Consider the following 288,358-nt stretch of genomic DNA (forward strand, 5'->3'; position numbering starts at 1 on the left):
CACGTTGCTGTCTCCTTCATTTCCTAGGAAGGTATCATCGCAGAGTTTAAGATTTGCAATTTTGATAGAATTCTTCCTTCATTGTATACTTTCTGCTACATAAATTTCTTCAAAGCAGATCAAGCTCTGATCTTATTTTTCAACTTTTTTTTTTTTTCCTTTCTTTTACCTTTAGCAGAGAAAACGGCATCATTTTAGAGGCATACAGCTGGCAGTTGCTTCTCCACAAATGAGGCAGTGAACATGTAGTAAAAGTCATCCCTTCTATTCCTAAGAGTAAATTATTTTTTGTAAAAGAGTAGTGCTGAAGGATAACATTCGAAGTACTAAAGTTTCAAAACCACACAGATATAAAAATACACATGTCCTTGGTTTTTGTATGTTACTGCATGATCTCCTTCATCACAAGGATTATTTCAGCCTCACAGTACCAGCCCTGCTGCCAAGGCTACCTTAGCCTTAAGCTCATCTGTCTTGAAAGTTTAAAATCCATTTTTCCAAACACACATCTCACCAGAAAGCTAACTCAAAAACTAAGTTGTAATATGGAGAGCAGGAAGCTTTCACTTTGATTCAATCCTTCATTTCCATGGCCTCCTCTGGTGTGGGTGTTCCACAAGCTGAGAGATGTGTTTGTCCATTGAAGAGTGTGGCCCTATGCCCTGTGTCCTCAGGGGACATGACTGCATCTAATAAAATTTTCAAAGATGAATAGGATCATTTTAGGACCACAAAGGTAAATTTTAACCTCAAAGCTTCACAGGTCTCCTCAGAGGTCCAACAGTTTTAGGGCTGTTATGTGTGTTCAAGTCTTTGTTCCCCTTTATGGGGAAAAGGAAATTACAAACCAAATTATTTTAAAGAGTAATAGACACCAGTGGGCATCACCAACCCTGAGGCAAAAACAGAAGAGGAAGGGCCACTATCAGCCCAGTGACCAGAGAGACTCAGTTGTTAGTCATGGGGATTTCTGGCTTTGTCCTGGAGAACACTGTGTACTGAGAGGAAGTGATGAAATCCCCCTACAGTTTATACAACAGTTCTGCCAGTAAGGTTTATCACATGCAACGAACCCAGGGTAATCTTGCGACTGCATAAACACACGCCACACGAACTGTGTGTCAAAGCTGTTTACAAAGGATTAAGGGGCATGGCATTTTGATTTATGCACATACTTGGGTTTGTCTTTTATTAAACGTATGCTCTCCTTGAGGACAGGAACGGAGCTGCCATTTTCATTGTAATTTCCTACACTTAGTAAATTGTGTTCTGCTTACAAGGACGACTAAATTGCTGTTGAAAGGCTGCTGCGAACATTTAAAATATACACTAATGCCTTGTATGGTATTTAATCTCTGACTTTCTTTAAGGTGGACTGATACAGAAACCTCTCCATAACACTGTTTACTACTGAGCAGAGTTTGGAATAATAACTCCATCCAAGTAGGGTTAGAAGTAAACAACAGAACCTTCATATCATAAGATGGTCTCACATATAAGCCTAGCTCATGGCACAGACATCCCAGGGGAGCGTAATTTATTGTCACCAGGCTGACCATAAAAGCTCCTCAAGGACTGGAAGTGTGTCTTGCCCTTCCTTTGTGTCCACCACCAGCCTGGCATTGAGCCCATGGAGACGGTGGGTATAGAGAGCATCTGCTGACTGATAGCTCTGGACAGTGAGGCTTCAGGGCACAGGGTGGAACTTGATACAGGTAGCTGCATTATACAGAAGGCTATTGATTTCTTAATTTTAAAAAACAGAAGGGATAAACTACCATGCAGACAATCAGAAATTCCTTCCAATGGAGCACGTCAACTGTTTCATCTTCATTCTTGCTGAGTGCCACTACACAGTCTTTATTATCAGTAAGGATTATTATGCTCAGATCAGTAAGGTCCTTGCTGGCTACGATCACATCAATAGTGCAAAAGGTATACTGGCTTCTGTCTAAAATCTTATTTTGCTTGTGTATGGACCCAGAGTATCATAACCAGGTAGATAAGTTCACAAAGAATAGTAAAAAAGATGCATACAATTTGCATATACAACATCAGCTATTTCTTCTAGCTCAAGAAAAAAACAATGTTTAAAACAAGGCTGGTGCTGCTAGTAGCATTGAGAAGAACACAAATTTCTTGGCTCTTACATTGCAGTGGGAGCTCTAAGTCTTTACATTACCTTCTGACTCTAGGGAGTAAGAGGCTCCCTAAACTGGCTAAGAACGAACTCAGGCTCTAATTCATAGATAATGGAAATGTAAATATTCGTCTTATCTAGTATAGTCTTATACTATCTGCCCATAGTTTTTAGGCACAACTATTAAGTTTTCTCCTAGGGGCAAAAGAAAGCATTCAGTGCAATGAAAAGATTCTTGATAGAATTAAGTTTCAGGAACAACAGCAAAATTATGCATACATAATACATACTTTAGACATGAATAAAACCTAAATTTTTAACATGCTTTAAAAATAGTCACTCTATGTCTAATGTAAATATGAATGGATAACACTGCCTCTTTAAAAGCAGATTAATTTGCAGGCTTCTATTTGAGTACCCTTGATTAGTTAAGAAAGTTACTCAAGCTGACCCAGAGATGAAGAAATCGACAGTTCTTTAGAGAGGCCAACTTTATGTACAATACACACGAAAAGCTTTTCCTTCAAAGGGAAGCAACACATCCTTTAATCAACATTACTCCTTCTTAAAGAAATCCTAGTGCAGTTAATATTCTCTTGCAGCTTTCTGGTCAAGGTCACCAGAGGACTATATTTCATCAAAGCTCTTGAAACCCTTTTTAAGGTAGACTTAGCTACATGAAGGTTAAAAATTATAAGTCTTAATTACTGAACACATTTCAGAATAAGATGATGATTCTTGGAACTAAGTTCCATATGAGTGATCATATAAAAATTACAACATACTTCAGTTCTTCATAGCATAAAGCATAGTAACTGTGAAGATCTAGGCTGTTTTTGGTTGGAGGTTCCCTCTGTCCCACCTCTTGCCTTTTTATTAGACCTTCCCTGAAACTAGATAAATAAAAACACAATATTAAAGTACTTTGGGACAGTTACAGTTTCTGTTTAAGACTTCCATGAGCAAAACAGTTATATCCTGTGAAAACAACGTAGTGCTTTAAAAGGTGCATTTTTTACCTGTGTTGCTAAAACAGTTCATGAAGTATAAAACTATACACCGTTGGAGTCCTGTTTCTAAAACATTAAAATCCTATTAAAAGAGCTTTGAAAAGATAAATCATAGTGATTGCTACAGCATGAGAAAGGTGCACCAGGAAATCCTTCCCAAAAATGCTGAAGGTTACAGAAGTTAAGTGCTGGGATTAGATCAGACGCTTCATCGGGAAATCACAAGGAACACATGCAGGGGAAGGGTGTCGGGAAACTTCACGAGAATCTTCTTTAAGTCGATAAAGAAGAAGTATCAGACCTGCAAAATGCTCAGTATTTAAGTTCTCCTTCTAAATGTGTGAGTTTTAAACTGGCATCACAGCTGGCATTTTTGGTTCTTTTCAACGCAGGCATCGTATTGCTGAGTCTGTGCTCTGGGCTGAACCGGCCGGGCGGACTGGGCTCAGTACCGGTGCGTCTGGTGAGACGAGTGGTACTGCGCGCTCTGCTGAGCCGAGGAGGAGTAGCCGAGTGTGCTCTGGGACTGCGAAGATCCCTGAACGCTGCTTTGGTAATTCAGGCGTGAACTGGAGTGCTAGGAAAAGGAAACAAGAAAAGGAAATTACTGATGGAGGAAGGAAATGGCACAAGGTGTGACTCACAATAAACAGTTGCCATGGAGTCCACCCACGCTCGTGGCGATCCTGTGTGTGTCAGAGCAGAGCTGCAGTCCGCCGAGTTTTCAACGGCTGAGTTTGGAGTAGATCACCAGGTCCTTCTTCTGAGGTGCCTTTGGGTGGCTTTGAACCTCTAACCTTTTGGTTAGCAGAGACTCCGTGAATCACAATAAGACAGAGAAATGAGCCATTTTCCTCATTAGGCTCCTGGTTTGAATCCAGGGTAGCTGACTTAGCTTGTTAACACATTGTGTTTATTTGAAATAACAGCCTGTAACCACATGTTCTGACAGGCACCAGGTCTGGCTGGATTACTTTGGGAGATTAGCTACCCTGGTTAAAAAAAAAAGAAAGGCAGAGGGAAAACTTACGCTGACTAACTGCTCTTTATCTTGACTAATTCTGGGGTGTAGTTTAGCCCTTTGCACAATTGAGATTTGCAAACAAAACTAACCAATTTGGCATATTGAATCAATGGTATTTTTAATGTATACACACATGCTGTTAATGCTTTCATTATAAACGACACAAAGCTGTGATAAAGAAATCACTATTTTTAGAGACAAGAATTTTTAGAGGTAGAAGCAGTGTCAGCAGCTGGACTACCTAAAGACAAAGTAAGGCAAGGTCGGGCTGGAGGTTGGGCAGCACTAAGAGGGTTTTACAAACTTTGGGTAGTATTTAAAATAAAACAATTTTCAAAGATGACTTTCCTAAAGAGAGAGAAAAAAAAAGGCAAAGATAAATGTATATCAATTCAATGCTTTGATATTTAATATTAATGTAATTAATATTACTTTAAAGGAATTATTAATATTCATAGTACCTAAGTTAACTATGAAAAATAAAAAAAGATTCATCTATAGAATGAGAAAATGGTGTCTGGTTAAATATAAGCAAGCTGGAGCTAGCGTCTTTGGTGATACTCAGAGGGTTGGTTTTTTTCTGTGAGCAAGTCGGAAAGAATATGTATAATTATAAGTTATTACTAGGAGTTAAATTGCAAATGGCCTCCAGGTGGAACTGGTGGTTAAGGAAGGATGAGTCAGGGTCCAAAGGCTGCCAAACTAGACTTGCAACATGTGGTCCAAGACAAACACTGCAATAAAGTAGTCCTAAATTACATAACTCTGAAAAGTTGTGCTGGTGAAGAAGGCTTTGAAAAATCCAAATTTTAACTATCCTTTTTCTCCTTTGCAGTTTGAAAGCATTAGTGGCAATTTTGCTGGTAAACTAAAATGTAGACTTATAAGAATCTCATGTGTTACAGTGTATCTGTTTTAATGATAAGTTATATTTTAAGATAGGAAAAAAAATGCCAATATTCCCATTTTAAAAGTACTAATAATACTTGCTTATAATTTATTGATGAAGCACTAACAGAACCCACTGAAAAATATGACAAACATTCTCCTTAATAGAAAAGTTAAGTCTGGCTTTGAATAAACTAAGATAAAAATAATTCAGAGAATCAAATGCAAGAAAATATCACATTAGCCTTCCTTAGACATTATAAAAGATGGCTATCAAATTTTCATTTAAAAATGTGTTTATGCCAAAACTAAGAAGTATCCTGAATATAACCAAACACTACAAGGCACACAGTAGCAGGGGCAAGGGTCTGGGGCCATGGTTTCAGGGGACACCTAGGTCAACTGGCATAACAAAATTAAGAAAATGTTCTGCATCCCATTTTGGTGAGTGGCACCTGGGGTCTTAAAAGCTAGCAAGCGGCCATCTAAGATACATCAATTGGTCCCAACCCACCTGGAGCAAAGAAAGATGGAGAACACCAAAGACACAAGGAAAATATGAGCCCAAGAGCCAGAAAGGGCCACATAAACCAGAGACTCCATCAGCCTGAGACCAGAAGAACTAGATGGTGCCCAGTGACCACCAATGACCACCCTGACAGGGAACACAACAGAGAGTCCCTGATGGCGCAGGAGAAAAGTAGGGTGCAGAACTCAAATTCTAGGAAAAAGACCAGACTTAATGGTTTGACTGAGACTGGAGGGACCAGAAGACATGGCCCTCGGACCCTCTGTTAGCCCAGAACTAAAACCATTCCTGAAGCCAACTGTTCAGACAAAGATTAGACTGGACTATAAGACATAAGATAATACTCGTGAAGAGAATGATTCTTAGCTCAAGTAGGCATGAGACTAAATGGGCAGCTCCTGCCGGAGGTGAGATGAGAAGGCAAAAAGGGACAGGAGCTGGCTGAATGCACACGGGAAATCCAGGGTGGAAAGGAGGAGTGTGCTGTCACATTTTAGGGAGAGCAACTAGGGTCACATAACGTGTATAAATTTTTGTATGAGAAACTAACTTGAACTGTATACTTGCACTTAAAGCACAAGGAAAAAAAAATGTGTTTATGATGAAGCTTAAATCCAGATACAAAGAAGCTTTATTCCTGAAATGGCCTAAAACTGTAAAATATGAGGAAGCAAGGTAATCATAAAATTAGAGCCCTATAATTGTTAGGCTATGATTACTTTTAACAGATGAGACTCGGTGACAATAGGTCTTCCCTGTGAGAAACTATTTTAATCCTCCTGAAATCCAGATCTGAGTTCATAGAGTTGGGGTGACCCACCCAGGCCATTTGCCCTTAGGTGTCCTTTTGAACCTGGAGCCTTTAAGAAACTGGTTTTCCTGGACTCACCTTCAGGTCAAACAACAGCCTAGTGAGCTGCTTAGCAGAGATAATTTTGCCTTAGGCATTGGTGAAATTTAGAATTATCTAAGTTATTTACACGCAGTCAGTTCAGAGAAGCAGGATCTCCAAGGTCTGATTGGAAGCTGTGTTTTAGGATATATAGCATGCCCTTAATGACTCTGTTTTTACAACTGACTGGCCCTGAAACCCTGCTTGCTCTGACACTATCTCCTGAGAAACCAGTATGAATGCAATTTATAATGACCTTCAGGAGACTACCGCCCGGACCCGCCTATATAGCTTGTTTTCACTATCCCCTCTTTGGAGCACGCTCCCAATACTTTCAGTGGGATGCTGCCCAATTTGAATAGTATCTGCTTACAATAAATATATGCTGTTACACTAATTTCTGGTGTCTCTTGCATTTAGGTTTTTAACTATACCAGATAAAGAACCAATTGATAATGCAAGAGTTGCAAACCACGTGCAGTAAGGCTCTCCCACCCTACCCCACGCTAGTGTCTAAAGCTTGTAGAGGAAAATTAGTAACAGACATCTTACTTTGATTTTAAGGTTTTTCTTATCCACAAAACCAAATATTAACCTAAAAAGCCTGACCCAATCTGTAAAAGCTTTGATTTAGTTTCCTCCAGAAGCAGCTCTAAAGCAACGTACAATCGTCTTTTCCAGCTGGAAAAGGACAGTCACAACAAAACCATTACCTCCTGATTTAATGAAAAAGACTCTAGACAAACAAAAAAAACCCAAACATGTTGCCATTGAGTGGATTTCGACTCATAGCAACCCTACAGGACAGAGCAGAATTGCCACATAGGGATTCCAAGGAGCAACTGGTAGATTTGAATTGAGCACTTTCGGATAGCAGCTGAGCTCTTAACCACTGTACCACCAGAGCTCCTAAAATGACTCTAGGCTCTTCTAATTTAAATCTCAAAAAAGTATGGTTGCAGGTGGTAGAGGGCCAGAGATCATAAATTATGACCTGATCGCAGTAGAAGGAGGGCAGGTTTAATCAATCATGTTAAGATTAGCCAACGGTTGATCTTCTACTCTTCTTCCTCCTCTTCTAAGCCCTCATTGTAACTAGCCTCCTTCAAATCATTAGCCCTTTTTTTTGGAATCAGAATGGTCTCCCTATATGCACATAGAATAAGTGCTCAGAATAAATCTTATGTTTCAATTTCTTTGAGTTCTGATTATTTTTAACAAACTAAAGCCAGTTGTCTTTGAATTAACTTTGACTTACGGCGATCCCATGCGTGTCAGAGTAGAACTGTGCTCCATAGGGTTTGCAGGAAACTAGATTTAAGACAGGTAGCAAAGGCCCTGAGATCGGAGGGTGCCTATTTGAGAAATAGCGAAGAGACTGGTGTGGTTAGAGGAGAAACAAGTAAAAGAGAAATAGGCTATACGACTCAAAGGTAACGGGCTATCAGGGAGGTTAATAGGGGGTTGAGTGTGGAACCTGGAGACTTAGTAAGACAGAGAACAGAGAGGCCTACAAATCTGCAAAGTAACAGGAAATCCCCACAACAATGGGGCTGGGTATCTAAAAATAGCACACGAACTTCTTTAAAGTTGCCTTTCAGAAACAGTTGGAGAAGACCAGGCCCAGACACATGCGCAGAACATCCACCTGTGACCCCTGTGTGACCTTCCACCAGGGGCAGTGAGGGGCTACAGCCGCCTCCGGGGAATCAAACCCAGGGTGCAGGAGACTGCACAGGTGTGACACCCCATAATAGGTCCTGCTACGAATCCCAGAGGCCTCCAGGACAGGAGCCATCTTGGAAAGCTGCTGCGCAGGCACCTTAGTTAACATATCCCCGCCTGCGTCTATGAATAAACATGAATCGTTTCCTGCCCAAGAACTTTTAAAAACTCAGGCCTGTCTTTTGTTGTGTGAGATGAGGGTATGCATTGCTCTAGGCCCTCCTTGTCTCTGCTTGCAAGCCTCTTCAATAAAGCTTTGCTCGTGTGGAAAACTACATGCCTTACTTGCTCATTCTTAACCAGTGAGAGGCAAGAACCTTATTCCAGTAACAATTTTGGCGAGCCAGCCAGGAGGCACAAAGGGATCCTTTGCGTCCTGTTCTCGGACCCAAGGCAGTGGAGAGGAGAATTGCCTGACGCCGGTGGTGAAAAAAGCAGCTGCCGAGACTGATTATTCTCGCGTTTCTCCGCCAGGTAAGGACTTCTCCCCCTTACTCCTCAGGGCCCAAACTTAGTTTCATTTTCCTCCCAGGTGTGTTATACTGTGGGGGCCGGAGGCACTAATGAAGGGTGAAGTGTCCCCAGAGAAACGGGTCTAAACTGACCCTAGGGACCAAGGGACATATTCCACAGAGCACCCCCAGAGCGACAGGCTTTTCAAACCCTAGGGACCGAGGGATGCCTTCTTTTTGACCCCAGGGAGTAGGGAATTTCTGACCTGCTGGTAGTGCACTCTTGGCAGGAGCTGCAGCCTAACCCTTTTCCTCTCCTCTCAAGCTGGCCTTTTGCCCAGCTACTTGTTTCAGCCGTCGTTTTCTGTGTTTGGATATTGTCTGCCTCTAGGTGGTACACCCTGTTTCTGAGGGAATGGATGTAGAGGTCTCTGTTTGGATTGAGAGATTGAAGCCCCTCTGTTTGGTACTGGGGATAAGAGGCATCTGGAAGGTCAAAGTGGAGATTCAGATATTCCTAGTAACGTGTTGGACCTCACTAAGCCATTTCTGACTTATCTGGTCTGAGCGCTGTTTGTCTTATGTGTGACCGGGGCTGTCTGGGAGGTTGAGACTGTGAGCTTGTCTCGGTCACCTCTGTGTCTTATGTGTAATGTATGTGTTGCATAGAAACTAAATGGTGAAGAGAAATTCAGGTTGAATTAGAGCATGCTTGTGGAGACTCCTGAGAATTTACTGATTGGGCTGTTTACTGAGCGATTGGTCATCTTTTGCTCTAGGTAGTTTGAAGAAAAAACGTAATTTTGTCTTGAAGGAAAAGTAGTTCCAGAACAGCAAAAGAGAAAGAAATTGCTGTTTTTTGCCTTTCGAAATGTCTGGAATTGGGATGACTCCCTCCAGCTTCCAGTCTCCCTAGCTAACTATTGGATTCCTTTACAAAATTGCTAAAGGGCTTTGGTATTTTACTGGGTAGATAGCCTTTCAAAATGCCTCTGTATGTAAATGCATCAGAATGGGCTAATCTTGTCTTCTACCTTGAGTTAAAAAGTAGGTAGGGTGGGGCCAAATGAGGCCTCCTTAGCCCCCAGCCCTTACCTGCCAAGGCCACAAAGAAACACTGAAATGGCCTAGAGAAATGTTCATTGGTCAGTTAAACAGAAACCTTGTGATTTCCAAAGTCAGTTGATAAAATTAGATTGGAAAAATATGAGAAATAATAAAAGTCAAATGAAAATTTGGAATATTTAAAGAAACTTTATTTCAATTAGTTATGTTTTATGGTATACAGGCTTAAAATAATCTCTAAGATCTTTTAGGTAACTTATTGATGTTGAATTGAATCTGCTTCAAAGACAAAGGTTCAGTCTGTCATTAGAATAAGATTCCTGAGTCAGAAACCAAGCCACGTGGCTTTAAGAAAAACTAAGGGTTTTATTTTAAGATCTTTGGTTAAATAACTAAAGTATTGTTGCGTGGTAACTTATGATAAACTCCTGACAAGTTTGAAAGCCATGAAAATTTTTATAAAGAAAAAGTGCTAAAAAAGTTTATTAGACATGATATAAATTACATGGAACATGTTGTTAAAGTCATAAGAAGTGCCTGATTCTTTCTCTCTGGGTTATTGCTAACTTGGTCGATTTATTTTTGAGTCTAACATCATTAAAAGCCAATGGTTTGACTGGAGAATTCACATCATTTACCTATGAAGTGATTTTTGTTGCTGTTCAGGTATTTAGAGCCTTAATGGTCTTGGTGTATTCTTGATATATCCTGACTGTATGGTGCTGTGTCTCGGGATTATGTGTTACATCTGAAGTTCTTTAAAAATACAGTTAATGGTTTGGAATTGATTTCTTTCAGGTCTTTCACCATTAAGAATTATGTTACTTTACCGATTTCCTGAAAACACTTGACCAAAATATCTAAACTAAAGGATACTATGGGTTTTATGTGAGAGTACTGCTGGTGCTTTAAGGTCTGACTTTCTGGACATAAGAAACCATATTCTTCTTTTGTCCTAAATAACTAGTGGGTTAAAAAAAAAAAAAAAAAGAAACTCTTGAATTAGAAGTTCTTGTTGACAAACTTAACAAAGTTGTGAATATCATGACCAGAAAGGTGTCTGAAATATGAACTATGATTTTACAAATTAGAATAGCATTCTAGGTTTGGCAGAATGTAGCTCCTGCTGAGGCACATGAAAAACCGTTACTGATGCTGCTTCTGTGTGAACAAACACCTCATGAAATTTGTTTCCTTGGTTCAAAGGCCTTAGGGTCATAGTTTCATTGGTGATTTCAGACAACTGGCCTAATGTTAGTGTTTCTATTCTACCTCCTGAGTAGCTGTTTGGTGCCTGAGATCTTAAAAGCAGATAGTGATTGAATATTTTTAATCAAAGATTCTATAACAAGATCATGACTCAAAAGAGGGAACCATAAAAGAGTTGTATGTAATTTTCCTGGAATCCAGATTTCTGACTTTCATAAAGGTTGAGGCAACCCACACAGGCCATTGCCTTTAGGTGTCCTTTTACAAATAATTGTCCAGATAACTAACAAAAGAATTTGCTCTGGCCATTGTGCTTTTTTTGAAGAATTCAATCTGTTTTGAAAAACTGACTCCAAAGATTAGACTGAAAGTTATGTTTACGGTAAATCAATAATCATTTTAATCAGTCTTCTAGACAATGTTGCATGAGGTACCTGTTTAATGTTTGTAATCAAACTCTTACCCTCTTGCTATACAGAAAATTATGTATCTTAAACCAGGTTCTCAGAGGAGATCAACCTCATGGCTCAGACTCCATTTTGTCTTAGATTCCACTTCTGCTTCTGAATAAGTGACCCATGACTGTTAACAGGTAAACCAAAGAGGGACAGCTTGCCCTCAAGGAGAACGCTTAGTATGTTTTAGACAGATTAACTGAAGGCCTCCAACAAGAAAAGCTAATAGTGAAAACTTAGTTATCACATGTAAGTTTTTCTATATTTTCTGTTTTCTCCGGACAAACTTTGTGTGTTAAAGGTAATGTTAAATTTGCCATCCTTTGTAAAACAAGAGTCAGGAGAAAGCCCATTGTTCCAGCACTCAAGGTATGGTTGGTAACTTTAATTCCCATTTATGGTATATATAAATTGGAGAAATCTTTAAGAAATTTATCAGTCACTGTGGGACTAGAGACACAACCCAGGTTCATGTGCCATTTTCAGTCTCAGACTTAAGCCAGTGCAAAAAAAAAAAAAAAAAAGATTAGAGTGTGTAGAAGACCCTGAGACATCTAAGGATGAGTTCATGAAACGCAGCTTGAATTTTAATTTGACCTGGGGAGATGTGGTGGTCATTTTAACTCACTAGTGTCGTACGGATGAAAAGACTAAGATCCTGACTAAGGCTAGAGAACAGACAGACGATGCTGTCCACACCTAACACATGTTATTTTCAGACTGGGAAGAGAAACACAGTCCCCAATGCGGAGCCGAATTGGGATTACAATAGAGATGGTAAAAAAGAGCCAAATATTTAGTTGCATGTATACTAGGCGAAATTTAGAAGTGTATAGCCAAGCCTGTTAATTATAATAGGGTACAAGAAATTACCTAGACAGCAGAAGAGAACTCAATAGTCTTCCTTACCAGGCTGATTGAGGCTTTTAAGAAATAGTCTGACCATGAGAGCTCAGGAAGAAAGACTTTGCTAGCTATAACACCAGATACTAAAAAGAAACTACAAAAGGTAGAAGCAGGACCCCAGACTCCCCTCTCACGACTGGTTGAGGAAGCCTTCAAGGTCTTTTAACAATAGGGATCTGGCAGCAGAGGATCAAATGAAGAAAAAGGCCTGATTGTTGGCAGTAGCACTTCAGGGCCCAACTCGAGGTAACCCAACAGGATCCTAAAGACCAAGACCTCCAAAAGAATTTCCTCATCGACCAGTGAGTATCAAGCCAGACCAATGTGGGTATTGCAAAAAAGAGAGGCCAGGCCAGGCAGGCCCACAGCGCCTGATGTCCCTCTTGGAAGAAGAACAGCGGCCCTATTGATGAGGCCCAGAGGTCCACTCAGCTCCCCGCCAGGAGACCATCGCCACAATAGAGCCTTGGGTTACTCTCGACGTGGGAGGTAAAGAGACTGAATTTTTGCTAGACACAAAGCTGCCTTCTCTGTTTTAACCCCAAATCCAGGCCCACTCTCCAGTTGTGACTGTACAGTTAGTTATTGCGATTGACGGAAAGCCTAAGGTAAGGAACTTTACTTTTCCCCTTTCCTGTGATTTGGGACAGAGAATGTAAAGAAACAAAGGAGGGGGAAGCCAATATATTTGGTGGGCAGTGTAGAAAACACTCCCCTCTATTGCTTCATTTCTACCCTCTTTGGGCCCTCCTCCTAGATACCCCAGAGTTAAACTTCAAAGTGTGCCAAACTTTGAACCCTGCCACCCTTTTATGTAACTGACATCCAGACTGGTATTATTGAGACAAGAGCTTTACCACCAGCAACATCAGCCCAAAAAGCTGAGCTAACTGCCTTGGTGTGTGCCCTAAGAGAAAAGAAGGGGTTTTTCTTAAGATGATACAAGATAAATGAAGAATGATGACAGAGTATTACATGTGCCGGCATATTTATTATGGAAATAGTAAAAGCCTTCCATGATGCCACACACTATGAGAGGGATGCCCTCCTAGGACTATTATCTAAATGTATAAAAAGAAAAAGGCTATTAAAAGAAACAATTGCGTGATTTAGACTACCAAGGTCTTTCCATGAGAGTAGCCACCATAGGGTCTAGAGCCTTGACCAGAAGAATAGTACTACTCACATTTGGCCCCTGTCTGTTGAAGCTTTCAGTCAGGCCAAGCTCCTGGTCATACAAGACTACCAACTGATTCCCCAAGAAGGGGTCCCAATGGTGCCAAGGTAGCAAGAGACTTCTACTCGGTTAGGCAGGAACAATGCCCCAGTCCAGCATGAAGAAGTTACAGAAACAGAGACCTCCATCCACACTCCCATAAAGATTTATGGGGTTGAAGTCTCAAGGGGAGTAAGACAGGGAGCAAAGGCCCTGAGATTGGAGGGTGCCTATTTGAGAAATAGTGAAGAGACTGGTGTGGTTAGAGGAGAAACAAGTAAAAGAGAAATAGGCTATACTATCAGGGAGGTAATAGGGGGTTGAGTGTGGAACCTAGAGACTCCGTAAGACAGAGAACAGAGGGGTCCCCAAATCTGCAAACAAAGTAACAAGAAATGGGCCAGGGCCCAGAAACAAAGCCATTCCCCAGAACAATGGGGCAGCGTATCTAAAAATAGCATGCAAACTTCTTTAAAGGTGCCTTTCAGAAAGAGTTAGAAAAGACTAGGCCCAGGGACATGCACCGAACATCCACCTGTGACCCCTGTGTGACCTTCTACCGGGGCAGTGAGGGGCTACAGCCGCCTCCGGGGAATCGAACCTGGGGAGCAGGAGACTGCACAGGCGTGAATCTACAAATCCCAGAGGCCTCTTGGAAAGCTGCTGCGTACACACCTTAGTTAACATATCTAGCCTGTATCTATGAATAAACATGAATCTTTTCCTGCCCAAGAACTTTTAAAAACGCAGGCCTGTCTTTTGTTGTGTGAGATGAGGGTATGCATTGCTCTAGGCCCTCCTTGTCTCTGCTTGCAAGACTCTTCAATAAAGCTTTGCTCATGTGGAAAACTACATGCCTTACTTGCTCATTCTTAACCAGTGAGAGGCAAGAACCTTATTCCGGTAACAGATTGCCAGAACTTTCTTCCAAGGCATCCCTGGGTGGACGCCAATGTTTCAGTTAAGCAGCCAAGCACCACTCAAGAACTCCCATTTCGTAGGTATATGCCAAAGTTTATTTTTAAGTAGGTTGCATAGTAAGGACAAAGAGAAGCATTTTGAAAAGCTGAGTTTGAAAGAATAGGGGAGAAATGCAATTTTTAAGTAATCTGTCCACAACTGACTATAATCAAGTTAACATGGCAATCAGAGACACAAAGACAAGTCAGTATATAGTAAAGATCTGTTACTCATATAATAGTAATAAACTAATATTAAAGCCTGGGAAAAAATTGAATTTATAACAAAATTCGAATATGTTCATGACTACTCCCCAAATAGCAAGCTGGTTTTAGTGAATCAAAGCTGAAGGCTTTGTTAGTTTAAATGGAGCCAAATGAAAGTAATTACGTACTCTTCTGTTTGTAGGGAATCATGGAAGAGTTTTCGGGGAAGTAATCGTGTGGCACAAATGGTTAAGCACTCCACTTCTAGCTGAAAGGTTGCTGGTTCGAACCTACCCAGAGGCGCCTCAGAAGACAGGCCTGGCCATCTGCTTCCAAAAAGATCACAGCCTCGAAAACCCTGTGGAGCAGTTCTAGTCTGCACACATGGGGTCACGATGAGTTGGAATCCACTTGAAGGCAATTAGCAACAATAATAATCATGTGAAAACAGATGGTTTGTTGAGATATTTAAAATGTAAAGGCAGTTTGTTGTTGTTAGGTGCCATCAAGTTCATTCTGATTCATAGTGACCGTACGTACAACAGAACAAAACACTGCCTGGTCCTGCACCATCCTCACACAATAGTTGCTATGCTTGAGCCCATCATTGCAGCCACTGTGTCAATTCATCTCACTGAGGGTCTTCCTCTTTTTATTTTTTTTCTCTACTTTACCAGTCATGATGTCCTTCTCCAGAGACTGATCCCTCCTGATAACATGTCCAAAGTAACCTGAGGCAAAGTCTCACCATCCCCACTTCTAAGGAGTGTTCTGGCTGTACTTATTCCGAGACAGATTTGTTCATTTTTCTGGCAGTCCCTGGTGTATTCAATATTCTTCAAAGTTTAGGCAGCTATTTAGTCTTTCTTGCTAATGGTTTAATGGTTTCCTTTATTCTGATTTCTTATTGGTGAGTTTATGGCTCCCTTGCTGTGGTTTTGTTTTCTATGATCTCTATCCCAAGTGCTCTTCCTCTACCAGCACACTGAGGGATTATGGTCTTAAACCTTTTTTTTTTTTTTTTTAAACCTCTCATTTAAGTTTCTTAGCTTATTTAAAAAAAAAAAAAAAGCAAAACCGTTGCCATTGAGTTGATTCCGACTTACAGCAACCTTACAGGACAGAGCAGAACTGCCCCATAGAGTTTCCAAGGGGCACCTGTTAGCTTCCAACTGCCGACATTTGGTTAAAAGCCATAGCTCTTAACCACTACTCCCCACCAGGGTTTCCTCTTAGCTTGTTACTACCTTAAAAATGTTTTTTGTTTTTTTTGTAACAAGATTCCCTACTGTTTTCACAATGGGTATTTTTACCTCTCTCTCCAAGTACTAATTCTTAGACTTTTATTAATATCCTGAATTAGTAGTGTGATTGTAGTTTTCTTTTGTTTTTTGATAACAAAAAATATTTTCTAGCCTCAAAATTATATCTAGTGACAAACTGTACACCTGAAAAATGTTGAATTGGCAACTGTTATATTTTTACATTAAAAAGATTTTAAGTTATTTTTAGAGAAGCTTAACAGTTATTTCTGCAAGGTCACAATCTCGATCCTCTCCTCTTCTATACCTATGTAGCTACTTACTGATTATTTCTTCTCAGTGGAAGCAAATCTTTCATGTAGTTAACTTTGTTCAAAGTAAGCAGGCACCTCCTCCTTTTCAACTGCCTCCCCCGCTTCAGCCTCCTCAGGTGTCAGGGATGAACAAGCCAGGAAACCAAATATCTCACAATTATGTGACCTATAAGGAGCCTGGTGACACTGTGGCTAAGCACTCGACTGCTAATCAAAAGGTTAGCAGTTTGAACCCACCGGCAGCTGCTCCACGAAGAAAGACAGGGCAGTGTGCTTCCGTAAAGATTTACAGCCTTGGAAACTCTATTTAGCAATTCCACTCTGTCCTATAGGGTCACCGTGAGTCCAAATGACTGGATGGCAGTGAGTTTATGGGAAGTAAGATTTTAAAAAAATCTTTATTTTCATGTAATGCCCTAGAAACAGAATTATATGCTTTGTATAGTCAAACTTTAGAGTTCGAGAGTTTATCATTAATCTATTTCCTATTTCACAAAACTTATGAACGTAAAGTACACACTTCGGGGCGCAGTACCTGATAATCTGACGGCATCCCAGGCCCGCCTGAGTTGGTGCCTGAAGGCCCGAGCCGCGGTTTCTTGTTTGGAGGCACCTGGTTAAGGCCGGCGTCCTGGCTGTGCTGCAGACCGGGCCCAGCGCCCCCGGCCCCGGCGCCGGCGCCCCCCGTGGTCCCGTTGGTCTGGGTGCTGTTCTGCTGCTGCGGCGGCGCCGGTGGAGGGGCTGCTGCCTGCTGCGGGGGGGCTGTGGGCTGCTGATGTTGGTTCTGTTGCTGTTGCTGATTCTTTTAAGGAAAAATAAAACATCGAGCTTGGTAAAAAAAAAAAAAAAGTATGAAACTAAATTTACAGTAAATTCTTCTCATTCCTTGATATGCATGTGTGACTGCTGACTGCCCTAGGGAGCAGCTTATTGGGACACAGAAGTGACAGGAACTGACTGGAGAATGGAAGTGCCGGGGGGGAATTCAGTGTCCCCAAGATAAAAGTACCAAACCCTGAACAGGACTCAGTCTCTGAAGTCCATTTAGATAGTACATTAATCTTCCAAATTAGTCCCGGACATCAGGTACACAGGAAATGCTTTGTGCTTATTGAGACAGCTACAATGTCTTTCAATCCTGATTTTGGGGAAGTAGAGGGTCTTGGGAAGAGGGCTGATGCAGCCAGTTAAGACAAAAGAGCAGAGCGATGCTTTGAAAAGTCACTCTACATAAAGTGATGGTAATGGGACTGAACAAACAAAAAGGGCAAGAATTAGGAATCGGGGAAGAGAATAGGCTATAAAACAAACTAGGAAGTTCACTGGGAAGATCGTTTATCTGTAAGCTTATTATATTTCAAATTTCAAGGTACAGCTACAATCCCAAAACTTTCATAGAAACTAAAATAAATACATCATTAAATCAAAGGCCCTTAAATACATAGTACTTATTAAGGTATACTTCCCTTGAGATCTTTTTTTTGCCTCTTTTACTCTCTGGGGGTACAAAGTGTACCGTGCAATTTATACCTTTTCACCTTTCTCTTCAGGTTCATCTTCATTAAGGAATTCTCGTTTGGGGTATGGAATCTGGCAGCCAGCAAATACACTAAAAATTATTTAAAAAAAAAAAAAGGAATACTCATCATGGCATGATTTAAAGTCTGCAATATCATTAACCCCGTTAATTTAAACTCCCCCTTTTATTTTGCTGAACAGGTCTATTTATATTTATGCTCTCCCAATTTTTACTCCTTATCCGTGGCTGGAGTTTGCCATTCATTTTTACTTTCAATAACAATTCTTAGCTGCTTCAGCTGACATATGCAGTTAGTTTTTCCAAATTAACTGCATCTGCAACAAAAATTACTGAATTTGTATTTATTTTAACAATGAAAATGTTTTTTTCCCCCATCAAGAAAAGCTGCATCTCTAATAAATCCAAGCACAAATTATATATCTGGATGTAACAAGGATGAAGAAATAGAGGGGCTTCGTGGCGCAGTGGACACGTTACGGAAAAGAAAATTTCAGATTATCAGCTCCCTACTGGTTTGGTTTAATCTCTGACCTGACAGACCGACCTTTTTATGAAATACCTTTTTAGAAAAGTCCCATCTGTTCTCAGCTTTAGTTTTCCTCTGTAAAACCAATTAATGGTCATCCCTAAAACAGTTGTCTTCATTCACACCTCTCAGTTTTGCTTGTTTCTAAATACAGGACCTTCCTCTTTATCAGTTTCTCTCTGAGTAAGTATTAATGAAGGAAGTAAAAATGCTTTAGCAACAAGTGCTTCGCCTGTTTTCAGCTGCCGTCCCACATCTTAGACCTGGAGAAAGGGCAGAGAAAAGGTAGGCTACGTACTCTAACGTCGGCAAGGGGTCCTCCTGAAAATAGGGATCCTGCAGCGCCTGCTCTGAGGTAATTCTCTTAGTTGGATCCATAGTAAGGAGTCTCTGAAGCTACAGTAACACATAAATTAAGTGCACATGAAAAGGTTGTCTATGAGACAGCATTTTAACTTTTGCATTAGTGTCTAACTGGATTAACATCAAATACATTTTGTTTAGCTCACTGTGTACATTTATGTACAATTGGCAAATATCATCAGCATTAAAGACCTTTTAGAATTTAAATTATTTCCTGCTAATAAATTATTGAAAAAAATTCAGACTAGAAGTCAAGGGTGACATCTCAACAGAAAAATATTTAATTTTGCCCCCCAAAACAAAAAGAACAAACCCACTGCCAAAGCAAGTCGATTCTGACTCATAGTGACCCTATAGGACAGAGTAGAACTGCCCCATAGGGTTTCCAAGGAGCAGCTGGTAGATTCAAACTGCTAACCTTTTGGTTAGTAGCCAAGCTCTTAACCACTGTGCCACCAGGGCTCCAATTTTGCCCCAGCACCCACCAATTTAATTTCTTTCTAAAGAGAAGGTAAATGGGATGAGGTAAGCGCTGTGCTAAGGATCAGATTTCAGTCTGGGAGAGATGCACCTACCAAGAGGAATACTTTGCTGTCAGGCTTGACCTTGTGTTTCTCCATGTATTTTATGAGGCTACTGTTGGCGTACCTACAAAGACAGTTTTTCTATAAGGCATGTGTGTTTAAGACACTGTTTTCCATGATTAAAAAGGCACACATTACCAAATATTGGCCAACTTGTGAAGAAATAGGAATTGTTATATAACCCATGTAAAAGTTTATACTGTTGGATCACTTTGGATAATAATTTTACATTAACCATTAGAGCTGCAAATATGTATATCCTATGACCCAGCAATTCCAATCCTAGCTATATACTCTGGTCTGGGACATACCTTTGCACATGTGCTTCAGGCTACATGAAAAAAAAAAAGCTCTTAGCAGCGTTTCTGGAATAGCAAAAGGCTGTATGTGACCCAAATGTCCATCAACTGAAGAATGGGTAAAAGAAATTGCTATATATTCATAGAATGGAATGTTATACAATAGTAAAAGTGAAAAAACTATAGTTATATATATTTTTTATATACATATGGTTGAAAGGGAAAAAAGCCAAGTTGCAGAAGAAAATATACAGTATGATACCATTTATGTAAAGTTCAAAGACATATTAAACAGAATAATAATTAATTTAGAGAGACATACATAGTAGTACAACTGTAATAAAAATGGTGGATGATAAATAAAAATTCAGAAAAATGGCTACCCTTTGGGAGGGATGTGAACAGGGAGGAAGGACACACAAGGCACTTCAGTGATCTTGTTTTTTGTCCTCTAGTTGATTCCAACTCATGGAGAACCCATGTGTGCAGAGCAGAACTGCTCCATAGGGTTTTCAAGGCTGTGACCTTTTGGAAACAGATTGCCAGGTCTTACTTCTGAGGCACCTCTGAGTGGGTCTGACCCACCAACCTTTCAGTTAATAATCCTGTGTTTAACCATTTGTGCCACCCAGGGACTCCCTCAGTAATCTTAGTAATGTTCTATTTCTTAGGCTGAGCAGGTGGGTAGATAGATATTCATTTTATTATTTTAAATATACATCTTAAGTTCTCATCATATCTGTTCTTTCCTACATATGAAATACTTCAAAATAAAAAGGTCAAAAAATAAATAAGTACATGGTAGAAAAAAAAATTTTTTTTTTTTGTTGTTTTTAGAAAATTTAGAGAATACAGGGAAGTATAAAGAAGAAAATTAAAATAATTTATAATCAAACTATTCAGTTATAAATAACCACTGTCAAGATTTTGCTAATTTCTCTTTGGCATTTTTTTCTAGTTACACATATTGATACAAGAAACTCAGAGGATTTTTTTTGTTGTTCATTTTTACAAAATTAAGATATTATATAAATTATCTTGTAACTTTTTTGACTTAATAGTTTCATAAGCATTTTCCCTTGTCAAATACTCTTTAAATTTATTATTTTTAAAACCAAAAACCAAACCCATTGCCATCAAGTTGATTCTGACTCATAGCGACCCTACAGGACAAACAGAACTGCCCCATAGGAATTCCAAGGAGTGGCTGGTGGATTTGAACAGCTGACCTTTTGATTAGCAGCTAAACTCTTAACCACTACACCACCAGGGCTCCTTAATGACTGTATATTCTTATTGTTATTTATGCTGTTTGTTTACCCTCAGCTATGGAGTGAGGGTCCTCGTAGGTAATTCTGGTACATATCCCAGGGAGGCAATATTGCATAGCAGGTGAGAATGAGAGACCCCTCCTGAACCTTGACTTGTTCATTTACCAGCTGTGTGATCTTAGGCACTCTTAGGCACATTAGTTAACCTCTCTATAAGCCATAGATTCCTGATCTGAAAAGGGGTATTACAATTACCTCATAGAGTTGTTATGTGGATCATATGAATGAATGTAAGTACAGGGCTGAACACCATGCCTGGCACATAGTAAATACTCAGGTAATTGTGGCTGCTCTGATTACTTCCACAGGATAAATTTCTGGAATTACTGGGTTAAAGGACCTGCACATACACTTTAAAGCCTTTTTATGTTCTCTAGAACCTTGGTACACAAATGTGGTCCTCAGGTCAGCGGCATGAGCATCACCTGAGAGCCTGTTAGAAATACAGATTTTTAGGCCCCACCCCAGATTTTGAATCAAAATTTGGATTTTTAACAAGGTCCCCAGGTAATCTGTGGGTACATTAACACTTGAGAAGCACTCGTCCTGACCAGTGGCATACCCATGAGTGCCCATTTTACTGTACTCTTGCCAACACTAGATGTTTTCCTTTAAAACACCTTCACCGTGTGTATTTGTTTAAAAAAAAAAAATCCTCTGAGTTTGGTAATGGGAAGAAACCTTAACAATTAGGAAGAAATGGAGTTTGTCTACCGTGTTTGGTCTTTACGTTGAATCAACTGTTAGGTTAACTCTAGAGTCTAGGTTATTTACTTCTAATACAATATGAAAGGTGTTGAATCTGAGATGGCCTATTGCTCAATTCCCGTCCTGGTTTCTTCTTTCCTAATATTAAAGTTAAGCTGAACTGTTTGTCATTTTCTAAATTACACTCTTCACATTTGCTACAGTTCAGGAGATAACCGGTTTTCAAAGTAACTCAAACTCATTACATACTTTATGAAGCATTTTATCAGACCATGTTTATTTGAACATTAAGTTTTTTAAAGTCAACTTAATGATTTCCTCTTCTATTTTCACCTTACCTTCAGCTAATCAGGTGTCAACTAATTAAAACTGATACTTCCAATTTACTTTGAGAGTAATTTTTTTTGGTTCTTTTAATCTAATATAATGAAAACAAATTATTAGCCTTTACTTTTTTATGTCAACTGAAATAATATTTCCCGGAGTTTTTTTTTTTCCCCCATTGTATTTTATTTTGGTGACTTGTATGTATTGTGTTTTGCATTTCTGGATAGCTTTAGATTTAGTTAAACCAGTTGCCCTCAAGTCGATTCCGACTCAAGGCAACCCCATGTGTGTTAGAGTAGAGCTGTGCTCCATAGGGTTTTCAATGGCTGATTTTTCAAAAGCAGATTAAGATACCTTTCTTCCAAGGCAATTCTGAGTAGACTTGAGCCATCGACCTTTCTGTTAGCAGCCAAGCAAGTTAACCATTTGCACCACTTAATTTTAAATAAATTCCTCTTTGCCTTATGCATTTATGTGGGTAGAACTGCTTGCTTAGGAAGTATGCGTTGTTCTCACTAAACTTTTCCTATTATTTTTCTAGCTAAATTTCATTCATCTTTTAAAATGTACCTCCTTTTATTTCTGGTTATTGTAAACACTATCCTACAATCTGCTTGGTAAAAATTTCCATTCAGTCTTTAAATACTAAGTTAAATGTTAGGTGCCTTCATTAGTTTTCTCCATCTTTTGTATTATTGGAGTATTTTCAATTACTTGAACCACTTTCATTCAATATCCACTGGACAAGTATGCTAGGCCCTGGGGACACAATGGTATATATGATATACATGATCCACACTATCCACGGGGAAAGACAGATACGTATTCACAAACTAATTGTAGTGCAAGGTGATCAGTGCTGATGGAAGCAGCACAGGGCACAATAGGAGTGCAGAGGGGGAGCGCCTCATTCAGACCTGGAAGGTCAGGGGAGACCTCGTCAGGGAAGTGATGCCCAGGTCTAGACCTAAAGCATAAGTAGAAAGGATGAGTAGGAGTTAATCTGATGAAGAAAATGGGAGAAAAGAATATCCCAGACTGAGGGAATGGAATAACATATGTAAAAACCCAAAGAGTAAAGAAAGCTCAGGGTATTTCAGGTACTTAAGAAATTCACAATGCCTGGGCTGTAGAATACAAAGTAGAGAGTGGTGAGATGAAAGTGGAGAAGTAGAAGCCAAGATTTCATGAACCACATTAAGGAAGTGAGAGCAAATATGAATTAAGAGCAACTAGGTAAGTGACATAATCAAATTTGCATTTGACAGTGACTGCAGTATAGACAGTGATTGCAATATAGACAGTGAGGGAAGAGTGGAGGTAGAAATACCACTCAGGAGGCCACTGCAGGATTCTAGGTGAGAGATGGTAGTGGCCTGTACGTCAGCAATGGCAGGATAGATGGAGAGAAATAAAACGATTCAAAGGGTATTTAGAAGACAGAACTGACTAGGTTTGCGTGCTAGGGGTGAGATAGAAGAAGGATTGGGAATAGCTCCCAGGACTTTGGCTTGGGCAGTTAAGTGAATCATGTGACTGTTTCCTAAGATAGGAAATAGAACGGGAGGAGAGGTTTAAGGGAATAGATGAAGAGTACAGTTTTGTATGTTCATTTGAAATATTTATGAAACATTCCAGTTGGGATTTCATAAGGCAACTAGATAAATGGATCTGAAACTTGAAAAAGAGATCTGAGCAGGACATACAGATTGTGTCAGCATAACTGATAATAAACTGTGGCCATCAAAATTGAGGAGACTGTCTGGGACAATGTCAAGAGTGAAAAAAGCCCAAGACAGAACCTTGATTGAGCAATACCAGTGCCATCTTTAACATGGATAGAGGCAAAGGACTCTGCTGAGTGCGAAAGAGGAGCCAGAAATATCAGTGGCATTCTCTTCTTTATGATGTCTGGTTTTGTTCCAACAAGCCATCCTGTCCTGAAATTCTGTTATGTTGCCCAAAGGAAGCCATTGCCACTTCCACCTCTTCCTCTACGTGAGCATATTTATTACAAATTCTTATCAAGCCATCATCTTTACTCTTCTCTTATTTCTACTCAATGTACATGTCTGCACCAGCTTGTTTTTCTCAATCCTTCTACCATCCTTCCTGGTTTCCTAGTCCAGCATTTCAGTCACCAATCATGACTCAGATAAAGATAAAATCAAGGGTGTAACTTTGTACTTAGACAGAACAGACATTTAAAAGATCTATTTAGAAGGACAGAACATCCAGAAAGAAGCTCAATAAAGACACGAAAGAGCTAAATGCCATAATTGACCAACCTGACCTCACAGACATACAGAACACTCCACCCAACAGCGTCCAAGTATACTTTCCTTTCCAACGCACATAGAACATTCTCTAGAATAGACTACATATTAGGCCATAAAGCAAGCCTTAACAGAATCCAAAACATCGAAATATTACAAAGCATCCTCTCTGACCATAAAGCCAGAAAACTAAAAGTCAATAACAGAAAAATCAGGGAAAAGAAATCAAACACATGGAAACTGAACACTTTGCTCAAAAATGATTGGATTATAGAACAAATTAAGGACGGAATAAAGAAATGCATAAATCCAGCGAGAATGAAAACACTTCCTATCAGAACCTTTGGGACACAGCAAAAGCAGTGCTCAGAGGTCAACTGATACCAAAAAGTACACATATACAAACAGAAGAAAGGGCCAAAGTCAAAGAATTATCCCTTACAACTTGAAAAAATACAAAGAGAGCAAACCTTCAGGCACTAGAAGAAAGCAAATAATAAAAATTAGAGCCAAATTAAATGAAATAAAAAACAGAAAAAACAATTGAAAGAGTTAACAAGACCAAAATCTGGTTCTTTGAAAAGATTAACAAAATCGATATACTACTGGCCAGACTGACAAAAGAAAAACAGGAGAGGAAGCAAATAAGCCAAATAAGAAATGAGATGGGCGATATCACAACAGACCCAACTGAAATTAAAAGAATCATAACAGAATACTATGAAAAGTTGTACTCTAACAAATTTGAAAACCTAGAGGAAATGGACAAATTTCTAGAAACATACTACCTACCTAAACTAACACAAACTGAGGAAGAACAACTAAATAAACACATGAAAAAAGAAGAGATTGAAAAAATAATTTAAAAACTCCCAACAAAGAAAAGCCCTGGCCCTGACAGCTTCACTGGAGGATTCTACCAAACTTTCAGAGAAGAGTTAACACCCCTACTACTAAAGGTATCTCAGAGCATAGAAATGGATGGAATACTTCCAAACTCATTCTATGAAGCCAAAATAACCCTGATACCAAAGCCAGGTAAAGACACCACAAAAAAAGAAAATTACAGACCTATATCCCTCATGAACTTAGATGCAAAAGTCCTCAACAAAATTCTGGCCAATAGAATTCAACAATGTATCAAAAAAATAATTCACCACGATGAAGTGGGATTCATACCAGGTATGCAGGGATGGTTCAATATTAGAAAAACAATCAATGTAATCAATCGCATAAACAAAAGACAAAAACCACATCTTACCAATTGATGCAGAAAAGGCATGTGACAAAGTTCAACGGCCATTCACGATTTAAAAAAAAAAAAAACCTTTCAGCAAAATAGGAAAAGAAGGAAAATTCCTCAACATTATACAGGCCATTTATACAATGCCAACAGGCAACATCATCCCAGAGAGACACTGAAAGCATTCCCCTTGAGAACAGGAACTAGACAAGGATGCTCTTTATCACCACTCTTATTCAACATTGTGCTGGAGGCTCTAGCCAGAGCTATTAAGCTAGATAAAGAAATAAAGGGTATCCACATTGGCAAAGAACAAGTAAAAGTATCTCTGTTTGCAGATGACATGACCTTATACACAGAAAAATTTAAAGAATCCTCAAGAAAATTACTGAAACTAACAGAAGACTTCAGCAGAGTATCAGGATACGAGATAAACATACATAAATCAGATGGATTCCTATATACCAACAGAGAGCATTGAAGAGGAAATCACCAAATCAATGCAATTTACAATAGCCCCTAAGAAGATAAAATACTTAGGAATAAATCTAACTAGAGATGTAAAAGACCTATACAAAGAAAACTATAAGACACTACTGCAAGAAACCAAAAGACACCTACATAAGTGAAAAACATACCTTCCTCGTGGATAGGAAGACTCAACATTGTAAAAATGTCTATTCTGCCCAAAGCGATCTATAGATACAATGCAATCGTTGACAGTATCTAAAATATCTTCTTTAAATCTTAGGCATAAATTATTGTACACAATCGAAGTTTCTAGCTTTAATTAATCTATATTTGACTTTTAAAAAGATTAATTTAAATGTTCCTATTGATGTTTCAACCTATATTTAATATGGAATTACTTACGTTGTTCTTCTAAAGTCTTTCTGAAGTGTGGGGTATTCTGGCATCTTTCTAATATCTTCCCAATCTTTGTCTTACAAAAGAAAATATTGAATATTGTTACAGGAAATACTTTGCTACTTTGCTACTCTTATAAAAATCTCCTAATTATTGTTTGTTTTAAAATATACACAATATACTTAAAATATGCTTGATTTTGAAAAGGAAAATAAATTACCTGCAGGAAATCCCATGACACTAAATATCCGATCTAGTTGATCATGATGAAAGGGATTGCTTGTTTTTATATCTTCCTGACGGCAGTGAAAAATAGGTTCTGAAGTTAACAATTCAGCAAATATGCAACCTATTGCCCATATATCTATGAAGAAAGAAAAACAAGTTTTCGTACAATTTTATTATATTTCCTTGGTTATAATTCTTGGGTATAAACCTACATATAAGAATACTTTTTAGTGAAGCAATATACTAGATACAATAAGTGCAGTAAGAAAAAAGTATATATATATATTTATGATGTGAACCATATCACCACATATCAGATTAAAACTTTTCAAAAACATTTTGTAAATTTCCTGATGAAGATAAGCTTGGGAAACTCAACTTAGCAAGCAAAATTTCCTTAGATTTAGGCAAGATCCTTCATAACCACTATTAATAACTTAATTGCTGAATCATTCAATTGATAATCTAAAACAGGAACTGATATGATGAAACAATATCAACTATGGTGATGTAATTCTTTTAAGACAACTAAATGCATAATGAAAGCAGAATTTGAGATTATGGATCTAGGCAGAATGCAGGCCCCATTAAAAGATTTGGGAAATATCTTTTGTCAGAAAGACTACCCATTTCAGTTAAGGTCTAGAAGCTGATAAACAGTAGAAATATATGTAGACACAGCATGAAACCAGTAGACAGGTCTTATGTAAACATACTCACTTAGATGCTGTCTCATCTACCAACCTACACGATAAAGTTAGGAATCTTTGAAAGTTTTATTAACTATTTGAAGTCACTGGTTATAGATTATTTGAATTTTACACATTGAAAGACTGTAATTTATATTCTGAGACTACAATATTGTATACACAATGCATTGCCAACTGTGTAAATGAACTAATTTTTGTGAGATCACACTTGTTCACTCAAAAAATGCTGTTTAATAAGTTTTTTTTTTTTAAAGGTAACAACCCAAGGACTATGATCACATAGTATACAAGAGTACAGTATTTAGTAGCCTACCAAATGTGGGGATCACATTCTGTAGATGAGTTAAATAAGAAATAAGTTTAATCATATCCATTAGATGGAATTAATCATATCCATTAGATGCTATTTCATAAAACAAACTGCCAAATGGAACAAGACATATAGTAAGGTCTCATTTATGTGACCTTATTCAGGAATGGTTTCCTTCCACATAAGTTAGCCTTCTGGATAAGCGGAGCATGTTCTTTCGATAACCACTTTTTATTATACCATTACGGGCCATCTTAAAGGCTATAAAATAGCACTTAATCATACTTAATGATGCAGCAGGGTCATCATCACCATGAGCATCCATCACTAGAGTAGGGTAATAGTACCGTTCAATGTCTACTTTGTAATTCTTTTCTCCCCCACACCATGCTGGTTGTCACTCTTGTCCCTGATGTGCTGCCTCTGACAGTCCCATCTATCTTCCTGCTGGCTGCCTCTACTCTGCGGTCGCCTGGGAGTACTAGGGCCTCTGATATGCTGCCCATCATGCTGATTTCCGGTTTGTCCTCTATTCAAAGGACGGGAGCTGGCATCTAGATCTCCCTGAGAATTGCTAGGAAAAGGAATCTTGGGGTAGCAGGTAGGGTTAAATTCTAGTGCTTCCTGCCTCATATCTGCTTCTAATTTTAAATAGTCCTCTGGCTCCTGTACCATTTATATCCACCCCTCAGCTCTATTCTATTAGACTTTTTAAGCTCATGTGCATGTGTGCATGCATGCACGCACGCACGCACACACACACACACACCTTAAATGTCACTCCACAAACCTCCACTGATATCAAATCATCAAACTCTTTTCTTCTATCCTCTGAAAGGTGCAGTGGTTTAGAGCCTGGCTGTTAACCAAAAAGTCTGCAGTTCAAATCCACCAGCCGCTCCTTGGAAACCCTATGGGGCAGTTCTACTCTGTCCTATAGGGTTACTATGAGTAGGAATCAACTCATGGGGAACAGGTTTGGTTTTTTTGGTTTGAATAGAAATAATGCTCACTTCTGACAGGGACCAGGCATGCAGAAGATTGAGAATGAATGAATGTGTACACATTTATGTGTCTGCTATGAATGTATTTCAAGCCCAAAGGTAACTGATTTGGGGGTCATTCCTTTTCTGTGTTTTTCTTTTTTCTCCTAACTTCTATCTATCATGGATAATTGGGACTTAGCTAAAATTAGAAATTAGTTATTATGCTTTTATTTTTAAGTGGTAAATCTCATTTAATGAGCAAATAAGTTGCAAGCAGGTTAAAATTCCATTTCAGTTCTCCTTACCCTGAGAAAATAGGAAATACAGTTTCTTCTCAAGTCATACTGAATAAACTTTACTTCCCCCCAAAAAATCTATTTTCGTTTCAGTACTAGGGCTATTAATCAGAAAATACTCATGAAACTGTGCTCCTCAAAGCATGGGCTCTAGGACCACACACGACTGAATCACCTAAGGGCACATATTAAAAAATGGGTCTTGCTCTGAGTTACTGTATAAGAATCTCTAGGAGTGGGACAGACTTTGGTGGGTAACCATTTAGTTTTAACAGCAAGTTTTGGCTGAATTTGTCTTTTCTTAGTAGTTACAACTCTTCTACATATAGACTGTACTAGTGTTTGGTGAAGGAGCCCTGGTGGCGCAGTGGTTAAATACTGGCCTGCTAACCAAAAGGTTGGAGGTTCAAACCCACTAGCTGCTCCATGGGAGAAAGATGTGGCAGTCTGCTTCCGTAAAGATTACAGCCTTGGAAACTCTATGCAGCAGTTTTACCCTGTCCTATAGGGTCGCTATGAGTTGGAATTCGACTCCATGGCAATGGGTTTAGTTAGGTTTTTTAGTGTTTGGTGAGAGCCCAAGGCACATGGATTTCTACTGTTATCACATCCTTTACCCCCACTTCTTGCCCTGGGGTATTGCACCATCAGCCCATCAACCACCTGCTGGTCTAGGGCACCACCTGTGGCTTCCAACTACGGTCTCCCTTTCCCTGGCTTACATTCAGTTTCTTCCTATCCTTTGATGCCTTCTGAGGTCGTCTAAGAGATTTATTTTACTGTTTTCAATTGTGGGTAAAGAGAACATAAACAACAGAAAATGTAAACATATAGTTATAAAAGTCTGAAAAATGCAGCCCCTCCATAAAAGTTACTCATTGGAATGTAAATAGTCAGGCTCTGGTTTTTGCTCTTCCTTATCTTAGGGCCACCCAATCCCTTCCATGTGCTTTCTGTAACTCTCCTTCACTCTTCACAGAGAGATCCACTGCACATCGCTGATAGGGCGTCCCTGGCAATCTCTCATCTGCTGTCTTCCTATGGGCTCAACTGCTAAGGGGAAGGGCTTAGGTCAATCTCACATTTGTTTACCATCAAACACACAATGGTTTTCCTCACAGTTCTGAGACAACTTGAGGCCTTTTCACTAAGTTAACAAAATTATTCAGAAATATTTATGAAGTACTTACAACATTTGGGCACTGGACAAAGCATAAGTGTTCTGGGGATCTGAGTTTTACAGAACTCATATTTCCTGATAAATGAGGATGTTACTATATTTTAATTTTTGTTTGCCTTCTACACCCATGGCCAAGTTAATTATCAGTCTCATCTTTCCAAATATAAGACTTCCTTCTTAGTTACCTTGGGTGCCACCAGGTTTTTCATAAGCTTGTTTAACAAAGAAAGGATTGGGCTTACTTATTATCTATTTTTAATAATTTTATACTTTTAATGCCTTTATTAAATAGAGCTCAAGAAAAGCAACTAAACTAAATGTAGTCAAAACTGATATTAATCAGTAAATAGACTATTCTGCAAAATAAAAATTTAAAGAAATACACTTCACAAATTCAGGTACCTTACAGAGCTAGCTCTTCACTATGGACAGTTACTGTTTACTCTCACTATTCTCTCTTTTTACCCCCTTTAAAAAAGTCTCTGGGCTTGAGAAAGGCTCTCTCCTCATGACTCCCTCAATTTGCAGCTAAGCCCTCTGAGGACACCGTAGTGAAGGGGCACCAAAATCTCTGATGCCTCTGTCTGACGCCGACTTTTAAATCGTAACAGAGTGTGTTTATAACAGGTTTTCTTAGTTTTTTTTTTTTTAAACTAGGTTAGATGGCAAGATGCTAAGCATTGCTAATCTACCCAGACTCCATCTATTTCTTACCGTAATGGAGAAACTGCAGTTCTGATAAATGTAATGACAAGACAGAAAGATTAGCCATATTGTTTCTCGTTTAGGAAAGGATGTGGCTGACTACCTTTTCCCCAAGTAGAAGATGCTCTCTCCAACACACTGCACTAGTCTTGTTTTTCTGTTTGTGGAGAAGACAATTCTAATCCTCTCTCCTGCTCTTTTATCAATAGCTAGTTAAGTACAAAGTAAAATTTGCATGTTCTCGTTTCCATAGCAACGCAAAAGGCTCAGATACCTCTATTCTCTGAAAGAATAAGTTTTCTTCTTTTAAAAGAACCATATCCTCCTATAGAGTTAAAAGTCCAAATCGACGAGAATGTAAAATCTAGGAATATAGGAGACAATAGAACTTTTACAAAGAGCCATAAAGTGGTTTTTACCAAGTAGCTTTATTACTATACCACTTGGTATTTATGATAGTACGATACCAAAATAATAAATCATTTTGGGCTAACTTACCAATGGCTTTTGTATAATGCCTCGCACCAAGCAAAAGCTCTGGAGCCCGATACCAAAATGTCACCACTACAGGATCCAAATCTGCTAGTGGCTTTAGAGGAGAATTGAATAATCTGGCAAAACCCATGTCAGCTAAAAAATAAAATAAATTAATATAAAAATCAGTATGACAGGCTATTAGAATCATGCAAGGTTGACAATAACAGCTGCTAACCTTATAAGGCAGCCCTTTTCCTCCCGTTTTAGCCAGCGGTCTGCACCAGGCATTGGATAGGAATTACTTCGTTTGTCTTTAGTACCCCCTTCTTTTTTCTGAGGTAGATACTCTGATTTACCCAAGGTCATGGAGCTAGTGAGTACAGAGTCAGAATTAGAATCCAGGTCTGACTTCAGATTCCTGGCTTTCAGAGACAGTTCAAATAATATTCTTAAACATCTCTGAAATCTAAAACAGTCTAAAAGTTTCTATGATTAATTATGACTTGTCCTATAGGGTCGCTATGAGTTGAAATTGACTCAACAGCAGTGGATTTGGTTTTTTATGAGTATGCCTACACTTCTAAAAACTGGCTATATCTCAGTTCTGCGTGTGCTGAGCTGGCTCCTACTGGCCCATGAGAACCAATTGTGCACATCTGTCCCCAATTCTGCATTCAGTAGTATGTGCTGGTGGCTTAAAAATGACAAGGAGGAAGATTTACATCATGGAAAAGAGCAAATCCAATTCTGCATTCAGTAGTACGTGCTGGTGGCTTGAAAATGACAAGGAGGAAGATTTACATCATGGAAAAGAGCAAATGCTAGAATTTGGGGATTTTTCTCCCAGAAAGCCAGTCACTGAATGTTTACCAGCATATTACTGTTAGTAATACGTGTTTCCAATAGCATGCATAGACCATATAAGAGATAAATTTGCTGTCATTTAGCATTTAACAAAGGCCTACACCAAATCTAACTGATTTAAGTACTAGGAGCACTGGTGGCACAGTGGTTAAGAGCTTGGCTGTTAACAAAAAGGTTGGCAGTTCAAATCCACAGGCTGCTTCTTGGAAACCCTATGGGGCAGTTCTACTCTGCCCATTTCTAAGATGAAAAGTCTTAAGGCCTAAAGGAGTTAAGTGACTTTCCCATGGTCACAAGGATAGTAAGCAGAGATGCCAGTATTCAAAAGAAACCATGCTATAATTTAGAAGCCACACTCTTAGCCACAGATCCGCCATTTAAAAAATTACACACATGGTAACTGCAGGTGACAAAGGCACAGTCGCAAGAATGATAAGCCTCCATAATCTTAAATATACAATATAGATAGTACATTTTGATTGTATAAGGGGTCCGAAATACTGTACTATGAAGTGCACAAATAGCACATAACCATTTCAACTATGGAGTATCATTTAATTTTAAACTAATATGCTATAACACACATTTCATTTTAATTTACAGTGATTTTGTTTCTTTAGAGTTTGAATAATTTGTAAGACTTTCTGAGAATGCTTTGGAAAACCCTGGTCTTAAAAAATAAAGCTGTCCAAGGAAGCATTTGCTGATGCCTATTCTTTGTTAACTAAATTTCCCTATAGTAAACCAAGATATTCAAGATCATTCCACCAGTATTGCACTTACTACAAAGCGCTGCCTGATACATTTAATAGATGCTGACTGTTGCTGATGGCAAAGTAATACAGTAGAATGCTGTTTCATTCATTGAAAAGCATTTTTAAAATAAAATCTAAATTCAGTATTTTCTTATTCTCTACTTGCTTACTTTGATCTAAGGCCCACTTATTCACTGTTAGGTAAAATCAAGGCCAGTCAGAAACAACGTTGTTGTTGCTGTTGGATGCCATTGAGTCAGTTTGGACTCATAGCAACCCTCTGTACAACAGAACAAAACATTTCCTGGTCCTACACCATCCTCACAGTTGTTGCTATGCCTGAGCCCATCGTTGCAGCCACTGTGTCAATTCATTTCATTAAGGGTCTTCCTCTCCTTAACTGACTCTCTGCTTTCCCAAACATGATGTCCTTCTCCAGGGACTGGTCCCTCCTGATACCATGTCTAAAGTATTTAAGACGAAGTCTCGCCATCATACCTTCTGAGGAGCCCTCTGGCTCCTTCTTCCAAGACAGATTTGTTCATTCTTCTGGCAGTCCATGGTATATTTAATAATCTTCACCAATACCTTAAGTCAAAGGCATCAATTCTTCGGTCTTCCTTATTCATTGTCCAGCTTTCACATGTGTATGAAGCAATTGAAAATACCATGGCTTGTCAGGTGCACCTTAATCCTTAAAGTGAAATCTCTGTTATCTAACACTTGGAAGAGGTCTTTTGCAGATTTGCCCAATGCAATATGTTGTTTGATTTCTTGACTGCTGCTTCCATGGGCATTGATTGTGGATCCAAGTAAAATAAAATCCTTGACAACCTCAATCTTCTGTTTATCATGATGTTGCTTATTGGTCCAGTTGTGAGGACTTTTGTTTTCTTTATGTTGAGGTGTAATCCATACTGAAAGCTGTGGTCTTTGATCTTCATTAGTAAGTGATTCAAGTCAAGTCCTCTTCACTTTCAGCAAGCAAGGGTTGTGTCATCTGCATAATGCAGGTTGTTAATTTGTCTTTCTCCAATCCTGATGCCATGTTCTTCTTCATATAGTCCAATAAATACTATTAAGAACAATTCCTGTCTGATGTATAACTTTAAAAGAGTTTCAAAATATTTTTTCAAATAATCACTAATTCATACCAAAAGTACCTAGCCTAAATATTACTGTTGTTTTCCTAAAACTAGATATGAATGTTTACTTACGTATCACTGCTAGTAATACATGTTTCCATTAACATGTAGATGAGTGAAACTGTTCCATTTAACAGACAAGGATAGTAAAATTCTGGTATGGGTGATAATTAGGCAGTATTAAATGATGAAAAAGAAGCAACAGAAAATTTCTACCACCAAGAAACTTACAAGAAGGCAACATGGGAAAATACACGAAAATAAAAAAGGCATAAGTATTATAAAAATGAAAAAAAGTTTCTATGAGATCCTAAGTTCTTTAGGGGAAGGGTCTATGACTCCTACATGGTTTAATCTAGAACAATGTTTAATAAGCATTTGCAGAAGTGAACTAAATTGAAAGTGGAACATGAGTTAGATACTGAAGGATAAATCATTTTGAACAGTAAAAAAGAAAGGCAATAAACATTTTAGTAAGTCCTGGGAGGGGTCTACTGGGGAGGGGAAGGTTCAAATACAGGAAAAGCACAGTGCATTTTCCACTCGACTATGCTTTTCTTTTACGTCAAAAGAGAACTATATTAAGGTGTTAAAGGTAGGCATTAGCATTACTATTTTTAAAAAATAATGTGCTATTAAAACAAAATTTAAAAACAATTTAATCAACTAGATTGATTGTTCACCACTCCTTTATTTTAAATCATTGCTTACTTTTAACCTTGGTTTTATATCTAATCATGGATAAAATTTCAAACCTAAAACTCTTAACAGTAAGGCAACTAGCTGGCCTGGCTAGAGTACAGGACTTATGTGGAGGAGTAATAAGAGATATTTGATAGTAGTACGGAAAAAGATACTAAGTTTCAGTTACTGGGATAAATGTGATGACTGGTACAAACAAACAAGGGAGAGTCAGATGATGATAAATTTGCTTTGGGACAATGGAATATAGGGTGGCAGCAGAGCATCCAAATAGAGATAAAGGCTCCATTCAGCTTGGGTGAGAGAACAGAATCTGAGATCCAGATCTCAGAACCATTTAAACAGAATCCAAGATTTTGATGTCATAACAACTTATCAACTCCCTAAAGAATTCATGGGAGAAGGAGGCCATATACCAAGCCAATGCCTACGGTGTCTTAAAACAAGGGGTTAATAAGAGTAAGAGGTAGTAAATAACAGAATGCAGAGGTAACAGCAAGAATGGTATGTAGAAAAATAGAATTAAGTGATGTCATATAGTCCAAGGGAGAAGACAGGCCAGGTTGGTCAGAGGAACAAATGGCTTAAGGCAGTAAAGGAGAATGGTAGCTAAATACAGGCCACTTGATTGGGTAGAGCTGAGGTCACAAGTGCCCCGTAGAGAGCAGTTTCAATACAGAGATGGAATCAGAGGTCAGATAGAACAAATCCGGGTAAGTGGAACCAATGGGTGAGTGTCATATGTTTCAGAAGTAAAGGAACAAGAGGGGAAAAAAGAAACAGAACAAATGCTAAAGAAGATAAGATGGATATAAAAAGATTTATTTTCAGGCTGAGAAGATTATGAATGTTTAAAGGTGAAGAGGCAAAACCTGAGAAGGGGAAAATGAACATAGTGGAAGCTGGGGAGCTTAAGTATGGGCAGGGAGATATCTGGAAACTACAAAAGGCACTAGTAGATAGGGCTTAGGAAAAACAGAGTCACTCTTTCACTGAGACTGTTCAAAGGCAGAGCTGTGCGGAGGTCAGCGAGGTCACGCCAGATGGCTTTGCTATCACTGGGCAGCAATGTGTGGAGGGAAAGACACTCTGGACTTGGAATTCAAGTCCTAGCTTTGAAAGGCTGAGCAAGCTACAAGCTCTCTAAATCTGGCATTCCTTATCTATAATAGCCCACCATAGAGGGTGGCTGTATAAAATAAATGAGGTAACATATGAAAGCATGTATCACACTGTATAGTAAACTGTTTATTTCACTGTCTTGCTCATGGGGCTGCATGTGGAGGACCATCTGTTAGCTCCCTTCCACTAGTGCCTGACAAAAAGAAGGCACTCAAAAATGCCTATAAGACTGTGTGAGAGAAATACAAAGAGGCATGCCCACAAAAAACATTCATTCTCATATAATGTGAGGAGTGTTGAGCAGGGAGGCGGAAGAAAGAGGGGAAGGGAAGAGGCAAGAGATGAAAAGCAGCTATCCGGTGGTAATTAACATCAACAAATTTTTTAATGAACCTGAATCTCAGTAAACTCAGAGCAGAGGTTTAAAGAAAAGGAAAGGTTTAGAAAAGCTTCTTCAGGGACTGGAATAGGGAATTAAGTGAAGAAGTAGAAGACCAAGTAGCAAGGTACGCTTGGTTGATGTAGGATAGCATGAATTAGTAGTAGGTTAAGTATCACCATCAGCATGATATTCTAATAGCAAAGAAAGCAGGCTGATGAAACACAATTTATTTTAAAATTCTTTTGAAAAGCATTGAACATTCAATAAATATAATTCCTATTAAGAGAAATTAGAATATAGAACTTCTTAGCTCAGTTTCTCCCCAAAGCTGTCACAGGTATAAATGATACTGATTTCTTTTAGAACATTCAAGGTTGCAAAGGAAATATTAATATGCAGATAAGACTTTTGCCAGTGCCTTAAACTAAGACAGGTACATAAGGAAGGCTGTGAACATATATATTCATTGGAAAATATATGTGGGTGCCTGGCATAGGATATGTGGACCTAGGGTGCAGGGAGGAGGGGCACCTGTGAAGGTACACGTGTATTAGGTCAGGACAAGAGGGATGTATTCAGGGAGAGAACATGTAGTAAAGCTGAGACAAACTTAAGATTTAGGGGATTGTGTTTAGGGTGACTGTGTAGGGCAATGGTAGTAGCATAAATACATGCTTGGGATATTATATGGGAATGAATGTTTTCATGCTCTTGCTTATCAAATCCCAGTGATGCCGCAGTTTAGAATCACAGAATCTTATCTTGGGAATAACTCTGGAGATTATAAACTATCTACATATCCCAACATCCTTTCTAAAAATATTGTGAGGAAGTAATTTTAAAACTAACTTCTTAAATAAGAGTATTAAAAGGGAAAACCGTTTTTGCAGTCACTTCGGTTTCTTAATAAATTATTTGAGGCACATTTACCTACCTATTTTGACTCTCCCCCTCTCAGGACCTTCTCCCATTACTAGGATATTTGCTGGTTTCTAGAAATAAAAATAGAGCACTCAAATTACTATGTTTATCCTTTTGACATGCTCTAAAAGGGGGAAAAAAAAGTTCTTACAATATGAAAATACCATTTCTGTATTTTTGTCAAAACTATAATCAAATATTTAAGCACCCTCTACACAGTTAAAGCATTTGACATACTTGAAGTTAACACTATATATAAACATCCTTGCTATAGAAATACACCTTATTTTCAAAATTACATCATACAAATAAATACAAAGCAATTAAAGCTATTATTTTTATTCATCTCACAGGAAAAAAAATGAAAAAAAAAAAACCCTACTAATAAAAAACTCCCACAAATTATAAACTGCTAACTGCCCACAACGAAGAGCTTATGTGGTTGAAAATTTTATATAAAATTTCAAACCCCAACATAACTGCCTTCGTTTAAGTGAATCAAATGGAATATTCCTTGCTAAAAATTTTTAAACTACTGTAGGAAAACATGGTCAACATTCACCAGACTCCATTAAAATTCATCCATCTTTTAAGCTATAGTGCATGCAAAAGTGAGAAATTCCAAACATAATTTCAGCAAGTAGGGAAATAAAACCAAGGCTAAACGAGAACGATATAAAGAACAAGAGTAGGCTACAAACGTGTCCACCATCTCGTAAATCACCGGTTTGCAAATGCCTGGTGCAGAGGAGCTGTGGGAACAGGCTTCATTAATTTATTTTTCTTTTGGGCAAGTTAAGTCTCCCATGTAAACTCTCTGGAGAGAAAATCTGTGTGTTTTTAACTTACTACATTCATATATTTAACCGATGAATCTATTTTTAGTTTCTTCTCAGGACAAAGAACCATCTAAGCACTATGAGGAAAAACAAAAGTAAACAAAGTTCCTAACCTCCAGATGCTTACTATATAAGCAGAAAGAAAAATCAGAGGCTTTGTGTAATATTAGAAGCTAGTGCTGTTTATGAGTTGTTCTAGATAGAATTCTAGTCTAGGTTGAAGAGGTTAAACTAGATTACTTTAAGGTACCTTACAATTTGTTGATTTTTTAAAATTTCAACGAAAACAATAAGCACTTTTAAAAAAGTGATTTAACCAGGGATTTTTAAGGAAAATGTTCATGGGGTGGAAGGCTGGGGGTTGTCCATCAGTGAGATCCTAAAAAATAAGTAAGAGGAACTAGCATGGCAGAGAAGAACACCGCAGGAGTGGAAAAGGCTATGAACATGGTATGCTTAAAAAAAAAAAAAAAAAACCTGTTGCCATTGAGTCGATTCCGACTCATAGAGACCCTATAGGACAGAGCAGAGGTGCCTGCCCCATAGGGTTTTCAAGGAGCAGCTGGTGGATTTGAGCTGCTGACCATCTGGTTAGCAGCCAAGCTCTTAACAACTGAGTCACCAGGGCTCCTCATGCTATGCTTAACCCCCATTGCTGTCGAGTCAATTCCAACTCATAGTGACCCTACAGAACAGAGAAGAACTGCCCCATAGAGTTTCCAAGGAGCACCTGGTGGATTTGAACTGCTGACCCTTTGGTTAGCAGCCATAGCACTTAACCACCACATGACCAGGGTTTCCATAGTATGCTTAGGAGACAGTAGTAAGTCTGACTTTACAGAAATGAGAGGGCTCATGTTGGGGTGGTTGAATAAACCTAGACTCTGGATGGTCTTTCATGCCAGATGAACTATCTGTCCTTTATATTGTTGTTGTATGCCATTGAGTCGATTCCGACTCACAGTGATCCTATAGGACAGAACAGAACAGAACTGCCCCGTAGAGTTTCCTAGGCTGTAATCGTTACAGGAACAGGTTGCCAGTCTTTCTCCTGCTAGTTCTTTCTCCCTCAGAGCCACTGAGTGGGTTCAAACCGCTGACCTTTTCAGTTAGCAGCTGAGTGCTTAGCCGCTGCACCACCAGGGGTGGGGGTGAGGGTAACAACTGGGTGTGAGGTGATAAGGGCTTTGTCCAATGTCTTGCCAGTTGAAATGCAGAGGGAGGTATGGAGCTGAGAAACAATTTAAAGGACCAATTAATAGGATTTTGTGGATGGCTGAAATTAAAGATTAAGAAAAAGGGAGATAAAGATTTCAACAAGGTTTTGAGTTTACGTGACTGGCAGAATGATGATGCGTTTTATGGTGATTGGAGCCCTGGTGGCGTGGTGCTTAAGAGCTCACCTGCCAACAAAAAGGTCAGCAGCTGGGATCCACCAGCCTCTTTCTGGAAACCCTATGGGGCAGTTCTACTCTATCCTGTAGGGTCGCTCTGAGCTGGAATCAACTCGACGGCAACGGGTTTGGTTTTCGGTTTTTTATGGTGATAAGAAAGTTATAAGAAGCACTGTTTTCAGATGGGGGACAACACAGAGAGGGAGACGACATACTGAGTTTGAGTAATGTGACATATCCAAGTCATAATAGCTAGTAGAGTGGAAATAGGAACCGTCCCATAGAAATGTGAAAGTTATTGTCATTAGGGTGTGATAACTGAAGATGGGATTAGTGCACTAGAGCAGTTAGAGAAAAATAGCAGTCAGACAAAACTGAACCTTCAAAATTCAAGTTGGACAACTATTTATCAAAGATCCATTATGTATAAGACATTGTACTGGAGACTTTCAGGAAACAAAGAGAAATAAAACATAAAGGTCTTGACTTCCAGGGGCTTGAAATCTAGTAAGGAAAGACAGACAGCTTGTTAGAATATAAGGCAAATTAAGAGAGTCCCAAAATAGCACAATAAAATGCCAGGAATGAGTGATTCTTTTCCATGAACATCAGCATAGTCTTTAGGAAGGCAATGACTTTCGATGACCTTGAGGCATGACTAAGATTTTGATAAGCGTGAACAGAAGAAAAACTTTCCAGGCAACCATATAAGTAATGGCATGATAAATATGAAACTACACATGTGGCATACTGGGAGAGCCTATAAGTATTTTGATGTGACCAGAGCATAGAATGCTCTGTATAGAAATAAGACTGGAGAATGATGCTGAGAATAAAATGCCATATAAAGGGGACTGGGATTTATTCCATAGGCAAAGCCAAGACAGGACAATGATGTAATCAGATCTATATTTAGGAAGAAACTCTGGTAGCAATGTGAGGGATAGACTGGAAAGGATGGATGGACCACAAAGCAGAGATAGAGACGCCAGTTGGAAGTAGACTACAATAGTCCAAGGAAATGTAAAAGGGCCATAACTTACGACAATGGTCACAGAGGAAGGTATAAGAGCATTTCAAGGTAAAAGTTCAAGTTGACATTGCTATTTTGCAATGCCCCCTCCACTTTCTATAGTCATTCATACAACAAATGTTTACTGAGCACATACTAAGTATCAGGTAGTGGTTTAGATGCTGGAGATACGCCAGTGAACCAGGAAAAATCCTAGCCCTCATGGAACTTACATTCTGGTGGCAAAAGAAAGACAATAAATAAGCAAGTATACAGTACTTCTGATACTGGTAAGTACTGTGGATAAGAATAAAACAAGGAGGAAATAAGAGAATTCCACATCTGGCATTAGAGCTGACTAGGTGCTCTGAGGGACCCTGTGATACAGAACAAATATATGCTGTATAAGAAACACTCCTTGAAGCATCCCTGACCACATAAGAGGTTGAAAATATCTGTAACAACTGCTCACCCTCGCCCCACTTAAGTATCTTGTGGCTAAGAGTTAAGGGGCTGGGCTAGAGCTTTGAGCAGCCAGGGAAGGCAGGATGGGCTTGAAGGCAGATGCCGATAATGTACTTCAGCAGGGACACTGAGCCTCTGGCCACCAGTAAGGGGAGGAAGCTGAGCCTGCTACTCCTTCACAGTTAGTCAAGACCTTCAAGGGGCTAAAGGAAACTTAGATGAGTAAACCTATATGCTACCAGTAAACACAAAAAGCAAAATCTCTCTGGAGGAAAGACCTCCCAACTTAGGCCTAAGGCAAAAACAATACATTTTACAGCTTAAAAAAAACAGATATTTCCTACGCTATGTACAAGAGACCCACCTAAGCATACAGACCCATAAAAGCTGGAAGTAAAAGAATAGAAAAAGACATATCAGACAAACTGCAAACGGAAAGCTGAATCAACTATAGTAATGTCAGAAAGTAGAAGTAAACAGATAATAAGAGACAAGGGCAGGTACCTCCTTTTTAGAAAGGATCTCTTCGGTTTTGTTTTTTTTGTAAAGCCTCTGGGGCAAATGAAACAAGACGAGAGAGGTGCAAACAAACTCCATTACAGATGACAAAAAGAAACATAACTATAGATCCAGTGGAGGTTAGAAAGATAAAAGAATCCTATGAAGAACTTTATGCCTATAGATGTGAAAATATATACAAAATGGACAAAGTCCAAGAAAAATGTAACCTACAAATTGGCTCAAAATAGAAAACTTGAAGAAATCAAGAACTACTAAATAAATTAAAACTGTAGTTAAAAATCTTCCTACCAACAAAACACTAGATCCCAGATGATTTTAGAGGCAGATTCTCCAAATTTTCAATGAACAAATTATTTCAATCTTATTCAAATTTTTTCAGAGAATAGAAAATTATTAGCAACAGTAGGAAAGTTTTAGCAAGCTGTCTGGCTAAATGAACACTATGGAAAAGTCAACTATATTTCTATACACCAGCAAAAAGAAAGGCTAGGAAATACAATTTTTAAAAAAGACAGCACTGCTACTATAGCAACAAAAACTATAAGGTACTTAGGAATAAATATTACAAAGGATGTGGAAGATTTGTATGCAGAAGACTATGAAACAGTATTTTGAGTGATATTAAGGACTCCTAAATAAATTAAGATTCCATATTTATAGATATGAAGGTTCAATATAGTAAAGACACCAATTTTCCCAATACTTAACCTGTAAATTCAATGCAATTTCAATCAAAACTCCAATAGGTTTTTTTTTCTTGGAAATTGAAAAGCTGATTCTAAAATGTTTTTTTTTTTTCCTTGGAAATTGAAAAGCTGATTCTAAAATGTATGTGGAAGAACAAAGAACTAAGAACAGCCAAGACAGTCATGAAGAAGAGTATGTTGGGGGAGGGAGAGGAAATCCGGCTCAAAACAAGACATCGAAACTCATTTTAAAGCTATAGTAAGTACGTCAGTGTGGTACTGGCACAGAAATAGACAACCAATCAATGGGATAGAGTACAGAACCCAGATGGAACCATGATACTGGCCGAGGAGAACTTCCAGATCAGTGAGGAAAGGAGGAGCTGGTATAACAGATTATCCAAATAGAAAAAATAAATAAACAAAATTAATCCCCACTTCATACCATATACACATAAATCTCAAGTGGACTAAAGATTTGAACGTGAAAAAGCCAAACTTTAAAGCTTTTAGAAGAAAACACAGGAGACTATCTTTCCAACCCTTAGGCAGGGAAGAATTTAAGACATAAAAAGCACGAACCGTAAAAAGAAAAAACAAAACAAAAAAAAATGATAATTTCAGTTATGTTAAAATAACTTCCAATCATCAGAAGAGAAAAGAAAATTAAAAGACAAAGCACAAACTGGTAGCATATTTGTAACATATATAAGCAACAAAGATTTAATAGCCAGAATAAAGAATTCCTATAAATCATATGGAGCCCGGGTGGCATAGTGGTTAAGAACTGGGCTGCTAACCAAAAGGTCAGCAGTTGAATCCACCAGCGCTCCTTGGAAACTCTGTGGGGCAGTTCTACTTTGTCCTACAGGGTCGCTATGAGTTGGAATTGACTTAACGGCAACGTTTGCTTTATGGGTTTATAAATCAATATACATTAAAAAAAAAAAACTAATAAAAAATGGGCAAAATATATGAACATTTAACAAAAGAAGAAACATGTTTAACTGATAGGCATTTATAACGATGCTCAACCTTATTAATAATGAGAGGAATACAAATTAAGATCATAGTGAGATATCATTTTACACCTACTAGATTGGTCTGGTTAGACTGGCTACAGGGTTGCTATGAGTTGGAACTGACTTGACAGCAACGTGTTTGGTTAGATTGGTAAAAAATTAAGAATTTTTGAATATGAAACAGATCAGTGGGAACTCCAAGATATTGCTGGTGGGGGAATAAATTGGTACAATTTATCTGGAAAAGAATTTTGCATCACGTTGTGATATTGAACAATTGCCTACCCCTCAACTTAGTAATTCAACTCTTAGATATACCAGAGAATGATCATAGCAGCATATTTGTAATAATAATAAAAAAAAAAACCTGGAAACAATCTCAAATTTCTAGCTAATGTAAAAATAGAGAAATTAACTGCACTAGAATCACACAATGAATTTTAAAACAGCAGTGAAAATCTCTTAACTACGAATAAACACAAAAACATGTCCGAATCTTGGAAGCATTATGTTCAGTGGGGAGGGGAGGAGGACAGGTTTTAGGAGACTATACATAGCAGAATATCATTTTCATAAAGCTTAAAACCAAGGCATATATAAAAATGTGATAAACCTATGTTTTAAAAAAGAAAAGAATAATAGATTAAAAATTCAGGGTGTTTGTTACCTCTTGGGAAGAGACAGGAGGATGGGATGGGGAAAAAACATAAATAGAAGCTATTGGCAATGTTCCAGTATTGGGTCAAGTGATGGGTTCTTGGGTGTGCCCTGAATTACTATGCTTTGTAACATGCATAAATGTTCCAAATATTCTTCTGTATATACATTAAAAAGATAATAAAGACAAAAAATAAAACAAGGAATGGGGATTGGCACTGTTAAGAGTGGTGTGGGAGGGTGTTATTTTAGGAATTACGTAAGCATTAATTTACGTTCTTAAGCATTTGGCAGCTAACCAAAAGGTCAGCAGTTCAAATCCACCAGTTGCTCCTTGGAAACCCTATGAGGCAGTTCTACTTAGTCTTATAGGGCCGCTAGGAATTGGAATCCACTTGACCGCAAAGGTTTTTTAAGTTCTTCAGAGAAAGCCTCTTTTGAGATAAGTACCATTTGAGATAAGACCTGAAGGAAGTACAGTGATAAACCAGGTGGATATCTATAAGGGAAAAGTACTCCCGGGAAAAGGAAGTGGAAAGAACTGAGGCAGAGTGTGTCTGGGGAACTGGAGACAATGTGAGGGAGTACAGTGGGCGTCAGGAAGTACAGAGTGATAACAGTGTGCTGATTCTAGAGAAGGAAACCCAAGGGAAGGCTTCCTTGCTGTTTCAAATGGTTCTGCTTTTGGCACAAGTCATTTTAGCACCAGAATTGGACAGGTTCTTGAGTCTGTGCTGTGAGAGGTGGTAAGGGCTGCCACAAGGTTTGCAGAAGGGCAAGGTCATGGTGTTTGGAGCAGTTAGAAAAACCCTTGGCTAGCTAGGGGGCTGGCAAACTGGAGAAAGAGCAAAGAGGGCAATGTGGGTGGAGTCAATGTGAGAGGAGGAGAGTGGTAGGAAAAGCAGTCAGAGAGGTAAAGTGAAGGTTGGGGAAGGGGCTGTCCATTATACAGAATCTTGTAAGAACTTGGAAAGACTTTAGATTTTACATGACTAGCATTAGCATCAAGGAGCCCTGGTGGTGCAAAAGTTAACAATTCAGCTGTTAGGGCTGGTGGTTCAAACCCACCCAGCAGCTCCATGGGAGAAAGACCTGGCAATCTGCTTCAGTAAAGATTATAGCCTACAAAACCCTATGGGGGCAGTTCTATTCTGTAACACAAGGGGTCACTATGAGTCAAAAATCGACTTCCTCGACAGCACACAACAACAGCATTTGTATCATTTTGGTATACTGTCTGTCTTAATATAATCTTTACATAATTTTATAATAGATATAGATGTTGGTATTCTGCCCAATCTCTGATAGGATTTGAGCAGATTGTCATTTTCTACTACCTTATATGTTTCTGTAATGTTGATTTTGTATATTTCGTATTGTCTATACTCAGAGAAATAATATTTTAAAAATATAATGCTGGGAGAAATAAAGGGAGATTGGCGAGAAAGGAGCCAAGGGCTGAATCTGTGAAGGAATATCAAAGGTAAGAAAACCTAGAGAGTGCAGAGTACTAGAAGCCAAGAGTCTAAAAAGGAAGAATGGTCATCAGGTGCACCAGAATGAAAACTGAGAAGAAGGAACTGAACTGGACAATTAGAAAGTCATTGGTGACTTAGAAAAAATTTATTTCTGTGTATTCACAAAAGCCAGCCATAGTACACGAGGCCCGAATTAGTGGCGAGAAGGTAAAGGCAAGGTAGAGTACACTTTTGAAGGCTGTTGTGACAAGGGGATCCGAGTGTCTTAGTTATCTAGTGTTGCCATCACAGAAATACCGCAAGTGGGTGGCTTTAAGAAGCAGCAATTTGTTTTCTCACAGTTTAGGAGGCTAGCAGTCCAAATTCAGGGCACCAGCTCTAGGGGAAGCCTTTCTCTCTCTGTCAGCTCTTGAGGAAGGTCCTTATTCCTTGGCCATCTTTATGTAGCATGGCATCTAGCTTCCCCACCTCTGCTTGCTCCTCTGTCTTCATCTGCTCTTTTTATATTTCAGAAGTGACTGGCTTAATAAATACCCTACACTGATAAAGCCTCTTAACATAATAAAGAAAACTCATTCCCAAATGGGATTATAACCACAGGTATACCCCAAAACCAAACCCACTGCCCTAGAGTCAAGGATTTACAACACATATTTTTGGGGGGACACAATTTAATCCATAACACTGGGATATAACAATCCTTAAAATTGTAAAATTATCAAATAAACCATTTTACCTACTATTTGTTACATTATTTGTAATTCCTAAATTCTGAGCTTAAACTCTTTCAAAATAAACATTGTAAGATAAAAACACAAAGTATGAGGTAGGAGAGCAAAATGAAAACAGATTATGAGCAGGTAAATGGAAGAAATAGAGGAAGTTGGTTTCAGATCACTGTTAACTCTTCTTAGAAGTTCTTGCAGGCACACTGTGTTGAAACAGTGAATATGAGCACCATAGTACAATGAGGATTCAGAGAAAGAGAAGAAAGGATCTGGCTATTATTGAAGTTAGTTAGAAAAGAACACCTTTGATACAACATACTTGAAGCCTATGGAAGCTCTAAGAGTGGGGTCTCCAGGTAAAGTCTGAGATGAGAGCAGAGGTAGTGACATGGTTTAGGGGAGCAGTGGCCCATGAGGTCTTCTATACAGTCTGAGAAAGGAACTCAGAGCTTGGGCAATATCCACAAAGAAGGGCTCCTGTAGCAAAGGTAGGACCTAGAATTGCAGAGGGAGTCACATTTTTAAATGTGCATCCTTTAATTGGGATTCACCTGTTCCCTGTGTTGTTGTTGTTAGCTGCCCTCAAGTTGGCCCCCAACTCATGGCAACCCCATGCACGACAAATGAACCCCAATGTCCGGTCCTGCGCCATCCCCAAGATCAGTTGCAGACAGGACTACTGTGATCAATAGGTTTTTCACTGGCTGGTTTTTGGAAGTAGACCACCGGGCCTTTTTTCCTAGTCTGTCTTAGTCTGAAAGCTCCACTGAAACCTGTTTGGGATCACAGCAACAGCCAAGCCTCTACTGACAGACAGAGGTGGCTGTACGTGAGGCACATTGGCCAGGAATTGAACCCGGGTCTCTCACATGGAAGGTGAGAATTTACCGCTGAACGACTACCATCCCCTGCCCCCTTAAGAACAAGTAAATAAATGCTAAGGTGACCAGATGTTTGATGTGTCAAAATAACCATGACAACAACTAAAAGATGATATAATCACCATTAAAATGCTTTTAACTTTTCAACGCATTTTCAGATTAATTCATCTTTCTTAACGGAAACACTCAAAGAGGTATAGGGGAATAGGGCATGTCTCAAAGCAACTCCATCCAATCCTCAAGATTCCACTCTGACTTGTGTTTATAGATTGTATGCCTAGTTTTCAAAAGACTCACTTAAATTCATCATCATTAAAGTTAAAGTGTATGCTTAAAAAAAAAAGGAAGCTAGCTGATTTGCAAGTACCTGCACTCACACACTACGCGCAAGCCTAAAAGGATGAAGAAAGGATACCAAAATTGTTCTGACCTAGTTACATCCCAATTAACACAGGCTATGCTTTACTAAAACTCCTCTTCTTACTGTGAACACAAAATGCCAGCTGTGAAAGAAAGTGATACTGCTGCGTTTCCACACTTTGGTTACCATAGAAACAGTAGAAATGGCAGGCATTGGATGCCTCGCATTTAAGTTATCAGCAATAAAATCGGATAGACAAATCAATGCTGCAGGATTCATTTTAGTTAAATCGTATTTTAAAGGCCAAAGTCAGGGAAATAATGTGATAAATAATATGATTCCTAAGAGGCTATTCTTGAAACATCTGCATTTTAGTACAATTTAGTTAATTCTTGAATTTACATTCATATGCTTTACAAATACTCCAGATTTGCTTTTTCCTTTTATACGACCAGTTTTTCACAGGGTTAAACGTATTTCAGCTAATTAGTTCATCACAAATAGAAAAGCTTAAAGATACGAAATGATTCTACTTCATTTGCTTTGCACCCCCAACCCCTCCCCAGGACATAAATTTGAACACAAATATGAAACCTACAATATGACTCCTAGCAGCACCAGTAGAGAAGACAGAAAAAACATAAACACAGTTGTCTACAATCCTGAATAACAGGAACAGAAACAATCAGAGTATCAATTGGACTAGTTTCTGAAACAATGAACAGTTCTGACCTAGTACTACTGGCTACAACTATTCTTGTATTCAAATACAGTGATGGCATAACCCTCCTCACATCTGATACAGAAGTACATTCCCAGGGGAAAACCCTCGGTTCGTGTCCCTTTCTTTACACTGTTCTCCATTGTTCACCCTGAACAAATAAGATTTTGTGTTGTAATAAATAGGGCAAAGAACTATCTAGGAGTAAGACCTTTGCTTTTTTTTTTTTTTTAGCAAATATTTGCTAATAGCATTAGTCTATCACAGCTGCTTACCACTTAAAACAACCTCATTGATCAGTTAGTAGATTTAAAACTGGAATCACAGCATGTCATGAAGATACAGATTCTGATCACAGAGATTGCAACCTCCTAGAAGGCAAGGAGTATATTTCTGTCACCACTTTATTTATCTGCTGAAAGCCAGGCACCTAGTAAGTGTTTAATAAATATTTGTTGGAAGAATGAACAAATAAATCAATAAATAAAAAATGCCGATGGATAGCACTCATGGTCCTGCTGACTGTAGGGTAAAGCATGAGTGGACTCCTTTGATAGGCAAGTTCCCAATTCTAAAAGAAATAACAAGAAACTAGAATAAGCGCTTACTCCCAAATATGTCAAGCTCCCTTATAAATACAGGTTTAAAAAAAATCTTGATTTTAGCTTTATTGCAAGGTTTCAACAATCACCCATGTGCTAATGACTCCCAAATCTATGCTAAACTTCTATATATCTTAGAGATACGTCAACTGCCTGCTGGCTATCTCCATATCACCTCAAACTCAATATGTACAAAACAGAACTTTACTTTTCCCTGACCAAACTGCTTCTTTTTCTGGTATTCCCTTCTCAGTCACCAAAGGTAGAAGTCTGAACTTCATCCTCTCCCTTATCCCTAAAATCAAATCAATCTTCGGATCTGATTATCTTATTTCCTAAATATTTATCTTTTCTCTATCTTGATCACTTCTGCCCTAGCTCTGCCCTTATCATTTCTCAACCAGCAGACTACAACAGCCTGATAGGGCTGGTATCCCTGCTTCTTTGTGGGGCAGTGAGTTACTTAATACGGTCCTTCTACCCATAGTCTTTTTAACTCCCACCAAATGACTGGGTGAGGACCATGCAAATGAGGTGCCTGTGGCCCACCAAGGGGATTGTATAGCTGGCTAATAACGCAAATAAGGTGTACGGCACACTTGTCGGATGGGACCATGCAAATAAGGCATATGGAACCCTAACAAGAGGATTGGTCAGTTCTGCCATCCTGCTAGGCTTGAAATGAGCCATCCCAGAAGCTGGAAGGGAGAATCTCAACACCACCAAGACAAAAGAACCAGAAGTGGAGTGCATCCTTTGGACCCAAGATCCCTGCACTGAGAAGCTCCTAGAACAAAAAGACCAAGAGAGAGAGCTGCAACACTGAAGACGGTGAGAAGCGGCAACAGAGGCAGGAGACAGGCATGAAATGGCTCAGTGGGTTTCCTGGCCAGTGGAGCAAGAAGGCTGAGTGCCTTCAGCAGGAGCCTTGCTGGCAGAGTACAGTGCCTCCGGGCACTTGGTGGAACTAGAGTTGAGTGCCTTCCAGCCAATGCTTACCAGCGGAGTGGGGTGCCTCAGGTACTTATGGACAGAACCAAAAGAGCTTTGTAACACTCTTCTGGGCAGGGCAGAGGCCAAGGGGCCAGAAAGAAGCATGCTTACAAGCACAGCTGAGAAGAAGCTGTCCTGATCAAAGAACTGTAACCCTGAGCATTGCTGAACTTGAATTGTAACCTCTTACTTCCCTAATAAACCCTGTAACTGTGAGTGTGGTCTGTAAGTCTGTGTGGCCATTGCAACGAATTACTGAACCCAGCAGAGAAGTAGAGAGTGCTGTGGGAGGGACAGCTGGTCTTAGAATTGGTAATTCTCCTCTCTCTGAAAGTTAGAGGAGGTCAGATGCCACTGCCACACCATTCTTACACTTCTAAAACCAGTTCTCCATATCCCTGTACTATCTTAAACAAAAACATGACTAGCTCAGCTCCAAATGACCACAGGGTAAGACCCAAGCTTACAACAAGACAACTAAGATCCATTATAACGGTCCCTGTCTCTCTCTTCTGCCTCTTCCTTCACCACTTCTTGCTTTGCCCCAGTAATACTGAAGTTTGTGTTGTTCCTTATCCCCTGCCTTTATTCACGCTGCCTCCACTGCCTGGACAGCTCCCCCTCCCCCACCCACCCCCCTTTTCCCCTTCTAACGCCTACTCATCTCTTTGGATTCAGCTCAGTGAGAGTCCTCCAGGAAAGCCCCATCCCAACTGGTTAGCTGTTCTTCTGTGCTCTTTGTACAGTATGCATAGTTGATCCTTGAATGTACCTTATAGTTTCATTTTTAAACGTTTTCATGTGTATCTTCCCCGCCAAGCACTCGTTGAGGGAAGAGATTGTATTTTATTAATCCCTGTTTTCCCAGTGACCAGCTTAGTGCCTGGTATAAAATGAGGAGGTCAACATATGTAAGGCAAATATTCTAAGTTCATAAGTGTAGTTATAAAGAAATAATCTAGTTAAAAATGAGCTATATTCCATGGTTCTATTATGGTTTAAACTAGCCTTTCTATTCCGATTATCTAACTGCTGTTCAAAATGCCCTTTCTAAGCAAAAATATCTTCCCAGTTCCAAATTATGTATTTACAACTACATGGAAATGATCTGTAAATTGGGTGCAGCCTATTATATTAAATGCTGTGATTCATTTCATTTTATTTAAAATGGTCCAGAAGTATCTGTAATACAGATACTGTATCTGTTAACCAAATTTTGGCACTCACAGTAAGAAATGCCTGCCAAGAGTTAACAAAGCATTTCTTTGTCTTTGCCTTTTAGGAGTGGTAACAGGCCTGAACAGTAGAGATAAGATTTTCTTTTCTCTAATGTGAACCAATAAAAAGTAACCATTATTTAAAAAACTCAATGCAAGACAACCACATGTATCTAGAAGGCTGTTTACCTAACTAACTTCAAGGTCACTAAGAGGGTATACTCAAGATATAGTCCACACTGACAGCAACAGCAGGAATAATGCTACAAAGGCACCTGGATTCTGTCCTGTTCAGCAATGAGTACAATCCATCCTCAGAGAAGCAACGCTGGTAGAAAATTTTTTCCATTTATATTTATGACATTCACATTCAAATCAAATAATTCAGCATTATTTCTATATCATGAGAAATTAAGGGTGTCAGAGGTAGAGATCAGCAAACAGAGGCCTCTCGTTTTAATGATGAAGAAACCGAGGCCCAAAGGGTGAAAGGCCTTGAACAAGCTCATTTCACTTGTGCAACAAGCAGACCCAGGATTAGAACTGAGAAAATGGTTTTAATTCTCCTGGAATCCAGATTCCTGGGGTCCATGGAGTTGGGGTGACCCACATAGGCCATTGCCCATTAGACGTTCTTTTGAGCCTTGAGCTTTGAATAAATTCGTCTCCTAAAAGTCACCTTCAAGTCAAACAATGGTCTAATAAAACAGGTTTCCCTTAGGCATTTGGCTCTTTTGAAGAATTACAATTACCTATGTGCAGCCAATTTCAAGGAACAGAAACTCCAAGGTCAGACTGGAGGTTGTGTTTTAATAAACTGCTGTTATATAAATACTGTTCTGGCCCCCATTTCCATGACAATGCCAGTGTGATGTGGCATAAGAATTTTGAAAGTTCTTCTCATCTTCAGGACATTTTTGTCTCCCTAGTCAAAATGTTCCTCTGTGATGGCTAATGTTACACGTAACTTGGCTAGCCCATGATTCCTAGTAGTATGTAATTATCCTCCATTTTGTGATCTAACATAGTTATCCTCCATTTTGTGGTATTATATAATTATCCTCCATTTTGTGTGTTGTAAATCTTAAACCTCTATTAGGCAGGATTAGTGTGGGGTGCATCTTAAATCCCACCTTTACTAGAGGGTGTGACTCAAGTCACAGCCCTACTCAAGTCACACCCTGTCTTAGTCATCTAGTGCTGCTATAACAGAAATACCACAAGTGGGTGGCTTTAACAAAGAGAAATTTATTCTCTCACAGTCTAGCAGGTTACAAGCCCAAATTCCGGTGTCAGCTCCAGAGGAGAGCTTTCTCTCTCTGTCGGCTCTGGAGGAAGATTCCTTGTCATCAATCTTCCCCTGGTCGAGGAGCTTCTCAGGCGCAGGGACCCCAGGTCCAAAGAATGTGCTCTGCTACCAGTGCTGCTTTCTTGGTGGTATGAAGTCCCCATGTCTCTCTGCTCGCATCTCTCATATATCTCCAAAATAGACTGGCTTGAGACACTACCTAATCTTGTAGACCTCGTCAATATAATTGCCTCTAATCCATCTTATCACATCATAGTGATAGGATTGACAACATAGGAAAATCACATAAAACGCTGGAACAATCACATAAAATGGTGAACAATCACATGATACTGAGAATCATGGCCCAGCTAAATTGGCAGATATTTGGGGGGGACACAATTCAATCCATGACACACCCTTACTTAAGTCACATCCTTAACTGATATAAGGGGAGTTTCCTTGAGGGTGTGGCCTGCGTCCAATACACAGATGGATGCTCTGGCAAAGCTCTCTCTTGTCCTGGATCCTACATCCTGCTCTTCACCATCTGACCTCTAGTTCTTGAGATTTGAGCCAGTAGCCTGCTATCTGATCTGCCGATTGTGGGTTCAAGAGAAGCCTCCAGCCTGACGCCTGACCTATGAATTTGGGACTTGCCAGCTTCCAAAACCACATGAGCCATTTCCTTGAGATAAATCTCTCTCTATATATTTATATATATATATATATACACTTCACTGGTTTTGCTTCTCTAGAGAACCCAGTCTAAGATATATACCAATTTGCAAATTGTATATTCAATCAATTTCTATTATTGGCTTAATATGATTTTTGTTTTAACAGAACTCAAGTCTCTCAGGGGTGCACTCTAGGCCTGGGTTATGAGAACAAAAGTACACTTGGAAATGCACAGTCCTTAACTGAGTTATAGCCCTCACTTCTAGAAGACTTCTAAGTAGATATGTGCTTAGTTAAGAATATGATCCCACAAAATAACCACCCTGTGTAATTTCCTGGTAAAATGAATCATCAGTCCTTACATGCCAAGATCTCTATTCATTCTCAATAAAGAATCTTGAATCATCCTAAACTGCTAGTGAAACAGAATGCCAGTAGTGGTGATTGCTCGGGCATGTACTTGTCAAAATTCATTAATTTGTAAACTTAAAATGGGTGCATCTTACTGTATGTAAATTCTACTTCAGTAAATGGGTTTTTAAAAGCAGCATGCCTTAGTTGATTTTTTAGCTTTAGCCACAGGACCCAAAGTAGTGGGGCTTCTGCCTGTGGCCTTTGGGTCCTAAGCAGTTCCTGCCATTGCTGTCAATGTGGAATTTTTTTGATTATCCCCTCTTAGTGACCTGGAAGTCAGTCAGGTAAACAGCCTTCTCTATACATGTGTTTGTCAGTACCGGCTACTAAAACTTTATGGTAAAAGAGCCTTATCCCTGCGCTGAGCCTTAGGAGGCCTCCTATGCCACTGTGAGTTAAACCACATCCTTTTGAAGCTGGCCCCCTTAGAAGTGGTTCTTAGTGTGTATCCTCTGCCTGCGGAACAGATGGTGGAGGAGTATGCTCTAACTCAAACTGAGACATATGCGGACTCTGACGAAAGCTCCAGTTACTGGGTTATGAGTGTGGAAAATGGATAAATTGTCATGCCACAAAACCACAGCCCATGTCTAGAAAACACCTTAATAGTGCCTTCTTAGATCTGTAAGGTGTGAATCACGGTATCTAGAGCACTCTAAGACACATTATCTAATCCAATCTTCACAAGGCTTCTCAAAGAGGCAGGACAGGAAGCACTGCGCATGGATGACATCACCACCTGCAAAGGCCTCCTCTCTGCACTGCAGACCTGAGTGGCTGAGCCACAGACTATGGAGGACCCAGTTCTAAGGAACTAGTGCGGAACCAAAAGACATGGTTAGGGATCCTAGTATGGTTCTTCAGGGTGACAAGATTTGTAATGGTCTAAAATTCCAGGTTAAAAGATATCCATGCCGTACTTTACTTTACGGAGATGATTAAGTCATATTAAAATAAACACTACTTTCTGTCATAACTCTCTTGAAGTAGAATGTTAATAAATCAAATGAAAAATAATAAATAGGAAGTCATCTGACTGGCATGGAATTGTTACCCCCAGAGCCTCTCTTAGTTATGCGTCCTTCAAGAAGGAAGAAAGGAAAAGTAAGTTATTTGAGATACTTACTAATTATGATCACATTTAATTTTTTTTTGATTTTCATATTTTTAAATATGAAGACCTAGCCCCCACCCAAAATACAGCAATGTTTAAATATAAACAGGGATGAAACATGGCCTACTTAAAAAAAAAAAATGCAGACACCAAGAGGCCCGTTTCATATATTTATACTAGGGTTCCACTTTGTAAAGCAGAAGGAGGTAAGAAAAGTATCAGGCTAAAGGAACCCTGGAGAAGAAAGAGGTTAACAGAAGCAGCATCTTTGGATTGATGATAAGGTCAAGAAAGAATGTAGGGAAGTTTCTTCAGAGGGAAATAAGGAAGAATTCAGGAACTCTGGAGCGAAGACTGGAGGGGTGGGTGTCTCTGTAAAGCATGTGGGCAGGGGTGTAGAGGAGATTCCTAAAGAAAAAAGCACAGGGTTTTATAGTTCCCAAACACTTTTGCCCCTTCGGCTGATCATGATTATTACTGACAGACAAAATTTAACTATATCCAACTCTCAGGCATTTGAAAATTTATTATCCATGGCAAATTTTAATTCAGAAATGGTTTTCTTTCCTACCAAACTCACTTCCGGGCTTTTTCCCCCAACACAGGGTTGGTGAATGCTCAAAGAACATGAGCTAAATATTAGCCTAGGAGAATCTTTTAAGATAAATCTGATGCACACAAAATAATTTCATTTATTCAAACCTGAATGGTGTTTTAAACTTATCCACATTATGGATTCTGTTCCACTGGGGAGGGAGGTGAAGGGGTTGATACACAAATTAATTAAATATATACTTTAATGGACATGTTCCTGAGAAACAGCTGATGAATCCTCACCAAAAAACATAAAACTGAAAATAAAGGAGTTTAATATCTTATTTACTATTTTTCTGAAGTCCTCTTCACTCCATTTTCTGCTGGTCCAAAATGTGGTAGTCAACAGTAAAGTAAGTGAAATTTCACACTAGTTTTCATAACTTAAGAGCCTCCTTTTTTTTTTTTATGCTTCATTAAATATGACTTAATGATAATCATAACAGCTAATATTTTTGAGCATTGACTACGTATATTTTATACATATTATCAAATTTAACCCTCACATACCCTGACTCCCATTTTACAGATGAGTAAACTGAGGCTTAAGGATCAAGAATAGTTACCTTAGAAACAAAATTTATTTTAAAAAAGTCTACAATCTCAATGCTCCCATTATCAAAAGAACTAAGTAAGCCTAAAACTCTAAAACAACATTGAAATGACTGCAAAATGCTGGCATGATGGTTTCTTTGAGGTATGCCACATTTGCCTTATTTTACCCTGTTTAGCACAGACAAAATTAAAGATGATATATTTCCTGTCAGAGAAGGTATGAAGAGAAGCTGTGTTGCACACACAGATTTCTAAATGATTCTCTGACTATGGAGCACTTATTTTAATCAAATTTCACACAGATTAACATTACAGCTTTGTTTTGTTTTTTGCAGCTGGGTAGAAATAAAACATAGTCCTTGACTTTCATATATTGAACTTTCATAAAATGATATTCCTAAACTGTCTTTAAATGTTCTTATTAGCTAAAGAACGCTGTCATGTTTCTGCATAGCATTCTTATACTCCTAGTCTACTAGCTGTGACAACTCAGCAGCATCACCAACCTTGGAAAACAATGTTTTTGCCATTACTTAAATTTTTTGTTGCATTTTTGCCATTGTATTACACAAATGAATGAAAAACAGAAATAAGAACATATTAATGCTACTGATAAGCATAAGCCTCACCCTGCATAATAAACAAAGATGGAAGTCTCTAGGTATGTTCAAGGTGATGAATCCTGGATCTCAACTGAACACACCCTCTGAGTTTAAAGTTGGCTAAACCTGTGGTTCAATAGTAGGGACTGGAGTGGAGGAGAACATTAAAGAATACATACTGAATTCGGAAATACATCATTGAAGAATGTTTCTTAAAAGTAAGGGAAAATTTGTACGTTATAACTTTTTTTTAGCAATCTATGACCAGAACTACCCCCAAACCTTCAGCACCCATGTGACTTTTATGCATGGAAAAAATTATATGTGACTTCAGAAGATAAGCTAGATACCTGGGATATTCTGAAAATTAAACACTCACGCTCATCAAAAGACTTCACCAAAAAAATAAAAAGAAAACATACAGACTGGGAAAAAATATTTGGCTATTACACATCAGTCAAAGATCTAATCTCGAAAAACAACAAGAAAATCCAACATCTCTACAACAAAAAGACAAATAATTCAATTTAAAAAATGGGCAAAGGAAATAGACAATTCACCAAAGAAGACATTCAGGGGGCCAAAAGACATGTGAGAAAATACTCTGCAATCACTAGCCATTACAGAAATGCATATTAAAACCACAATGAGATACTATCTCACTCCCCTCCCCACCCCTGCCCATCCTACCCTTCGCCCCACCCCCCTCCACCCCCCATTTCTGGCAGGAATCAAAAAAACAGGAAATAACAAATGTTGGAGAGGCTATGGGGAGATCAGAATTCTTACCTACTGCTGGTGGGAATGCAAAATGATAAAACCATTTTAGAAAACAATATGGCGCTTCCTCAGAAAGCTAGAAATAGAAATACCACATAATCTAGCAATCCCACTCCTAGGAATATATCCTAGAGAAATAAGAGTTGTCACACGAATAGACACATGCATACCCATGTTCACCGCAGCACTGTTCACAATAGCAACACACAAACAATGGAGTATTACACAACAATAAAGAACAATGATGAATCTGCAAAGCATCTCATAACATGGATGAATATGGAGGGCATTATGCTGAGTGAAATAAGTCAACCACAAAAGGACAAATATTGTATGAGACCATTACTGTAAAAACTCATGAAAAGGTTTACACACAGGAAGAAACAATTTTTGATGGTTACAAGGGAGGGGAGGGGTGGGGGTGGAAAAACACTAAATCGGCAACAGATAAGTAGTAACTTTGGTGAAGGGTAAGAGTACACAATACTGCGGAAGCCGGCACAATTTGTCCAGGGCAAGGTCATGGAAGCTCCATAGACACGTTTAAACTCCCTGAGGGTCTGAATTGCTGGGCTGAGGGCTATAGGGATCATGGTCTTGGGGAACATCTGGTTCAAATGGCATAACATAGTTTTTAAAGAAAATGTTCTACATTCTGCTTTGGTGAGTAGAGTGTGGGTTCTTAAAAGCCTGTAAGCGGCCATCTAAGATACTCCACTGGTCTCATCCCTGCAGGACCAAGGGAGAATGAAGAAAACTAAAGATACAAGAGAAAGATTAGTCCAAAGGACAAGTGGACCACATCTACCATGGCCTCCACCAGACTGAGTCCAGAACAACTAGATGGTGCCCGGCTACCACCACTGACTGCTCTAACGGATCACAATAGAGGGTCCCAGACAGAGCTGGAGAAAAATGTAGAGCAAGATTCTAACTCACAAAAAAAGACCAGACTTACTGGCCTGACAGAGACTGAAGATACCCTGAGAGTACGGTCCCCAGACACTGTTTTAAGTCAGTACTGAAGTCATCCCTGAGGTTCACCCTTCAGACAAAGATTAGACAGGCCGATAAAATAAAACAAGGCTAAACAGGCACACTAGCCCAGGGGCAAGGACTAGAAGGCAGGAGGGGACAGGAAAGTTGGTAACAGGGAACCCAAGGTCAAGAAGGGAGAGTACTGACATGTCATGGGGTTGTTAACCAACATCATAGAACAATATGTGTACTAACTGTTTAGTGAGAATCTAGTTTGTTCTGTAAACCTTCATCGAAAGCACAATAAATAAAAAAAAATTTTATATGGAAAGAGATTGCTTAAATTTTCTTTAGTGTATTTCTACTAAGTAAAAAGGATAATAATAGGATCCAAATATCATTTAAAAGTCTTAGACTCTGTGGTAGGCACCTTCAGATATGCTTTCCAAAGATCCCCACTGCCCAGTATACACGCCTTTGTGTAAACCACTCCCCTTGAGTGTGGGCTGCACGTAGTGACTTGTTTCTAATGAAAAGAATACAGCAAACTTCCATGATTAGGTTACAAAAGATTCTGACTCTCGTCTTGCTAAGTCTCTCTCTCACTCTCTCTTGCCCTCTTACTTGCACTTTCGTGAAGCAAACTGCCATGCTGTGAGATGCTCTATGGAGAGGATCATGTGGCAAAGAAGGAAGGCCTCCACCCATCAGCTCATGAGGCAGTGAATCCTGCCAACAACCACAAAAGTGAGCGAGGAGGTGGACTCTTCCCAGTCCAGCCTTGAGATAACTGCAGCCTTTTAAGAGACCCTGAAACAGAGGACCCAGATAAGCCAATTCCCGACCCACAGTAACAGAGATGATAAATGATGCTGTTTTAAGCCACAAGTTTTGGGGCAATTTGTTACACAGCAATAGTTAACTAATACAGCTTCAAAATATACATAACCAACATATAATAAACAATCTACGATGCTGTTGAAAAACCTGTGTAAGGAGGTGTCAGAAGGAAGAAAAAAGAATGAACAAACCAAAACTACATAGTTCTCTGTCAGTTAGTATGATAAAGTATCCAGAGTTATAAAGTTCTCTCCTCAACTGTATCTATTGCATTGTTTTTCAAAATCAACTGAAACCATTTCTGACTCGAAGTATAGAGAAGCTTTTTTATTATTATTGTTAGTCTAGTAAACCTTTAATAGAATAAGTCTGTGGGTCTGTGATAGAACTGACTTTTTGATAATCCTAAAATGTTTACCAAAAAAACCAAACTCATTGCCATCGAGTCGATTCTGACTCATAGCAACCCTATAGGACAGAGTAGAACTGCCCCATAAGGTTTCCAAGGAGCAGCAGATGGATTTGAATTGCAGACCTTTTGGTTAGTAGCTGAGCTCTTAACCTCTGTGCCACCAAAAAAAAAAAAAAAAAAAAACCAGGGCCCCAAAATGTTTAGTGGATGTTAATTAATAACAAACCCAAAATGTTACTGAGTACAAAATTATTTTCTCCCTGAACAGGACCTCACAAAATTTCCATATGCTACCTTTGCAGGCCATATAGCTATTTTACCATTTGTGCCTACAGACTTCGAAAGACTGCAAATTCACCCACAATTACTGTGAAAAATAATTATTATTCGAAACTCAAGTTAGAGATTTGAGATGGGACCTCTAAAAATATTTTTTAAAAGACAGAGCTAGGGTCAGAGCCTTGGATCATTCATTCAAATCTTTCATCCAGTAAAAACCTTGCACATGTCACTTACTGGGATACGAGAGTGAAAAGAAGATAGCCTAACTTATCGTTTAGTTTATGCCACTGATCCAGGAGCAATATTCTGTAACTACACAGCCATAAATCCACTTAACAATACTATCATTTACCCAATATCTCTCCATCCTTGCTAAAGAATAATGTGAAGTTGCTAGATGCTTTGCTGAAATTCAGTTCTAGTAACTTATGAGCACAAACAATATGCCAGCTCTAGGGATACAAAAATTAGTGTGGTATGATCCCTGCTCTCAAGAAACTCATAATTTAGAAAAAGAGATAAACTATATATCTTGGCATTCCTCCAATCGACCAGAATAGTAATCCCATAAAAGTGAGTCATCCTATATCTCATCTTCTCACTCTTAGCTACATCCTGCTGTAAAATTAAAATACATCTTTTCTCCCTTGGTATTTACAAGTTCCAAATATTTATAGGTTTAGGTCTCTATTTCACTGTCTCTCAGCCAAGATAAATACATTTAGTTCCTTTTCTCCTTTCCTTTTAAAGCAATTCCTTAGTATAGGTAATCTTTTTTTTTGTGACTTTATTTAAATTCTCTATCTCTATTAAATTCTAGGATCTAAAAGACATAATTAAAACATGATTCCAGATATAATATATAATAGCAAACATTAAAAAAAAAACACCAGTCTCTTTGATGATGTGATGTTTGCTGTGTAAAGTTCAAAACAATGGCTGTTATTAAAGAAAAAAATTTTTTTGGTTATACTATCACACTACAAATCTATATTTACTCTAACACCTTTAATTATATGGATTTAGAAATGATGAGTACTCTGAAATAACTGTGACTAACAAATAGTATAAAACCAGATTTCTTACAGCAAGAGAAAATGAAGCTTAAAAAAAAAAACTACTCACTACTCATTGACTAGAATGGCACTCTAATCTTAAATTCACAAAAGATAATTTTTCAAACACCTGTATCATCTTCCTTTTAACACCACACTCATATTTCATAGACTTTACATTTCTATATCTACTACAGAATATATCTTACAAAGTAAACACACAACATAAATCTTTACTCTGAAAATTATTTTGGCAAAACCATGACAATATGGTCTGGATATCAGGTCTCATGATCAGTGAAAAGAATTAAGCAGGCTGTTAAGGACAAGATTCTTGTTTGTCCAAAGTTTCAAATTTTATTGGGAGTTACTTACTTGAGGAGTGAAGCCATTTGGTGAAGGTGTATGTGAAATATAAACAAGTGCAAAACCAGGTCGGAACCACAATCAGAGTACATTTTCAACATTATGTTCACGCTTTGTGTAAAGCAATAACAATCAGTAGTGACTTCTTTAGTGGGGGGAAAAATGCATTCTGTTGCTCAAAACCTTCCAGTACAAAACCAAACAAACAAAAAATTTCTTAGCCTGATTATTTAGGGCCTTCCTCAACTGGGCTCTAACCCATATCTTTCCAGTTCTACCTCACACTACTTTAATTCAACTTATCCATATTTAAGCTAGACAGAACTACACACCTTTTCTGGAATTATCCATGTGCTTTCTCACCTCAAAAATTTTACATCCAACACTCCTTCAGGTTACCCTCATTCCCTGAACCTTTATTTAAATTCTAGTCATCCTTCAAAGTCTGGCTCAAATGCTACCTGCTCTCCAATCCTTTTCCTATTCTCCTACTCAGAACCTCTTCTGTTCCTGAGTAGCATTTAGTCTGTATCTCTCACATAGCCATGATCACATTCTCTTGTGTATATGTTTATTTATATATATACAAGTATAATTGTTTGTGTACACATCAATATTCTTCTCTCAGACTATAAGCTCCTTGAGGAGAAGGTTCTGATGCAGCCCTATTTGTATTATCCCCATCTCTTCATGCTTTGCACATACAAGGAAATCATAAATGTTTACTGGGGACAGTGTGTTCAAATTCAAATTACCTGATCCAAAGAAAAAGAAACCATAATATTCAATTTATTGATATCAACTGAGAAAACATTTACTCAGCACCTTTTGTGTACAGGAGTAATGGTTTACAAAAATGAATCAAACATAGACCCTATTCTCTCAAGAAGTTTATGATCTGGAAGAGGATTTAAAGCACCTATATAAATTATGGTCATTCTAAGAGATAAATACCATAAGAGAAGTTAAGATGAAGTGTAACGAGAATGAATAAGAAGGAGAGATTATCTTCAAATAGGGATGGTTATTGGGGTAAGTTTTAATGTTTGTGCTGGTTCCTATAGAGACAAGGGTAAAGGGTTTTAAGGCGGGAATTAAAGGCTAAGAAGACAGGAAATCTCAAGAGAATACAGGGAACAATCAATAGTTCAATAAGCCTTGAGTATAACATATTTGAAAGATGATGAGGATAGCAAAGTTTAAATTCTGAAAACTCCAAAACGCTGTTGAAAAAAATTAAAGAAAATCTAAATAAGTAGAACTACATTCCATGTTCATGAATCGGAAGACTTAACATTGTTAAGATGGCAATATTCTCCAAACTAACCCACAGATTCAATGTGATCTCTATCAGAATTCCGATTGACTTCTTTTTACAAGATGGCAAGCTAATTCTGAAATTTATATGGAATTGCAAAGGACACAGAATAACAAAAACAATACTGGAAAAGAAGAGCAAAGTAGGACTCACACTTCCCACTTTCAAAACAATGGTAATCAAGATGGTGTGGTACCACCATAACAACAGACACTGGAATACAATTGAAATTCCAGAAGAAAAAAAAAAAAAACTTTTATTGTCAACTGATTTTCAACAAGGGTGCCAAGTCCATGCAATGGGGGAAAGAAAAGTCTTTTCAGCAAATGGTGCTGAGACAACTGAATAGCCACATGCAAAAAATGACGTCAGACACTTAGCTCACATTACATACAAAAAGTCACTCTATGAATCAAAAACCTAAATGTAAGACCTAAAACTATAAAACTCTTACAAGAAAACATAGGGGTAAATCTTTCTGACCTAGGATTTGGCAAAAGATTCTTAGATATAACACCAAAAGCACAAGAAACAGAAGAAAAAATAAATGAATTTTATCAAAATTAAAAACGTTTGCTTCAAAAGACACCATCAAGAAAGTGAAAAGACAACCCACAGAATGTGACAAATATTTGCAAATCATATATCTGATAAGGGACTTGTATCTAAAATATATATAGGACTCATTACTCAACAATCAGAAAATAAATAACCCAATTAAAAAAGGGGCAAAGATTTTGAATAGACATTTCTCCAAAAAAGGTATGCAAATGGCCAATAAAATGAAAAGATGCTCAACATCATTAGTTATCGGAGAAATGCAAATTAAAACCACAAATGCAAATTAAATACCCACTACCCAACAGGATGGCTAAAATAAAGAAGTCAGAGAGTAAGTGTTGACGAAGAGGTTGTAGAGAAATTGGAACTCTCATGCACTGTTGGTGGGAATGTAAATTGTGCATATGCTTTGGAAAGTCTGACCGTTCCACAAAAGGTTAAACAGGGTTACCATATGACCTAGCAATTTCTCTCCAAGGTATATACCCAAAAGAAATGAAAACACATGTCCACACAAAAACGTGTATTCATTGTAGCCAAAAGGTAGAAACAAACCAAATGTCTATCAATGGATAAATGGATAAACAAAATGTGTTTTATGCATACAATTCATACAGTGAAATACTATTCAGCCATAAAAAGAATAAAGTACTGATACATATTACAACATGGATGAACCTTAAAAATGTTACCTAAGGGAAAGAAGCCAATAACAAAAGGGCACATACATAATTCCATTCATATAGGGAAACCTATAGAGACAGTGAGTGGTTGCTTAGGGCTAGGGGCTAGAGAGGGGGTGATAACTAAAGAGGAGGGGGTTTCTTTTTGAGGAGATGAAAATGTTCTCAAACTGACTGTCGTAATGGTTGCACACATTTGTGAATATACTAAAAGCCACTGAATTGTACGCTTTAAATGAGTGAATTGTATGGTATGTGAATTATATCTCAATACAGCTGTCAAGGAGTAAAGAAGAGAGAGAGAGGATCTATTGGAGATAAAGAAAATTAGAAAAGGCAGTTGATGCTATATCTGGTAAAACTCTGAAAGCCAAACAAGGAACTAGAGTTATAACCTGTAAGCAATGAGGACCTATTTCAAGTTCTTGAGCAGGAGCTGAGTAAATTAGTCGGAAGAAGGTCAAAAATGGGACTGGAGGGGAAAGAGACTGCTGACAAGGAGACAAGTTAAGAGGCTAGAGGCTAGTACCATAATCCAAGAAAGAGGTAATAAAGGTCTGAACTAGGAAGGAGGTCCTTGGGGTGGAAATAGATGAACCGAAGAGATATTTTAGATGTGAAATTGACAAGACTTGGCAAATTCTGGATGTGGAGAGCAAAGAAAGGTCTGCAGGGGTAAAATATGTTTCCAGGTGAGAGAAGGGTTGTACCATCACTAAATAGTGGACAATAAAGCAGTAAGAAGTTTGGATGGGAGAAAAATGAGACCTTGTCATAATGAGCTTTAGTACCATTGGACATTCAGGTGACAATATCTTGACTAAAATGTATTAAAACATACAATTTTGTGAAAAGAGAAGAGCTCAGATTAGTTAATCCTCAATAAGAGATTTTGATCAATGATTCAAGCATGATCGTGATTTCAAAAATGTAATGTAAGTCTCATAAGTTACATTAAGTGTACAACAGATGAAACTCTGAAAGCCTATTTATGAAGAATATCTTCTCTTGAACTAGAATAACCTCATGTATCCAAGAGTTATTTTAGAAGTGCTGATACATGCTAAATAGTACTTGGAAGTCTTTGAGAACCTTACAGTTGAAAATTATAAGATGAAATGTTTTTGTTAAAATGATAAATGCTCACTGTTTTTTGTTGAAATGGGTAGTGCTCACTGTCCTTTTGGCCCAATTTAACTTCATTGTCATAGCAAGAGGTGCTCAAGCCAGATAATTAGGCCTGACTGACAATGTACCAGTGGGTATTAACTAGTTCTCTTTAAGCATTCATTCTTTTCTATAATGAATACTTTTCCCCAGTTAATAAAACTGGAATCAACCTAGACATATTTCTACCATATCCCTATAATTAAGAAATAAGTGATCACGAAACCACTTTTGAGAGGCAAAATAAAACTTCCAATTGTAACTCATGGGGATTACAGCTATTCAATACCCATTGTCTCCTTAAAAACAAATAAAAATCTGATCAACATAAACTAAAATGACAACAATGTGAAGATGAATGTCTAGCATATAATTTGATATTAACGAATGTTTGTTATATGTATATTTTATTTAAAAACTAAAATCAAACATTTGAATTGCGGGTACTTTGCCTAACAAGTACATTCCACCTACTAGATTTATTTATTCATTTATTGTTAATACTGATAACAACATTCTTTTAACCCAATGCAATGTCATTATTTCAGTTTAGATCTTGATGATAAAAACGATGAGAATTCAGTCTTTAATTATTAATGTTTTTACTAATAATGAGCAACGAGAAGAACAAAAAAACAAAAACAGGCACTTATTTTACATATAACTGCCCCATTAAAATAATACTAATCATTTGTTTAAAAACTACACTGACATTTTATACATATGCATAAGTATAACGAAAGAATACAGACCAAACAGTAATAATATCTATTCATGGATTGTAGATTTATGGGTGATATCTATTTCCTTCTTTTTTGCTTATGTGTAATTTCAAAATTTTCTATAATTAATGTTTCATTATACTTGTACCAAGAAAAAAAATTTTTTTTCAGGAAAAAAAATATTGATCAATTCAAAAAAACCTTACTTACCAAGTCTCTGTGAAGCACCCAATTTGCATGGAGGTAATGGATACCATCAAGAATCTGGTAAAGCAATGATTTAACCATGGATCTTGGCAACTGCATGGGCTTTTTATTTGCTTTTGATGCACGGTGAAACTTAATTATATGCTAGAAATTAAAAAAATAAAACATACTATAATAATTTATATTTTGTGATTGTTAAATACCTGTTAAAAAACACATCACAATAAATTCTCTGTATTTTTTAAAATTACTTCTAAAGGCCGATGATGAGAAAAAGAAAAATTGTAAGGTCAACCAAAACTGTATTTTTGGGGTGAATAAGGTCAACCAAAACTGTATTTTGGGGGGTGAATGTGGCTATGTTAATGTGTGTGGTATTCGGCTGGATTTACTTAAGATTTTTCTCTCAAACAGAAACAAAAAGTAAAAGTGTTTATATTAAAAACCTGCCTAAAAATAGAGATTAGACTATCTGCTCAGGTTTTGTCTAGTTTTATGATTCTATGAATTGTTCTTTCATAAGCAAATATCCAGTTCAAAGAAACATGTTCAGGTGCGAGAGTTTAAGGCAAGAATATACTTCACAAATAAATATTTGCCTCCTGCTATTTGTAATAACCTTTTTTGGGGGGGGAGGGGGTTGATTTCTATATCTTCCTTTTTTAAGTTTTATTTTTGTTGGTAATATACACAACCAAACAAATCCACTCACAATTTCTACATGTGCAGTTCAATGACACTGGCTACATACTTCACAATGTATTACAATTCTCACTATCTCTACTCATTGTTACATCACCATTAATTCAGACTTTCTGCCCCCTAAAGCTCTCATTTGTGCTTTACATTAACTGCTGTCAGTTTGAACTTGTATGATAATTCTTTATAAGAACATAACACTTAAGTCAAACATTCTTCACCAATCAAGCCAAACTGCTGTTTACTTCAATGATGACTTCATGGGACAGTTTTGGTCAAGGCCCAAACATTATCTCCAGGCAATAGATTCAAGAGTCCCCTGTAATAACTTTGTAATTGAATCACACTTTTATAGTTTCAATACATATTCAAAATTAGTAGTAGTACCTCTCCCTGCTCAGATAGTGTTGAACTTTCCAGTAATCTCTTTAGGCACAAATCATCAAGTATCTAACTTGGTCAAAAGAACTAGTAGCACTTTATACTGACAGAATGAAAAGAGGAGAAAAAACAAAAAAACAACTGTAAATCTTTACTATTCTATAAAAAGTTAGAGAGAGCTTAATTCGAGTAACATCACCAACTATGTGTATATTAGAATTATTGGGAAAGCTCTACCTTGTTTTGGCACAGAATGAATTAGGATATATTCCTAATGTTTGATATTAAATGGAAAATCACTAGAAGAGGAAGTGTAATGCCATTGAGATAAATACAACTGAAAACTGGGTCACCATACTCAAATATTTATGTTTGCATATTATACTGTGGATTATAAAAACACTGTAATGAAACAGAAGAAATGCTACCTGTCTTTCCTCCATATCCCACCCCCAACTCCCATTTCAAACTATGCCAAACTGAGTACTAAGGGCCATTTCAAGCCATATTCAAGCAACACTGGCGAAGTTGTCAACAGTGCACTGAACCAAAAACCCAAACTCGCTGCAGCTGAGTAGATTCTGACTCATAGTGACCCTACAGGACAGAGTAGAACCACCCTACAGGGTTTCCAAGGCTGTAGATCTTTACAGAAGCAGACTGTCATGTCTTTTTTCCATAGAGCGGCTGGTGGTTGCCAACCACCAACCTTTTGGTTAGCAGCTGAGCACTGTAAACCACTGCACCACCAGGGATCCTTCAACAGTGCTCCACTAGCCTTAAAATGGCCAAATGGTACTGGAAAATTATTGAGCTATTTATACATCTTGAATTTTTATAAATTGCCCGACAACATTGACTTGAATTTAAGAAATAATAGGAAAGTTGGGTTTATACTATAGTAGTAATATCTAACAGAAATATTTGGGAGCCACATATGTAACTGTGATTTTTTTAAGAGGCACATTAAAAAAGAAGAAAAATAAACATTTAAAATTAATTTCAATATTTTAATTAACCCAATATATTTAAAACATTATCATTTCAACATGTAATCAATAGTGTGTACTTTACACCTACAGCGTATCTCAGTTTGGACCAATCACATTTCATGTGCTCATCAGCCACATGTGGCTATTGCTGTTAAGTGCCTTCAAGTTGATTTTCGACTCATAGCGACCCCACATGACAGAGTAGAACTGACTCATAGGGAGCCCTCGTGGCACAGTAGTTGAGCACTCAACTGCTAACCTAAAGGCTGACAGTTCAAACTCACCCAGCCACTCCGCAGGAGAAAGATGCAGCAGTCTGCTCCCATAAAGACTACAGTTTTGGAAATCCTATGAGTCAGTTCTGTAGGGTCTCCTTATGAGTCGGAATCAACTCGACAGCAATGGTTATCGGGTCTTTCTCCTGTGGAGCCGCTGGGTGGGTCTGAACTGCCAACTTCTTGGTTAGGAGTCCAGTGTTTAACTGTTGCACCACAGGGCCCTCCTCACCATGTGGCTAGTGGCCACCAAATTGGACAGCATGGTTCTACAAGATCTGCTAGTCCAATGTGCTACATCTTTTTGGGGGCAATTCATTACATCACTGATGTTCAAAGTGAAGTACACACATTATCAAGTAAACCTTGATAGAACTACATTACAGACCAAGAAAAATGGGGGTAATGCATTAATTCATGGTTATCAAAGAAATGAGGAAAATCATACTAGAGGTTCTTACCAATATCTGCAGTAATAGTATAAACTCTGAAAGTTCCTTTCAGACCTATGAGTTTGTTAAAGTAAGTCCTAAACAGATTTGTAATTAACACAGATGACAAACCATACAAAACTGAATCAAAATTTAGTTACCCATAATTTGAACATACTGCCAAGTATGATTTTATTTTTTTAATTTTACTAATTCCTCTGGCAAAATATTTAAATGTCCTGATTACCAACTTAAAAAGTCAGGAGTCAGAATTTTTGGCTTCTTTCATATATTGATAAAATATCCTTAAAATCTGCAACACAATACATAATATACTTATATAGATAATATACATATTATTTACATATACACACACGCACACATATATATACACCGGTGTTTTGTGGAACCAGTTTTAAAAAGCAAAATGCTGCAATAGGTTGATCTTAACTTAGAAACTCTTCACAAATACCAAACCAAAACCAAACCCAGTGCCATCGGGTCGATTCCGACTTATAGCGACCCTATAGGACAGAGTAGAACTGCCCCATAGAGTTTCCAAGGAGTGCCTGGTGGAGTCAAACTGCCCACCCTTTGGTTAGCAGCCATAACACTTAACCACGACGCCACCAGGGTTTCCATTCACAAATACATAACTGGTTAAATTTGAACTACTGTATGTACCACAAAAGAAAGTAATTTTCACTACACATATTAGTAAACTGTCATTAATTACCCACATAAAATTACAATCTGCTACTCCTATTAAAATTTTCTAAAGGGAAATTTCTGAATATTACAAATACAGTAAAACCTATGAAACCCGAACCCTGTGTAAGGTAGAAACTGGTCAGAGAAGGAAAACTCATTTTCCACTAATAGAATGCAATAGAAAAGTCGTAAGAATGCACCCTGTCAAAGGTGGAAAATTTTCAAGGCTGAAAAAAACAACCCAGCCCAGTCAAGTTCCGGCTCTCACAGGTTTCATCGTACTGTATTCTCAGTAAAATAAGATGTTAATGTTTCTTGCTCAAATTTTTAGAAAACATTTATATTCATTTACGCATTTATTCTCAACAGAGAAAGCTTTTCTTTCTGTGAATCAGCAATATGCATCTCATACATGTATGTCTCCATACCTACACAAAATAATGCTAAAATACAGTGATTTGAACTTACCCATAAATCGTGCTCTGCGTAATCAAACAGCAGCCACACCTTGCGGTCACTGTGAGAAAGGAACACCTTCTGCAATGCGATCACATTTGGGTGCTTCAATTCTCGCAAAAGCTAAATCCAAGAGGGAGAGAGGGGTCACTGTTTTGTTAGCAAGGAGAAGGAGATGACGAATTTCTTATAATTTCAAAATAAAATTTCTGAAAAAATTAGAAAATCCAGATAAGGAAAAAAAAAAAATCATCCAAAATACCACTTCTAAGAGATGTTGTATTCAGTCCAGTTGATTCCCATTCATAGCGACCCTGTATGGCAGGGTGGAACTGTGCCAGAGGGTTTTCTAGGCTGTTACCTTTGTGGAAGCAGATCAGGCAAGTCTTTTCTCCTGAGGGGCCGCTAAGTGGGTTTGAACTTCGCCAACCTTTCCGTTTAGCAGCCAAGTACTTAACCATTGGGCCACCAGGGCTCCGCTAAAAGATAAACTCTGTCAACATTTTGGTGCATATTTTTCCAATTCTTTCTCTATGTGTATGTGTACGTTTTTAAAATGGGATTATACTCTAAACTTTAGGTCCTCGAACTACTCCAAATATTACAACCACCTAGAGATCTTTTTAAAATTCCAAAGCTCGGGTCACATCCTAAACCAGTAATTAAATCACAACCTGTGGGGTAAGACAGACACATCAGTATTATTTTGAAGCTCTCTGGGGGATTCTGACGAGCAGACAAGTTTAGGAACCTCTGTGCACATATTGCATTGTATCCTTTTTCCACTAAATAAATCTCAAACATTTTTCAAGTCATTAAAAATATATTTCTAAAACATGGATTTTAATAATTATATGGATTACGAAGTAGCCTATGGATTCTATTACTTAGACACAGATTTTATTTCCAGTGTTTTCCATCAATGAACAATGACGCAGTGTAATGGCTTAAAGTGTGAACTCTGGAATGAGACTTGGATTGGGATTCAAAGTCTGCACCTAACACTTTTTAACTGTGTGACCTTGACTAAGTCACTTGACCTCACTTTGCCTGTTGCCTGGTTTATGAAATGTGAATTAAAAAAGACTCACCACTGCACAGGGGCTGCCCAGTGGTAAGCACCCAGTTAACATCACTGCCATTATTATCAACATCAACAGCACAATGAACATTTTTATAGCTAAATCTTTATACACATCATCCATTAGGATAAAATCTTAGAATTAGTTGGTTAAAAGGCCCATATTTTTAAGACTTTTGAAACATAGTATCAAATTATCCAAACTCCGCACCCCCCCGCCCCCGCCAAAATTTAAAGAGACTCTTACAGAAGTCCCAATCCATGGCCACTGAGTTGATTCTGACTCATAGCAACCCTATATAGGATAGAGTAGAACTGCCCCACGGGGTTTCTGAGGCTGTAATCTTTACAGAAGCAGACTGCCACATCTTTCTCCCATGGAGCAGCTGACCCTTCTTCCAGTTCACAGACGAGCACTTAACCACTGAGCAATCAGTGCTCCTTGGTTACAGAAGTCCATCACCCCAAAACACTCAGAAACACTGAGGCAGGATTAGAAAGGATGAGTTGTTTTCACTCAGTATCTTCAAGTCACAAAAACAAAAATTTAGCTTCTTTTCTGAAAAGTTACCTGAATCATCTACCAAACCAGTTGCCGTCAAGTCAATTCCAATTCATTGCGACCCTACAGGACAGAGTGGAACTGTCCCATAGAGTTTCCAAGGAGCGCCTGGTGGATTCGAACTGCCAACCTTTGGTTAGCAGCCATAGCACTTAACCACTATACCAACCAGGGTTTAGTCATCTACCACATAAATATCAAAAGCATTTTTTCAAATGGTAGTTAACAGTTCCTCTTCTCTTTCTCTGCTGCTGGGAACCTCTGTGGGCAGCTTCTTAAATCTAGGTCCCAAACATTAGGGAAATTATTTTATTCATACTAGTGATTTAGGAAATAATATTGGAATCATTATTCTCTGTCCTTGAGCATAGAGAATGTGACCCAGCTGGAGCTGGGCACACAAAGGGCTCACAAGGACTCACAAAGACACATCCCTGAGGTATAAAGACAACAGCTAGGATAATCTTGGAAAACACCTTTCAAGGGAAACTTTCACCTAAACAAACCAATCAAACAGAACATAAAAGACTTTCCAGGCTTATCTTTTCCATTAGCATTTAGTGAATAGAAAATTTATTGGACTAATAAAGACCGTCTTGACTGTGGTTATAGAAACCTGATTGTTAAGAAAGATAATTGAAAATGTAGGATCACTGTTTCTAGCCAATCTGTGAAAAGGTGAAACTTTCAATGGTTTTGGCCATTTTGTAATGTTAATATGTACTGGTCATTCTGTAATAGTTCCTTGTACTAGTGCAGACATTGCTCTAGTAGCAAATTGTCTGTTTTCCCATTTTTATCTATTTGTGATAGTTCCTTGTCTTGGGCAGACATGGCTGCAGCAGCATGCTTATCTGTTTTCCCACTTTTGCCTTTTTGAATTTATGCTGAATAAAACTTTCTTTTTGCTTTACTAAACTTTGTGATGTTTTTACCCTACAACACTAGGTTTCATGAAAGTAATTATTTTTTCTTTAAACCTAGATGTTTACTCTTGGATAAGTTACTTAACCACCCTGAGATGCAATTTTCTCATCTTTACAATAGCTGCTATTGTAAGGTTTTCGCTGGCCAGTTTTTTCAGAAGTAGATCACCCAGTCCTTCTTCCTAGTCTTAGTCTGGAAAGTCCACTGAAACCTCTAGCATCATGGGTGACCCTGCTGGTATTTGAAATACCGGTAGCATAGTTTCCAACATCACAGCGACATGCAAGCCACCACAGTAAGACAAACTGACAGATTCATGGGGACATCATAGAAGTATATAAGGGCTTTTAAAAAAATTGAGATTGGGGTGCCTGGTATGTCTGAAAAGGCTGGTTCAGGCTTGGGTCCTACTCCATTTTGTTATTTCTGCATTAACCCTTGCAACCATCAAACCCTTACGTACATAACCAAGGAAACTTTTTTTCCTGGGGTTAAACTAAAGACATGGAAAGAATGTTCCTAAGGGAGGGTCTTGACACAAAACCCTTGTCAGAAATCCCCTCAGCCACCCTCAGGAAATGTTTTAAGAAAATTACCTTATGACTACCCTATGAAGAAGTTCTACTCTGCAACATGGGACTGCCCTGAGTCAGAACTGATTCGATGGCAACTGGCAGTGGTGATGGTGGTGGCAATAGTGAGAGTAAGGGAATGAGTCTCACACTCACTTACAAAAATAGGTGTGGCGAAGAGGTTCTGGAAATAGACAAAAGGAATAGGCCTTCACAAAGTATGATGTTCAAGCTGAACGCTGATAATGAGGAGACCAGATCAGCAGATGAAAACAGCACTTGGATATAGCAGACAGTTGCTTGATAAAATATTTAGCAACAATGACATTAGCTGCTCAAGGTGAAAGCCTTATAAGTACGCCTGCCTTCAGCTGTCCTTAGCCAGGGTTTAGATTTAATAGGTAAAGAGAAACATACTTAATTTGACAAATATTTTGAGCACCTTTTAAATATAAGGCTGTGTGGATGTTACAAAAAGGCAGAAGAAAAGAAACTTCTACTGAATACTTTCTATGTGCAAGATGACTAGGTATACATTTTCTCATTTAATCCTTATAACAGCCCTATGATGGACACAGGATAAAATAACTGATTTAAAAGATAATATTGGAGCCACTATTCCCTGTTGTTGAGCATAAAGAATGTAACCAACCTGGAGGTGGACTCACAAGTACACATCAGCTGGGCCCTGAGGTATGAAGACAATAGCTAGGACAATCTTGGACAACATCTTTTAGGGAAACTTTCTCATAAACAAATCATAAGCAGAGCACAAAGACTCCACTCTTATCTTTTCCTATTAGCATTTAGCGACTAGATTTGTTGGACCAATGAAGACCCTCGTAACCGAAACCTGTAGGATAATTAAGAAAGAAAGACAATTCGAAATGTAGAATCAGAATGAGCAGTTTCTAGTCAATCTAAGAAAAGGTGACACTTTCTCAATGGTTTTGTCCATTTGTAATGTTAATATATACTGACCATTCTGTAACTTCCCTTGGACTTGAACAGACATGGCTGTAGCAGCATGCTTGTCCGTTTTCCCACTTTTGCCTCTTCAAATATATGCCGAATGAAAGTTTTCTTTTTGCTTTACTAAAACTTCTGAAGATTTTACCCTAGAACATAACTTGACTAAAGTCAGACAGAAAGAGAAGGGGTTTGGATTTAAAAAGGTCTGCCTGATTCCAAAGTCCATCTTTTCCCATTACAACTGATATCCTTGTCTTGCTTCCTACAATGTAGTGAGGACATATAAATAGACCAATGAGGAAGAGAGAAATAAACTGCTTGCACACTCTGAGACAGGGTTAACTGTGCTGGTGGCTGAACAAAAGAGCTTTTAAAAGATTATCATCTAGAAGCTGGATAAACAGGAACCACACCCTATAGTGAGACAGATAGGGTTAACTGTGCTGGTGGAACAAAAGAGCTTTTAAAAAGATTACCATCTAGAAAGCTGGATAGACAGGAACCCACCCTGTCAACATAAGATAGGATTGGGGCAGCCCGTGAATTACTATCTCCTTCTTAGTGTCTTTCTAGTCTCCTCCTCCTTTGCAGGCTTCGTATGCGCAGAGAAGCCGAGTGTGACTGCTGTTTGACCTTCCTTAGCCCTCCGAAGATGGCAATGTAATACCAAAGATCAAGTGCATGTGCGCTATATCCCATAATAAGTGATGCCAAGGGCTGCCGAGAGGACTCCATCTTGAATATCAGCAGGTTCCATCTTAGATCCCAGATACGTGTGCAAACTAATTAACATACACCACCATTCTGAGAAGTACCCGCCCCTTGAAAGAAGACCACTAAATATTCATTACTCTCTTGTCTCCACTGAACCCAAGTAAGCCCTAGCCTTGCCTCCCTTTCCGAGTCAGTCTTTTGGAGAGGCTTACATCCCCCTAACTCCTTTTGCTTGACTCAAGCAAAATAAAGCTTGCTGAAGATAAAGTCTGTCTTTCGCGTTTATTCTTACTCGGGAAAAGACAAGGACTCTTTGTGTCAGACTGGCAGTTGGTAACAATACCTTTAAATGAGTAAAGCTTACCTCGAGTGCATGTGCTGGAATCGTGTAAGATCTACTACTGGCATCTGATCCATCTGTGGAATCTTTATAGATTACTTCCCAGTTGCCTACTTTTCTATTACATTGCTAGTTCCTCAATTTCATCATTTTCTTGGCTTTGTACCTCAGCTCTTGCTCCTCACCAAACACCTTGAAAACCTTGCTGGAAAGTGCTCTACCAGCTAGAATTTGGACATTATTCCAAGATACGACTCCTAGTGTTCTCCCTCCACCCGTATGCCCTGGGACACAGTAAGAGGTACGAGCTAGGACAGGGTGGGCTGTCCCAAGGCCACCTGCCACTTTTCACAACCTGCCTCAGGGTTCTATCCATATTAGCTGTTGGATCTAGGTGGGAAAGCCTCCCTTTCCGGGGAGCTGTGATTAGGAGGGTTCTCAGCTATCAGCTCTTATCTCTGTTGCCACTGCCTAGGAAATGCTTTAGTGATTCCTTTAACAGTACTGCTTCTTGCTTCAGATGCAAGCATTAGACAAAACAAGCTTCTAATTAATGATAGAATTAGTGAACATTTCATTTTGGAACAATGCAGAGCTATATCCAGTTAGCTGCTTTTGGACACTTGAGGCTTCCTGACTCTGTTGAGACAAGTTCAATGATTTGCTATAGCTGCCATGGCCACCTTTGAGCAAATCAGAAGCCTCCGCCAAGACTCCACCCCAGCCCAGCCCACCCTGCCCCGCGGTTCCCCACCTCCCTCGCAGCCCGCCAAGCTGCAGCTTCTAACTGGGTTTGGCCCAGCCATGCTGCGGCGCTAACCGCAGTTTGAATTTAGTGCCAGAATCCTGAGCATGCTCAAACCAAGATTTTGGCGCATGTGCAGGACCTGAAGAACTGTGTCCTCAATCTATCCTTGGACATGAACATCACCGACATGATTCAACATCCGGACTTCCAAATGTGGACATGGGAGGGCTAAGAGCAGAAGAATTCCGGGCACCAAACCTAACGCCCAGATGCCACCGGAAATAAAAAGCTCCCCAACCCTCTCATATAGGGAGCACGTGGCCTTAAGGTCGCTAGGCCCCGCGTTGCTCCTTGTCTAATGGTGCAGTGGTTAAGCGCTCAGCTGCCAAGCGAACCCACCAGCTGCTCCACAGGAGGAAGATATGGCAGTCTGCTTCCATAGAGATCACAGCTTTGGAAACCTTACAGAGCAGTTCTATTCCATCCTATAGCCTCTAAACCATTGCCGTCAAGTCAATTCCGACTATAGTGACCCTATAGGACAGAGTTGAACTGCCCCATCGAGTTTCCAAGGAGTGCCTGGTAGATCTGAACTGCCAACCTTTTGGTTAGCAGCCCTAGCTCTTAACCACTACGCCACCAGTGTTTCCCCTATAGGCGATATGAGTCAGAAATGACTCAACGGCAAAGCGTTTGGTTTGGTGTGAAGGGATCTTGCTGATTTGTCTCCCTCTTTCTGACTCCTTGATGTTGATGAACTTAAGAGAATCTACCCAGCTTTTTTATTTTTACCCAAAATATGGAGTCCCTGAGTGGCAAAAACATTTAAGTACTGGACTATTAACTGAAAGGTTTGCATTTCAAATTCACCCAGAGGCACCTCAGAAGTAAGGCCTGGTGATCTTCTTAAAGGTCACAGCCTTGAAAACCCTGTGGAGCAGTTCTACGCTGCACACATGGGGTTGCTATGAGTTGAAATCAACTGAGGGCAACTGACAACAACAACCCAAAATATGTTCTCTTCACTTCCTGCAGTGAATGCAAAAGTGAAACTCCACTTTGGCATCTGAGCTAGGCTCATGAAACAGCAACACTGGCAGACTCCTGACCTCTGGACCCCACTTGTCTGGGAAAAGGGATGTCACAAGTAGCAGTATTTCATCGGCATCTCTAAAGCTTATATTCTCTGTGACTACAAATTGTTGATCCCTCTATAATGAACCCATTTTAAGTTCGATGTTAAAAAATTATTTGGAATAAGTTATACATTTACATGGTTCAAAAACCAAAAGTACAGAAAATGGTATACGTAGGAATGTCTCATTACACTCCTGTTCCTAGTGACCCCATTCCTTCTTGTCTCCCAGAGGTAACAATTTTTATTAGTTTCTTGTTAATCCTTCCAGTGTTTCTTTATGCAACTAGAAGGAAATATGAATATAACATGCTAATCCTCCCATTCTTACACAAAAGGTAGCATAATATACACACTGTTCTGCACTTTGCTATCTTTTTTCTCACTTATTCTACCTTGGAAATATCTCAATATCAGTATATAAAATCTTTCTTGTTCTTTTTTACAGCTACATGGTATTTCTAGGTTACCTTTTAATATGGCATACATGGGAGAAAAGTGTAAATTTGGCAACTACATGCATTTACTAGGAATTTTTTCCTAATCTCCAAATTCGTATTTTCTAGTACTACAATATACACATCCATTTCTGCGTACTCATTACACTTTTTCTACCCGACAAGTCTCTGTAAGTCACTAAATACCAATGTGACAGGAGATTAAGGCAAAGACATTCTTTTGTCTCTCCTAATTCATCTTTCACTCTACAGTAAGAGTGATATTTCAAAAATACAAAACGGATCGTCTCCAATCTTAGGAACAGGTCTGAGAAACCAAAGTAAGAGATAAGGCAAAGATCAAATAATGAAAAGCACTGTAAAACATACGGAAGTGTCAAGACAGGTTCTCTAATATCACTGAGAACACATTGCAGTTAGTGGGCTGGTGAAGAAGCCAGCTCTTGTAAAAGGTACCACACTTGGTCCGACCACCGAGAGAGTGGTGAAGACATTTCAGACAACTCTCAAATGTGGCCTCACTGCATTATCTGTATTTTACATGTATTTGTATTAGTATATTTTTACGCTATTTTAACTGTTTCCATCTGCCCCCCCATTAACCATAAACTTGAACAAACACAATTTTTAATTTATTGCTATATCAACAAAGACTAGCACAACGCCTGGCACACAGAAGGTGCTTTTTTAGTGATCTCATCCCTTTCATGGATTTAAATGTCACCTACAAGCATTAACTCCCAAATATTTACCTCTAGCCCACACACCTTCCGTGGACTCCAGATATATGTATCCAACTGTCTCTTCAATATCTCTACTTGGACATAGGCCAAACTGAGGTTGGGATCTCCACTCCTCTGCGCCCCATCCCAACAGCTGCTTTTCCCCCATCTCAGTAAAGAACAACTCTATTGCTCCAGTTCTCAGGCAAAAATCCTCATCTGCCCCATACTACACTATCAAACATGCTACAGATCTATATCCCTGATCTACAATTCTGAAGAGCTCAGAAAACCAAAAGCTTTCTTCATCATTAGTTGCTGTGGAGTTTCCCTGACTTATGGCAAACTCTTGTACAACAGAACAAAACACTGCCTGATCCTGTGTCATCCCTATGATCAGTTAAAAATTGAACTGTTGTGATCCATAATGTTTTCATTGTCTGATTTTCAGAAGTAGATTGCCAGGCGTTTCTCTCTAGCTCATCTTAGCTGGAAGCGCCACTGAAACCTGTTCAGCATCACAGCAACACGCAACCCACCTCTGACAGATGGTGGTAGCTGGGCATGAGATGCACTGACGTGGAATCAACCAAGTCTCCCACTTGGAAGCTGAGAGTTCTACCACTGAACCACCACTGCCCCTATAAAGGCTTTCTAGTAACTTAGATAGGAAAATAATTGTACTTCAAGGGTAAAATATGCATTGCCAAGGACACTGTCATGGATTGAATTATGTCCCCCCAAAAATGTGTATATCAACTTGGTTAGGCCATGATTCTCAGTATTCTGTGGTTGTCCTCCATTTTGTGATTGTAATTTTATGTTAAAAGGATTAGGGCAGGATTGTAACACCACCCTTACCCAGGTCACCTCCCTGATCCAAGGTAAAGGAAGTTTCCCTGGGGTGTGGCCTACACCACCTTTTATCTCTCAAGAGAAAAAAGGAAAGGGAAGCAAGAGAGTTTGGGGACCTCATACCACCAAGAAAGCAGCACCAGGAGCAGAGTGCATCCTTTGGACATGGGGTCCATGTGCCTGAGAAGCTCCTTGACCAGAGGAAGATTAAGGACAAGGACCTTCCTCTAGAGCCGACAGAAAGAGAAAGCCTTCCCCCGGAGCCGATGCCCTGAATTTGGACTTGTAACCTACTAGACTAAGAGAATAAATTTCTGTTTGTTAAAGCCATTCACCTGTGGTATTTCTGTTATGGCGGCACTAGATAACCAAGACAGACACATTCTTTCAGGTTGTCAGATTCTATTTCTATGGAAGCTATTTGACCACTCTGGGCATGGTTGATAAGGGATAGCCACCAAAAAAAATGTGATAGCAATGCAGAGTAATTCTTGTACAATAGGACATTATATGGATGTTGTGCTAACACCATATCATATACAGGCAGTCCCTAGGTTACTAATATCTGACTTACATAGTCATACAACCTATAATTAAGAACCAACCCCCATAGAGCCTGTTATATTAAAAATTCAATCAATGCCCCTGCAAGCAGCAGTCAAGAAATCAAACGGTGTATTACATCCAGCAAATCTGCCTCAAAAGACCTCTTTCAAGTGTTAAAAAGCAGAGAATATCACTATGAGGACCAAGGTGTGCTGACACAAGCCATCGTATTTTCAATTGCCTCATACATGGTATTTTCAATTGCTTCATATGCATGTGAAAGCTGGACAATGAATAAGGAAGACCAAAGAATTGATCCCTTGGAAGTATGGCGTTCGCGAAGAATATACCACGGACTGCCAAAAGAATGAACAAATCTGTCTTGGAAGAAGTACATCCAGAATGCTCCTCAGAAGCGAGGATGGCAAGGCTTCATCTCACATACTTTGGACATGTTATCAGGAGGGACCAGTCCTTGGAGAAGGATATCATGCTTGATGAAGAGGAGTGTCAGTGAAAAAGAGGAAGACGCTCAATGAGATGGATTGACACAGTGGCTACAATAATGCACTCAAGCATAGCAACGACTGTAAGTATGGCACAGGTCCAGGCAGTATTTCATTCTATTGTACACAGGGTCGCTATGAGTCAGAACCAACTCCACAGTGCATAAAAATAACATACCGAAATATTAATAGTAGTTATTCTAGGTGGTGGGGTTAGTATGTGTGATTTTTAGATCTATTTTTCCATGTATTTTCTATAATTAGCATTGCTCTTATAATTAAAATAAATAAAAAGTACACACAATTTTCCTAAAGAAAAGCCCTTCTCTCTGGAAATCTACCTGCCAAGAGAGCATACTATCATATACTACCTCAGCTTCTTCTTACGCGGTTGGTCTGAGAAGAGACACAATGAAAGGAGATTGGTCATGCTTGTACTTTCCATAACTCATGGCAAAAATAAAATTTTAATAATGGACTCCAATCTCTTGTCTCACAAGTATTTGTTCAACATGACATCATGCAACTACAAATAGGCTTTAATTATTTCTAAACAGCAGTTAAGTACACAATGATTTTCCTGTGACTCACATTAAATGGTGACATCTCCTGTGCCAAATACTCACAAAGTAGTAACACGATCCCAAAGGAACCTAATAAAGAATGTGCGATGGACATGCCAATATTTTTATCTGATATTCTTTCCCCATTATGGAAGAAGCAAGTTTTGCCTCAATTTGTGTGTTCATTTCAATATTCCTAATATATAAATGTACCTGTTACAAGGATTCCCCTCGAGGACATATAGGTGACTGTGAAAAGTGTTCACTTTTAAATGTCCTGAACATTTAAACATTTAAACAGTCTAAAGCTCTAATCCTAAACTTTTTTCTCTAAATCACCATTTAGGATCCTGGCTCAATTTGTTGAGCCTTGTGCTAAGCTAAAAATTCAGAATCCGTTTGTATTTTTATCTACACATTTTTTCTCTTTTAATCTCCACTTTCTGTTCTCTAAGTCTCTGATGCCCCCATGGGTCCCAGATTCCTTTTTCAGGGTATCAGCACCATTAATATCTGAATAGACGACTTGAATGGAAAGGATCCTCTTTATATAACCCACTTATCTCAAAAGTAAATTCAATTTTCTATTCTTAGTTGATCTGTTACAGGCAACGATATGACTCATTTGACTATTCATCTTTCTCATTATTGAGAATAGTTGTCGATTGCTTTATTTTAGAAAGCACTGAATGTATCATTTTTTAATTGCATGATCCCTCTCCCCACTCCAAAAAACTGAGGATTAATGAAGCAGTATATTTTACAGTAAATAGAGAATTCATCAAACTCCAAAATACCCTAGTTTCCTAAAATTGAAATTTAAGGGTCAGCATTTTGAAATTTGACACTTTCATAACTATTATGGCTTTGTGGAAGCTGGTCTTTACAAGCACATCAGTTACATTGTAACATTCCAGCAGGTGGCACTCATACTCTGAAACGGGGTCTATATAGAGATATTAACCCAGATGGCCTTGGTTCAAGGTGGACCTAAGTTTTTTTGCTTTATTTTACTCTAGTGACACTGCTTAGGTATCAGTCATAAGCTCAGGAAGGTCAATGTTCCCCCACTGCCACCCAGAAGAAGTGACAGGGAGGCAGCAGGTATAATGCAAAAGGTACAGGTTTTAGAGTTCAGAGTCCTGAGTTTGAGTCCTGACTCCACTACTTACTAGCTGTATGACATAAAGCAAGTTGCTTAACCCCTCTGAGCCTCAAGGAAGAATAAAAACATTTACTCACAAACATGCACAAACATTTTCTGTAAGGAATAAATGAATGTAAGTATATTAAGTGCATAACAATGCTTGGAATATATTAAGCACTTGATAAATTATAGTTATGACTCATAACCACCACCATATGCAAGAATGTTATGAAGACCAAAGAGATAATATATGTAGAATCTGGCATATGGTTAAGTTCTTGATAAATAATAGCTGTTATTATTGTTGTTGTTGTTTTTAAGTGAGAAAAACTAACCACTCAGGCAGTCAGAGATACTTGCTAGAGAGACAAATGCTATGATGGGGAGTGCCATAGCATTTTCTTACCAAAGTACCTAAAACACTCCTTTAGTGTGTTTTATAATACTCCTTTAATAATACTGTAAAGGGTCCTGGTGAAGCAGTGGTTAAGTGCTCAGCTACTAATCAAAAGGCCGGCAGTTCAAACCCACCAACCACTCCAGGAGAGAAAGATGTGGCAGTCTGCTTCCATAAAGGTTTACAGCCTTGGAAACCCTATGGGGGCAGTTCTACTCTGTCCTACAGGGTCGATACGAGTCAGAATCGACTGGATGGCAGTGGATACTAACAGTATGGAGCAGTTCTACTCTGCACACATGGGTTTGTCATGAGTCAGAACCAACTCGACAGGAACTAACAACATAATAATATTATGCCTATATGAAAGTTATTTCCCTTTCCATTTTCCAATGAATAATCTGGCTTCTTTTCCTCTCTGACTTCAAGTATTGCAGGTACTTGGTCTGAAAAAGATATCTGAGATAAAGCAAGGTCTGTAATATTCACATCCTCCTGGCTATGATAGTATATATAAATATATATATATACACACACAAACACACATATAGTACGAATATTAATCTTTTATATAACATATTCCACATGAAAAAATTGTATATACTTATTGTAAATCAATAGTAATCTGTATAAACAATATTTAAGTATATAAAATAAAACAGATGCAAACCAAAACAAAAAGTTTACAAATTGAAACCTTAATTACCTAGAATTCTCTGGAGAGTTCTAATTCATTTTCTGATTCATTGAAGGTCAATCAGAAAACCTTTACTTGTTTCAGCTCTCCTTGCTAAAAATCTTCCTACCTTCTTAATTAAAACATGCAAATAAATTTGTCTTTGAGCATTTTTTTAATGCCTTGGGATTTCAATAAGCAAGCTCCTAACAAATGTTTGGTTCTTGCTTATTCTTTTCTCTCCTTGAAGTAAGGGGGGGGGGAGGGGAGCGGGGAACTGTAACAACTTTAACTCCTTATTTAGATGCCAGCTTAAAATGAAAAAAAAGTATTGACTTATTCTCCAAAATTCTGTCACGGGTCCTCTTTTCCTTCTACTCTGTTCTACAGTCTCTCTTGCCATCTTATCCAAGTACCTCAGCTTTTGCTACTACTTCTATGGAAAATCTCAAATCTCAATCTCTAGCCCCACCCTGGCTCCTGGACTTCTGGCATCGATATCCAACTATCTGTATATACATCCACATGGAAATTCCACTGTACCTCAAAACTCACAGATCCAAAACTGAATATTACTTGCCCACTTCTACTCCCTAGCATGTTAAGTATCCCTGCAATTATACCAATCTTTCATGATCAAAGAGGCAGGCCTCCAAAGCCTTATAATCACATTACCATTTATCAGTGTTCAGTCACCAAGTGCTACACACTCTGCCTCTTAAAATATCACTCATGAATTCTCACCTAGATAATTAAAATGGACCCTTAACTAGTATTTACACATGTGTTCTTCTCTGCCTGGAAAGATCATCCCTACCCTATTTGCCTGATTAATGCCTACCCGCCTTTTAGAAAGAATCACTTACCACTTCTTCTAAGAAACCTTTCCTGAAATTTCTAAAGTGGGTGCCTCTCCAGTCACAGAGACCTCCTAGACATATCCAAACACCTCACAGGATTGTTAAAAGGCTTGGGACTATAGTCTCATAGGATAACTTGGTCAACTGGCATAACAGTTCATAAAGATAAAGCTCTATATCCCAATTTGGTGAGTAGTGTCTGGGGTCTTAAAAGCTTGCAAGTGGCCATCTAAGATATAACTACTGGTTTCTACTCGTCTAGAGCAAAAAAGAATGAGGCAAATCAAAGACTCAAAGAAGAAACTAGACCATAAGACTAATAGCCTACATGAACCACAGCCTCTTCTAGCATGAGACCTGAAGAACTAGATGGTGCCCAGCCACCACTACCTACCATTCTGACCAGGGACACGATAGAAGGTCCCCAGGAGAATGGGAGAAAAACATAGAACAAAATTCAAATTCCTAAAAAAAAGACCAGACTTACTTGAGGAATCTTCTTCAGGCTTATGATTAGATTCCTTGAGAAATCTTATTTAATTTTGTTTGAAAGCTGCTTGTGAGAAAGATAACAGGCAGTTTTAAAAATACTTTTTCAATGTGGAATAAATGTCATCTAACCAACATGTTTGAAAACCAAATCATGTCCTACTGATTTTATTACTCACTCAACAAAACTTGCTGAGTGCCTACTTTGTGCCAGGTCCTGTGCTACGTGGCTTTATATATATTCATCTGGAAAGAAAAGAGACGTGCCCTCTGTAGTGATGGAAGTCTGGCAGCAGATTTAGAATGAAGTAGGGGTTTCAGCTGATATTTGCTCTCAGAAGATGCGTAGAGAAGGAGTTCTTAGAGCCAACGTGTTGCTGGGAAAAAGAGGGAACTGGAATTACAGACAGCATCCTAGCAGGCATTCTCACCATATCATGAGTGCATTGGCTCAAGGAATCTAATCATAACTAATCAAGAAAAATAACTTGAGCTTGCTATTTAATTAATCAAAATAAATTGGTAATTTTATCCTATGTGGCCACACTAAACCTTATTTTTACCTCAGTGTAACCTCAGGCTATCTGGCTTTACACCTAGCTCATACCTTTATAACTTATGCTTCTGAATTACACAATTGGCCTTTTCTAAGTAAAGCAGGCAACCAGGTGGAACTCTTCTGGTATTATCTCTTTCCCTCCCTCCTAGACCATGTTGCTGGGGCTCTGTGGCAAGAGGGAGAGACACTGGCTTTCTAATGACACTTGTCTGACACGTTGGATGCTCCTCTTTTTAGAACCTCCAGTATTATCAATGGTCTGACACACCACCCCAGATTCTACAAGAAGTGTACTAACATTTATAATTTATAGCTAAGGGTTTTGATTAATTATTAATGGATAAATTACTAGTACCAATGAGTCGCTGTATTTCAGATAACTATGCTTCCAGAGAAGATAAACACAGTGAAGTCAAGGTTCAAATAAATAAATCATTTTTAGTTCCCAGGGAACCTCCCTGGAATTTTAACAGGAGTAATAAGGAAAGCTTCTAAATAATCTGACCAAAGTACAATCCAGGAAATGTCTACTATATTGTTTCCACTAAACAGAAAATTCATTTCCTTCCTACTCTGCTAAGAAACCTTTATATGAGTTATGAGAAAACACAGGGAGGGATGAGTTTCCACAATGAAATAAATGGTTTCTTTTATATTAAGCATTCGCTAAATTTAACCAATAAATCCTAAAAATAGTATTCCCACTAAGGTTAACTTAAATTTTTTAAAAAGAGTTACATTGTAATACACATGGCTCTTATGAAAATTAAAATGGTCAGAAAAAGAACCTAGAAATCACTAAATTATAATTTTGAAAAATAATTCACAACACTGTAACTTTCAATAATTTTGTTTTTAGCAGAGCACATATGCAAAAAAGACAACATTAACTCTAAAGTTAGCTTTTTAAAGTGATTTTGTTTGAAATTTAATGCCTATATCAAAGCTGCCTGAAAAAAAATGTCAAATCTCCCTAAACTCTCCTCTTCGAATTGTTCTTTCCCAACATAAGTTTTGGTCAGATTCTTCAGTACATTTCAAACAAACCCCTGCTATAGCGAAAGCTCCTTTTAAATAAGACATAAGAAACTAAACTTGACTACAAAACTATCTTGTATAGAAAATATACCCTAAACAAAGTCAAAAGAACAACAACAAACTTGGAAAACATCATCAAATTGTAAGACAGCAAAGAGCTAATTTGCTTAATTATTAAAAAAAAAAAGTTGCCATCAAGTTGATTCTGACCCACAGGGACCCGGCAGGACAGAGTAGAACTACCCCACAGGGTTTCCTAGGCTGTAATCTTTATGGAAGCAGGCTGCTACATCTTTCTCTCCTAGAGCAGCTAGTGGGTTCCAATCTCTGAACTTTCGGTTAGCAGCTAAGCGCTGAACCACTGCACCACCAGGGCTCCTTCACTTAATTTATAGAGTTTATAAAATCAGTAAGAAAAAAGAAAAACACTTCAATAAAAAAATGGGAAGAGAATATGACTAGGCATTTCAAAAAAATAAATATAAAGTAGCCCACACTTAAGAAATTGAAACAATGGAGATATATTTCTTATTTGCCAGACTGGGAAAAATTTTAAAGCATAATCATATCCAGTGTTGGAGAGAATATGGAAAAGGAACTCATACACTGCCCCTCTGTTTCTGAGAACATTTTTGAAAGGCCATTTGGCATTACTTGTAAAAATGTTAAATGCACATACCCTTTCACCCAGAAATTCCACTGTGGAATTTACTCACAAAAGAACATCACAAAGTAGAGAACAAAGATGTTCACTACAGCACTACTTGCAACAGCAAACAAAAACTGGAAGAGTCTAAATGATTTCAATAGGGAATTGGTTGAATAAAGTCCATCCTTACAGTGAAATATTATAAATAGCCATTAAAAAGAGGGCAGTAAGAACAAGATCTGTATTGTTGATAAAAAGATCCCTAAGATGCATTAAGTGATAAAGACAAGGAATAGAACAGAACATGTACTATATCTTTGGTATTTTTATAATACACATATTTGCTGGTATATGTATTTTAAAACTTCTGGAAGGCCATAAGAAGCTATTTATAATAGTTGCTTTTGTGTAGAAGGACCAGGTGTTGAGGAAGGTGGAGGTTTAAATTTTTTCATTTATATCTTTCTGCATTGTTTGAATTCTTATCATGCATTCATTATTTTTGTATTTCTGAAATGTCAACAGGAGTTACCAGGAGGAACAATTGACGAGTGTTGGTTTACTACCTTATGCTCTTGTCCTTTTTTTTTTTTTTTTAATTATTTTTTGTAAAAATCTACTGTCAGGTTTTTTTAAGATTTTATTTTTTAGAGCAGTTTTAGGCTTACAGAAAAATCGTGTAGAAAGTATAGAGTTCCCTTCTCCACCCTGCACCCAGTTTCTTCTATTTATTAACATCTTGCACTCCTGTGGTACATCTGTTACAACTGATGACCCAACAGTGATACATTACTATTAGCTAAAGTCCACAGTTAACATTCCGGTTCACTCTGTGTTAGACAGTTCTATGTGTTCTGACAAATGCATAATGCCATGTGTCTTCCACTACAGTGTCATACTGATAGTTTCACCGCCCTAAGAATGTCCTGTGCACCACCTATTCATACCTTCCCTCTTCCCCTGGCAACCACTGTTCTTTTCACTGTCTCTATAGTTTTGCTTTTTCCAGAATAAGGTATTGTTTTTAAAGCTGCATTTTACAGCCCACTAGTGAATTATGAAATCAGCTTAGTGAGCTGGAATCAGCATATTCCCCCCCAAGTGAAATCGCCTACATGGACTAGAATGGAAAGAATTTAAAACACCAGTGTATATAAGGCTATTGTTTAAAGGGTATTTGTTTCATGTAATTTTTATTTCAGTTAGATTCAAAGTAAAAGAAAGCCAGAAAAGGAATGGGGAAAGAGATTAAGAGTGAGAGAGAGAAGCACAAACGGGAGTAAGTGGATCAGAGACAAATAAGTTTAAAAACCACTGTTCTAGGATATTAGGAGCCCTAGTGGCATAAACGGTTAAGCGCCCAACTGCTAACCGAAAGGCTGGCAGTTCTAACTCACCCAGTGGCTCTGCAGAATAAAGACCTGGTGATCTGCTTCTGTAAAGATTATAGCAAAAAAAACAAAAACCCATGGGGCAGTTCTCCTGTCACAGGCAGTCGTTTTAAGTCAAAATCGACTGAATAACAGCACCTAACAACAACATTCTAGGACATTATGTTCATAGTATTTTGAATACTTTTATGATTTCTACTTCAAAAACCAAGAATCATTTTATATAAAACCAAGTTCTTTATATACCAATTCTCAGGACCAACTTGAAAAAATACTATTAATTAAAATGGTAATGGAGAAAAATATAATTTCTGAAAATGCACAGAGAAAGTTCTAAAAAGATACATTAAGACAGCTAGCTATACAACATACACTAAGACTTGACTGAATTCTAAAAAATGAACCTACACATATATTTGGAATAGCCCCACATTATAAATTATACACATTGAATCTGGAATCAACAAGACTAAAGAAATTTAGTTAAGATTACTTGTCTATAAAGAGGTTAGCAAAATAGCATATTTTTTAAAAAACTGGGCTGAGAAATTTCAGAACGCTGACAGAAGACCACAGAGTTCAAATACACGTACAACAGGTAATCATCAGGACGTGTATTTTAGGGTTTTTGTGCTGTATTTTTTTATGTCAAAGGGTGTGTTTGTACTGGTTACACAACCAATCTATTGCCCGATCACCTGTTTGATTAGGACAGATAACTATAAAATAAATACCCAGGGTTAGGAACACAGTTCAGTCACTAAGTTAAGTAAAATTAAAGGACTACAGGGAATTAAATCAAGACTGTTTCATTAACGACAACCAAGCCATGTACATTACGCAATAACAGCATCCATAGAAAGCGTGTTTTTCATGTATCTTTACTATTTACATCATTTCTTTCTCTCTTTTATCCACCGCCCCAACCTCTGCCTGCTTTTTTACTTTGTTCCTTTCCATTCATTAAGGGTTTTACTCTTAAATGATTTCTTGCTCTTTCAAATCCTTATGGCAATTATCTATGCCACACATTTGGAATTTCGCAAATGATCTCTTGAATTATTGATCTTTTTTATATATATCCAATTGTTTTCATATGTTGTTCTTGTGTGCCATCTAGTCAACTCTGACTCATTGTGACTGTATAGGACAGGATAGACCTGCCCCATAGGTTTCCAAGGAGCAGCTGGTGGATTCGAACTGCCAAACTTTTGGTTAGCAGCCTGAGCTCATAACCACTTCACCACCAGGGCTCCATTGTTTTCATATACACCTATTTGGTTATAAGCTATCTGGTAAACTGTATGGCTCATTGCACACTATAAGTGTAGTCATTACCAACAAATCCTTTTCATTATACTTTTAAATTTTTATATAACCCAGAAGTCAAAAGCTCATCAGCATATGGATTCCATAAGAAAATAGATTCAGGTAATCTACATTCGGAGCCTGAGAAAAGAGACCAAGATGAATTCCAGAAGCAACAGGGCCAAGAAGTCTAAGAGAGAGAAAGGCAGAGGACAGTACCTGACATGGGCACTGGCAATAAGGACAGAAAGAGGGAGGGGATACAAAGAGGGCAGGACAGATTCAATATTGATTTAGTAATTGAAGGCTTAGAACAAATGATCCAAGATGGTACAAAGAACTGAACAGACTGGCACAATTTAGAGACAAGGAAAAGTACTGCAGGTTTGAGGTGGAGAGAAATGTTGATTTTAGTATCAGACATGATAAGTTTGAGATGTTCATGGAAAAAAGAGATGGTGGTCTTAGATGTATAGATCTGTAACTCAGGAGAAAGCACTCAGCTGTAGGTGAAGAACTGGGGAGTCATCAGCATAGAGATGAAATTGCCCAAGAATAATGTTTCACATGAGAAGATGAGAAGGGCAATTAGTACAGAGCTCTCTGGGTAAATAAAAAACATTTAAGAGCCTAAAAACAGACATTTAAGAGCAAAAAGATTACACAAAGACTCAATGTATGCTTGAGAATTAGAAGCCTCCTTCTCCCAGGAGAAGATATTATACGAAAACCAAGAAAAGGATTTCCTTTCTCTTACAAGGGACAACAGATAATGATTTCAAGTGTTATGGGAAGAAATTGTCAACCCCGACTGCAGGTATATAGTAAGCTTAGAAAGAACATTTCTCTATACCAAACTGTAAGTTACATAAGGACAGATACCATATCTGTCTTGTTCATTGTTGTCTACTGCAACCAAGAATAAGGCCCAGCCATGTGATGGGCAATCAACAAATACTTTGGGAAAGTGGAAACAAGCTAGAATGCAACAAAAGCCAGGCTGTCCTTGATGAATTAATGGTGAAGGGAAACCACCTGGCTATGAATGGTGAAGGGTTTCGAACAGGTTCAGTCCAGTTTGAACCCCTGCTGATAATGTGCATGTCTAACAAGTTCCCAGGTGATGCTAATGCTGGTTGCTTTTTAGGAACCAATTCTGAGCCAAAACCAAACCAAATCCATTGCCATCTAGTCAATTCCAACTGATAGAGACCCTACAGGACAGAGTAGAACTGCCCCATAGGGTTTCCAAGGAGCGGCTGGTGGATTCAAACTGCCAACCTTCTGGTTAGCAGCCATAGCTCTTAACCACTGTGCAACCAGGGTACCATTAGTAGATCAGTGGTTCTCAAAATTTATTATACATAAGAATCACCTGGGGATCTTATTAAAGTGTGGATTCTTATTTAGTATATCTGAGGTGGAAATGCAAATTCTTAGCAAGGGTACGAACCTGAACAAACTGTTTTGAAGCTCTGGAATGGAGGAGCACTAAGAGCTCAGAAAGAAAAAAGTTTTTTTTTCTCAGAGAGGTGGTTTTGTATTATTTTGCTTTGCTAAGATAGGAGAGAGCATTTTTTAAAATATGGAGACAGAGAAATCCATGGGGAGGGAGAAATTAGAAAGACAAAAATATAAAGGAGTAACTAATCAAAACAGGGGTAGAAAGAATTGAATTCCAGAACTCAGGCAAACTGGTTAGTTTTTGGAGGAGACTATCTCTTCCCAAAATGAATAAGAGGAAGTCAACTGGCACAGAAAAAAGAGTCCTAAGTGGAAGGGAGCCCTGCGCAGTGGTTAAGAACTAGGCTGCCAACCAAAAGGCTGGCACTTCAAATCCACCAGCCACTCCTTGGAAACTCCATGGGGCAGTTCTCCTCTGTCCTATACGATTGCTATGAGTCCAAATAGATTTGGAAGCAAGGGGTTTGGTTTTTTGGTCACAGGAGGAAGGGGGTCTCCTCCCTTTTCTCTGAACATAGAAACAGGCCTGGGGTACAATTCTAAAATAAGTTAAGCTTATTGCTAGAATTCTCTCTCACCTCCTAATGCCCTTTCTTCGGATGCCCAAAGTCATCATGCTAACTACCCTGCAGGATTCCTACCAGGCCTAACCAGACCCCTCACACACACCCCAAAAGATGCCCTGCTTCAAAATCAGTGATTTGCTCTCCCCTAAGAAGATTTCAGCTGTGAAAGAGAAAAGTAAACATCGGCTCAGATTTCACACAGGACACTCTTCCCAGAATTATTTGCTAGTTTTAGCCCAATTGAATATCTAACTGGTTGAAGATCTGAAATTTAAAAAAAAGAAGAAGAGGGAAATTAAATTAAGCAACACAGTATTATGATACAAAACAGGATGGTCTCCTTATAAGTAAGCAACTATTCAAATATACCAGGGATCACAAACACGGCCAGGACCGGGCAAAGTCTCGTTCTATCATCCCTTAAGTCACCATGAATTAGAGCCATCTCAATGGTAATTAACAACAGCAAAAGGCAAAATCAGCTACTAAATCATTGTACCTTTTCTCAATTGCTTCTCTTTACTTCTAAACTCACAAATTCTTTAAAGATGTCTCTATAGAAGTAGTAGTAAGACCTCGTGAGAGTGAGAAGTTGCTATGGGTGGGATGGTGAGGAGGGGGCATAACTAAGGGAATGGGGAAGAAAGAAGCAGGAAATGAAGGATTCTTCAGTAAGGGTATTCTTTTACCCTAAGAGTATTTCTCAAAGTATCAATATTGAAACTTTGACCTGATTCTCCAGTTTTCTCATTGGCTGACTTTGTCCCTACATCCTACCCTCCAGCCACACCAAACCACTTTTAGACTGCCTGGTACACCATGCTACCTCATATCATGGTTGCTTCTCAGCTGTAAATGTCTTTACCCCAAGCTGCAAATACCCACTCACCTTCAAGATTCATCTCAAGCACCCTGTTCTTTGTTCATGAAGCCTTTTCCTGATGGCCCCTTTGACCTCTCCCTGCCCACCACCCACCTTCTCTTAAAGTATAATTGGCCACTCCTTCACTGGTAGGCCACCGAAACTCACTTCTACCATACCACTTGTAACATCTGATTGTTTTAATTGTCTGTCTTCCCCACCAGACTGACCCCTGAGGGCTGGAATCTTTTCTTCATTCTTCTTATTCCACAGAGCCTGGAACAGAACTTGACACACAATGTGGGCTCCAAGCAAAGTGAAATATAAAACATTGCTGCCAAAAATTTTGGAAATACAAAATTCAAAACACACAAAAGCTATACCCTACATGTAGAGATTGATAAAATGTTTTGTATTTTTATGCGTATTTCACTATAATTAAAAAAAAATGCAAAAGAAAAGCAATATCCTAACTAAATGTCCATAGCTTTCCCAACAATTCACACCAAAACCAAACCCGCTGCCAACATAGCGACCCTACAGAACAGAGTAGAGCTGCCCCATGGGGTTTCCAAGGAGCAGCTGGTGGATTTGAACTGCTGACTTTTTGCTTAGCAACCAGATTCTTAACCACTGTACCACACCACCATTAGAGTTACTAAATTTGTGTAACCCTAGAAATAAGCTACTATAAAACAGAGCCACTTCTAAACAGAAATAAATGCTTTCTTTTTCCCCAGATTATGAAGGATGCAAGCTAAAACATAACTCAGTGTATACTACATTGTCTTCTCAGATGCAAAGGTGATTAAAACCATAATTCTATATGCAGTGATGTGTTTCAATTATACTACTATATTTCCATTGGCTTTAATTTTACAAATTTCCTATAACCACGATAACGGTTCTGCAGTTCTAAACAGAGTGATAAAATCTATATTAGATATAAATCTTTTATCTACTTGCCAGAAGCCTTTTTTTTTTTTTTTTTGCTTGACTGTTATATTAATGACGATTAGGCACATAGATAGTTTTAAATATTTGTCAATTATAAGAGTAATATAAGCTCATATGCAAACCCAGAATCAGAAAACACTGAAAAGCATGAAGAAGAAAATATAGATCACCTGTAAAAGCACAAACCAAAGACAACTTGGTAACATTTTGATAGATGTCTTCCAGACTTTCTCCTATGCACAGACATATGACAATCACTATGACCACACAAAACTTGCTGTTTATTATGCCCTTATCATATGATAATGAGACACCAGGTGAAGCAATACAGACACATTATTTCAAGTGATCTTCAAAACAACCCAAGGAGATAGGTACTATTTCTCTTTCTCTTTTACACTGAAAAAACTGAGACTAAGAGGTTAAGTACTTTGCACAGTTACACAGTCACAGCTAATGTATAACAGAACAGCAATTAAAATCTTTTTTTAAAAAGAAATCCTATCTGTGTGTGTGTATGTGTGTATTTTTTCAAATATTTATACACAAAAAAATGGGAACACATTAACCACATGGTTTCTTAACCAGCCTTTTCTCACTTAACATATTAGAAACAACTTTTCTGTCAATACATGTCTCTCTACATTAGCATTTTTTAATAACTGCATAATATTCCATCATCTGGTATGAAACAGTCTGCTTTAAATAATACATTTATGTTACTCCAATGTTATGCACACTTTTTAATATTATAAACGATGTTGTAATGACTAGTTTTGAACAGTTGTCTTGTTAACTCCCTTAAGATAAAAATACCCCAAAGAGGAATTCCCTTTTTAAGGCTTTTGGCACTTAACTCAGTTCTTGGTTGCATTAAGTACATTTCAACTGCTCAAAAGCCAGATGTGACTATTGGCTACCATACCTGGGAGCACAGATATATAAGATTTCTCTCACTCCAGAGAGTTCTACCAGCCAGTGCTGGTCTAGATTGCTGTAGATCATGCAGATCACTGTTGAATTCTTGAATGAGGCAGACCCCCTTTTCAGCCTGAAGCTAGTTGGGATGGGAAGTCCCCTCTATCCACCCACCCCCATAAGCCACCCTTCAGGGTGACTTCTGCTCTGGTTCTGGAGCTGTGGCATACAGAATGTGCAGTGGAGAGTCACTTCCCTCTTCCCGTAGCTCCACCCAGGACAGGAGATACAGATTTTACCTGCTAACATCTCTGTTCCTATTCTTGTCTCCAGCCCTAGCTCCCAGCCTGAACATGTTACTTGGTTTATATGGACGGACAAGCTCTCGGACCAACCTCCTTAACAAGTTTCTCTTGAATGTGCTGACTGGCAACTGGAAGGCAGATGCGTTCCCTTGCTCTGCTCTTACTTTCATTGTTTCCTGTGGAAACCCTTCCAACATGATGATACTGTGGGTGAGGCCCTTCTTTAATTTTCTGATAATAATAATGACATATATTTTTTTGGATTCTATCACTTGGCCTGCTTTAACAGGAACATGGTGAGAGGGTGTAGGTGAATCACCATCTTGGACTCAGAAGTTAGTTTAAGCTTTTAAAGTTTATAGACATTAAAACAGTTTTAAATAACAACTTCATATCAACTGTCTCTTTTTACCCTTCCATTCAAAATCTGCTTAAGAAATAAGTACTTGGAAAATGCTGCATAAAGTGTCAGAATGTAATAAGCAAGAAACACTACACTGCTACAAATTTACTGTATAAAGAGCAAGTTAATTTTATGTAGGGTCTTTATACGTGGAAATGCAGTTTCTTTGAGGTAGAAGGAAAGAGACATTTTTCAGTTTTCTATGCAAGAAAATAAATATCAGCCCACAAGTAATCACAGAATGAAAGAGCAAAGTCCTAAAAAACAGGGAATTCTATTCACAATCCAAAGCTAGAAAGAAAGTCTACTTTAAGAATCTGAAGTAGTCTTGACATTTTTACCGTGAAATATATATATATAAATATATGGATAGTATCAAAGATAAAATTCTTCTTATACATAAGTCATCTGTCAGTGATATACATCTGAATATCATGTGTTACTGTTTTTACAAATGGATAAATAGGATTTTGACCTTAAGAATCTATCATCAGGAAAAAATACTACAGTATTAATTCTAATTTCATGTTTAAATTAATCCTTTAATTCAGTCAGCAAAATATATACAGACTGAATACTATGACATACAATTAGTACATCATATATAATGATGCAAAGACTAGACCCCATTTGAGAGGGATGCTTGTAACTAGAAAAAGCAAAAACAACAGGGTAACAGTAATTTCTAACTAACAAAGAAAACTAGTCTTAAAGCCAATTCAACCAAAAACAGTTTTTTTTATACAGGCCTTCACTTCATGTTTTGTCTAAGTGCCAAGACTGTCTTGTGAGAGATCTGTTCTGCTCTTCAGCAACTCACCTGGGAGCATTTTTGTCTCATCTGGGAGAAGCTCTGAATCCACTGTGTTCTATCACTGCCAGACCTGGCTGGCTTGTCTATAGGCTCAGGCGCCAATCGTGTACAAGCAACTCTGAACAGCTGTGGGACATCAGTCAAAAAACAGATGGGCTCTAAATGAAAATACATAAACACCCCTAAAACACACAAAAGAAATCGAATCTACAATGCTACAGACTTCATTTTCCCATTAAAGTGCTGGACCTCCAACCACTACCACCACCACCACCACCACCACCCGCCCCCCCCCGCGATAAAAACAAGGACAAGTCACAACTTCTATAGAAGCACAATAATTTTATAATATTATAAGACAGCTTACAAATCATTGAGTATTAGAGATATTCATTTTAAACTGTAAAGTTCTCAAAAGGAAGAAACGCAACATAAAAAACCAAAGGCATCTCGTAGAGAAAATAAACTCAAGGCAAACTCCTACACTAATGAAAACAAGAGAAATGATAGATTTCTTATGAATATATTGTGATATTGTGATAAAAATACTAATGTCTGCATATTTATATGTGTTAATAATGGAAAAGCACTGAATGCCAGCCATATTATTTAGAAACAGATTAACAAAGTGATGAATTGTACTTATTTATTAATTATGCCTTCTACATTCATGGCTAATTACTTCCTAAGGAAGGGCTTGTCTTGACAAAAATCCTTAGTAAATGAAAATGTGGTTTCGATTTTACAAGGGTGTTTGACTTTTTTTTTACTTACATTTTATACCAGACTCAACAAATAGGCTTTTATATCCTACAGTTTTAACGGAGGTAGAAAAACTTATTCATCAATTAAAACTGGGAGTGTCCCAGTGCTTTATTTGCCCCTTGAAAATATTTTTGAATGAATTAAATAAGAATATAAAGGTTATCCTTGGAAAGAACAAGGAAATCACCAAAAGACAATAGTCAGAAACTTATATGTGAAAGGAAAAAAAAACCTGCCTTGATGGAGAATTTATAAGCTACCCAAATATATATATATATAATTTGCATATTAATAAATAGATCATATGAACCTCAAGTATATTTGGTAATAGCTGGTAAGAGTAGCTACCTTTTTTTTTTTTTTTTTAAAGGTGTACAAATTTACAATGCTCTAGGTCCATGTCTCCTTGTTACAGATTGAATTGTATTCCCCAAAAATGTGTGTCAACCTGGCTAGGCCACATTTCCCAGTGTTGTATGGTTGTCTACCATTTGGCCATCTGATGTGATCTTCCTATGTGTTGTATATCCTACCTCTATGATGTTAATGAGGCAGGACACAATCTACAAGGTTACGTTGTATCTTGAGTCAATCTTTTTTGAAATATAAAAGAGAGAATGGAGCAGAGAGACAGGGGAAACTCATACCACCAAGAAAGTGGTGCTGAGCCAGAAGAAGAGTGCCTCCATTGGACCCAGGGTCCTTGTACAGAGAAGCTCCTAGACCAAGGGAAGACTGATGTCAAGGACCTTCCTCCAAAGCCGATAGAGAGAGAAAGCCTTTCCCTGGAGCTGGCCCCTGAATTCGGACTTCTAGCCTACCAGACTGTGAGAGAATAAGCTTCTGTTTGTAAAAGCCATCCACTTGTGGTATTTCTGTTATAGTAGCACTAGATGTCTCAGACATTCCCCAACTGATGTTATTTAAAAAAAAAAAACACAAAACCTGTTGCCTTCCAGTTGATTCTGACTCATAGCAACCCTATAGGTCAGAGCAGAACTGCCCCATAGGGTTTCCAGTGAGCAGCTGGTGGATTCAAACTGCCATCCTTCTGGTTAGCAGCCGAGCTCTTAGCCACTGCGCCATCACGGCTCCAACCGATGTTATACAGGATATTAATAGCTATGCTGCAAAAAAAAAAAAAAAAGACAAAAAGTCCTGGGCTCAAGTAAGTTTGGGAAATGCTGAGTTAAGCAGATTTCTTGACTTGGAGCCTTTAACATGCTAAGTAAGGTATACTGTGCGTATCCAAAAAGGTGCGTATCCAAAAGGAGAACACTAAGGACTCACTAAGTTAGCAACTGCAGATAGCTATCTCTAAGACTAGGAAAACAAAGAGAAGCAGCTAGAATTAGTTGGGCAGAATAGTATAAGCAGAATGGTGTAGTAGTAAAAAATGTAATCAGAGATAAATATAGTCAACATTTGGCGTATTTCTTTCCAGTCTTTTTTCCATCTGCATATGCACACATTTAAAAACAAAATTAAGATGATTCAGTGTGTACTTTAACAAAGTCTTCATTAGATATTCTTTGCCACAGTTTTTAAAGTAAAGTAGATAGGTAGATCAATGATGAATACTTTTTATACACAGATGAAGTATGAGTTTTATAGCATTTTTTATAAAGAGTTTATTAATTCTATGGTATAATGTCATGCTAAATACTGTGATAAAAATGATATGTATGTTGGTATACTTATGATTTTCTTATACTTGAGTATGAATTAAAAATAATGTTCTCAGTTAAATGTTAGATGTGGAATTATGGAATTATTTTACAACTGGAAACTAATTACCTTATTTTTTTTTCATATTCTACGGGCTCCAAGCTCAAAAGAGAAATTACAATATATTGTTCATGTAACTCCTCTTAATGAGCTCACAGATTTAAAACACAATTCACATTGTTACACTTCCTTCAATAGAGAAAATGGATGCTTTCTGAGTGAATGTAATATGCTTTTGTTCATGAAGAATGTCCCTGAGTCGTGCCAAATTATTTTAGGATGCTAAAATAAAAATATTTATAAGCTAAAAATACTTATAAATTACTCTTATAAAAGAAAGATGTTCTATTGTTTTTGATCTATTACTTAATCATGGAAGCATGCTATGAAAGTAAACTGCATGACATTTCAGAATTAAAAGACTTTGATGATCATTTAAATACAGTTTTTGCCCAAGAACTGAAATCACAAAATAAAAGATAGAAACCACTGTTGTAAAGACATTATGAGTCTTTTAAGACTCATTTTAAGACTCATTTTCCATCAGACTTATAATTAAGTACTTAAACAAAGCCTCACACCATGCCATGCATATAGGAGTGTTCAGAAAACACTGGCCGAGTTTAAGAGACCAAGTTATTTTTGACCGTTAATCCACTAGCATAACGTTGCCCTTTTCACTTATTGATTTAACTACTATTAGACATATTAAGTATTGTGAGGCGACCTTACTATCCCAGAGGCATTATAAGATGTATGTAACTTGGAGAAGGATGAGGAACCGTTGAAGGAAAACAGAAATGTATCCTACCAAAATATTGATAAAGCCAATCTATAGACTTGAAGAGCAGAAGATGGTTGACTAATAGATTTAAAAACGAATATTAGGATATTAGAATGAAAAAGCTGAAAAACCCAATTAAAAAATGCACAAGAGGACTTGAATAGACATTTCTTCAGAGAAGATATACAAATGGCCAAAAAGCCATGTGAAATGACACTTAACATCCTTAGTCATTAGGAAAATGAAAGTCAAAGTCACAATGACACGCCACTTCGCATCCACTAGAATGGCTATAATAATACAAGCCCCAACTGTAAAGAAACTAAAAATGCACAAAGTTGGGGGGGGGCAGTAATTATAAACAAGGTAGAGCTAAAGTAACAAAGAGAAATGACACATAGGAAGAGGAGATCTGTTCTAATCTGGAGGATGCTAGATCAACTTGAAAATTTAAGTCAAGCATATATGTAAAAAAAATACGTAATTACTAAATTAGAAAAAGTATAGGTTATTTCCAAACTAGAAATTGAAGGGCAAAAAAAGGAAATAAGGAAAACTCGATCAATACGATGTAAGTCAGAAAGGAAAAAGAGCAAAGCATAAGACATAGAGGACACCAAAATAAGAGCAGAAATAAATCCAAAAAAATGAATAAACACATTAATGTAAAGAGATTAAACTCTCTCAACTTGAAAAGAAGATGCTTAGATTAGAAAGGATATTAAAAAGAAAATTAAAATAAATTCATCTAAAATCTATTTCAATTAGAAAGCTGCTACTGTTTCTCTTGAATAAGGAGGCAGAATAGTAAGTAGCATGGTTTATAACATGGCAATGGATTTAACAATCCAATACATTAGCACAAGTATTCTGAAAGTCCTGATTCACACACAACATGGCAGCAAATGGAATTAGAATTCCCCAATGCTTTGAGACTTGTTCTTTGGTGAATCAATGAACTTCTCTGCAATAGAAAATAACCTCACATTCCACTCGCATTTCTCAAGAGAATCTCTTGACAAGGCAGTGATTCAAGACCCTGACTGGGATAAAGTGTGACTTTCAACACATTAGACTTCTTTCAGGATCTCTGGCAGAGCCTTTGTTGCCAGTGTAAAAGCAACGATTCACAATGACCTGTGGAGCTTCCTCCTTCACCGAAGCAGCAAAACCAGATGTGTTACCAGGTACTCAATCAATTTTGCTGGCAAGCCACTTTTCACTGTTTTATATCTCAACAGCCTTCCCAGTTTTCAAAATGGGTTCACAAAGCAAGAATTCTTTGATGGCATCAGCATGCTCTTAAAGGACAAAAAAGAGAAGTCGGCTTTACTAAAAACATCACAATTTCATTTGGTTACACACTGAAAGGAAATGGCATAGCTGCCAATTCCTTTAAAACCTTGATTTGAGAGACTACGAGAGAAAAACAGCAACAATATTAGAGGAATAATGTGATCTGAAAGAGGCCATCATTGTTTTCCTGCACCCAGCCACAAACAACAGAGAGCTTCACCAAGGTTTCTCCAATCATATTGCTTCTTTTGCTTGCAAGATTTTGTGTTGGGGCAAATCCCAATTTAGGTAAGGTTGCAGCCTTTCTCAAATTAAACCATCTTCTTGTCAAAGAGTCACACTGTTCAATATGTTTTCTGGCTGGGCAGACATGAAGTACTTCTTCAACTTCAATGGGTTCTTCTGCTTCCATTAGCAAGAACCTTGCCAGACAAGAAAAAACATGACTTTTGTGGACCTGCACATTCAATCTTTAGAGTAGGATCAAGGAACATGCAAGTTTTGTCCTGCTTTTTTTTTATTTATATATATATTATTCAATTTAAACTAGGTGTTGCATAAATACAGATGGGAGAGTAAATTTTCATTGATTCCAATCATTGGGGAACTATTTCATACATTCTCCACATGTGGCAGCAATGAAAACTACACACATCCTAACTGGATACACTAGTGATCCAACCCACCTACGTGAGTTTGAAGTAGGGGAAAGGAAAAAAACCACCTGAGCAACTTTGATTAAAAAAAAAAAATTTTTTTTTAGGGCAATTTCCAAAGTAATAGAAAATATAGCAAAGAAAAAAATATAACTATATATTTTTTAATGTTTTATACATTCAGTTCATAGACTCCTAAAGCCCTAAACTTCATTCATGGATACAGGTAAAGAATCCTGGATCTTTTATCTCTACAGTCATTACGAAATATGGATTTGAGTGCCCTCCCCCAACCTCCCCCCCAAAAAAAACCACAGAGGAACTTATCAAGCAACATTGGCAAGAATTAGACTTGACTACCGTGACAATGTATTTTCCAAAGATAGCTACAACAATATCTCCAACTCCACGTGATCTTCTAGAACCCTACCACATCCCCAGCAAGAAGACTAATTCCTCTTCTCTATCTGGGTGGGCATGTGACTCACGTGTAAGCAACAGAATGCAGTGGAAGTGATAAGGCGTAGCTTATGAAGCTTTGTCAAAAAAACAATGAACTTTCTCTCTTGTTGCCTTTAACACTTGTGCTTGGAGCCCTGAGCCACTCTGTAAGAGTGTGACTATCCTGAGGCTACCACGCTGTGAGGAAGCAAGCCTACAGGTAGGCACTCTGGTCAACAGCCCTAGTCTTCAAGTTATCCCAGCCCAGAGCCAGACATGATGATGAACAAGCTGTCAGATTATTCCAGTACTTATCACTCAAGTCAACCCCAACCTTTAAGTCTTCCCAGTTGAGGCCCAGTCATTGTAGAGATAAGCCATTCTGTGCTCTTTCTGAGTTTCCAACTCCCATGTGCATAATAAAAATGTTGTTTATGCCACTAAGTTTTGGAATGAGTGTGAAGCAGCGATACTAACTGGAATAACGATGTTAGGAGGAAAAGTGAATCCCATTTCTAAAATCAGGTATTTTTTAGCCCAAACAAAGCTAGACCCTACCTATAACGACCTACCAAAGACTGACAACATTAAATGCAATAGGATTATATATGAGCTTTCTCTTGTGTCCACCAACAAAATTTTAAAATAAATAAACCAGGTCTATACTAACCACGTCTGTTTTTCACAAATGACATTACAGGCCTTTTATACTTCAACTTTTAAACAAATCCCATGGAAATTATATGAACAAAACCATAACCAACTGGCTCAAATGCCAGCTAAACTGTTTAAATATATTAAGGGTGATGTTCCCTGCCCTGCTGAGTATTAAAAGATAGTCTCTTCCCATTATTTATAAAGAATGTTTAACAAAGTCCAGTAACTAACACGCAATATGTCTTCCACATGCAGTCTGCATTCAGTGGTGGCAGTGGAAACCAAGTCTGAAATAAGCTCCCTAGCACCACTATTCAGAAGCATCCTTTTTATCTATTCTAGTATCTGGAAAGAAAAAAATACATATCAACAAAGCAAGTACATGACATGGTAAGGGGTGAAATAACACCACTGATCATTGCCCCAGCTGATCCTCAGAGACACCATGTTTGGGATGTCCACCATCCTCTCCTCCCCAAATCTTAGTGTATGGTTCTTGTTCTAGTTGGGAATATTTTAGAACAGAAGAATGACACAATCATATCTATATTCTAAGAAGATTAATCCATGGTTATGTTTAGGGTAGGTTGGCAGACAGGCAAGGAAAACAGAAGACTATTGCTAAAAGTTTAGGCACTAAGAGATAAGAAGGGCTTAGACTAGGGTGGTAAAAGTAAAAATAGAAAAGCTAAAGATGAAAAGCTTTTTGAAAGAAAAATTAACAAGACTTGAAAAGCAAGTCGGGTAAATCTTGAACTATTACATAAAAGATCACTTCTAAATAGACTGAAGAAGACATACAGCTAGATAAGATCATTTTTTGTTTCTGTGTCTACACTATAGGGTCACTATGAGTTGGAATCAACTCGACGGCAGTGGGTTTTTGGTTTTCAGTGCCTACATCAAATATAACTAAAATTACAGGGCAATATCAGGAAATATTAATATACAAAAACCTAGCTGGAAAATGAAATATACGAAATCACCCAGGGCTCTGAATTATGCACAGATGGAAAGAGCACCAGGCAGCAGAGGCTTCAAAGACAATAGAGCCATGTAAGCAAATGCAAACGGTAGTCACAATAGGAGTCAAAATAGTTAAGTCTCCAGCTGATATCCACTATGTGGCAGTCTGCATCCATAAAGGTTACAGCCTTGGAAACCCTATGGGGCAGTTGTACTCTGTCCTAAGAGGTTTATGTAACCTCCATTAGGAAAGGATTGCTATTGTCTGTGTTTTTCACTATTGTGTTTCCAGCACCTCGTATTTATTGAGTGAACCAATAATTAAGGCACATTAAATACAACTGACATAAACGTAATCTATGATAACTTCAAAGGATTTCTTCTGGAACCAAAGCTTTCAAAAATCACAACAACAAAAGAATGAGAATGGTAGCTAAAATAGAACATATGGAATTAGTTCATGCTTTTGGAATGTTGAAAAGAGTCCAAAAGTCTGAGTTAATAGAAATTAAACCAAATTTAGAAGGAAAAGATTAAAGTAAATAGAAGAGGAAAACATGGGATTAATAATTTTAGTTATTAAATATAATGTCTTCCCTAAGTCCTTTTAGAAAAATGACTCAAATGTTAAAATGAAACTGAATATAACTAAAGGTCAACAGAGAGTAAGGGGCAGCATCAAACAGATAATTTATACAATTTAAATATAAAAATATTTTAAATATTTTGGTATTGATTTCATACACACACACACACATATACATATACATGTATGTGTGTGTGTGTTTTTATATATATCAGAGGAAAAGATCCTGAATAAAATTCATCATTCAGTCTGGGATGCTGGGAAAGCATATAAGGGTAGTATAAGCATTGCTTTAACAATCTGATAAGCAGCCTGTGAGCTTCTGAGTACGGGTATACAAGGACTCAAACAGAACTGAGAAATAATTTAACTGAAATTTGGCAGTACTTAAGTTTTTTTATTTAAGCTGTTTATTTAAGCTGTCTAATTATGAGAAAAAAGTATAGATTTAGTGCAAATTCAAAGATAAATTTTTACATAAGCAAGAAACTCACTGGGGAATTCAGTTTACATGGGCCTGTCAAAATTTTCTTAAGATTCTTCTTTAAAATGCTTTTTAAAAATTAACAGTTACGTCTTATTAGCTTGATTTTTTTCAATAAACTCTTTCAGGAAGTATTTCTCTTTTTCAGTCCAAGTTGTATCATAAGAAACTGCAGAGTGTTGCTATGGAAACATTTTAATACCATTTTAAAACACCAGGAACTTCAAATAACAATAAGGTAAAGAGAAACTAAAGAAAAAAGAGGGAAACTACTCCCATCTAATTGGGTAAAAAGACAGCCCCAGTATTTCATAATACAACTGTTGTAATCATGCTGCAACAGAGCTTCCTGAACTTTTCCTTCTGTACTTGAGTGCGAAAGTAGAAAAATACTAGGAGAGTATTAGCAAGGACAAACTAGCAACAACTGTTTCGCCAAGATACCGGGAAGCAGAAGCTGAAGAGACAAGGAACACAAGAAACCTAGCTGCCTCAGTCTCAAAAGGTATGGCTGTGACCTCAGGGGCTTCAAAGAGTGGAACCATGGCCGCTGGTGTTTCTAAGGGTGGAGTCGCCACTCAGGTGGACTAGGAGAAAGCCGAGGGAACAGAGTTGCCGCCGCACCGGGCCAGAAGGCAGAGCTGAAGCCCAGGGCCTAGGTGTCTCCACTCAGAATCTGGAGAGTATGGCCAATACCTAGAGTCTGGAGGGCAGGGCCATTGTGTAAATAGTCTCAGAAGACAGAGGATAATTTACAAAGCCTTGAGGGCTAATATAATGTGTTCTGCGGACTTACTTGGTGCCTGTTAGGCCTTCTTTCTCTCCAATTTCTCCTATTTGTAATAGAAATGTATAGCTTGTGCCTGTTCTGCCATTGTACTTTGGGAAGTAGAGAACTTGTATTCTGGATATCACAGATGAAGACGAATTTTTGGATTTTGGACTTGGAATTGAATTAAGACTTTTGCTATAATATGACAGGGTGAATATGTTTTACATGTGGCAAGGACATAAATGTTTGGGGACCAAAGGGTGGAATATGATGGATTGAATCGTGTCCTCCGAAAATATCTGTCAACCTGGCTAGGTCATGATTCCCTTATATGATTGTATGATTGTCTACCATCTTACATCTGATGTGATTTCCCTATGTCTTGTAAACCCTAGCACTATGATGTAATAAGATGGATTAAAACCAAAAAAAAAAAAAAAAAAAAAACCTGTTGCCATTGAGTCGATTCCGACTCATACCAACCCTATACGACAGAGTAGAACTTCCCCATAGAGTTTCCCCAGAAGCGCCTGCTGGATCTGAACTGCCAACCTTTTGGTTAGCAGCCATAGCCCTTAACCACTGCACCACCAGGGTTTCCAAGATAGATTACTGTTGCTGTTGTTAGGTGCCGCCGAGTCGGTTCCGACTCATAGCAACCCTATGCACAACAGAATGAAACACTGCCTGGTCCTGAGCCATCCTTACAATCGTTGTTATGCTTGAGCTCTTTGTTGCATCCACTGTGTCAATCCACCTCATTGCTGGTCTTCCTCTTTTCCGCTGACCCTGTACTCTGCCAAGCATGATGTCCTTCTCCTGGGACTGATCCCTCCTGACAACATGTGCAAAGCATATAAGACACAGTCTCGCCATCCTTGCTTCTAAGGAGCATTCTGGTTGTACTTCTTCTAAGACAGATTTGTTCGTTCTTTTGGCGGTCCATGGTATAGTCAATATTCTTCACCAACACCACAATTCAAAGGCGTCAACTCTTCTTCGGTTTCCTTATTCATCGTCCAGCTTTCACATGCATATGATGCCACTGAAAATACCATAGCTTGGGTCAAGTGCACCTTAGTCTTCAGGGTGACATCTTTGCTCTTCAACACTTTGAAGAGGTCCTTTGCAGCAGATTTACCCAATGCAATGTGTCTTTTGATTTCTTGACTGCTGCTTCTGTGGCTGTTGATTGCGGATCCAAGTAAAATGAAATCCTTGACAACTTCAGTCTTTTCTCCGTTTATCATGATGTTGCTCATTGGTCCAGTTGTGAGGATTTTTGTTTTCTTTATGTTGAGGTGTAATCCATACTGAAAGCTGTGGTCTTTGATCTTCATTAGTAAGTGCTTCAAGTCCTCTTCACTTTCAGCAAGCAAGGTTGTATCATCGGCATAACGCACATTGTTAATGAGTCTTCCTCCAATCTTGATGCCCCGTTCTTCTTCATATACTCCAGCTTCTCATATTATTTGTTCAGCATACAGATTAAATAGGTATGGTGAAAGAATACAACCCTGACGCACACCTTTCCTGACTTTAAACCAATCAGTATCTCCTTGTTCTGTCCGAACAACTGCCTCTTGATCTATGTAAAGGTTCCCTGTGAGCACAATTAAGTGTTCTGCAATTCCCATTCTTCGCAGTGTTATCCATAGTTTGTTATGATCCACACAGTCGAATGCCTTTGCATAATCAATAAAACACAGGTAAACATCCTTCTGGTATTCTCTGCTTTCAGCCAGGATCCATCTGACATCAGCAATGATATCCGTGGTTCCACGTCCTCTTCTGAAACCAGCCTGAATTTCTGGCAGTTCCCTGTCGATATACTGCTGCAGCCATTTTTGAATGATCTTCAGCAGAATTTTGCTTGCGTATGATGTTAACAATATTGTTCTATAATTTCCACATTCGGTGCGATCACCTTTCTTGGGAATAGGCATAAATATGGATCTCTTCCAACCAGTTGGCTAGGAAACTGTCTTCCACATTTCTTGGCATAGATGAGTGAGCACCTCCAGTGCTGCATCTGTTTGTTGAAACATCTCAATTGATATTCCAACAATTCCTGGAGCCTTTTTTTTTTTGCCAGTGCCTTCAGAGCAGCTTGGACTTCTTCCTTCAGTACCATCGGTTCCTGATCATACACCACCTCTTGAAATGGTTGAATATCGACTAATTCTTTTTGGTATAATGACTGTGTATTCCTTACATCTTCTTTTGATGCTTCCTGCATCATTTAATATTTTCCCCATGGAATCCTTCACTATTGCAACTCAAGGCTTGAATGTTTTCTTCAGTTCTTTCAGCTTGAGAAATGCCGAGCGTGTTCTTCCCTTTTGGTTTTCCATCTCCAGCTCTTTGCGCATATCATTATAACACTTTGTCTTCTCGAGAGGCCCTTTCAAATCTTCTGTTCAGTTCTTTTACTTCATCAATTTTTCCTTTTGCTTTAGCTGCTCGATGCTCAAGACCAAGTTTCAGAGTCTCCTCTGACATCCACCTTGGTCTTTTCTTTCTTTCTTGTCTTTTCAGTGACCTCTTGCTTTCTTCATGGATGATGTCCTTGATGTCATTCCACAACTGGTCTGGTCTTCGGTCACTAGTGTTCAATGCATCAAATCTATTCTTGAGATGATCTCTAAATTCAGGTGGGATATACTCAAGGTCATATTTTGGCTCTCGTGGACTTGCTCTGATTTTCTTCAGTTTCAGCTTGAACTTGCATATGAGCAATTGATGGTCTGTTCCACAGTCACCCCCTGGTCTTGTTCTGAATGATGATATTGAGCTTTTCCATCTTCTCTTTCCACAGATGTAGTCAATTTGATTTCTGTGTGTTCCATCTGGCGAGGTCCATGTGTATAATTTATGTTGGTGAAAGAAGGTATTTGCAATGAAAAAGTCGTTGGTCTTGCAAAATTCTATCATTCGATCTCCAGCATTGTTTCTATCACCAAGGCCATATTTTCCAACTACTGATCCTTCTTCGTTTCTAACTTTCCCGTTTCAATTGCCAGTAATCAATACATCTTGATTGCAAGTTCAATCAATTTCAGACTGCAGCAGCTGATAAAAATCTTCTATTTCCTCATCTTTGGCCCTATTGGTTGGTGTGTAAATTTGAATAATAGTCGTATTAACTTGTCTTCCTTGTAGGTGTATGGATATTATCCTATCACTGACAGCATTGTACTTCAGGATAGATCTTGAAACGTTCTTTTTGACGATGAATGCAACACCATTCCTCTTCAAGTCGTCATTCCCAGCATAGTAGACTATACGATTGTCTGATTCAAAATGGCCAATATCAGTCCATTTCAGCTCACTAATGCCTAGGATATCGATGTTTATACGTTCCATTTCATTTTTGACGATCTCCAATTTTCCTAGATTCATACTTCGTACATTTCAGGTTCCGATTACTAATGGATGTTTGCAGCTATTTCTTCTCATTTTGAGTCGTGCCACATCAGCAAATGAAGGTCCTGAAAGCTTTACTCCATCCACGTCATTAAGGTCAACTCTAGTTTGAGGAGGCAGCTCTTCCCCAGTCATCTTTTGAGTGCCTTCCAACCTGGGGGGCTCATCTTCCAGCACTATATCAGACAATGTTCCACTGCTATTCATAAGGTTTTCACTGGCTAATGCTTTTCAGAACTAGACTGCCGGGTCCTTCTTCCTAGTCTGTCTGAGTCTGGAAGCTCAGCTGAAACCTGTCCTCCATGGGTGACCCTGCTGGTATCTGAATACCAGCGGCATAGCTTCTAGCATCACAGCAACACACAAGCCCCCACAGTACGAGAAACTGACAGACACGTGGGGGCCAAAATAGATTAGTAGCAGCTATATTGATGAGGTCCACGAGATCAGATAGTGTCTTAAGCCAATCTCTTTTGAGATATAAAAGATAGAAGTGAGCAGAGAGACATGAGAACCTCACACCATGAAGAAAGCAGTGCTGGGAGTAGAGCACATCCTTTGGACCCAAGGTTCCTGTGCTGCGCTGCTCCTCAACCAGGGGAAGACTGAGGATGAGGACCTTCCTCCAGAGCCTATAGAGAGAAAGCCTTCCCCTGGAGCTGACCCCGGAATTTGGACTTTTAGCCTACTTTACGGTGAGGAATTAAATTTCTCTTTGTTAAAGCCATCCACTTGTGGTATTTCTGTTACAGAAGCACTAGATGACTAAGACACCCTCTGAATCAAAGTATAAGTGTTCTGAAGAAAGTAGTATGTGAAGATGGCGACTTAGACTGACACACCAGAATGTTTCCTTACATCAAAGGCCTGAGAAATCGAGTGATACAGATATAGATGACAACTCTGGAACCCTGAACATCAAGTAGAAGGATGAAGAATTAGACTGAACTCCAAGTGGAAAGAGAGACAGAAAGAAAACAGCAGATACAGAGAGATACAGACCTTGCCACCTGACTCTGCAGAGCGTAGTTATCTTGGGACTAAGCAGGCAGCGTTCCTGAGTAAGGAGCACAGAAGGGCAACTATAAGCAACTCACAGCAAAAAAAAGAGATACTATGCAAACAAACCTGGAGTGAAACAAGGTGGGCAGAACACAAGCCAGGGCTAAAAAGGGAAAGTGCAGGAAGAGGCGCAGGAGCTCCAATGACTCTGCCAAACATGGAGAATGGAGGGAGTCAAGAATTGGGGGAGATTCTCCTCGCCAGTGGCAGAGCCTGACCATTTGGCCAGGAAACACCCAATGGAGAGTAAAACTGCAGATTTAGCAACTAGAGGCCTCCCACCCAGCCAGTCCCTGTGGACCCCCCCACATTAAACAGACCAGGCCCCAGTCACCTGGGGTGGCCAGGCAGAAAAGCCCACCCAACCCATGACAGGCGAGCCCATATTCGCTGTCCGGATACCAACAGCAGCACACCTGCAGCTCAGTGACCGGGAGGGGCATGCCTGCAATCTGGCAACCGTGGGAGGGCACCTGCCGTCTGGCAACAGTGTGTCTGTACCCTGGTGATCGGTGGGAGCAGGTCTGCAATCTGGCAATTGGCAGGAGCATACTCACTGCCTGGCAACTGACAGGAGCACACTTGCACCCTGGAAATCAGTAGGACTGCACCCACTTCCCAGCAACTGGCAGGAGTGCCTACAGTCAGCGACCACTGGAAGCATACCCATTGCACAATGATTGGCAAGAATGCACTTGCAGCCCAGCAACCATGATGAGCAGACCTGTAGCCAAGCAACTAACAGGAGTACCTCCACATCAACTGCCCAGTGACCAGCAGGATCACCCAAGCCTGCACAGTAACCAGAAACACAGCCAGTACCATTGCCGAGCAACTGACATGTGTCCCACTCCCTAGCCCAGTGACTAGCAGGTGCACCCATGTATACTCTTCCAACAACCACCTGGCATAGCTCGACAGGCACATCCCATCCCCAGTGACCACAAGGAGCATCCCAACAGACTCCAATGACAAGCAGGAGCTCCCTGTGTCAACACTCAACAACCACCTAGCTATAGCATCACCCATCCTACACCTAGCCAGTTTTCACAGGCTGACGCCACATGCACTGCGAACCCCTGATCTCCCAACACTTACTACGACACCAATTTGTGCCTGCATAAAGGTCTACCCCATCCATTTGGGTACTATTGATAACCTGTGTATACAAAGATGGCCTCTCCAGCAAATGTATGAACTGCTAGCATCAACCTGGAAGGACCTAATCATCCCACAAGGGCTGTGGAAGGACCTAGACCACTCAAAACTTGTCACTACAAAACAAAAAACCAAGACAAAGCACATAAACATAGGATCCATCAATGAATAAAATTATATTTCAATGCCTTGGAGATAAGAGACAATACCAAATCATTTAAAGATACAAGATGGTTCAAAACAGTGATCAAAATAAAGGAACAGAAAATTTTCCTGATGAAGAAGCGGCAACAGAACTATCTGATAAGGAATTCAAAAGACTTACATGTAAAATCCTCAAAGAAATCATGGAATACATAGACAAAACTCTAGAAGAATTCAGGAAAACAATACAAGAACAAAATGACAAAATAAACAGGCAATTGGAAACCATACAAAAGCAGAAATAAGAAATCCAGAAGCTTAACAATAAAATATCACAAATAGGTAACTCAGTAAAAGGACGTAGATTTAGAACTCAATCAGTGGAAAGAAGGATCAGCAAAATAGGGGACAAATCCTTGATACTAATTTATTTGAGAAACAATCAGAAAAAACCATAAAGAAAAATGAAGAAAGACACTATCAACTGGAATAATCTATGCGTGATTGGAATTCCAGAATAGGAGGTGACAAGAAAAAACAGAGAGAGAACTGTTTAAAAATTGCTGGCAGAAAACTTCCCTGGTATCATGAAAGATGAGAAGGTTTCCATCTAAGAAGTTCAACAAACCCCATACAGGATAGACCCCAAAATTAAGTCACCAAGACATATCATAACCAAGCTTTCCAAAACTAAAGACAAAGAATTCTGAGAGCAGCTTGTGGGAAAAAAAAAAGCACATAAAATGGGACACCAATGAGCTTAAGCTCTGACTTCTCAGCAGAAACCTTGCAGGCAAGGAGGCAATGTGATGAAAAACATAAAACCTTGAAAGAAAAGAACTGCCAACCAAGAATCATGTATCTAGCAAAATTTTCTGTCAAATATTATAGTGAAATTAAGACATTCCCAGATAAATAGAAATTGAGGGAATTTGTAAAAACCAGACCAACCTTACAAGTAATAATAAAAGTAGTCCTTTGGGCAGAGAATCAACAACATCAGATAACAACCTGAGACCAAGACATGTGACAACATCACCTAGATACCAACCCAGACAAAGAACTCTCAAAATCAAAATGAAGCTACAAAGCTGAAAACGGAGAACCAGAGAGGTCAATCTGAAATCTAAAACTTCAAAACAAAAAGGGAGAAAAAGGTGTAGTTATAGAACTTCCATATGAAGTGGAGGTCAAGGTGATATTAAAAAAAATTAACAGACTGTTTTAAATACAGGATGATAAAGGTAAACCTCACCATAACCACAAAGAAAATTAACAAACCTACATACTGAAATAAAGAAAATAAAAAAGTCCCAGCAAACACAAAATCAACAAAAGCAATGAAATGAAAAGATAATTCATGAACGAAAGAACACAGCACAGAAAATTAAAGAAAACTAAGGAATCATCAATACCATAAAAAAAAGCATAACAAAATGACAGCAGTAAATTCATACCTATCAATAATCACACTGAATGTAAATGGTTTAAACACTTCAGTCAAGACAGAGTGGCAGAATATATTTAAAAAAAAAAATGACACATCATTTGTTGCATACAAGAGACACACCTTAGACACAAAGACATATAGAGGTTAAAAATCAAAGGATGCCAAAAAAAAATATATATATATATATCAAGCAAACAACCAAAAAAGAGCAGGAGGGGCAATATTAATCTCTGATAAAATAGACTTTCAATCAAACTTCATCATAAGAGACAAGGAAGGACATTATATAAAGATTAACTCATCAATCCACCAAGAGGACATAACCATAATAACCATTTATGAACCCAATGATAGAGCGCCAAACTACATAAAACAAACTCTAACAGAATTGAAAACAGAAACAGTCTACAATAATAGTAGTAGACTTTAACACACCACTTTTGACAATGGACAACTAGAAAGAAACTCAACAAAGGCACAGAAAATCTAAATAATACAGTCAATAAACTTGGCTTCATAGACATATACAGAGCACTCCATCCAATGGCAGAAAAATACACATTCTTCTCCAGCACATAGGGATCATTCTCTAGAATAGACTGTATCCTAGCCCACAAAGCAAGCCTCTGTAAATTCAAAAACATCAAAACAATGTGAAGCATCTTCTGAGATCACAATATTATAAAATTAGAAATCAATAACAAAAAGAACAAGGAAAAACGTACTTGGAAATTGAACAACATCATGCTTAAAAACCACTGGGTAATAGAAGAAATTAAAAATGAAATTAAAAAATTCCTACAATCAAAGGAAAATGAAAATACAACACACGAAAATTTCTGGGACACAGCAAAAGCAGTGCTCGGAGGCCACTTTATAGCAATAAATGCACACACACAAAAAAAGAAAAAAGGGCCAAAATCAATACCTTACCCCTACCACTCAGACAAACAAAAAAAGGGCAGCAAAACAAGGCCACAACCGCCAGAAGAAAGGAAATGATAATATGAGAACAGAAATAAATGAAACAGAAAAACAACTGAAATAATAAGACTAGAAGCTGGTTCTTTGAAAGGATCAATAAAATCAACAAACCACTGGCCAAATTGATGAAAGGAAGAAAAGGGAAGATGCAAATAACCCAAATAAGAAATGAGATAGGTGGCATCACAAGAGAACCAACTGAAATAAAAACGATCATAACGGAATACTATGAAAAATTCTACTCCAACAGTTTGAAAACCTATAAGAAATGGGCAGATTCCTAGAAATACACTGTCATGGACTGAACTGTGTCCCCCAAAGATATATGTATCGATTTGGCTAGGCCATGATTCCCAGTATTATGTGATTGTCCACCATTTTGTCATCTGATGTGATTTTCTTATATGTTGTAAATTAGGTGGGATAGGCAACAGTTATGTTAATGAGACAGGACTCAATCTACAAGACTGGATTGTGTCTTTAGCCATCTCTTTTGAGATATAAAAGAGAGAAGCGAGCAGAGAAACGGGGGCCCTCATATCACCAAGAAAGCAGCGCAGGGAACAGAGAGCATCCTTTGGACCCGGGGTTCCTGCCCAGAGAAGCTCCTAGTCCAGGGGAAGATTGATGAAAAGGACCTTCCTCCAGAGTTGACAGATAGAGAAAGCCTTCCCCTGGGGCTGATGCCCTGAATTTGGACTTCTAGCCTACTAATGTGAGAAAATAAATTTCTCTTTGTTTTTTATAAAGCCATCCATTTGTTGTATTTCTGTTATAGCAGCACTGGATAACCAAGACACACACTATCTACCTAAACTAACACAAACTGAGGTAGAATATCTGAACAGAACCATAACAAAAGAAGAAATTAAAGAGGTCATAAGAAACCCATTAACAAAAAAATGCCCTGGCCCAGACAGTTTCATTAGAGAATTCTACCAAACATTCAGAGAATAGCTCACACCAATACTACTCAAACTATTCCAGAATACAGAAAAGGAAGGAATACTCCCAAATTCATTCTATGAAGCCAGCATAACCCTGATATCAAAGCCAGGCAAAGACACCACTAAAAATGAAAATTATAGACCAACATCCCTCATGAACATTAATGCAAAAATTCTTTATCCAAAAGAATGTAACAGCATATCAAAAAAATAATATATCATAACAAAGTGGGATTCATACCAGGTATGCAAGGATGCTTCAACATTATAAAATCAATCAACATAATACACCACGTAAGTAAAACAAAGGAAATGAATCACATGATCACCTAAGCCAATACAGAAAAAGCATTTGATAAAGTCAACACCCACTCCTGATGAAAGCTCTCACCAAAATGGGAATAGGAGGAAAATTATTCAACATAATTAAGGGCATATACACAAAACCAACAGCCAACATTGCTTCCAATGAAGGAGGACTAAAAGCATTCCCGCTGAGAACAGGAACCAGGCAAGGATACCCTTTATCACCATTCTTATTCAACATTGTACTGGAAGTCCTAGCTAGAGCAATAGGACAAGAAAAGGAAATAAAGGGCATCCAAATTGGTAAGGAAGAAGTAAAACTATCCCTATTCACATATGATATGATATGATCCTATACATAGAAAGGAAACCCTGGTGGCGTAGTGGTTAAGTGCTACAGCTGCTAACCAAAGGGTCGGCAGTTCTAATCCACCAGGCGCTCCTTGGAAACTCTATGGGGCAGTTCTACTCTGTCCTACAGGGTCGCTATGAGTCGGAATCAACTCGATGGCACTGGGTTTTTTGGGTTACACATAGAAAATCCATAAGAAAGCTACTAGAACTAATAGAATTCAGGAAAGTGGCAAGGTACAAGATCAACATACAAAAATCAGTCAGACTCCTCTACCCTAACAAAGACAAATCCAAAAAGGAAATCAGGAAAACAATACCATTTACAATAGCCCCCTGAAAGATGAAATAAAAACCTGTTGCCATCGAGTCAAAGTCGATTAAATGATGAAGAGATAGTCTCTTCAACAAATGATGCTGGCAAAATTGGATATCTGTTTGCAGAATCCATACCTCACCACATACACAAAAACTAACTCAAAATGGATCAAATATCTGAATGCAAAACCTAAAACCATAAAGTTTATGAAAGAAAACACAGAAAAACACTAAGGGCCTTAATTTATGGTATAAATAGAGTATCAAGCATAACTAAAAATGCAGAAACTCCGAAAAATGAACTAGATAATTGGGACCTCCTAAAAATTAAACACTTAAATGCTTATCAAAAGACTTTTCAACGAGAACCTTACAAACTGGGAAAAAATCTTTGGCAACGGCATATCTGATAAAGGTTTAATCTCTAAAATACACAGAAAACTTCAACAACTCAACAATAAAAAGACAAGCAACTCATTTGCAAAAGAGGTAAAGGACATAAATAGACACTTCACCAAAGAAGACATTCAGGCAGCCAACAAATACAGGAAAAGATGCTTGCAATTATCAGCCATTAAAAAGATGCAAATCAAAACCGTGATGAGATACCATCTCATCCCTGCATGTATGGCACTGATCAAAAATTCAGAAAACAATAAACGCTAACAGGTTGTGGGGAAATTAGAACTCTCACACACTGCTGGTGGGAATGTAAAATGGAAAACTACTATGGAAAACGATACGGCACTTCCTTTTATGTGTGTGTGCTGGTGCCATCGAGGCGCTTCCGACTCGCAGCAACTCTATAGGACAGAGCAGAACTGTCCCATAGGGTTTCCAAAGAGTGGCTGGTGGATTTGAACTGCTGACCTTTTGGTTAGCAGCTGACCTCTTAACCACTATGACACCAGGACTCTGGCACTTCCTTAGAAAGCTAGAAATGGAAATACCATATGATTCAGCTACCCCACTCCTAAGAATATATTCTAGAGAAACAAAAGCCGTCAAACAAACAGGCATATGCAAACCCGTGTTCATTCTACCACTATTCACAACAGCAAAAAGATGGAAACAACCTAAGTGCCCATCAACAGATGAATGGCTAAACAAATTATGGTGTATTTTACACAATGATGAATCCACAATACATCTCACAACATGGATGAACCTGGAGGGCACTATGCTAAGTAAAATAAGTAATCACAAAAGGACAAATACGCAATCGGTCCACTATTAGAAAAACTCAAGAAAAGGTTTACACCCAGAAAGAAATAATCTTTGAGGGTTACCAGAGAGGTAAGAGGCAGGGAGGAGAAACCACTAACTAGATGGCAGTCAAGTGTTAACTTTGGTATAAGGGAAAGGCAATACACATACAGGTGAAGTCAGCACAACCTAAGGCAAAGGAAGCTACTGAGAGACAGGAAAACCGGACGAATGGAAACGGTGAACCTGGGGGCAGGGGGGAAGGAGAGAGTGCTGACACACTACAGGGATTGCAACCAATGTCACGGAACAATTCGTGTATTAAATTTTTGAATGGGAAACAAATACGCCCTAAAAACTTTCACCTAAGACACAATAGAACATTAAAAAAGTAGACGTGCTCTTTCTATTCAAGTCTGGACAAAATGGGGGAAGCACTGATTAAGTAATAACTGATAAAAAGGTCGGAAAATGTTCCATACCTAATTATAGATACCTAAGTGTTTATTCGGAAACTCTGGTGTCATAGTGGTTAAGAGCTACAGCTGCTAACCAAAAGGTCGGCAGTTCAAATCCACCAGGTGCTTCTTGGAAATCCTATGGGGCAGTTCTACTCTGTCCTATAGGGTCGCTATTTCACTCCACTGCTATTCATAAGATTTTCACTGGCCAATTTTTTCAGAAGTAAACCAACAGGTCCTTCTTCCTATTCTGTCTTAGTCTGGATGCTCCACTGAAACCTGTCCACCATGAGTGTCCCTGCTGATCTTTGAAATAACAGTAGCATAGCTTCCAGAATCACAGCAACATGCGAGCCTCCACAGGACAACAAATTTACAGATGAGTGGTGATAGCATCCTGGGTGGACTAAAAGCAGAGAATGCTAGAAAGATGTTTACTGTGATTTACTGATTATGCAAAGGCATTCTACAGTGTAGATCATAACAAATCATGGGTAATACTGAGAAGAATTGGGATTCTAGAACACTTACTTGTGCTGATACAGAATCTGTACATAGACCAAGAGGTAGTCAATCAGAACAAGGATACTGCATGGTTTAAAGTTAGTAAAGGTGTGCATCAGGGTTGTATCATTTCACCATACCTATACCTATTCAATTTTTTTTATTCAATCTGTATCCTGAGTAAATAATCCAAGAAATTGGACTACATGAAGAAGAATAGGGCACCAGGATTGAAGGAAGATTCATTAACAACCTGCAATATGCAGATAACACAACCTGGTTTGCTGAAAGTGAAGAGGAGTTGAAGCACTTACTGATGAAGATCAAAGACTGCAGCCTTCAGTATGGGTTACACCTCAAAATAAAGAAAACAAAAATCCTCAAAACTAGACCAATAAGCAATATCATGATAAATGGAGAAAAGATTGACGTTGTCAAGAATTTCATTTTACTTGGATCCATAATCAACTCCTATGGAAGCAGCAGTCAAGAAATCAAACAACAATATTGCATTGGGCAAACCTGCTGCAAAAGACCTTCTCAAAGTGTTGAAAAAAAAAGGATGTCACTTTGAGGACTAAGGTGCACCTGACCCAAGCCAAGGTATTTTCAATCATCTCATATTCATGCCAAAACTGGTCAATGAATAAGGAAGACCAAAGAAGATCTGATGCCTTTGAATCATGGTATTAGCAAAGAATATTGAATATACCATGGACTGCCAGAAGAACAAAAAAGTCTGTCTTGGAAGAAGTACAGCCAAGGGAGCTCCTTGGAAGCGCAGATGGCAAGACTTCGTCTCACGTACTTTGGACATGTTATCAGGAGGGACCAGTCCTTGGAGAAGGACATCATGCTTGGTAATGTAGAGGATCAGCAAAAAAGGGGAAGACCCTCGACGAGATGGACTGACACAGTGGCTTCTACAATGGGCTCAAACACAGCAACAATTGTGAGGATGGCACAGAACCAGGCAGTGTTTTGTTCTATTGTACATAGCATTGCTATGAGTTGGAACTAACTTGATAGCACCTAATAACAGTGGTGGCACAGTGGTTAAGCAGTCAGCTGCTAACTGAAAGGTCAGCAGTTCCAATAGATAAAAAAAAAAATTTTTTTTTTTTTTTTCTGTGAGAGAAAGATGTGGCAGTATGCTTCTGTAAATATTTCAGCCTTGGAAATCCTATGGGACAATTCTACTCTGTCCTATAAGGTTGCTATGAGTCGGAATCAACTCCACAGCAATAAGTTAGAGGTTTTATTGGAAGTGTTTATTCTCCTGAAAGGATCCCTGATGGTGCAGTGGTTAAAGCGTTCAGCTGCTAACCAAAAGGTCAGTGGTTTAAACCTACCAGCCACTCTGCAGGAGAAAGATGTGGCAGTTTGCTTCCATAAAGATTTACAGCCTTGGGAACCCTATGCGGCAGTTCTACTCTGTCCATAGGGTTGCTATGAGTTGCAATCAACTCAATGGCAGTAGGTTATTGTCCTTAAATCTTATCCTAATTTGGTAGTGTAGAAAAAGATTTTGAATCTCCACGTTCCCTCTCCAACTTCTTATACACAGGTCATCATTTTTAGTTCATCTATTGTTTATTCATAAGACCAAGAACATGCATGCTTTTTGTCACTTGTGGGCCTTCCTACATGTTGTTTCCTAAATGTAAATGTCCTTCTCTACCTCTCCCCCTCTCCTTCACCCAGCTAGTTCCTATTTGTCTTTCAGATTTCGACTAACACATCATGCCCCAAGGAGCTTTCCAAGACTCCTAACGACAGGTTAGGTGCTCTTCCAACACTCGATGTTCAACCCTGTGTGATGTTTAAGATTGTGTGTCAACTTGGCTGAGCCATAATTTTCAGTCGTTTTGTAGTCATATGATGTTGTGATCACACCATGATGAGATTTAATACAATGTGATCACCTCCATGATGGAATCCGCTGTGAGTAGCCAATCAGCTGAAAGGGAGTTTCCTTGGGCATGTGGCCTGCATGAAATATAAGTGGACATTATGGTAAGGCTTGTGGGTTTTTGCTCATTTTGGATCCTGCAGCTGACTCCTGTTTGTCTGACCTCCAGCTCTTGGGACTTGAGCTAGCACCTCACCTGAGGTCTTGCCTGTCGATCTTGGGATTTGTCAATCTTTGCAGCCTGTGAGCAAGAGTCCTGCTGTCCGACCTGCTGATCTTGGGTTTGCCAACCCCTGTGGCTACGTAAATCAGGAGAAGCCTCTATCCTGACCCATGGACTTGGAACGTTCCAGCCTCTACAATGGCGTGAGCCATTTCCTTGACAAAAATCTCTCTCTCTATATATACTGATACGCTTTACTGGTTTTGCTTCTCTAGAGAAGCTAGCCTAAGACACCCTGTCATAGAACTAAGTTGAACCTAGTGTTCTCTTATCTGTCTCCTCCAAAACTATAAACTTCTTGAGGGAAAGGGCAAAATTTGGTTCACTACTATATCTTCAGCACTTAGCACAATGCCTGGATTATAATATACAGTCAATATTTGCTGCAAAATTATTTGAATAGTCAAATAAATATTATTTCCCACCCTCTACTCATTAAATCATACATGATTATAGGAAGGAGAATCAGAATGGATGCAAAATTTTAGATAATGAAAATAGTTTTAAAACACTTAATTTTATATTTCAAATGAGAATTTGCATTAGCGAAAAGTTTCAAATCTTCTGGCACTGAGAAAATTTTATCAGAATAAACATCACAACCTTATCATGTTATTAAGATTATTAAAATAATAATTTCAGAAATAACTGCTGCATTTATACAACAATTTATTAAGAGTTCACTTCATTCCAAGTGAATGAACAGATTCTAAGGATTTAATAGTGACTATATCAGACACAATCCCTGACCTAAATTTTATGAAGGCAGAGTGAACCAACGCCAATAATATTTTTAAAATGGTAACATATGACCAAAAAACAAACACGTTAAAATGGGAATCTCATTCCATAAAGCCCACTGAATTGTTAATTTTTGTTAACATTTTAGAGGAAAAGTGAAGCCTTTAAAATCATTCATTAGTAACTTAATTGAGTAACCGTTTATATAAGAAATCATTTCCCATGCCTTTTGGGGAAATTCTGGGTATGAACCTACATATTGTGCATAGAAAGACAGTCCCAGATAAGAAGAAAAACAGATACAGACAGTCTCCATGGCATCACAAACAGCTGTGGTCATGAAAGAGACCTATTCTTGGCAAATGGTAAGTGAAAAAAAAAAAACAGAAAAGAGATAAGACATAAGAAAAATTAGAAGAGAAACAACAAATATGATAAGCAAGGGAAAACACAGAGAGGGGAAATGAAAAACCAAATGACAGGATAAAAACATTACTTAGTAGCAGCCTTCACATTTATTGCATTTTGAATTCAAGGTAAGAATTTGTAGCACAATTAGAATTTCTTTTCAGAATCTTCTATTTAATCGAGAAGCCCAAAAATTAATCAGCTCACACGTAAAAAAAAAAAAAAAAATAGTACACTATAAAACCAAATCAAAAACCAAACTCATTGCCGTTGAGTTGATTCCGACTCATAGTGACCCTACAGGACAGAGTAGAACTGCCTCATAGAGTTTCCAAGGAGCGTCTGGTGGATAATGAACTGCTGACTTTTTGGTTAGCAGCTGTAGTTCGTAACCACTACGCCACCAAGGTTTCCTAGTACACTATACGTTTAGCATAACTCAAAAAAAACACTAGTAATTTTTTATGTTAGTAGGTTATATTTTCCATGAATTTCATTTCAGGATAATAAAGGGGATATTAAAGAATAATTGTTATAAAAGGGAGAACTGGGTCATTTGGGCTTGAAAAGCACTGCTACAGCATCTATAACTAACAGTATAGTTACTGGGTAACAGGGCATATGCATTTTCACTTTACTAGATAAACAAATCCTTAGTGTTGTAGTATAACAATTTAAAATTACACTAGCATTACATGACAGTTTCAGTAATTCTACATCATTGTAAATACTTAGTTGTTGTTGTTAGTTGCCATCAAGTCGATTCCAACTCATGGTGAGCCCATGTGTACAGTGTAGAACTTTTCCATAGAAGTTTTTTTTGGTTGCTGTTGTTGTTATTGAGAATATACACAGCAGAACACACACCAATTCAACAATTTCTGAATGTACAATTCTGTGACACTGATTACATTTTTCAAGTTGTGCAACTATTCTCATCCTCCTTTTCTGAATTGTTCCTTCCCTATTTACATAAACTCATCACCCCCTAAATTTCCCATCTAATCCTTCAAGTTGCCGTTGTCAATTTGATCCCACACAGACAGTTCTTAAAAGAACACAAACCTGAAGGCAGGCATTCTTTACTACTTAAGCTAACTGTTTAAAGAAGCCTTTGGGGGATATTTTCGGTTTAAGGTTTAAAGATTATTTCAGGGCAATAGTTTCAGGGGTTCATCTAGGCTCTATGGCTCCAGAAAGTCTGGAGTTCATGAGCATTTGAAATTCTGTTCTGCATTTTTCCCCTTTTGATCAGGATCTTTTATAGAATCTTTGATCCAAATGTTCAGTAATGGTAGCTAGCTGGGCTCCTACTCCTGACGAACCTTCTTCCTCTGCTGCTTCCTCTGAGACCAACTGTGCTTTGGATGGCCACTCACAAGCTTTTAAGGCCCCAGCCACTACACAACAAACTAGGAGGTAGAACAGAAGCACTAAACACGATATTGTTGTTGCTGTTAGGTGCCATCGAGTCAGTTTCAACTCATAGCAACCCTATGTACCACAGAACGTAAAACTGCCTGGTCCTGTGCCATGCTCACAATTTTTGTTATGCTTAAGCCCACTGTTGCAATCACTGTGTCAACCTATCTCATTGAGGGTCTTCCTCTTTTCTGCCAACCATGTACTTGTACTTGCTTCTAAGGAGCATTCTGGTTGTACTTCTTCCAAGACAGATTTGTTTGTTCTTTTGGCAGTCCAATATATACTCAATATTCTTCACCAACGCCACAATTCAAAGGCGTCAATTCTTCAGTCTTCCTTATTCATTGTCCAGCTTTCTCATGCATAGGATGTGATTGAATGTATCATGGTTCGGTCAGGTGCACCTTAGTCTTCACGGTGACATACTTGCTTTTCAACACTTTAAAGGAGTCCTTTGCAGGAGATTTGCCCAATGAAACGCATCTTTTGATTTCTAGACTACCGCTTCCATGGGTGTTGATTGTGAATCTAAGTAAAATGACAACCTTGACAGCTTTAATCTTTTCTCCATTTATCATGATGTTGCTTATTGGTCCAGTTATGAGGATTTTCATTTTTTTTATGTTCAGGTGTAATTCATACTGAAGGTTGTGGTCTTTGATCTTCATCAGTAAGTGCTTCAAGTCCTCTTCACTTTCAGTAAGTGAGGTTGTGTTATCTGCATAATGCAGGTTGTTAATGAGTCTTCCTCCAATCCTGAGGCTCCGTTCTGCTTCATATACTCGAGCTTCTTGGATTATTTGCTCAGCATACAGATTGAACAGGTATGGTGAAAGGCTACAACCTTGACGCACACCTTGTCTGACTTTAAACCATGCAGTATCCCCTTATTCTGTTCAAACAACTGTCTCTTGATCTAGGTACAGGTTCCCCATGAGCACAATTAAGTGTTCTGAATTCTCATGTTTCACAGTGCTATCCATAATTTGTTATGATCCACACAGTCAAATGCCTTTGCATAGTCAATAAAACACAGGTAAACATCTTTCTGGTATTCTCTGCTTTCAGCCAGGATCCATCTGACATCAGCAATGATATCCCTGGTTCCACGTCCTCTTCTGAATCCAGCCTGCATTTCTGGCAGTTCCCTGTCGATATACTGCTGCAGCTGCTTTTGAATGATCTTCAGCAAAATTTTACTTGTGTCTGATATTAGTGATATTGTTTGATAATTTCCACTTTCAGTTGGATTGCCTTTCTTGGGAATAGGCATAAATATGGGTCTCTTCCAGTCAGTCAGGTAGCTGTCTTCCAAATTTCTTAGCATAGACAAATGAGCACTTCCAGTGCTACATCCGTTTGTTGAAACATCTCAGTTGGAACTCCATCAATTCCCAGAGACTTCTTTTTCACCAATTCCTTCAGTGCAGCTTGGACTTCTTCCTTTAGTACCATTGGTTCCTGCTCATATGGGTACCTCCTGAAATGGCTGAACACCGACCAATTCTTTTTGGTATAGTGACTCTGTGTATTTCTTCCATCTTTTGGTGCTTCCTGCATCATTTAATATTTTCCCCAAATTTATTAGGCCAAATTAGTTGGGATGTCCCATGAAACCATGACCCTAAACCTCCAAACCAAGAAACCAAATCCCATGAGGTGTTTGGTTGTATATAACCAGCCTTAGCAGCTGTTTTTTGTGTTGTTGTTGTAAGTATATCTATCGCACAACATCTGCCAATTCAACTTTTTACAGGTGTACAACTTATTGACATCAATTACATTAACTGGCTGTGCAACCCTTACCCTTAATCAATGTGATTTTTCCATAACTTCATGGAGTTTTCAAAGCTGTGACCTTTCAGATGCAGATCTCCAGGCCTGCCTTCTGAGGTGCCTCTGGGTGGGTTCAAACCCCCAATCTTTTAGCTAGTAGATGAGCGCTTAACCATTTTCACCAACCAGGGACTCCAAATACTTGGTACTATCAGATCACTTGGTTTTTACCAATCTGGTGAGTATAAAAGTATATCCTATTGTGGTTTTAATTAGTATTTCCCTGATTATCAATAAGAATGGGCATCATTTTTGTTTGTTGTTGTTGTTAGGTGCCATCGAGTCGGCTCAGACTCATAGCGACCCCATGCACAACAGAACGAAACACTGCCCGGCCCTGAGCCATCCCCACAATTGTTGTTATGCTTGAGCTCATTGTTGCAGCCACTATGTCAATCCACCCCATTGAGGGTCTTCCTCTTTTCCACTGACCCTGTACTCTGCCAAGCATGATGTCCTTCTCCAGGGACTCATCCCTTCTGACAACATGTCCAAAGTATGTAAGATGCAGTCTCGCCATCTTTGCTTCTAATGAGCATTCTGGTTGTACTTCTTCCAAGACAGATTTGTTTGTTCTTTCGGTATATTCAATATTCTTCACCAACACCACAATTTAAAGGCATCAATTCTTCTTTGGTCTTCTTGTTCATTGTCCAGCTTTCACATGCATATGAAGCGACTGGAAATACCATGGCTTGGGTCAGGCACACCTTAGTCTTCAAGGTGACATTTTTGGTCTTCAACACTTTAAAGAGGTCCTTTGCAGCAGATTCACCCAATGCAATGTGTCTTTTGATTTCTTGACTGCTGCTTCCATGGCTGTTGATTGTGGATCCAAGTAAAATGAAATCTTTGACAACTTCAATCTTTTCGCTGTTTATCGTGATGTTGCTTATTGGTCCAGTTGTGAGGATTTTTGTTTTCATGTTAAGGTGCAATCCATACTGAAGGCTGTGGTCTTTGATCTTAATTAGTAAGTGCTTCAAGTCCTCTCTACTTTCAGCACGCAAGGTTGTGTCATCTGTATAACGCAGGTTGTTAATGAGTCTTCCTCTAATCCTGAGGCTGCGTCCTGCTTCACATAGTCCAGCTTCTTGGATTATTTGCTCAGCATACAGATTAAATAGGTATGGTGAAAGAATACAACCCTGACGCACACCTTTCCTGACTTTAAACCAAGCAGTATCCCCTTGTTCTGTCCGAACAACTGCCTCTTGATCTATGTAAAGGTTCTTCATGAGCACAATTCAGTGTTCTGGAATTCCCATTCTTTGCGATGTTATCCATAATTTGTTATGATCCACACAGTCAAATGCCTTTGCATAGTCAATAAAACACAGGTAAACATCCTTCTGGTATTCTCTGCTTTCAGCCAGGATCCATCTGACATCAGCAATGATATCCATGGTTCCACATCCTCTTCTGAAACCGGCCTGAATCTCTGGCAGTTCCCTGTCGATATACTGCTGCAGCCGTTTTTGAATGATCAGCAAAATTTTGCTTGCTTTTGATATTAATGATAAATTGTTCTATAATTTCCACATTTGGTTGGATCACCTTTCTTGGGAATAGGCATAAATATGGATCTCTTCCAATCAGTTGGCCAGGAAGCTGTCTTCCATATTTCTTGGCATAGATGAGTGAGCACCTCCAGCGCTGCATCTGTTTGTTGAAACATCTCAATTGATATTCCATCAATTCCTGGAGCCTTTTTTTTTTTTGCCAGTGCCTTCAGAGTAGCTTGAACTTCTTCCTTCAGTACCATTGGTTCCTGATCATATGCTACATCTTGAAATGGTTGAACATTGACTAATTCTTTTTGGTATCATGACTCTGTATTCCTTCCAGCTTCTTTTGATGCTTCCTGCGTCATTTAATATTTTACTCATAGAATCCTTCACTATTACAACTCGAGGCTTGAATTTTTTCCTCAGTTCTTTCAGCTTGAGAAACACTGAGCATGTTCTTCCCTTTTGGTTTTCCATCTCCAGCTCTTTGCACATGTCATCAGAATACTTTGTCTTCTCGAGACGCCCTTTGAAATCTTCTGTTCAGTTCTTTTACTTCATCAATTCTTCCTTTTGCTTTAGCTGCTCGACGTTCGAGAGCAAGTTTCAGAGTCTCCTCTGATATTTTTTGTTTAGTAGCCATTAATGTTTCTACTTTTTTAAAAATTCCTTTAGACTATTTTGCTATTAGACAAAAATTACCTAATTTTAATAATTCTTTTTGAGGAGGCATAGATTAAAATGAACACTATGCCAGCAACATCCAGGAACCAAAACCACAAATAAATTCAGGTTTACTAACACTATTTAATATAATTTAATATTTTAATATAACAATTTTATTTTAATATTTTAACAAAACAATATTATTTAATATAATATAATATAAAGTGGTATGACAAGTTTACCAGAAGGCAGGTCATTAAAAAAAAAAAAAAAGTTTTCTTCTTTAATTGGAATTTACTTACAGAGTAAAAAAGGAAGAAAAGAGCCTGTAACCAAACCTCAGTTATTTACTGCTCTGCAAGTAAGTTTTCAAATGCCTTTCTGCAATGCAACAGGTTTCTTTTTTACATATGGCCTTTCTAACCTTAGGTCTATAGTTCCACCAAGATGATTTGTTAGGCCACAATCTTGTAAAGGGATTGGACAATTTACTATACAAATAAGGTATGTAAAACCCTGAAGAAATTGGACAGTTTATTATGCAAAACATCTTTGGAAATAAGGATCTTTCTTTTGTTATGCTAAAGAGGTCATTCAGTGTAGGGTAGGTCCTAATCCCATCTGAGTGTTTTATAAAAAGGAAAAACAGACACAGAGACACACACCATGTGAAGACTGAGGTAGATGAATCCACAAGTCCAGGAACAGCAAGGACTGCCAGCAGCTACCAGAAGCTGAAAGAGACAAAGAAGGAACTTTCCACAGAGCCAATGCTCTGAACTCGAACTTCTTCCCTCCAGATCTGTGAGGAAAGAAATTTTTGCTCTTTAAAGCTACCCACTTATGGTATTTTTTGTTACGACAGGACTAGGTAACTAAGACACCTTCCCCAATTCCTATTCCTGTTTCTAACACCTCTACTCCTCACCAGTGACCTGAACCTGAAGATCCTGTTCCCATTTATAAAACTACAACAAGGCATTATAAGATTTTGATTCTGAATGCATTTTCCAATAAAAGTAATGTTATAAGTAGTTCTCAGGTATTACAGTAGTAGAGTACACCATAACTCAGCTACCTATAGGTTCAATAGGTTTTGGAAGGGTAAACAGGTAACCTAGGTATCATTTTATATCAATGTTTCCTGAGGGAAAAGGCATTCAATGGTTCAAACGACTGACTTAAAAAAGACTTCCATTTTCCTGAAGATATCTCTCAGCAAGCACACTATGTGTAACAAAGATTAGTAATCAATAGCTGTTAATTAAATGACATGTGGGGGGAGGGGACGATAAATGTACCTGTTGCTAGTCCACCCACTACCACTGCCGTAGAGCATATTTTAAATATAATTTAACAATGCAAAGAGAACAACAAAGTAAAAGAATTTTTTAAAGTAGCATTTACTAGCCCTGTGCATTATAACTGATTTTAGCTCAGGCCACCCACAATTTACCTTTCCATCACACTGAGGTACGAGATTAAAACTGGAGCCATTATTCCCTGTCCTTGAGTATAAAGACTGCGACCCAGCTGGAGCTGAACTCAAAAGGACACATCAACTGGGCCCTGAGGTATAAAGAGAATAGCTAGGACAAGCTTGGAAAACATCTTTTAAGGAAATTTTCATATAAACAAATCATAAACAGCACAAAAGATTCACTATTTTCCACTCTTCTCTTTTTCTGTTAGCATTTAATAAATAGTAAGATTTGTTGGACCAATGAAGACCCTCCTGACTGTCGTTACTAAAACCTGTACCAATGATTATTAAGAAAGACAATTCAAAATGTAGAATCACAGTAATTTGGCAGTTTTTAGCGAACCTGTGAAAAGGTGAACCTTTCAATGATCTTACCCATTTGTAATGTTAATATATACTGACGATACCGTAGTTTTCCTTGGACTCGGAAAGACATGGCTCTGGCAGCAGGTTTGTCCATTTTCCTGCTTTTGCCTCTTGGAACATATGCTGAATAAAGCCTTTCTTTTTTGCTTTACTACAACTTTGTGGTGACTTTACCCTAGGACAACACTAACAAACTCAAGAGAAACGAGGAAAGCTAACTTTCAATGAGAACTCATTATGCACCAAAAGGCTTACATACTTCAATTTATCCTTTTACAAGGTATCAGTTGAACTGTCCCCCCAAAAGATATGTTAAATCCTAAGCCCTGGTACTAGTAAATGTGTCCTTGTTTGACAGTTGCGTCTTTGAAGATTTTATCAGTTAACATAAGGTCATAAAGGAGCAGAGTGGGTCCTAACCCCATCTGGATGATGTCCTTAAAAAAGAGGAAAAGATACACATAGAGACAGACAGGGAGTGGGTAGCCATGTGAAGATGCATCTACAAGCTAAGGGAAGCCAAGAAACACCTGGGCCTACCAGAAACTAAGAGAGACAAGAAGGGATCTTCCCCTAGGGCCTTTACAGGGAACACAAACTTGCCAGCACCTTGAATTCAACTACAAGCCTCCAGAACTGTGAGACAATATATTTCTGTTGTTTAAAGCTACCTGCTTTGTGGTACTTTCTTATGGCAGCCCTAGGAAACTAAAAACCCATTGCCATCCAGTTGATTCTGACTCATAGCAACCCTATAAGACAGAGTAGAACTGCCCGATAGGGTTTCCAAAGAGGTAATCTTCACAGAATTAGACTGCTACATCTTTCTCCCTCAGAGCGGCTGGTGGGTTCAAACTGTGGACCTTTTGGTTAACAGCTGAGCGCTTTAAACACTGTGCCACCAGGGCTCCTTTTACAGAGATTAGGTAATTTATATTGATAGATGGTTTATGTGATTAATTTTTATTAGGCTAAAAATGAGACTGCACTAACTAGAGAAAGATGTTTAATTCTAAAACCAAATAAATCAGAATAAGTCATCTAAAGGACAAACTAGAAATAAAAAAGTATCCATACTTTAACCCAAGAGTTTGGATGAAGTATACACCACTGAAATATATGTAAGGGTCAAGTCTTTTGCTCTCACAGGCAACTCCTCTTAAGAATTTATAAGATTCTTTAACATGTTTCTTGAGATTTGGTTGATATTCTGATTATAGGACAGAACTGAGAATGACCTGGGACATTAGCAAGGAAAGAAGTTTATGGATTCTGAGAATCTGGGCAACCTGTGGGCTGTTCCTTGGCAATGCCAGCTCTAGTAGCAAATCAAGATATATCTGAACCCCCTTTACAACAGCTTCATCTCTATACCAAACCCAGTGCCGTTGAGTCCATTCCAACTCATAGCAACCCTATAGGAAAGAGTAGAACTGCCCCATAGGGTTTCCGAGGCTGTAAATCTTTACGGAAGCAGACTGCCACATCTTTCTCCCACAGAGTGACCGGTGGGTTCAAACCGCCAATCTTTCAGTTAGCAGCCACGTGCTTTAACCACAGCACCACCAGGGCTCTTTTATCTCTACAGCTACCTAGAAAATGGGTTCTGGTACTAATAGCAATTTGCCCAGGACATATAAGAGTAATGGTGGAGTCCAGAGGATAGCCACAAGTCTGACTGAATTCAAAGTCCAACTTCTTTCCCACTTAACAATCTGAAACCAAAGACTATTTTCTTAAAAATATTTGTTTTCCCACTTAAATCTCTTATTTTGAATCCAGAATTACCAAATTTGTGTTAAATATTATAGCTGCAGAATATGTACAGTTCAGGACGTTCTATAAGAACACACTTTAAAAATTACATTAACAGATTCTTAAAAATAATTTACTTTGACTAAAAATTATATATTATTTGATTAGAGTTTAAACAGTAAAAAGCTGTTCTTACCAATAACAACAACAACCACTATTTACTGCACATTTATTTTCAGGCTCTGAGCTAAGCCCTTCACATAGCATTATCAGGTTTATTTTCAGTCCTTTACTCTCTATTACTAGCATAATTTTGCTTTAATATTATTCAAGAGAAAAATAAACCACGCTAAAAATAGAAAACAAACAGCCAATTAAATCTAATTTGCTTAGAGTAGGAATTTAAAATTGATAATCTTTATATTTTTAAAGAAATAACTCCACTGATCTACTTAGTAGGGAGGGTACTGACAAAGCAGAAAGCAAACTTTTCAATCATAAACCACCAATTCTTTGCTGATAGAAAGGAGTTACAGCAACCACAGGTGCCTGAAGGCACTACTTCCAACCATCTAGTCTTCACTCCTTGGTGGAAGCGGGCAGAGAGGAAGTGGAGAAGTTTTCAGTTACCTCCATGGCTTGGGTTACCACACCAACCCACCTTCCCTCACCATAACACACACACACACATGCAACTGATGACAAAACCAATATCTTTCCTCAAACTGTTTCCTCTCTTTTGCCACCTTTATAAAGAAACCACAAAAAGAAAAAGGAATAGAGAAAAATGAACAGATTCTCAGAGAATTGTGGGGTACCATGAAGCATACAAACATATGCATAATGGAAATCCAAGGAGGAGAGGAGAGAAAGAAAAGGGGGAAAAATATATTTAAAAAAAAAAAAAAAAATTTTTTTTTTTTTTTTTATATATTAGAAGAAATAATGGCTGGATATTTCCAAACTTTGATGAAAAAGATTAATCTACACATTCAAGAAGCTCAACAAACCCAGGTAGGATAAACTCAACAGAGATCCACATCTTTATCAAAAGATAAAGAAATATCTTGAAAGCAGCAAAATTAAAATGATTCCTCAGATGCAAAAGATGCTTGATAAGATTAACTGTCAACTTCTCATCACAAACCATGGCAACCAGTAGGCACCATGATGACACAGTGGTGAAAGAAAGACTGTTAACCAGGAATTCTATATCCAGCAAAACTATCATTCCCAAAAATGAAGGAGAAATCAAGACATTTTGAGATATAAAAACTGAGAGAATACATCTAGCAGACCTGCTCTACAAGAAATACTAAAGGGAGAACTTCAGGCTAAAATGAAAGGACTCTAGACAGTAACTCAAATCCACATGTAGAAATAAAGAGCACCAGTAAAAGTAACTACATACGTAAATATAAAAGACAGTATGAATGTATTTTTGTTTGTAACTCTTTTCTTCTATTATATAAAAAGACAACCATATAAAACAATAATTATAAAACTGTGTTAATGGGCTTAAAGATGTATGAATTTACTCAATGTGTAATAATATCCATGCTAAACTTGTGTCAAAATTCCTATCACAACAGAACTAAGTAGTTAGACAATTCAGAAAATACTATTAAATCTAGAAACTCTGCCCACTTACTAAAGTTCTATTAGGCAATCTCTCAATAAAAACATGATAAGCTATTCCTGAAGGCTGTGAATGATATTAAGAGTTAAGCTTTTTTTATCACTTTTCAAATTTACATAAAGACACAAACAACCATGGACTCCTCAGGATACAAAAGCCTTTGTTTTAAAATGGACATCTACAATTGGGTTTGCATTTGCTAGTAATATAGAGCAGCTATTCACCCCATTAAGTCCTGGAAACCAAACCAGTTGCCATCGAGTCTATTCCGACACATATGGAAAGTGCGCCTGAAAAGTGCTATTCTAAATTATCCCACCCACCCACTGCCGTCAAGTCGATTCTGACTCATAGCGACCCTACAGGACAGAGTAGAACTGCCCCATAGAGTTTCCAAGGAAGCGCCTGGTGGACTTGAACTGCCGACCTTTTGGTTAGCAGCCGTAGCACTTAACCACTATGCCAATAGTACTGTTAATATGTAAGAACTTTAAGACTTAAAAATCACTTATCAAATGCTTATTACAAACATCACTTCATAATTAATGGAAAACCCCCAATTTGAACTTTCCAAAGATAAATTTATATTATAAAAAGAACTTAGAATCATGGAATGTTAGATTTTTGTTGTTGTTCTATTCATTCAAATGTTTAACAAATGTTTATGGGGCACTATTACACTCCAGGGCAGTGAGTTTAGTGAGATTACATCTCAACTGATATCCCATCGAAACGTTTCAACAAACGGATGCAGCGCTGGAAGTGCTCACTTGTCTATGCTAAGAAATTTGGAAGAGAGCTACCTGGCCAACTGACTGGAAGAGACCCATATTTATATGCTTATTCCCAAAAAAGGTAATTCAACCAAATGCGGAAATTATCAAACAATATCATTAATATTTCACACACAAACAATATTTTGCTGAAGATCATTCAAAAGTGGCTACAGCAGTACATCGACAGGACACTGCCAGAAATTCAGACAGGATTCAGAAGAGGATGTGGAACCAGGGATATCATTGCTGATACCAGGTGGATGTTTATCTATGTTTTATTGATTATGCAAAGGCATTTGACTGTGTGGATCATAACAAATTATGGATGACATTGAGAAGAATGGGAATTTCGGAGCACTTAATTGTGCTCATGAGGAACCTGTACATAGATCAAGAGGCAGTAGTTTGGACAGAACAAGGGGATACTGAGTGGTTTAAAGTCAAGAAAGGTGTGCCTCAGGTTTGTATCCTTTCACCATACCTATTCAATCTGTATGTTGAGCAAATAATCCAGGAAGCCACACGATATGAAGAATGGGGTATCATGATTGGAGGAAGTCTCATTAACAACGTGCATTATGCAGATGACACAACCTTCCTTGCTGAAAGTGAAGAGAACTTGAAGCGCTTAATAATGAAGATCAAAGACCACAGCCTACAGTATGAATTACACCTCAACATAAAGAAAACAAACATCCTCACAACTGGACCAATAAGGAACATCATGATAAATGGTGAAAAGATTGAAGTTGTCAAGAATTTCATTTTCCTTGGATCCACAATCAACAGCCATGGAAGCGGCAGTCAAGAAATCAAAAGACACATTGCATTGGGCAAATGTGCTGCAAAGGACCTCTTTAAAGTGTTGAAAAGCAAAGATGTCACCTTGAAGACTAAGATGTCCCTGACCCAAGCCATGGTATTTTCAATTGCATCATATGCATGTGAAAGCGGGACAGCAAATAAGGAAGACCAAAGAAGAATTGATGCCTTTGAATTGTGGTGTTGACAAAGAATACTGAATATACCATGGACTGCCAAAAGAATGAACAAATCTGCCTTGGAAGAAATACAACCAGAATGTTCCTTAGAAGCAAGGGTGGCAAGACTGCATCTTACATTCTTTGGACATGTTGTCAGAAGGGATCAATCCCTGGAGAAGGACATCATGCTTGGTAAAGTACAGGGTCAGCGGAAAAGAGGAAGACCCTCAACGAGATAGATTGACACAGTGGCTGCAACAATGGGCTCAAGCATAACAATGATTGTAAGGATGGTGCAGGACTGGGTAGTGTTCCGTTCTGTGGCACCTAACAACAACAACAACATTGCTATGTGCTAGGCACTATCCTAGCAACTAGGGATAAAAAGACAAGGCCCCTGTTAAGGATTGAATTGTGTCCCCCAAAAATGTGCATCAACCTCACTAGGCCATGATTCCCAGTATTGTATGGTTGTTCTCCATTTTGTGATCTGATGTAATTATCCCATGTGTTGTAAATCCTAACCTCTATGATGTTAATGAGGCAGGCTTAGAGGCAGTTGTGTTAATGAGGCAGGACACAGTCTAAGGATTAGGTTGTATCCTGAGTCAATCTGTTTTGAGATACAAAAAAGTGAGCAGAGAGACAGAGGGACCTCATTACCACCAAGCAAGAAGAGCCAGAAGTGGAGCATGTCCTTTGGACCGAAGGTTCCTGTGCTAAAAACCTCCTAGAGCAGGGGAAGATTGATGACAAGGACCTTCCCCCAGAGCTGATAGAGAGAGAAAGCCTTCCCCTGGAGTTGGTGCCCTAAATTTGAACTTCTAGACTCCTAAACTGCGAGAGAATAATTTATGTTTTTAAAGCCACCCATTTGAGGTATTTTTGTTATAGCAGCATGTCATGGATTGCATTGTGTCTGCCAAAAATATGTGTCAACTTGGTTAGGCCATGATTCCCAGTATTGTGTGGTTGTCCTCCATTTTGTGATTGTAATTTTATGTTAAAGAGGATTAAGGTGGGGTTGTAACACCCTTACTAAGGTCATATCCCTGATCCAATGTAAAGGGAGTTTCCCTGGAGTGTGGCCTGCACCACCTTTTATCTTACAAGAGATAAATGGAAAGAGAAGGAAGCAGAGAGTGGGGACCTCATACCACCAAGAAAGAAGCGCTGGGAGCAAAGCACATCCTTTGGACCTAGGGTTCCTGTGCAGAGAAGCTCCTAGTGCAGGGGAATATTGAGGAGAAGGACCTTCCTTCAGAGCCAACAGATAGAGAAAGCTTTCCCCTGGAGCTGACGCCCTGAATTTGGACTTCTAGACTGTGAGATAATAAATTTCTCTTTGTTAAAGCCATTCACTTGTGGTATTTCTGTTACAGCAGCACTAGATAACTAAGACAACAATGAAGACACCCAAAAACCAAACCCACTGCCATCAAGTTGATTCCGACTTATAGCGACCCTATAGGACAGAGTAGAACTGCCCCACAGGGTTTTCAAGGAGCGCCTGGTGGATTCGAAGACACAGCACTACATAACTAAGACAGCCCCTATTCCCCAAAGTGTGCACAGTCCAATAAGGAACTCTCATTCTGTAATCAAAGAATTTATGACCAGTTTTTTTATTTTATATTTCTGTTATTACACAGGTAAGGAAACTGGTACTCATAGCTGGCAGTGACTAAGGTAGAAAGACACCCAGGTCTATCAGTTTCTTGCCTGATGTGTTCTTTGCACCACACTTATGACAAAGAGTGATGAAGGAGAACTTCCACGTGAGTGAAGCAGAAGCATGTAACCGTGGGCAATGTACGTTATAGTTATCCAATTAGAGACAGAAATCCCTAATGGTAATTGAAAAAAACAAAAAAACAAACCTGTTGCTGTTGAGTAGACTCTGACTCATAGTGACCCTATAGGGCAGAGTAGAACTGCCCCACAGAGTTTCAAAGGAGTGCCTGGTAGATCTGAACTGCTGACCTTTTAGTTAGCAGCCATAGCTCTTAACCAATACACTATGGGGGTTCCCAATGGTTATAGACAATATTAAATATTTAACAATTTAGATACAGAAATTTCTAATGGATGTGCTATCATAGTAATAATAAGCTACCTTTATTAAAGAACTAGGAGGAGTCCCTGGGTAACACAAATGGTTGAGCACTCAACTACTACTCAAAAGGTCAGTGGTGGGCAGAAGTCGGAGGCGGGGCCAAGATGGCGGACTAGGTAGACGCTACCTCGGATCCCTCTTGCAACAAAGACTTGGAAAAACAAGTGAATCGATCACATACATAACAATCTACGAACCCTGAACAACAAACACAGATTTAGAGTCAGAGAACGAACAAATACGGGGAAGCAGCGATTGTTTTCAGAGCCTGGAGCAAGCGTACCAGTCAGGTAACCTTCGGCACCCGATTTGGGGCAGAGCCCAGGGGAGCAGATGGCACAAACAAGGGGCCCAGCCCTAGCCCCCGAACTCACTCCGGGAGGGGGCACAGCCGGTTCGCGTGGGCGGCGTGGGGACGCACCCGGCGGGAGAAGTCCCCGGGAGGCAGTGACTGATCTTGGAGCGGGGAGAGCAGCGTCCCAGCCGGGGAACCGTCCCGCCGGGATTTTGGCTGGGCGCAGGCACGGCATAAGCACGGAGAGCTGCTCCACCCCGCTGAACTGACCCCCGGAGGGGGCCCAGCCGGTTCGCGCGGGCAGCGTGGCGACGCAGCCAGTGGGAGAAGTCCCTGGAAGGCAGTGACTGGTCTTGGAGTGGGGAGAGCAGCGTCCCAGCCGGGGAACCGTCCCGCCGGGATTTTGGCTGGGCGCAGGCACGGCATAAGCACGGAAAGCTGCTCCCCCCTCGAACTAACCCCGGGAGGGGGCCCAGCCCGTTCGCGCGGCGGCGTGGTGACGCAGCCGGTGGTAGAAGTCCCCGGGAGGCAGCGACTGGTCTTGGAGCGCGGAGAGCAGCGTCCCAGACGGGACACGCGGTCACGGCACAAGCACGGGGAGCTGCTCCACTCACCTGAACTAACCCCGGGAGGGGCCCAGCCGGTTCACGGAGGCGGCACGGCGACGCGGCTGGCGGGACGAGAAGTCCCCAGGAGACAGCGACTGATTGTGGAGTCGAGAGTGCACCGTCCCAGCAGGGGAACCTTAACGTTGGGGGTGGGGCTGACAGAGAAGCATATGACCGTAACTCCAGCGGGCCAGACCCCCCGGGGGCAATCTCCACACAGCCAGCACACATAGGCTACGCGCCCCGCGGGAATCTCAGATATAATAGTCATTCCAAGCAAGACAAGCAACTCTGGCTATATTCTGAGGTGCTACTCTCCTATCTCTCTGATCCCTCCCCACCCTCCCCAGGCGGCTTCATTCACATCCGAATAGCCTGAGCCAGAGGGAGAACTCTGATAGGGATCTGACTGCATTTTTTTTTAGGGGATTTTCTGGAAAAACTAGTTTCCCAGTGATGGCTCGGAGACATCAGTCCATATCAAACCACATAAAGAAGCAGACCATGACAGCTTCTCCAACCCCCCAAACAAAAGAATCAAAATCTTTCCCAAATGAAGATACAATCCTGGAATTATCAGATACAGAATACAAAAAACTAATTTACGGAATGCTTCAAGACATCACAAACGAAATAAGGAAAACTGCAGAAAAAGCCAAGGAACACACCGATAAAACTGTTGAAGAACTCAAAAAGATTATTCAAGAACATAGTGGAAAAATTAATAAGTTGCAAGAATCCATAGAGAGACAGCATGTAGAAATCCAAAAGATTAACAATAAAAGTACAGAATTAGACAACGCACTAGGAAGTCAGAGGAGCAGACTCGAGCAATTAGAATGCAGACTGGGACATCTGGAGGACCAGGGAATCAACTCCAACATAGCTGGAAAAAACTCAGATAAAAGAATTTAAAAAAATGAAGAAACCCTAAGAATCATGTGGGCCTCTATCAAGAAGGATAACCTGCGGGTGATTGGATTCCCAGAGCAGGGAGGGGGGACAGAAAACACAAAGAAAATAGTTGAAGAACTCCTGACAGAAAACTTCCCTGACATCATGAAAGACGAAAGGATATCTATCCAAGATGCTCATCGAACCCCATTTAAGATTGATCCAAAAAGAAAAACACCAAGACATATTATCATCAAACTCGCCAAAACCAAAGATAAACAGAAAATTTTAAAAGCAGCCAGGGAGAAAAGAAAGGTTTCTTTCAAGGGAGAATCAATAAGAATCAGTTCAGACTACTCAGCAGAAACCATGCAGGCAAGAAGGGAATGGGATGACATATACAGAACACTGAAGGAGAAAAACTGCCAGCCAAGGATCATATATCCAGCAAAACTCTCTCTGAAATATGAAGGTGAAATTAAGATATTTACAAATAAACACAAGTTTAGAGAATTTGCAAAAACAAAACCAAAGCTACAAGAAACACTAAAGGATATTGTTTCGTCAGAGAACCAATAATATCAGATATCAGCACAACACAAGGTCACAAAACAGAACATCCTGATATCAACTCAAATAGGGAAATCACAAAAACAAACAAATTAAGATTAATTAAAAAAAAATACACATAACAGGGAATCATGGAAGTCAATAGGTAAAAGATCACAATAATCAAAAAGAGGGACTAAATACAGAAGGCATTGAACTGCCATATGGAGAGTGATACAAGGCGATATAGAACAATACAAGTTAGGTTTTTACTTAGAAAAATAGGGGTAAATAATAAGGTAACCACAAAAAGGTATAACAACTCTATAACTCAAGATAAAAGCCAAGAAAAACGTAACGACTCAAATAACATAAAGTCAAACACTATGAAAATGAGGATCTCACAATTTACTAAGAAAAATGCCTCAGCACAAAAAAGTAGGTGGGAAAATGAAATTGTACAACAACACACATAAAAGGCATCAAAATGACAGCACTAAAAACTTACTTATCTATAATTACGCTGAATGTAAATGGACTAAATGCACCAATAAAGAGACAGAGAGTCACGGACTGGATAAAGAAACACGATCCATCTATATGCTGCCTACAAGAGACACACCTTAGACTTAGAGACACAAACAAACTAAAACTCAAAGGATGGAAAAAAATATATCAAGCAAACAATAAGCAAAAAAGAAGAGGAGTAGCAATATTAATTTCTGACAAAATAGACTTTAGACTTAAATCTACCACAAAGGATAAAGAAGGACACTATATAATGATAAAAGGGACAATTGATCAGGAAGACATAACCATAGTAAATATTTATGCACCCAATGACAGGGCTGCAAGATACATAAACCAAATTTTAACAGAATTGAAAAGTGCGATAGACACCTCCACAATTATAGTAGGAGACTTCAACACACCACTTTCGGAGAAGGACAGGACATCCAGTAAGAAGCTCAACAGAGACACGGAAGACCTACTTACAACAATCAACCAACTTGACCTCATTGACTTATACAGAACTCTCCACCCAACTACTGCAAAGTATACTTTTTTTTCTAGCACACATGGAACATTCTCTAGAATAGACCACATATTAGGTCATAAAACAAACCTTTGCAGAGTCCAAAACATCGAAATATTACAAAGCATCTTCTCAGACCACAAGGCAATACAACTAGAGATCAATAACAGAAAAACTACGGAAAAGAAATCACATACTTGGAAAATGAACAATACCCTCCTGAAAAAAGACTGGGTTATAGAAGACATCAAGGAGGGAATAAGGAAATTCACAGAATGCAATGAGAATGAAAATACTTCCTATTGAAACCTCTGGGACACAGCAAAAGCAGAGCTCAGAGGCCAATTTATATCGATAAATGCACGCATGCAAAAAGAAGAAAGAGCCAAAAGCAGAGAACTGTCCCTACAACTTGAACAAATAGAAAGTGAGCAACCAAAGAATCCATCAGGCACCAGAAGAAAACAAATAATAAAAATTAGAGCTGAACTAAATGAATTAGAGAACAGAAAAACAATTGAAAGAATTAACAAAGCCAAAAGCTGGTTCTTTGAAAAATTAACAAAATTGATAAACCATTGGCTAGACTGACTAAAGAAATACAGGAAAGGAAACAAATAACCCGAATAAGAAACAAGAAGGACCACATCACAACAGAACCAAATGAAATTAAAAGAATCATTTCAGATTACTACGAAAAATTGTACTCTAACAAATTTGAAAACCTAGAAGAAATGGATGAATTCCTGGAAAAACACTACCTACCTAAACTAACACATTCAGAAGTAGAACAACTAAATAGACCCATAACAAAAAAAGAGATTGAAACGGTAATCAAACAACTTCCAAAAAAAAAAAGCCCTGGCCCAGACGGCTTCACTGCAGAGTTCTACCAAACTTTCAGAGAAGAGTTAACACCACTACTACTGAAGGCATTTCAAAGCATAGAAAATGACGGAATACTACCTAATGCATTCTATGAAGCCACCATCTCTCTGATACCAAAACCAGGTAAAGACATTACAGAAAAAGAAAATTATAGACCTATATCCCTCATGAACATAGATGCAAAAATCCTCAACAAAATTCTAGCCAATAGAATCCAACAACACATCAAAAAAATAATTCACCATGATCAAGTGGGATTTATACCAGGTATGCAAGGCTGGTTTAATATCAGAAAAACCATTAATATAATCCATCACATAAATAAAACAAAACACAAAAACCACATTATCTTATCAATTGATGCAGAAAAGGCATTTGACAAACTCCAACACCCATTTATGATAAAAACTCTTACCAAAATAAGAATTGAAGGAAAATTCCTCAACATAATAAAGGGCATCTATGCAAAGCCAACAGCCAATATCACTCTGAATGGAGAGAACCTGAAAGCATTTCCCTTGAGAACGGGAACCAGACAAGGATGCCCTTTATCACCGCTCTTATTCAACCTTGTGCTTCAAGTCCTAGCCAGGGCAATTAGGCTAGACAAAGAAATAAAAGGTATCCGGATTGGCAAGGAGGAAGTAAAGTTATCACTATTTGCAGATGACATGATCTTATACACAGAAAACCCTAAGGAATCCTCCAGAAAACTACTGAAACTAATAGAAGAGTTCGGCAGAGTCTCAGGTTATAAAATAAACGTACAAAAATCACTTGCATTCCTCTACATCAACAAAAAGAACACCGAAGAGGAAATCACCAAATCAATACCATTCACAGTAGCCCCCAAGAAGATAAAATACTTAGAAATAAATCTTACCAAGGATGTAAAAGACCTATACAAAGAAAACTGCAAAGCTCTACTACAAGAAATTCAAAAGGACATCATTAAGTGGAAAAACATACCTTGCTCATGGATAGGAAGACTTAACATAGTAAAAATGTCTATTCTACCAAAAGCCATCTATACATATAACGCACTTCCGATCCAAATTCCAATGTCCTATTTTAAGGGGATAGAGAAACAAATCACCAGTTTCATATGGAAGGGAAAGAAGCCCCGGATAAGCAAAGCACTACTGAAAAAGAAGAAGAAAGTGGGAGGCCTCACTCTACCTGATTTCAGAACCTATTATACAGCCACAGTAGTCAAAACAGCCTGGTACTGGTACAACAACAGGCACATAGACCAATGGAACAGAATTGAGAACCCAGATATAAATCCATCCACGTGTGAGCAGCTGATATTTGACAAAGGACCAGTGTCAGTAAATTGGGGAAAAGATAGTCTTTTTAACAAATGGTGCTGGCATAACTGGATATCCATTTGCAAAAAAAGGAAACAGGACCCATACCTCACACCATGCACAAAAAGTAACTCCAAGTGGATCAAAGACCTAAACATAAAGACTGAAACGATAAAGATCATGGAAGAAAAAATAGGGACAACCCTAGGAGCCCTAATACAAGGCATAAACAGAATACAAAACATTACCAAAAATGATGAAGAGAAACCCGATAACTGGGAGCTCCTAAAAATCAAACACCTATGCTCATCTAAAGACTTCACCAAAAGAGTAAAAAGACCACCTACAGACTGGGAAAGAATTTTCAGCTATGACATCTCAGACCAGCGCCTGATCTCTAAAATCTACATGATTCTGTCAAAACTCAACCACAAAAAGACAAACAACCCAATCAAGAAGTGGGCAAAGGATATGAACACACACTTCACTAAAGAAGATATTCAGGCAGCCAAGAGATACATGAGAAAATGCTCTCGATCATTAGCCATTAGAGAAATGCAAATTAAAACTACGATGAGATTCCATCTCACACCAACAAGGCTGGCATTAATCCAAAAAACACAAAATAATAAATGTTGGAGAGGCTGCGGAGAGACTGGAACTCTTATACACTGCTGGTGGGAATGTCAAATGGTACAACCACTTTGGAAATCTTTCTGGCGTTATCTTAAACAGTTAGAAATAGAACTACCATACAACCCAGAAATCCCACTCCTCGGAATATACCCTAGAAATACAAGAGCCTTCACACAAACAGATATATGTACACCCATGTTTATTGCAGCTCTGTTTACAATAGCAAAAAGCTGGAAGCAACCAAGGTGTCCGTCAACGGATGAATGGGTAAATAAATTGTGGTATATTCACACAATGGAATACTACGCATCGATAAAGAACAGTGACGAATCTGTGAAACATTTCATAACATGGAGGAACCTGGAAGGCATTATGCTGAGTGAAATTAGTCAGAGGCAAAAGGACAAATATTGCATAAGACCACTATTATAAGACCTTGAGAAATAGTAAAAACTGAGAAGAACACATATTTTTGTGGTTACGAAGGGGGGAGGGAGGGAGGGAGGGTGAGGGTTTTTTATTGATTAATCAGTAGATAAGAACTGCTTTAGGTGAAGGGAAGGACAACACTCAATACGTGGAAGGTCAGCTCAATTGGACTGGACCAAAAGCAAAGAAGTTTCCAGGATAAAATGAATGCTTCAAAGGTCAGCGGAGCAAGGGCGGTGGTCTTGGGACCATGGTTTGAGGGGACTTCTAAGTCAATTGGCAAAATAATTCTATTATGAAAACATTCTGCATCCCACTTTGAAATGTGGCGTCTGGGGTCTTAAATGCTAACAAGCAGCCATCTAAGATGCATCAATTGGTCTCAACCCACCTAGAGCAAAGGAGAATGAAGAACACTAAGGTCACACGACAACTAAGAGCCCAAGAGACAGAAAGGGCCACATGAACCAGAGACCTACATCATCCTGAGACCAGAAGAACTAGTTGGTGCCTGGCCACAATCAATGACTGCCCTGACAGGGAGCACAACAGAGAACTCCTGAGGGAACAGGAGATCAGTGGGATACAGACCCCAAATTCTCATAAAAAGGCCATACTTAATGGTCTGACTGAGACTAGAGGAATCCCGGCGGCCATGCTCTCCAGACCTTCTGTCGGCACAGGACAGGAACCATCCCCGAAGACAACTCATCAGACATGAAAGGGACTGGTCAGCGGGTGGGAGAGAGATGCTGATGAAGAGTGAGCTAATTATATCAGGTGGACACTTGAGAGTGTGTTGGCAGCTCTTGTCTGGAGGGGGGATGGGAGGATAGAGAGAGAGGGAAGCTGGCAAAATTGTCACGAAAGGAGAGACTGAAAGGGCTGACTCAACAGGGGGAGAGCAAGTAGGAGTACGGAGTAAGACGTATGTAAACTTATATGTGACAAACTGATTGGATTTGTAAATGTTCACTTGAAGCTTAATAAAAGTTAACAACAACAACAAAAAAGGCCAGTGGTTCGGAAAAAATGTAGAACAATATTCCAACTCAAAAGAAAGACCAGACTTGCTGGCCTTACAGAGACTGGAGAAACCCTGAGAGTATGCCCCCAAGACACCCTTTCAGCTCAGTAATGAGGTCACTCCTGAGGTTCAACCTTTAGCTAAAGACTGAACAGGCCAAAGGAACAAAACAAGCTTAAAGGGGCGCATCAGCCCTGGGAGAGGCACTGGAAGGTAGGAGGGAACAAGAAAGCTGGTAACAGAGAACCAGGGTTGAGCAGGGAAAGCGCTGACATGTTGTGGGGTTGTTAACCAATGTCATACAACAATGTGTGTATTAACTGTTTGATGAGAAACTAGCTTGTTCTGTAAACCTTCATCTAAAGTTCAATTAAAAAAAAAAAGTTACAAAAGTTTGGCAGTTCAAATCCACCCAGATGTGCTTCAGAAGAAGACCTGGTGATCTGCTTCCAAAAGGTCACAGCCTTTAAAACTCTATGGAGCAGTTCTGCTCTGCACACATGGCATTGCCACGAGTCGGAATCAACTCTTTGGCAACTAACAACGACAATTAAAGAACTAAAATACTAAAATAAGGTAATATAATAGTAAGGCTTCACCATCATAATTATGTTTTTTTTCCCTCTGTTTTCTGATCTGTAAAATCCCACCCAGTGCCGTCGAGTCAGGGATATTAAAATTACCTATTTCACCAAACTGTTGTGAAGATTAAATGAATTAATATTTCTAAAGCGCTTAACAGATACCCAGGTAAATGTTAGGTACTCATCGAAAGTCATTTCTTAAATGCACAGGTGTGTCAGATAAAGATAAAAGAGAAAAGGAGCTATGTTTAAGGGCTTACACTTATGATGGTTTTCTTTTTGTAACAACTAGTAGATTCTACCACAAAAATATGTATTTCAGAAAAGTATAAATTCATAAGATCTAATATTGTCTCTCCTTTCTCTATAGACATACACCAATCCTATGATTACAGAAAAAATAGACGTCAATTAAATTATCACTTAATTCAGTACCTGTAAGATAACAAATCCTAAATATCATTTTAAAAATGTTCAAAGATTATTGTCAAGTAATTAAAAAGTTTACGTAGCTTTTCTTATCTTATATAAAATATCCTTAAATTAATGTCTGTGAAATAACCAAGTATTGCATACATTAACAACCTATTTCATATTAAAACAAATCATCACCAATGTCAATAATAAAATAAATAACTGTATTCATATCCACTTACTGCAATCTCTCTACAAGCCGACATGGATATTCCTGTGCCTTCAATTTGCTTCAACGCATATTCCTTTTCATCTTTTCTGCACATGAACAAAAAATAATCATTATATTTTCTACAATTACTTTCAGGTTAAAATTGTAACTACAAAAACAATGGAAATGTACTAAGTCTTCGCAATGATATGTAAACACTCTCACTACGCCATGCCTTGCTCAATATTTTTGGTGAAAGTATTTCAAATACAGAAATATATGAAATACCAAAAGATATTCATGTCACACTGAAAACATCAAACAGAGTCAAAACACGAAATTCAAAATTGAAACAGAACAGGATACTAAACAAAGAATAAACAAGCATAAATATAAATATAAACCCAAGCATATTGCAAGATAATTCTACTCCTGTCTTAATATCTGAATCTATGAAAGCATTCTGTTACATTCACTACAAATATAAATGACAGACACAAACTCCCAGATTGGTTTAAAGTAATTCCATAGTACAGAAGCATTTATGAGGGAGGAGCCATAGAAGAATGTTAGCTGACCCACTGGTACATCCTGGTTCTCATCTAGAAGAGAGAACATTCAAAAGCCCTAAGACATCAGCCAACAGCCTTCAAAAGACTTCAAAAATTCTAGCCACCAACCTCCCATTTTCAGGAACTCTGGGAGAAACCCAGTAGTTACAAGTGGATTCGTCAAATAATGAGATAGGATTAGGAATTCTGGGGAACCTTAATAGTTATCAGGGTGCTTAACCAAGAGAAGACAGCAGTTCAATAACGGCAATAAATCCCCTAAAATTTCTAACAGTATGAGATAAGTGGCTGGTACAACACAGTATCTTCAGGGTACTTACACCAGAACCACACCAAGGCCCCAGCTGAATGCCCTGACTGTAGTTCATACCATGGGCTGTTTGGATAACAGGGGCATAACCCATACGCCCCAAGTTTTGTCTTTTGATTATGTTAGAGCCTTGTGTGGTCTTTGTCAAATGTCCAAAAGCAAAAAACCAAACCCACTGCTGTAGAGTCGATTCCAATTCATAGCAACCCTATAGAAGAGTAGAACTGCCCCATAGAGTTTCCAAGAGTGCCTCGCAGATTCAAACTGCCGACCTTTTGGTTAGCAGACCTAGCACTTCACCACTACACCACCAGGGTTTCCCTGTCAAACGTAGTGCCTAATAACGCTGCATCTGTATTACTCAGCTATTCCTCATTTTCCCCATTCTGTGTTTACTAGCAAAGAAAGCATTTAAAAACATTTTTAAAAACATCGTTTTATTGGCTACCACTACTCAACAGTCTGATCAGGAGTGTAATAGAGGGATTCTGATAAAAAGGGAGAAAAATGTGCAACAGAACTTCAAAACCTTAAAGACTCCAAAGGCACTGGACCTACTGAGTCTAGTGGAATTCCAACACCATGGCCCTGAGTTACTCTTCAAACCGTGAATTAAATCTATCCTCTGAAAGTCACCTTTAAACTAAGTAACTGTTTAGTCCAAAGAGTAAAGATTGTCACCCTTCAGTATTGGGTTACTTAAAAAAAAAAAAAATCATGTGTATAAGACCAAAGGATCAAAAGCTATTTAAAAGCATGGAAGAGAAAGTTGGGGGGTGGGTGGGGTGCCCAGGAAGATGAAGTAAATGGAAATGAAACAACTAGAAATAATAAGAATGTTGACACAATGTGAAGAATAACCAATGTCATCGGATCGTTATGTCTAGAAACAATATAATAGGAGTGGGTTTTACTATGCATATTTTCACCAAAAACAAATTTTTTAAATACAATCACTTTATGCGCCTTTTGAAGATTTTCACCATTATCTGTGTTTTGGGCAAATAATTGAATTATGGTTTTCTCCAGTGATCAGTTTGAAAATTATACCCATTTTTTTTTCCAATAAGAGGCATTCAGGAAATAAGTAGCATTTTGATAAACAAAATACACCAGATATGTCAAGAAGATAGACTGTTATGCAATTCTTAAAATGAAAGCCATGAAGATTAGAAACATTGAAAATGTTTACCGTATACTCTAGATGAAATATACAAATGATATTACATAAAAATACACATACATATATACCTATGTTAGAGGTAATAAAAAATGAAAAACAGTTGTATTTACAAGGAGCTATTTTAGCTAACTTGAGTGCTACTACTATGTTATCTTTTTTATTAAAAGCAGAGGAAAAAAGAAAAAAGCCCAAATAATTTGATACTCTAGAAATATTCACCTATTAAAACAATCTTGAGTATTTTCAAAGTGATATCTTAGGCTTGTCTTAAAAGAACAAAGTCAAAAATAGGAAAAGCCTATGTGATCCTATTTTTTCTTTCTCTCCATTCTGTTTCCCCCCAACATAAAACTAGGCTTTGTTCCAACCACCCAGAAACCAACCACCCAGAATCCAACCACCCAGAAATCACTAAGAAACACAAGCAGCAGGTGACTGAATGTAACTAAATGTAACTAAAGTCAAATGTCCCCCTCTACCTTAAAAGCACCTGTAAGTAAAATCACATGTGCCTGAGATGCTATCACAATGCTTATAATGTAAATTTTATACATTACCCATTAAGCCTACTCCCAGGTATTAATTACTAAATATTTACAATTAACAAATTCTTGAAAGAAAATTATATCAGCTTTCTGACAAAATTTTCATATGGAACCATAATTTTTCATCAGAAATATTTCAATCCCCAGCTCTTCTAAATGAAGTACTCCAGAAGCTCATGTAATTGCACAGTTTTATTTTTAATACTGTAAAGAAAATTACACAATCTGGATAGGTTATCGTTGCTATGGAAACTATAAGATTTTTGCAGGAAGTCAAAAAGTGCAAAATCAACACATCACATTAATGGCTTTTGAATTTCACATCCAGGCTGTCAAAGGAATTTGAATGCTTGAGCAGAACAGGCTGAAGCAAAAGGCCTCTTACTCTGAATTACACAGATAGGAACAAGGGACAAACCCAGCAATTATTGCACTTAATTAATTTAAATGTAACTTCCATCTGTTACATTAATAAAATACTCAAAGATCTTAATATTTAGGATGTGCAGCTTTTAAACTGAGAATGAAGGAAAGTATGTATATCACTACCATTTCTCTTTTGTACATGAACTGTCAGATGGCAAGTGATGTGGCACCTCTGAGGTCTGCCATATGAAGAAGTAGCAGGGTCCCAGAGGGCATATGGGACTGCCTGGCACTGTATTATATCAATGCCAATCTTTGGTCAGATGCCAATACCTTAGTTACAAAGATTAAAGATGCATCTTTCACCATAACATCTAGAAACATTTCAATGACTTGCACACAGGGTGAGGAAGCTTTATTGCTCCCATTGCACGTGTATACCGCCTCTCCAGGAGTTCTTCCAAGTGGAGGTGGCAATTCAACTCCCACAGATCAGATGTCTCAGGTGCATATAATATTAAGCGTCATAAAAACACAATTTGCTCTTTTGCATGACAAGGCTGAAAAGCAGGTGAAACTGCCCCACACTGTTATAATAAACTAGCTTAGTTCTTCCTTAAAACTGTTTTATTTCTAAATAACATAAAGACAGACACAGCAATCTCAAAATATTTAGCCTTCAGGGAAACTGCTTTCCAAATTTTAGTGCATATTAGATAGTACGATTAGAGCAACTGCATGTTGTTGAAAATAAACAAAAGAAGTTACTACGTAAATTCAAGATAATTAAAAACAACATACTTGTAGCATATAAATGGATATATGCTATACTGAATTATCTTAAATTTAAAGACCTTTCTTCTACACGTCTGTAATGTTTATCAAAACCATACAAGCTTCACTTTCACTAGTCATAATGAAAAACAATTGTTTAATGGGAACACTATGTAACAACCAAATAGAAAAATAAATTTGGCAGAGGCTTGATCCTGTTAGGTGTTCCATCTGAGGCACTATGTTCTGGAAAACTCTTGATGAATGCAATTCTATAGATAGTAGAAAAATAAGAAGCACATATTTGTACAAAGAGTAGAAATCATTACCTTAAAAGGAAAGCTTTATCCCAGAAAACCAGGCTCAGTAGTAAAATTTAAATGCACTTCAGGGAAGAACTTCTCAAGCCTAGAGAAGCAAGTCCAGTAGGAACACCTCTTAAATGAGATATTAGGAACTGGTTTAATGAAAAAAACACTCATACCTTTTGATAATGTCCAAACTTAGTGGCCAGCCCCTCAATCAACTGAAGCATCATTCAGCAGTCTATATGCACAGGTATAGTTAAGATCTAACCAAAACCCCTTTTGTTACTATCAAAATTAGACAGGCCCAAGACTCTTTGGCTCCAATCAATAATACTACCAGCTGTCCAGACCAGCTCTGGCCATCTCTAGTCCCAAGGACCTACAGCAGACAAATCATTTAGAAGCATTTTTAAGAAAAGACGAATGAATTCAAACTCAAGCAAGACTGAGGGGAAGATCTTAAAGTCTTCAAATAAGACCGTTAAAATCCTTTTTTGTTTATAAGAAAAAACAGAAGAACCTTACTATTTTATATCAATCAACAAATAATTCTTAAGCTTATGTTATGTGTCCCAACAGTGGGCCAAACTCTTAAGGACTGTTACAGACTCACTACCCTAGATATCAGGGAGTTCACAATCCATCTGAGAAAAGACACTTGAGTGAGGAAGAAATATAAACAAAAGCTCTGATATGACACACACACCCACACTCCCACCCTCATGAAGTATGTGTAACAGGCACAGAGAGAATGAGATTAATAATTCTTTCAAAACCTTAAGAAGGTACTGCATGTGCTATGCCTTGAAGGGAGAAATCCCCCGGGCAGAGGGGGAGAAGAAGGTCAGATAATGCCAAGCAGAAGTATAAACAAAAAAAAAAAACATCGCCATTGAGGCGATTCTGTCTTACAGTGACCCTATAAGACAGAGTAGAACTGCCCCATAGGGTTTCCAAGGAGCACCTGGTGGATTCAAACTGCCAACCTTTTGGTTAGCAGCCGTAGATCTCAACCTCTGTGCCACCAAGGTTTCCCAAGCAGAAGTATGGCATGAGAAAAATAACAGAAGTATTTTCAGGAAATAGGTGGTATTCAGTACGGCTGAAGAGCAGAATGTGTGATAACGATGGGTAGGGGGTTAGGTTAGAAAAGTAAACCGTGCCAGAAAAGGGTAGGGACCATATGAGTCCTACAAAGAAGCTTGCACTTCGTATGTAAACAGTTTGGAGTCAAAGGTTTTTAGAGCATAGAAGGAACATTAACAGATCTTTGCTTGAAAAGACAACTGGGAAGAGAAACGGGTGGCCAGGCAAACATTTGGCAGGTTGTATCAACTGTCCAGATAAGAGAAGATGGGAGATTAGATTAGAGTAGCGGCAGAGAAGAATAATAATGGATTCAAAAGACATTTCTTGGACAGAACTGACAGAATTTAGTAACCAATTTGACTCTGTATTTGAAGAAGAGGGATGCTGAAAATGGATGAAGTTTCTACTTTGTCTAATTGCGTAACTGGCAATGTCATTAACTGAGAAAATATCACAGGAGATGTCAAGTTTGGAAAAGTTAATAAAATGGTTTGGGCATGAATTGAGCTTAATGTATGGAAAATATCCATAAAGATGGTAAAATTTGGAAATGTTGAAAAACATTAAAGATACTTCATTTGAGGGGAAAAGTGTGGGACAGCAAGAGGAAAGGTTGTTCATGAATATGCATAACTTTCTGAGGATGCTAACCTCGAACTGTTGAAATAAAAAGCTCAGTAGAGAGAACTGATAGAGGAATGATGACACATAAATGGAGAGCTAGAGATTTAAGACCTTAACTCTGTAACTGCTGCTTATTAGTTCCTTTCCTCATCAATTTTTTTTTAGTAAGAAAAGTTTCATAAAAGCAGAAAAATTGAAACTCCAGAAAAATGAACACCCACATACTCTCAATCCAGATTCAGCCATCATTTTTCCATATTTTGCTTTATTTCTCTCTATATCTCTCTATCTGTTTATCTATCTTGGTCCATAAACATGCTTCTTGTTGTTGTTCAATCATATGAAATTAAATTGCAAATGTCATGACATGCCATGCCCAAATGCTTAAACCTTTATCTCCTAAGTATAAGGGCATTCTCTTGTATGACCACAATACCACTATCCTATTAATTTAAGAAAATTAATAAAATAAAAATTAAAAAAAAAAAACATAATATCTAGTGCATATTCAAATTTTCACAGATCTCCTACAAATAAATTTTTATAGCTGTTTTTATTTGAGCCACAATTCAGTCACGGTTTTCACGCATAATATTTGGTTGTTATATGTCTTGAATCTGTGCCCTGGCGGCACAGTGGTTAAGCATTCAGCTGCTAACTGAAAGGTCAGCAGTTCAAACACATCGGCTTCTCCACGGAGATGTACCAGACTGTTTCCATAAAGATTACAGCTGTGGAAACCCTATGGGGCAGTTCTCTGTTACATGGGGTAGCATGTATCGACCCAATGGCAATAGGTTTGGTTTTGGGTTTGGTTTAGAGAGTTAAAGAGAAAAACAGTAAGAAAGCAGTATACAGAATTCAAGGAACAAGGTTTAAAGAGTAAGTGGCCAAAAGCATTAAATACAGAAGGTTAAATAGGAGAGAACAGAAAAGAGGTTATTAGATTTGGCAGTAGATGACATTTCGCAAGAACGTAATTGGTAGTGCAAATACTTTGTTCAAAACTGTCACAATGACTTACCATACTTTATTTTTTTTTTTATTATAATTAGTTGGAATTGACTTATGCCCCTTACTCCACTCCCAGCTGAGGAAGGGGTCTATTTCACTCATTTCTGTATATTCTAGAGGAGCTAACAAAGCACTCTGCAAATGGTAGGAACTAAACATTTGTTGCATTGAAGTACACTTGTTTATTAGTTATAATCAATTTAAAAAATATTTTCACAGTAATAGGACAATCTGGAAAACTTTCTCTTAAAATTATAAATCTAAAGATAAGAAATATATTCTGAAAAATTAAATGAATATTACAGTGATATTCAAACACCAATATTTTTACTGGCAAAATAATCATATTAAAAATTGACCAGAAACCAACTATTTTCTTCTAGAAAAAAGGAGAAACATATCAATATTTTGTCATCCCCAAGTCCAGCACTGTCAGGTCAGAGAGAACTAGATCGCCGGATCAGATGGTACCGGCACCAGATCATCAAACTGCTTCCCGCAGGCGCATTTTTAATTTTCAGTCTTTATGAAGTCATCTCAAATCATAATATCAATGAAAGCTAAAGACATAAAATAAAAAATTAAGTCAAGATGTCAAAAAGCAACACCCTTTAAACAGAAATATATATGTAAGTTTTAAGTTTCTGTCAAACCTAGGCCACGGAGGAATGTCTTTTCCGAAAAATTTAGTTTTTGCATGTTTCCCTATTTGATCTTAACTTCTGTGATAACAATGTCTCTTTCCTAATATAGTAAGTATCCTTACTAGAATCCAAACCACTTGATCTTTGTAAACCACCATTTCCGAAACATACTTGAAAGAAAAAAGCTAATTCCTTTGAAAACTTTACCTGAAACTCTAATCACCACAGCACATAAATCAGAAGGTAAAAAGTCAACCATCAACCATGAAGAATTATGTTGCAGGTCTTAAACGCTAGCAAGTGGCCATCTCTGATCCATCAATTGGTCTCAATACTCCTGGAGCAAGGAAGAATGAAGAACACCAAAGACACAGGTAATTATGAGCCCAAGAGACAGAAAGGACCACATAAACCAGAGGCTACATCAGCCTGAGACCAGAAGAAGTAGATGGTACCCGGGTACAACCCATGACTGCCCTGACAGGGAACACAACAGAGAACCCCTGAGGGAGCAGGAGAGCAGTGGGATGCAGACCCCAAATTCTCATAAGACCAGACTTAATGGTCTGACTGAGACTAGAAGGATCCCGGTGGTCATGGTCCCCAGACCTTCTGTTAGCCCAAAACAGGAACCATTCCCAAAGCCAACTCTTCAGACAGGGATTGGACTGGAATATGGGATGGAAAATGATACTAGTAAAGAACGAGCTTCCTGGATCAAGTAGACACATGAGACTATGTGGGTATTTCCTGTCTGGAGCGGGGATGAGAGGGCAGAGGGGGACAGAAGCTGCCTAAATGGACATGAGGAGAAAGAGTGGAGGGAAGGAGTGTGCTGTCTTATTAGGGGGAGAGCAATTAAGAGTGTATAGCAAGGTATATACAGGTTTTTATATGAGAGACTGACTTGATTTATAAACTTTCACTTAAAGCACAATAAAAATTAATTAAAAAAAAGAATTATGTTGCAGATGCTGTAGTCATAGAAAAGCATTCATGACATTTTTTAAAAGCAAATTATAAAACCACATACTCATTTCTGCAAGAAAATAAGTGTACATTCACCAAAATATTAACAATAGATGCTTTTCTAATTTTTCTGTAATGAACATTTTAAAAATACCCCCAACTCATTGCCATCAAGCTGATTCTGACTCATTTCAACCCTACAGGACAGAGTAGAACTGTCCAGCAGGGTTCATAACCACCAACCTTTCAGTCAGAGCCAAGTGCTTTAACCACTACACCACCATGGCTTCTTTAATGAACATCAACTACTTGTATAATAATTTTCTTTTAAAAGTTTCCACATAGGTTGACCTGAATTAGTCTATATATACATTTATGTAATTCTTTGTAATAAATTTCTTTCAATGTAACCCGAACCTTGTCAAATGATCCGTTCCATAGGACTCTCAACCTGAGATCCATTTCTAACACTAAAAAGGTGAAAAATAAGAAGTTAGGAAAATAAAGCTGCTCCTCATCCAAGAGCAAAGATAAATACCAACGTAATGAGCCAATAAACTCCTAACTTATGAAGGGAAAACGGTATATTTTCTTTTATCATTAGGTTAACCTTAAAACAAAGGTTAATGCTATCAGTACTACAACACATTTACAGTAAGAGTTGTTATAATAATAGTACACTTACAGAGTACCTAGTACATGGCAGGCACTGTTCTAAGAGCCTCAACTATATTATCTTCTTTCATCCTCGCAATATGTTAGGAGGCAGGTACTACTACCATCCTCATTGCACAGACGAGGACACTGACACAGTAGTTAAGTAACTTGCCCTAGATGGCATAGCTAGTTAATGGCAGATCCAGGATTCACACCTAGGCAGGCTGGTTCCAGAGTCTGTGCTTTTAATCACTACAGGAAATATTTTCATTTCTTCATATTCCACTTCCAGGGAAAAGGGAATAGCGTGTGTCAAGATTCACAGGCAACAAAGCACAATGCATCCGAAGTTCAACGCAGCTCATTTAGAGAGGTACAAGCAAGTACTAAGAGTTGAAGCCGAAGAAGCAAACAGGGCCAGATCAAGCAGAGCAGGTAAACTGTATAAGAAAACTGAACTCCAATCCACGAACAAAAGATAAGGATTCTAAGCAATCTGTGTTTCTGTGAATAATCTGAAGGAGACGATGGCCCAAGGAGACCAGTTAACAGGCTTCTGTAGTAGAGAGGTGAAAGCAGTCTAAATGAAGATGGTAGCAGAGGGAATAAAAAGAAGTGGCTGGATTTAAACAATAATTAGGAAACAATATTAACAGAACATGTAGTGAAGAAATAAAAATAAAAACACTTCTTAGTTTCCGGCCTGGACAACTATGTGATAGTGGTGGTGCCATTGACTGAGTTAAGAACAACAGATTGGGGAAGTTTGAAGGAAGGTGAAGTTGATAGGACTGTGGTGTCACCTAAATGGAGATGTCCAAAAGGTACTTCAATGAACCTATAGCTCAAAATGGAGATGCAGGCTAAAAACAGGGAAGTATTTAGAAATTGAAGTCATGAGAGTAGAAAAGATCACCCAAAGAGTGCATGAAAAGTGGGAAAAAAAAAGGAAGGCCTAGGACATAACCCTGAAGAACATCATTTAAGGAGAAGTTTCCAAAAATACTTATACTGTATACTGCATTATTTGGTACTTAATACTGCTAAGTGGTTTCTAATTAGATTATTTTACCTGTCTTCCCAATGAAATGTTAAATTCCCTGAAAACAATGACACCTCCTATAGACCTTTTGTAACTCTGTGGCATATTGCCGGACATTTGTGGGGTATAGGGTCACTATGAGTCAGAATCAACTGGACAGCAGTGGATTTGGGTTTTTTTTTTTAACGGAGATACGAGAAAGGAACAAATAAAATATACCAGATTTTAGGAAAATCTTTTTCTTAGGATTCCTGAGATCTTCCATTTTCCCCCAGCCCTTCTGCTCCCTCAGTTACTGCTGCACTGACTGTTCTAACCCAGTAGGCAAAAATGAGCTTGGGATTTACACAATAGTTTTTGTGATCTGCTCTCTCATACTCAACACGCCATATGCAAACCCAGGAAAAATTATTTTGTTTAAGAAAAACAAAATGGGAAAGGAGGGGCCTTGTTTAAAATAAAAGAAAAATTTGTTCAATTGAATTTTACTACTACATTTGAAATTTTTATACTGTCAATCACAACATACTCACTGCTTTTGGCCCTCAGTCTTCTCCACACTAACTGATCTCCCTGACCTCTATCCCCTTATTCTTCCTATCCATCCAACAAGGTCAAGCTTTTCAGAAATTCTGTGAATACACCAGCCTCTTTATAACCCTAGGTCAAAGCTGTCTCCCGTGCATTCACGAAGCAGGTCTCTGCACTATACACAGGGCATCTTTTCATACTCTGTGATAGAAAGAGCTTGGGCTATGGAATCATACATCTATTATATTAATTCATCCACCTAATTGATTATTTATACCCTCAAATTATCAGTTTTTGCATCTATAAATCAGGAATAATACTTCCCTTGCAAAAGTATCTTGAAGATAATATATATAAAGCACCTAGCACAGTGTCCAGCACCTACCAAAGGCTCAGTTCTTGCATCAAAATTGTAATTTTTTTTTTTTTTTTTGTATGGAAGAAGTCCATGAAGAGACATTTCAATTAGAATGCTTACAAAGGAACACAGGAATATGAGTTTTTGGTAAATACATATCAACAAAAACGGAACAAGTATTTGAAATTCACATTTGTTATATGGTTATTTAGTTTTCTCTGAGCAAATAACACTATATATGTGTCTTCATAACCATCATAATGCCTTGTAACTAATACTCAAATATTTGATGGCTTGACCAATTGATTAGATGACTAAATTTAATTACTGGCTATCTGCCTTCTCTAATAAGATGGACATTCACAGTAAGTGTCTAGAACTAAGCTTTTCATTCAACAAATAGCTCTTGAGTACCTAATGTAGTACATACTGGGTACTACATAGGTTGCAATAATATATTGTGGTATATCTTTGCCCTACAGAAGTTCACGACAGAGTAGAGGAACTAAGTAATGTGCACAGATACTAAGTAAAAGGTATTGTATGAAAAAGTGCCTGAATCCATCACTTAAAATACTTCTATAATTATCCATTTAATCCCAACTTCTCATAGAACTTGAGAGGGAGGAAGTCTACCTATGCCCTGATACAAGCAGTACTTTACCTTATTTACAGTACTAATTAGGATAATTTATTGTGATCCTCAATTAGTAACAAAATACACCAGCTGGATTAGCTAAACAAACATTAAAAAAATCCAAACCAAACCCATTGCATCAAGTCAATGCTGGCTCATAGCAACCTTATAGGGCAGAGTACGACTGCCCCACAGGGTTTCCAAGGCTATAAATCTTTACGGAGACAAACTGCCACATCTTTATCCCATGGAACGGCTGGTGGATTCAAACCGCTGACCTTTCAATGAGCAGCCAAGCACTTAACCACTGCATCACTAGGGCTTCTAAACAAACATGAGAGTACATAATCCAACAGTGGTGAAAATAGCCAACTAGCCTTAAAGGGAAATATGAAAAGGCCTTCAAAAAATTATTTCTAGTCTAATGAGTATTAGTAAATAGAAAATATCCTCAAAATGGTAGCTAGAAGAGTAAAAGGAGAAAAAGCTTAGGAGGTAATACTGTAGGTTACCTAAATAAATAGCCTCAAACTCATTCTATCTCATCTAGTTAAAAAAAAAAAAAAAAGCAGCTCCTCTGAGTAGGTGGGAGGTGAAAACGATAGTAAAACTGGGTTCCCCATAAAATGGAGTGATTCTATGCTGGGCACAGTAGAGATTTAATAAATTGTACTACCCTAACTTCAGAAACCCTGGTGGCATAGTAGTTAAATGCTACGGCTGCTAACCAAAAGGTCAGCAGTTTAAATCCACCAGGCATTCCTTGGAAACTATGCAGCAGTTCTACTCTATCCTATAGGGTCACTATGAGTCGGGATCGACTCGACAACAATGGGTTTGTTTGTTTTTTTACCCTAAACCCTGGTCGTGTAGTGGTTAAGTGCTACGACTGCTAACCACAGGGTGAGCATTTCAAATTCTCCGCCAGGCACTCCTTGGAAACTCTATGGGACAGTTCTACTCCGTCCTATAGAGTCACTATGAGTCGGAATCGACTCAGTGGCACTGGGTTTGGTAACTTCACATATGGTGTACATCCTCAATATAAGGTATAATGTGTAGACATTTACTTGAAATCAAAACAATTTCCAGAAGATTTAAGAAACCATTCCTCTAATTCTCATTCAGAATCTAGCTAAAACTAGCCACTTCATTAACTTTATGTCTAAAAGTATATTACGTTAGCTGATACAGATCTTTAAAAAAAAAAAACTCTTCAAGTATCATCTGAAAAGGGTTCATAAATAATTGCATAAATTCACAGAAAGTAGTATCTAAATATCTGGCATATAAATGATAAAATGTTTCTTTAGAAAAAAAATCAAAGAAGCATTACTCCATGCTATTTTCTTAAAAAGTAACTCATTAAGACAGTTTCCATAAAAACATATTTTATAAGTACGTGGGATGTGTTTATTTCTCTACTACAACAAGAACTAACTTGAGAGAAGAGCATGTTCACAAGTTCTGAAGAGATAATTAGCATACTGAAAACTAACGTTTTTTGGCACATGGGACCTATAGGAAGAATGTCTATCCTCCACTCATGAGTCATGGACTAGGATGCCTCTCAATTTATTCTGAAGCAATCTTTTACTGAAAAGAGCAGCAGAGAAGAATACAACATATGAATAATGACTTGGACACCTTCCCATGAAGAAAACCATAGTGAAGCTAGGTCTGAGAAAATCACACTGCATATAGTACATATCATACATTTATACTAATGCACTCTTTTCTTAATTACATCTACTTCTTAGTTAAGGGTAGGGAGAACGAAATTCAGAGTCTTTAGTTCTACCTAAAATTTTCTGTTTTTTATGGATTTTAGTAATACTGAACAAAACTGTACAAGTATTAACTTGATTTTAAATTTTGTGAAAGTGAATTATGTATCATTATAAACTGTTTTGTGATGACATTCTTGAAAACCGCTCACCTGTCACATACCCACCCCAGCACACACACACAATGACACCAGAAGGCAACATTCTGCTTTACCTTCTGCTGAAAAGTCTGCTACCTCCAACGCTTGAAGTCCATACACGAAGCCCTCCTGGAATCTATGAACATAGCAGAGGCAAAAGGCAGAGAAGTTTATGTAGATTTAAAAGTTACACTGCCCAACACATAAAATGCCAAATGCCTATCACAAGTCTACATATCTGCCAAGGAAATCAGATTTTAGATTTGACAATGAGAAAATCAACAATATATTGATAACATTCAGAGGTCATTACATATTATGCAGCTAATTATATGAAAAGATCTAAAATCAAACCTAACTAATTTATATTCTCACTCAACAGAAGTGATTATGCTACTGGAAAAACTAAAAGAGCTATAGGTATGAATTCATATATCCTGAAAGTAACTATTTTTTTAATTATGTGAGAAAGCCAATACATATGCAAGAAATATGAATCACATAGAAAAATAGACCACACAAAACGGAGTACACTGGGCCTACAGCTCATGGTACAACCTCTTCTTAGCACCAGAAATCGTTGGGAATATAGGAGAAAAAACACTTAAACTAAAAACAGGACTAGAAGATGACAAAAGTGAAGGAGAAAGTAGAACAGCAAAGATATTCCAAAGGCAAAATTTAATTTAATTCTGACAATAATATTGAATTAAGCAAGGTACTACATATGCTAGGGTTTTTGGGAGAAATCTACCTAATTCTAAATTTATACAATAAAAATCAGCATGAAACATGAAAGTTTTTCAGAAAACATTCATGTAAAAAATCAAATATTTAGCTCTCAGATTTTATTTCATTCTTTTCTGGTGATAGGGATAAAAGACTGCAAAATGTAGCTGGTTATGAGAAAAGGAATCAGTTAAATTTTATTAGCTATTAAAAAAAAATTTTTTATTAAATTTAAAAGAGCAACATGTTATCTTTGTGCAATGTTTAGAAATCCTTAAAAGCAAAATCACATTGCTTAAGGGTAGGGTTGCACAGCCGATTATTTTAAGTGTTGTCCATACGTTGTATACCTGTAAAAAGTTGAACTGGCAGAAGTTGTGTCATAAACATTTACAACAAAGACAAATAAAAAAAGAGTAGCTGCTGAGGCTGCTACGTACAACTAAATACTTCAGGGGATCCAGCTCCTTGGTTTGGAGGTTTAGGGTCATGGTTTCTTGGGACATTCCAGTTAATCGGCCTAATGTGTTTAGTGCTTCTGTTCTATCTCTTAGTTCATTGTGTAGTGCCTGGGGTCTTTAAAAGCTTGCAGGCGGCAATCCAAGCCACAACAATTGGTCTCTATTTCCCTGGAGCAACAGGGGAAGAGGAAGAGTCAGGAATAGGAAGAGGAAACTGAATGTGTAGCTAATTGTCTCCATGAACAACTGTCTCCTTTGCCATGAGACCAGAAGAACAGGGTGGTTCCTGGCTACCATTACTGCACATCTTGATCAAAGGGTTCATCAATGTCCCTGAATTATACATGTGGAAACTATTAAATTGGTGTATGTTCTGCTGTGTATATTCTCAACAACAACAAAATAATTTTTTTTGTTTTAATTCTTAAAAGTACCATCAAATAAGTAGGAAAGAAGGAACTATACAAAGCATTGTCTTAAATATGATGCTTTGGCAAGGGGGAAATTCAGTATTACAAAATATTATAAAACAATGGCCCTGGAGTCAAGTGGCTTGAGTTCAAGTTCCAGCTAGACCACTTAAATGCCTTGTGATACCAGGCAGGTCACTTAATCTCTCCGTGACAACCAAAGTAGTTCAATGAGGTATATAACTCCTTCACAATCTATCGCTAAGATTTATACTGAATATCAAATGAAGCAAGGTATTAAAAATGCTATAAATCAAAAAAATGCTATATTATACAAAAATTTAAGTCAATGCTTTTTTTCTTTTTTTTAATTAAGCTGCTAATTAAGAACCAGAACAGAATATGAAGTGCATAGCCAAGGAATTCTGGGAGATGTGTGGAGAAGTCCAAAGAAGCAAAGCAAAAAGGCTGAGCTGCCCAAAGGAGCCTAGAAAAGAGCAAGGACTAATGTGAGAGCTAATTGACAGCCAGAAGAGCACAGTCCCCAACCGATGGTTGTAACATGTTAATAATCTAGCAATTTGCCCAGCACTACCTGCCTTAGCTCTATCTTCATCTCTTAATTCCCAAAACAATCTTCTAGGCTGCACCCTCGCCTAAGGTAGTCCTTGTGACATTCTAAGCTATTTTGAAGCACAGTAATTACTTGCATATTTCATATATTTGTAAAAATCAGATAAAATCCCACCCAATAAAACAATGACAGCAGCAAAGGTTTATGTAGGATATATGATGTGCCAGGCATAGTTCTAAGAGCTCTACAGGCATTAACTCATTTGATCTTCACAACAATTCAGAGGTAAGTACTACTATTATCCCCACTTTACAGATGAGGAAACTGAGACAGGGAACCTGAGAAATTTGCCAGTCTACAGAACTAAAATCACACCAACCAAGCACCCACCTCTATATAAAAAGCCAAACAATTATAAATGTTCTTAAGTACTCAATCATGCTATATATTCTTCAGCATTTGCAATGTTTTCTTTGAAAATTGAAATTAAAATGATAGGTATGCAAGAATATGTAACGAAATGGGAAATGACTATGATATAAAATTAAAAGAAGAAACAGAAGAATTTTAGCACAAAAAAGGTACTAAAAGAGACTAAAGAACATGTCCAAATAATACTCAATGTTTGTGTTAGAGTAACCAGATTGAATGATTTTGTTTCCATTTTTTTTAATTTGCTGCCATGTGATTATATAACTCACTCTTAAACACTTTATGACTTAAAAAAACTCAAAGGTTAAAATAATTAAAACATGATTTTTGCTCCAAAAACTTACAACAGTTATGGTATCAAAATAACAGCAAAATTAATAATTATAAAATGAAGGGCCTAAACAGAAAAGTAGCTCTAGGAGGAAAATTTTAATTTAATTCCATGACTCTTGTGTTTTAATAGTCCTTACCCAGGTCTTCTCAAACCTCAAATGAAATGTATTACTGTGACAGCACATGTATATTCAGGCAATTCTTTAAAAGAGGTCCGTGAAGCATATAACACAAAACTAAACAAGAAATGCTCTAAAATGGTGGCATAACGTGTTAGAATTTTTTAAATGTCCCAACTGGGAGGATCATTCAATGAAAACATGAGCTACCAAAGAAGAGTATAAAATTTCCTTCCATGGGAATATTTAAAAATTGGAAATTTTTTCTATAGGGAAAACAAAAAAACCAAGCCAGTTGTCATCAAATTAATTCCAATTTATGGGAAATTAACGTTTAATCCTATGTGAAAGCAAGGGGATTGGTATTATTGACCTAAATCTTTCTCACCCAGCAATGAATGCCTTAGTCGTATAACCCTCCAGCCATTAGCCAACTGTTATGGATTGAATAGGGAGCCCTGGTGGTGTAATGGCTAAAGCGCTCACCTGCTAACCAAAGGGTCAGTGGTTTGAACCTACCAGTAGGAGAAAGATGTGGCAGTCTGCTTCCGTAAAGATTTACAGCCTTGGAAACCCTATGGGGCAGTTCTACTCTGTCCTATAAAAACCAAACCCACTGCTGTCGATTTCAACTCATAGCAACCCTACAGAGCAAAGTAGAACTCCCCCATAGAGTTTCCAAGGAGCACCTGGTGGATTTGAACTGTGGACCTTTTGGTTAGCAGCCATAGCTCTTACCCACTACACCACCAGAGTTCTGCTTGTCCTATAGGGTCATTTTAAGTCAGAATCGACTCAATAGCAGTGGGTTTGGGTTTTTTGTTTGGTTTGACTTGGTTTGGTTTATGGATGGAATTATGTTCCCAGAAAATATGAGTTGTAAATCCTAATCCATATACTTGTGGTTCTAATCCCATTTGGGAATAGGGATTTCTTGTTATGTTAATGATACATATTAGTGTTCCGTATGTCTTAAACCAATCACCTTTGAGATATAAAACCAGCAGACAGGCACAGAGAAGCAAGCAGAGATGGGGAAGACAGATATCACACAACATGAGGATCACTAAGGAACTGAGGAAGAGATGCTGAAAAGAGGCAAGGACCTTCCCCCAGAACCAACAGAGAGAAAACCTTCCCCTAGAGCCAGTGTCCTTAATTTGGACTTCTAGCCTCCTAAACTGTGAGAAACAAATTTGTTTATTAAAGCCAACCACTTATGGTATTTCTGTTATAGCAGCACTAGATAACTAAGACAACAGGCAATCATTTTTAAGTTACTTGCCTACTGAGGATTCTTCATTGTGTCCCAGAACTCAGAATATATGCCAAGATTGCATCATTGTGAAGATAACAGACAGCAGAAGTTTTACAATGTGATTTCTATAACCCTGTTTCCAACAGTGAAAAACAGCAAAACCCAGGAAATGCCAAGATCCTACTCAGAGATTCAGGCAACCCTTAATTCAGAGTCAAAGAACTACTGTCATTAAAATGCCCAAGTGGCTCCCCATCCCAGCCCTTACCCTGATTCCTTAGAATAAAAAAAATTTAATTTCAACATGAACACTGTAAAGTACGCTAATGCTATGACTACACACAAAAACAGAAGCGAATTCTCAAAGGAACCTGTTACCCTTAACTAATTCAGGGAGAAACTAATAAAGAGGCCATGCTATAAGAACTTTTATGTGTCAAAACACAATTTACTCTTATCTGCCTGGAGCAACAGATGAAGGAGAGGCAAGAATAGGAAGAGGAAATGGAATGTACGGCTAACTGCCTCCATGAACAACTGCCTCCTTTGGTGCCCTACAACTATTACTGAACATTTTGATCAAAGATTCTACAGAATAATCCTAATCAAAGGGGGGGAAATGCAGAACAAAATTTAAAATTTTCATGGACTCTAGACCTTCTGGAGCCATGGAGGCTAGATGAACCCCCAAAACTATCATCCTGAGATAATCTTTAAACCTTAAACTAAAAATATCAACTGAAGTCTTCTTAAAACCACATAAGAGTTTAGCTTAACCTGTAAAGAATGCCTTGATCATTCTATCTATATGGAATTGAACTGACAACGACGACTCAAAAGATGAGACAGGAAATTTAGGGGGTAGTGAGATTATGTTAATGGACAAGGAACAACTCAAAAAAGGAGGGTGAGAATGCATAACTCGAAGAATATATAATCAATGTCACTTAATTGTACATGTAGAAACTGTTGAATTGGTGTATGTTCTGTTATGTATATTCTCAACAACAAAATCAACAAAATTTTTAAAAGATGCACACAAATTACTACTACTTTTACCCTTCCCTTCTAAATAAGCCTGGAAACGCAGGAGGTAAAATGGAAAAAGGGACCTACTCTCAACTCTAGTATAGCTATTTCATATATGAAATCATATAATGTTTGTTCTTCAGTGCATAATGTTCTCAAGGTTCACTCATGTTCTAGCATGTAACCATACTTCATTCATTCTTATGACTTAATAATATTTAATTGTACGGATATATCACATTTTATTTATCAATTCATCAGTTGATATACATTTGGGATGCTTCCACTTGTGGATATTATGGATAATGCTGTTATGGACATTAGTGTACAAGTTTTTGTGTGGACACATGTTTTCAACTCTACTGGGTATATAACTATAAGGGGAATTGCTGGGTCACGTGGTAGGGGTTGCTACGAGTCGGAATCGACTCGATGGCACTGGGTTTTTTGGGTGGTAGCTCTGGAAACCCTGGTGGTGTAGTGGCTAAGTGCTACGGCTATTAACCAAAGGGTCGCCAGTTTGAATCTGCCAGGCGCTCCTTTCAAACTCTATGGGACAGTTCTACTCTGTCCTATAGTGTTGCTATGAGTTGGAATCAACTCGAAAGCACTGGGTGGGTTTAAGAATAATAAATCTGTCTCCTCCTACAGCACAGTATTCCTATGACCTACAGTTCCACAGTTACACCAATACACTAAATTATCTCCTTCTTTTTTAAAAGGATAAAACAGGATGATTTATCATGTATCACCTAAGAGATGACCCGGTAGGAGGAGGCACAATGTAGAGTGCTAAATTTGGGCAGGGGCAGAAAGACTAGAGAATACGGCAGAGACCCTAGTTAGATCTGCAGCACAATTTTACACAGTGGAACGGCTTTATAAGTGTTATAAATTTTCACAGCAAGTAAAAGCACAATCCAAAGTTAAATTTGAAAATATTAGGAATATCTATATTACTTTCTGCCCTTCTTTACTATGGAAAATCAAAACTTGGGCACATTTTTTTATTGTGGTAGAATAAATTTAACAAAACATTTCAATTATTTTATGTGTACAATTCAGCGGCACTAATTATGTTGACTATGTTGTGCAGCCATCAGCACCATGTTTCCAAATATTTTCATACCTGTAACAGACACTCAGCACCCTTTAGACAATAAAAAAAAATAGTTGGTCACTTTTTAAAAGCACATAATTGGCTTCAGGTTACTTCAATTTCTTCTATGTATCAAGTACAACCAACCAAACAGAAATTACATAACTTTGTCCCTGTGAGTCGGAATCAACTCAACAGCAATGGGTTTGGTTTGGTTGTTTTATATGTAACTTGGAGCCCTGGTGGCACAGCAGTTAAGAGCTCAGCTGCTAATCAAAAGGCTGGCAGTTTTAAATCCACCAGCAATTCCTTGGACACTATGGGGCAATTCTACTCTGTCCTATATAGGGTCACTATGAGTAGGAATCCACTCCACGGCAACAGTTTTGGTTTTTCTTCTCTCTTTTTAATACATAACTTAATGAGAACTTTTCTTTTGACTGTAAATTGTACATATGTTCTATTTCAAATCATGTAAGATACAGAAAAAAAAATTTTTTTTAAATACAAACCGAAAGCATAAAAATAAATAAAGCATTCTTTTCACTTGACTGTATAAGTGGATCAAATGAAATCAGCAAACAGATTTACCCAATACAGATTTCTACCTAAAGAAAAGCATGACAGGGAAAGAGGGATTAGGATAAAGAGAATTAGTTAATAATAGCTGAGGAGCAAATAGAAGGATTTTTATACTTTTGTACCGTATGATATAATCTTGGTTCTATTAATAAGTAAAAAATTATATTCTATTACATGCTACAATATGGATGAACCTTGAAAACATCATGCTAAGTAAAATAAGCCAGGCACAAAAGGACAAATTTTGTATGATACCACTTATATGAAATACCTAGACTAGGACACAGTGACAGAAAGTAGATTAGTGGTTACCATGGGCTAGGGGCAGAGGAGATGGGAGTTCATGCTTAACGGGTACAGTCCTGTTTGGGGTGATGAGAAAGTTTTGAACACAGTGATCACAGTTGCACAACGTTGTATATATAATTAATGCCACTGAAGTATACTTAAAAATGGTTAAAATGCCAAAGTACTACATATTACCACAATAAAAAGTGCAAAAAATATATAAAATTATAATTTACTTAGATATAATAATGATATTATGATTTTGCAGGAAAATTTTTAGGAGCTGCATGCTGAAACATTAAAGGCCTAGGGTTGCTATGAGTTAGAATCAACTCGACGGCAACGGGTTTGGTTCTGGGTTTTCATAATGATTATAAGTTACTTTCAAATGGTTCTGAAAAATATATACGTATGTACAAACACATTTACAGAGAAAGCAAATATAGCAAAATGTTAATAACTCTTTAATCTGGATCAAGGGATAGCAAACTATAGTCCAGGCCAAATGCAGTTGCTGCCAGTTTTTATAAATAAAGTTTTACTGGAAGACTGCCAACCCATTCATTTACCTGCTGCCTATGGCTGCTTTCTCACTACAACTGCAGAGTTGACTGAGACCAGGTGGCACCCAAAGTCTGAAATATTTACTATCTGGCCTCTTAAAGAAAAAACTGCTAACCCCTGATCTAGACGGTAGATATGCAGGTGATCTTAAGACTAAATCTTTAAACTTTTCTGAATGCTTGAAAATTTTTATATTCAAAAGTTGGAAAAGATATATAATTTTACTCATGAATTTTTTGATTTCTCAAGAATACAGATAAATACATAAACAGATGATTGAAAGAAAAAGCTTGGACACAATCGTAATACTAACCTGACACTAAACAGTTTTTAGTGCAAAAGGAAATTGTTACAACTTTTTAAGAAAGTGTGTCAGAATCAACTTGATGACAATGGGTTTGGGTTTTTTGTTTGTTTGTTTTATTTTTAAAGATTCATACCCTTACAGGAATTTATACTACAAAGCACACAAGTGAGAAAAGACTAATACTAAACCCATTGCCATTGAGATGATTTGGACTCATAGTGACCCTATAGTCCTTATTATCTGTCAGATGCTATTTTAAGAATTTCGCCTGTCATCCTCACAGCAACGCTATGAGGAAGGTACTACTACTATTCCCATTTTACAGAAGAAGACACTAAGACAGGGACTTAATTTGACCAAGTCACACCCCTAGGATTATGAATCCAGACAGTACAACCTCAAAGCCCATCTTAACTGTCCTATAGCAATGCCCGTTGAAAAAGGGGTGAAGAAAATAAACAGAAAATTTACCTTTTATAATATAATCCTATTTTTGTAATTTTTTAAAAGTGTATGTATGTGTTTGTGTGTACGGCACAAATGGATGAAAAGATGCCAGGAAAGAAATGCATCAAAACATTGAGGAATTATCTCTATTTCAAGTAATTATTTCTATTCATGAAATACAAACAGCCAATATACAAATGAAGACATTTAACCTTCCTGGTAATAAAAAAAAATAAGGTGAAATATTGTCTGCCTAAGAGTTTAGAAAAACAGACGTAAGCCAGTGTCGGCAAGGGTGAGGAGAATGGGGCAGCACCATGACTTTTTGGTGGAAGTTTAAATTTCCTCAAACTTTTTAGAAAAAAGAGTGTGATAATATGTTCCTAAATTTAAAGTAGGCTGATATCAGATGGATCTTGGTTGAAAGTAGAGAATACCAGAAAGATGTTTACCTGTGTTCACCTGACTATACAAAGGCATTCAACCATGTGGATCATAACAAATTACGGATAACATTGTATAAGAACAGGAATTGTTAATCGTGGTCACATGAAACCTGTACACAGATCAAGAGGTAGTTGTTCGAACAGAGCAAGGGGATACTGTGTGGATTAAAGTCAGAAAGGCGTGCATCAGGGTTGTATCCTTTTACCATACCTATTCAATCTGTATGCTGAACAAATAATCCAAGAAGCTGGACTATATGAAGAAGAACAAGGCCTCGGGACTGGAGGAAGACTCATTAACAACCTGAGATATGCAGATGACACAACCTGGTTTGCTGAAGCGTAGAGGACTTGAAGTACTTACTGATGAAGATCAAAGACTACAGCCTTCAGTACGGATTACGCCTTAATATAAAGAAAACAAAAATCCTCACAACTGGACCAATAAGCACCATCATGATAAATGGAGAAAAGGCTGAAGTTGTCAAGGATTTCATTTTACTTGGATCCAATATCAACACCCATGGAAGTAGCACTCAAGAAATCAAATGGCATATTGCACGGGGCAAACCTGCTGCAAAAGACCTCTTTAAAGTGTTAAGCAGCAAAGATGTCACTTTAAGAACTAATGTGCACCTGACCCACGGTGTTTTCAATTGCCTCACATGCATGCAAAAACTGGGCAATGAATAAAGACGACCAAGGAAGAATTGATGCCTTTGAACTATGGTGTTAACAAAGAATATTGACTATACTATGGACTGTCAGAAGAACAAACAAATCTGTCTTGGAAGTACAGCCAGAATGCTCCTTAGAAGTAAGGATGACAAGACTTCATCTCACATACTTGGGACCAGTCCCTGAAGAAAGACATCACACTTGGTAAAGCAATGGGTCAGTGCAAAAGAGGAAGACTCTCAGTGAGATGGATTGACACAATGGCTGCAACAATCGGTTTGAACGTAATAACAATTGTGCGGATGGCACAGGACAGAGCAGTGTTTCATTCTGTTTTATGTCGGGTGACTATAAATCAGAACCCACTCAATGGCAGCTAACTACAATAGCAAAGAATATTTGCCTTGACCATTTTGCTTTTTTAAGATCTATCTACTATATTTTTACACAAATAACACTCCTTCTGCATTTGCTTGCAGGCAGTGCCCTCCCCTGCAAGGCATTTTCATAAGCATGCTTTGCCAGTTATTTTTACAGCAACATGTGGAAGAGGATTGGCATGTCAGCACCTGTGAGGGTACCTCATAGGTGAAGGCATGCAGAAGGCATGTGTTATTTACATAAAAATGTGGTATATGGGATCAAGTTGATAACAGCAACTCGAACGATTAGATAGGAAACTCAGGGAAGTGAGTTTATGTTAATGAGGGAGGAGCGACCCAGAAAAGGAAAGAAAGAATGGTTGCACACCTTGAAGAATGTGATCAATGTCACTGAATTATACATGTAGAAATTGTTGAATTGGTGTATGTTCTGCTGTATATATTCTCAACAACAGCAAAAATAAAGCAAATTATTAGAAAAGTCAATAAACATCAAAATTTCATGTCAAAATCCTGTTAATAGTAATAGCATTAACATTTATATATTGGCTTGTGTATAAAAACACCATCTCTTTTGTTTCTCTCAACTCTTAAGGAAATGACATCGCTCCCATTTTACAGATTTCTATGTTCAGTCCCTAAATTCTACAATCTGTCCAGTTTCTGCCAAGGTAGGAGAAAAATTTAAAGACACGTAGAATTTATCTGGTCCAAACAAGAAGTGAAATCTCTTCCAGACCTCTGAGTTAATTATTTCTTTCTTCTCTGCACTATGTATTAACCACTTCTCTGTCTGGCTCACTCTTCGGTCTTCAAAACTCAGCTCTCAAAGGCCTCCTCTCCTCTTGGAAGCTTTCCAAACCATCCCTACATTCTTGGGTCAGTTCTGTTCCCCTCATAGTTACCCCCACAGTATTCTGTACATACCTGCATCACAGCATTTATAACCCTGTATTGCAGTCTAAGAGTTCCTGGGTGGTGCAAATGGTTAAAGTGCTCAGCTGCTAACCTAAAGGTTAGATGTTTGAGTACACCCAGAGGCACTTCAAAAGAAAGGTCTGGCAATCTACTTCTGAAAAATTCTGCCATTGAAAACCCTATGGAGCACAGTTCTAGTCTGACACACATGGGGTCATCTTGAGTCAGAGTCAACTTGATGGCAACCGGGTTTTTTATTGTAATCTATTTGATTCTCTCACCCTCTAGAATTTAAGGAAAGGAATTAAGCCTTTTATCCCTACATTCCTTGTTCCTACATAGGGTTATTCAAGAAGCGTTGAATAACAATAAAATATTATTTTAAAAAAAGTTTTGAATAAATGAGTGAATGATATTGCTAGTTATCTTTTCACTGTATACATTCAATTTGGCCAGATACACTTTAAAGGTATGTCTTAAAAGTATGTTGCATGCCCCTTGTCTTAGTTATCTATTGCTGTTATAACAGAAATATCACAAGTGAATGGCTTTAACAAACAGAAAATCATTTTTTCACAGTTTAGGAGGCTAGAAGTCAGAATTCAGACTGCTGGCTCTAGGAAAGGGCTTTCTCTCTCTGTTGGCTCTGGAGGAAGGTCCTTGTCTCTTCAGCTTCTGCTTCCTGGTTCCTTGGAGATCTCCATGTGTCTTGGCATCTATCTTCTCCCATGTCTACTCTGCTCCCTTGTTTAATCTCTTTTATATCTCAAAAGAGATTAACTCAAAATACACCCTACTATAATCCTGCCTTATTAACATAACATAGACAACCAATTCCCAAATGGGAATATAACCACAAACATAGTTTGGGATTTATAACACATATTTTGGGGGGATATAATTCAATCCATAACACCCCTTCACTTTAAAAACATCACTTGCCAAACGTGAACGTAGGAGCTAAAAAACTACAAAACTCTTAGAAGAAAACAAAGAAATAAATCTTTTTAACCTTGGTTTCTTAGCACAAGAGACAAATGAAAAAATAGTTAAATTGGACTTACTCAAATTTTTAAACTTTTGTACTTCTAAGGACACCGTCAAGAAAGTGAAGAAAGACAACCCACAGAATGGGAAAAAATACTTGCAAATCATAGATCAGATAAGGGACTAGTATCAAGAACACATACACAACTTTTACAACTCAACAATAAAAAGGCAACTCAATTTAAACACGGTCAAAGGAAACAAAACTCAAATTCCTACAAAAAACCAAACTTACTGGACTAATAGAGATAAGACTATCACCTTTGAGATACCCTTTGAACTTGGAACTGAAGCCACTTCTAGAGGATATATTTCATCCAAATAATAGACTGGCTTATAAAATAAACAATATTATCCATGTGTTCCTTAAATAATCAACTATATGAGACCACACAGTCAACATTTACCCTAAAGCAAAGATGAGAAGGTAAAAAGGGGCAGGGAAGCTAGATTAATGGAAAGAGAACAAACAGAATGGAAATGAGGATGCTAACATGTTGTGAAAAATGTAACCAATGTCATAGAACAATCTGTATAAAAATTGTTAAATGGGAACCTAATATGCTGTGTAAACCTTCACCTAAAACATTATTTAAAAAATGGTCAAAGGATTTTAATAGACATTTCTCCAAAGAGGGTATACAAATGGCCAATAGGGACATAAAAAAGATGTTCAACATCACTGACCGTTAGAAAAAGGCAAATCAAAACCACAATGAGATACCACTTTAAAACCGCTAGGATGGTAAAAATAAAAAATACAAATAATAATAAATGTTGGTGAGGATGTGGAGAGATTTGAACCCTTACACACTGCAGGCGGGAATGTAAAATAGTACAGACAATTTGGAAAAGTCTGGCAGTTCCTCAAAATGCTAAATGTAGAGTTATCATATGACCCTGCAATGCTACTCCTAGATATATACCAAAAAGAACTGAAAACGTATGTCCACACAAAAACTTGTACACAAATGCTCACAGCAGCATTATTCACAATAACCAAAAGGCAGAAACAAACAAAATTCCATCAACTGATGAATGGATAAACAAAATGTGATACGCCCATAAAATGGAATATTATTCTACTTTAAAGAGGAATGAAGTATTGATACATGCTACAGCATGGATTAACCCTGAAAACATTTTACTAAGTGAAAGAAGTGAGACACAAAAGGCCACATATTATATGATTCCATTTATATGAAACGTCCCATATAGGCAAATTAAAAGAGAGAAAAAGTAGATAAGCCGTTTCCAGGGGCTAAGGGAAGGGTGGAATGGGGAATGACTGCTAATGGGTAGAGTTTCTTTTTAGGGTGATGAAAATGTTCTAAAATTATATAGTGTTGATAGTTACACATATCTATGACTAAGCAAAAAATCAATAAAATTTATTTTTTTTAATTAAAGCCTCTGCCAAAACAGACCTAAATAAATATATGACTGATGGACAATGCAGCAATTCTTTTTTTTTTTTTTTATCCTAGAAAGTTTACAGAAAAAGGTATCTGACATTTGATGATAATTAATCTGCTTCCATTGGTCTCTCTTAATTAAAGATCATCATGGATGCTCCATAGACAAGCAGTTCTCATTTTTATATCAGACATCTTGTTACAGAGAAGAGTGTTGGGGTAGAAGATAGAAAAACTTATGTTTAATTATTAATGGACTCAACACCAATATATTAGGCACTGAAACACATTATGTGATCTTAAAGAAAGCATTTAATATCTCTGAACTTCACTGTCCTCATCTTTTAAAGCAATCGATTTGAATCACGAAGATTCCATGCAGCTCTAAACGCTTATGTTGTATTTTTATCACTACCTGTAAGTATATCCAAGAAGAGATTTTTAAGTTTTTAATTAAAAAAAAAAAAAATTATATAGCTCCTTAAAACCCCTAATGTCATGAATTGTGTCCCCCAAAAATGTGTCAACTTGGCTAGTCCATGATTCCCAGTATTGTGTGATTGTCTACCACTTTGTCATCTGATGTGATTTTCCTGTGTTGTAAATCCTACCTCTATGATGTTAATGAGTGAGGAGTAGAAGTAGTTATGTTAATGAGGCAGGATTCAATCTACAAGATTGAGTTGTGTCTTAAGTCAATCTCTTTTGAGAGATAAAAGACAGAAGTGAGCAGAGAGTCACGGGGACCTTATATGACCAAGAAGCAAGAGTCAGGAGAATAGCTCGTCCTTTGGACCCGGGGTCCCTTCTCTGAGAAGCTCCTTGACCAGGGAAGACTGATGACAATGACCTTTCTTTCCCCCAGAGCCGACAGAGACAGAAAGCCTTCCCCAAGAGCTGGTGCACTGAATTTGGACTTCTACCCTCCTGGACTGTGACAGAATAAACTTCTTTTTGTTAAAGCCATCCACTTGTGGTATTTCTGTTATAGCAGCACTAGAAAACTAAGACTTCTACTTTATACAGATCAGTATAGGAATAATATGAAATACTGGTCCACTGATTCACTTTAAACTTTCCTAATCATCACCTCCACTTTAGAGTAAAACACTGTTAAGAAACTAGATCTTGACTAATGTACTATTTCCTATCATTCTGTATATATTTTCACCTTAGAAAGTTCCCTCTGTCCAAAAAATAATGGAATGACAAATCATCTGTTGATCATACTGCTGTTTATAATAATAAAAAATTACAAACTAAACATAAATCAAGAGAACAACTGGAAGAATCCTGATCAAAAAGCGGAAAACGCAGAACAGAATTTCAAAATCTCATAACTCCAGATTTCCTGGAGCCATGAGAGTTGGATGAACCCCTGAAACTACTGCCCTGAGATAATCTTTAAACCTTAAACCAAAATATTCCCTGAAGTCTTTTTAAAACCAAACAATAGTTTAGCTTAACTAGTAAAAAATGTCTGCCTTGAGCATTAAGTTCTTTTAAGAACTATTTATACGGGATTCAATTGACAACAGCAACTTGAAAGATTAGACAGGAACCTTAGGGGGGCAGTAAATTTATGTTAATGGAGGAGGAGCAACTCAGAAAAGGAGGGTGAAAATGGTTGTACAACTCAAAGAATGTATGTAATCAATGTCACTAAAAGGTACAAGTAGAAACTGTTGAATTGGTGTATGTTTTGCTGTGTATGTTCTCAACAATAACAACTAAATAAATAAAAAGTTTTAAAAAAGAGACGATAACCAGTTAAACAAAAAATGGTATGTCTATATAATGGAATACAGTCATTGAAAATACTGAACAATGGTTCTCTGCAGAAGCAAGATTGGAAAGCAGATTTTACATACACGACCTCAAGAATAACTGCACGGAATTAGTGACATTACAGATGAAAGGCTTGTACATGTGAATGGCATATAGATTTTCTTTTAAAAAACATATAAAACCACTCCTAAAAAGTAACATTTAAGGAAATGGAAAAATATCTAAAATTGTTAAGTGAAAAGAGTGGGTTACCAAAAAGCATATGGAATATGATCACGTTTTTCAGAAAATAAAAGCATTTATTTTCCCAGAAAAACATGTAGCGAAAACATGCCATGCCGTTCTATCTACAAATACCTTTACTTCTTTTTTGTTATTTTTATTTTCTGATTTTTCTATAAACGCAGTTTATTTCTGTAATTAGAAAAAAATTTTTAGTATAAGAAAAAATAAGCTCTTCTTCTTTCATAAGCGTTCATGAAACCCATTTTTCTTTCCTAATAACATTTTTTTAACAGCGTATAATAACCAAAAAACCAAACCTGTTGCTGTCAAGTCGATTTCAACTCATAGCAACCCTATAGGACAGAGCAGAACTGCCCCACAGGGTTTCCAAGGAGCAGCTGGTAGATTTGAACTGCCAACCTTTTGGTTAGCAGCCGAGCTCTCAACCACTGCACCACCAGGGCTTCTATGTATAAAAGACTATGTATAAAATTCTATCTTCCTGCTGAACAAGGTCAATCCTCTTTCTCAAAATAAGATGACTATAATTTTCACCCAATACTTACCCTTTTTTATTTGATAATTTAATCTTCAAGGGAATTTATCACAAAAACCACTGTATAAATCTGGACAATACTAATACTTTACTGAGGACTTTTATATGATTTAATTACTCCTCACAGCAATTACATAAGATAGTAATTTTTCATCATACTAATTTTACAGATGAAGAAATTGAGGTTCACTGAGATTACATGACTATCAAAATCCCATAGCTAGAGAGTATTAGCCCAGATTTGAAATTAAAGGTTTCCAATTCCAAGGTTTCCTGACATCATAGATGTGCTTTTCATTTGTATGAATACTTACTGGAAATCAGATATAAAAGGCCACTCTCTGAGAAGGGAAAATGTAAGTTATTTAAGAAAGAAAAAGCTTTAATTAAATCATTTGGATCTAAAAGTATTTTATTTATTCGAATGCTGATATGGAATATATCTTTGTGGTAAGAGTGCTGAATTTACAAACTCCTAAACTAAACAAAGAATCTTGGTTAGTTGGCTTGGAGCAAAGGTCACACGTAAAATTTAATGTAACTAAGTTCTCTTCTCTAAGTACCAAATTTCTCTGTTGTATTTTCCTATCATTTGTGTAAAAAGATTTTTTTTTCCCTTACTGTCACATGGCTTTACTAAAAGCTCACCTTTATAAATCTAAATTTTAAACTTTTATATTTATGGGAAAAGAATATTCTCTTCAACAAACAGTTCTGGAACAACTGGACTTCCACATGCGAAAGACTGAAGGTGGACCCCTACCTCACACCACATCCTAAAATTAACTCAAGATGGATTAATGACCCAAATGTAAGGGCAAAATCATTAACTTCTTCAAGAAAACACAGGTAGGGGTACATCTTCAGGACCTTATATTTGGCAATGAATTCTTAAATACAACACCAAAAGTATGAACAACTAAATAGATGAATTGGACTTCATCAAAATAAAAAAAACTTTGTGCATCAAAGGGACATTATCAAGAAAGTGAAAAGACAACCTGCTGAATGGGAAAATATATCTGCAAACCATTTATCTGATAATGATCTAACATCCAGCAGATATAACGAACTCCTACAACTCAACAACAAAAAGAAAACAATCCAATTAAAAAAAGTACGAAGAACTTGAATAGGTATTTCTCCAAAGAAGATATAGAAATGGCCAATAAGCACATGTAAAGATGCTCAGCATCATTAGTTACCAGGGAAATGCAAATCAAAACCACAATTAAATGCCATTTCACATCCACTATGATTTAAAAAAATGGAAAACAACAGGTGTTGTCAAGGATGTAAAATGGTACAGCTGTTGTGGAATAGTTTGGCAGTTCCACAAAAAGTCTAACACAGAATTACTATATGATCCAGCAATCTCACTCTTTAGTACATACCCAGTCTTTAGTACACAGCCAAGATAAATTAAAACACACATCCTTACAAAAACTTGTACATGAAATTTTATAGTAGCACTATTCTCAATAGCCAAAATGAGCAAATAATCCAAATATCTATCAGCTGATGAATGGATAAATAAAATGTGATATATCCACACAATGAAATATTATTCTATCATAAAAATAACAAAGTACTGATACGTGCCAAAACATTGATGAATCCTGAAAACTTTATGCTCAGTGAAAGAAGCCAGACACAAAAGGCCATATATTGTATGATCCCATTTATATAAAATATTCAGAATAGGCAAATGCAGAGACAGAAAGCAGACTAGTGGTTACCAGGGCCTAAGGGAAAGGGAGAATGAGAAATGGCTGCTTAATGGGCACAGAGCTTCCTTTTTGGGTAATGAAAAAGTCCTGGAACTAAAGAGTAGTGATGGTTGCACAACATTATGAATGTACCAAAACCTACTGAATTGTACACTTCAAAATGGTGAATCCTATGTTAAGTCAATTTTACTTCAATTTTTAAAAATATTATTATGCATCAATAACCCATTGAAGAAAACTAGGAGAAAATATGCCAAATATTATCAATGACTATCACTGAGTGATATTATTACAAGTGATTTACATTTTCTTCTTTATGTTTCTGTAATTCCTAAGTTTTCTTTAGTGAATATTTATTGGTTTTATAAGAAAATAAAAACTGTTTTAGTTAAAAAAAAATTTTTGCCTTTCTCGAATAATAGTTATATTTAATTTTTTAAATGTTTTACTGTTTTTTAAAAATAGGTAATATAATATATGCACACAATAAAATAAATATACTTTTTTTAAACAAAATAAAAGGGCATACTGTTAAAAAAAAGAAAAGTTTTCCTCTTAACCCGGATTTCCTTACTATAAACAATCACTATTAGCAATTTGTTGTGAATAATTCCCATCCAAGTTTCTGAGGGCTGAGATCACATCTCATTTATCCTTGTATCCTCATCAACTATGACACAATATTTGGTTCATGGTAAGGAATCAAATTATAATTGGTAAAGAACAAATACACGAATGGTTAGAAAAATGGAAGTAAATGGATAGAAGTTTAGATACAGAAACGGATGGATGGCCAGATTGACTGATAAATGTTAGCAGTGGGATGTTATTGAGAAATAACTGTTATATGACCTAAAGTGATGATCTTTTGCTAACTTAAGCCCCTTTCTGTCCCTTTCTGCTACTGTACCCCAATCCTTCATACCATTGCATCTGTCTATCATGACTGGCCTCTGTTGTCCACTTCTTAATAGTTTGGGTAGAAAAAAAATTTTTTAAATATATATATATATATAATTTGATATAAATACACCAGTTTTAGTTTATTTGAGAGAAATGTGAACCAGATATTCTGCTTAAATCCTTTCAACTAGATTATAAACACAACAGCCTCAAATTTGCAACTAGCACAGTGCTAGACACAAAGTAGTATTCAATAAGCTATTATACTAATTATAATTCTCTACATATTGAAAGAGTAAAGCATATATAATTTCACTATAAGTGAAAATAGAAAAATGTTTCCATTGTCTTGATCTAGCACTGATTATAAAAAAAAAAATTAAGAAGTAAAATCTAAAGACAGCCCATGGTACATATAAAAAATTCTGTGGGAGAATTGTTTATAAATAATCTTGAAACACTAGCATAGCAACAACCTAAATATTAGTAGGGAATATATTTATTTTATTACATCAATCCCCTGTTGAAACCAGGCAGTCAAGATCCCTGAATTCAGATCAAGCTGAATAAAAGAATGGCAGCCCAGCTGAAGACCAAATTGGTACCTAGAAGATTAAAGTAAGGGAAATCTCCTACAACTAAAGAGAGAAAAATTTGAGAATGAATTTAATAGACATGGAAAGTAGAACCTAAAATGTCAATATTCGTTAATAAGCATATCTGAAAGACAGAACAAGGGAGGCCAAAGACAAAGGAAAGGAAATAATCATTTAAATAACAGGAAATTAAAAACTGCTCCAAATCAAAGGCAAAAGAAAGAGCCCCCCAAAGGATCCAAAAAGAACTGACAGGAGTGGAAAACAGGTAGTGAAGAGGTGGAGAATGAGGTAAAAGTGAGATTAAAGCTACCGAGGTACTCTGTACCACCTCTTCAGGTTTGAATTATGTGCATAGATCATTCAAACAAACCAATAATTTGTAACAGATAGATGAAACAAACAAAAAAAAAACTACCAAAGTTCAGTGGAATTTTAGAATGCATGGATAAAATAAAAAACTCTAAGAGATTCCTAAGAAGAAGAAAATGTTTCCAATAAAGAAACTTCCTGCCCTTTATCATCACTCCTATTTAACATTGTGCTGCAAGTCCTAGCTAGAGCAACATGGCAATAAAAGGAAATACAGTGCATTAAAACTACCCCTATTCCTAGACAATATGATCATATACATAGAGAACCCCAAAGATTCCACAGGAAAACTACTAGAATTAACAGAGAGATCCAGCAGTAGAGCAGGATATAAGGTCCATGTACAAAAATCAGTTGGATTCCTATACACTAACAAAGAGAACTTTGAAAAGGAAATCAGGAAAATAATACCATTTATAATAGTTCCTAAAAAGATAAAATACTTAGGAATAAATCTAACCAGGGACATAAAAGACCTATACAAAGAAAACCACAAAACACTATTGTAAGAAACCAAAAGAGACCTACATATATGGAAAAACCAACCATGATCATGCATAAGAAGACTCAACATTGTGAGAATGCCAATCCTACCCAAAGTGATCTACAGATATAATACAATCGCAGTCCAAATACCAACAAGATGGGAAAACTAATCACCAACTTTATATGGAACGGAAAGAAACTCTGGATAAGCAAAGCATCACTGAAGAAAAAGAACAAACTAGGAGGTCGCACACTACCTGATCTCAGAACCTACTATACAGCCACGACAGTCAAAGCACTTTGAAGGATGGAATAACTCGGGCTGGGGCCTGGGGACCATTGTCTTGGAGGACATCTAGGTCAATTGGCTTAACTAGTTCATAAAGAAAATGTTCTACATCCTACTTTGGTGAGTCGAGTCTAGGGTCTTAAAAGCTTACGAGCAAACATCAAAGATTCATCTACTGATCCCAATCCATTCAGAGCAAGGGAGAATGAAGAAAACCAAAAACACAAGGAAAATATTAGTCCAAAAGACTAATGGACCATAAGTACCACAGCCTCTACCTGCCTGAGCCCAGAAGAACTAGATGGTGCACGACTACCACCACCAGCCACTCTGACAGGGATCATAACAAAGGTCCTGGAATGAGCAGGAGAAAAAAAACAGAAAATTCAAACTCAAAAAAAAAAATGCCAGACCTACTAATCTGACAGAGACTGGAAGAACCCCCGAGGCTATGGCCCCCAGACTCCCTGCTAACTCAGATCTGAAGCCACTCCCACTCCCTTTCAGCAAAAAATTAAATAGGTCTATAACACAAGCAACAATACACATGAACAACACGCTTCTTAGTTCAATCAAGTATGCGAGACCAAATAGGCAACACCCGCCCAAAAGCAAAGATGAGAAGGCAGGAAGGGACATGAAAACTGGATTAATGGACAGAAAGAGCCCAGGGTGGAAAGGGAAAAGAGGAGAGTGCTGACACATTGAGGGGATTGTAACCAACGTCACAAAACAATTTGTGTATAGAAAACTAACTTGTGCTGTAAAGAAAAAGAAACTTCCTATGAGCAAAAAGAGATGCTAGAAGACATGAAGCAACAGCACTGGGACTTAAAAAAAAAAAAAAATTCTAATACGTCATTTTATATTCTGGCAAACTATCAATCAAGACAACAAAATACATTATCAGACATATAAGAAATCAGAAAAGTCTACAAATTCTATATGAAAAAGCTATTCAACAAGAGTTCCTCACTAAATAAAAAAAGAATCCAAGAAAACCTACATATGGGATATAAAGAAAAACTTTTGGGTTAGTTAAGTATGACCAAAAAGACTTAAAGAAAGGGCAAAATAAATTAAGAAGACTCACTAGGCCTTAGTACCTGGAACATTCTGTTTCAGGCAGCAAGTATTCAATATGCAAGATTACATTTCCTTCTTTTTGGGTCTGAACATACTAATTCATTCAGTAAATAAATTTTCATAATTACTGTAATTTAATGGATTTCGATATTCACTTTTTAGAATCAATCTATGGAAAAAAAGCACTCAGTAAACCAGGGTGCCATAATAATTATATTTTAAATATCGGGAGATGGGGTAAAAGTAAAAGAGAAGTATTGCTTTCCTTAACATTCATATCAAAGACCAGGGATAATATCTAAGTTGATAAATGAAAAAAAGCTAATTTAAAGTCATAAAAGCTACCAGAAAATTTTTAAATTAAAAAAAAAAAAGTAATACATTTGAAGGTAGAGGGGAACATGGAGTAGTATTTCCAAACCTACCCAGCTTTTCTGATAGACGTCAACAGAAACTGCCAGTTAATTAATCAAGACACAGAATTATACATATCTTATTTAAAGTTATTATGATAAACACTATAAAAAATTAAAACAGAAATGGGTAACAACTGGTTACCTCTGAGAAGTGACAAGGCGGGCATGGACAGTAAATGAAAAAAGGAAGGCTTTCACTTTTCATTTTATGTACAACTGTACTGTTTAACCTAAAGGTCAGCAGTTCAAATCTACAAGCCACTCCTTGGAAACCCTACGGGGCAGTACTACTCTGTCCTATAGGATCACTACGAGTCGGAATTGACTCCACAGCAATGGGCTTTGGTACTGCTGATGTTCTTTAATCATGTGCAGCTATTACTTGATAATTTTTAATAGCATAAAAAATAAAAGTATTGCTACTTTGATACTAATATACCATAAAGGTCAACACATTGCTGAGAAATTAAAGTTAATACAACTCTGGTTTTTTAAATTACACAAGATCAAAACACAAAACTTTTCAGAAGGAAAAAAAAGTCAAATTTTAAATATTTGCACCTAAATCCAAACCAGCAGGATTTAATCAGTGTTTAAGTCACTCTTTAAATGCAATTACAGTATAATGATTACATTACAAACAGGGGAAGGGAAAAAGGAAGCTAACTTTTGTGAAAATCAACACACTTTGGGTCTCTAACTGCTTGGCACCTGTCATGGGTTGAATTATGTCCCCCTAAAAATGTGTTTATCAATTTGGCTGGGCCTTGATTCCTGGTATTGTGTGATTTTCCTATATGTTGTAAATTCTGCCTCTATGATGTTAATGAGGGGGGATGGGCTGCAGTTGTGTTAGTGAGGCAGGACTCAGTCTACAAGATTGGATTGTGTCTTGAGGCAATCTCTTTTGAGATATAAAAGACAGAAGGGAGCAAAGAGGGTGGACCTCATACCACCGAAGAAGCCATGTCAGAAGCAGAGCTTGTCCTTTGGACCAGGGGTTCCTGAGCAAAGAAGCTCCTAGTCCAGGGGAAGATTAATGAGAAGGTCAACAGAGAGAGAAAGGCTTCTCCTGGAGCTGATGCTCTGAATCTGGATTTTAGCCTACTTTACTGTGAAGAAATAAACTTGTCTTTGTTAAAGCCATCCATTTGTGATATTTCTGTTATAGCAGCCCTAGGTAACTAAGATAGCACCTTTATGCTTATTTAACAACCATAAGAAATATGATAACACCCTCCCAGTGCCGTCGAGTTGAATAGCTTTCCTAGAGAAGGGCACTACTAACCAACCAGTAAGACAAAAGTTGTACATTACTTTCCCAGCAGCAATTGATTTACCTTTCTGGCCAAATGTAAATATCTTCAATACAGTTTACCATGACCGAGTTTGGGTCTACGGTCACAGAAGAAAATAAAATTAGCTGGTCTACTTGGTAATTAAATCCATTCCCTGATCACATACAGCTTAGAAACTAGATCGTCAACCAAAAAGCCTCACTGAAATCATGTTTTTTAAATAGAACATACACAACAGGTTCAAAGCTCCTATAAGCATGATGTGTTTTTTTTTCCTTTAATAATTATATAAGAAATAAAAGATATTTTATAAGGAAACCAGTTGTTTGAGGACTTTGAGGGTTTTTATTTCTCCTTGACTTATTATTCATTTCTGCCTAAAAACTCAAATCCTCAATAAGAAACTACTGCTGCACACGTGTATCCTGAATTACATCCTGTCATCTCTCTTGAGGCCCTCTTTTATCCTGCACAATGCATGCTCAAAACAGCTATTATAGGAAGTGTTGGGCTATCAGCTATTTATAGATGGACAAGAATCTTTAAATAGCTTTGCCCTTACCTCTTTATGGTTCTAAAAATCTAAAAATACTATTTTAAAGGAATAGCCGTATTAGCCATTGAAAACATTAAAACACTCTCTTGAAAAAAAAATGTTTCTTGTCCCTTTATTTTGGAATCCACAAACAGTAAGAACATTATACAGTCACATCACAATATAATGAACAAGTTGAAAACACATTAACTAGTACTATTAAGAGTTTACCACCAAGAGAATTATCAAATTATATATATATATTTTTTTGTTGTTGTTATGTGCCACCCAGTAGATTCCAGCCCAGAGCAACCCTCTATGACAGTAGAACTTTCCAATGACAGACCAGAACCTCCCCATAGGGTTTCCTAGGCTGTAATCTTTTTTTTTTTTTTTTAATCTTTACAAAAGCTGACTGCCCCATCTTTCTCCCAGAGTGGCTGGTGGGTTTGAACTGGTGATCTTTCGGTTAGCAGCCAAGCACTTAACCACTGCGCCACCGGGGCTCCTTCAAATGATAACGTATTGCCTTTAAAGTCTTCTATATTGAAGTCTAACGCCCACTGCACTTCTTGGGCATTTTCCAAAACGAATATACAGTTCGACATCACATAAATTTATTTATCCAGGATACCCAGTTCAAAAATACAGTACACCAAAAGTAAAAATATTTAATTCACCCACATTGACATTCATTGTATTAAAAAAGTTACCATAGATCCACTTTTTTCCTGTCTAAAACTCAGAAGCACACCTTTCTCAATCTGTTAAAATAGTACCTTGCAGTTTTTATAGTAAACAAATGACTTAGAACTCATTTTTATGTATTAACAATTATTATTCTAAAAGCCTGAACATTTCTATTCCTTATTCTTACCCTCTCTATCTCCAGACTTCACAGATTTTAATCTTGTACATCATCATATTGCCAAATCATTTCAAGCCATTATTTCCAAAGGTAAGCAGCTTATAGGAATTTAACTTACAGATATACTGATATGCACAAAATGCTATACACACTAGGATACTCATTGTAGTGTTAGTACTAGTAAATGACTGGAGACAGCCATCAAGGGTGGTTAAATAAATTATATAAGTCAACACAGTGTAATACGATGAAACTATTAAGAGGAAGGTGGCATTTCAGTACATAAGATACTTGATGATTTTCAAATTACATTTAAGGTTAAAAAATTTGAGAACGTGTATACTATCATTTGTCTTTAAATAGACACAGACACAAAATCTCTCTAAAAGGGTACCCTAGAATGGCTGCCTCCAGAGAGGAAAAAGGGTAGCTGAGGGAAGGATGAAAGGAAAACTTGCTTTGCACTGTATATCTCTTTATGCTCGTGTAGGCATTACTTACTAAACATGAACATACACACGTACTTTTTTATAAAACCTTTTTTAAAAATGTATCCAGGATGATTCTATTCACAAATTAATAGTTTTACAAGTATTGGTTTGTTTTATCAAGCTATAATATCAGCCTTGAAATTTCTCCCCTATCTTAAAAGAAGAATCAAGAGTTTTCCTATTTCACTTGTCCACTTCCTCATACGCGCATTTTTATTAAAAGGTCACTTCGTTATAAATGTGTTGCTAAGCCACCCATTCTAAAGACTCTAACCCTGGGTAGTCCAATATGATAGCTACTTGCCATATGAGATATGCAGATGACACAACTTTGCTTGCCAAAAATGAACAGTACTTGACATGCTTATTGATAAATGTCAAAGACGACGTACCCTTCAGTATGGATTACACGAAACATGAAGAAAACAAAAATCCTCACAACTGGTCTGAAAAGCAGTATCATGATACATGAAGAAATTGAAGTTGTCAATGATTTCATTCTACTTGGATCAACAATCAACATCCATGGAAGCAGCAGCCAAGAAATCAAATGACAAATTGCACTAAGCACCAAACCACAAAACCAAACCCAGTGCCATCGAATTGATTCCAATTTATAGAGAGGCCCCATAGGACAGAGTAGAACTGCCTTAGGCTTTCCAAGGCTGTAAACTTTAGGGAAGCAGACTGCCACATCTTTCTCCCACAGAGCCAGCTGATGGGTTCAAACCACCAACCTTTCAGTTACCAGGGCTCTTCCTTGCATTGGGCAAATCTGCTGCCAAAGACCTCTTCAAAGTTTTAAAAAGCAAAGATGTCACTCTGATGACGAAGGTGCACCTGACCCATGCCACGGTCTTTTCAATCATCCTAAGTGCAGGTTAATGGTGGACAATGAAAAAGGAAGAAAGAAGAATTAATGTATTCAAATTGTTGTATGGGTGAAGAATATTGAATAGACACCGTGGACTGCCAGAACAAATCAGTCTTAGAAGAAAATACAAGGATGCTCCTTAGAAGCAAGGATGTCAAAGCTTCATCTCACTTAGTTTGGACACGTCATCAGGAAAGACCAATTGCTAGAAAAGGACATCATATTTGATAAAGCAGAGGGTCAGCAAAAATGAGGGAAACCCTCAATGAGATAGATTGACACCATAGCCACGATAATGGACCCAAACATATTAACAAGCATAAAGATGGCACAGGACCAGGCAATGTTTCGTTCTGTCTATTATACATAAGATCACCAGGAGTTGAAGCTGACTGGATCCAGGGCAACTAACAACAGCCACATGTGGCTATTTAAATTAATATGTTAATTATGTTTAAACAGAATTAAGGATTCAGTTTCTTAATCACACTAACCATATTTCAGGTGTTCAATAGCTACATTTAGTTAGCAGCTACCACACTGGACTGGACAAGGCAGAACATTTCATCATCACAGGAGTTCTGCTGGAGCTTGCTGCTCTAAGCCAGGGATCAGCAAACTTCAGTCACATCCAGTCCTCCACTTGTTTTTGTAAATAAAGTTGTATTGGAATACAGCCATGCTCATTCATATTCATTTACGTATGTCTACAGCTTCTTGGACACTGCAATAGCAGAGTTGAGTCACTGGGACAGAAACAGTATGGTCCACAAAACCTCAAGTATTTACTATCTGCTTCTTCACAGAAAGTTTGCTGACTGCTACTCAAGACTAGTTTCATCGAAAAGAATACCTCTTTCTCTTGGGGGTTAAAAACCCATTGCTGTGAAGCCAATTCCGACTCATAGTAACCCTATAAGACATAGTAGAACACCCCTATAGGGTTTCTAAGGCTGTAACCTTTATGGAAGCAGACTGCCACATCTTTCTTCTGCAGAGCAGCTGTTGGGTTCAAGCCACCACCCTCTAGTTAGCAGCCAAGCACTTAACCATTGTGCCACCAGAGCTCCTTTGTGGGTCAAAAAGTTTTTAAATACTTGCATTAAATAAAACTAATTAAACACAACCAATTTTCATTTACTATGCGGTAACACAATTTTCAAAGATAAATATACAGTACCAAAAAACTTCCTAAAATATGAATCCTGACATTTTCTAAGCATCCTGTAAAATAGCTAGTAAAAGCACAGAAGACAGATTACTATAGTCTGGCAATTCTAAAATAGCTGGCATAAGGGAAAAATGCTTACTATCACAAAATAATTTGCCTATGTTCCTTATCAACATCTATTAAATGTATCAACCAATCACCTTGAAAAGTAGTACATAGTTTTTTTATAAAAAATACACTAGACCTATTAGTGCTATAGAAATATTTACATTTAAACACCAATCTCAAGCAACATCACTATATTTCAGGCTTTCAAAACAACTCTGAAAACATTACTCTTAAACTTATTTTTAAAAAGTATTTTGATCTGTTTTTAAAATCAGTGAAAATGTTTACCAATTTTACCAATTTAGACAGGTGTTTTTGGTTTTTTTAATTCAGCCAAATTTTTTAGTGTGTATTGTATGCCCAGGAAACCCTGGTGGCATAATGGTTAAGTGCAATGGCTGCTAACCAAAAGGTCAGCAGTTTGAATCCGCCAGGCACTCCCTGGAAACTCTGTGGGGCAGTTCTACTCTGTCCTATAGGGTCGCTATGAGTCGAAATTGACTCGACGGCACTGGGTTTGGGTTTGGTTTGGATTGTATGCCCAACTCTGAACAAGGTCCTGGAGATAGAATGATAAAGATCCTTTGCAGCTAATAGTTTATGTTGTTAGGTGCCACCGAGTCAGTTATGACTCATAGCAAACCTATGCACAACAGAACCTGTCCTGTGTCATCCTCACAACTGTTACGATGTTTGAGCCCATTGTTGCAGCCTGTCAGTCCAACTCGTTGAAGGTCTTCCTCTCTTTCGCCGACCCTCTACCTTACCAAGCATGATGTTCTTCTCCAGGGACTTGTTCCTTTTGATAACATGTCCAAAGTATGTAAGACACAGTCTCACCATCCTTGTTTCCAAGGAGCATTCTGGTTGTACTTCTTCCAAGATAGATTTGTTCGCCCTTTTGGGCAGTCCATCGTGTATTCAATATTGTTTGCCAATACCACAATTCAAAGGTGTCAGTTCTTCTTCAGTCTTCCTTATTCATTATCCAGCTTTCCCATGCATATGATGCAACTGAAAATATCATGGCTTGGGTCAGGCGCGCCCTAGTGTTCAAGGTGACATCTTTGCTTTCAACACTTTAAAGAGGTCTTTCGCATCAGATTTGCCCAACGCAATGCGTCTTTCAATTTCCTGACTGCTGCTTCCATGGGTGTTGATTGTGGATCCAAGTAAAATGAAATCCTTAACAACTTCAATCTTTTCCCCATTTATCATGATCTTACTTATTAGTCCAGTTGTGAAGACTTTTGTTTTATGTTGAGGTATAATCCATACTGACGGCTATGGTCTTTGGTCTTCGTCATTAAGTGCTTTAAGTTCTCTTCACTTTCAGCAAGCAAGGTTGTGTCATCTGCATATCTCAGGTTGTTAATGAGTCTTCCTCCAATCCTGATGCCCCGTTCTTCTTCATACAGTCCAGCTTCTTGGATTATTTGTTCAGCATACAGATTGCATAGGTATGGTGAAAGGATACAACCCTGACGCATACCTTTCCTGACTTTAAACCACAAAGTATCTCCTTGTTCTGTCTGAACAACTGCCTCTTGATCTACGTACAGGTTTCTCATGAGCACAATTAAGTATTCTAGAATTCCCATTCTTTGCAATGTTATCCATAATTTGTTATGATCTACACAGTCGAATGCCTTTGCATAGTCAATAAAACATAGGTAAACATCCTTCTGGTATTCTCTGCTTTCAGCCAGGATCCATCTGACATCAGCGATGATATCTCTGGTTTCACGTCCTCTTCTGAATCCAGCCTGAATTTCTGGCAGTTTCCTGTCGATATACTGCTGCAGCCACTTTTGAATGATCTTCAGCAAAATCTTGCTTGCGTGTGATATTAATGATATTGTTCCATAATTTCCACATTCAGTTGGATCACCTTTCTTGGGAATAGGCATAAACATGGATCTCTTCCAGTCAGTTGGCCAGGTAGCTGTCTTCCCAATTTCTTGGCATACACCAGTGAGCACTTCCAGCACTGCATGTATTTGTTGAAACATCTCAATTCGTATTCCATCAATTCCTGGAGCCTTGTTTTTTGCCAATGCCTTCAGTGCAGCTTGGACTTCTTCCTTCGGTACCATTGGTTCCTGATCATGTGCTACCTCTTGAAATGGTTGAACGTCAACCAGTTCTTTTTGGTATGAGACCTGTGTATTCCTTCCATCTTCTTTTGATGCTTCATGCTTCATTTAGTATTTTCCCCATAGAATCCTTCACTATTGCAACTTGAGGTTTGAATTTTATGGGGCAGATTTTAGTTTATGGAGCAGATTAAAAGCATGTGTAAGTGACATTACATACATAAGAACCCAGATGGGTAGAAGCACAGTTAATGGGCACACTGAGTGAATAAGGGAAAGCTTCTAGGAGAAAAGCTATTTGAGTTGCATGTGAGCAGTTTGCCAGATTTGTGCAGATAGGAGGCGTACAGGGAAATAACAGGGCAAAGCCATTCTGATTTGAATGTAGCACAAAGAAAGAGAAACATGAAAGAACCTAGCAAGTCCTAGGAAATATGAAGAGTTCAATGCTGTATATGATTTCTAAGCACTTGAAAAAAGAAGGGAAATGGTGGCAGATATAAAGGCTAGAAAGACTTTAGGATTAGAATTCAAATAGATTTACATGTCAAACTAAGGCATTAAGATGGGACCTGATCTTCTAAGTCATGGGAATGCACAGTTTTCCAAAAAGAGATATGACAAGATTGTAATGCATAATTTTCCAAGACAAGATATGACAAGATTGGTTTTTTGTTTGTTTGGTAGGAAATTACACTGGCAGAAACTTGGATTATAGAAAGACTAATGACAGAGACCAACAAGGCTACTGTGCAAAGCAGATGGCCAAAAACAGTGACAGATAAGGAGGAGCCTGCACTCCTACTTTAAATATCCCTGACACATGGTATTTTCCCTTTTTCATACTTTTTGTTATAGCGTATCTATTGGATGGAGAAAGTTCATACAATAAGATTATCAAGATTAGACATAACATGGCCTTTACACATTTTTCTTACATGGTATTAAGGAGGAAAACAGTAAAAAAATTCAAGAACTGAAGTCAAGAGATCTGGGTTACAGGTTTGGTCTTTGCTGAGACTTTGGGAATGTCAGCTAACCTCTCAAAGCTCTGGTTTTCTCACTGGTAAAATAAGGAAATGGAACTAGATGATCTAAAACTCTTGAAAGTTCTAAAATGCTATGATCACACTGATACATCTTCAATTTTCTGGTCTCTAGTAAAAATGCAAATGTGAAACTCTATTTTAATTACCAACCAAATGTGAAAACCCATCAAAAACAGGCTGATACTATTGTACCTATTATTTACCTATGTGTACCTAATTTGTGAAGGATTTCATGACATATTAACATTATGTAGTCATCAACTACTTATCTGAAGCCCTAAGGCAAAACTATAACTAAATTGTAAGATGTCTCTGTCAGCCTTTTCACTCCCAATCAGTATCTTTCAAAACAGGTATCCAAAAATACAATAATAATACTTATCCAACAAGGAGCATTCTTTTATTGGAGTGGTTCCAGACACTTAATCAACATCTGCAAAGTTGAATAGCAGTATGTTGGGTACAACAGTTTCAGACATTAACACTATCCCATGGAATCATGTTTGTCTGAACCTCTTACCGACACAAGAATTTTTTAACAGTATTCCTTTATCAATCAAAAAAAAAAGGTTCCAACTTGAGACATATGGTCTTGAGATTCATAATAAATTATGTGACTTTCTACTGATGTTCAAAGAAAAACTTTTACTATTCTTGTTCATATTAAAAAGTCTAGGAACATTCCAAACTTGTTTCTCTTCAAGAAAAACTTTTACACTGGATTTTCAAGAAAGGATAGTTAAGCCAAGAGTCTCCCTTCAAAAAAAAAAAAAGTGGTGAGATAAATAACATTTTTACCAAAGGTGAAAAACCAGATGCAAATCTTGCAATTCCAGTGTAAGTTTTAAATTTGTACAGCATAATTAACAAAGCCTAAATTAAAGTCATATTTCAAGGAAAATAATCCTAAAGTTTTGTAAGCCATAGTATTAAACTATAGAGATTTTTCTAATATTTTGTTACTTGTTTCAGTGTTTCTAAAGACCCAAATAATTTTTGAGTTATGTACTATACTACATATACCAGGATAATTTCTCTTTAACCTATCATGTGAGTTCTCTCTTGCTCCCTAAAACAGCATTACACATCTTCCTATGTTAACCAAAATAAAAATGGAAACATCTAAATTGTAATTTACCACGATCAGAGTGCAAAATTTTTTACTGTACAAATCTGCATCACAGTTTAGAACAATCACTACAAACTTTTCGTTCTTTCAAATCACTGGTATCAACGCACATAAATTAATCCCACTAACAACCCACAAGAGATGTGTTTTGCTGTAAAGCTTCGAATCTCACTAGACTCTTGGTCCAAGAAAAAAAACCTTTATTATGGTTTTTCTTACATGTTATATAGTGATTTAAGTAAATGCTTTCATGGGCCAAAAGTTCACCAAAAAAAAAGGCATATTATGCTGAAGGTACACAAACCAATCTGATGTGATGAAACCATCTTCCTCTACTAACGCAGCTTTATTACTTCTAATCAAATAAATTTCACTCAAGAAGGATATGTATTTGAATCAACAACTTTATTAGAGGGGGGAAATATTCAAAAAGAATGGAAATAGGAATTATATTATCTGCTGTTTGTTGTTGTTGTAAGCCCATGCTACTCAAATACAATTCAGAAGAAAATTCTTAACTTTTCTCAGAAATTGTCTGCTAAAAGGAAGTTATTTTAATCAAAAAAAATTTTTTTAATACATTTAAAAATTCTAGGTCAAGTGTACTACAAAGTTACCACGAGGAGTGTGAAAAGAGCCACTTTTATTTTGTAATGCCAATGTCTAAACAGGAAAACTTGATGTGCCTTCCCCAAATATATTTGATAACACTCCCACAGGAACACCAGTATTACAAGTAAAGTACATATTTCAAAAACAAAAGTTAATTATAGTACCTCACATCCCATGATACTCATTCAAGAACACCTGGCAATTATAAGAATTATGACAAAAGTTCACAAACAACTGAGTACTATCCGGCCTGTTTAGCCATAAGAAAGAAAAAATAATAACAATAATAATAATCCTGAAATTTGTAATTTTCAACATATTTTCACAGAAAATATTTCTGAAATTTTTTGTACAGAGAATCATAATTCTTGACACCCAACTCTAGATTGGGGGGAAAAAACTAGGGGCAAATGTCTCCAAAACTTTACAGTAATTGTGTTTTGTTTTTCCCTTTATGAAACTAGTGGGCAAGCGCGCGCGCGCACACACACACGCACACATTCACACACACAACCTACCTACTTTGGTCCTAGAGTTCAGAAACCTACCATATCAAATTGCAACAGCGTGCACAGAAAGTGGCCCTTCAAATCTTACTAATGTCAGTGTGGCTGATACTCAGTTTATTCGGAAATGTTCAATACGACCCTAAAGCTCTGTTCTTTACACGTTGACAGTCTTTATGCAGTTTAAGCATGGCAGGCAGATCTTTCTGGACGCCCTAACCCTGGGGGAGGGGAATTCCTACAACGATGGGACATGCGGTAATAACTGGCCACCCATCACAGAGAGCTGGTTCCACCTGTCCTGCAGTTCGAGCTCAACTACTCGTAATATCGTCCAGTTCGACTTCTAATGAGGTAGGAGATTCCCGAAGATGTCCTACGGTTCTCCCTCAACTCCCAGGAAAACAAAGGTTCAGGCCCAGCTCTGTGTCACTCTGTACTCCGTTTTTGATAATCTAGATGCCCAGTAAACCCCAGCACGTAGTCACTTGGCAGAGAACGAAGTGATGGACAGAAGAATACCTAAGGTGAGGGAAAAAGAGGTGCCAGAGAACCTGGCAGAACTCTGAAGTTCTCGCGGGCAAAACGCGGTTACTCTCTCAGGATGTCGTCCCACATTCGAGCGGAACTCAGAGTGAGGGTGTGAAATCGGGGCGCGGGGCGGGGCGGAGACGGGTGAGGAGGGGTCCAAAACACGACAGGGACGCGAGGGACCGAGCTGAAGGGCCAGTTCCGGCTAGCAGGTCCCAGGGGCGGAGGTCGTAGCTGGGACTGCCGTGCACACTGGGTCAGACCCGGGAGACTGCCGGGGACCAAGGCGCTAAGCCGCGCGACTGGCTCCGCGGCGAGGTTTCAAACCGCCGCCCCCGGGAGGGACTCAGCGGATTGGAAGTTCAACAACCGCCGTCACCAGCCCAGGGCCGGAGCGGCAACTCCTCCGCGTCTTCCCAAGAGACCAGACCCCACCAACTCCACCTCTAGCCGAGGTCCAAACTCGTGTCGCCGCCTGCTCCATGTACGCGGAGAGCGCCCTTCGGCATGGGACCGACGGCCCCCGACCGGGCTGCGCCGCGGGAGCTCGAGGGGCGCGACGGAGCCGCAGGGGCAGGGGGGCGTCTCTCAGAGTCAAACCCGGGACATGGCCCCTCTACCACCTCCGCCGCGCCCCTTGGAAACGGTCCGATAGGGCTCCGACCCACCCATCCCGCCCGTTCGCGGACAGGGCGAGGACCCGAGCGACCCTACTCCCCCCGCCCCTGCTCTTACCCATCTTTTCGCCTCGCCTTGTAGACGTGCCCGTAGGTGCCGCGTCCCACTTTGCACCCTTCGTACTCAAACAAATCCTCCACCCGCTCCCGCTCCGCCGCCAGCTTCGCCTTGAAATCATAATCCATTGTCTGCTTCCCCCATAGAGGCACCGGGACGTGGGGGCCGCCGCCGCTCAGTCCCTCCTCCTCCTCCCCCCGCGGCCGCCGCTCCACTTCTCTACAACAGCCGCCTCTCGGGCGCGCGCGCGCCGCCAGCCGCTCCGCGATCCGCTTTCAGCAAGGGACTCCTCGGCGGCCGCGGCAACCACCACCTCCACCTCCTCCTCCTCTGCGGCGGCAGCGGCGACGGCTCCCGCAGGCACCCTCAGTCCCGCCTCCCCCCTTCATTTCCTTGTTTTGGAACCTGGTGGGCCGCGCCGCGGCTTCCTACAGCTCATTAACGAACCAGCCCGTCCGCCCCAAGGTCGCGGAGGCTCCTGGGAAATGTAGTCCTGAAGGCCTCAGGATTGGCTAAAGGATTGCCACCGTAAGAACTGTAACTCCCACGTTGCCTTGGGCCCAGAGCCGCGCCTCCGCAAGGCATGCACGCCGGCGCACTGGGGCCGCCCCTCCCCCTCAGGTAGCGCTGGACTCCCAGTGAAGGTAAAAAGCGCCAAGTTGCAGTGTGCTTTCTGCAAGCCTGTGGGAGCTAGTGGAAAAAGGCCCTTGTTCTAGTAGGAAGGAGGAATTCCAGTCTGATTTTCCAGGCGAGAAGGAATATGGAAAGTACTTAACAAGTGCTTTGCCCAGAAGTTTACTCCAGGGGTTTGCGAGGCGAGGACTGTTGTAATAGAACAGTTCTACTGCAGATTGTTGTTTATTTTCCTTGGCAATTTGTCCTCCAGTTGCCCCCCCCCCCCTCATCTGGCCCTCATTGGCGGAGTTTAGAGAATGACGTCCTAGTTGGTGCGTGGGTATCCCCAGTCTTTGGCTTCCTTCCCGCTTTTGATTGGTTGTGCTCAGTTCTTCCTGATAGGTTAATCTTTTTTCTTTACGATGCAAATACATTATTTCAAACGCTGAACCGTCAGCAGTTTCTTAGTTCTTGCATTGGTTGAAGAGAACCTATAACTTCTCAGCCCCATCCTTTTCGTGGTGCTGTAGTAGGTCTTCCGCCCTAACTTTGGTAGCCAAGCTTTGACCATCTAAGAACAATCGGAATGCCTAGAAGATCCAGCGTTTTAAAAACAATCGTTTTGGTTGGATTGAAAAGGGCTTTATATATATATGGTCTATGCATATTATGAACATTGATTCATTTCATTATTGTGTTCGTAAAGTCTCAGATACTCGAAATACAAACTTAAATGTGATTGATGCTAGGATAGGATTTATGTACTACATTCGGTGGGAGCACGAAGGAGGGAATGATCGATTTTGCCTGAAGTAGGGAAAGTTATAGTGACTTCTGCTTGCTAGGTATTGGAAGAAGCCTGGAAAACTGAAAGGGGGGCGGGAGGAGAGAATTGCTTGTTTACTCCAACAATCCCGCCTGGGAAGCTTCCTCAGATCTTGAAGGCATGTTCAATAAAGTAACTGAGTTTCTCTTATTGCAAACCACTATGATAACTGCTGGAGATACTAGGTGAAAAACTTGTGTTTTTTTCCTTCGGGGTACTAAAACCTATTGTAGCAATAAACATGTAAGCAAATTAACAGTAAACTGTGTAGGTACAAAGACCAATGGTAGAATATGAGGAGCTCATAACTCTAGAGGTAGGCTTTCCGAAAGTGGGCTGGAGCCAAAATTTAAAGGATAAGTAGGACTTTGCCTAGAAGACAGGTGGGGCAGTAGGGAGCAAGGAGTTATTTCAGGCAGATAGAACAGCATGTACATATATCAAGAGAGGTTGATATACTCTGAGAAATGCAAGTAGTTTGAATATTATACATCAAGGCAGGGAAAGGAGATGGGTAAGAAGGAGCTGGACAGATAACTATGAGTCAGGATGGACTAGATGGCAACAGGTTTGGTTTGCCTTTTGGACGGATAAGCAGAGATCAAATTATGAAGCTAGGTATGTCAAGAAGTATTAGATTTCATCATATTGTAGACAGTAGGGAGTCACCGAAGACATTTGAGATAGAGTGATTTAATTGGTCTGATGTATTCAAAAGATCCTTCTGAAGTCTTTTTTAATTAAACCAAATGGTAATTTTGCTTAATTAGTAAAGAATGTCTGCTTTGAGCATAGTACTCTTTTTTAAAAAAACTATAGGAGATCAAACTGACAACAAGTGGAAAGGTTAGACAGAAAGTGTCGTGGTTAAGGTTGTGTGTCAGCTTGGCTGAGCCATGAGCCTCAGCGATTTGCTACTCATATGGTGGTGTGATCACTTCCATGATGAGATTTGGTATGATGTGATCACCTCCATGATGGAACCTGCTGTGAGTAGCCAATCAGTTGAAAGGCAATTTCCTTGGGCATGTGGCCTGCATGGAATATAAGTGGCAAGGCTTGTGGGCTTTTGCTTGCTCTGGATCTTGCAGCTCGCTCCTGTCCATCTGGGCTTCGGCTCTTGGGACTTGAACTAGCAGCTTACCTGTGGTCTTGCCTGCTGATCTTTGGGATTCATCCATCTTCACAGGCTGTGAACAGGAGCCCTGCTCTCTTATCTACCGGTCTAGGGATTGCCAGCCCCTGTGGCTATGTGCATCCAGAGAAACCTGACCCATGGACTTGGGACATTCCAGCCCCAACAACTGAGTGAGCCATTTCCTTGATATAAATCTATCTATCTATCTATCATCTATCTATCTATCTATCTATCTATCTATCTATCTATCTATCTATCTATCTATCTATCTATCTATCTATCATCTATCTATTTCTACACTTTACTAATTTTGCTTCTCTAGAGAACTCAGCTAAGACAGGAAGCTTAGGGAGCAGTGAGTTTATGTTAATAGTGAAGAACAATTTGGAAAAGGAGGGTGAGAATGGCTGCACAACTTGGAGAATGTAATCAATGTCACTGAATTGTACATGTAGAAATTGTTGAATCAGTGTATGTATTTTGAATTGTATGTAATGTTGAATTGCTATATATATTTTCAACAAAAAATAAACTATTAAAAAAAAATCCAAAACAAATTGTTCATCACTGGAGATAGCTAGCATACTAACAACATACTGTGAAAACTGGTCATTAAAAAGAATTAAATGTTAAAAAAAAAAAAAGATTTTTCTGACAACAGCTCTCAGGATAGATTGAAGGGAGTTGAGACTAATAAAGAAATTATCACATTGTTGTTGTTGGGTGCCATCAAGTAGATTCCAACTCATAGTGCTATCCCATGTGACAGAGTAAAGCTTTCGCATAGGATTTTCTTGCCTGTAATCTTACAGAAGCAGTTTGCCAGACCTTGAGCCATTTATCAAGATCAAATAATTCCAGTGAAGCATGCATCATCTTTGTCTTTACTTTGTAGATGTTAAAATTACAACTTCTGCTTTTTTTTCCTTTCATATTTGGTTGATATTGCTCATTATTTCCCCCTTCTTAATGCCATACATGACTCACAGAGCTTACAAAATAGAGAATCTGCAGTTGCCATCTCCATTGAAAAATTCATTGCCTCAATAAGTATAAGAAGTCTTCCTTGCCTTTGGAGTCCCTGGGTGGTGCAAATAGTTAACACGCTAGGCTACTAACTGAAAGGTTGGAGGTTCAAGTCCACCCAAAGGCATCTCAGAAAAAAAGGCCTGACAGTCTACTTCCAAAAACTCAGCCATTGAAAACCCCATGGAGCACAGTTCTACTCTGGCACACATGAGGTCACCATGACTTGGAGTTGACTCAAGGGCAACTGGTTTTTTTTCTTGCCCTTGCTCTTTCCATCAACCACAACATTTACCTGGCCAATTAGATTTCACAGCATTAGCTGCCATGCAAATATCTGTTACTGTTCTGGGGGAGATCTCTCCACTATTTAAGTAAACATTGATTAAAAGTCTGAAAACAGCCCTCAGTCCAGTAATTCGGTCCCTCAGGGAGTTTGAAAGAGTCTGTGGAGCTTCCATGACCTTGCCTTGTACATGTTGTACTGACTTCCCCAGTACTGTGTACTGTCTTACCCTTCACCAGAGTTACCACTTATCTATTGTCTGTTTGGTGATGGGTAAGACAGTACACAATACTGGGGAAGCCAGCTTAACTTGTCCAAAGCAAGGTCATGGAAGCACCATAGACACATTCAAACTCCCTGAGGGACTGAATTAACTGAGCTGAGGGCTCTGGGAACCATGGTCTCAGGGGAATATCTAGCTCAATTGGCATAACAAAGTTTACAGAGAAAATGTTCTACATTCTACTTTGATGAACAGCATCTGAGGTCTTAGAAGCCTGTAAGCGGCCATCTAAGATACTCCACTGGTCTCACCCCTTCAGGAGCAAGGGCGAATGAAGAAAACTAAAGATACAAGGGAAAGATTAGTCTAAAGGACAAGGGGACCACAACTACCATGGCCTGCACCAGAGTGAGTCCAGTACAACTAGATGGTGCCTGGCTACCACTACTGACTATTCTGACAGGACTCACAATAGAGGGTCTCAGACAGAGCTGGAGAAAAATGTAGAACAAAATTCTAACTCAACGAAAAAAGACCAGACTTACTGGCCTGACAGAGACTGGAGAAACCCCAAAAGTGTGGTCCCTGGACACCCTCTTAGCTCAGTAATGAAGTCACTTCGGAGGCTCACCCTTCAGCCAAAGATTAGACAGGCCCATAAAACAAAACAAAACTAAAGGGGCACACCAGCCCTGGGACAGGGACTAGAAGGCAGGAGGGAACAGGAAAGCTGGTAACACGGAACCAAAGGTAGGGAGGGGAAAGTGTTGACATGTCATGGAATTGTTAACCAATGTCATGAAACAGTATGTGTACTAACTGTTTAATGAGAAGCTAGTTTGTTCTGTAAAACTTCTTCTAAACTTCTCTAAAAGTCTGAGAACAAAGCTTTTAATAAAACCAAAAAACCAAACCTGTTGCCATCAAGTCGAATCCAACTCACAGTGACCCAATAGGACAGAGTACAACTGCCCCACAGAGTTTCCAAGGAGTACCTGGTAGATTCAAACTGCCAGCCTTTTGGTTAGCAGATGTAGCTTTTAACCACTATGCCACCAGGGTTCCCCCTTTTAATAAGGATGGTCTAAATTTGAAGGCAATTGGGGAAACAGATTCTGGTCAAAGTTAGGGAATCTGAGGAAGAAGAATAAGAGGCAGTGAGATTAAGGATCAGACCTTTCTCTGTCAGATGAGACTATAGGCTGGACTGTAGGGTCGCTATGAGTTGGAATCAACTTGACGGCAATGGGTACAAGTAAGGGAGGAATGGAGCCCTGGTGGAGCAGTGGTTAAGCACTCAGCTGTTAACAAAAAGGTCAGCAGTTGGAATCCATTAGCCACTCCTTGAATACCCTATGGGGCAGCTCTGCTCAGTTCTTTAGGGTTGCTATGAGTAGGAATTGATGGCAACAGGTTTGGGTTCAGTTTAAGGGAGGTATGCCAGCCTGTTGCTGGTAGGGTGTAGGAAAAGCTTGGTACCCAAGCTTTGACTCTGCCACTGAATGAGGGGCCATCCTGAAAAAGGCAAAAAAAAAAAAAAAAAAGTCCTTCCCTTCCTCCCACACCACATTCAGTGAGGATGGGAGGGAATCTTTGGTATCCCTAGACTGGGTTTTCTTCTTTATATTTTTCTCTTTGTAAAGGAGAGTCTAACTGCAAGAATGAACTTCAAACATTCCCTCTTCATCTTTTAAAAGAATTACTCTATTCTAATGACAAAAACAAGGAGCACTTAGCACAGTGGCTAAGTGCTGGGCTGCTAACTGGAATGTCGGTAGGTAGTTCAAGCCCAACAGCTGCTCTGCAGGAGAAAGATGTGGCAGTCTGATTCTCTAAAGATTTACAACCTTGTAAACCCCATGGGGCAATACTGCTCTCTTCTATATGGTCTCTATGAGTCGGAATTGACTCAGTGGCAGTGGGTTTGGTTTGGTTTTAATTAAACAGATACCAGTGGTGGATTAATGTGATCCTTAAAAATTTGGCTAGTATTCTCTGATTACAAAAATCTTTCTGTTCTTTTTATTATTTTTTAGTAGATCATGTGTGTCTTGGGGTGGGGGGGAACCACTGTAGTTGAGTCAATTCCAGCCCTGTGTTTTACAGAGTAGAACTGCTCCATAGGATTTTCTTGGGTGTAGTCTTTACAGAAGCAGATTCCTAGGCCTTTCATCTGTGGTGCCACTGGGTGGATTCAAACTGCCAACCTTTTGGTTGGCAGCCAAATGCAAACCATTCATGCCACTCAAGGTCCTGGGAAAATATAGGATGTCCTCAAATATACAATAAATACAGTGTGCTACAAAACAGCAAAAAAGTAGATTAATCCGTGTTAATCAGTATTAAGCTGATAATTATTTCAAAGAGAGCTGGGGGAATTTTTTTGTTGTTGTTCATAAAAAGAAAAATCAAATTCCTTCTAAGCAGTAACAAGACTAAGTAGGAACCTTATTTGTCTCTTCAGCTTACTATGTTTTCATGAAAACATAGGAATTGTTCTGTGATACCAGAATGCAGCCTGCCCAAAACATAAATAAATGATAATCCCACAGAAATTAATAAAGACTAATCACATGCCAATAAGGAATTTGAAAAGCTTGGTCTAAATATTAAAAAGTTGAGTTCACTTGGCACAGGTAGAGAACCTGCAATGAAAGAAAAAAGTGGTAGTCTCAACAGTTTATTCAAGTAAAAAGGAAAGGTCGGTATGCCCAGCATCCAATGGATTAGGCATGAAGAGAGCTGAGCTGCAAATCTTGCAAGTCAGGTTCACTGTACATGTGATGGATACAACAAAATTGTGACTGTATTTTAATGCTTATGCCCTTAGTTATGACCAGTTTATGAGATATGTGGAAGTCAAATCTGAATATAGTGATAAAATTTCTCTTGCCTCAGTTTAATCTAGGTCAGAGAAACTTATAAAAGAGGTTTACCAAGTTGTTTCCTCACGGTTTAAGGCTCAGCTCAGGATCATTTCCTTCAGGAAGTCTCTTGCCTCTCCCAAACTGGTGCCCCTTTTCAGTGCTGGCAGCACCCCATGCAGAACTCATTACACTTCCCTCATCTTACACCCATTGCCGTTAGTGGATTCTGACTCATAGCAACCCGATAGGATAGAGGAGAACTGCCCCATAGGATTTCCAAGGAGTGGCTGGTGGATTTGAACTGCTGACTTTTTGGCTGGCAGCCAAGCTGTTAACCACTGTACCACCAGGACTCCTTCCTTATCTTATGCGTATCATATTTATATGTCTTTCTCCCCAGGTAGGCAGTGAGTGCCTCAGTGAGCAAGGGTTAGGGTAGTTGCTTTCCAGTCTCTTACATTTGGTTGTTTTTTTGCTGGGTGTATTAGTTTCCTGGGCAGCCATAACAAACTACCACAAATTAGGTGACTTATAAGAACAGAAATTCATGGTCTCCGAATTGAGGGTGTGAGCAGGGCCTTATTCACTCTGAAGGCTCTGGGGGAGATTCTTTCTTGTCTCTCCCAGCTTCTAGTAGCTCCAGGCGTTCCTTAACTTGCAGCTGCAGCAGAACTCAATGGTCACATGGCAATTTTCCCTTGGTCTGCCTCTCTGTGTCTCTTCTTTTTTATATGGGCATTGCTAAGACTGGATTAGGACCCACCCTACTCCAGCATGACCTCATGTTAATTTAATTGAAAACATCTTCTAAGACCCTATTTCCGCAGGTACCAGCAGTTAAGACTTCAATGTATCTTTTCCGGGATAATGTTCAATCCATGATACAGGATGCCCAATTCTGAGGAAAATAAATCTTCCTCAGAACCCTGAAGGTATCACCCCACTATTTTCTAACATTCAGTGATTCAGATGTGTTATAAGTTTGTGTTATCCCTTTTTTTAAGCGTCCTATTTTTATTCCATAGAAATGTTTAGGACCTACTGTTTAATCTTGAAGATATAATCTTTCACAGGGATGTGTCTGGGTGTGGGTGTTTTTAATTCATTTTGCTCTATTATTTGTGATATTTTCCTGCCTCCTCTACCACCACCTCACCACTCCATTCTGTACTCTTTTGGGGATTCTTATTAGTCAAATGGTAGATTTCCTTAATTGGTGCTTAATGTCCCTTAACACTTTTCCCTTATTTTCCACCCTTGTCTTTTTATTGTTACTTTTGGGAAAATTGCCTTCATTTTTTTTTTCCCACCCCTTCTGTTAAATTTGTTTTTGTTGTTGTCATCTTCCTAATCTCTAGGCTCTTTTTTGTTCTCAGGGTATCCCAACCTTATAGTGCTCTGTTCTTATTTTATGAATGAAATATATTCTTGGATATCTCTGAATATAGTTATTAGAGGTTTGTTTGTTAGCGTGTTTCTTCCTTGCATTATTTATTTTGCCTCCAGAATTATTTTGCAGTTTGTACTTTTATTTTCCTTTTGGTAGTTTTCCTCATACATCTGGTGATCCTTGGTTGGTGGTGTGTATTTAAGAATGAAGACTGGGAGTATAGTATGTTTTCTGTTTTGGTTTACTTTGGTTTGGTTTCATTTTTCTCATAATTATTTTTATGTGTCTGTTTCCTGCTAGGTTTTTCCTCTGAACCAGAAGTTTGCTTAGGAGCTCTGAGTATTTAGGCTGGAGGTTTCTGTTAACACTTGTCTATGGAATGAGAGCGCAGGGAACCTGCAAGTGCCAGAATAAAGGCTTTCCCCTGAGGTGCTAACACTAACATTAGGGGCCTTAGCATTTCCCTTCTCTAGCAGCACTTCTGTTTTTGGCTTGGTGCTCATATCCGGTGCCTTTGCTCTGGCCAACCAGCTTGCCTGTAGGGGTAGGGGGTGGCATCAAGTAAAGTCAACTGTTTTATATACAGTCCTCAATTAATGCCCCAATTCTTAAGTCTATTGCTGCACTCCCTTGTACCTACCAACTCTGAAAGCCCCAGAACTTCTCAGTGGTTGTGGCAGACCACCTGCATCCTTCCAACCTTGTAGATGAGGCCTGCAGCTTCCCCTGCTCTGTTACATCTGTCCTCATAGTCTTACAGAAATGTTTTGAAAACTCTTGCTCCCAAGTCTCTTCACTATTAGTTTACTCGTCTTTGTACTTCTGAGTCTTTATTTCAGTGGTGTCTTAAGAGGGACAAGAAGGAAATATATGTGTTCAACCCACCGTCTTTAAACAGAAACAAAAATTGTAGTATGAGGGCAAAGGCCATGCCTCTTTTATTTGCCAGTAAATATCCAGTGCCTAGCACAGTTAACAGGAGCCCTGGTGGTGCAATGGTTGAGAGCTACGGCTGCTAACCAAAAGGTCGGCAATTCCAATCCACCAGCCACTCCTGGGAAACCCTATGGGGCAGTTCTACTGTGTCCTATAGGGTCACTGTGAGTCAGAATTGACTCGATGGCAATGAGTTTTGTTAACAGTTTAGCACAGTTTAGAATGAAGACACTCAATAATTTGTTAAATAAAAGAATGTTTCAGGTATCCAGGAAGTTTATCCCTCTTGTCTCTGACTTGCCATCTACGGTAGCTAAGAGAACATAGCGATGGAATTAGAATATACCACTAGTTTTGATGATAAAAATACATCTAAAGAAATTAAACAAAAATTATTTTATCCGGAGGCGGGGCCAAGATGGCGGACTAGGTGGACGCTACCGCGGATCCCTCTTGCAACAAAGACTCGGAAAAACAAGTGAATCGATCACATACATAACAATCTACGAACCCTGAACAACAAACACAGATTTAGAGACGGAGAACGAACAAATACGGGGAGGCAGCGATTGTTTTCAGAGCCTGGAGCCAGCGTCCCAGTCAGGTGACCTCGGCGCCCAATTTGGGGCAAAGCCCAGGGGGGCAAATGGCACAAACAAGGGGCCTAACCCTGGCCCCCGAACTCATTCCGGGAGGGGGCCCAGCTAGTTCGCGTGGGCGGCCTGGCGGCGCAGCCCTGGGGAAAAGTCCCTGGGAGGCAGTGACTGGTCTTGGAGCAGAGAGAGCAGCGTCCCAGCCGGGGAGCCATCCCACCGGGATTTTGGCGGGGCGCGGGCGTGGGGAGCTGCTCCACCACCCTGAACTAACCCCGGGAGGGGGCCCATCTGGTTCGCGCAGGCGGCGTGGCGACGCAGCTGGTGGGAGAAGTCCCCGGGAGACAGTGACGGGTCTTGGAGCGGGGAGAGTGGCGTCCCAGCCGGGACGCACGGTCGCAGCGCAGGCGCGGGGAGCTGCTCCGCTAGCCTGAGCTGACCCCTGGGGGGAGCCCAGCCGGGTCGCCAGGGCGGCGCGGCATCGCGGTAGGCGGGACGGGGAGTCCCAGGGAGGCAGTGACTGATTTTGGAGTTGGGAGTGCACCGTCCCAGGCTGGCAGCGGAGGATCTGACCGTGACTCCAGTGGGCCAGACCCCCCAGGGGCAATCTCCACACAGCCAGCACACATAGGTGATGCGCCCCACGGGAATCTCAGATATAAAAGTCATTCCAAGCAAAACAAGCAACTCTGGCTATATTCTGAGGTGCTACTTTCCTATCTCTCTGATCCCTCCCCCATCCTCCCCAGGCGGCTTCATTAACATCCGAATAGCCTGAGCCGGGGGAGAACTCTGATAGGGATCTGACTGCGTTTTTTTTTTAGCGGATTTTCTGGAAAAACTAGTTTCCCAGTGATGGCTCGGAGACAGCACTCCGTATCAAACCACATAAAGAAGCAGACCATGACAGCTTCTCCAAGCCCCCAAACAAAAGAATCAAAATCTTTCCCAAATGAAGATACAATCCTGGAATTATCAGATAAAAAAAAAAAGAACAGATACAGAATATAAAAAACTAATTTACAGAATGCTTCAAGACATCACAAACGAAATAAGGCAAACTGCAGAAAAAGCCAAGGAACACACCGACAAAACTGTTGAAGAACTCAAAAAGATTATTCAAGAACATAGTGGAAAAATTAATAAGTTGCAAGAATCCATAGAGAGACAGCATGTAGAAATCCAAAAGATTAACAGTAAAATTACAGAATTAGATAACGCAATAGGAAGTCAGAGGAGCAGACTCGAGCAATTAGAATGCAGACTGGGACATCTGGAGGACCAGGGAATCAACACCAACATAGTTGAAAAAAAATCAGATAAAAGAATTAAAAAAAATGAAGAAACCCTAAGAATCATGTGGGACTCTATCAAGAAGGATAACTTGCGGGTGATTGGAGTCCCAGAACAGGGAGGGAGGACAGAAAACACAGAGAAAATAGTTGAAGATCTCCTGACAGAAAACTTCCCTGACATCATGAAAGACGAAAGGATATCTATCCAAGATGCTCATCGAACCCCATTTAAGATTGATCCAAAAAGAAAAACACCAAGACATATTATCATCAAACTCGCCAAAACCAAAGATAAACAGAAAAATTTAAAAGCAGCCAGGGAGAAAAGAAAGGTTTCTTTCAAGGGAGAATCAATAAGAATAAGTTCAGACTACTCAGCAGAAACCATGCAGGCAAGAAGGGAATGGGATGACATGTACAGAGCACTGAAGGAGAAAAACTGCCAGCCAAAGATCATATGTCCAGCAAAACTCTCTCTGAAATATGAAGGCGAAATTAAGATATTTACAGATAAACACAAGTTTAGAGAATTTGCAAAAACCAAACCAAAGCTACAAGATATACTAAAGGATATTGTTTGGTCAGAAAACCAATAATATCAGATACCAGCACAATACAAGGTCACAAAACAGAATGTCCTGATATCAACTCAAATAGGGAAATCACAAAAACAAACAAATTAAGATTAATTAAAAAAAAAAAATACACATAGCAGGGAATCCTGGAAGTCAATAGGTAAAAGATCATAATAATCAAAAAGAGGGACTAAATACAGGAGGCATTGAACTGCCATATGGAGAGTGATACAAGGTGATATAGAACGATACAAGTTAGGTTTTTACTTAGAAAAATAAGGGTAAATAATAAGGTAACCACAAAAAGGTATAACAACTCCATAACTCAAGAGAAAAGGCAAGAAAAACGTAACGACTCAACTAACATAAGGTCAAACGCTATGAAGATGAGGATCTCACAATTTACTAAGAAAAACGTCTCAGCACAAAAAAATATGTGGAAAAATGAAATTGTCAACAACACACATGAAAAGGCATCAAAATGACAGCACTAAAAACTTATTTATCTATAATTACGCTAAATGTAAATGGACTAAATGCACCAATAAAGAGACAGAGAGTCACGGACTGAATAAAGAAACACGATCCATCTATATGCTGCCTACAACAGACACACCTTAGACTTAGAGACACAAACAAACTAAAACTCAAAGGATGGAAAAAAGTATATCCAGCAAACAATAAGCAAAAAAGAAGAGGAGTAGCAATATTAATTTCTGACAAAATAGACTTTAGACTTAAATCTACCACAAAGGATAAAGAAGGACACTATATAATGATAAAAGGGACAATTGATCAGGAAGACATAACCATATTAAATATTTATGCACCCAATGACAGGGCTGCAAGATACATAAACCAAATTTTAACAGAATTGAAAAGTGCGATAGACACCTCCACAATTATAGTAGGAGACTTCAACACACCACTTTCGGAGAAGGACAGGACATCCAGTGAGAAGCTCAACAGAGACACGGAAGACCTACTTACAACAATCAACCAACTTGACCTCATTGACTTATACTGAACTCTCCACCCAACTGCTGCAAAGTATACTTTTTTTTCTAGCGCACATGGAACATTCTCTAGAATAGACCACATATTCGGTCATAAAACAAACCTTTGCAGAGTCCAAAACATCGAAATATTAAAGAGCATCTTCTCAGACCACAAGGCAATAAAACTAGAAATCAATAACAGAAAAACTAGGGAAAAGAAATCAAATACTTGGAAAATGAACAATACCCTCCTGAAAAAAGACTGGGTTATAGAAGACATCAAGGAGGGAATAAGGAAATTCATAGACTGCAACGAGAATGAAAATACTTCCTATCGAAACCTCTGGGACACAGCAAAAGCAGAGCTCAGAGGCCAATTTATATCGATAAATGCACACATGCAAAAAGAAGAAAGAGCCAAAAGCAGAGAACTGTCCCTACAACTTGAACAAATAGAAAGTGAGCAACCAAAGAATCCATCAGGCACCAGAAGAAAACAAATAATAAAAATTAGAGCTGAACTAAATGAATTAGAGAACAGAAAAACAATTGAAAGAATTAACAAAGCCAAAAGCTGGTCTTTGAAAAAATTAACAAAATTGATAAACCATTGGCTAGACTGACTAAAGAAATACAGGAAAGGAAACAAATAACCCGAATAAGAAACAAGAAGGACCACATCACAACAGAACCAAATGAAATTAAAAGAATCATTTCAGATTATTATGAAAAATTGTACTCTAACAAATTTGCAAACCTAGAAGAAATGGATGAATTCCTGGAAAAACACTACCTACCTAAACTAACACATTCAGAAGTAGAACAACTAAATAGACCCATAACAAAAAAAGAGATTGAAACGGTAATCAAAAAACTCCCAACAAAAAATGCCCTGGCCCGGACGGCTTCACTGCAGAGTTCTACCAAACTCTCAGAGAAGAGTTAACACCACTACTACTGAAGGTATTTCAAAGCATAGAAAATGACGGAATACTACCCAACTCATTCTATGAAGCCACCATCTCCCTGATACCAAAACCAGGTAAAGACATTACAAAAAAAGAAAATTATAGACCTATATCCCTCATGAACATAGATGCAAAAAACCTCAACAAAATTCTGGCCAATAGAATCCAACAACACATCAAAAAAATAATTCACCATGATCAAGTGGGATTTATACCAGGTATGCAAGGCTGGTTTAATATCAGAAAAACCATTAATGTAATCCATCACATCAATAAAACAAAAGACAAAAACCACATGATCTTATCAATTGATGCAGAAAAGGCATTTGACAAAGTCCAACACCCATTTATGATAAAAACTCTTACCAAAATAGGAATTGAAGGAAAATTCCTCAACATAATAAAGGGCATCTATGCAAAGCCAATAGCCAATATCACTCTAAATGGAGAGAACCTGAAAGCATTTCCCTTGAGAACGGGAACCAGACAAGGATGCCCTTTATCACCGCTCTTATTCAACCTTGTGCTTGAAGTCCTAGCCAGGGCAATTAGGCTAGACAAAGAAATAAAAGGTATCCGGATTGGCAAGGAGGAAGTAAAGTTATCACCATTTGCAGATGACATGATCTTATGCACAGAAAACCCTAAGGAATCCTCCAGAAAACTACTGAAACTAATAGAAGAGTTTGGCAGAGTCTCAGGTTATAAAATAAACATACAAAAATCACTTGCATTCCTCTACATCAACGAAAAGAACACCGAAGAGGAAATCACCAAATCAATTCACAGTAGCCCCCAAGAAGATAAAATACTTAGGAATAAATCTTACCAAGGATGTAAAAGACCTATACAAAGAAAACTACAAAGCTCTACTACAAGAAATTCAAAAGGACATCCTTAAGTGGAAAAACATACCTTGCTCATGGATAGGAAGACTTAACATAGTAAAAATGTCTATTCTACCAAAAGCCATCTATACATATAACGCACTTCCGATCCAAATTCCAATGTCCTATTTTAAGGGGATAGAGAAACAAATCACCAGTTTCATATGGAAGGGAAAGAAGCCCCGGATAAGCAAAGCATTACTGAAAAAGAAGAAGAAAGTGGGAGGCCTCACTCTACCTGATTTCAGAACCTATTATACAGCCACAGTAGTCAAAACAGCCTGGTACTGGTACAACAACAGGCACATAGACCAATGGAACAGAATTGAGAACCCAGATATAAATCCATCCACGTATGAGCAGCTGATATTTGACAAAGGCCCAGTGTCAGTTAATTGGGGAAAAGATAGTCTTTTTAACAAATGGTGCTGGCATAACTGGATATCCATTTGCAAAAAAAGGAAACAGGACCCATACCTCACACCATGCACAAAAACTAACTCTAAGTGGATCAAAGACCTAAACATAAAGACTAAAACGATAAAGATCATGGAAGAAAAAATAGGGACAACCCTAGGAGCCCTAATACAAGGCATAAACAGAATACAAAACATTACCAAAAATGATGAAGAGAAACCCGATAACTGGGAGCTCCTAAAAATCAAACACCTATGCTCATCTAAAGACTTCACCAAAAGAGTAAAAAGACCACCTACAGACTGGGAAAGAATTTTCAGCTATGACATCTCAGACCAGCGCCTGATCTCTAAAATCTACATGATTCTGTCAAAACTCAACCACAAAAAGACAAACAACCCAATCAAGAAGTGGGCAAAGGATATGAACGAACACACATTTCACTAAAGAAGATATTCAGGCAGCCAACAGACACATGAGAAAATGCTCTCGATCATTAGCCATTAGAGAAATGCAAATTAAAACTACGATGAGATTCCATCTCACACCAACAAGGCTGGCATTAATCCAAAAAACACAAAATAATAAATGTTGGAGAGGCTGCGGAGAGATTGGAACTCTTATACACTGCTGGTGGGAATGTCAAATGGTACAACCACTTTGGAAATCTTTCTGGCATTATCTTAAACAGTTAGAAATAGAACTACCATACAACCCAGAAATCCCACTCCTCGGAATATACCCTAGAGATACAAGAGCCTTCACACAAACAGATATATGTACACCCGTGTTTATTGCAGCTCTGTTTACAATAGCAAAAAGCTGGAAGCAACCAAGGCGTCCATCAACGGATGAATGGTTAAATTGTGGTATATTCAACAATGGAATACTACGCATCGATAAAGAACAGTGACGAATCTGTGAAACATTTCATAACGTGGAGGAACCTGGAAGGCATTATGCTGAGCGAAATTAGTCAGAGGCAAAAGGACAAATATTGTATAAGACCACTATTATAAGATCTTAAGAAATAGTAAAAACTGAGAAGAACACATAGTTTTGTGGTTACGAAGGGGGGAGGGAGGGGGGTGGGAGAGGGTTTTTTATGGATTAATCAGTAGATAAGAACTGCTTTGGGTGAAGGGAAAGACAACACTCAATACATGGAAGGTCAGCTCAATTGGACTGGACCAAAAGCAAAGAAGTTTCTGGGATAAAATGAATGCTTCAGAGGTCAGGGGAGCAGGGGCAGGGGTCTGGGGAACATGGTTTGAGGAGACTTCTAAGTCAATTGGCAAAATAATTCTATTATGAAAACATTCTGCATCCCACTTTGAAATGTGGCCTCTGGGGTCTTAAATGCTAACAAGCAGCCATCTAAGATGCATCAATTGGTCTCCACCCACCTGGAGCAAAGGAAAATGAAGAACACCAAGGTCACACGACAACTAGGAGCCCAAGAGACAGAAAGGGCCACATGAACCAGAGACCTACATCATCCTGAGACCAGAAGAACTAGTTGGTGCCCGGCCACAATTGATGACTGCCCTGACAGGGAGCACAACAGAGAACTCCTGAGGGAACAGGAGATCAGTGGGATGCAGACCCCAAAATCTCATAAAAAGACCGTACTTAATGGTCTGACTGAGACTAGAGGAGTCCCGGCGGCCATGCTCCCCAGACCTTCTGTCAGCACAGGACAGGAACCATCCCCGAAGACAACTCATCAGACATGAAAGGGACTGGTCAGTGGGTGGGAGAGAGATGCTGATGAAGAGGGAGCTAATTATATCAGGTGGACACTTGAGAGTGTGTTGGCAGCTCTTGTCTGGAGGGGGGATGGGAGGATAGAGAGAGAGGGAAGCTGGCAAAATTGTCACGAAAGGAGAGACCGAAAGGGCTGACTCAATAGGGGAAGAGCAGGTGGGAGTACGGAGTAAGATGTATGTAAACTTATATGTGACAGACTGATTGGATTTGTAAACATTCACTTGAAGCTTAATAAAAGTTAATTAAAAAAAATTATTTTATCCAACAGGGGAAAAAAGAATGCTTCAGGTAGCCTAGTTTCAAGAACTAACTTAACTATAAGTGAAGCTGGGAGCCACTGTCGGTGAGGTAAATCGGGAGACAGAATTGCAATGTGCCTGATTGAATGTTTTCAGGAATAGTTTAATATTATTGATTTAATCATTATTGATCAATAAGTAGTACTTAGTCTGTATACTTGCACAATTTTTTATAAAAGTTAATTTGATTAAAGTTGGCTTTAAATTGTGTTTATATTACTGAGGATAATATTTATTTACAACCTATAGGAGGGAAACCCTGGTGGTGTAGTGGTTGAGTGCTATGGCTGCTAACCAAAGGGTCGGCAGTTCTAATCTGCCAGGTTCTCCTTGGAAACTCTATGGGGCAGTTCTACTCTGTCCTATAGGGTCGCTATGAGTCGGAATCGACTCGACGGTACTGGGTTTTATTTGATAAATAAGGAATTCCTATTCTTAGTATATAATAATGAAATGTTATAAATTAATAAGAGAAAGATGAGCATCTCATTACAAAAACTGACAAAGGCATGATCAGATAATTCATAGTAGGGGAAAGGCAAATGACCAAGATGTTAGTTCAGCTGACTGATAATCAAAGAACTGCAAATTAAAAATAAGACTTATGTACTAGACCAACTGCATTTAAAGTTTTTAGTCTCTGCACTCCTTTATCATCTTAAAAACTGAAGACTCAAAGAACTTTTGTTTATGTGGGTTAAATCTAGCAATGTTTACCATATTAAAAATAGCAGGTGATACATTTTTAAAATATTTTTTAAATAACAATAATGTTAGCGTATTTATATAAAAAATACTGTACTTTCCAAAAGAAAAATAGAATTAGTGAGAAGAGGGCCATTGTTTTACATGTTTGTAAGTTTGTTTAATATCCGGCTTAATAAAATACGTGTAGGTTTCCATATCTGCTTCTGTATTCATTCTATTGCAATTTGTTGTTTTGATTGAAATATATGAAGAAAATCTGGCATAACACAGGTATACATATAGCTGGAAAAGGGAGGGGTATTTTCATACCCTTTTTATATAATTATCTGGACATTATTCTGTGATCCAAAAAAATCACTGCCATTGAGTCAATTCTGACTCATAGCAACCCTATAGGACAGAGTAGAACTGCCCCATGGGGCTTCCAAGGCTGTAAATCTTCATAGAGCAGACTCCCACATCTTTCTCCCATGGAGAAGCTGCGGGGTTTGAACCACTGACCTTTTGGTTAGCAGTGAGCACTTTAAACACTGCGCCACCAGGGCTCCTTATTCTATGTTACTACAGCAAAATTCAGCACAACTAATAGTTTATTAAAGGCTAGTTACAATGTGAAATCTGAAACCATAGCAATGAAGTTTTCATACTCTGGTACCTTAAAATCCATTGGTCTGTCTTATACTCTCAATAGTTCTTTTTCTAATGCATTGGTCATTTGGAAAATATTGCTTCACTGAATTATACTGATCTGCCAAATGCTGACACATTCCATTACCTAAAAATCACATTTGTTAATATCACCACTGACCTCATCAAAAAAATCTTTAAACACTGGGAAGATGCCAAGTTCATGGTGTCAGATACAAGTTTTTCAAAATACTAATTTTTGCTTCAAATTTCAGTTGTTATCACTGGCAACAAATACTATAATACTGTCACTTCATTTCTGAAAAAAAAATGTGTAAAATACCCAAGTCTGAAATAATCATGGTTTGTCAAAAGTGATGATCTGTTTTAAAAAGTGGCTAGTTCACCTCACAATTCCGGTGATTGCGCAAGTGTTTTTCCTTGAGACAACCATCATACTTTTGTATGCAGCAGAAGTGTTTTATGCTTATTACCATTTTGTCTCACAAAATATTAAAAAGACACGTCCTCTAGGGTCAATATTTAACAAAAAAATAACTTTTTTGCTTCATGAAGGACAGATTCCTATGTGAAACTGGCATTTTCTTTATTGTGGACGTGTGATAGTGAACACAATGACTACTAGTATAGTTTGATGCCACTGTCTTACTATAAGCCGAAGCATCAGCAATTTTACCCACCATCAAATGCTTTTACATCATTAGTGCAAATGTCAACACAGTAAAAAAGACAAATAACATGTTAATATTATTATGAAAACAGTTTTGACCTTGTAGACCCCAAGCGTTCTAGGAATGCCCAGAGGTCCATGGATGACACTTTGAGAATTGCTGTGGTAGATAACTAGTAAAAACAAAACAAAACAAAAAAACCCATTGCTGCTGAGTCGATTCTGACTCATAGTGACCCTACAGGACAGAGTAGAACTGCCCCATAGATTTTCCAAGGAGAGCCTGGTGGATTTGAACTGCCAGCCTTTTGGTTAGCAGCTGTAGCTCTTAATCCCTAGGCCACCAAGGTTTCCAGATAACTTGTGTTCTGCTGATATTCCCTACTGACTGTAAGGCACACCCAGGAGTTCATAGGAAGTGCAGTTAATATGCTAACCAAGAGGTTGGTGGTAAGAGCCCACTCAGAAGCATCTGGGAAGAAAAGCCAAGCAATCTACTTTTGAAAAATCAGCAACTGAGAAGTCTTTGGAACACAGTTCTACTCTGACACACATGGGGTTGCCAGGAGTCAGAGTTGACTTGAAGACAACTGGTTTTAAGGTGTACTCATTCCCCAGCTGCTTTGAGTGTTCACTATTAAAGTTCACAGTTACTCCCTGACTGGAGAATTGCCCTTGAATCAAGGGACTTGTTTCATCCAACAAGTTACTTACCCCTCCTGGTAGTAGCTCACAGCCAATGACTGACTGATAAAACCAAAAAGCAGTTGCCCTCAAGTCAACTCTGACGCATAGCAACCCCTTGCCCTTGGGGTTTCCAAGGCTGTTATCTTTACGGAAGCAGACTTCCACATCTTCCTCCTAAAGAGCAGGTGGGTTTGAACCACCGACCTTTCGGCTAGCAGCTAAGAACTTAACCACTGTGCCACCAGGATTCCTGGACTGACTGATGTAGGGGTATAAAAGGCTGGTCCCCTTGCCTCAAGGCAATACGTTTCTGGTGCAAGTCATAGTTCAGAGCCCTCCTCGAGAACAGGCTGAAGCCAGTTTCCATCTGAGAGCACAACCTGACTTAGCTTTTCTCCTCTGTCCCATGCTGCTCTTCTCACCCCCTTTCTTTCGACAGTGTTCCTTCAGTAAATCTCTTGCATGAGAATTCCTATCTTAGTGTCTGCTTCCAGGGATCACAACCTAAAATAATACCTGAATTGCTTTTCACTTCTCTGGTTGGCAATTATTTAAATGATTAATGCTTGGTTTTCACTACTGATTGGGAATGGACAGTACATGCTCAGTGGGAAGGTAAATTGATATAAACTTTCTTCAGGTACTCTGGCAGCATCTATAAAAATCTTTCAACGCACATCCACTTTAACCTAACAATTCTGCCTTTGAGAACTCTTAACAAAATAATCATGCAAGTGTGCAAAGATACATGTAGAAGGATCAACATGACTATGTTTTCCACAATAGAAAAATTAGGAACAATTTAAATATTGATTAAATAAATAATAGTACACTCTTTTGTGTCTTGGAAGAAGCATACCCAGAATGTTCCTTAGAAGCAGGGATGGCAAGACTGCATCTTACACATTTTAGACATGTTGTCCTTCTCCCTGGAGAAGGACATCATGCTTGGTAAACTACAGGGTCAACGGAAAAAAGGAAGACCCTCAATAAGATGGATTGGCACAGTGGCTGCAACAGTGGGCTCAAACATAACAACGATTGTAAGGATGGCACAGGACCAGGCAGTGTTTCAATCTGTAGTAGACAGGGTCACTATGAGTCAGAACCAACTCGAAGGCACCTAACAAAAACATTCTTTTCAGTGGATTACACCACAGCCATTTAAAAGAATGTTGTAGATCTAGTTTGTATTGATAGGGAAAGAAGTCCAATTACATTGCGGAGTAAAAAAAAAAAAAATACATATACATATGAGAAAACAGTATGTAGACTATACTGTTATTAAATACTGGAATATTATTGACTTTTTTTACAATCAACATTTAATACATTAATAATAAAAAGATTTTCCATTAGAATATGAATACATATGTCCAGATATGCTTGTAAATATAGAGCATATCTCTGCAAGGACATGCAAAACACTGATTCTAATGGAGCTGGGTGGTTGGAGAATAAGTATAGAAAGAAGAATTGTTTTTTACTATATAACATTTTTGGTACCTTTTGAATTTTATACCATGAACGTGTATGAGCACCTCAAAAATAAATAACATTTTATGCAATTCCAATCCAAATTCCAATGACATTTTTTAATGAGATGGAGAAACAATCACTAACTTCATACGGAAGGGAAAGAAGCCCTGGATAACTAAAGCATTACTGAAAAAGAACAAAGTGGAAGGCCCTACTCTACCTGATTTTAGAACCTATTATACCACCACAGTAGTCAAAACAGCCTGGTACTGGTACAACAACAGATACATAGACCAATGGAACAGAATTGAGAATCCAGATACAAATCCATCCACATATGAGCAGCTGATATTTGACAAAGGCCCAAAATCAGTTAAATGGGGAAAAGACAGTCTCTTTAACAAATGGTGCTGGCATAACTGGATATCCATCTGCAAAAAAATGAAACAAGACCCATACCTCACACCCTGCACAAAAACAAACTCAAAATGGATCAAAGACCTAAATATAAAATCTAAAATGATAGAGATTATGAAAGAAAAAATAGGGACAACATTAGGAGACCTAATTCATGGCATAAATAGTATATAAAACATTACTAACAATGCAGAAGAGAAACTAAATAACTGGGAGCTCCTAAAAATCAAACACCTATGCTCATCCAAAGACTTCACCAAAAGAGTAAAAAGATTACCTACAGACTGGGAAAAAGTTTTTAGCTATGACATTTCCGATCAGTGCCTGATCTCTAAAACCTGTATGATACTGCAAAAACTCAACTACAAAAAGACAAATAACCAAAATAAAAAATGGGCAAAAGATATGAACAGACACTCACTAAAGAAGACATTCAGGTAGCTGACAGATACATGAGGAAATGCTCACAATCATTAGCCATTAGAGAAATGCAAATCAAAACTACAATGAGATTCCATCTCACTCCAAAAAGGCTGGCATTAATCCAAAAAACACAAAATAATAAATATTGGACAGGTTGTGGAGAGACTGGAACACTTACACACCACTGGTCAGAGTGTAAAATGGTACAACCACTTTGGAAATTGATTTGGCACTTTCTTCAAAAGCTAGAAATAGAACTACCATACAATCCAGCAATCCCACTCTTTGGAATATATTCTAGAGAAATAAGAGCCTTTACACGAACAGATATATGCTTTTCACCATAGCAAAAAGATGGAAGCAACCAAGGTGCCCATCAATGGATGAATGGATGAATAAATTATGGTATATTCATACAATGGAATACTACACATCAACAAAGAACAGTGATGAATCTGTGAAACATTTTGTAACATGGAGGAATCTGGAAGGCATTATGCTGAGTGAAATGAGCCAGTAGCAAAAGGACAAATGTCGTATAAGACCACCGTTATAAGAACTCAAGAAATAGTTTAAACAAAGAAGAATATATTCTTTGATGGTTACTAGAGGGGGAAGGGAGGGCGGGAGGGAGAGGGGTATGCACTAATTAGATAGTAGATAACTACTTTAGGTGAAGGGAAACACAACACACAATACAGGAGAGGTCAGCACAACTGGAAAAAACCAAAAGCAAAGAATTTTTCTGAATAATCTGAAAGCTTTGAAGGCCAGCATAGCAGGGGCAGGGTTTGGGGACCATGGTTTCAGAGGACATCTAAGTCAATTGGCATAATAAAATCTATTAAGAAAACATTCTGCATCCCACTTTGGAGAGTGGCATCTGGGGTCTTAAACGCTAGCAAGCAGCCATCTAAGATGCATCAATTGGTCTCAATCCACCTGGAGTAAAGGAGAATGAAGAACACCAAAAACACAAGGTAATTATGAGCCCAAGAGACAGAAAGTATTACCCAGTGAAAACCTTATGAATAGCAGCAGAACATTGTCTGATACAGTGCTGGAAGATGAGCCCCCCAGGTTGGAAGGCACTCAAAAGATGACTGGGGAAGAGCTGCCTCCTCAAACTGGAGTTGACCTTAATGATGTGGATGGAGTAAAGCTTTCGGGACCTTCATTTGCTGATGTGGCACGACTCAAAATGAGAAGAAACAGGTGCAAACATCCATCAATAATCGGAACCTGAAATGTACGAAGTATGAATCTAGGAAAATTGGAAATCATCAGAAATGAAATGGAACGCATAAACATCGATATCCTAGGCATTAGTGAGCTGAAATGGACTGGTATTGGCCATTTTGAATCAAACAATCATATAGTCTACTATGCTCGGAATGACAACTCGAAGAGGAATGGTGTTGCATTCATCGTCAAAAAGAACATTTCAAGATCTATCCTGAAGTACAACGCTCTCAGTGATAGGATAATATCCATACACCTACAAGGAAGACAAGTTAATACGACTATTATTCAAATTTACACACCAACCACTAGGGCCAAAAATGAAGAAATAGAAGATTTTTATCAGCTGCTGCAGTCTGAAATTGACCAAACATGGAATTAGGATGCATTGATAATTACTGGTGATTGGAATGCGAAAGTTAGAAACAAAGAAGAAGGATCAGTAGTTGGAAAATGTGACCTCGGTGATAGAAACAATGCTGGAGATCGAATGATAGAATTTTGCAAGACCAACGACTTTTTCATTGCAGATAAATAAACGGCAACTATACACATGGACCTCGCCAGATGGAACACACAGAAATCAAACAGACTACATCTGTGGAAAGAGACGATGGAAAAGCTTGATATCATCAGTCAGAACAAGGCCAGGGACCGACTGTGGAACAGACCATCGACTGCTTCTATGCAAGTTCAAGCTGAAACTGAAGAAAATCAGAGCAAGTCCACAAGAGCCAAAATATGACCTTGAGTATATCCCACCTGAATTTAGAGACCATCTGAAGAATAGATTTGATGCATTGAACACTAGTGAGCGCAGACCAGGTGAGTTGTGGAATGACATCAAGGACACCAACCGTGAAGAAAGCGAGAGGTCACTGAAAAGACACGAAAGAAAGAAAAGGCCAAGATGAATGTCAGAGGAGACTCTGAAACTTGCTCTTGAGTGTCGAGCAGCTAAAACAAAAGGAAGAACTGATGAAGTAAGAGAACTGAAGATTTCAAAGGGCCTCTCGAGAAGACAAAGTGAAGTATTATAATGACATGGGCAAATAACTGGAGATGGAAAACCAAAAGGGAAGAACACGCTCGGCATTTCTCAAGCTGAAAGAACTGAATAAAAAATTGAAGCCTCAAGTTGCAATAGTGAAGGATTCTGTGGGGAAAATATTAAACGATGCAGGAAGCATCCTAGCAGTATGGCAGATTAAATACACAAAATAGCTTGCACACACACACACACACACACACACACACACACACACAATTAGATTAACTCTCCCAAACACACACACACAAAATGTAAATGCTACGTAGAACATGAAAAGCATTTATTTAAATACGTTTCTGACCTAGCAAAAAATTAAAGAATGCTCAGAGGCCAAAAATCAAGTGAAGGCAGGAACCTGGAGGTGTAACAAATGCAAAAGGTACATTTTATCTGGTGACCTTGAACTACAATTCTAATGTCCATGAAAGGAGTAGGTGCAGGAGACAAACCCAAGGCCCCAACCAAGGCAGGGAGTCTAATAGGAGCTCCCCTCACGTACATATACATGCATATAAGCTAGGACAGGAAATTCTATACCCTCATAAAAAATAAACCTATCTGCACTACAAGACAACACAAAAACTTGTGTTGACCTTGGCTTTAAACAGAAGGAGAAAAAGGTTCTAGGGGTTAAGAAATAGACATCTGGAGGGTTGGGGAGGGAACCTTATTCTGCCTACCATAGACACTCATCTACAGGTTCAAGAATCCCAACGAAGTTTAAGCAGAATTAAAAAAAAAAAAATTCACACCTAGTCAAAATCCATATTTAGCCACATCATAAAGAAACTTTAGAATACTGTCATGGATTGAATTGTGTCCCCCCAAAATATGTGTCAGCTTGGCTAGGCAGTGATTCTCAGTATTGCGTGGTTGTCCTCCATTGTGTGATCTGATGTTATTATCCTATGTGCTGTAAATCCTAACCTCTGTGATGTTTAATGAGGCAGGACACAATCTACAGGATTAGATTGTATCTTGAGTCAATCTCTTTTGAGATATAAAAGAGAGAAGGGAGCAGAGAGGAGAGGGACCTCTTACCACCAAGAAAGAAATGCTGGGAAAGGAGTGTGTCCTTTGGATCCAGGGTCCCTGCCCTGAGAAACCCCTAGACCCTAGACCCTAAACTTCTAGATTGATGGCAAGACCTTCCCCCAGAGCCAACAGAAAGAAAAAAGCCTTCCCCTGGAGCTGGCAACCTCAATTTGAACTTCTAGCCTCCTGAACTTGGAAAAAATAAACTTCTGTTTGTTAAAGCCATCCACTTGTGGTATTTCTGTTATAACAGCACTAGATAACTAAGAAAAATACCAAAGACAAAGTGAAAATATCAAAAGCAGCCACATATCCACATATAACCGCTGAGCTGCTTATGTACAACCAAACACCTCATGGGATTTGGTTCTTTGGTTTGGAGGTTTAGGGTCATAATGTCATGGAACATACCAATTACTTGGCCTAATATCATGTTTAATGCTTACGTTCTACCTCCCAGTTTGTCGCATAGTGCCTGGAGTCTTAAAAGCTTGCAAATGGCCATCCAAGTTACAACTGGTCTCTATTTGCCTGGAGCAACAGAGGAAAAAGGAGAGACAGGAACAGGCAGAGGAAATGGAATGAGTGGCTAATGGCCTACATGAATAACTGCCTCCTTTGCCATGAGACCAGAACTAGATGGTGCCTGGCTACCGTTACTAAACATTTTGAACAAAGAGCCTATAGAATAATCCTGATCAAAAGGGGAGAAATGCAGAACAAAACTTCAAATACTCATGGAATCTATACTTTCTGGAGGTATGAAGGCTGGATGAATCCCTGAAACTATCCCCCTGAGGTAATCTTTAAAATATTAAACCAAAAATATTCCCTGAAGTCTGCTTAAAACCAAACAGTAAAAAAAAAACAGTAGTTTAGCTTAATTAGTAAAGAATGTCTGCTTTGAGCATCGTGCACTTTTAAGATCTATATGGGATCAAACTGATAGCATCAACTTGAAAGATGAGATAGAAAACTTAGGGAACAGTGAGTTTATGTTAATGTGGGAAGAACAATTTGGAAAAGGAGGTTGAGAATGGTTGTACAACTTGAAGAATGTAACCAGTGTCACTGAATTGTACATGTAAGAAATGTTGACTTGGTGTATGTTCTGCTGTGCATATTCTCAACAACAAAAATTAAAAATAAATAAAGTAGTCATGGAGAAAAGAGATTTCCTACAAATGGACAACAATACAGCCAGCCTTCTGTATCTTTAGGTTCTGCATGTGTGGATTCAACCAACTAGGAGTCCAAAATATTAGGGCAAAAGTTCCAAAAAGCAAAACTTGAATTTGCTGGGTGACAAGCACTATGCTGAATCTACACAAATGAAACGGTGTAGGCATACCCTGTAGTAGTTTCCCAACATTTCACAAATTCCTTAGTCTCTCTCCAGCACTTGTTTTTTTGAACATTGTTCCTCACGCAGTTTCCTATTATTCTCTAAATGATATTGTTGTTGTTAGGTGCCAATAAGTCAGTCCTGACTCATATCGACCCTATGCAAAACGGAACGAAACACTGCCTGGTTCTGTGCCAGCCTCACAATCATTGCTATGTTTGAGCCCATTGTTGCAGCCACTGTGTCAATCCGTCTCCTTGAAGGTCTTCCTCTTTTGCGCTGACTCATGTTGTCCTTCTCCAGGGACTGGTCTCTCCTGATAACATGTCTAAAGTGTGTAAAACAAAGTCTCACCATCATTCTTTCCAAGGAGCCCTCTGGCTATACTTCTTCCAAGACAACTTCATTTGTGCCTCTGGCAGTTCATGGTATGTTCAACATTCTTCACCAACACCATAATTCAGGGTTATCAAATCTTTGATCTTCCTTATTCATTGTTCAGCTTCCGCATGCATATGAGTCAATTGAAAATATCATGGCCTGGATCAGGAGCACCTGGTCCTTAAAGTGACATCTTTGCTTTTCAACATTTTAAAGTGGTCTTTTGCAGCAGATTTACCCAGTGCAATACGTTGTTTGATTTCTTGATTGCTGCTTCCATGGGCGTTGATTGTGGATCCAAGTAAAATGAAATCCTTGACAACTTCATTATTTTCTTTGTTTATCATGATGATGCTTATTGGTCCAGCTTAGCAACTATTTACATAGCAATTACATTGTACTAGGTATTACAAGCAATCTAGAGATGATTTAAAGTATATGGGAGGATATGCATAGGTTATATGCAAAAACTAAGCCATTTTATGTAAGGGACTTGAACATCCCTGGATTTTGGTATCTGTGGAGGGTCCTAGAACCAATCCCCTGAAGATACCAAGGGACAGCTTGTATATGGATAGCTGGTTTCTCAATTGACTTCTCAATTTCTAAAAAGGCAACGAAGTATGCTTATGAGCAGTGAAGACACTCAGGAGGATATAGTGTGTGTGCACTTGGGGATTTGAACCCACATGCACAAAAGGCACCATGAGTGCTGAGCAATTGACCTGGCAGCCCAGGATTTGGGCCCAGTTTGGTAGTGGTGACAGCAGCAGCTGTGCCCATGGGAGAAAGGAGGAACTCTGCATGGGCTCAGCACTGGGACCCGTGGGTGTGACCCCTTTACCAGTCCATCCCCAAAGCCTGTCCCTACAGCATCTGCTCATCTACTAACCCTCCAGCCTGAATGGAGATACAGGTACTACCAGTGTTCACAGGCAATAAAGACTATGACTAAACTCTTATAAAATAAAAGCATACACATGGATATTGTAATAAAACGTATCAGAGAGTTATTTCAATTCTTCAGAGAGCTTAGAATCTATAGTCTTGAAAGCTGCTGCATTACAAAACCAGTTGTCACAGACTTAGAAATAAAAATTAAATTCAAGGATCACCACATTTGACAGAAAACACTATTTTCAAATGAAGCTTCAGGTGAACAGATTATTAATGAAGAAAACAGTTTTAGAATTAATTTCTCCTTTTAGCTGAAGGCATTGCAATAGGATGCATAAATGGGCATTTAGAATGATACACAAATCATGAACCCACTTTTGGTTTCTCCTACCATTTTTGCAAGTTACAGGAAATGTCAAAAGAAACATTAAAATGCCATTGTATAAATTTACATTTAAAATTAAATTCAGACTTACACAAAAGTGATGTGTATAAAATTTTTTCTCTATAGAAAAATTGTTCCACATCAGTCATCAGCTCAAAATTGTATTAAAATGTGTATTTCAAAATAATTCATCAGAATTTACCTTCAGTGTTGTTGTACCCTATGAAATTCTCTTAATAGTCCAGTAACAGCCACATCTGCTGAAAAATCCTTCTTAAAATTAAAAATTATTAAAAATTATTTGCATTCATGTATTTGCCAAGAGTAACTGACATTGAATGATGGCTTAGGCTGGGTTTTCTAGAGAACCAAACCCAGTAATCCCAAAATTGTCAGGCAAGACTGCAAGGATTCTTCTGATTCACATCGCTCCAGGGGCTGGTGAATCCAAGACCAGCAGGTGGAAGGGCAGGGCTCCTGCTCACAGGTGGTGAAGATCCATGAATCCCAAGGTCGGCAAATAAGCTGATAGCTCAACATCAGGAGGTCAGACGAACAGGAGGCAGCTGCAGGATCCAGAGCAAGAATAAAGCCAGAAAGTCTACTTATACTCAGATGCAGGCCACACTCCCAAGGAAACTCCCCTTCAACTGACTCGCAACAGATTCCATCATGGGAGTGATCACATATAAACACTGAGAATCATGGCACAGTTAAGTTGACACACAATCTTACCCATCACACATGTGGAAGCTGGATAATGAATAAGGAAGACAGAAGAAGAATCGATGTCTTTGAATTGTGGTGTTGGCAAAGAATATCGGATATACCATGCACTGCCAAAAGAACGAACAAATCTGTCTTGGAAGAAGTACAAACAGAATGCTTCTTAGAAGCAGAGATGGCGAGACTATGTCTCAAATACTTTGGACATGTTATCAGAAGGGATCAATCTGTGGAGAAGGACATCATACTTGGCAGAGGGTTAGCAAAAAAGAGGAAGACCCTCAACAAGGTGGATTGACACAGTTGCTGCAACAATGGGCTCAAGTATAACAATGATTGTGAGGATGAAGCAGGACCAGACAATGTTTCGTTCTCTTGTACATAGGGTTGCTCTGAGTCTGAACCAACTCGACGGCACCTAACAACAACAACTGACACTGATTTTAATTACAGTGATTGAAAATGAAGTTGTTAAAAGTATAAATTTTGATGACCTAATAAATGAATTTGCAGAAAATTGAGCCAGAAGAATCTTATGATCAATCAAGGTATCATGTTAATAAAGTATTGTCATATTATATAAAATTACAACAACAAAAATACAGGCAGTCAACTCTTCAGACATAGATTGGACTGGACAATGGATTGGAGAGGGATGCTGGTAAGGAGTGAGTTTCTTGGATCAGATGGACACTTGAGACTATGTTGGCATCTCCTGCCTGGAGGGTAGATGAGAGGGTAGAGGGGGTTAGAAGCTGGCGAAATGGACACAAAAAGAGAGAGTGGAAGGAGAGAGTGGGCTGTCTCATTAGGGGGAGAGTAATTGGGAGTATGTAGCAAGGTGTATGGAAACCCTGGTGGTGTAGTGATTAAGTGCTACGGCCGCTAACCGAAGGGTCAACAGTTCAAATCCTCCAGGCGCTCCTTGGAAACTCTATGGGGCAGTTCTACCCTGTCCTATAGGGTCGCTATGAGTCGGAATCAATTAGAACGGCACTGGGTTTGGTTTTTGGTTTGGAGCAAGGTGTATACAAGTTTTTATGTGAGAGACTGACTTCATCTGTAAACTTTCACTTAAAGTACAATAAAAATTACAACAACAACAAAAAAATACAGGCAGTCCCCGGATCACAAATGAATTCCATTCCTAAATTAACCTTTAAGTTGAATTTGTACGTAAGTTGGAACAGTTAAGTAGAGTTCATATCTAACGTCAGTTAGTCAAATGTTTATCTTAGTATATAGTAATAGTGTACTTTCTATGCATAAAAACTTTAAAGAAACATCTCTAGATACGCTATACACCTTTAACATAATAATACAGTAATTTTTTAATAATAATGTGTTGATGCGTTTTGCAAAGTAGTGCCCATTTGTTATTACAAAACATTTTATATACCTCAAATATTTAACATAATAGGCTTTACAGGGGTTGGTTTGTAACTAGGGGTTGTACATAAGTCAGACATTTGTAACCTGGGCACTACCTATATACGGACTCAAAGTAGGAATAAAACACATTACTATTTGTTATGGATTGAATTGTGTCCCCACAAAATATGTGTTAGAATCCTAACACCTATGCATGTGGATGTAATCTCATTTGGGAAGAGCGTTTTCTTTGTTATGTTAATGTGATCATTAAGGTTGTGTGTCATCTTCGCTGGACCATGATTCTCAGTGGTTTGGCAGTTATGATGTATTTTGTCAGTCATATAATGATGTGATCACTTCCGTGGTGAAATTTGATATAATGTGATCACCTCCATGATGGGATCTGCTGTGAGTAGCCAATCAGTTGAAAGGGAGTTTCCTTGAGGGTGTGGCCTGTATCAATATAAGCGAACTTTTTGACAAGGCTGGTGGGATTTTGCTTAGTCTGAATCCTGTAGCTGGGTCCTATTCATCTGACCTCTGGTTTTTTGGGACTTCAGCTAGCAGCTTACCTGCCGCCTTGCCTGCTGACCTTGTTATACGTTGATCTTCTCAACCTGTGAGCAAGAGCCCTGCTGTTTGACCTGCTGATCTTGGGTTTGCCAGCTCCTGCGGCTATATGAATCAGGAGAAGCCTCTGTCTTGACCCATGGACTTGGAATGTTCCAGGCTCTACAACCACGTAAGCCATTTCCTTGACTTGAATCTCTCTCTGTATATATTTATATCTTTAATGGTTTTGTTTCTCTAGAAAACCCAGCCTAAGACAGCTGGTAATTTCCACCACATCCTCATTCAACTTGCCTATTTGGCCTGATGGATCTTGGAGAATGACAGTGGATTATTGAAAACTTAAGCAGGTGGTGACTCCAATTGCAGCTGCTATTCCAGATGTAGATTCATTACTTGAGCAAATTAATGTACCTCTTGGAACATGATAATACAGTTGTTAATCTGGCTAACGCCTCTTTCTCCATACCTGTTTCAAAAGACCACCAGAAGCAGTTTGCCTTCAGCTGGCAAGGCCAACAATACATCTTCAGTGTCCTACCTCAGAGCTATATCAACTCTACAACCCTATGTCATAATTTAGTCCACAGGGAGCTTGATTGCCTTTCCCTTCCACAAGAAGTCATGCTGGTTCATTACATCGATGACATTATGCTGATTGGCCCTAGTAAGGAAGAAGTGTTAATGACTCTGAATTTATTGGTAAAACATTCATGTGCTTAAAACTTAAAAAAAAAAAAAAACTTGTTGCCATCAAGTCGGTTCAAACTCATAGTGACCCTAGGGAACAGCGTAGAACTGCCCTATATGGTTTTCAAGGAGCAGCTGGTAGATTTGAACTGCTGACCTTTTGGTTAGCAGCCAAGCTCTTAACTGCTATGCCACTAGGGCTCCACTTGCATGCTAAAAAACCAAAACCAAACCCAGTGCCGTTGAGTCGATTCCGACTCATAGCATGCTAGAAGGTGAGAAATTAATCCCACAAAAATTCAGTTGCCTTCCACCTCAGTGAAATTTATAGGGGTTCAGTGCTGTGGGGCATGTTGAGATATTCCTTCTAAAGTGAAGGATAAGTTTTTGCATCTGGCTACTCCCACAACTAAAAAGGAAGCACAACACCTAGTGGACCTCTTTGGATTTTGGAGGCAACATATCCCTCATTTGAGTGTGCTACTCTGGCCTATTTATCAAGTGACTCAAAAAGCTGCTAGTTTTGAGTGGGGCCCAGAACAAGCAAAGGCTCTGCAACAGGTTCAGCTTCGATGCAAGCAGCTTTGCCACTTGGGCCATATGATCCAGCTGATCCAATAGTTCTTGAAGTGTCAGTGACAGATAGAGATGCTGTTTGGAGACTTTGGCAGGCCCCTTTTGGTGAATCACAGTACAGACCCTTAGGATTTTGGAGCAGAACCCTGCCATCATCTGCAAATAACTACTCTCTTTTTGAGAAACACCTTTTGGCTTGTTAATGGGACTTAGTAGAGACCGAATGCTTAACCATGGGCCACTAAGTCACCATGCAGCCTGAGCTGCCCATCATGAACTGGGTGTTGTCTGGCCCACAAAGCCATAAAAACTGAATGTGCACAATAGCACTCCATCATTAAATGGAAGTAGTATGTACAAGATTGGGCCCAAGCAGGACCTGAAGGCACAAGTAAGTTGCATGAGGAAGTGGCTCAAATGCCCACGGTCTCCATTGCTGTCACATTATCTTCTATCTCCTGGTCTGCACCTATGACCTCATGTGGAGTTCCTTATGATCAGTTGACTGAAGAAGAGAAAACTCATGCCTGGTTTACAGATGGTTCTGAGCAATATACAGGCACCACTCGAAAGTGGACAGCAGCAGCACTACAGCCCCTTTCTGGGACCTCCCTAAAGGACAGTCATGAAGGGAAATCCTACCAATGGGCAGAACTTTGAGCACTGCACCTGGTTGTTCACTTTGCTTGGAAGAAGAAATGACAAGATGTGTGACTGTATACTAATTCATGGGGTGTGGTCAGTGGTTTGGCTGGATCGTCAGGGACTTGGAAGGAATGTGATTGGAAAATTAGAGTTATGGGGAAGAGGTATGTGGATAGACTTCTCTGAATGGTCCAAAGAAGTGAAGATATTTGTGCCTCTTGTGAATACTCACCAAAGGGTGACCCCCAGCAGAGGAGGATTCTAACAATCAAGTGAATAGGATGACACGTTCTGTGGAAACCAGTCATTCTCTTCTTTCAGCCACTCCCATCATTGCCCAATAAGCTCATGAACAAAGTGGCCACAGTGGCAGAGATGGAAGTATGCACAGGCTCAGCAACATGAGCTTCCACTCACCAAGGCTGACTTGGCTACAGCCACTGCTGAGTGCAGAATCTGCCAGCAGCAGAGACCGACACTGAGTTCTCGATATGGCACCATTCCCTGAGGTCATCAGCCAAGAATCTGGTGGCAGATTAATTACACTGGACTGCTTCCATCATGGAAAGGGCAGCATTTTTCTCTTACTGGAATTGACACTCTTGATATGGATTTGCCTTCCCTGTACAGAACGCTTCTGCCAAAACTACCATCTGTGGACTTACAGAGTGCCTGATCCACCATTATGGTATCCCACACAGCATTGCCTTAGACCAAGGGACTCATTTCACAGCAAATAAAGTGTGCAGTGGGCCTATGCTCACGGAATTCACTGATCTTACTATGTTCCTCAACATCCTGAAGCAGCTGGCTTGATAGAACAACGGAATGGCCTTCTAAAGACACAATTATGGTGCCAGCTAAGTGGCAATACCCTGCGAGGGTTGGGTCAGTGTTCTCCAGGAGGCTGTATATGCCCTAAACCAGCATCCAATTTATGGTTTTGTTTTTCCCATAGCCAGGATTCATGGGTCCAGGAATCAACAGGTGGAAATAGGAGTGGCACCACTTACTACTACCCTTAGTGACCCACTCACAAAATTTTTGCTTCCTGTCCTTGCGACCCTATGCTCTGCAGGTTTAGAGGTCTTAGTTCCAAAGGGAGGAATGCTCCCACCTGGAGACACATCACTGATTCCACAGAACTGGAAGTTAGGAATGCCATCTGGCCACTTTGGGCTCTTTATGCCTCTGAATCAACAGGCAAAGAAGGAGTTACCATAATGGCTGGTGTGACTGATCCTGATTACCAAGAGGAAATTGGATTGATATTACGTAAGGGAGGCAAATAAGAGTATGTCTGGAATGCAGGAGATCCCTTAGGGCATCTCTTAGTACTACTATGCGCTCTGATTAAAGTCAATGGAAAACTACAGCGATCCAATACTGACACCACTACTAATGGCCCAGACCCTTCAGGAATGAAGGTTTGGGACATCCCATCAAGCAAAGAACCATGATCAGCTGAGGCACTTGCTGAGGGCAAAGGGAATACAGAATGGGTGATGGAAGAAGGTAGTTCTATATACCCGTTATGACCACATGACCAGTTGCATCGAGGACTGTAATTGTAAGTATTTCTACCTTGTATGTCTGCATCAAATATTTTTGTTTTCTTCAGTTGTAACATATAAGATGTAAACAGGGCTAGTGTGTTTTTGATTGTGTGTGTGTTAGTTGTATCATGTTAGGCTCAAGTATGGCTTTATAATTGTCTTTATTCAGAGATTATGTGCGGTTTAAGATGTGTACAGGTACCAAGTTGATTGTTAAGGTTGTGTGTCAACTTGGTTGGACCATGATACTCACTGGTTTGGTAGTTATGGTGTAGCTTGGCTGTTGTATTGCCTTAGTCATCTAGTGCTACTATAACAGAAATACCATAGGTGGATGGCTTTAACAAACAGAAATTTATTCTCTCACTGTCTAGTAGGCTACAAGTCAAAATTCAGGGCATCATCTCCAGGGGAAGGCTTTCTCTCTCTGTTGGCTCTGGAGGAAGATCCTTGCCGTCAATCTTCCCTTGGTCTGGGAGCATCTCAGCGCAGGAACCTCAGGTCCAAAGGGCACGCTCTTCTCCCTGCACTGCTTTCTTGGTGGTATGAAGTTCTCATGTCTCTTTGCTCGCTTCTTTCTTTTATTTCTCAAAAGAGATTGGCTTAAGACACTATCTAATCTTGTAGATCTCATCAATATAACTGCCGCTAATCCATCTTATTACGTCATAGTGATGGGATTTACAACAAAGGGAAATCATATCAGATGATAAAATGGTAGACAGTCATATAATCATGGAAGGGAATCATGACCTAGCCAAGTTGACAGATATTTCGGGGGGACACAATTCAACCCATGACACATATAATGACGTGATCACTTCCATGATGAGATTTGATATAATGTGATCACCTCCATGATGGGATCTGCTATGAGTAGCCAATCAGTTGAAAGGGAGTTTCCTTGGAAGTGTGGCTGCATCAATATAAGTGAACTTTCTGGGAAGGCTCGTGGGCTTTTGCTGGCTCTGAATCCTGTAGCGGGCTCCTGTTCTTCTGACCTCCAGTTCTTGGGACTTGAACTAGCAGCTTACCTGCTGTCTGACCTGCTGATCTTGAGTTTGCCAGCTCCTGCGGCTACATGTATCAGGAGAAGCTTTCAGCCTGACCCACTGACTTGGGGCATTCCAGCCTCTACAACTGATATAAATCTCTCTTTATATATATTTATATGCTTTACTGGTTTCGCTTCTCTAGAGAACTCAGCCTAAAACAGTTAATGGAGTCATATCACTGTAAGATATATCTTTAATGACTTTTGAGATATTCAAAGAGCATATTAGACACAGAGAGAAGCAAGCAGGCACAAATGGGGAAGATAGATGCCAAGTGGAGATCGCCAAGGCACACTGGGGCTACAGAAGCTGAAGCAAGGGTTTTCCTCCAGAGCCAACAAAGAGAGAAACTTCCCCTAGACTCAGTGCCCTGAATTTGGACTTCTAACCTCCTAAACTGTGAGAAAATCGATTCCTATTCATTAATACCTATTTAAAAATACCTACTTGTGGTATTTTTGTTAAGGCAGCACTAAGAAATTAAAACACTATTGAATGATTAAGAGTAGAAGGAGAATTATCCCTACAGGAAGTATGTACATACTAAATTTTCTAGGGAAAACCTAATTTTAATGTTCTGCCCCATTGTTGGCCTATCAGTCAAATCATATGTCCTAAGCTTAGTTTCGAAGAACACAGTTGTTGTAATTAAGCCCCAGGAGTAAGAAACATGCTTGTCTGACTCAAGCAGAGGGAGTAGATGAGGGTTTAGATGAGCGAGATTAGATAAGACAAGGCAAGGCAATGAAATGGGAAGCTCAGAGAAGTTTGTACTTGATTTGTTGGCTGAGTTGGAACTACTATGGATATGAGAAAGGATGCAGTTCAATTAAATCCAGCAAACACTGAAGAAGTATTTCCTGAGTCCAGGGCCTAACAAGAAAAAAGACATACACCCAACTAACAAAGTACTGCAAATTCAACCTTCTAAGGAGGGTTCAACTAACAAGTTATGAAGCTTTGAGCTAAGTTTCTAAATCTCTCTAAGCCTCAATTTCCTCCTTAATAAAAAAGGGCTAATAATACCTACTTCAGAACAGCCCCAGTGGCACATTGGTTAAAGCACTTAACTGCTAACTGAAAGGTTGGTGGTTTGAACCCGCTAGCTGCTCTGCAGGAGAAAGATGCAGCAGTCTGCTTCGGTAAAGATTACAGCCTTGGAAACCCTATGGAGCAGTTCTACTGTCTCCTATAGGGTTGCTATGAGTTGGAATCAACTCGAAGACAACGGGTTTAATACCTACTTCACAGGGTTAACAGGAGGAGCAAATGAAAGGATATTTATATAAGGGTAGATTTAAAATGTAGTTATAAAAATAGAGATCATTATCTCAACATTACTTTTTGTTTTTGTAATAATAATAACTTACATTGAACGCTTACTATGTGTTTATATGTATTAACTCATTTAATTATTGATATAAGGCCTAACAAGGTGCTCAACAATTAATTACTCATAATACATACTGTGAGGGCTTTACATCAATTATCTCATTTAGTCTTCAAAACAACTCTATAGGAGGTTACTGCTAATACAGTCTCTGATTGCAGAGGAGGAAACTGACCAGTAGGTTAACTAATTTTTGAAGGTCACTTAGCAGACCTGGGATTTGACCTCAAATCACTATCCAATACCTGGTGACACAATGGTTAAGCATTCAGCTGTTAACCGTAAAGGTTGTTGGTTCAAACCCACTTTGCTGCACCACAACTGCTCCCGAAAAGATTTCACCCTTTAAAACCCTCTGGGGCCAGTTCTACCTTGTCACACGGGGTCACTATGAGTCAGCACCTAACAACAACATACTAAAATTTCCTGTGCAAATTATATGAACAGGAAACAATCACAAAAGTTTTTTTTTTCTTTATTTTATATTGTGCTTAATTTTATAACAGTTCTGTTAACAAGTAGTTTATTTTGAAGTATTAGGAAAGCAAGCCCAAGCTGATTTATTGGATGCCATAAAACCAAAAAAATAGTTGCAGTCAAGTCAGTTCCAATCCATGACAACTCCCATGATTCCGAGTAGAACTGCAGTTCATAGGGTTTTCATGGTAGTGACCTTTTGGAAGCAGATTCCAGACTTTTCTTCCAAGGCACCTCTGGGTGGGTTCATACTGCCAATCTCTTGGCTAGTAGTCCAGCCCTTTGTTATTTGCACCACCTAGGGACTCCAGCTGTTGAGGTTAGGAATTCTCTATTTTGCCTCTCTGTATCCCCTGCGGTGCCCTTGATCCTACATTAAAAACAAACAAAAAAAGCCGTTGCAGTCAATTTCGACTCACAGTGGGACCCTATAGGACAGAGTAGAACTGCCCCATAGGATTTCCAAGGGGCAGCTGGTGGATTTGAACTGCAGATCTTTTGGTTAGCCACCAAGTTCTTTACCACTGGGCCACCAGGGCTCCAGTCCTACATTATCTACATAATATTGACACTCTTTCACTGTATTGTGGAATGACTGTGAACAACCACAAGGGTCAATGTTTGTGTTATCTGATAAGCCCACTGCACAGATGTACCCCTTGTCGCTTAGCAATATTTCCCTCCCCACCCCACTCAGCCCCTGTTGAGAAGCCTGCTCTGAACCTGTGGAACTTGGCAGGGGTGAGGGAAAATCCAGTGACTGATACTTCATGTCCAAGAATTTTCACAGGCTGGTGATGACTTAGAAACCCTGGTGGCACAGTGGTTAAGTGCTACAGCTGCTAACCAAGAGGTTGCCAGTTCGAATCCGCCACGCACTCCTTGGAAACTCTATGGGGCAGTTCTACTCTGTCCTATGGGGTTGCTATGAGTTGGAATCGACTCGACAGCACTGGGTTTGGTTTTTTTGGTTTGGAGATGACTTTTGGTTTGGGATGGTATTTTTTGCTTTTCTTTCTGGCTTTTTTTCTTTATTTGAGGATTAGAACTTATGTATCAGAGAGTTTCCTACGCAATGGAAGATGGCGAACAGAAAAGTGTTTGACTGGAACAGAGCTTCCTTACCACTGGTGATGCCACACCTTGGTTGCTAAAGGCACTGCTGTTGCGAAATGCTGACACTCCCCTCTAACACTCAAGGTTGAATTAAGCAATACACTATTTCACACCTAATGCTGAATTTAAATGAGTTACAACTAACTTTAATGTAGGTCAGCAAGGTACATGAAAAGGAAAATAAATGAGTACAAAGGTGTAATACAGAAAATACAAAACCTGCTGCTATCAAGTCGATTCCAACTCAAAGCAATTCAACTGGACAGGGTAGAACTGTCCATAGGGCTTCCAAGACTAAATCTTTACAGGAGCAGACTGTTACATCTTTCTCCTGAGGAGCGGCTGGGAAGTTTAAAGTTCCCAACTTTCGGTTAGCAGCTGAGTGTTTAACCACTGCACCACCAGGGCTCCTTGTTACAACACAAATGAGTATAAAGGGAATAATTCTGAGAGGATGAAAAATGCATCAATACCAGCCTATTCGGAAAAAACTAGGCTGAAATTACTGCAACACTTTGTTCACAAAATTGCTTTCTTTTTAAAAATTTAAAATAGCCATTGATAAAATAATAATTAGATTAATGAAGTGATGAATTACCTCCTTCAATACTCTTTTTGTTTACTTTTTAAATTTTATTGTGGTGGTGAAAACATACATAACCAAATATATGCCATCTCAATACTTTCTACATGTACACTTCTGTGACATTGATTACAGTCTTCAAATTGTACAACTTAAATATTGTTTTTCTTAGAAAAAACTTATATTCTTGTTAAAGCTTTGGTTATTTTCTTATGGAGTGCTCAGAAACAAGATGCTTTTTTTTTTTTTAACAGTGTTTCTATTTTAATAGCTGGAATATAAAAAGTAAAATTAATGTTAAGCATGACAGAGGTTGTAGAAGTATCAAAGTGAATGTAAAACTTTTCACATTTCACTTTAGGTATGAAATGAACAATATTATGGGCTTCACTCCAGAGTAGATAAGAATTAAATTGCCTTAAATAGTTATAATCAGAAAATATTCTAATGTGTAATTATCCAATGGCAGGAATAATTCATTACCTTTCATCCAAAATAATGATGATTTTCATTTTTGGTCTACCTTTTTTTGTAAGAATTAAAAAAAAAAAATGAGGGAAAACTTATTTCCAGATGCTTTTGTTCTTCAGCTCCACATGAAGATGTCTTAAGAGAGAGAGCATATTGATAGTAACAGCTTATTGCTCCACTTATTCCAATTATCTTTCTCAAACAAGAAGAATACAGGAGAAAGATCCATGAATGGAACTTAAACAATTCTGAATACTTTGGTCCTATCGCCCTAAAAATACCATTCTATGTGTAATAAAAACAGAACAGCAATCACATTTTACTTCTGATTTTTCATATTTTACAGGGATCACTTGCTTTTATTAACTAATTGTTAATGTTGTTGTTGTTAGGTGCTGTCGAGTTGGCTCTGACTCATAGCGACCCTACATACTACAGAACAAAGCACTGCCCGGTCCTTTCCCATGCTCACAATCATTACGCTTCAGCTCATTGTTGCAGCCACTGTGTCAGTAGGCTATAGTATATTGCAGTGACAATTTGACTCACGTCAAACATTATAAATTCATCTTATCACAGTGCCTATGTTGAGAGAGCCCTAGGTACTGACTGAGGCTGAGTGTCCAGTTTTAAGTTAAAAGTAATTTTTTTCTCAGAATTTTGAAGGTATTGCTGCATTGTCTTTAAGCTTCCAACGGTGCTGTTGAGAAGTCCGATGCTTTGTGGTTCTCCATCCTTTGATTGTGACTTTTTTTTTTTTTTTTTACTCTCTGGACGCTTTTAATATCTTTATCCCAATGTTCTGAAGTTTCACAATTATGTGCCTTGGTTTGGGCTTTTTCATTGTTGCTTTTGGTTTATTTTCTCATTCATTGTGTAGGATACTAGATGAACCCTTTCAGTCTAGAAATCCATGGCCTTCTATTCTGAATTTTTAATTTTTGATAATTACATCCTCTTTCTTCATAGAATTCTTATTTGGATATTGGAACTCTTACCTATCTGTTCTCTTGTATTTTTCATCTCTGACTTGCCGTATTTTCTTGGAGATGTCTTTATCTCCCACTTTTTTTTTTTTTTAATCTCAGCTATTTATTTTGAATTTCCAAGCACTCTTTTTGGTTCTTTGAATTTTCCTTGTTTATGGCATTCGGTTCTTATTTGTTTTGTTTTTATGGGTAGAGTGTCTTCTCTTATTCTTACGGAGTATAATTATTGTCTCCTTTTTTTGGAAGTTTACTTCTACTTCCTGCATCATTTCTAGTTCCTCTGGTTTTATTTTTTCCTATTTACTTTGATCTCTGTCTTTAAGATTGAAGGCCTCTTCAAATACCTAATACTTGGCTGTTGTATTTAAGTGTAAAGCACTGCAAAACAGGTTATAAACTCTTGTTTTATGAGCGGACTTCTGGACTAGCACTGTACAGTCCAGGGATAATAATTCCGTTAACTCTGGAACAGTACTACCCTTCAATCTAGCAAGAAAGGCCCCTGCTCTGGATCTTGCATGTCATAAACACACCAAAAAATATATTTATTAAATAATATATAGGCACTTCTTTCACTTGGAATCCAGTGCCCATTGGTGGCATAGTGTAACCTATAAACTTAAAACATCTACTCGTGTGAATAATACCAATTAGGCTCCAGGGAACACTTCAATTCTCTTGCCCTATCTGCACAGAAGGCAACTAAATATAAGTGCTATGAAGGTTTACAGTTTATGCTGTTGGAGACATTGTTTTGGCATGTTGGGAGGATTCTGAACAGCACAAACTCTTAGATAACAGAAAAGACAAAATAACTTGTCAAATTCTTCCCCTCATATGGTATAAATGCAGTAGCATTGGCCTAATGAAGTATCTTTTCCTAGTGCCAGGCATCTATTTACTTCTCTTTCTTAGGACACCATATGAAAAACCAAACCGAACTGTCAAGTCCATTCTGACTCATAGAAACCCTATAGGACAGAGTAGATCTGCCCATAGGGTTCCTATACCAAACTCATTGCTGTTCAGTAGATTCCGACTCATAGCCACCCTATAGGACATAGTGGAACTGCAGCATAGGGTTTCCAAGGAGTGGCTGGTGGATTCAAACTGCTGACCTTTTGGTTACCAGCCAAGCTCTGAACCACTGCACCACCAGGGCTCCAGGGTTTCTATTAAAAAAAAACAAAAACCTGTTGCTGTCAAGTTGCTAGATACTCATAAATTAGGGTAAAATTTCAAACGATTGCACATGGTGGCTAAGGGACATTTTATAATACTGAACACTTTCATATTATTCTTCAATTTGTGTATATGTAGGTATAGACAAAACATACATGAAGTGTGATGCTGGTTCTTTATATTAATAACAAAATGGACATGGGATACTAGAATTATAGACAGTTTCATTTTTTATAAAAATACTTAATAAGATTTCATTAAATTTCCAAAAATTAAATCAAAAAACTTTGTCGTTGTTATTAGGTGCTGTTGAGTTGGTTCCTACTTATAGCAACCCCATGTAAAATAGGACAAAACGTTGCCCGGTCCTGCGCCATTCTCACAATCATTGCTGTGTTTGAGCCCATTGTTGCAGCCACTGTGTCAATCCATCTTGTTAAGGGTCTTCCTCTTTTTTGCTGACCCTCTGCTTTACCAAGCATGATGTCTTTCTCCAGCAACTGGTCCCTCCTGATAACATGTCCAAAGTATGTGAGACGTAGTCTCACCGTCCTTGCTTCTAAGGAGCGTTCTGGCTGTGCATCCTCCAAGACAGATTTGTTCGTTCTTTTGGCAGTCCATGGTATATTCTTTGCCAACACCATAGTTCAAAGGCATCAGTTCTTCTTTGGTCTTCCTTATTTGCTGTCCCACTTTCACATGCATATGATGCAATTGAAAATACCATGGCTTGGGTCAGGCACACCTTAGTCTTGAAGGTGACGTCTTTGCTTTTCAACACTTTAAAGAGGTCTTTGCAGCAGATTTGCCCAATGCAATTTGTCTTTTGATTTCTTGACTGCTGCTTCCATGGGCATTGATTGTGGATCCAAGTAAAAGGAAATCCTTGACAAGATCAATTTTTTCTCCATTTATCAAAATGTTGCTTATTGGTCCAGTTGTGAGGATTTTTGTTTTCTTTATGTTGAGGTGTAATCCACACTGAAGACTGTAGTCTTTGATCTTCATCAGTAAGTGCTTCAAGTCCTCTTCACTTTCAGCAGGCAAGGATGTGTCATCTGCATAACGCAGGTTGTTAATGAGTCTTCCTCCATTCCTGATGCCCAATTCTTCATATAGTCCAGCTTCTCAGATTATTTGCTCAGCTACAGATTGAAACCCTGACACACACCTTACCTGACTTTAAACCATGCAGCATCCCTTTGTTCTGTTTGAAAGAATGGTCTATGTACAGGTTCCTCATGAGTATGATTAAGTGTTCTGGGATTCCCATTCTTCACAGTGTTATCCATAGTATGATCAACACAGTCGAATGCCTTTGCATAGTCAATAAAACACAGGTAAACATCTTTCTGGTATTCTCTGCTTTAAACCAAGATCCGTCTGACATCAGCAATGATAACCCTGGTTCCACATCCTCTTCTGAATCCGGCTTGAATTTCTGGCAGTTCCCTGTCGATGTGTACTGCTGCAACCGCTTTTGAATGACCTTCAGCAAAATTTTACTTGTGTGTGATATTAGTGATACTGTTTGATAATTTCTGCATTCTGTTGGATCACCTTTCTTTGGAATAGGCATAAATATGGATCTCTTCCAGTCGGTTGGCCAGGTATCTGTTTTTCAATTTTCTTGGCATACATGAACGAGCACCTCCAGTGCAGCATCCGTTTGTTGAAACATCTCAATTGGCATTAGCCTTATTTAAATAATTTAACGTTTTGATTTTACTGATTACAATTCATATATTGATTGCCTTTTAATTTTAGTAGGTAGTTTTAACTTTAGAAGAATAACTTTTTTGTGGTATGTGAAAACAATCTTAATTTTTGATATTTTACATTTACTTTAATTTACATATTATGAGCTTTCAAAGCAATTACTGTTTTAATCTTTTAGATGACAGAAAGAAAAACAGAATATAAAAGTAGAGCTCAAAACAGTGAAATAAATTTCAAAGAAAAAAATTTTTTAAATAACTACAAAGAAGTGATCTGCTTAAATATTTATAAACTGAAGCAATGAAAATGTTCATGACCTACATAAAATCTGCACAAATGGCACCTTATGGATCCTTTGTTTGCTGGATATTTAATTACTGATAAAAACAAGCCAGACAGTTATGTGCTAGCATATTTATCCAGGACAATGATTAAATACCTTGCTTATAAATGGCTATATGCATTTCTATTTTCTTTTTCTATCGTTTTTATATTTAACTTTACATATGCTGTGAAATATTTAATGCATCCTAAGAACCACCATCACTAAATTTGTTATATTTGGAACTTCCTGTTTTATTAGTTTCACTTTCTTCTATTACTTGGCTTTCAGCTATGTTAGATAAATTGAAATACAGTGTAGAACATTAAGGGGAGTTATTCCAAATAAAACTGCATTTTCCAGATCAAAACTACAATGAGATTTCATCTCACTCCAACAAGGCTGGCATTAGTCCAAAAAATACAAAATAATAAATGTTGGAGAGGCTGTGGAGAGATTGGAACACTTCTACGCTGCTGGTGGGAATGGCAAATGGTACAACCACTTTGGAAATCGATTTGGCATTTCCTTCAAAAGCTAGACGTAGAACTACCATACGATCCAGCAATCTCACTCCTCAGAATATATCCTAGAGAAATAAGAGCCTTTACACGAACAGATATATGCATACCCCTGTTTATTGCAGCACTGTTTACAATAGCAAAAAGATGGAAGCAACCAAGGTGCCCATCAACAGATGAATGGATAAATAAATTATGGTATATTCACACAATGGAATACTATGCATCGATAAAGAAGAGCGATGAATTTGTGAAACATTTCATAACATGGAGGAACCTGGAAGGCGTTATGCTGAGTGAAATTAGTCAGTTGCAAAAGGACAAATATTGTATGAGACCACGATTATAAGAACTTGAGGAATAGTTTAAACTGAGAAGAAAACATTCTTTTGAGCTTATGCGAGGGGGGAGGGATGGAGGAAGGGTGGGAAAGGGACATTCACTAAGTAGATAGTAGATAAGAACTACTTTAGGTGAAGGGAAAGAGCATACAATACACGTGAGGTCAGCACAATTGGACTAAGCCAAAAGCAAGGAAGTTTCCTGAATAAACCAAATGCTTTGAAGGCCAGCGTAGCAGGGGCAGGGGTCTGGGGACCATGGTTTCAGGGGACATCTAAGTCAATTGGCATAATAAAATCTATTAAGAAAACATTCTGCATCTCACTTTGAAGAGTGGCATCTGGGGTCTTAAATGCCAGCAAGCGGCCATCTAAGATGCATCAGTGGGTCTCAACCCACCTGGATCAAAGGAGAATGAAGAACACCAAGGACACAGGTGATTAGGAGTCCAAGAGACAGAAAAGGCCACATGAACTAGAGACTACATCATCCTGAGACCAGAAGAACTAGATGGTACCTGGCTCCAACCGATGACTGCCCTGACAGGGAACACAACAGAGAACCCCTGAGGGAGCAGGAGAGCAGTGGGATGCAAACCCCAAATTCTCATAAGACCAGACTTAATGGTCTGACTGAGACTAGAAGGACCCCTGCGGTCATGGCCCCCAGACCTCCTGTTGCCCCAGGACAGGAACCATTCCCAAAGCCAACTCTTCAGACATGGATTGGACTGGACAATGGGTTGGAGAGGGATGCTGGTGAGGAGTGAGCTTCTTGGGTCAGGTGGACACTTGAGACTATGTTGGCATCTCCTGCCTGGAGGGGAGATGAGGGTGGAGGGGGTTAGAAGCTGGTGAAATGGACATGAAAAGAGAGAGTAGAGGGAGAGAGCGGGCTGTCTCATTAGGGGGAGAGTAATTGGGAGTGTGTAGCAAGGTGTATATGGGTTTTTGGGTGAGAGACTGACTTGATTTGTAAACTTTCACTTAGAGCACAATAAAAATTATTAAAAAAAAAAGAAAACTGCATTTTCATTTTTGGAGTATCTCCTCTCATCCACAAGAGTCACAGCAAAGAACTTTTTGTACATATTATATCTGGGCACTTTTGTTTCACAATTTAATGCAAAACATTACGGGCATAGAATGTTGTTCCTTTCTTCATTACTTTTGCTTTTGTTTCTTTTGTGTTTTTCAGTAATAATAGCATATCTTATCTTCGTATGATGTTTTAGTTTCCAATCTACTTTTCTCAGTTATAATCTCTCTGAAGCCTACAACAACCTTGGGTGGTAGAACTCATATTTACATTGAGAAAACCATATTTTCAACACCATCAGTATGACAAGCTTGTGACAACCAGTGGTGTGCTGCTAAATGTTTGACAGCCTCCTCTCTGAGGATGTGGCAAGCTCTGATTCAAACAGTTTGCCAGTTTCCTTGAAGTAAATTCTCCCACCGTGGCCAATTTCAAGCTACCAATACATGTCAACCAGTTTCCAAAATTTCTGTTATCTTAACAATTGGCTCTTGTAAGCAGGAAGAAGCCAGCTTTAGTACACCCCTGGGAGCCCTAGTGACGCACCGGTTAAGAGCTGAGCTGCTAACCAAAAGGTTGGCAGTTGAATCCACTAACAGCTCCTTGGAAACCCTACGGGGTAGTTCTACTCTGTCCCATAGGGTCGCTATGAGTCAGAATCCACTTCACGGCAATAAGTATCATTTGGTTTGGTGCGTCACTTTAAATTCAATTCAAGTATATGAAAACTTACATATGTACCTAGTTTTGAGATTAGGTTATCGAAATAACAGGAGTGCCAATTTAGTTGGCAGATTAAACCATCAATATGAAGCTATTAAATGGTAAAAGTCATTAAATGGTAAATCATGTGGTCTTAACTACAAGTGCTTTATGAATTCCCAGAGGGGGTTCAATGTGATGGATAGGTTGTAAGATGACCCCCAGTGATCCCTGATTCCTGGGATCCATGCCTTTGTGGAATCTGCTCCCCTTGACTTATTTCTAACTTGCTTAACCATAGAATATAGCAAAGGTGCAAACGTGATGGGATGCCACTTCCGGGATCATATTATATTAGATTGTAAATTCTGTCTTTGGACTACCAGTTATTATGTTGCTAGGTGCCATCGAGTCAGCTCTGACTCATAGCAACCCTATGTACAACAGAATGAAACACTGCCAGGTCCTGCGCCATTCTTATAATCTTTGTTACGCCTGAGGCCATTGTTGCAGCCACTGTGTCAATCCATCTTGTTGGTCAATTGAAAATCTCTCTTTTTCACTGACCTTCTACTTTACCAAGCATGATGTCCTTCTCCAGGGACTGGTCCCTTCCGATAACACATCCAAAGTACGTGAGATGAAGTCTCGCCATCCTTGCTTCTAAGGAGCATTCTGGCTGTACTTCAAGACAAATTTGTTCATTCTTCTGGAAATCCATAGTATATTCAATATTCTTTGCCAACACCGTAATTCAAAGGCATCAATTATTCTTCAGTCTTCCTTTTCATTGTCCAGCTTTCACATGCATATGAGGCAACTGAAAACACCGTGGCTTGAGTCAGGAGCACCTTAGTCCTTAAAGTGATGTCTTTATTTTTTAACACTTTAAAGAAGTCTTTGCAGCAAATCTGCCCAACGCAACACGTATGGACTACCAGAATGAACAAATCAGCCTTGGAAGAAGTATAACCAGAATGTGCCATAGAAGCAAGGGTGATGAGACTTCTTGCTTACTTTGGAGATGTCATCAGGAAAAACCAATCACTAGAAAAGGACATTATAGTTTGCTAAACTAGAGGGTCTGCAAAAAAGAGGGAAACCCTCAATGAGATCGATTAACACAATAGCCACAATAACGGCCTCAAATATACCAATGATTGTAAGGATGACACTGGACCAGGAAATGTTTGTTCTGTTATACATAAGGTCGCTGCGAGTTGGAGGCAACTTGATGGCAACTAATAACAATTTCTGTCTTATTAGCAGACTCTCTCCCTTTCTGGCTTTAATGAAACTAGCTGCTATGGTGTAAGCTGACCTATAGAAGGGTCCACACGGCAAGGAACTGAGAGCTTCAGTCTAACAGTGCAGGAGGAACTGAATTCTGCCAACAACCACGTGAGCTTGAAAGATCCTTTCCTGATTGAAACTTAAAATGAGACTGCAGCATATCCTGACCCCTTGATGGCAGTGTTGTGAGAGACCCCAAAGCAGAGGACCCAGCTAAGCTGTGTGCAAACTCCTGACCCACAGAAGCTGTGAGATAATGAATGTGTGTTGTTTTAAGCCCCTAAGTCTGTGTAATTTGTTATGCATCAGTAGATAACTAATATAGTCAGTGTATGCTGGAGTACTGTCCTAGAGAATGTTATGTGGAATTGTAATTTTAGCTAGTATTAAAAGTTGAATAAGGTTTTGATAGTGAAGGGAGTGGGTAGCAGTCTTTGAGGGAATGTTGGGAATTAAGATTAAGTTGAAAGAATAGGACATATTAGGAGGGTGCTGAAAATTTTTTGTATTCATTTACTCAACTAATACAATTGAGTACCAACCTCATGCCAAATAGGTCTCTGGGTTACACAAACATTTTGAGCTCGGCTACTAACCAAAAGTTTGGCAGTCTGAATCCACTTAGTGACACTGCAAAAGAAAGCCTGGCGTTCTACTTCCATTTGTTTACAGCCATTGAAAACCCTATGGAGTACAGTTCTACTCCAAAACACATGGGGTCACCATGAGTCAGAATCAACTTGATGACAACAGGTAATAAGATATAAGGAATCTCAGGGTGGCATAAACGGTTAAGTGATGGGTTACTAATCAAAAGGCTGGCAGTTCAAACCCACACAGAGCACCTCAGAAGAAAGGCCTAGCAATCTGCTTCTAAAAACTCATAGCCATGAAAACCCTAAGTATAGGTGCTGTTCTATTCTGCAATACATGGAGTCATCATGAGTCAGAATTGACTCAACGGCAACTGGTTTATACACTATTGAAGAAAAACAAGCTTTTATGTAGCTTAAAGTTTAATTAAGGATGACAGGATGCTCACAATCAACAAACAAGTAAATACAAGAGAGTAATAAGAATTATGCAGAGAATTAAAACAATGATTTTAGGGACTGACTAGATGGCTATTTGGCTATTGTAAATTAGGTGGTAAGGAAACATGTGACAGGACTGAAAATAACATGCCCATATCCATTCTTTCTCTCTCTCTCCTTCCTCTTAGTAACAGAATCTCCCAATTTTTGACTAGGCAAATAGCCACCCAACCAGCAACTGCATTTCTCAGCTTCCCTTGCCAGTACTTGTGCATATGTGACTAAGTGAGTAGGAATGATGTTGCAATTTCCAGATCTCGTTACTATCAGGAAATTGCTTTTACTCCACTTTCTCTTTCTCTTTCTTCCAGGCTAGAATGTGGTCAGATGTGAGCAGCTTCAATCATGTGAATGGAGACTGCACCCTACAATAGAACAACAAGCTAGAAGGGAACTGAGTCCCTGGATAATCTCATGGAGCTCTGGAGGAAAGTCCTTGTCTCTTTTAGCTTCTGCTCCTGGGTGATCTTCATGTGGCTTAGCATCTCTTCCCCATCTCTGTTTCTCTCGTTTGCTTGGTTAATCTCTTTTATATCTCAAAAGAAACTGACTCAAGATACACCCTATACTCATCCTGCCTCATTAACATAACAAAGACATCCCATTCCCAAATGGGGTTATAATCACAGGCATAGAGGTTAGGATTTACAACACATATTTTGGGGGGACACAATTCAATCTATAACAGATCTAAATGACAAGAATGAACAAGCCATACAAAGAGGAAGAGAAAGGGCATTTCAGATAAATAAAAAAGCCCTAAAGAGAGAAAGATGGTCAATATGGCTGGAGAGAAGAAAGTGAATGGTGGAAATGAGGTTGGAAAATTCATCCAGGACCAGATCATGTAGGGTTTGAAGGCTAGGGTAAGGTATTTTTATTTTTTTAAATATGATAGGAAACCACTACAGAATTTTAATGAGAAGTGTCATAATTGGGTTTATTTTTTTAAAACATCACTCTGGCTGCTCTGTGGTAAATCAACTGAGGGGGCCAAAGTAAAGGCAGAGAGGATAGTTAGAAAGGTACTGCAGTAATCTAGAGGAATTAATTTCAGTGCTCTGAGTTAGGGTGGCAATAGCAATGAAGATAGAAAAGAACATATTCTTGAAATGTTTTAGAAGTGTCATGAACAAGGCTAATGATGTATTGGTTGTAGGGGGAGTGCAGAAGAGTGGAATCAGGATGACTTTGGACTTGAGCAACTGCTATTTAATCAGATGGTTGCTGTGTGAAGGGTGAACCATAGGGAGGCAAGAGTGGAGGCAGAGAACCCAGCCTAAGGCAGCTGGGGAGCTTGAGCTGGGGACAGCTGGTTTATTTTGTTTTTTGCAAGGAGGGGGCAGCCTTTGCTAAGGAAAGGAACGGCTTTCTTTTAGTCATGTTAGTTTTGATATGCCTATTAGACATTCAAGTAGAAATGTCAACAAGGCAAGTGTCCCAAAGGTCTGGAATTTAAGGGAGATGTCTGGGCTGGAGATATAAATTTGAAAGTTATCAATATATAGATGGGTTGTAAAGCTATATGGACGGGAAGAAGTCACCTAGGGAGAAAGTATAGAGAAGAGGGCAGAGGAGAAGCCAAGGGTATTCAAGCATTTGGAAGAATTATTGTCAAGTTAGCTCTGACTCATGGCAACCTTATATATGACAGAACAGAACATTTCCCAGTCCTGTGCCATCTTAATGATCATTGGTATATTTGAGTCCATTGTTGCAATTATTGTGTAGTGCCTTTCAACTTAGGGGGCTCATCTTCTGGTACTATACTGGACAACATTCTGTTGTATAAGGTTTTCATTGGCTAATTTTTGGAAGTAGATCACCCGGCCTTTCTTTCTACTCTGTCTTAGTCCTGAAGCTCTGCTGACGCCTGTCCATCATGGGTGACTCTGCTGCTATTTTAAATACCAGGGGTATAGCTTCCAGCATCATATCAACGTGCAAGTCACCAAAATATAACAAACTGACAAGGTGGGTGGAAGAATATCCAGATATTAAAAAAAAAAAAAACCAAGAGAGGTGTCACAAAAGCTTGCAGAATTGTTTCAGGAAGGAAGGTGTAGTTAATCATTACATGCTGCTGAAAAATTAAGTAAAATGAGGATTAAGACCAATCATTGGCTTTGATGAGAGGTGGGCCGTAAGATGAGCCACTTCCCTATTTGCTGTGAAAGGGTGCACAGAAATTGGACAATAGCTGAAGGCAGTAGTGGGGTCAAGTGAGTATTTTTAAAAATGTGAACACAATCCCAATAGGAATGATTATAGGCAGTCCTTGGATTACAAACAAGTTTCGTTCCTAAGTCTGTCTTTAAGCCAAACTTGTACATAAATTGGAGCAGTTAGGTATGGTTTGTATTTAACATCAGTTAGTCAGATGTTTCTTAGTATACAGTATATATAGTGTATCTTTAATGTGCATAAAAAAATTAAACACTTCCAGATGCAATGAAGCACCTTTAACATAAAATACAGATTATATAATAATAATAATAATATTTTGATGTGCATCACAAAGTAGTGCCTGTTCATTATTACGAGCCATTGTATGTACCTTGAATTTTTAATCTAATAGGCTTTTTCGGGGGTGGTTCGTGACCACAGATTGTGTGTAAGCGGGATGTACGCAATCCACGGACTACCTGTACTAAAGAGAATAAGAGGAGAGACTGGGCATTTTATGTCCAAAGTGCTATGTTTAATAAGCATTTTTTTTTAAACTGGTAAAGTGGGAAAAATGGTCACCCTGACAGAAATGGGGCTGATGATAAAGATAACAAGTTTAGGAATGATGACTAATATATTTTGTACATATTATGTTCAATGAAGTATTTAAGTAAGGATTAACTGAACCACAGTAATTAACATAAGGGACTTTGAGTTTCAAGATAATAATGATGCTTAAGATAAATAATATATCTTACCAAGCACCAACACAGTTGGTAGACACTATTTAAATTATACTGTATCAAATTAACAAGGAGTTACCTTGCCAAGGTTCTTGGCACTTTTATGTTAACTTAAACTAAATTGGAAAAAAGCATAATAGTAATTGAAAAGCAACTAATTATAAGCAATTATAAGCCAAATTATGTTTATACCACAATTAGTGCTTGAGGTGGTTTAGGTGACTGATTTCTTCATTTCAATAAGCAACCACCAAATAATTGAATAGCTTGTAAAACTCTTGTAAAAGAAATATTTCTTTTATCTTTATTCCAAGTATAACAACTACATCCTCTTTTAATTATTATTATAATAAAATAATCAGCATTTATTATCTTTTGTCCCAATACCTTGGCCCCAACTGATGGATTTAGGCAGTTTGTATTCTGAGAGTTCATAACCCCAGTTTGAGTTGGATGCTTTTAAACATGTCAAGAGTAGTATCTGTACCTACCTCACAATCTAGCTTCTTTCAACAGGTTTCATGAAGGAAAGAGAACAAACCCACCTTCTTGTTAGACATGTAATACCCCCCAGGGTACCTAGAGTGCAAACTCAAACCATGTCTTTTTTCAGTAGCTTTTTCATGCTGACTCCATCATCTCATTTCACTTTTGGTTAAGAATAGTCTTTTGTTTTCTGACAATGGTATTTTCCATGTCGGGTGTTTTTTTTTTTTTTTTTTATCAGATTTCCAAGTAAAAGTCCTGACTTTGGTAGCACAATTTTACCACCTCAGTTAAACTTTTTGACCACGTCTTGACAACTATTTTTTACTTTACATCGATTACAGAATTGATGGATTTTTAAATTACCACTAGTGATAGTTCTGGAATTCCTGATATTAATTTCCATGTGAATCTTCCTGAAGCACGTGAGATGACAGTACTGTAAATTTTGGAGGGGAGATCCCCTTCCATTAGGGGGTCATCAACTCAAGAAAATTCAGATTAAAATATCAATTAATTTCAAATTATATTTGATAAGTATTTTTAGAAATAGTTTTGCAGAATAAATTCACACAAGTTGACCTAGTGGAGCAGGGAGTTGCCAGTGCCTCACCTTGGCAGCCAGCGCTCAGCCATATCCGAGGCTTGGTGAGCCACATGGTGGGAGGTAGAGCCCTCCAGGGCTGGGCGCCACGTTGCTTTTCTCTTTTTAAAAAGGGAGACAACGCTTCTGCCTATTGTGTAAGCGGATCGAGTACTGCGTTTATTCGCACGTCAACTAAGGCGTGAGCCGAATTAAAGTCTTCTAACCTGACCCTTGCAAGGCGTGCTTCACGGAGAAATGCTGAATTTTAATGTTCAATTTGCGTTCGCCTCGGGGAAACTCAGAGAATGGCCAAATACCTCAGCAGCCGCAGTGAAGAGCACGGTATCAAAACCACCCACCAGTCCTGCAGCGGCCACCGCCCCCCTGAACCCGGCCCACCCTCCTAAGGACCCACCCATGCTCGCTGATAACCGGTTGTTTTTTGCAGCTCTGCTCTCTCTGTTCCTGCTCTCCCCACCCACTCTCCATTCGACCCTAGGTTCCCAGTGCCTAACGGGACAACACAGCGCCGTCTCCCGCCCAAAGGACGGCCCTGGCCGAACCGCAGCGCAGCGGGCATTTCCCCGCGCTCCATGTAGGCCCGCGGCCAGCCAGCCGCTCCTCGGCAGCAAGTGATTGACAGGCGGCTGCACCTATGAGCCGCAGGGGCGGGACGCCATGCGTCACTTCCTGGTCTTTCGTGAGAGACGAGGTATATAAAGTCGGTGCTCACGCAGTGCCCTCGCTTACACAGTATGGCCGGCGACATTAGCTAGCGCTCGCTCTACTCTCTGTAACGGGGAAACAGCGGACTACAAGAGACTGAACTGTATCTGCCTCTATTTCCAACAGACTCACGTTCAACTTTCGCTCACAAAAAAAAAAAAAAATAGCCGGGAAAATTTTATTAATCCTTTTTTTAAAAAAAGTTAATATAAAATTATAGAAAAAAAAAAGGAAGCTGAACTTTAGTAACACAGCTGGAACAATCCGCAGCGGCGGCGGCAGCGGCGGGAGAAGAGATTTAATTTAGTTGATTTTCTGTGGTTGTTGGTTGTTCGCTAGTCTCACAGTGATGGAAGCTGCACATTTTTTCGAAGGGACAGAAAAGCTGCTGGAGGTTTGGTTCTCCCAGCAGCAGCCCGACGCAAACCAAGGGTCTGGGGATCTTCGCACCATCCCAAGGTCGGTGTTCGGGGTTGTCTTGGCCGACAGATCCGGGTCTGGGGGCTGTCGCCGCCTGGAAGGCACCAGACACGGGAGGGGGGCGGGGGCCGGGCGCCGGGCCTCGCGTTCGCGGAGCCTTCAGTGGAGCCAGCTGGCGAGGGTCGCTTTGGTGGCCGTGGGGGGGGGGGGGTGCCGGCCTTTGGACGAGAGCGGCCGCGTCCACGCGAGGTTGGAGGCGGCTTCTCTCGCCGCCGTTGCCGGGCCCGGCGCTGCCCCGGGGGGAGGGGAGGGAAGCGGCGCCGCCTCGTGCTCAGGTAACGTCCCCTGCGGGGAGTGCGGGGTGGCGGGCGCCGCTGCTCCGGGTGGTTTTGCGGCCCGCGCCTCCGACTTTCTGGAGTTGGCGGGCCTGGGTCCTGGGTGGGGGCGCCTGGGGTGCTGCGCGGGCTCCTTCCCGGCAGGTGTGGCTCGGCGGGCTTAGTCAGGCGCTAATTCGGGCGTGCCCGCCTCGGGGAATGGAGGAGGGCGGGAGGGAGCGGATCTGGAGCCGGACTGGTTCTTCGCGCCGGCGCCGAGAGGAGGGGGCCCTGGACTGAGGGGCTGACGGAGCCTCCAGGTCTCCCGCCCGAGTCTCGGCTGGCAGCATGTGGCGCTCGGGCGGCGGCGATTGGGCGAGAGCAGTGGTGTCGCAGTGGCTGGGCCCCACCGCCGCCTTAATTAACGTGCTCTGCACCAAAGCCTTTCGGGGGCACTTGGGCGGACGACATGAACCCGCGGCGGCGGCGGCGGCTCCGGGAGATGACCGCGAGCCCGACGAGGTTGCTCCCGAGTCTCTTGACCTTGTATTGTGTAACCTGCTACGGAGTCGGCGGGATCCGGGAGAGCGGAGGGGAGGTGCTGGGTGGAGTAGGATTTGCCTACATTTGTGGGACACTCATCTGACCCTGGACGTAATACCTTTAATGACTTAAGCTTGAGGAAAGGAGTCCGGGGCCCGAGCCACCAACCGTCGGCAAGAGAGACCTTCTGGGCCGATCACGCCGAAAAGGAAAGGTCTTTCTAGTGGTTTTGATGGAAATCCAAGCGCAAATAAAATGTCCAGGCATTAACGAAGATGCCTGGGCCTTGCTCCCGGCGGCCTTCCCACCCTTCGTAATCCCGTGCCTTCCTGGGGCCGTCCACCGCCTTCTCCCGGCTTTTCCGCGCGCGAATGTGACGGTGCCGCGGAGGAACCGGCGTGGCCACCTCATTGAGAAGCGGCGACCAATGAGCTCCGGGGCCCGACAACAGCCTGGCCCCAGGGTGTGGGCCAATAGGCGTTTTAGGAATGTTGGCTGCGCTAGCTGCCGTCCCTTGACAAAAAGCGACTGAGAAGGCGATCCAGGCAGACATGTGCTGCCGGGACTTTAAGGCACGATGGGCAACCGCGTTTCTAACAGTATATCCTGAAGGATTCCATTGTAACTGAAAAGTAGTCCTGTTAACCGAAATGTCACAGGTCTTATTTCGCAAGCTTTGTGCGACACTTAAAATGTCTACTGTAGCCCTTACTATGTGCCAGGCTCAGTTCTAAGCACTTCACATGTATATTCTAGGAAGAGGTTACTTTTCTCGTAATAAATATAGGGAAGCTTAGTAGCTCCTCCATTTCACAGACGCGGAGAACTCCCTGGTGGTAATAAGCATATGGTAAAACGATTGTGACCAGGATAAAAACTTGGCAAGGAAGAACTAAGAAGTCTTAGAAAATGAATAACAAAAATTGTTACTCTGGTTCTTTAATGTTTGAAGCCTTAAGTTATTTGTAAGCACACGTTCTGTATAAATAGGAAGAGGTTTAAGCTTTGGATTTTTTTTTTGTTAAGTAGTGTGTGTGTGAGAGAGAGAGAGAAATCCTGGTGGCTGGTGGTTAAGAGCTACGGCTGCTAACCGAAAGGTCGGCAGTTCCAATGCATCAGGCCCTCCTTGGAAACCCTGGGGCAGTTCTGCTCTGCCCTATAGGGTCGCTGTGAGTCGGAATCGACTCGACGGCAGTGGGTTTGGTTTAGGGGGTTAGTGGTTAAGAGCTACGGCTGCTAACCAAAAGGTCGGCAGTTCGAATCCATCAGGCGCTTCTTGGAAACCCTATGGGGGCAGTTCTCTTCTGTCCTATAGGGTCGCTGTGAGTCGGAATCTACTGGACGGCAGCGGATTTTTATATGTATTTTGAAGGTTACTAAGTATAATCCGATCCCTTGAGTCAAGAGAAGAAAGGCTTTTAAAGGCGGTTTGCTTTTCTTAAATGGGAAGCAGCTTTCTTTTGCACTTTTATCAATTCAAATTGTTTCAGTTTGCTTCTTAAAATGGTGACAGAAATTAAACCTTTAAGGGCAAAATAAAATACTGTTCTGTGTAGTTCATGTATTTTGTAGATGTTTAACATTTATTAAACCACTGTTTTTGAGTGTGTACTACCACATCTCAGCTTCTGCAGGTAGAGCAGAGCAAGTAAGAACTGAAAAATCATTGGATTTAACTAAGAAATCCTCAGACAAGAACATTTTTTGGTGACTTGTCAGGCAGAGGTGCACCAGTTCATTGTTAGAAAATAAAATACCTGAAAAATAGTTGGTGCTAGAAAAATATTTATTGAAAAGGTGCTGAATAAAACCACAGTAGATTTAATCTTTTCCAGAATCATAGCTTTGTAAGGAAGGAGAGTCATGCATTTCAGTTGGCAGGTCAAGGGAAGGATTCCTTCTCTCCACCCCACTTCTATCAGAGGCCTGACAAGAGGGAATTATTGATGGAGTCTTGTCCCTAAAGGGAAACCCTGGTGGCTTAGTGGTTAAGTGCTACAGCTGCTAACTAAAGGGCTGACAGTTCGAATCTACCAGGCGCTCCTTGGAAACTCTATGGGGCAGTTCTACTCTGTCCTGTAGGGTCGCTGTGAGTTGGAATCGACTCCACAGCACTGGGTTTGGTTTGGTTTGGTTTTGTCCCTAAAGAGGTGGTGGGAGGGTGTTGGCCCCACGGACCCAGTGGATGGATTATCATCTAGAAGAATACTGTAAAATGAAGTGGTTAAGTGCATGGCTTCTGGAGGAGCGTCTAGATTTGAATTCAGACTTCCTTTAATAGCTTATGTGGTCTTGTTGCCTCATCTCCAAAATGTTGACAGTAATAATACCTACCTCATTGGGTGGTTGTGAGGATTAAATAGGGTCGAATCCAACCCACAGCAACCCTATAGGAGAGCAGGACAGCCCAATAGGGTTTCCAAGGCTGTAAATCTTGATGAGGCCAACAGCCACATCGTTTTCCCAGGAAGTGGTGAGTTCAAATGGCCGACCTTTTGATTAGCAGCCAAGTTCTGTAATCACTGTGCCACCGGGACTCCTCTAAAAAAAAAACCTAAACATGTTACTAAAAGCTGTGTGATTGAGGCTTTAATGGTTTTACTAAAACTATTTTAATGTGTATTGCATGTGTCTTAGTTTCTAATATGAAAAGAATATCGGTTTTATAAACTTTGGAAGGCTTCCAAAAGAGAGAGCAAGTGTTCCCCTGGGGATGGCACCCTGAATTCGGACTTCTAGCCTCCTAAAATGGTGTGCATGTGAGCCACCACGTACAAGTCTGTCAGTTTGTCATAGTGAAGTGGCTGGTGTGTTGCTGTGATACTGGAAGCTTTGCCTCTGGTATTTGAAATACCAGCAGGCTCACCCTTGGCGGACAGCTTTCAGCAGAGCTTCCAGACTAGGAAGAAGGACCTGGAAGTTTACTTCTGAAAAAATTAGCCAGTGAAAACTTTATGAATAGTAGCAGAACATTGAAGGCTGCATATAATAAAAATGGAGTAGTTCTATTCTGTGACACATGGGGTTGCCCTGAGTCAGAATGGACGCAGTGGCAACTAACAACATCAAACTTAAAATCACCAGTGAGAAGTATTTTAGTAATTCATTCATAAATTGGATTTTGTACACGCTGAAGTACAAATAGAATTTTGTTTAGGAGATGAAGATTTAATTACTGTTAGAGGGGGTCTCAGTTTCTCTTGATAAGAGTGATTAGGTATGTGCACCAGCCATCTTGCTGAAAATGACTTAAAATGTTTTAGGAGAAATTGCATTTTTTTTTTTTTACTATTGAATATTTACAGAAAAGTTGTAATAATAATACAAAGAAATATAATTTATCCTTCACTCTTAGTCCTGTGATTGTTAACACTTTACCACATTTGCTTTATCTCTGTGTGTGCCAATTTATGCTCCTCCCAGCAATGTGTGGGAGTTCCTGTTGCTCATCAACACTTGATGTTGTCAATCCTTTTAATCTTAGCCATTCTGTTAGACGAATAGTGTAATGTCTCATGTAGTTTTAATTTTGCATCTCACTAATGACTAAAGATGTTGAATACCCTTTGATAAAAGGAGCCCTGGTGGCGCGGTGGTTATGCGCTCTGCTGCTAACCAAAAGGTCGGCGGTTTGAACCTACCAGCCACTTCTTCCTTGGATTTACAGCCATGAAAACCCAATGGTGCAGTTCTGCTGTGTTCTGTAGGGCTCCATCACCAATGATTTTTCAAGCAAAAATCTAAGTGAGGGGAATCCAGAGAAAGGAGAGCTTTTGATCTACTTACGTCTTGGGGCCTTTCTATAGCTTGAGGAACTTGTATTTCCATTTTCATAGCTTCACAAGATCCATCAAATTTGAAGACCTAGCCAAGGCCCCAAGGGGCTATATTCTCATTATAAAATAAGTAAATCCTGCCCCACAGTACTATCCACAGGTAACAGGAATTCCATTAAAACGTAAACAGACTAAAAGTTGTGGTTAAAGAACAGATTAATAGACTGGAATAAAGTAAGTAAATTTCACTGTGTTTTCAAAAGACATTTAAACATGGATTTAGAAATGATGAAGAGAAGGCACAAATGTCCCAGGAGGGCATCATTATAAATGCTAAAGACATTAAAAGGATCACAAGGATGTTATGGAAAAATTCCTAGACAGTACCTTTTGAAAATTGGTGCAAGAAGAAATAGAAAACTGAAATAGTTCTATAACCATTACATAAACTGAACTATTTGGTAATCATCTTCCCACAAAGAACTCCAGTCCCAGATGGTTTCACTGGAGTTTTCTAACATTCAAGTGAGAATTCCAGGTTTTTTTCCCACACATTTTTCCAGGAAATAGAGCAGGAACAGACTTCCCACCTAATTTTGAGGTTAGCATGATTTCGATGTCAAAACCTGACAATATTTGAAGGAACTAGAATGCTTATACAGTGTTGGTGGGGATGTAAAATAAAATGGTACAGCTACTTTGGGAAACGGCTTGGTAGCTTCCAGTAAACGGAATCAGATATTTTTTGCCTAGTAACTTCATCTATGACTGGTGAATTGCCTTGCTCAAAGACAATTCAAAGTCTAGTCATAGTTGGCATGTATGTTTTATTTGCTCTTACAAACCAAATGACAGTTTTGGTTGTTGGTTATATAAGATGTGATATAGCCAAATTTCCCAAAGCGTGAACCAAATTTGCATGTCCCCCTTCAAAATGTATGTAAACCTAGCAGTGAGCATCTGTACTAGATCGATTTAGAGCATTTATTATATGCCCCAAGAACCTTTGTATGATAACAAGGATGAATATGAGTTTGGAAAATTTTGCGGAGTCCTACAATTCACTACGGCCTCTGTCAGTATGAAGATGCATTTAAAATAAAGAAGTGATAGAAATTGGAAGCAGTGTGGGGTTTAGTGAAGAATTTGTGCTATGAAAATTATTTCAAAGACTTGAAAGGGGAGGGGGAAGGGCAGACAGACAAAAAAGCATAGGGCATTTTTGAAGGTAGTAGTCCAGCAAAGTTAAAGATAATCTGCAAAAGAAAAAAAAATAGGGTATAAAAATCTGTCTATTAATAAAACAATTTACCTTCTAAATACAAAGTATTTTCAGTTTTTGGACTTTTTGTTCAATTATAACACACATAAGTTGTAAGTGTACAGCTCAGAATTTTCACAATCATCATTCCCATGTAACCAGCATACAAATTGAGGCAATAAAACCAGCCAGAAGCCCCACTTGTTTGTACCGCCTTCGAATCAAGTTTCTTAACTCCCTCCCCACAAGGCTAGCCACTATCCTGACTTTCATTCTAATACACCTTTAAGTTAGTCTTAACCTGTTTTTGAACTTCATATAACGTAGAATCATTTAGTGTCCATTATGTAAGGCTTCAGCATTCTGTTTGTTGTTTATCCACATTTGTTATGTATTGTTTGTAGTTCATTTATTCTACTTGCTGTATTTTTGTGTCAGTATACCATAATTTATCCACTCTGTCAGTGACCGTATGAGTAGTTTTCCCATTTAAAGCTAATACAAATAATACTGTTGTGAACATTTTAAATGTCTTTTAGTGAGCAAAATACATGCATTTCTGTTAGATACATACCTAGGAGTGGAATTGTTAAGTCATAGAGTATGCATATGTCCAGGTTGAAATATATCCAAATTTCCCAAAGTGTAAACTAATTTAGAGTGTTTGAGGCTTCCAGTTACTCCTTGGTATATAGTGGTATGGTTTTTTGTGTTTTCCTGATGACTAATGACATAGGTTTTTTTCGTATGTTAATTGGCTATGTGGATGTCCTTGTGAAGTGTGGTTCAAGTCTATTTGTCCATTTTTCTTTTGGATTGACTGCCTTTTTCCTTTCAGTTGACAGAAATTTTTTATATAATGGATAAATTCTTTGTCAGATTATATATACATTACAGATATCCCTACTACATGTTTCCTTTTCATTCTCTTACTGGTAGGTTTATGAACAGAAGTTCACAATTTTAATGAAGTCCAATATATCAATATTCTCCCTTTAATGGTTAACAGCTTTTGTATTCTAATTAAATAATTTTCTCATCCTAAGATTGTGAAGATGTCCCCCCCCACCCACCTAAAAACAGTTTTAGTGGCTTATCTGCCTAAACTTTAACTTCAAGTCACGTTTGGAACTCACTTCCTGAATGTTCAGATTTTCTACTAAACACTTGCACTATCCTGCAGGTCATTTCGTTTAATGCACCTTAAGTGTAACTTGAACAAATTACATAATACTAAATGTTTTTCATTAATTTCCCAAGGGAGAGAACGTTATGGCTTGGCAAGGTTAAAGAACACTGTTGAAACAATATGTTGGTGAAAAGAACATTCAGTAGCAGGCATATTCAGGTAAATAAAGGAGCTGTTGATCAGCATAGACTTCTAAAACTGGCTTATTTCACACGGTATTCAAAGTTGAAATATTAAAATGTGGGCTGTTTCTTAGGTTAACTTGCCGTTTTCTCTGCTGGTTTTTTCAGGATTCAAAAGGATGTTGATGAAAAGCCAGTGACCATGGATAAAAATGTCTTAGAGTTGCTGGACTAAAATACTGTTCCAAACAAAAGCCTTTTATTTTATAAGAAATGGCAGCTTTGGGGAGGCAGAGGGAAGTCAGCTAGAAAGTAAAATTTTAGTGAGAAAAGAAAGATAGGTTTTATGAAAACTAGACACTTTAATGCTGAGAGTGAAATTTAAGACTGGGAGATGTTCTGTTCTTATTCTGTGCTTCACTCAAATTTTAAAAGCTAAAAAATAACGTTCATTAAAGGATGGGGCAGTTACAAAGAGTTTATCAAACCCCAGCATTAACTTTCCCAGAATTCATGGCATGCTTGACTACATCATTGCACGGTATTGTAGTGTCAGTCATTTACATTGAAGGAGTCTCTAACCCATTGCCAAAAAACCTTTTAGTGTAAATGTTTTGAAGTAGAAAATCTTCCTATTGAAGAATTAGATTTCTCATTATATTCCTTACTGCATTTTCAAAAAAGGTTTGAACTGCTGTCTCCAAACTACCTTTGTTTAGCACACATTGAAAGCAGTAATCAAATGAGAGTAGCACTAACTAAATATATGGATTAGTAATTTAAATTTTGGGTAAAAATTTGAGCTAGAAAATGAGCCTAATATGGTGATTGTAACTGGCAGTTTTGCTGCATTCGGGTTCTTTCTTTTGAGTGAAAGAAATATGTCTGGATATCTGAATTGACTGCCCTAGCAGGCATTCTGAGAATCTAACTTCTGGTCAACCTAGGTTTTACTAAAGAATAATAATGTTGTGTTTTTGACCCAAAGACTACTGTCTTAGGTAATGTATAAAGGTCTGAATGTAGTATGATAATGAGAGTCTTTGAAACAGACAAGTCAGGATGTGAGCTAAGGTCAGAGTTGAGGAAGGCTTCAGTCTGCGTTTAAGCAGTTGAGTGACTTTGGGTAAATTACTTACTGACTCTGAAACCAGTGATTTTTACTTGCTCTGCGGAAGTAATCCATTAGAGTAATCTCATCACCTGGAAGCCTACTAGATGCAAATTTTCAGGCACCATTCTCAGATACTACCTGGACCACTGGATCTTGTAATTGAGTTGTTGTCAATAACAGCCATGGAGTAGGCCTTCCAGCTAACTCATGGTGACACCATGCACAACAGAATTAGACCATTGTGGTGTATAGGATTTTCTTTGGCTGGTTTCCTGAAGTAGCTCTCCAGGTCTGTCTTTCCTAGTCTCTCAGTCCAGAAGCTCTCCTGAAACCTGTTTAGAATCATAGCAACAGGTAAGCCTCCACTGACAGACTAGTGGTGGCTGTGCTTGAGGTGCATTGGCTGGGAATAACCAGGGTCTCCTACGTGGAAGGTGAGTTCTACCAAGACTGTCACTGCCCCCGGATCTGAGGGTAGGACTCATAAATCTGCATTTTGTGGAACCTTGCTCTCAGGGTTCCTTCTACCTGCCAGCAGAATTATGTTCTTCTCAGACATTTGCTTTACTTTTTAAAATAATTTATTTTTACATTAAAAAAAAAAAAGCTGGCTTTTTCAAGTTTTATTGAATCAGGTGCTCCTAAACACTCCAGCTTGTTCCATTTGTGTTACTAGGCCTTAGCCTATTTTGTTCCTAGTTGCTATCAAGTTGATTCCAACACATGGCAACCCTGCATGTGCAGAGTGGAACTACCCCATAGGGTTTTCCAGGCTATAACCTTTCAGAAACAGATCGCCAGGCCTGTCTTCCTAGGTACCTATGGTGGGTGTGTTTGAACTGCCAACCTTTCTGTTAGTAGTCACACACTTTTAACCATTCATGCCATAGAAAAGCTTTTCCTTGTAAAGTGTGGCTACCATTAATGTTTTGCTCTTGAAGCATAGTGACTATAAGATCATTTAATCCATTTACTATCATTGGTAAAGAGCGTACAATTTCTTTGGGATATTAGACTATTCCTATTGGTAGTTCATTTATGATTAGTTTTATTGTGATCTCTGATAGTTTTTTTTTTTTTTAATTGAACTTTAGGTGAAGGTGTACAGAGCAAACTAGTTTCTGTAAGTTAAATTAGGATTTTTTCAACCATACACTATTGGCATTTTGGGCCAGATAATTTTCTCTTTTGTTGTGGGGAACTGTCCCCATTCATTGTACGGTGTTTAGTAGCCTGCCTGGCCTCTACACACTACATGCCAGCAACACCAGCACCACCAGTTATGATAACCAGAAATGTCTGCAGATATTGCCAAATGCCTCCTGGGAGGCAAAATCATCCCCAGTGGAGAACCACTGAGTTAGATCAGTGAGACAGTGGCATTTAAGTTCAGAAAAATTCAAACCAGGAAATATTTTGGTTTATCTCTGAATTTTTCTGTTTTATAAGCACCAAGTAATTGTTTAACACTTCACAATATTTTCCAATCATTAAACCAGTATTTTGCAATGCTGTGATATGAATACATCCCCCAAATAATCTTCTCTCTTTTTGGTTGTGTATTTTATGATTTATTGACCCTTTCTGTGCTTAAAAAAAAAAAAAAAAAGGCAAAGATTTCCAAATAGAACAGCTTTGTGAAATAGTTTATAGTACATTCTCTGTGTAGTGAGTTTGGAAACAATATAGACCACCCTAACTGGGGCTGATGTGGCACACTAACTTTGAAATTGTAGATCTATAATTTAGAAAATATCTCAGTCAACTGTATAAAGGAGTTAATCTTTCCCATCATTAGTTTGGACAGAAAGCAGGGCACTGAAAATCTTTCCTGTAAAAAGTCAACAACTTTCTCTGTAAAGGGCCAGAGAGTAAATATTTTAGATTTTGCAAGGCACGGGAGTATGTGTTGTAATTACTCAGCTCTGCCCTTAGAAGGAGAAAGCAACCATAGACAATACGTAAATGAATGGGTGTGCCTCAGTTCCAATAAAGCTTTATTTAGGAAAGCAGACTCTCCTCCGTTCAATAAACTTCTGGGGTAGAAATGTGATAAAATACCTTGTGCTGAGATTTTTGGCTGTTTTAGAGTTTTTTACCTTTCTCTTTTATGTACATAGTATAGCACTGTATTGACTTCTCTCTTGGTTTGTTTTATTCTGTCATATCTTTTTTGCTCCTTGAGTTCTTATTTTTTTTCTATAGCCTAGAAGTTCTCATAAGATTATACTTTTATAATCACATAATTGATAGGACACCCAATATTGTTTATCTTAGGATGTTTAAAGGAGCTGTTTCCTTTTATCCCCTGACTTTGAAAAAAATACTATTTGAGGGTTTCTATCAGGTGAGAAGGGATTAGGCTACAGAATTTATTAATGAATGATGAGAAAGTACTAGAAGATACTGGTTTCAGTCAAGATGGAGTAGGCACACACTTACTCTCACTAAACACAACTAAGACAATGCATTGAGCAGCTGACTGAGGACTGAGGTGGGTCAGTTTTGGGGAAGGAAACCAGACCTTAAAATACCACTGAGCCAATAGTGAATTTCCTGTTTTCTCTTTCCCTCTGTTATCTCCTATCCTGGTCTCAAAGGCAGCCGGAAACTAGGTACAGATAGAGCTCCAAGAGAAAGAAGCCCTTTATTTCTGCGTCAGAGAGAATGGGGGAAATCCCTTTTTTTTTTTTTTTCTTTCTTCATTTTGTCCCCCCCCCCCCCCCAGTTCTCTCTTGCCCCACCCAGCACCCAGGCAGTTCAGACTGGGTGGTGACCAGGCAAGTACCTAAAACTCCATGGGGAGCTCTTCTCTTTGACCAGAGGAACTGGGGTACCACGAGTGAAGAACATCAAGGCAGCCTTGTTGCTCTGTTTTCCTCTGTCCTCTCCCCACTTGGCCCCAGGGGGAGGCACAGTTATGGGAAATATACTGGAAGTAACTAAAGCCCTGGCTTCCTAGCCAGGACCAAGAAAGGGGTCCTCCCTGGGAGCCAGAATTGTCAGGGAGTTGCGGAGAAGAGGGATTTGAAGAAAATGATCCTGTAAAGATGTGTGTGAATCCCTCAGAGCTGCTAATGCAAGGATCTGACCCCAGTTCCAGACGCCACTGGAACATAAGGGGAACTGATAGCATGTAAGGGGGACTGATCTGATAGCATGGCAAAAGCTTTCATAACTAAACTGACGTTAGAACCATATCCCACAAAAGGTGGGTTGGAACTTGAATTGGGTCTGAACTTGAAGCATGCTAAAACAACAATTTTTTTTTTAAACTTTTATTGAGCTTCAAGTGAACGTTTACAAATCAAGTCAGTCTGTCACATATAAGTTTATATACATCTTACTCCTTACTCCCACTTGCTCTCTCCCTAATGAGTCAGCCCTTCCAGTCTCTCCTTTCGTGACAATTTTGTCAGCTTCCAACTCTCTCTATCCTCCCATCCCCCCTCCAGACAGGAGATGCCAACACAGTCTCAAGTGTCCACCTGATATCATTAGCTCACTCTTCATCAGCATCTCTCTCCTACCCACTGTCCAGTCCCTTTCATGTCTGATGAGTTAAAACAACAATTTTTAAAACATGCCCAGGATGCAATCCCAAGTTACACGACATACAAAGAATCAGGAAAATCTAAACAATTCTCAAGGGAAAGACCATCAGCTGACACCACTCTTGAGATAACACAGAGCAAGATTTTAAAGTAGCTGTCAACTGTTGTCCAAGAAGTAAGGAGGAGGCCTGGGGTAGGCAGGAGGGACAAAGGGGGAGTTTTTGCTTAGGGAGTATGTTAATGGTGGTGGAATAGGGTTGAACACAGAGAATGTAACGTCACTGAATTATACATGTAGAAATTGTTGAATGTTTTATTGTGTATATTTTCTCCATAATAAAAAGGGCAAACATTTTAAACAAAGGGAAAGCTAAAAAGTTTCAACAGAGAAGTAGATAACACACACACATATAAAATAAATAGCTGGACTAGGCTTCAGTAAAATTGAGCCGACGGAAGAAAAAGCGAGTGAACGTGAAGTTAAAAAAAAAAAAGTTGCCATCGAGTTGATTCCAACTCATAGCGACCCTATAGGACAGAGTAGAACTGCCCCATAGGGTTTCCAGGAAGTGGCAGGTGGATTTTAATTGCCAACTTTTTTGTTAGCAACCGAACACTTAACCACTGCACCACCAGGGTTCAAGCTTGATGATAGATCAGTAAAAATTATCCAGTCTAAACAACAAAGAGAAAAAAAGATTGAGGGTAGAGGGATAAGATGAGTGAACACAGCCTTAGGGACCTGTGGGACAATATCATAAGGTGTAACATTCATGTCAATGGATTCCCAGAAAGAGGAGAGAGAGTGTTGCAGAAAAAATATTTGAGGAAATACTCCACGTCTAGATTTATCATTAAAATGCCAGATTCAACAAATAGTTGAGCGCCTATTATGTGATAAACTGGGCTGGGCAGTGGGATTAGAAATAGTGGTGAGTTTGAAAACATACAGTCCCTAACCATATGGATTGACTAGTGAGACTGACATGAATACCAAAATGGTCGTACGGAAAATATTTTTGAAAGCATCATAAGCTTTGAAGGGTTTTCCTTCACTCTCAAAAATGACCTGGTTTTGAGCAATGAAGCTTACGGTGCCATTTCTTTCTTTTTTGTTGTGTTTTAGGTGAAAGTTTACACGGCAAAATACATTCCCATTTAACAATTCTTACACAAATTGTTCTGTGATACTACCATCCGGTTTCCCTGCCCCTTCTTGCCTTTTTATCTTTGCTTTTTTGTGTAAATATTGACTCTTTAGTCTTATATAGTTGATTGTTTAGGAAACCCCGGTGGTGTAGCGGGTAAGTGCTAAAGCTGCTAACCAAAAGGTCGGCAGTTCAAACCCACCAGGCGCTCCTTGGAAACTGTGGGGCAGTTCTACTCTGACCTGTAGGGTCGGTATGAGTTGAAATCGACTTAACGGCAACGGGTTTGGTTTTGGGGTTGGTTGTTTGGCTGAAAGGTGATGACCTCTGGGAGTGGCTTCAGTTTTCTTAGGCCAGTAGTCTCAGGGGTTACTCTAGTCATTATCAATCCAGTAAGCCTGGTCTTTTCTATGAATTTCAGTTTGTTCTACAGTTTTCTTCAACGTTAGCTAGGACCTTCTATTAGCTTTATGAACTAAACTATGCAAATTGATTTAGTTGTCCCACAAGACTGGTCCTCAGCTTTCAAACCCAGTAAATCAATCCCATGAGGTGTTCGAGTATGTCTAGGAAGTATCCATAACTGTGCCCTCTATGTGCTTTATTGTATATACGAATATATGCAGCACAAACGTGTATATACATATGCCAACAAATATACCTATATATGCATGCACATGTATTCCCATATGCTTTCCCACACCCACGTGGCATACATATCTACCCGTGTAACTATTCGCATATTATGTGCTTATTATTCTTGTTGTGGTGCCCCCATTTCTAGGAAGAGGAAATAGAATGTGGAAAAACTCACTGAAGCGGGGGTGCAGAAAATGGAAATATAGTTATGTATCTGTTAATGTATGTTTTATTCAGTAGGATTATTGTTGTTTCTGATTCACTGTCATTATATTATAAAGTTGTCTAAGTTAGGCAAGAAGGGGAATGCCCGGAAGATCTGAAGATTTAGAAGTTTGTTCTGGAGAGGGTAAAACAGGATATTTCTGAAATGAGGGATACGGTAACTATACTGAAAACAGATTAAATGAAAGCTCATATACTAAGTGTGAAATCCCTCGGTTTTTACTCTCATCTGCCTCCCAGAGGCCTTAATGCTCTCTAGGCAAGAGATTGGGGTATTTTTGGGGGACCAGCCAAAGAAAGAATTAAAAAATACAGACGTAAGGGAGTTCCTCAGTGAAAAACCCAAGGAAAAGCAGCCAGGAAATCAAATGAAGTGTTACATTGGACATATCTGCTCCAAAAGATATCTTTAAAGTGTTGAAAACAAAGATGTCACTTTGAGGACTAAGGTGCACCTGACCCAAGCCATGATATTTTTAAATCACTTCATATGCATGCGAAAGCTGTGCACTGAATAAGGAAGACCAAAGAAGAATTGATGCTTTTGAATTATGGTGTTGGTGAAGAATATTGAATATACCGTGGACTGTCAGAAGATGGAACATCTGTCTTGGAAGAAGTACAGCCAGAATACTCCTTGGAAGTGAAGATGGCGAGGCTTACGTTTCACATACTTGTGACATGCTATCCGGTAAAACCAGTCCCCGGAGAAGGACATCGAGCTTGGTAGAGGGTCAGTGAAAATGAGGAAGACCTCAACAAGATGGGTTGACACAGTGGCTACAACAGTGGGCTCAAACATAACAACCACTGTGAGAATGGCACAGGATCGGGGCAGCATTTCATTCTGTCATACATAGGGTCACTATCAGTCGGAACCAACTCCATGGCACTTAACACCACCACTGTGGGCCTTTTAAATTTCTTCTGCAAGTGGCTTAGTCATTTCCTTTGTCCATTTGTCTGTTGAGGGCTTTTTTTCCCCCAGTAGTTTGTAACTACAAAGTATAATTTCCTATTTTCCAGTTTATTTTTTAGATTTTGTTTGTATATGTTTGTATTTAAAGTTTACCCATCTTTCATCTGGTGGAAATGTCAATATAGATAAACTTCTCGCCAAAACCAATGATGTTGGTAATCATAAGAGAAGCTGGAACAACATAAAGAATGTGCTGGTGAATACAAAATATGTGGTCTTAATTATTGGAAAAACTTTTACATGTCAGAGCTCTGTAATTATTATAAGGATAAGCAAGTGTTATTATGGATTAATCTTTTTTTTATTTATAATAGGTCTGAGTGGGATATACTTTTGAAGGATGTGCAATGTTCAATCATAAGTGTGACAAAAACTGACAAGCAGGAAGCTTATGTACTCAGGTATGTCTTTTAAAATAAACGTTAGCTAGCTAATACTAGTCTGTATCATACTTTACAGGGAACTTAAAATTGTTCCTCTCAATCTTAGTTCTATAATCATTTTTACCTTATTTTAAAATGTATTATATAAAATAAAATGTTTACATGTCCCTGGGCAGCAGGTTCTGAAGCCTTACCTAATAACTCTTCAAGCTGTTTGTCATCTCAACCTCCTTATAGTTAGGAGAAAATATCTGTAAAGAAGGGTACATCGCATTGTACCTATACCCTCTAACTGCAGGGGAAGTCCTTCCTTTTTAGCACGTGCCTCTCAACATCAAAATGTCTGACAAAGTGAAAATTAGCCCCACCGTACAAATAGGGTTGCAGTATTGGTATACAAATGAAGAGAGCCATTCAGCCTTCTTATGGGTGCAAGTTTATTCATTTAGTAAATACTTTGAGTGCTTACAGTATATATTGTTAAGGGCTTTGGGATTGTTGGATTGAACAAGTGCATAAGGTCCCTGCTCTTTACTGAGCTTGTGTGTGGCGTACACAGATGGTTATCTAGTGGAGAAAATAATGTTTATAAAAATACATGTGAGAGTGAATGGCACCTAAGGTGAGGTAGTAAAATATGGATTTAGTAAATAATGTTAAGCACACACCAGCGTCACTTTGGTAGGCTGTTACACATAATCAGTCATGTGAATACGTTATCCTCTCAAAAAAGGCATGGAAGGATCTTCTGGTATCCTCAGATAGCTTGTATCCTAGAATACTGCTTGGTCACTTGTGAGGTAAGGAGGAAAGTTGACTAGTAAAGAGGGTTTGTGTGATGCGTTTTAATATGCTTTATATTTAATTTAAGGCCTGTTTCTGTGGGGCTGAAGAACCTTAAACTGACTCTTGTAAAGTAGAAGAGGAATAATACTGTAGTAGAGAATTTGCATCCTTGAGATTCTGACATTCCAGCCAAGAATCACATTGTAAACGATAATCCAATAATAGATTAATTGCATCTTCAGTAGTAGGCAAACATTATAACATTATTGTGGCTTTTTTCAATTGCAGTGAGAGTAGCATGTTTGTCTCCAAGAGACGTTTCATTTTGAAGACATGTGGTACCACCCTCTTGCTGAAAGCACTGGTTCCCCTGTTGAAGCTTGCTAGGGATTACAGTGGGTTTGACTCAATTCAAGTAAGTGATTAAAAAACATGTAATCCTTTTTATCGGGCATAAATGTTGGGGTAGTTGTTCTGTGATATGCCTAGTAATACATATTTAACACTTTAGTTGTAGTGCCTAAGAATGTGGTAATATAGTCATGTCACAGGAGAAAGAAAGCTGTGAATGTTCAGCCAGTTGCTTACGACCTAAAAGGGTTTTTGTTTGTTGTTGTTGTTAACTATTGATCCTTGTAAAAAATTTAAAGCAATATGTTCTTCACTTTTGGATCGCTGCCATTTTAAAACTTTAGAAATTATGTACTCTTTCTCTAGAAAAATACACGTATGTTCTCTTACAGATTTTTCCTTAAATGCCATTTCAAAGTCCAATCAGAAACCACTGCTCTAAGAAAGAAATATTTTCCCACCATCAGTAAGACTGGGCATTTTTTAGTTCGTAGAAACTCATGAATTAAAACATCTACATACTTAATTTCTCTGTTGAGATGCTTCACAGCTTATGAAAAGAGAAATTTGGCATTCTGTGTAAGACTGCCTCGGGTATTGGTCTAAAACCTTGCCTTCATGTTCTGATACATTGGCCCTAAAATTTTTTTTTTTTTTTTGGTCTGCCAGCAAAAGATTGTGTATCCATTTAACACATTTTTAAAAAGTGAAGTTAAGTATGTATTTCTTCTATATTCCAGAACAACGAAACATTGCATATTAAAGATGTACATTAGTCTAAGACTGTGTTAGGATCAGCTCAGGTAGCTTATATTTGTAGAAGAAGAATTTTTATTTTGCTGATAGGTATATGCAGAAAACATGATTAGTTTATGTCTCAAGTTATCCATCTGTCTTTTTTAGAGCTTCTTTTGTTTGTTTGTTTTTAGAGCTTCTTTTATTCTCGTAAGAATTTCATGAAGCCTTCTCACCAAGGGTACCCACACCGGAATTTCCAGGAAGAAATAGAGTTTCTTAATGCAATTTTCTCAAGTAAGTTTAAAAAAGTGGAACTGAAACCAGCTTTTTCCTAAAGTTACAGGGTAAAGGATCAGGAAACCCAGTGCTGATACAGTGACCTCTTAAAAGTAATATATGACATAATAAAAAGTTATAGTGATAAGTACACCTCCCTTTCAACCCTGTCTTCCAGTACCCCAGTTAGTTTTATTCCCCAGAGATAGCTGCTAACTAGTTTCTTGTATCCTTTCAGAAATCTTTCGTATATATGAAAGCATATTAAGCAGGTGTAGAAATATATAATGTTTGTGTATGTATATATATGCACACTTTAACTTGCATATTATTTTATTGGTACAATAGTGATCTTTTTAAAAGGAATTTATAGGTTAATACTCATATGATCTTTACTCCTTGAGAATCACAGTTGTGATAAATGTGTCTGTAAGTTAATCACAGATTTTATTGTGTGTAAACACACATGCATACTTGTAAAAATAATTATGAATCCCAGTTCAGTGGTGTTGACAATAAGAAAACCAAGGAATTGGTCATATAGCAGAGGGAGAGTTTGTCTTCGTCTAGCTAGTTGCTCTAGTTTATGTCTGACTCACTGCTTAACATAGATCATACATCGTTTGACGATATGGAGGAGGCTGTCATGCCTTCTTTGAGAAAAATGCCCTGTGACTTCAAAGACCCCTGGGTTAAGAAACTCTGGTCCAGTCGTTTTATAAAGGAATTGCTCTGGCTTAGAAATGATCAGCGTGGTGTTATCATAGCACTGCTTGAACTGAATTGGCAAAAATGTCTTAACCACCCTTTACTAAGTTTAATTATATAGACTTTTTTTCACAAGTTACAGCTTCAGGGTCAGGGAACTAAAGTTTAACACCGTTATTTCCTAGATGAGGCTGAAAACCCATGATGATTTAATAACTTGACTTTTTTTTTTTTTTTTTTTAATCTCCTGATTTCTATCCCATTTTTCATAACACTGTTAAGGAAGTCCTGGTGGCGTAGTGGCTAAGTGCTACGGCTGCGAACCAAGAGGTCGGCAGTTCACATGCTCCAGGCACTCCTTGGAAACTCTATGGGGCAGCTCTACTCTGTCCTATAGGGTCGCTATGAGTGGGAATCGACTCGACAGCACTGGGTTGGGATCACTGTTAATACAAAATTTTAAATACTAGGCTATAGAAGAGAATACTGGGGGGGGGAATGTATCAGGTGTTGATTTTTACTTTGTTGAGTGTTGAAACCATATGTGAAGGAAGTATTAAATATAAAAATGACCCTTACTTGGGAGAGTAGAGGTAAATGAGTGACAAAATACCCAGGGGCTTTAGAGGGAAGGTAAACAGTAGTTTTCTCAACACCATTTAGACCATGCCCCATTGGCTAAAGTGTATTGCTAAATGACAGCCAGTAGATTTTTTTTTTTTTTTTTAAGGGGGTCTGGGGGATCCTTCCCACCTGTGAATTCACATACTTAATTACATTTCAATATTCTACTTAAATTGCCCTTCACCAATGACATTCTGATAGATGACAAATAGCATACCATCCTGCTTACTGGTAATAAGCCATCTTGTTAAAATAGGTCTTGTTATATTTATTTTACATTCTCTTCCCTCAACAGATGGAGCAGCATATTGTATGGGACGTATGAATTCTGACTGTTGGTATGTTTGACATAATTTTATGGATTTTTTGTTGTTACTTTATATAAGATTTATTTTAAACTGCCAGTTGTCATTTTTAGAAACAGTTTTTACTCTTATATAGGTACTTGTATACTCTGGATTTCCCAGAGAGTCGGGTAATCAATCAGCCAGATCAAACCCTGGAAATTCTGATGAGTGAGCTTGACCCAGCAGTTATGGACCAGTTCTACATGAAAGATGGTGTTACTGCAAAGGATGTCACTCGTGTATGTATTTAAAAAAAAAATTGTTGGATTCTTCTGTGTGGGCAACTAAAATTTTTGTCTGGGTAACTTGTTACCAATTTATTTTCCAAAGTTTTTTTGTTTTTAATTCAGTCTTTTGCCTTTTTTCTAGGAGAGTGGAATTCGTGACCTGATACCAGGTTCTGTCATTGATGCCACACTGTTCAATCCTTGTGGGTATTCAATGAATGGAATGAAATCAGATGTAAGTAATCACATCTTATGTTAAAAAAAATCGTTTAAATCTTAAAATGTATCTTTTCCATTATTAACACAAACCTGTATCTCTTAAGGGAACTTACTGGACTATTCACATCACTCCAGAACCAGAATTTTCTTATGTTAGCTTTGAAACAAACTTAAGTCAGACCTCCTATGATGACCTGATCAGGAAAGTTGTAGAAGTCTTCAAGCCAGGAAAATTTGTGACTACCCTGTTTGTAAATCAGGTAATTTGTTTTATTATTGATAATGAAATCTTTCCTTTGTTGAGTGTTGAAACAATATGTGAAGGAAATATTAAATATAAAATGACCCTTATTTACTTGGGAGAGTAGGTAGATGAGTGACCAAATACCAGGGGCTTTAGAGGGAAGGTAAGGGGTAGTTTTCTCAATACCGTTTAGACCATGCTCCACTGGCTGACGCATATTGCTAAATGGCAGGAAACAAGGATAGTGAAACATGTCATAAAATGTATTCTAGATACACACACACCTACTCAGTCAGATAATCCAGAAGTACTTACTAGGTGAGGTTACCGATAGATGAGGTCTATGTATATTAGTAGAATTACATCAGTCCTTGTTTTATATGTAGCCCAAGTGTTGGACTCGTCGTGTCCTGTTTTTCTCTGCTGACAGGCTTGGTAAGGGACTGTAAAATGTTCTGCATTTATGTAGCCCCTAAGAAACCAGCTAACATGCTTATGCCACAGTTTCATTAAGATAGAAGTCATAGAGAGATGTGAATCAAAACCACAATGAGGTATCATTTCACTCTCACTAGGAAATGTGGGGAAATTTGGAACCCTTACCCATTGCTGGTGGAAGTGCACAATGGTTCAGCCGTTGTAGAAAACAGTGTGGTAGTTCCTCAAAAAACTAAAAATAGAACTACCATCCAGCAATTCCACTCCTAGGTATAAACCCAACAGGCTTGAAAGCAGAGACTCAAACAGAGACTTGTACACCCATGTTCATTACAGCACTATTCACAAAAGGTGGAAACAACCTAAATGCCCATCAACAGATGAATGAATTAAATGTGGTACATACATGCAATGGAATACTACTCAGCCGGTAAGAGAAACGAAGTCTTGACACATGCTACAACATAAATGGAGCTGGAAGACATCATGCTGAATAAAGTCAGTCACGAAGGACAAATATTGTATGACCTTACTTACATAAAAAGAAAAGACAGATGTATGGAGAACAAAGTTTATTAGTGGTTAGCAGGGGCAGGAGGGAGGGGGAAAAAGGGTGAGTAACAGTGATGGAAATAATCACATTAAAGGTTGGGTTGCACAGGCAGTTACTGTAATTGCTGTCAATAAGTTGTATACCTGTAAAAAGTTGAATCGGCAAAAGCATGATAGATACATTACAATGAAAAAAAAGTAGCTACTGAGGCTGCTTGTGTACAACCGAACACCTCATGGGATTTGGTTTCTTGGTTTGGAGGTTTAGGGTCATGGCTTCCTGGGACATCCCAGTTAATTGGCCTCATACCATGTTTAGTGCGTCTATTCTACCTCCTAGTTGGTTGCATAGTGAGTACCTGGGGTCTTAAAAAACCTGCAAGCAGCCATCCAAGCCATAGTTGGTCAACAGTTGATCTCAGTAGAGGAAGAAGGGGAGTCAGGAATGGGAGGAGGAAGTGAAATGTGTGGTGAATTGCCTCCGTGAACAACTTCCTCCTTTGCCATGAGACCAAAACTGAATGGTGCCCAGCTACCATTACTAATTATTTTGATCAAAGATTCTATAGAAGAATTTCTGATCAAAAGGAGGGAAATCAGAATTTCAAGTTCTCATGGACTCCAGATTCTTAGAGCCATGAAGGTTGGATGAACTCATGAAACTGTTGCCCTGAGATAATCTTTAAACCAAAAATATTCCTTGAAGTATTCTTTAAACCAAACAATAGTTTAGCTTAACTAGTAAAAAAAATGTCTGCCTTGAGCATTATGCTCTTTTAAGAACTATATGGGATCAGATAGACAACAGCAACTCCAGAGATTAGATAGGAACCTTAAACCCACACCCATTGCCATCAAGTCAATTCCGACTCATAGGAACCTTAGGGGACAGTAAATTTGTTAACAGGGGAGAACATCTTATGAAAGGAGGGTGAGAATGGTTGCACAACTCAAATCAGTGTCACTAAACGGTACATGTAGAAACTGTTGAATTGATATATCTTCTCAACAAAAATTTTTAAAAAGCTGTAGAAGTCATAAATATTTATTGCATGACTATTTTGTTTGAAAGTTCTCAACGCAGATTTGAAGCCCTAATGATTGTTTAAATTTTTCCCCAGAGTTCTAAATGTCGCACAGTGCTTTCTTCGCCCCAGAAGATTGAAGGCTTTAAACGTCTTGATTGCCAGAGTGCTATGTTCAGTGATTACAACTTTGTTTTTACTAGTTTTGCTAAGAAGCAGCAACAACAGCAGAGTTGATTAAGAAAAATGAAGAAAAAACGCAAAAAGAGAACACACATAAAAGAAGGTGGTGGCTGCTTTCTAGATGTTGATACTGGGGGCCGTGCTTTCCATAACCACCACCTTGTAGTTGCAGAAAGCCCTAGATGTAATCATAGTGTAATCATTTTGAATTGTATGCATTATTATATCAAGGAGTTAGATATCTTGCATGAATGCTCTCTTCTGTGTTTAGGTATTCTATGCCATTCTTGCTGTGAAATTGAAGTGCATGTAGAAAAAATCCTTTACTGTATGAAACTTCACAACACTTGTAAAAACAAATCAGTTTGGTTTATGCGCAGTGTAATATTTCTCCAAGTATCACCCAAAATTCCCCACAGACAAGGCTTTCGTCCTCATTAGATCTTGGCCTCAGCTGAACCATCTGGGACTGTTCTATTAAATTGCTGCCAGGATTTTACATCCAGTTACCTCCAGTTTCTAGAAAATATTCTCTATGAATGTTAATTAAAACCAATTTCTACTTCATACAGATGTTTTTTGCAACAGCAATTAAAAGTTTTTCTTCCACGAGTCAAGTCCTCTTAAGAAAATGATTGCAGTTATTCATTTTTGTATATTACTATTTTAACATTATCACTCCCTGTATTTGTAGTCTTTTAATTGATTTCTCTCCTCACCATGGCATACCCCCTCCTGCCCCTGGTCCCTCCAAATAGAGCAATACACTGTCACACTGTTGGGTTTATACTAATACCCCCAGAGGAGGGTAGACCTTGGGCTCAATTTTCTTGTATGTTCAAGTGAATTTGACCTCCTTTATTGACATGGGTTCTTTTGGAAGATAATGACAAAAATAAACTCCAGTGTTGATTGGCAAGGAAGATTCGTTGAGTGTCGTAGATTGAGATGAGGTTACACTGACAAATGTATGGAAACCTTATACTTTTCTTTGCTACCCAGGAATTGAGATTATTTTATCGTGAGCACCATGCCTGAACTTGCTACATGATAGTATATAAATGCACTAAATATATCAGCAGGGAGATTTAGCATAAAGATTGTACTAGATTCAATAAGTCAATTCGGTTTGGCTAATTTAAGTTTTACTTTAGCAGCCATTTCCACTAGTTTCCATTAATAATATAGTATAACCTTTGGTTCAAAGCAAAGCCAACATCTTTTTTCCCTTGGGAACTTAAAGTTCTGTAACTTTGTGATGTGTGATAGTGTTCTGACTTCATCTGTTCTTCCAGTGTGGTGGTATTTTCCCCAGCAGTAGATGGGATCAAGTGAATGACTGCCCAGAGTGAGAACCATCTAGGTTATTGAAACATACACAGTGAGGCAGAATGCTAGTTATAAAACACAACATACAAAATTCTAAGATAGTCACTTAATGGGAGATGACTAGAAATTTAGGCTTTTAAGAGTTGGCATCTTTTTTAGCTCTATTTGCAAATACTATGGGATATCAGCAGCTAAGAGAACAGTAAAGTTGACTAAATTTTGTATTTCTTGTCCTCAAAATATTTTTTTTGATCGTTCCTGGATTGATGCAGTGATGTTCCTTCCATATTTGTAAATGAAACACTTTTTTAGTGTTTCTAAACATAAAATCTGCTTGGTTGGAAATCAAGTGGTTGGAACACTTTTGACTTGAGCACATTGATGATTGAAAGCATTGAAGAAGCATTCAATCACTGTGATCAGTTTGATTCTGTAACTAGCACAGCACCTAATGTTTATAATGTGCTCTGGTTTTGAGGACAAATTACTCAGTGGATTTTGTTCTTGAACAGTATCCCACTAGATTTGATGACATTTATTGGCTTGAGGTCTGATTTTTTTTAATAGATTTAAAAATTCTAATGTTGAAAAAGTACAAATTTGTATGTTAAGAAAAAACCCTAGCAAAATGAAAACTATAGATTGGATAGTAATCTAAATTAATCCTAGTATGATAGAGGAGGGGAAGTTTTGGTGCCATATTTCTCCCTTCATGGTGTTGGACTTAAATCAGTTAAAATGTATTTCTGTACCACAATTTATGCTTCAATAAAAGTTTGCTTAATTCATTGTGTAGTGACATTCAGAAACTTAGTATACTTAAAAATTATTGAATAAACTCATAATCATTGTGAGAGGATTGTTATGAAGACATCATAAGATCTTTAAGCTCCTGGGGCAACATTTGGTTAATTTATATCGAGGTTTGAACATTTTTGTTAGTGCCTTCATGATTGAAGCTCATGTCAGTGGGAGAATAGAAAAGTATACAGTAAGAAACAGTAAAAACGTGCATTTGGGAGTTAGAGGTCAGAAGTGTGAAGGTAGAAGGTTCCCCTCTTTATTATGGATTATACCCGTGAAGTAGGGGGAAAGAGAAGCTGTAAGCTTCTTTATTTCATTCATGCTTTTTCTGTTAACCAGAACACAGTTATTTTAAGATGGACTGTTTTGCCATGCAGGTATTTATTCTTTGCCATCATTTGTCGGTGCCTCTCTCCTGAATCCAACTCTTTTTTGAGCAATAAAAACTACCCCTTCTCAACATACATCTAATATGACTGCTCTTTTTTTTTTTTTAATTGAACTTTAGATGGTTTACGGAACAAACTAGTTTCTCATCAAACAGTACACACGTTGTATGACACTGGTTAACAACCTACAACATGTCAACACTCTACCTTCTCAACCCTGGGTTCCCTGTTACCAGCTGTCCTGCTCCCTCTTACCTTTCAGTCCCTGCCCGAGGACTGGTGTGTGCCTTTAGTCTTGTTTTGTTCCAGGAGACTGTTCAATCTTTTGCTGAAGGGTGAACCTCAGGAGTGGCCTCATTACTAAAGGGTGTCTGGGGGCCATACTCAGGGGGGTTCTCCAGTCTGTCAAGCCAGCAAGTCTCATCTTTCTTTGTGTTAGAATTTTGTTCTACATTTTTCTCCACCTCTGTCCAGGACCCTGTAATGTGATCCCTGTCAGAGCAGGCAGTGGTGGTAGCCAGGCACCCTGTAGTTGTACTGGACTCAGTCTGGTAGAGGCTGTGGTAGATGCGGTCCATTAGTTGCTCTTGTATATTTTCCCTCTTACATGGGCATAGTCTGGAGCTAACAGTGAGAGTTCCTGTTTTGGAGCCTATCAGAATTTTTTGTCGGCAAAATTTGATTTCTTCAGTCTGAATCTTCAATAAGCTGGAGAGAATATATTTTTTTTCCTGATTTTATTCAGGGTAAGCTTAACTAGGAAATGTTTTTCAAAATCAGTGAAAAAGATTGAGTGTGAACCTAGAAAGCAAACTTAACGTATGTGTGCAATACCTACTTAACAAGATTCTTTTACAAGTGAATTTTGGGGGTCACTAGTGAGAACCTAAAAAGTGTAGGCATTGTGTTAATTGGAAAAATTTGTGCGTTTACATCACAAACAGGTGGCAGATGTGATACGATGTTATCAAAGTTGTTAAGGTGCTATCAAGTCGCCTAAAAGTTAAAGGACTTTTATTTTTCTAGTCTGATAATTGTCACCAATTTGTTCAACTCCTGGCTTCCTATCTTCAAATATATAACTACATTCTCATCCACTTTTCCTCCTGTTATAATAGGTAGGTCCCACACCTTTGGATCCCATTCCATCTTCCTTCAGAGGCTGCCATAAATTCTTCCCTTGTTAATTTCCATCTCTTGTGAGTTCTGCAAGCAAGGATTCCTCCTGTGGATCACTTCCTCTTAAAATATTTCCATTAGTTTGTTAAAATCTAGTCATCTTCCTGCCTACCTTTGTTCCTTCTAAGGGTGCTCCACTGGCCTTTTTCCTAGCCCTTTACCAGTACCACCAGTTGCCCTTGAGACAGCTTCAACTCTGACTCCTGGCAGCCCTGTGTTGTCAGAGTAAAACATGGGATTTTTTAAAAACTTTTTTTCTATTGTACTTTACATGAAGATTTACAGAACTAGTTTCTCATTAAACAGTACACATTGTTTTATGACATTAACAATCCCGTGACATGTCAACACTCCCTTCTCAACCTTGAGTTCCCTATCACCAGCTTTTCTGTCCCCTCCTGCCTTCTAGTCCTTGCCCCAGGGCTGGTGTGCCCCTTTAGTCTCATTTTGTTTTATGGGCTTGTCCAATCTTTGGCTGAAGGGGGAGCCTCAGGAGTGACTTCATTACTGAGCTGAAAAGGTGTCCTGGGGGCTTTTATTGTGCTTTAAGTGAAAGATTACAGCTCAAATTAGTGTCTCATACAAGAATTTACGCATTATGTGACCCAAGTTGCTCTCCCTGTAATTCATCTCACTCTGGACAGGAGTTGCCCATTTAGTCTCAAAATGAGGTTTTCAATGGCTGGTTTTTCTTTTTGGAAATAGATTGCCAGGCCCTTCTTCCCAGGAACCTCTGGATGGGCTTGAACCTCCAAGCATGTTAGCTGTTTGCACCACCCAGGGGCTCCTTCCCAGGTCCTTAAAAGTTGAGAAATGTCCAAATGCTTACCCCAAAACTGAACTCCCTTTTCAAACCACTTTTCATTTTCCTGGATGCTCAAACCAGAAACCTAGGATGGAATTGAGACAAGTTCAAAGCTAGAGGTATGTGACTTAAATGGGAAGAAAATTAAGGAGATGAAGTGTCCAGATGTCAAGGGCTAGTAGGCTGTTGGAAATACGGGGCTGTTGTGTTTCGTCAAGTCAATTCCAACTCAGTGACCCTACAGGACAAAGCAGAGAACTTCCTTATAGGGTTTCCTAGTCTGTAATCCTTACTACAGGAGCAGGTCACCAAGTCTTTTCTCCTGTGGATCTGTTGCTGGGTTTGAACCTCCAGCCTTTTAGTTAGCAGCCAACTGCTTAACCATTATGCCACCTGAGCTACTAAATACGGGCTAAGAACCCAGAAATTAGATTTATAATTAAATGTTTTAATGTGGAAAACTTGTAAAACAAATATTGAACCTTCTTCATACGCTAGCTTCAACAACCTTCAACATTCTGCTTTGCTACATCTACCCATTCTGTACATCCATGCATTTTTAAGGTAAAACTTATGTAAGTTAAAATGCACAAATCTTAACCACAAGTTTGATAAATGGATACACTTTTTAACCGCCCCCCCCAATCAGGACAAAAGAATATTCCTTCCGAGGCAATTAGGCATTCCACCTCACCCCCAAGTTGAACAGCTGTTCCATTTTTTTCACCATAGTGGTGTCCTAAAACATTAAATAAATGGAATCACATAGTATATACTCACATAATGCTTTCACTCAGCATGAAATTTTTGAGGCTCAGTCATGTATTCCTTTTTTATTCCTGACTAGTATTCCACTGTATAAATATATATTACAATTTCCATTCTGTTGGTGGGCATTTTGTCAGCTTACAGTTTTTGGCAAATGTGAATAAAGCTATTATGAATATTTGCATACAAGTACTTCTATGGCTTCTATGAGGTGTGTAGGTATCTCATGGTTTTAATCTATTTCTCTTAGTAATGAGCATGTTTCCATGTGCTGATTTCCCATTGGTATCAGAGTGAATTTAAGGTTGAATATTTTTAAAGTTGTGTGTGTGTGTGGTAAATATTTTGGTAACAAAACATTTCAACAATCCCTAATAATGTCTTGAGGAGAAGTTATTTCAATGGGGTCCAGTTTTTTTTTTTTTTTTTAATGGCACTTTCTGTCTAAAATATATGCCTACTCCCAGATTGTGAAGGTATTGTTTTCTTCTAAAAGCTTTATTGTTTTGGCTTTTATGTTTACATCTATGATCCATCTCAAATCAATTTTTATATGTGGTTTGATGTAGGGATTGAGGTTCATTTTTTTCCCATGCAATTACCCAGTTGTTGTAGCACCATTTGTTGAAAATCTTTTCCTTATTGTATTACTTTGGTCCCTTTTTAAAAATTCAATTAATCCTGTAAGTGTAAATCTATTTCTGGAGTGTATTTTCTTCCATTGATCCTTGTGCCACTAGTACATGGTTTTGAATAATGAGTTTTGTAAGTTTTGAATTCAGGTGGTATAAGTCTTCCACTTTTGTTCTTTTTCAAGATTGCTTTGCACATGTTCTTTGTATTCCCATGTAAATATTAAAATAAGTCTATCAACCTCTATAAAAAAGCCTGGTGGGATTATGATTTGATTGAGTTGAACCTATGGATCAATATGGAAAATTCACATGTTTGTAATATTGAGTCTTCTAATCCATGAAGATGGTATATCTCTCATTTATGTCTTTAATTTGTCTCAGATTTCTTTTGTCTTGCATGATTTTTGGTAATTTGCTCCTAAGTATTTTAGATTTTTTGATGCTATTGTGAATGGAATTATTAATTACTTTTCCTATTTGCTGCTAATTTCTGGAAATGCAATTAATATTCTTAAAATTTGGTCTTATATCTTGAAACCTTGCTAAACTCACTAGTTTTTTTACTTCCTTCTCACACATGTTCAGTAGAAGTGGAAGAGCAGGCTGGGAATAAGGCATGACACATAGGAAGCAAAATTGGCACTCTCAGGGAGATGCAAGTGGAGGGTGGGCATCAGGGTGAGAGCATCCCTGCATTTTGCACACTAGGTGCTTGCCTCACCCTTGTGCTGGCCATGTTTAAGGGCATACATCCTTGTGCTGTCCCCAGTTTTAGGAGGAAAATACTCAGTAGTCCATCATTAAGAATGATATTGCTGGCAATTCTGCATAGATACCTAGATTGATGCTTTTTACTAAAGAAGTTTCCTCTGTTCCTAGTTTGGTGAGAGTTTTTTTTCATCAATGGGCATAGAGTTTTTGTCAGATGCCCTTCCATTTTTTTTTTTGTATTCATTTAGGTGAACGTATGGTTTGTTTCCTTTATTCTGTTAAGATATTGTTCCTGTCCTTGGGTGTTTAGTAGTGGAACCTTATTACTGAAATAGTCCAGATACTTTAGGGGCCAAGGAGAAAAGTGTAAAGCACTTGGTGAACGGTCATGTGCATGGGTTGTGTAGTTGTAGTTAAGTGTTTTCCTCCTCTAGGGAGGTATATATACCATGCTGCTTGGATGTTCTGTGTCTTAATTAGGGCTCTCCTTGGTCATCCTTGGAAGCTTGCTGACAGATTCTTGCTCTAAACTATGTTTATCATCCCTCTTCTGGTTTCCACTTGTTATAATCTCACCTGTCCTTTCATCAGTTCTTGAAATATGTTATCTCTTTCATTACTTGAAATTCTGACATTATACTCCATCTTTCATTTACCTTTAGGACTTTGTTCTATTAACCAGATTTATGTGGCAGAGTTTGAGGAAAAGTGTCAGAGGCAAATACTCTGAATTCTTTGTCATGTTACATGCTACATTTAATTTGTTAAATGCTATCATTTCCTGAAGTGTAACTTGGAATGATGATATCTTGCTTTGCATTTTCATGGTGAAGATCAAATAGCATAATCAATTTAAAAAGCATCTAGTATAGTCCATGACATATAAGGACAGTAAATGGTAACAACCATAATCCTAGACATTTAGAACAACTTATTTAACAGGTGAAGAAACAAAGGAAAATATGACTTGCCCAACATTTTTCTTGGAATTTGTGGTAGTGTTACAATTAGAATCTGGGCTCCAACTGCCTGTTCAGAGTCTTTCTGCTATACCACTTAGCCTATAAGAAGCCCTGGTAGCACAATGGTTAAGTGCTAGGCTGCTAACCAAAAATGGTTGACAGTTTTCAACCCCTACCTCCCCAGTGGCTCCCGAGAAACAAGACCTGGGGATCTGCTCCAGTAAAGAAGATTACAGCCTAGGAAGCCCTATGGGGGAGTTCTACTCTGTCACATGGGGTCACTATGAGTTAGAAACTCAGTGGCACCTAACAGTAATTCAGCCTACAACAATTCATTTGAATAAATAGAAGATGATTTTATTTGCTTGATAGTTGACAAATTGCTAGAGATGGTCTGTTAGCCCACTCTTAATTATGTCACGGAGTAGTCATTCAAATTTTGTGATTTCTTAAAACTTGTCCCTTTGGGAAACAGATTAGGTAACTATATATTCCGTGAATGAGATGGATTGACACAGTGGCTACAACAATGGGCTCAAACACAGCAGCGATTATGAGGATGGTGCAAGATCAGGCAGTGTTTTGTTCTGCTGTACATAGGGTCACTATGAGCTGGAACCAACTCAATGGCACCTAACAACAACAATAAATGGTCATAACTACTTTTCCAAAGTTTCTTCCCTCTTTTTGTTCTTTTGCTTGCTTCACCTCAGCTTTTTTGGATTCAGTCTTTGTTCTTAAATTCCTGAAATTTAAGGTAACAGCCATGTAGAGGTAGCCCTTGGCAAAGGACTTAATGGCCAATAAGCACATGAAAAGATGCTCAAAGCCATTAGTCATTAGGGAAATACAAATCAAAACCACAATGAGATACAACCTCATACCCACTGGGATGGCTATTATCAGAAAAAGGGAAAATAATCAGTGTTGGTGAAGATGTAGAGAAATGTAGTAGCCTCCACAGAAACAAGGTTCTGTGCTGAGTACAATGGTGATTGTTTGGCAGTCTCTGAAAGATTCGTTGGGGGATAAAACAGAAGAATACAGATGCAATCTAAGTAAATTAAGGGGGATAGCAGCTACCATTTATGATTTATTACTAAAGTTTAGACCCTTTATATGTATTATCCACAAAACCCTGTAAGTGAGAAGATGGTCTCAAAGAGGTTAAAGAAATTTCCAAGATCAATAGTAAGAAGAGATGAGGATTTGAACTATTCCCTGGGTTCTAGTCACACTAATCTCTGTTTTTCAAACTCTGCTCCCTTCAGCCTCTAGCCCTTGGCTAGTGCTGTGCCCTCTAAGAAGAATATTCCCTAACTCCATCTGGCTTAATCTACTTATTTCTTATTTGGCAATGAAGTCTTAGGTCTGGCACCAAAACTGTGAGCAACAAAAGAAAAAAAAAGTTGGACCACATCAAAATTAAAATGGACATTTTCAAAAAAGTGAAAAGACAACTTACAGAATGGGAGAAAATACTTGCAAACCATATATCTGACAAGGATTTAGTATCCAGAATATATAAAGAACTCTTGAAACCAGATTGGTAAGGAAGAAATAAACTTATTTCTATTTGCAGATGACATGATGTTACACACAGAAAACCCTAAAGAATCCTCAAGAAAACTACTGAAACTAATAATTCAGCAGAGTATCAGGATACCAGATAAGCATACAAAAATCAGTTGGATTCTTCTACACCAACAAAGGAAACCAAAACCAAAAAAACCAAACCCAGCGCCGTTGAGTCGATTCTGACTCATGGCGACGCTGTAGGACAGAGTAGAAGTGCCCCACAGAGTTTCCAAGGAGCACCTGGCGGATTTGAACTGCCAACCCTTTGGTTAGCAGCCATAGCATTTAACCACTATGCCACCAGGGTTTCCAACAAAGAGAACATCGAAGAGGAAATCACCAAATCAATACCATTTACAGTAGCCCCCAAGAAGATAAAATACTTAGGAATGTATCTAACCAGAGAAGTAAAAGACTTATACAAAGAAAACTACAAGACACTACTGCAAGAAATCAAAAGAGACCTACATAAGTGGAAAAACATACCTTACTCATGGATAGGAAGCCTCAACATTGTAAAAATGTCTATTCTACCAAAAGCGATCTATAGGTGCAATGCAATTCTGATCCAAATTCCAATGACATTTTTTAATGAGATGGAGACAACAAATCACCAGCTTCATACGGAAAGGAAAGAGGCCCCAGATAACTAAAGCATTACTGAAAAACAAGAACAAAGTCGGAGGCCTCACACTACCTGATTTTAGAACAAATTATACCGCCACAGTAGTCAAAACAGCCTGGTACTGGTATAACAACAGACACATAGACCAACGGAACAGAATTGAGAATCCAGACATAAATCCATCCACATATGAGCAGCTGATATTTGGCAAAGGCCCAAAGTCAGTTAAATGGGGAAAAGACAATCTCTTTAATAAATGGTGCTGGCATAACTGGATATCCATCTGCAAAAAAATGAAACAAGACCCATACCTCACACCATGCACAAAAACTAACCCAAAATGGATCAAAGACCTAAACATAAACTCTGAAACAATAAAGATCATGGAAGAAAAAACATGGACAACACTAGGAGCCCTAATATATGGCATAGACAGTATACAAAACATTACTAACAATGCACAAACTCCAGAAGAGAAACTAGATAACTTGGAGATCCTAAAAATCAAACACCTATGCTCATCCAAAGACTTCACCAAAAGGGTAAAAAGATAACCTACAGACTGGGGAAAAGTTTTTGGCCACGATAAATCCAATCAACGTCTGATCTCTAAAATCTACTGCAAAAACTCAACTACAAAAAGACAACCCAATTAAAAAATGGGCAAAGGCTATGTATGAACAGGCACATCACTAAAGAAGACATTCAGGTAGCTAACAGATACGGGAGGAAATACGATCATTAGCCATTAGAGAAATGGAAATCAAAACTACAATGAGATTCCATCTCACTTCAACAAGGCTGGCATTAACCCCAAAAACACAAAATAATAAATGCTGGAGAGGTCGTGGAGAGACTGGAACAGTTATACACTGCTGGTGGGGATGTAAAATGGTACAACAACTTTGGAAATTGATTTGGCGCTTCCTTAAAAAGCTATAAATGAAGAACTTGTTGGTGCCCGGCCACAATCAATGACTGCCCTGACAGGGAGCACAATAGAGAACCCCTGAGGGAGCAGGAGATCAGTGGGATGCAGATCCCAAATTCTCATAAAAAGATCATACTTAGTGGTCTGACTGAGACTAGAGGAATCCCGGTGGTCATGGTCCCCAAACCTTCTGTTGGCACAGGACAGGAACCATCCCCAAAGACAACTCATCAGACATGAAAGGGACTGGACAGTGGGTAGGAGAGAGATGCTGATGAAGAGTGAGCTAATTATATTAGGTGGACACATGAGACTGTGTTGGCATCTCCTGTCTGGAGGGGGGATGGGAGGATAGAGAGAGCTGGAAGCTGGCAAAATTGTCACGAAAGGAGAGACTGGAAGGGCTGACTCATTAGGGGGAGAGCAAGTGGGAGTATGGAGTAAGAGGTATATAAACTTATATGTGACAGACTGACTTGATTTGTAAACGTTCACTTGAAGCTCAATAAAAGTTAATAAAAAAAAAAAAGCTATAAATGGAACTACCATATGATCCAGCAATCCCACTCCTTGGAATATATCCTAGAGAGATAAGAGACTTTACGTGAACACACACGCCCATGTCATTGCAGCACTGTTTGCAATAGTAAAATGATGGAAGCAACCAAGGTGCCCATCAACAGATGAATGGATAAATAAATTATGGTATATTCACACAATGGAATACTATGCATCGATAAAGAACAATGATGAATCTGTGAAACACTGCATAATATGGTGGAATCTGGAAGGCATTATACTGAGTGAAATTAGTTGCAAAAGGACAAATATTTGTGTAAGACCACTACTATAAGAACTTGAGAAATAGCTTAAACAGAGAAGAAAATATTCTTTAATCGTTATGAGAATGGGGAGGGAAGGAGGGAGAGGTGTATTCATTAATTAGATAGTAGACAAGAACTATTTTAGGTAAAGGGAAAGACACAGCACAACTGGATTAAACCAAAAGCAAAGCAGTTTCCTGAATAAATTGAATGCTTCGAAGGCCAGCGTAGTAGGGGCAGGGGTTTGGGGACCATGGTTTCAGGGGATATCTCGATCAATTGGCATGATAAAATCTATTAAGAAAAAAAAAAGAACTCTTACAACTCAATAACAAAAGACAAATAACCCAATTAAAAAATGGGCAAAGGACTTAATGGCCCATAAGCACATGAAAAGATGCTCAAAGCCATTAGTCATTAGGGAAATGGAAATCAAAACCACAATGAGATACCACTTCACACTCACTGGGATGGCGATTATCAGAAAAAGGGAAAATAACAGTGTTGGTGAGGATGTGGAGAAATTGGAATTCTTATGGATTGCTGGTGAGAATGTAAAATAGTGCAGTCATTTTGGAAAAGTCTGACAGTTCCTCAAAATGTTAAGCAGAGAGTTACCATATGACCTAGCAATTCCACTCCTTGGTATATACCCAAAAGAAGAGAAAAACAGGTACTCAAATACATGAATACATAAATTCATAGCAGCACTACTCACAACAGTCAAAAGGTGGAAACAGCCCAAATGTCCATGTATATACCATATTTTATCTACTCAATGAATGGATGCGGTACATCCATACAATGGAATATTATTCAGCCATAGGAAGGAATGAAGTACTGATATATGTTACAATGTGGATGAACTCAAAAGCATTACAATTTAAGTGAAAAAGCCTGACACAAAAGATCACATACCGTATGATTCCATTTATATGAAATATCCAGAACGGGTAAATCCACAGCGACTGAACAGATTGTGGCTACCAGTAGCTGCAGGGTGGATGGAATGGGAAACAGCTGCTAAATGTATACGGGGTTTCCTTTTGAGTCGATGAACATGTTGTGGAACTAGATGGAGGCATGTGGTTGCACAGCATTGTGAATATATAAATGCTACTAAATTGTTCACTTTAAAATCATTAATTTTATGTCAGTTTCACCTGAGTTTTAAAAATGAAAAAGAAAATAATGTTAAATAACAAGGATTCTTCTAGGACTTGGGTAATAATCCAGCACATTTAATAAGAGTTCTGTAAGGTATAGAAGAAAAAAAAAAAGTTCTTTTCCTGACACTTATTCGGTTTAAATTGAAAGTTGCTTTGGTATTCAAAGATGAAAAAGTGCTCTCTTACCCGATGTAAGAATAAATGAGAAAGTTTACTAGATAACCTGTATAACCAAAGTTTCTTTTGTTGATTTGCTCAAAATAGTTCATCTAGATTTTTTAAAGCAACACATTAGAAATAATTTTGATAGTCAAAATTATGTCTGCTATCAAATTATGTATCACACAAAATATTAAGAACTGAGATTCCTAGGCCTCAAGTAGCAAGTAACTTTGAGAATCCCCTTATGAGAATAGTTGTACTTCTGGCAAGATGATTTTTTTTAAATGCATAGTGACAAAGAGTATAATTTCCTCGATGCTATTGGAATTGAACTGACTGATAAGTGCTTTGAATCATTTCCATTACTGGACAAAGCAATAATGGTATCATCGATTAGGAAGGGAGAATCTAGAATAACGATCAGTTATAACGGTACTGAATCTAGAACAATGAGTAAGGCAAGGCAAATACAAGCCAAACCACAGGGCAAGACAATTGGGAAAAGGCCAAAAATAACATAAAGGTATCAGATAATGAGAATTTGTGTTGTGTAAGATTTTATCTTAGAAAATTAGAAATTTCCCAATTAATTAATAATAATAGTGACTTATACCTTATGAGATTTAAGATCATTATAGGAAAATACAGAACAATGTAGACGAATTCTTTATTTTTATTTTTAAAATTTATTTATTGTACTTTAGATGAAGGTTTATAGAACAAACTAACTTTTCATTAAACAATTACTACACACTGTTTTGTGACATTGGTCATCAACCCCACGACTTGTCACCACTCTCCCCTTCTGGACCTTGAGTTCCCTATTACAAGCTTTCCTGTCTTCTCCTGCCTTCTTGTCCTTGCCCCTGGACTGATGTGTCCATTTAGTCTCATTTTGTTTTATGACCTGTCTAATCTTTGGCTGAAGGATGACCCTTGGGAGTGACTTTATTACTGAGCTAAAAGGGTATCCGAGGCCATACTCTTGGGGTTTCTCCAGTCTCTGTCAGACCAGTAAGTCCAGTCTTTTTTTGTGTGAGTTACAATTGTGTTCTATATTTTTCTCGAGCTCTGTACAGGGCCCTCTACTGTGATCCCTGTCAGAGCCATCGGTGGTAGTAGCCCAGCACCATCTAGTTGTACTTGAGGCAGTTTGGTGGAGGCTGTGGAAGTTGTGACCCATTAGTCCTTTGGACTAATCTTTCCCTGTGTCTTTGGCTTTCTTCATTCTTCCTTGCTCCAGATGGGGCGAGACCAATGGAGTATCTTAGATGGCCGTTCACAAGCTTTTAAGATCCCAGACACTACTCACCAAAGTGGAACATAGAACATTTTCTTTATAAACTATGTTGTGCCAATCGAGCTAGATGTTCCCCAAGACCATGGGCCCCATAGCCCTCAGCTCAGTAATTTGGTCCCTCAGGAGTTTGGATGTGTCTATGGAGCTCCCATGACCTTGCCTTGGACAAGTTGTATTTACTTCCCCAGTATTGTGTACTGTCCTACCCTTCACCAAAGTTATCACTTATCTGTTGTCTATTTAGTGTGTTCCCCCCACCCTTCCCCTTCCTCGTAATCATGAAAGATTGTTTCTTTTTTTGCATAAACCTTTTCATGAGTTTTACTAGTAGAAGTCTCATACAATATTTGTCTTTTTGTAATTGACTTATTTCACTCAGCAGAATGCCCTCCGGATTCATCAGTATGGATGAATTTTATAGAGATTAAATCACTATTCAAGTATGTGAAGACAAGAAATTTGAGATTAAGGTAACTCTACATTCTAAATTCCCAGAAAAATTGGGAAATAGTTTTAAATTGTCATAACGTGGAATTTAGGGAGAAACTCAAACCAAACCAATCCCATTGCCATCAAGTTGATTCTGACTCATAGAGACCCTATAGGACAGAGTAGAACTGCCCTATTGGGTTTCCAAGGAGTGGCTGGGAGATTTGAACTGCCAACCTTTTGATTAGCAGCTGTAGCTCTTAACCACTGCACCACCAGGGTTCCATATTTAGGGAGATGAACCTTAAATTGTTTCTCCTACTTAACTCTTTAAATTTTAGATAATGCCTTAGAGTTACTACTAAGGGGTAACATAGTTGCTATTTGCCAGGCACTGTTCTATGCTCTTTAAATATTTTTAACTTATTTAATCCTTATAAGAGCCCTATAAGATAGGTAGTATTATCCCCATTTTAAAAATGAGGAAACAGGCACAGATATGTTAAAGAAACTGCCCAAGGTTGTACAGCTAGAAATTACAGAGCCCAGATTCAAACTCTGGCAGCCTGACTCTAGAGCTCATTATCTTAAATACTTCAGTGTCTCTCAGCCAAAGCTCCTTTTCCAAGTCTTTTAACCTTTTACACCTACCTAAAACTTGGAAATTCAATTATTTCACCTCCTAGTTATAATTCCCCATCCTTGACAGCATCTTTGGTTCTAGCGGCTTCAGCTTTAGCATTTTAGTGATAAGATTGAGGTGAAGAATCCTGGAAGTTAGAAGAGCCTCCTTCCATAACCCCTGGATATGCTTGACTCTGGTGTTCCAAGCAGGTGCATAGCTTTTCCCAAACACCCATATTCCCCTATCAGCCTTAATCTGGATTCAAAGCCCGCAAAATAAGGAGAAATAGTGCAACCCAATGTTGGGGCCTTTTGGAAATAAATACACCAATTCAGTACTGGAACATGGTAAACATTCCTAGGGATGATAATATGGCAATGCATTTATAGCCTGAGAAAGTTTTCCCCAAAAAGAGAAAAAGCCATATACAAAGTCACATATAGAAATAACCTAAACACCAAAAGTTAGTGTGCTAGCTAGTTAATGTGGTCATAATGTCTATGCAATTTCATTAAATTTGTAAAGGAAATGAGTTCACTATAACTAAGTAAAACAACAAAAATGTTCCATCTCTTAAAAATACTGATTGATCATGAATTACACACAGGTCATAGTACTAGGTGCTGAGAATATAAAAATGAGCGAGCCATAATCTCTGCCTGTCAAGGAGCTCAGTCTAGTAGAGGAAGTAAACATCTACAAATACCTATGTACATCTAAAATACCTATGTAGAGAATTATATGTGTCTGTGTGTTGAAACAAACATGTGATTATTTATTGTTTTATAATTTTCTTCTCTCACTTACCATGTTATAAAAATTGCATCATGCCAATATAGGTCTATATTGGTTTTGTTTTTGTGTAGTTTTGCATTGTACAAAAGTGTCCGGGCCACAGGAGCTGAAATCTAGCACATTCTCAGCTCATTTCAGCAGACCATGCCTCCACAGAGCTATGTCTGCTCAGAAGGAGCTCTGTCTTCTAATTCACACAGTGCTAGCCTGCATGGGCTACATTACGGTAGGACAACTTTGTGTAATGCAAAACTATCACCATATGTAACTGTCTTTGCTACAGAAGTAGAATGAAGGCCAGGTTAAGGTAAGACTAGGTAGGGTCAGAGCTGAGACCAATGACGTTCAGATATTCAAAAAGGGCTAGATTGATGCTGGAAGTTACTGAACATTTTTCGGGTAGCATCTAGGATAAAGAGTCGTCTAGAACAATGTTTCTCAAAATTTTGTGGTAAAAGAACTGTTTTTATTTCCAATCTGTCACATTTTTTTTAAACAATACAAGTCAATTACTACGAAAATGAATTTTTTAAGAAATAGAAAACAGCAGTCAATTTATTTTTTAATTAATAGAAATCAGCAGACAAAATTACTCCACCAAGGAGTTCTAAAATTTCTAAATGCTTACCTTCAGCTTCTGTATTTATCTCATTGCAAACTGACAACCGTTTGGGACCAATACAGGTCAACAGACCACACTTGGTAGCACTGATCTTGAGCTTTATGCACTTCATTAGGTAGAAGAGGGGAAACAGAACAGGAGAGACATGACATGAGGGCATTGTCCTGGCTTGCTCTATGGAGGCCATGCCACCCTGACGAAGAAGTAGGGATCCAAATGGCACTTGCAGCCAGATGCTACCCCCACTAGCCACAGCTCACTCATTTGTTCATTAGATTGTTCTTTCAAAAAGCATTTCAGTGCCAGTACTAGCTGTCCTAAGGAGATGAACTCTATCTACTAAGGTAGACTAATTCTGCATAATTGTTAGAAGTTTTTGTTAGGCATTTACAAAATATGATATTAAGATACATATAAAAAAAGAAAAGAATAAAACACATATGAAATAAGGACTTAACACAATACTCAATTCCTGGAAGAACAAAGAATTCTTAATTTCCTAGAGCTGAAAAGTAGATCATCCCATTTCAAATAATCATTATCACTGTTACTATTCTGGGGCAAGACTTGTCAAGAACATTATGGAACCTAATTGAAGTAGCTGTTTCACAGTCTGACCTTTCTTGCACCAGTTACTCTTTAATCTAGTAACTAACTGTTCTATGACCTGAAAGACAAGTTGTTAAATTTTTTCTTACCAAATTATCAGACCTTAACACTGTAGATTCTCCTTTCAAAAACACTGCATTATCCTGTAGTGCCTGGGGTCTTAAAAGCTTGCAAGAAGCCATCCAAGGTACAACAATTGGTCTCTTTTAACCTGGAGCAACAGAGAAAGGATAGTCAGGAATAGGAGGAGGAAATGGAATGCGTGGCTAATTGCATCCATGAACAACTGCTCCTTTTGCCATGAGACCAGAAGAACTGAATGGTGCCTGGTTATCATTACTGAACATTTTTTGTCAAAGATTCTATAGAAGAATCCTGATCAAAAGGGGAAAATGTAGAACAGAATTTTAAATTCTCGTGGAATCCAGGCTTTCTGGTCCCATGGAAGCTGGATGAACTCCTGAACCTGTTACCCTGAGATTATCTTTAACCTTAAACCAAAAATATTTGATGGGTTTTAAAACCAAGCAATAGTTTAGCTTAACTTAGTGTAAAGAATGTCTGCCTTGAGCGTTGTGCTCTTTTAAGAACTGTCTATATGGGACCAAAAGGAGCCCTGGTGGCACAATGGTTAAGAGCTCATCTGCTAACCAAAAGGTCAGCAGTTGGAACCCACTTGCGGCTCTGTGGGAGAAAAGGGCCAGCGATCTGCTTCTGTAAAGGTTACAACCTAGAAAATCCTGTGGGGGAAATTCTACTCTGTCACATTGGGTCGCTATGAGTCGGAATCAATTTGACAGCACCTAACATCAACAACTTACGGGATCAAATCGACAATAGCAACTCAAATTAGATAGGAAACTTAGGAGGCAGTGAGTTGATATTAATGGGAGAGGAAGAACTTGGAAAAGGTGGGTGAGAATAGCTGTACAATTTGAAGAATGTAATCAATGTCACTGAAATATACATGTAGAAATTGTTGAATTGGTGTGTACTCTCAACAGCAACAACAAAAATAAATTATAATTTTTAAAAAAAATCTAAGGGTGGCAAAAACATAACAAAATCTTACAAGTAAATACAGTAGAAAATATTTATAAACTTAGGGTAAAGAAAAAATCTTTTTAAATAAGCCATAACACCTAAAAGCATAATTAAAAAAAAAACAAACTGAAGAGCTGACTACGTTAAAATTTAAAACCCATGTATATCAAGGTAATTGACAATAAAAATATTGTGCTAAATATGGCAAGGATTTAATATTAGGATTTTATAATAAACTGAAGGAGTCCATAAGAAAAATACAAACAACTAAATGGGCAAAGGATACAAATGGAAATTCATAAAAATAATGCAAATGGTGAAAACATATTTGTAAATATGCCCACTAATAATCAGTGAAATATGAAATAAAATCAAAGCATCGATTTTTGTCCCTCATATTTCCAGAAGAAGCAAATAGGAATTGATGATATAAAGTGCTGGAGAGGCTATTTGGCATTCTCAACCACTCCTGCAGAGTGTAAAGTGCAACAACCTTTTGAATACAGATTTGGAAAGAGTTTTTTAATTATATAAAAAAGTTATATAATTAAAAAAAAAAACACGGCATTATCACTAAATGGCACTCTATATTTGTGATCTGCTGCTTGTTGTGTGGTCTTATTATAAAAAGCTATCAAATGTTATTAAACAAAAGGCAGCCACCTTTATTTCCACTCTAAAGATTGAGTGAGACAATGGAACTGCAGACTTCTATTTTTTTAAGTGTTTGAGACAACTTGTGAGGAAAGTCATAGTCGCAAAAAGTTTAGTGTCAGAATTCATTAAATCACTTCTTTACATTTTTTCTAAGTATATACTTGTGAATTATCTTTTTTTTACATAATTTATTTATTTTGTCATTGAGAATAGACAGCAAAACATACACCAATTCAACAGTTTCTACATGCAATGTTTAGTGACAATGATTACACTCTTTGAGTTATGCAACCCTTCTCACCCTCCTTTTCTGAGTTGTTTCTCCCCCTATTAGCATAAATTCACTACCACTAAGGTTCCTATCTAATCTTTGAAATTGCTGTTGTCAGTTTGATCCCATAGAGATAGTTCTTAAACGAGTATGATGTTCAAGGCAGACATTTTTTACTTTTTAAGCTAAACTACTGTTTGGTTTAAAGAAGACTTCAGGGGATATTTTTGGTTTAAGGTTTAAAGATTATCTCAGGACAATTCTTTTAGGGGTTCATCTAACCAACATGGCTCCAAGAAGTCTGGAGTCCATGAGAATTTGAAAGTGAATTATCTTAATGGACGGTATTTCTTAATTGTTTTTAGCTATGTGCTGTGGTTTAAAGATTCTGCCATGCTTTGACTGCCTCAAAACACCTCGCCCTGAAGCCGCCAACAGTTGTCACTATTAGTATATAACTCCTTTAAGTTAGAGCATTTTCACATACGGCTTCCACTACAATCAGCTAATCCACAGATATTAACAAGCGTAAGATATAGTGCTAGACAGTGAAAAGGATGCTCAAAACCTTCCAATAGCTCCTCATTTCACTCAGTTACAAGCCAAAATCCTTAGAATGGCCTATAAGGCCCTACATGATCTACCTGTCCCCACCCACCTCTCTAACTTCATCTACTGCTTTCCCCTTGCTCACTGCTCTCCAGGAACACTGGTTGCTTGCTATTCCTAGAACATACCAGGCATGTTTCTGTCTTAGGACATTTGCACTACCTGTCCCATGGAATGATCTTCCTTCAGATAGCTATATAGCTCACTCCTTCACTAACCTGAGGTTTGCTCAAATATCATCTTCTCAATAAGACCTACCTTATCCATCTATTTTAAATTGTAACGTGACCCGAAAGCAATCCTAATCCACCTTAATCTGATTTATTAGTTTTTTTTCCATTAGATGCTATCTAATCTATGTATTTATTACATTTATTACTGATTGTCCAGCTACCCTTACTAGAATGCAAACTTCACTGAGGTAGGGATTTTATTTTATTTGTTTTGTTTCTTGATGTATTCCAGGTATGGAGACCAGCCTTCAGGATGGCCCCCAATATTTCCTGCATCCTGGTATTCACACCCTTCTGTAGTCCCTTCCCACACTGGCTAGGGCTGACCTATGTAGCCAATAAGATATTGCAGAAATGATGGAGTGTGACTTCCAATATTCAATATTCTTCACAAACACTATAATTCAAAGGCATCAATTCTTCTTCGGTCTTCCTAATTCATTGTCCAGTTTTCACATGCATAAGAGGCAATTAAAAACACCATGGCTTGGATCAGGCACACCTTAGCCCTCAAAGTGACATCTTGCTTTTTAACACTTTAAAAAGATCTTTTGCAGCAGATCTGCCCAATGCAATACGTTGTTTGATTTCTTGACTGCTGCTTCCGTGGTCTTTTATTGTGGATCCAAATAAAATGAAATCCTTGACAACTTTCATCTTTTCTTCATTTATCATGATGTTGCTTATTGGTTCAGTTGTGAAGATTTTTGTTTTCTTTATGTTGAGGCATAATTCATATGGAAAGCTATACAGTCTTTGATCTTCATCAGTAAGTGCTTCAAGTCCTCTTCACTTTCAGCAAGCAAGGTTGTGTGATCTGCATATCGCAAGTTGTTAATGAGTCTTCCTCCAATTCTGAGGCCGTATTCTCCATATAGTCCAGCTTCTCAGATTATTTGCTTAACATACAGATTGAATAAACATGGTGAAAGGATACAACTTTGACACACATCTTTTCTGGCTTTAAACCATTCAGTATCCCCTCGTTCTGTTCAAATGACTGATCTATGCACAGGTTCCACATGAGCACAATTAAGTGTTCTGGAATTCCCATTCTTTGCAATGTTACCCATAGTTTGTTATGATCCACACAGTCGAATGCCTTTGCATATTCGATAAAACACAGGTAAACGTCTTTCTGGTATTCTCTGCTTTCAGCCAAGATCCATCTGACGTCAGCAGTGATGTCCCTGTTCCATGTCCCCTTCTGAATTCAGCTTGATTTTCTGGCAGTTCCCTCTCACTGTATTGCTACAACTGTTTTTTAATTATCTTCAGCAAAATTTTACTTGCAGGTGACAGTAATAATACTGTTTGATAACCTTCACATTCAGTTGGATCACTTTTCTTTGGAATGGGCACAAATGTGGATGTCATTTAGTCAGTTGGCCAGGTAGCTGTCTTCCAAATTTCTTGATATAGACAACTGAGTGCTTCCAGCGTTGCATCCGTTCGTTGAAACATCTCAGTTGGTATTCTGTCAGTTCCTGGAGGCTTGTTTTTCTCCAATGCCTTCAGTGCCGCTTGGACTTCTTCCTTCAGTACGATTGGTTCTTGATCATATACTACCTCCTGAAATGGTTGAACATCAACCAATTCTTTTCGGTACAGTGATCCTGTTTATTCCTTGCATCCTGCGCTGTTCAATATTTTGCCCATAGAATCCTTCAAAAATGCAACTCAAGGCTTGAATTTTTTCTTCAGTTCTTTCAGCTTGAGAAATGCTGAACGTGTTCTTCCCTTTTGGTTTTCTAACCCAGGTCTTTGCACGTTTCATTATAATACTGTCTTCTTGAGCCACCCTTTGAAATTTTCTGTTCAGCATTTTTACATCATCATTTCTTCTGTCTTGGTC

The 288,358-nt window shown here is 38.6% G+C and overlaps 2 protein-coding genes across 12 annotated transcripts; one reads left to right on the plus strand and one right to left on the minus strand.

Annotated features, from left to right (window-relative positions):
* Positions 1 to 332: 332 nt before the first annotated feature.
* CDK19 (cyclin dependent kinase 19) lies at positions 333 to 190,871 on the minus strand. 10 transcript variants are annotated; one of them, XM_049898947.1, is made up of 18 exons: positions 190,436 to 190,524; positions 156,541 to 156,602; positions 150,553 to 150,682; positions 146,996 to 147,074; positions 142,948 to 143,023; positions 96,457 to 96,638; positions 94,753 to 94,872; positions 69,255 to 69,365; positions 65,301 to 65,441; positions 37,114 to 37,171; positions 31,231 to 31,362; positions 26,538 to 26,681; positions 26,324 to 26,393; positions 19,258 to 19,330; positions 18,618 to 18,715; positions 17,784 to 17,862; positions 16,789 to 17,055; positions 333 to 3,727 (listed from the first exon to the last, which is right to left on the minus strand). In XM_049898947.1, exons 7-18 carry the CDS (start codon positions 94,771 to 94,773, stop codon positions 3,596 to 3,598), a joined length of 1,326 nt encoding a protein of 441 aa, XP_049754904.1. In that variant the 5' UTR covers positions 94,774 to 94,872; positions 96,457 to 96,638; positions 142,948 to 143,023; positions 146,996 to 147,074; positions 150,553 to 150,682; positions 156,541 to 156,602; positions 190,436 to 190,524; the 3' UTR covers positions 333 to 3,595. The 10 variants fall into 10 exon arrangements, with proteins under 10 accessions (XP_049754904.1, XP_049754897.1, XP_049754858.1 ...); XM_049898940.1 differs by having other exon boundaries at positions 94,753 to 94,904; XM_049898901.1 differs by lacking the exons at positions 94,753 to 94,872; positions 96,457 to 96,638 and adding an exon at positions 125,583 to 125,651.
* A 53,191-nt stretch (positions 190,872 to 244,062) lies between these two features.
* AMD1 (adenosylmethionine decarboxylase 1) lies at positions 244,063 to 269,035 on the plus strand. 2 transcript variants are annotated; one of them, XM_049898968.1, is made up of 9 exons: positions 244,063 to 244,512; positions 259,652 to 259,738; positions 260,795 to 260,921; positions 261,787 to 261,889; positions 263,499 to 263,541; positions 263,645 to 263,789; positions 263,920 to 264,012; positions 264,101 to 264,256; positions 266,352 to 269,035. In XM_049898968.1, exons 1-9 carry the CDS (start codon positions 244,403 to 244,405, stop codon positions 266,490 to 266,492), a joined length of 1,005 nt encoding a protein of 334 aa, XP_049754925.1. In that variant the 5' UTR covers positions 244,063 to 244,402; the 3' UTR covers positions 266,493 to 269,035. The 2 variants fall into 2 exon arrangements, with proteins under 2 accessions (XP_049754925.1, XP_049754930.1); XM_049898973.1 differs by lacking the exon at positions 266,352 to 269,035 and adding an exon at positions 265,015 to 266,345.
* The last annotated feature ends 19,323 nt before the right edge of the window (positions 269,036 to 288,358 follow it).

This window comes from Elephas maximus, chromosome 1 (assembly GCF_024166365.1).
Source record: "Elephas maximus indicus isolate mEleMax1 chromosome 1, mEleMax1 primary haplotype, whole genome shotgun sequence".
Taxonomy (NCBI): domain Eukaryota; kingdom Metazoa; phylum Chordata; class Mammalia; order Proboscidea; family Elephantidae; genus Elephas; species Elephas maximus.

Bases quoted from the DNA above. Each gene is read 5' to 3' on its own strand.
- CDK19 (XM_049898882.1), bottom strand. From the start codon at position 190,563: ATGGATTATGATTTCAAGGCGAAGCTGGCGGCGGAGCGGGAGCGGGTG. The intron at 31,363-37,113 runs GTAGGTAAATGT...TTTATTTTTTAG, and splicing joins GAGGGGGAGAGTCAAAATAG to CTGACATGGGTTTTGCCAGA. The intron at 18,716-19,257 runs GTAGGTGCATCT...GTGTTACTGTAG, and splicing joins ACAGCAAAGTATTCCTCTTG to CTTCAGAGACTCCTTACTAT.
- AMD1 (XM_049898968.1), top strand. From the start codon at position 244,403: ATGGAAGCTGCACATTTTTTCGAAGGGACAGAAAAGCTGCTGGAGGTT. The intron at 244,513-259,651 runs GTCGGTGTTCGG...TATTTATAATAG, and splicing joins GATCTTCGCACCATCCCAAG to GTCTGAGTGGGATATACTTT. The intron at 264,013-264,100 runs GTAAGTAATCAC...GTATCTCTTAAG, and splicing joins TGAATGGAATGAAATCAGAT to GGAACTTACTGGACTATTCA.